Source organism: Papio anubis, chromosome 13 (genome assembly GCF_008728515.1).
Source record: "Papio anubis isolate 15944 chromosome 13, Panubis1.0, whole genome shotgun sequence".
Taxonomy (NCBI): domain Eukaryota; kingdom Metazoa; phylum Chordata; class Mammalia; order Primates; family Cercopithecidae; genus Papio; species Papio anubis.
In genome coordinates this window covers 61,233,098-61,462,799 of record NC_044988.1, presented here as the reverse complement: position 1 = coordinate 61,462,799, position 229,702 = coordinate 61,233,098, and the positions used below count along the sequence as shown (strand labels likewise).

Here is a 229,702-nt window from a genome sequence, read left to right as displayed (position 1 = left end):
TGCTATTTTTAGCAGATACCAGGATCGTTCAGATGTAGATCTCAGGGCCATTTGCACCAGGTGCTCACAGTGTAACTTGAAGGGAATTATCCAAAATGAAGTTTCTTGTCAGTCTCAGGAAATGTAACCAGAAGCTTTAAAGGGTCTTAGTTGTTACCCAGGTGCTTGAGATAGTAAATGCCCCAGATGCCTCCTCCTTGGTGGCCCTGGGTCAGGCTGGTTGGATCGAATCAGCACTCCTGAAGAAGGGGGCCACAGGAAACCAGTGTGCAGGAGAGCCACCCCTGCCCTCCAGGGTGAGGGAGCTGCAGGCCCTGCCAGGACAAAGCTGTGAATGTGGGGCATCAGCTGGGAAACAGGAGTAGGAAGGGCAGCCTCTTCTAGCCACTCCAGGGCCATCTGGCTGTCTCCATCTATTCATGTCAAACAACAAAAAAACTTTTTTTTTTCCTTCTCACACACCACCACTCACAACACTTCACTTCTGCCCCCAGATATGTGGGGATTTCTCCTCACCAACAAGCAGTTTTCCAGTGGACGCTAGCTGGGTGTCCTACAATTTAACTCAATTCTGATTCTGCCTGGAGATAGCGTCAGATCCCACAGGTTGGCTCAGTCTCACAAGACTGCCTCCACTGCAGATGCCAGTCACAAGTAGTTGGTTGTGACCTACACTTTTAAAAAATGTTTTTTGGATACAGGGCCTTGCTGTGTCACCCAGCCTGGCTTCAAACTCTTGGGCTCACGCGATCCTCCCGCCATAACTTACCAAGTAGAAGTAGTTGGGCTGCAGGCTTATACCACTCACTCAGCTATAGTTGTGACCCATACTTCTGACCAGCTATAAATTGGGGTTCCCATGAGCCTCTTCTTGGGTTTAATTTGCTAGGACAGCTTAATTAGAACTTAGTGTTTAATTAAAACTCAGTGTAACACTTAACATTTACTGGACTTATTATAAGTGACATTAGAAAGGATACCGATGAAGAACCGGATGGAGAGATGCATAGGGCAAGGCATGGGGGAAGGGGAGAGAAGCTTCCATGCCCTCTCCAGGGGCTCCACCCTCCAGACACCTCCACGTGTTCAGCTATCTGGAAGCTCATTTGACCCTGTCCTTCTGGTTTTTATGGAAGCTTCGTCACAGAGGCCTGATAGATTACATCATCGGCCATTGTCTGTCAGCTCAACCTTCAGCCCCTCTCCCCTTCCTGAAGGACGGGAGTGGGACTGAAAGTGCCAAGCTTCTCATCATGGCTTGGTCTTTCTGGTGACCAGTCCCCATCCAGGAGCTCACAGAGAATCATTTCATTAGAACAAAAGACGTTCCTGTCACCCGGGACATTCCAAGGGATTAGAAGCTCCATCAGGAACCAGGGTCAAACACCAAATATTAGAACCAAAGATTCTCCTAGCACCCCTATTGCTCAGGAAATTATGAGTTTTAGGGGCTCTGTATCAGGAACCCAGGGCAGAGGCCAAATATATATATTTTATTATATCACAGTGCCACACAGGACTTTGCAAGCTGTAAGGTCTGAGTGAAGTGGAGCACACCAGTCAAAGGGTGAACTTAACCTTTCACTGTGTGCTCTGCTTCACCAAGACACATATCCACACAGACACATGCCTCCACCCGGACGCATGCATCCACACACACACATCCACCCAGATGCACGCATCAACCCAGATGCATCCACCCAGACGCACGCCTCCACACAGACACACGCATCCACCCAGATGCACACCTCCACACAGACACACGCATCCACCCAGACGCATGCATCCACCCAGATGCACACCTCCACACACACGCATCCACCCAGACGCACGCATTCACACACACGCATCCACCCAGATGCACGGATCCACACAGATGCACACCTCCACGCAGATGCATGCATCCACACACACGCATCCACCCAGATGCATGCATCCACACACACACATCCTCCCAGATGCACACCTCCAGACAGACACACATATCCACCCAGACACACGCATCCACCTAGACTCACACCTCCACCCAGACGCATGCATCCACCCAGACGCACACCTCAACCCAGACGCACGCATCCACCCAGACACACGCATCCACCCAGACGCACACCTCCACACAGACACACGCATCCACCCAGACACACATCCACCCAGATGCACACATCCACACACGCATCCACACACACACCTCCACACAGACTCACGCATCCACACACACACATCCACACAGACACACGCATCCACCCAGACACACGCATCCACCCAGACGCACACCTCCACACACACACGCATCCACCCAGATGTGTGCCTCCACCCGGACGCATGCCTCCACACATGCCTGCACACTAACATGCATAACACATCTGACATGTGCCTATGAGAGGTCAGAATACCTGGATTGGATTCAAGTCCTGCCACTGCCTCATATTCTGTGACCGTGAGCAAATGACTTGGCCTCTCTGTGCTTCAGTTTCTCACAAAATGCCTTTCAGATTTTTTTTTTTTTAAGAGACAGAGTTTCAGTATGTTGAACAGGCTGGTCTCAAACTCCCGGTCTCAAGCAACCCTCATCCTTCAGTCTCCCGAAGTGCTGGGATTGCAGGTGTGAGCCACTGCACCTGGCCCCTAGTTTTTCTATTATTTGTTTGTTTTTTAGAGACAGGGGTCTCACTATGTTGCCCAGGCTGGATTCAAACTCCTGGGCTTAAGCAATCCTGCCTCAGTGTCTTGTTCTGTGTAATGGGAGTTATAACAGAACCTATTTCATAGCGCTGTTATGAAGATTAAATGAGTTAATACCATACTTATAAGCACTTAGAACATGCCTGGCTCATAATAAGCATGACAAGTGTTATGCTTGTTTAATTGTTTAAAATGCATGTGGGCACATGTGTTGACATACACATGCAGACTGCCATGTACATATTGCACAGATATACATATGCACACACTCAGGTGCTGGGGATCTTCCCTTTTCCTCTTTTAGGGCACATGTCGAACTTTGCTATGTGGCAGCTGGGTGAGTAAACCTCAGGGCGAGTGACTGTTCCTATTCTGGAGACACCCAGGACTTCACCAACAGTGTTTCCCCCACCCTTCCATGCCCCACCTGAGTGAAGGTGTTTAGGATGGCAGCCTTGGAGAGGAAGAGAGGTGGAACCCCCTCCCCATGGGCTCTAAGGGACCAGGGAGGGAGGTAGGAGAAAGGGGGCCAAGGACAAGCTCCTGGGCTCAGCCATTTCCTCGAGAAATGCTTTGTTTCTAGTCTCACACAGGGCCCAGAAGAACCAAGTCTGAGCCAAGCAGAGCCCCGTAATCATGAGAGTAATCACCAGATCCCCCACATACCACCTCTTTTCCATGGGAGAATGTGGCCCAGGTGCCAAATCACTGGCCTACAGCTGTTCTTTGGAGGCAGAGCCAAGGGGCCCAAGGAGGCGGCTGCCTCTGGGGGTGAAAGAGTGGCACCTCCCTGGGCGAGACATGTTTGCTGCTCTCGACCGAGGCCAGCAGCGTGGGGGTGGTGGGGGGAGAGGGGAGGGGATGAGGATGATCACATTGACCACATTCTGAGTGTTACCAAGTTTCTGCCACATATCCAGGCTCCTTGTTTCTTCCAGGAGGTGGGATTTCAGACATTCCTAGGGGCTGGTTTCTTCTTAAAGCTGAAACTTCTTACCATGTCAGAAAGGAAATGAGGTTTGTCTGGCTGAGCCGGTCGTGGCAGGCAAGCCTCATTTCTGTCTTTGGCAGTGTCCCCGGGCAGAGAACGTGGTTACTCCCTTTGTCTGGGCTTCAGAACCTGTACCCAGGGTGTGAGGCAGAGGAACCCCGGGTGCAGAGGAGGCTGTTAGGAGTGATAGGGTCAATAGACCAGAAACCAGAGGAACGTGGCACCCCAAGGACATTTGCCTTGCAGTGAGATGTGTGCCAGGGTCACCAAGAGTGGAGACAGGGCACAATGATGTCACGGTGTATCTGGGGAGATTGAGTGCCAGGTCACCAGGCAGGGAGCTAGGAGGAAGCCATACAATGACCATTACGTCTGGCTGTCTCTGACTCCCCACTTGCTGTGTGACTCTGGACAAGTTGGTTCCCCTCTCTGTGTCTCTGTTTGCTCTTTTGTTTTATGACTTGCTCTCAGAATCCACCCTTGGTCTCCCCATAGTTCTGCCCTTCCTCCAGTAGGAAATGCCCTGCGGTTGACTTTTCCTCTTGCCCTGAGACTAACCTTCTCTGTCTTCTTGAGGGAAGTCCATTTATTTCTGGGTCATCATTTGTAAAAACAGCAGAATCACCCCTTCCTGCTCTCCCCTCTCCCTTGCTCCCTCCCAGGGCTTCCTGGAGCATCACGGCATAAGCTGTTCAAGTTCTACCTGGTGAGGGAGGGCTGGCATGGCGTTGGAGACATCTCCCTCTTCTGCCCAATGCCATCCACGCTCCATTGCTGTCCCTCAGAAGTGCTTCTTTGTCTCCATCCTCCCTCTCACCTGCTCTTCCCTAACCTTCCAAAACTCAGGCTTCCTGATCATCCCCTACCAAGCTCAGCAGGGTCAAGAGTACCCAGGGGCCTGAGGGAGAAGCACAGGGATGCGAATGGGGTGGCTGTGCCTCTGCTCAGCTCCCAGGAGTAAGAGATAGGGTTAAGAGGAGCATAGAAGCCACCTCCCTACCCAGGCTCCTTTCAGCTGGGCCATCTGTCCTTTGACAAAGGGATCTAGGATTTCCTGACCTTAAGAAGGCTCCCAGTGGAAATGCAAATAAAAACCACAAAGAGGTACACAGATTTGGATGGTTATTATTTTAAAAACCAGAAACACAAAATAAGTGTTGGCAGAGATATGCAGAAATTGGAATGTTAGCCATTGTTGATTCAGGGTGAAAGAAAAAAAGAAGAAATTGGAATACTCGTGCACTGCTGGTAGGAATGTCAAATGGTGCAACCCCTGTGGAAAATGGTATGGAAATTCCTCCAAAAATTAAACATGGAATTACCATAGAATCCAACAAGTCCATTTTTATCGATATACCCAAAAGAAATAAAAACAGGAACCTGAACAGATACTATTCAGCACTATGATTCATAGTAGACAAAAGAAAACAACCCACGAGTCCTTTGATGGATGAATAAACAAAAGGTGGTATATACAAACAGTGGAATATCAGTCAGCCTTAAAAGGGGAGGAAATTCTGACACGTACTACAACTCAGATGAACCTTGAAGATATTATGCTAACTGAAATAAGTCAGTCACAAAAGGACAAATATCATATGATTGCACTTAGACGAGTTAGCTAAAATAGTCAAATTCACAGAGATAGAAGGCAGAATGGTGGTTGTCAGGGGCAGGGGGATGGAGGGGGAATGGGGAGTTATTGTTTAATAGAGTTTTAGTTGAGGAAGATGAAAACGTTCTGGAAATGGGTGGTGGTAGTGCAACAATATGAATGTACTTAATGCCACAGAACTTTACATTGGCACTCTGCCCCCAATGACTGGCTTTTCAGTTGCTACCTGTTCCCATTTAAAAATGGTTAAAATGAGCCGGCATGGTGGCTCATGTCTGTATGTAATCCTAGCACTTTGGGAGGCTGAGGTAGGCGGATCACCTGAGGTTGGGAGTTCGAGATCAGCCTGATCAACATGGAGTAACCCTGTCTCTACTAAAAATACAAAATTAGCCGGGCATGGTGGTGCATGCCTGTAATCCCAGCTACTCGGGAGGCTGAGGCAGGAGAATCGCTTGAACCTGGAAGGCGGAGGTTGTGGTTAGCCAAGATTGGGCCATTTGAAAAAAAAAAAAAAATGGTTAAAACATAGAGGCTGGGCACAGTAACTCACGCCAGTAATCCCAGCACTTTGGGAGGCCAAGGTGGGCAGATCACATGAGGTCAGGAGTTTGAGACCAGCCTGGCCAACATGGTGAAACCCCGTCTCTACTAAAAATACAAAAATTAGCTGGGTGTGGTGGCCCATGCCTTTAATCCCAGGTACTCGGGAGGCTGAGGCAGGAGAATTGCTTGAACCCAAGAGGTGGAAGTTGCAGTTCATTTACTTAGCACGCCACTGCACTCCAGCCTGGGCAACAGAGTGAGACTGTCCAAAAAAAAAAAAAAAAAGGTAAAATGACACATTTTATGTTATGCGTTTTTTCCCACAGTATGAGAAAATAAGAAGGCTCCCTGGGATGAAGGCTTCGCCTGGTCTCTTCCTCTCTGGAGGTGGCAGAGCATGGTGGTTAGTCCTGGCATCCTCCTGGAGATTTGAGCATGAGACATGCTGGCCACGTGAGCTGGGCCACCTGAGGAGGATTGGCCAGTCCTAGGGACTCAGCCTGGTTGCTGAATCCGGCTGGGGACCCTGCCCCAGTGACTGGCTTTTCAGCAGCTACCTGCTCTCAAAACAAATGCTGTCCTCCCCTAAGGAGTCCAGGCTGTGGCAAAGCTATGACATAGGTACCACTGTCCTTTTGCCAGGTGGGGCTTAGGTGCAGAAGTTGAAGCCTGGACTCAGTCAAGATCTCAGGACTGAGAGCAAGGAGCCCCTTACTCCCAGGGTGCCCACTTGGTTCCCACTGACTGTTGGTGGAAACTAGGGGCTGAGCTGGAGGCTTTTTTTTTTTTTTTTTTTTTGAGACGGAGTCTAGCTCTGTCGCCCAGGCTGGAGTGCAGTGGCCAGATCTCAGCTCACTGCAAGCTCCGCCTCCCGGGTTTACGCCATTCTCCTGGCTCAGCCTCCCGAGTAGCTGGGACTACAGGCACCTGCCACCTCGCCCGGCTAGTTTTTTGTATTTTTTAGTAGAGACGGGGTTTCACCGTGTTCACCAGGATGGTCTCGATCTGCTGACCTTGTGATCCGCCCGTCTTGGCCTCCCAAAGTGCTGGGATTACAGGCTTGAGCCACCGCGCCCGGCCGAGCTGGAGGCTTTTTAGAGGAAGAAGTGAGAAGCTGGGGGCTGGATTATCCCTGGGGATGAAAATGGAGTCAGCTAGATAGGTTATGTCTAGAGGGAGAGGAGGGTCCCCTGGTGTCAGGAAGCAAAGCCTGAGCTCCGTGTTAGACCCTGGATTGGAGGGTGGGCAGGACACTCAGGCGAGACACTGGCAAGGACTTGGTACTGGCGAGGATACTACCACACCCATTCTGGGAGTGGACTATAGAGAAATAAATCTTAAAAGTGGACCTATATTTTGACCTCACAAGTCAGCTTCTAGGAATTCATCCTAAGAAAACAAAGTAACACCCCAAGATGTATGTGCGTCAATGTTTGCCCTGCTGCTGTTTGAAGCCCTGGAAAATGAGAAGCCCCCATCAACAGGGGACTGTGCTAAGTAAAACGAAGTACATCCAAACAATCAAGTACTATGCAACCACTGAGAATGATGAAGTGGATCTATATTTATCGATTGGAAAGAGGCCTAAGGAAACAAAGGAAACTACAGAATGGTCTTTCCATATGAGGCAGGGAAATGTATGAATAATTTAGTGCAGAAATTACTCTGTAATTGTTTGTGGGAGCAGATGTATGAGCAAAAATTGACGATGATTTTCCTTCTCTACAGAGCCTGGGGCCAGGCCCCTGTTCTGAGGATCCTCGCCCCACCCTGGGCTGAGGCCTTTGTTCAGAGTGTTGGCCCTGTTAAGAGGGCATGCTGGGTTGTCCTCGGGGAGGAGTTGCATTCCCCACAAGTCCCCCAGCCTTGGAAGGGTGATGCAGGGTTCCTCCCCTGGGGGAATGGTGGAGGCCTGAACCCTGTTCACAGGTGATGGGATATGGCATGGCTGTAGGAAGGTCTGAGAAGGCAGAACAGGAGCTCAATACAGGCTGGGGGAGCTTCTGGCAATTCTCTCAGGTTTAGAAAAATAGTTACAACATTTCTTGCCACTCTTTTGTGAGCGCAATTGAACTGTCATGACTCAAGACACTAAAGAATAGAAGGAATGGGGTAGGAGAGGAACACTGTCCTGGCTCCGGAGGGGCGAGATTCTCCTCTGGTGCCTGATCAGAGCCCTCTGGGGAGCCCAGGAGGACATGAGGGGGACCCCTTTTCTAGTAGATCTTTGACTCCAGAATCTAGGAGCCCTGTTGCAGAGGGAGGCCCTGACATCTGGATTTTGACACAGACCTGAGCCTGGAGCTGTTGGAAACTCATTTCCGGGACAGATGTGGAATGCTGGACAATCAAACGTCGCCGGGGCCTTTGGAGCGCTCCCTGTGTCCTGTTGCAGTGGCTGCAGTGACTTTGGTCTCCCCTAATGACAGAAGCACAGGAGAAAGCCCAGCTCTTAGTTCCCACTTTCCTCCAAGATGGGCCTGTGGGGCAGGGAGGGCACAGGGGGACTCGTGAACCCCTCACCCGTGTTCACCCTCCATGAGCACACTTGGTGCTTTCCCACATACCGTGTGTTGCTCCTTACAATAATCCTAGCATGGGAAACTCAGGCTCAGGGAGCTCACATGACTTGCACAAGGTCACACAGAATTTGGGTCTGACATGGACCTTCTGAGTCCCAGGCCAGGGCTCTGGCCACTGGACCATGACCCAGTTCCTCATCCACACAGTGTGGAAGCAGGGGGATGGAGGCTGTGAGGTGCCTTGCCCCAGCCATGGAAGTTGTGGCCTCAGCAGCTGAGAGAAGTACAGCCAGGATCCAGGGTTGGAGCCAAGAGCACCTTTGGGATGAGATTGTTTGTGTTTTGTTTTGTTTTCCCTTTACTGTTTTAGAGGACTTAGGAGCCTAGTAAACTTGACAACGGCAGTTCCGTATACCAGAGGCATCAGTGTCAGCACCGTCTGGGAGATGTACAGGAATGGTTAACACTCAAATAATCCATGAGGATGCAAGGAGGCCTGAGGCGTGGGGAAGAGGGAGGGAGACTCCTGGGGGCTGGGGATACAAGTGGACCTGAAGACATGGGGCTTTTTGCCTCTGAAGCATCACTCTGGGCGGCAACAACCAGTTCCCGCTTCATGGGCAACACAGCTTCCTAATCCTCCTGGACCTGCCCTGCCTGGGCCAACACCTGGTGCTCAGGAGGGCTCAGCACAGTGTCTGTCTCAAGACTGTGGGGACCCAGAAGGCCAGGTGGAGACCTAGGATTCCCCAATAAGGCCTAGATGCCTGCTTAGTTCTCCCTTTCTCTTCTGGGCACCTTTCCTCCCCGACTGTACACCGTCTTCCCAAAGGAGGGCAATTGCCACACTGTTCCAAAACCCCCTGTAAGTTCTCAGTCAAAGGCATTTTCCTAAGCGAAGCCAGGGGCTGTGGTTTGTTTTGATGACAAGCTGAATCAGGAGTGCTAAAAAGCAGGCTGCTGGGTTTAACTTCATCAGCTCCAAGCCTCAATGATTTGTGTTTCATGTGGTTTGCTCTGGATAGATGCTGACCTAGTGACAATGAGACTATGGAACAGGGAGAGAAGAATTGCATGCTGAGGACAGGATAAATCTCCCCCATGAACAATTTGTCTATTGAGCAAGACATCTCAGATGTCAGCTTGGGCCATTCCTACCAGCTTGAAATGCTCTGTGTCTGACTCAGATGCTGTGTGTGTCTCAAGGGCGCTGGGCTTGGTGGCCTCTGTGAGTCTGGCTGGCAGATCTTGGCCCTGCTGGCTCCCAGGGTCTATGGGCACTCTTCCTGTCTTGGGTCTACCCTATCATGCAGGTTCACTGCCCACAACCTCCAGGAGACTGTTCCAAGGGTTTTATTTGTGGGAGACAAGGCCTGCCAGGCCTTTCCCTGGCCTCTCTCCAATCCTGAGGTCAGTACACATCCTAGCATACTGCTGGAAATGCCTCAATTTGGGGGAGTACAATTAGTTGAGGGAACTGAGGAAGTGCTGTACTGGGAATCTAGGGTTGAATCCTGGATGACCAAGGTCAGAATGTCAAAGGCATTTGAACCACAGCGACTCCATCTTGAACTGGGGCTGGGTGAAATAAGGCTGAAACCTGCTGGGCTGCATTCCCAGGAGGTTAGGCATTCTTAGTCACAGGATGAGACTGAAGGTTGGCATAGGATACAGGTCACAGGCCAGGCGCAGTGGCTCACACCTGTAATCCCAGCACTTTGGGAGGCCAAGGCAGGCAGATCACCAGAGATCAGGAGTTTGTGACCAGTCTGGCCAACATGGTGAAATGCCATCTCTACTAAAAATACAAAAATCAGCCGGGCATGGTGGTGGGCGCCTGTAATCCCAGCTACTCGGGAGGCTGAGACAGGAGAATCACTTGAACCTGGGAGGCAGAGGTTGCAACGAGCTGAGATTGCGCCATTGCACTCCAGCCTGGGCAACAAGAGTGAAACTCCATCTCAAAAAAAAAAAAAAAAAAAAAGATACAGGTCACAAACACCCTGCTGATAAAACAGGATGCTGTAAAGAAGCCAACCAAAACCTACCAAAACCAAGATGGCAATGAAAGTGACCTCTGGTGTCCTCTCCGCTCACTATACGCTAATTATAACGTGTTAGCATGCTAAAAGACACTCCCATTCCCATCAGTGCCATGACAGTTTAAAAATGCCATGGCAATGTCTGGAAGTTACCCTATATGGTCTAAAAAGGGGAGGAACCCTCAGTTCTGGGGGAAATCCCCACCCCTTTCCCAGAAAACTCATGAATAATTCACCTCTTGTTTAGCATATAATCAAGAAATAACTATAATACTCAGTCAAGCAGCCCACACCCTGTTCTGCCAGTGGAGTAGCCATTCTTTTATTCTTTTGCTTTCTTAATAAACTTGCTTTCACTTTATTCCACGGACTTGCCCCAAATTCCTTCTTGCACGAGATCCAAGAACACTTTCTTGGGGTCTGGATTCGGATCCCTTTCCTATAATAAGATCATCTCTCTAGTCCCCATCTGGACATGGGTCAGGAGGCTGCGAGGGCCTTTCAAAGCTGCCATTTTGTATTTCTAAGAAAACTCTTCAGCCTGAGTACAGTCACTGCTAGGGTGCTAAGACAGAACTCCCATCCTCCCTCAAGGTCTCAAAGCCAGAAACAAAGGTCTACTTTGTCAATCCAGGAAACTAGAGAAGGGAATAAGGACGGGCAGCCCCTGCTAGTCCCCAGGGATCCCCCAGGGCATGGCCAAGAGGCCAAAGGGAACTAGGCCTCAGCTGCATGTTTTCCTGGAAGGCTCTACTGCTTTTCCTTCTTCAGCTGGCCTCTACCCCAGACCAAAGCCGCAAAAACACAAAGTTCAGCTTAAAAAGTAAAACACAAAACGTGTCCCAAGGGTCTCTGGTGACCTGGCTCTGGTTTCCTCTCAAACATGGCCTGAGGCTGACCCCAAGGGAACCTCAGAGCATCGGCCTCTCACAGTGCCCTGGGGGTATTCAGTCCTGAGTACCTTGGCTGTAAGGCCAGCCCCCTGCTGAAGTCCCCCTTCCCAGAGTCCCTCTTTTTCAAGGGGACTTGGTGGTCAGGTGCCCGCTGTACTTTACCAGAGAGGAGGGGGACCCAGTAGGAGCTTTAGGGCTATGGGCCAAGGAGACCCTACTAACCTGGAAGGCAGTAATTATCTCCTCCGCAGGTAGTCACAGCATTTTCTGGGTCACAAAACACCTCCATAACTTGGGAGGCTTGTTGCTAACGACATCTTTGGGAGGTGACATGGTGATTGGCTGAATGTAAAGAGTATGGACTTTAGAGCCAGTTACATTTGGGTTTAAAGTCTTGGCTTCAGGCCGGGCATGATGGCTCATGCCTATAATTCCAGCATTTTGGGAGGCCGAGGCGGGCAGATCACCTGAGGTCAGGAGTTCGAGACCAGCCTGGTCAACATGTTGAAACCATGTCTGTACTAAAAATATAAAAATTAGCCGGGCGTGGACTCTGTCTCAAGACAAATAAAAAAATAAAAATAAAAAGTAAAGACAGCTTCACCACATAGCATAGCCACTGGGGAACTGTAGGCAAATTGCTTTTTTGTGGACATGCACAATTATCCCAGTACTATCTATTGAAAGCTGTTGTCCTTTCCCCACTGTACTACAATGCCACCTTGGTCATAAAGCAAGTGTCCTTTCCTGTGAGGGTCTGTCGCTGGACTGTATTCTAGTTCATGGATTCATTTATCTATCGTTGTCTCACTACCACATTGTATTCATTAGTACACCTTTTTAATGAATGTTGTTCTTTTTTTATTGAGTGTCTTGGTTCTTGCATTTCCATATGAACTTTACAATTAGCCTGTCAAGAGCCACCAAAAAACCCCACCACAATCACCCAACTTTTTGAGATATTGATTGAAATGCCAGTGAGTCTATGGATCACTGTAAGAGACCTGATATCTTTAAAACATTGAGCCTTCAACCTATAAACAAGATAGAATCCTCTTTTGGTTTAGGTCTTCTTTCATTTCTTCACAGGGATCTTACACATTTTTATTATTTTTTCCTAGGTATCGTATATATTTTTACCATTTTTTTATTTTTTGAGACAGGATCTTGCTCTGTCGTCCAGTGGGGAGTACAGTGGCATGATCTCGGCTCACCGCAACCTCCGCCTCCCAGGCTCAAGTGATTCTCCCACCTCAGCCTCCTGAGTAGCTGGAACTACAGGTGCATGGAACCACGCCTGGCTATTTTTTTCTATTTTCTGTGGAGACAGGCTTTCACCATGTTGCTCAGGTTGGTCTCGAACTCCTGGGCTCAAGTCATCCACCTGCCTTAACTTCCAAAAGTGCTGGGATTACAGCCGTGAGCCATTGTGCCCAGTCTAGTTTTACTATTTTTAAATAAATGATAGCCTTTTGAAATACATTTTTCTTTTGTTGCTCATATATGTAAACACAATTTTCATATATTGACCTTGTATTCAGTAACCTTAATGATTAATTCTAATAATTTTCTCCACATTCATTTGGATTTTCTAAGTATCTTCTACAAAGATTTCCTGTCGTCTTTAAATGATGTTTCTTCTGGCAGTGCACGGTGGCTCACACCTGTAATCCCAGCACTTTGGGAGGCCAACGTGAATAGATCGCTTGAGCTCAGGAGTTTGAGACCAGTCTGGGCAACATGGCGAAACCCCATCTCTACTAAAAATACAAAAATTAGCTGGGCATGGTGGCGTGTGCCTGTAATCCCAGCTACTTGGGAGGCTGAGGCAGGAGAATCGCTTGAACCTGAGAGGCAGAATTTGTGGTGAGCCGAGATCGCGCCAACCTGAGAGGCAGAATTTGTGGTGAGCCGAGATCGCGCCACTGCACTCCAGCCTGGGTAACAGAGCAAGACTCCATCTCAAAAAAAAAAAAAAAAGTTTCTTCCTTTCCAGTCTCAAAGCTTTTATTTCTTACTTTCCTGTGCTGTCTAGGACTTTCATTACAATGTTGAATAGAAGTAGTAGAGGTATTTTCATTTATTCCAAGTCTAGGTCTCTAAAGGAAAACTAAAGTTTCACCATTAAGAATGGTATTTGATGTAGTTAAGAATGATATTTGATATAGTTTTATGTAGACCTTCATCATACTAAGAAAATTCCCTTCTATTCCTTGTTTGGTAAGAGTTAAGTTTTTTTGTTTTGTATTGTTTTGTTTTAATCATGAATGGATGTTGAATTTTATTAAATGCTTTTTGGCATCTATTAAAATGATCATATGATTTTTCTCCCTTATTCTTTTAATGGGGTAAATTTCTTGGATTGGTTTTCAAGTGTAAAGCCAAACTTGCATTCCTAGAATAGAAACAATTTACTCATTATGTAGTGACCTTTTTATGTATAGCAAGATTTGGTTGGCTAATCTACTATTCAGGATTTTTACATCTATGTTCATGAGTGAAATTAGTAGGTAATTTTCCTTACGCATAATCCTCCTTAGATTTTCACATCTCTGAAAAAGTCTTTTTCTTTATTTCAATCTCATAATTATGTCCAAAGAAAAAAGTTTTGTGGCCAAGCACACTGGCTTATGTCTATTATCCCAGCACTTTGGGAGGCCGAGGCAGGAGGATCATTTGAGCCCAGGAGTTTGAGGCTGCAATGAGCCATGATCACACCACTGTACTCCAGCCCGGGTGACAGAATGAGAAGACCCTGTCTAAAAACAACAACAGAAAGGCTGGCAATGGTAGCCCAGGCCTGTAATCGCAGCACTTTAGGAGGCGAAGGTGAGTGGATCACTTGAGGTCAGGAGTTCCAGACCAGCCTGGCCAACATGGTGAAACCCAGTCTCTACTAAAAATGCCTCTCTCAAAATATCTTATTGTACTATGCTCACCTATTTTCAGATTGCAGTTGACCATGGATTAATGAAACCATGGAAAAGGATACTGTGGATAAGAGGGGGACTACTGTAGTCAGAATTTTAGGGGACAGTGTTCTGTGTATGTCTGTTAGGTTAAAGTTGTTAACTGTATTGTTCAAATCTTTTTATTTATTTATTTTTTTTTTTTTTGAGGAGTCTCGCTCTGTTGCCCAGGCTGGAGTGCAGTGGCACAGTCTCAGCTCACTGCAAGCTCCGCCTCCCGGGTTCACGCCATTCTCCTGCCTCAGCCTCCCGAGTAGCTGGGACTACAGGTGCCCGCCACCACGCCCGGCTAATTTTTTGTATTTCTAGTAGAGACGGGATTTCACCGTGTTAGCCAGGATAGTCTTGAACTCCTGACCTCGTGATCCGCCCACCTCAGCGTCCCAAAGTGCTGGAATTACAGGCGTGAGCCACCATGCCCGGCCCTACCTTAATGAATTTTGAAATCAAATCTTCTATACTCTTTGCTTGTTGAAAATTTCCCACTAGGCTTGTAGCTTTTTCTATTTGTCTTTGTAGCTCTATCAATTCTTATGTCTTGTGCTTTGAGACTATGTTATTAGAGATTTAGCAATTTAGGATTGTTGTATCTTCTGGGTTTAAGACTTTTTGACTGGGCGTAGTGGCTCTCGGCTGTAATCCTAGCACTTTGGGAGGCAGAGGCTGGCGGAATACCTGAGGTCAGGAGACCAGCCTGGCCAACGTGGTGAAACCCCGTCTCTACTAAAACTACAAAAATTAGCCAGGCAATGATGGTGCACACCTGTAATTCCAGGTACTCGGAAGGCTGAGGCAGGGGAATTGCTTGAACCTGGGAGGCAGAGGTTGCAGTGAGCCGAGATCACGACACTGCTCTGCAGCCTAGGCAACAGAGTGAGACTTGGTCTCAAAAAAAAAGAATTTTTGCCTTAAAGTAAATTTTTTCTAGGAATTATATAGTGGTGATGGCTGCATAATATTGTGAACATACTAAAAAAAAATTGAATTATATACTTTAAAAGGAAGGAGGAAACCAAACTTTTATGATATATATATATATAATATAGCTATATCAGCTTTCTTTTAGAGTCTTCCAATTTTATATTTCTCAGTCCTCTTACTTTCATCTTTTCTGTATCCTTATGCCTTACCTCTGTCTCTGGTAAATAGCATGTTGTTTGTTTTTTAAATCCTGTCCCCTAATCCTTGTGTTTTAACTGGAGAATTTCTTTTGCATTTATATTCACTGTAACTATTGGTATATTTCAGTCTGAATCTATAATTTTATTAAGTTCGTTCTTTCTCTCCTTCCTTCCTTCCTCCCTCCCTCCCTTCCTTCCTTCCTTCCTTCCTTCCTTCCTTCCTTCCTTCCTTCCTTCTTTCTTTCTTTTTTTCTTTCGACGGAGTCTTGCTCTGTTGAGCCAGGCTGGAGTGTAGTGGCATGATCTTGGCTCACTGCAACCTCTGCCTCCCAGGTTCAAGCTATTCTCTGGCCTCAGCCTCCCAAGGTAGCTGGGATTACAGGCGCATGCCACCATGCCCAGCTAATTTTTGTATTTTTAGTAGAGATGGAGTTTCACCATGTTGGCTAGGTCTTGAGCTCCTGACCTTGTGATCTACCTGCCTCGGCCTTTCAAAGTGCTGGGATTACAGGTGTGAGCCACTGCACCCGGCACTAAGTGCTTTCTATTTGTCTCCTCAGTCATCATCAGTGGCTTTGACATGAGAGGACTTTGTGGAATGGTAGAGATGAAAGTCATATTGGAATAGGGTGGGAGTGAACAGATTGAGAGAGTAGAAATAGCATTTTGGGGGCAACTCTTTCTGTTTGGCTGTGAAGGAAAGCAGAGAAATATAGACCGAGGAAGAATTTTGAGAGAGAAACCAGATCACGTTTGTATGCTGAAAGAGCAGTCTTTATGTGCTCTATATTCCCTTTTCTCTCCTTTCTTGCCTTCTTTTGAATTCATAATATATTTTCAACTTTTCTACATTTTTTCTCTACTGGCTTGGAAATTATGCACTCTTTCACTATTCTTTTAGTAATACTACAGGGATTACTATATCCACCCTTGACTTATTCAAGTCTAATAGGAATTTATCTTCTTCCAAGATAATGCAAGGACCTTGGAACACTTTTACTCCATTTACTGTCTTGACTTTCATGTCATTGCTGTTACACATTTTAATTTCATTTTCAACCTCATGTTATTATTATTGCTTTATACAGCCAGCATCAATTCAGGTTTATAAACATATTTACCATCTTCATTGTTTTTCATTCTTATCTACATTTGCAAGCTTCTATGTGGCATCATTTTCCTTTGACCTGAAGAACATTTTTTAGTATGGCTCAACCAGTGACAGATTTTCTCATTTTCATTTGTCTGAAAATGTCTTTATTTTACTTTCATTCTTTTTGAGAAACTTTTAGAATGGAAAACTTCAAACAACTGCAAAAGTAGAGAGACTAGTATAATGAATCTGTGTATCCATTATTTAACTTCAATGATTATCAGCACCTATCCAATCTGTTTCCCACCACACAGTCCCCACCTAGTTCCAGATTATTTTGAAGAAAGTCCCTGGCATCATAGTATTTCATCTGTAGGCCGGGCATGGTGGCTTATGCCTGTAATCCCAGCACTTTGGGAGGCCAAAGCGGGTGGATCGCCTGAAGTCAGGAGTTCAAGACTAGCCTGGCCAAAATGGTGAAATCCCGTCTCAACTAAAAATACAAAAAAATTAGCTGGGTGTTGTAGGGGGGCACCTGTAATCCCAGCCACTTTGGGAGGCTGAGGTAGGAGAATCGCTTCAACCTGGGAGGCAGAGATTGCAATGAGCCAAGATTGTGCCACTGCGCTACAGCCTGGGCAACAAGAGCAAAAGTCTGTCTCAAAAAAAAAAAAAAAAAATTCATCTGTAAATTCTTTAGTGTCTATCACTAAAAGATAAGTACTCATTTAAAAAAATGATAATTTAAAATAAATTAAATTACTTAATATCAAATATTCAGTCAGAATTCAAAATCCTCCGATTTTTTCTTATCTTTTGTTTATAGTTTTTTTTTTAATCAGAATCTTACCTTTCTTCTTGAAGGGCATTTTTGCTGAATATAGAATTCGAATTTGGCAGTTATTTTCTTTCAGTACCTTAAATATGTAATTCCATTGTCTGCTGGTTTTCATTATTTCTGAACAGAAGTCATTGATTAAATTGTTGGGGTTTTTTTGGACGATAATGCATCTTTATTCCTTTGACTGCTTTTAAGATTTTCTCTTTGTCACCAGTTTTGATGTGTCCCATGTAGACTATGTGTCCAAGGTACTATGATGTGTCCGGGTGCAGACTTCTTTTTATTTATTCTGCCTGGCTTTCTAGGATTTCGTGAATCTGTGATTTGATATCTTTCTTCTATTTTGGAAAGTCTTCAGCCATTAATCCTTCAGGATTTTCTTCTACCCCATTATCTCTCTCTTCTGTCTTACTGGAACTTGAATTACATGTGTGTTAGAACTTCTCATCACACTGTTTATGAATCATTTCCTCTCTTCTGTGTTTTCCATACTTTTGTCTCTCTGCACTTATTTCTGTTTTTTTTTCTGACTTATTTTCTAATTCATAAATTCTCTCTTTAGTTTGTCAGATCAACTGGTAAACCTATCCATAATTACTGATTATTGATGTTTGTACAGGTATACCTTGGAGAGATGTGGGTTCAGTTCAAGACCACCACGATGAAGTGAATATTGCAATAAAGTGAGTCAGACACATTTTCTGGTTTCTGAGTGTATGTTATAGTTTTTGTTTGCACTAGAGTCATTCAGTGTGCAATAGCATTATGTCTAAAAACCAATGTACATGCCCTGATTTTTAAATATTTTATTGCAGCCACGAGGTGACTCATGCCTATAGTGCCAGCTACTCAGGAGGCTGAAGTGGGAGGACTGCTTGAGCCCAGGAGTTTGAGGCTGCAGTGAGCTATGATTGTGCCACTGCACTCCAGCCTGGGTGACAGAGCGAGACCCTGTCTCTAAAAAGAAGAAGAAGGAGAAGGAGGAGGAGAAGAGGGAGAGAGGGAGAAGGAGAAGAAGTAGGAGAAGGGGGAGAAGAAGAAGAAGAAAAGCATTGCTGAAAAAGGCTCTCACTTTGTGAGATAAAGACACAGAGTAAGCACATGTTATCAGAAAAATGGCCTTGATAGATTGTTCCAGGCACAATCTATCAAGGGTTGCCACAAACCTTCAATTTGAAAAAAAGTGCAATTCCCCAAATAAATAAAATAAAATAAAGTGGGGCAGAATAAAACAAAACATGCATGTGTTTTTAGTTATTGAATTTCCATTTAGATCCTTTTTTATTATTCCCAGTCCTCTACTGAAATTCTCTACTGTGCCTTTGAACATGGTAAACATAGTTATTTTAAAGTTGGTGCCAACATTTGGAGCCCCTGTGGAGTTATTTCTATCATCTACTGGTTTTGCTGGTTTTCATTCAAGGTGTATTATCTCTTCATGAGCCATAAATTATATTTGCAAAATGCAATGCCAAAAATTGCTTATAGCAATAAGTTGAGGCCTGTGATGTCTTCCTCCAGAAAGGCTTTAAATTTGCTTCTGCCAGGCTCTTCGGAGGGACTGGCATTGCAGAATTACCTTATTCCAGTTGCAGGGATTCAGATGATTTGAAGCTGATTCCAATTAGGGTCTGTCCACCTGTAATTCACCCTTATTTCCAAGGTTCAGCTGTTCCATATCTCACCTCGGGGAGGTTCATTAGGGCTGCTTTTTTTTTTTTTTTTTTTTTTTTTTTTTTTTTGAGATGGAGTTTTGCTCTTGTAGCCCAGGCTGGAGTGCAACAGTGCAATCTCGGCTCACTGCAACCTCCGTCTCCCAGGTTCAAGCGATTCTCCTGCCTCAGGCCCCTGAGTAGCTGGGATTACAGGCGCCCGCTACGACTCCTAACTAATTTTGTATTTTTTTAGTAGAGATGGGGTTTCACCATGTTGGCCAGGCTGGTGTCAAACTCCTGACCTCCGGTGATCCGCCCACCTTGGCCTCCCAAAGTTCTGGGATTACAGAATTGAGCCACCATGCCCAGCCAGGGCTTCTTATTTTGGCTAGCCCTAACTTCAATAACTGTCCTCCTGTTTAAAAAAGGCATCTTCCTCTGGTCATTCATTCGAGCATGGACAAATACCCTCTAGGGAAAAAGTAGTCCCAAACACCAATTTATCTTCTCTTCTATGCCTATAAGCAGATTTGTTTTATATTTTCCACTTGTCCTCTTGAGGGGGCTGGACCAAATTTCAAGAACTGAAACGCTAACCTGCTGAGTCTCAATATTCTCTAGGTGAAGACCTAGGTAAGCCTGTTGGATTTGGCAACAGAAAAATCATCAGTGACTTTGACATGAGAAGACTTCGTGGAATAGTAGAGATGAAAGTCATATTGGAATAGGGTGGGTGTGAACAGGTTAAGGGAATGGAAATAGCATTTTGGGGGCAACTCTTTCTAGAAGTTTGGCTATGAAGGAAAGCAAAGAAATGAGGTAGAATATGAAGAGATATGATATAAGTCAAGGAAGAATTGTAAGAGTGAGATACCAGAGCATGTTTGTATGCTGCTGGGAACGCCTATGCTGATACATATATTTCCCATCCTTATGACAGGTATATTTTTCACAGTAGATTAACAAGCTGGCTTTCTATGTCTGCCTGAGTACTGTTTTAATTAGCATGAGTCAGAGCCCAGTGTCTCAGCTCTAACCAGCCTTTTTTTTCACCGTCGCCCAGGCTGGAGTGCAGTGGCACGATCTTGGCTTGCTGCAACCTCTGCCTCCCAGGTTCAAGAGATTCTTCTGCCTCAGCCTCCCGAGTAGCTGGGATTACAAGCGCCTGCCACCACACCCGGCTGATTTTTGTATTATTAGTAGAGATGGGGTTTCACCATGTTGGCCAGGCTGGTCTCGAACTCTTGACCTCATGTGATCCACCCTCCTCGGCCTCCCAAAGTGCTGGGATTACAGGCAGGAACCACTGTGCCTGGCCTAACCAGCCTTTCTTATCACATCCACAATCACTTCCATTTTTTTCTCTTTTCACTCCTACCTCATCCTCAGCCCTAGAGCAAGCCCCTACCCAACTCTTATCTGATCAGATGCTCCTGACTGAGCTTCCTGCCATCAGGGCCATCAGTTTCCAGCCCCTTTTTCATGAAGCTACCAGAGCCATTCACATTTATTGTGGGTCAGGCACTATTCTAGGTGTTGGGCACTCAAACGTGGAAACTTAAACATGTCACCCTCCTACTTAGTCATACCTCTTGCCCCCCAACCCCATTTTCTAACCTATCTCTCCAACCTCACCCTCCTCACCCTTGGTTTCGCCCCTACCCCACAGCAGGCTGCTACATGAGGTAAGGCTGGCCTGTCTGGGAAAGAGATGCTTGGGTTGCAGACGGTGGGGGCTCTGAGCATCAGAGCTTGAATGTTTGGTCTGGGCCAGCTGGCCCAGTGACACTCAGTGCCTGGGCAGGCTCTGTTCTTTTTGGCTGAGATTCCCCCGGGGCACCATTTGAGCCAGAACTACAGTTCCAGGGAGACGAAGGTAGGACAGACATCCTGGACTGGTGAGCCAGGGCTGGGCTGTGCCAGGGCCTTTGTTTCTAACTTGGGAGAGGCTTCGTGTTTCTGTTCTTTTTCTAAGAACTGTGGATGTGCCACGTGGGCACCACAGTGACCAGAGTCAACAAGAAAAACAATACCCGGGGGAAAATCTTACTTCCTTAAGCCACAGGATTGTGGGTGTGTGTTTGTCTTTGTGTGTGTCAAAGATTCCATGTCTGTTGCATTATTTTACGTGTTTCTGTATATGCATTTCTTACCTGTGTATGTGCACATGCCTATATGTGTATTTCTTTTTTTTTTTTTTTTTTTTTGAGACGGAGTCTCGCTCTGCCGCCCAGGCTGGAGTGCAGTGGCCAGATCTCAGCTCACTGCAAGCTCCGCCTCCCGGGTTCACGCCATTCTCCTGCCTCAGCCTCCCGAGTAGCTGGGACTACAGGCGCCCGCCATCTCGCCCGGCTAGTTTTTTGTATTTTTTAGTAGAGACGGGGTTTCACCGTGTTCGCCAGGATGGTCTTGATCTCCTGACCTCGTGATCCACCCGTCTCGGCCTCCCAAAGTGCTGGGATTACAGGCTTGAGCCACCACGCCCGGCCACCTATATGTGTATTTCTTACCTGTTCCTGTGTGTGTATCTCTAGTGACCACAGGGTGGGGTCGCGGACAGCCACATTTTATCAAAGTACTTCTCTTCCCACTATACATGATAGGAAGGAAGAAAGGGGAACTGTGAGCTTGCCAGACACCCCCAAAATCGTCCATTGCAATTAGAGTATGGAGAATCCCAGATGGCTCTAAGGGTAGGGATAAAATGGGGAAGGAGGCTGGAATCCTCCCCTCTGTCTTGTGAAAGAAAGATCAAGCATCCCAGGCATACAAGTTAAGAGTCCCTGGAAAGTAGAAAGGCAGTCTGAGTAGGGAGATGAGAGATGCCATTTTAAAAAAAGGACAACAGTGGGAAAGTACTTTCCCTGTGTGGAAAGTACAGGTAGCTGCTGGTGCTCTTGTGGCCTGGCCCTGTGGATTCTGTTTGTACAGATCCCAGATCAAAGGTGTGCTAAGGGAAGCCTCTGGAACCACAAGTGCTAACAAGTCATGATGTGGGAAATAGGCCTCCCATTTGAGCTCCAGCCTTGAGGGAGAAACCCTTTCTGTGCAAAGAAAGGAGATGCTGGCTACACACACCATCGCAGCTTTGTGTCACAGAGGCTGAACTGGCCAGTGAGACATGGACAGAGATTTCAGGGGTCAAGACAAAGTGGACTAGTGGAGACCAGCCAGCTTCCAGCTGGTGGAGCATGAGCAGGGTACAAGCCCATCTGAGAGAGCAGTATCACACTAAAGAGAGGAGTTCCTCACTCCAAAACGGACCAGTTTTAGACTTTATTTTGACTTATAGTATTTATTTTCTTATTGTAGTAAGAAACGTAAATTATAGAAGGGCTTTGACATCTTAATGTATAATAATAGGCCAGGTACGATGGCTCACACCTATAATCCCAGCACTTTGGGAAGCCGAGGAAGGAGGATGGCTTGAGGCCAGAAGTTCAAGACCAGTCTGGGCAACATAGCAAGACGCTGTCTCTACTACAACAACAACAACAACAACAACAACAACAAAAACAAACTCTTACTTGGTGCTCACTACATGCCAGGCACTGTTGTAAGTGTTTTGTATGTATTAACTCATTTAACTCTCATAACTTAAAATTCATGTCCTGCAAAGAGCACATAGAATTATGTGATTTTTTTCTCTGCTTTGCTTTATTATATTATGTTAGATGAAACTGGTCTAGTTTAATAGAAAATAAAACCAACCTTTTGCCCCATTTTGGCACTCAAATATTGACTTTCCCTTCTACAGTACTTCCTTTACCCACAGGACCAAGAATCTCTCTCCCCTCCATCTCTTTTCCTTAACCAGTTAGACATTTGGAGGCCAGGTTTACAATGGTAGTTTTTCTGTGACTGTCCTGCCCTCTGCTGGATTCAAGAGATAGATTGCTGATACGTGCACTTACGGGAGGGGGCCCATTTACCGGAAAGCAGGGTGGATCTGGAGACCGGATTTCCCTCTGGGTTACTTTTGTTCACTAGAAATTTGGTTTAGGAGGTTGTGATCCAGCCTCAGAGTATGCGGTGGAAAGATTCTTGGTAAATACAACTGCCTGGTTTAGAGTTTAGAAGTTGTCTATGTGTGTGCCTACTTGTTTCTTTATTTATATATGGATGGAGAGATGTGAGAGACCTCATTTGTCTAATGTTAAAAACAAAATTTCCTATGCAAATTGATCTTTAGGAATTGGCAAAATTTATCAACTTGTGAACAAGAGATCAGCAAGGTGACAAAAGCTATACTTTTGCGTATGGGAAAAGCATGGAAATGGATAGATTGTTGGAATATAGAAGACTTACATAAGCAACCAGTGCAGGGAAGGAAAAAAACCCTCCCCAACTAGGTAAAGATTGTAATTTCATTATACATGGTAACAAAAATGTCATATTCCACTTTCTTATTACAGAATAAACATGAATGAGGAGGGTTTGCAATGCCAGCAATAATCAAAAAAATCAATATAATGCTAAATATATAGGAAAAATAAAAATAACTTAGTTATAAAATACAGTAATATGTATTTCAATATCGAAATCCTAGGGTGTTACTACAAAAGATATAATTAAGCAATAAGATGTTCACATCTATAAATAATGAACAAGCTTGGATGTAATAGGAGCCATAAGAAGAGAAGCCATTCCATTCAAAATGAAGGCAGAGGTGTGATGGATATTAGAATAAAACCTGATGTTAAGTAATCATAGAGATTTATTTGTGTCAACAAAATAGAGAAGTAACTTGAATTAAAGAAAAAGTAACATGACATGTACTAGGTAGAGAAAATGAGGACATATAGTATTGCTGTGATGAGCTGGGTCTTCTTTTCAAGGAAGAGGTTATAATAAATTTGTGGTGTCATGGGATAGAATAGTGAAGGAGTTCTCATAAATCATATAACCCATCTTGATATCTCACCACATGTCAAGGCAAGCATGGAGACTCTAAAACATTTGAGACCTTGGAGACCATGTCCTTCAAGAATTGATGGGAAATAGAGGATGATTTGAAAAAAGAAGCAGTATTTAAGAGGCTTTGGACAAGTTGTGTGGCAGACCTTTAGGGACAGAACCAGATAAGACTGAAAGCCATCAGGAAATCTCCAAATACATCATTTCAATGTGTAATTTCAGAACATAGATTTTATTTATTTATTTATTTATTTATTATTTTTTGAGTCGGAGTCTCACTCAATCACCCAGGGTGGAGTGCAGTGGTTCAATCTCGCCTCACTGCAACCTCTTACCTCCCAGGTTCAAGGGATTCTCCTGCCTCAGCCTCCCGAGTAGCTGGGATTACAGGCGTGCACCAATCTGCTCAGCAAATTTTTGTATTTTTAGTAGAGATGGGGTTTCACCATGTTGGCCAGGCTGGTTTCCAACTCCTGAACTTAGGTGATCCACCCTCCTCGGCCTCCCAAAGTGCTGGGATTACAGGCATGAGCCACCGCGCTTGGCCGGATTTATTACTACTGTGCTGCAAATAATTTTTACAATTTATATACAATGGTAATAAAATATTTAAAAATAGGTTTTATGTATGAAGTTCACTGATATCTCTCATTTCATTTGTCACTACAAACGTAATAATGTGTTTGACCTAAAGTCCCATGACGGGGAGTGGTGGTTTATGCCTGTAATCCCAGCACTTTGGGTGGCTGAGGTGGGAGGATTGCTTGAGCCGGAGGGGTTGAGACTGCAGTGTGCCATGATTGAGCCACTGCACTCCAGCCTGGGCAACAAAGCGAGTCCTTGATTCCAAAAAACGCAAAACCAACCAACCAACCAAAACCCTCAAGTAACTCTTCCTATAAATTTTGGCTAGTGTTATGTTGGTTTAGAATGTATTAATATCCCAATCAGGTATTGCATATTCAGCCTTATCTGAAATCGAATCAACTAACTACATCAAATGAAAGCAACATTGGCCGGGCACGGTGACTCACACCTGTAATCCCAGCACTTTGGGAGGCGAAGGCGGGCAGATCACGAGGTCAGGAGTTCGAGAACAGCCTGACCAACATAGTGAAACCCCATCTCTACTAAAAATACAAAAAATGAGCCGGGCATGGTGGCAAGAAGCCTGTAATCCCAGGTACTCTGGAGGCTGAGGCAAGTGAATATCCTGAACCCGGGAGGCAGAGATTGCAGTGAGCTGAGATCGCACCACTGTTGTGCTCTCCAGCCCGGGCGACGGTGCGAGATTTAGATTCCATCTCAAAAAAAAAAAAAAAAAAAAAAAAAAAGAGCGACCTTTCCAAACCAGTGCTTTTTCTTTCCTTTTTTTTTTTTTCCCCGCTTTTCTTACTAGAATCTGATCACCACTACTTTTCTTTTCTTTCGAGACGGAGTTTTGCCCTCCTCGCCCAGGCTGGAGTGCAATGGTGCGATCTCGGCTCACTGCAACCTTCACCTCTCGAGTTGAAACGATTCTCCTGCCACAGCCTCCCGAGTAGCTGAGATTACAGGCGCCCCCGCCACCAACCCTGGCTAATTTTTTGTATTTTTAGTAGAGACAGGGTTTCACCATGTTGCCCTGGCTGGTCTCGAACTCCTGACCTCAGGTAATCCACCCTGCCTCGGCCTCCCTCCCAAAGCGCGCGCTGGGAGTACAGACGTGAGCCACTGCGCTCCACCCCAGCGCTTTTCTTGTTCAGCGCATTTGTGAGCTGTATGACGCCCAGAGCTTTTTTTTTTTTTTGAGACGTTGAGTTCTTGTTTTGTAGGCTGGAGTGCAATGGCGCGATCTCGGCTTACTGCAACCTCCGCCTCCTGGGTTCAAGCGATTCTCCTGCCTCAGCCTCCCGAGTAGGGATTGCAGCCATGCTCCACTACGCCCGGCTAAGTTTGTATTTTTAGTAGAGACGGGGTTTCTCCATGTTGGTCAGGCTGGTCTCGAACTCCCGACCTCAGGTGATCGCCTGCCTTGGCCTTCCAAAGTGTTGGGATTACAAGCTTGAGCCACCGCGCCCGGCCCTGGCCTACCTTTTTTTTTTTTTTTTTTTTTTAGACGGAGTCTCTGTCGCCCAGGCTGGAGTGCAGTGGCCGAATCTCAGCTCACTGCAAGCTCCGCCTCCCTGATTTACGCCATTCTCCTGCCTCAGCCTCCCGAGTAGCTGGGACTACAGGCGCCGCCACCTCGCCCGGCTAGTTTTTTCTATTTTTTTTAGTAGAGACGGGGTTTCACCGTGTTAGCCAGGATGGTCTCGATCTCCTGACCTCGTAATCCGCCCGTCTCGGCCTCCCAAAGTGCTGGGATTACAGGCTTGAGCCACCCTGGCCTACTTTTAAACAGTCTTCCTCCTGGAGCTTATTTCTCTGGGGCAGAGGCATAAACTCCGCCTCTGACAGCCCCTGAGGGCCCCGCCCCTACGCGCACCTCGCCTTCTTTTTGTTCACTCTATCTCCAGGGCGGGCGCCAGATGCCGACCCAAGCGGAAGTGACGTTAGGCGTCCGCCGGAGGTGTCGTTGGTGTGTTGCGCGACCAGCCTTGAAGAAGAACTGGGGCCTGCTCCCGGAGAAATACAGCTATGTCGATCGAAATCGAATCTTCGGAGTGAGTCCTGCGGTGATGTTCCCGCCGTGCCGGGGGCCCAGAGGTTAAGGGTGTGGGGCGGTAGATACTCGGGGGAAGGCATCCGAGAGGCTAGGGAATGGAGGGCCATTTCCTTGCCCCCAAAGAAGCATCTTGGATCTGGCTATCTCGGAGGTGGGCCCACAGGAAAGTAGCAGCTCTCAGACGAGAAGCCCAAAGCCTCGAAGGAGGTGGCATGGGGTGGGGAAAACACACCTTGCAGACCAGAGTTCTGTCCTTGGCCGACTGCTGGCGCGCTGTGATTGACCAAATTAAGGATCCACTCTGGACTCCAGTCTAATTGAATCTGCACACGGGGATAGGTCTCTTTTAAGCCTTGCTTCTCTCCCTGTCGAGCTTATGCAATGTGATTTGTTGTCTCTGTGCTCATATGGCCCCTTTGCTTTCCTCTGCCTAGCATTTATCACTCATTGTTGTCACTGTTTGATAACCTCACCCCAAACTAGCTTTGTCGGTGCCTAGGAGCTCCTTTTCCTTGTGGTCTCAGTGTCTTGCGTACCTTAGAGGAAGAGTTAATTGCTTTTGGAATGGATGAACAACTAGCTTTTGGAATGAATGAACAAGTCTCAGGCCTGATCTGGCACTGAATTTTGGTTTGTCTGTGAGCTCTCTGTAACCGCAAAGGAGAGGCAGACTCTGGAGACTGGGCTAGAAAGAAAAATTTTCAAGGAATAGGGAATGACTAAATAGTAGTGACTAAAGAAGACTTTAGTGTGCTTTTCCAGAACTCCATCCCCCACCTGTACTTGCCAATACTTAATAATAATTAAATTAACAGACATAACTGTTGTGTTCTGAGTGTAAGGGAGGGAGAGGACCTTTTTTGGAGACTTGACTTTTTTTATTTTGAGATGGAGTTTCGCTCTTGTTTCCCAGGCTGGAGTGCAATGGCGCGATCTCGGCTCACTGCAATCTCTGCCTCCCGGGTTCAAGCGATTCTCCTGCCTCAGCCTCCCTAGTAGCTGGAATTACAGGCATGTGCCACCACGCCTGGCTAATTTTGTATTTTTAGTAGAGACGGAGTTTCTCCATGTTGGTCAGACTGGTCTCGAACTCCCGACCTCAGGTGATCCGACCTCAGGTGATCCACCCGCCTCGGCCTCCCAAAGTGCTGGCATTACAGGCATGAACCACCACGCCCGGCTTTTGGAGACTTCACACGAGGAAGGGAGGTTTATACATTCGGCAAATACTGAAATGATGTTAACCAACTTGTCCAAGGTCACATAACTTTGATTCAAATCCCAGACTGTCTTCAAAGCTTTTAACTCATTATGCATTCATTCATGTTTGAAGGTAGGGAATTTGATTTTGTCTGTGTCAAATGTGAGGTGTTTGAGGAGAGAGATGACTTATTTTGGGAGTGTAAAATGGAAGTCAATGGAAATGTGCTAAGGAAGATAGTATCATACCAGAATAACAGGGGTCTAAGTCTGGAGACCTGCATACCTCATAAAGGGTCCATGGGAGAAAAAGACTACTTACAGTAGCAGCAATCAGTTCTCTTTTATAGTTGTTTTTAAGAAGAGGGGCCAGGTGTGGTGGCTCACACCTGTAATCCCAACACTTTGGGAAGCTGAGGCAGGTGGATCACTTGAGCCCAGGAGTTTGAGACAGCATGGTCAACATGGCAAAACCACGTTTCTACAAATACAACAATTAGCCAGTGTGGTGGTGCGTGCCTGTGGTCTCAGCTACTCGGGAGGCTGAGGTGAGAGGATCACTTGATCCCAGGAAGTCGACGCTGCAGTGAGCCATGATCCTGCCACCATTCTTTCCAGCCTGAGTGAATGGGCGTGAGACCCTTTCTCAAAAAAAAAAAAAAAAAGAAGAGGGTGTTTGCTTTCTTCTCAGGAATATATGCTCAAGAGCCACACTGCCAGTTTGAGTCCTGATTTTTCCGCTTACTATCTCTATTATCTGATCAAATTCTCATCTGTAAATTGGGAAGTAAACTTACCTCATAGGCTTTATTTTATTTATTTTTTGAGACAGGGTCTTGCTCTCTTTCCCAGGCTAGAGTGCAGTGGCATGATCACGGCTCACTGCAGCCTCAACTTTACGGATACAAGCGATCCTCCCACCCTAGCTTCCCAAATAGCTGGGACCACAAGCACACACTATCATGCCTAGCTAATTTTTTTTTTTTTTTGTAGAGAAGGGGTCTCCTTATGTTGCCCATGCTGCTCTTGAACTCCTGGGCTCAAGGGATCCTCCCACATCAACATCCCAAGTAGCTGGGACTACAGGCACGTGCTACCATGTTTGGCTAATTAAAGAAATTTGTAGAGATGGAGTCTCACAGCTGCCTGATCTGGTCTCAAACTCCTGGTTTCCAGCAATCTCTCTGCCTCAGCCTCCCAAAGTACTGAGATTACAGTCATGAGCCAGCATGCGTAGCCTCATTTAGATTATTTTGTATCAATGACTAGTGTAGTCATTTAAAGTAATTCAGTGAAGTGTGCTACAATATAATTATAGGAATGAATAGGAAACTAGGCTCTGAATTAGGAAATAAGATAGTCACCTTGATACCAACTCCCTTATTAGCTGACTGAGACATTAGGCAAATGATTTCCCTTCCTTGAACCCCAGTGTCTCTATGGTTGGGGGGGTCCCCTTGTAATTTAGATTGTGTGATTTTGGAAAATTTTACTCACATGATAAAGAAATGATAAAGGAATGATAAAGGAAGGTGATTGAGTAGGAGCTTGGTAGGCTTTGTTTTTGACCTCTGGTGAGTGAGAATCCCTGAGCTGAATGATTTGTTTTCTTTCAGTGTGATCCGCCTTATCATGCAGTACTTGAAGGAGAACAGTTTACATCGGGCGTTAGCCACCTTGCAGGAGGAGACTACTGTGTCTCTGAATACTGTGGACAGCATTGAGAGTTTTGTGGCTGACATTAACAGTGGCCATTGGGATACTGTGTTGCAGGCTATCCAGTCTCTGAAATTGCCAGACAAAACCCTCATTGACCTCTATGAACAGGTGAGAGTGGTGGAGATGCTGATCTCCGTGGGTTGGTTTGCTGTGGGCCAGCTCTCTGACGAAAAAGCGTCAGCGAGCGTTCCTTCAAGCACAGTAGGGCTGCATCAGCCCATAAAACTTACAATGGCAAGGCTTGACATGGTATTTTTTCTCCCTTCTTGGAAAATCCAAGATTTCCCAAATTAAAATTCCACTTTTTGAGACTAGGTCTTGTTCTGTTACCCACTCTGGAGTGCTGTGGCAAGATCACAGCTTGCTGCATCCTCCATTTCCGGGATCAATCCTTCCTCCTGCCTCAGCCTCCTGAGTGGCTAGGAACACAGGCACGCACCACCACGCCTGCCTAATTTTTGCATTTTTTTGTAGAGACAGGATCTCACCATAATACCCAGGGTGGTCTCAAACTCCTGGGCTCAAGCAGTTCGCCAGCCTTGACCTTCAAAAGAGCTGGGATTATAGGCGTAAGAGAGCCTCAACTTTCTAATCACATAGTTAGTCTTTCTGGTAACTAGCTCCTACCTATCCTGAGCCATTTCCTTTGCACAAACCCATGTGTGATTCAAGGGGCCCAGGAGTAACAAAGATACCCCTATCACTGGTTAAATTCCAAGAAGCTCCAAGTCAAGAACCTAGGACAAAGATCAGACAAATTTGTGATTATAAAACAGAGTAGACTTTTTGGAAATAAGATTGTAATTTGAAGTAAAAGTAGGGAAGTTGGTTTTTTGTTTTTGTTTTCGGGGTTTTTTTTTTTTTGAGACGGAGTCTCACTCTGTTGCCCAGGCTGGAGTGCAGTGGTGCGACCTCTGCTCACTGCAGCCTCCATCTCCCGGGTTCAGGTGATTCTTCTGCCTCAGCCTCCTGAGTAGCTGGGATTACAGGCGTGCACCACCACACCCGGCTAATTTTTGTATTTAGTAGAGACGGGGTTTCACCACATTGGCCAGGCTGGTCTCCAACTCCTGACCTCAGTGATCCACCTGCCTTGGTCTCCCAGATGCTGGGATTACAGGTGTGAACTGCCGTGTCTGGGCAGTTTGTTTCTTTATAATCCATATGAGTTCAATAATTCCCAAATAAAATTTTGGTAACTGGAGAAAGGTTTCTCTGGAGCCCATGGGGGTATTCCCATTTTTAGCTTTCTTTGGCATCTACATTCTGAGCAAGAAGCTTGAGAGGAGGGGAGATTGGTAGATAAAAATGGATAGAGTTTGAAGGATTAAAATTACTAATTTTTTGAGACAGAGTGCAGTAGCGTGAGCTTGGCTCACTGCAACCTCTGCCTCTCGGGTTCAAGCAATTCTCCTGCCTCAGCCTCCCAAGTAGCTGGGATTACAGGCGCATACCACCACACCCAGCTAATTTTTTTGTATTTTTAGTAGAGAGTGGGTTTCACCACGTTGGCCAGACTGGTTTTGAACTCCTGACCTCAAGTGATCCACTCATCTTGAACCACTCCCAAAGTGCTAGGATTACAGGCATGAGCCACCAAGCCTGGCCGAATATTTATAATTACTTCAGTTGTCCACCTGAAATTGCTAGTGAAAAGGGAAAGGGGCACTTCCTGGCATTGGAAATCACTTTGACAGGCCATATCTGTGTTAGATATTTTACTGAAAAATATTAATAAGAGAATGTGTTGGAACATCTGTTTTTTTTTTTTTTTTTTTAATTGTTCAGGTTGTTCTGGAATTGATAGAGCTCCGTGAATTGGGTGCGGCCAGGTCACTTTTGAGACAGACGGATCCCATGATCATGTTAAAACAAACACAGCCAGAGCGATATATTCATCTGGAGAACCTTTTGGCCAGGTCTTACTTTGATCCTCGTGAGGTATGACTGTGGTAATGTAAAGGAACTTTTTGTCAACTTTGGAAATATAATATCTTTTTTTTTTTAAATCATTTTATTGGATACTTTTTGTGATTTTGATTTAATTTTTGAGAATGATGCTTCTCTGTTTATATATGTTGGTTGAAATTTGCATGTGTTAAAAAAAGAATAATTTTATTCAGTTTTCTGATTATTTGAGAGTCTTCTACATACCTCATTTTAGAGGATTGTGTGTGGGTTGGTACAGAAAATTTTATTCTGATGTCATTTCCACATTAGCCCTCCCCGAAGTGCTGCCTGACTGCTGGTATGTTCACTGATCATTTGTGTGTCTTGCCCCTAACAAATGCAGTTTCATTCTAGCCTTTTTAGTCCCTAGAAGCTTGTGCTTTTGCTTCTTAGCTGATTATGCTTACTGGTAGAGCATGATGATAGATAGTCTTTTATTCTTCCAAAACCTTATTATCTGTATAGTTTCATTCTTCCTGCCCAGCCCCCAGCCTTTCACTAGAGGTTTGTCAAAATAGGAGGAAAAAGGATTAAAAAAATTTTTTGGGGGGTACATAGTAGGTATATATATTTATGGGGTACATGAGATATTTTGATATAGGCATGCAGTGCATAATGAGGGTAAATGGAGTATCCATCACCTCAAGCATATCCTTTATGTTACAAAGGATTCAATTCTTTCAGTTATTTTAAAATGTACAATTATTATTGACTGTAGTCACCCTGTTGTGCTATCAAATGCTGTTTCTTATTTATTCTTTATATTTTTTGTATCTATTAACCATCCCCACTTTCCTTCTTACCCCGCCACCTCCACCCTTCCCAGCCTCTGATAACCATATATCTGTATCTCCATGTTTTAATTTTTAGTTCCTGCAAATAAATGAGAACATGCAAAGTTTGTCTTTCTGTGCCTGGCTTATTTCACTTACCATAATGAGCTCTAGTTATATCCATGTTGTTGCAAATGACAGGATCTCATTCTTTTATATGGCTAGTGGTACTCCATTGTGTACATGTACCACATTTTCTTTATTTATCTATTAATGGTTGCTTCCAAATCTTGGCTATTGTGAACACTGATGTAATAAACATAGGAGTGCAGATATCTCTTTGATATACTGATTTCCTTTTGGGTGTGTACCTAGCAGTGGGATTGCTGGATCATATGGTACCTCCATGTTTAGTTTTTTGAGGAATCTTCAAACTATTCTCCATAGTAGTTGTACTAATTTACTTTCCCACTAATAGTGTATGAGGGTTCCTTTTTCTCCACTTACTCACCAGCATTTGTTCTTTCCTGCCTTTTTGTACAAAAGCCAGTTTAACTGGAGTGAGATGATATCTCATTATAGTTTGATTTGCATTTCTCTAATGATCAGTTGTGTTGAGCACCTTTAAATAAACCTGTTTGCCTTGTGTATGTCTTTTTTTTTTGAGAAACGGCTTTTCAGATCTTTCACCCATTTTTAACAAAATTGGATTATCAGGTTTTTTTCCTATAGAGTTGTTTGAGCTCCTTATATATTTCTGGGTTTTTTTTTTTTTTTTTGACAGAGCTCTGTTACCCAGGCTGGAGTCCAGTGGCATGATCTCGGCTCACTGCAGCCTCTGCTTTCTGGGTTAAAGTAATTCTCGTGCCTCAGCCACCAAGTAGCTGGGATTACTGGTGTGTGCCACCACACTCAGCTAATTTTTGAATTTTCAGTAGAGATAGGGTTTCACCATGTTGGCCAGGTTGGTCTCGAACTCTTGGCCTCAAGCGATCCACCCGCCTCGGCCTCCTAAAGTGCTGGGATGACAGTCATGAGCCACCACACTTGGCCTTGTGTTCTGGTTATTTAATTATTTATTTATTTTTCTGAGATGGAGTCTTACTGTTGTCACCCCGGGTAGAGTGCAATGGCACGCTCTTAGCTCACTGCAACCTCTGCCTCCTGGGTTCCAGGAATTCTCCTGCCTCAGCCTCCCGAGTAGCAGAGATTACAGGCACCCACCACTACGGCCCGGCTAGTTTTTCTATTTTTATTTAGTGGAGACGGGGTTTCACCATCTTGGCCAGGCTGGTCACGAACTCCTGACCTCAGGTGATCTGCCCGCCTCAGTCCCCCAACGTGCTGGGATTACAGGCGTGAGCCACCCCGCCCGGCCGTATTCTGGTTACTAGTTTGCAAGTATTTTCTCAGGAGGAATAAAAACTTAATAGGCACTGGATAATGGAATGTCAAAGTAAACTTAAAATGAGGATAAAGGAAAGGAGTTTAGATCACCAGGATGGGATTTAACTTAGAGGTGGTGAAGCACTTCTGTGTTGGGAGCCATTTAAGAAATTACTAAAGAATATAAAAGAATTCTTGGTTCTGCAAATTTTTGAAAAACTGGAAAAACAACTCGGTTTAATATGGTTTACTTGGACTCTTTTCAGAAAAATAGCAGTGTGTCCTTTGGCCAGGAACTCAGTGAAAAAATAATAATAGTGTGGATTGGCTGACCTCAGTTTTCTCCCAACTCATACTTTTGAAATGCAAGTGGACAGAATTGGGAAGTCATTTTCAAAAACTAAATTAGTTTAATCCCTTCTTTAACTGGGTAATTTCTTTTCACATTTTCCTCTGTGTATGCTTTTGCTTGTTTGTTTTAAGTAAGCACACTCATATCTTGTTGTTGCTTCTTGGAAATGATGCTACATCCTCTCCTTTTTCAGGCATACCCAGATGGAAGTAGCAAAGAAAAGAGAAGAGCAGCAATTGCCCAGGCCTTAGCTGGTGAAGTCAGTGTGGTGCCTCCATCTCGTCTCATGGCATTGCTGGGACAGGTAATTCAATTCCTTTAGAGGCCAGGCGTGGTGGCTCACACCTGTCATCCTTGCACTTTGGGAGGCTGAGGCAGGAGAATCACTTGAGCCTAGAAGTTGGAGACCAGCCTAAGCAACATTGTGAGACCCTGTCTACAAAAAGTAAAAAAATTAGCAGGGTATGGTGGTGTGTGCCTGTGGTCTCAATTACTTGGGAGGCTGAGGTGGAAGGATCACTGGAGCCCAGAAGGTTGAGATGACAGTGAGCTGTGATCATGCCATTGTACTCCAGCTTGGGCAATAATAGAGTGAGACCCTGCCTCCAAAAATAAAAATAAATTTAAAAAGTGAACTGGTACAATTTCCTAATTTCCTTTGTATAAACTCTGTCTTAGCTGAAGAAATCGTACACCTTAAGAATTGGTGACTACCTACAGAGTTGTTTATACCAATAACTGTGCTGTTCCACTCTCCTTCTTTCCTGGGAGAGGCAATATAGATTAGTGGTTAATAACAAGCTCTGGAGTCAGTTAGAATTAGGGTTACCATAGAATTTATCATCCTGTCTGAGATAGTGTTGAGAGTACTATTGATCACTATGCCAGAACACCAAGTGCAAACAGTAACTGTCCTGGAAAAACTGAAACAAATGCCCACCCTGGTTAGAATCCAGGCTTTCTCATTTACCAGCTATATAGTCTTGGCAAATTACTTTACTTTTCTGATCCCATTTACTCATCATAGTATTGATGAGTAAGGATTAAGAGAAATAATGTTCATAAACACTTTATACATTTCCTGGCACCTTGTAAATAGTAAATGGTAGCTGCTGGTGATGATTTTTAAAAAAATTACTAATAGTGTTGCCAGCATTGTCATTATTATAAAGCTACCTAGAGTAATAGATATTTTATAAATAACAAAGGGCACAAGTGATTAATAGGGATGTTAATAACCTTTTTGCACTAAATCTGCATTTAGAAAAGGATCAAAAAGCTATTTGTTGTAGGCCTGCAGTGATTCTGAGATTTAAAAGTAAGCTGCCTTTAAATTTTTTAATCAAACTAATAGCTGTGCATTGTTTAAGTAGTACTTCAGGGCTTACAGTGAAAAACAGTCCCATGTGCTTCCCTTCTCCACGTCTGGTTCTTAACTTTCCTATTACCTCCATAGCTGAATACCATGTTTATACTGTTATTACCTGATTTTTTTTTTTTTTTTTTTTAGTCATTAGCAACTAACTTTCTTCACTGAAAAATGATTTGTCTCATACCCACTCTCCTCAATACACACTTATTCTTCTTCCGGATTTTCAGTAGGGTTGTATGACAACTTCTGGTTCGATCTGTATTCAATGTTTACATAGTTATTTTTATATAGATATTGTTCACAGCTAAAAAATAATTACATGTAATTTCTTACATAAATTTTTATGATTTGCAATAATTATTGCTTTATTTTTTCTTTTGCCTAGTTTTCTATGCACTTCTGCTAGTCCAGCCTGAGTATTTCTGGTAGAACCCTCAAAAGTCCTTTTTTTTTCCCCTTGCTGATACCTTTCCTGAGGCCCTTCTCTCTTTGTTCTCATCAGGACTAGTTCTCTTGTATTGCTGCACAGTTACTGTACCAGGACTTCTCTCATCTTCATACTGGGAATTTTGGGCCTCTTTTTTTTTGTAGATCTTATTTATAGATTCATCATTTTTCTTTCTTTCATAGTTAGACCTCTTTTTTTTCTTTTTTTTGAGACGGGGTCTTACTCTGTCACCAGACTGGAGTGCAGTGGCATGATCTCGGCTCACTGCAATCTCTGCCTCCCAGGTTCAAGCAATTCTCCTCCCTCAGCCTCCTAAGTAGCTGGGACCACAGGCACCCACCACCACGCCCAGCTAAGTTTTGTATTTTTAGTAGAGACAGTGTTTCATCATGTTGGCCAGGATGGTCTCGATCTCTTGACCTCGTGATCCGCCCGCCTCGGCCTCCCAAAGTGCTGGGAATACAGGTGTGAGCCACTGTGCCCGGCGTTCTTTTTTTGTTTGTTTTTTGTTTTTTGTCTTTAATTAAATGAAGAACAGGGCCTTGCTGTGTTGCCCAGGCTATCCTGCCTCTGCCTTCCTAAGTACTGGGATTACAGGTGTGAGCCACTGAGTCCAGCCTCGACTTTCATTTTGTGGGAGTACTGAGGCCAGTAACTTCCTGAGAAAGGAAGTGTAGGAATAAATTTTCGAGATTTTACTTGTGTCTGTAATACTGTATATCTTTCTCTCTAAATGTTTAAAGTTTTATTTTCCTCCCTGCCCCATATTGTTCCTATTTTTTCTTTTTCTCTGAGTTCTCCCCTTCCCTGTTTGTTTTGGTGACCATATGTGGAAGTTTTCCTCAAATACTTAGAGATCTCTGCTGTGGTTTATATTTAAGAGTGAAACATTAAATAACAGAATTATATGTCCGGTTGGGTGGTTGGAAGGAGGAGTTTGAGAACTGATAGAGTTCAGCCTGGGATGATAGGATGGGGATCCTCACTTGTCATTCTCTGCAGAAATATTCTCTTGGACTGGTCAGCTTTTCCAGAGAGTAGTTCCTGCCTGGAGAGTAGTTCCTGCCTAAACCGTATCTTGAGAACCAGAGCTGAGAGGATGCAAGTAGGAGTGGAGGATAGAGAAATCTCACTGTTCAGCATACCAGTGTACACTGAACCCCCCAGTTTTCATTGTGGCTTCTCACCTCCACCCTGTCCTCAACTCTACTGAGATTTCCAGAGCCCAGGACCTCAACCTTTCTAGAATGTACATTACCTGATTTCTCTTGAGGCTAAGGTGAGGTAGTTGCACAGGGTTGGGAGAAGTCGTGGTAGCTAAATGCTCCTTATACAGACTTTAATATTGCCCCTGTTTTCAGCCCTGTGGCGTATGTGATTCTTCCAGTTCCTAAGCCTTTTTGGAGTTTTGCAAGGTAGTTTGACTTGCTTCTTGTGGCTTCCCCTTCTTCACCTTGTACAATTAGGTTTCAGTTTTCTCTGTTCTTGGTTCCCACAAGTCCATTCACTTTTCACCTCCTAAAATTTAACTAACATTTTTTTCTTGCTGTTCTCCCATTCTCTTTGTCTTTTGGGGCATGTATCTTTTTTATTCCTTAATTACCATCACTTTAGTAGACTTTTTACAGAGAGTGGAAATAAACTCATGTGTTCTACATTTAAATTGGTTATATGTGAAGAGCCAGTGAGGTTTTCGTTCTAGGTTTCGTTTCCTTTTAGTTTCTGGTTTGAGTGACTTGGTAGAAAATATAAGAAGGGCAGATTTGTTGGGGGCTGGGGGTAGAAACTAGAGATAGGAGAAATGATCCATTTTTAGATGTGCTAAAGTCCTGTGGGACATACAAGTGGAAACTTGTAGTATAGGCACTTGGATCTGTGAATCTGGACCTTAACCTAGAGATTTTGGCTAAAATTATAGATTTGGAAATTATAGTAGTAGTTGAAGCTGTAAATGTAATTACCTATGGAAAGCATGTAGAATAAGAATAGTAAAAATTTGGCCAGGTGTGGTGGTTCATGCCTGTAATCCCAGTACTTTGGGAAGCTGAGGTGGGCCTATCAACTGAGGTCAGGAGTTCGAGACCAGTCTGGCCAACATGGTGAAACCCTGTCTCTACTAAAAATACAAAAATATTAGCTAGGTGTGGTGGCTTGCGCCTATAATCCCAACTATTCTGGAAGCTGATGCAGGAGAATTGCTTGAACTTGGGAGGTACAGGTTGCAGTGAGCTGAGATTGCACCATTGCACTCCAGCCTGGGGGACAAGAACAAAACTCTGTCTCAAAAAAAAAAAAAAAAAAAAAAAGAAGAAGTAAAAATTTGAGAAGGAAACCACAGGGAACACTTAAAGTCAACAGAGCAAACAGAAAAAAACAGCCAGAGAGATAAAAAGGAACCTCGAGAGAATGGGTTTAGAGCAGCCAAGAGAGAGTTTGAAGAGTGTTCATTAAGATCAACAGCAACAGAAAACATGATGAGGGTCAGAAAGGAGTCTGGTTTGGCTGTTGGGATATCTGAGATGCACTGCCAGTGGAAAGGTGGGGACAGAGCGATATTGCAGTAAGATAAGGAGTGAATTTAACTGAGAAGTGAAGGTAGCGAATGTAGATGGCTCTTGAACCTTGGTGGTTAAGGGAAGGAGATGAGGGTGGTGGGGAGGGAAGAGGACAACAGAAGCTCAAAAAGAACACAGGGCCAGACAAGGTTTTTTGTTTTTTTTTTCTTTTGAATATGGAAATGATTAGAAACTTACAGGCCAGAAGAGGGTACAGATTGATAGGAGAGAGGTCCAAGGAGACACACATTCTCTCTGGTGATTGCAGGAAAACATAAACATAAGTAAGATAGGAATTTTGGAAAGAAATTAATATATTTAGAAACATTAAATATTTCAACTATAATAATCTTAGAATTTTAAAGTTTAGAAAGTTGCTAGATACAAAATATACAATTTGATTGCACTCCTGTTTATCAGCAGCAGCTAGTTAGAAAATTCAGTGGAAAAGTGTTCTGTTTATAGCAGAAATATATAATATAAAACCTAGCATTATCTGGGAAATAGATGATTTCCATTTTTAAAAAGGCAAAAAAAAAAAAATCCTTCAAAACTTACAATAGAATACTTGAGTAAATGGTGAAACATTGATTTTCTGGGATAAGACTGACATTCAATACCAGTTCTCAGATTTAAAGCAATTATCATAAAGATTGCAGTAGGATTAGAACTACTTTACAAAGGAATTTAGCATTCATCTGGAATAATAAACTTGAAAATACATTTATCAGGCTGTGCACGGTGGTTCATGCCTGTAATCTCAATGGTTTGGGAGGCCGAGGCGGGTGGATCACCTGAGGTCAGGAGTTCGAGACCAGCCTGGCCAACATGGCGAAACCTCGGCTGTACTAAAAATAGAAAAATTAGCCGGCTATCATGACACACACCTGTAATCCCAGCTATTTGGGAGACTGAGGCACGAGAATCACTTGAACCCGGGAGGCGGAGTTTGCAGTGAGCCAAGATTGTGCCACTGCACTTTAATTGAGACTCTGTCTCAATTAAAAAAAAAAGAAAAAATATATTTAGCAAAGAAACTTTGGAAAGGAAGAATGTTGAGAGCGTACTAGGCTTAGAAATACTGCATTTAATAAAGACCTATAGTTTGCATCATTTTGGTAGTGGGCACAAGAATATCTGTTGCAACCAGTGCAACAACAATGCAAAAACCCAATCCTGTTATTTATAATAATTCCATGGATGACAATGGGGAATACCACAAAACCTAGGAATATAGGAAAAATAGTATATGATGTTGGGACACTGACTTTAGAATTGCGGAGGAGAGGTAAGATCAGAGCCTGCTCCCATATTTTATGTAGCATAATTTCAGATAGAAAGTTAGATATTTTAAGAAAATAGAAAAACACTTGGAGATTATATAATCTATCAAACCTGATAGTCTTCCCAAGCTTAGAGATTAAACACCAAGGAAAAGATCAACATATTTCATCACTTGAGAATGGAACTTAAGATGAAAAGAAACCTATAAAGCTATAATCCAAAAATAGACATAGTCACAGCTACTTGGAAGGCTGAGATAGAAGGACTGCTTGAGCCCAGGAGTTTGAGGCTGCAGTGAGTCGTGATCATGCCACCGCACTTCCAGCCTGACAGAGTGAGAACCTCTCTCTTTAAAAAGAAAAGTTGGTAAAATAATTCTTTGTAGCAAACATAAACAACAAATACCTTTATCACATTAAAGTTCACAAATTGGTGAGAATGGTAAGACTATGATAGATAAGTGAGCAAATACCATGAACAGTTAACAGAAGAGGAAATATATCTAATAAATACAGAGAACAGTTCAACTCAATCAGAGAACTGCCTAAAGTAGGGTATTCTATTTCTACTTATTAAAGTAGCTAAAATTTTTAAATCAGCAGTCCCCAACCTTTTTGGCACCAGAGACTGGTTTCGTGGAAGACAGTTTTTCCACAGATGGTGGTGGGGGTGTCAGAGGGGTGGGTTTCAGGATGAAACTCTCCCACCTAAGATCGTCAGGCATTAGATTCTCATAATGAGTATGCACCCTAGATCCCTCGCTGCGCAGTTCAAAATAGGGTTCATGCTCCTATGAGAATCTAATGCTGTGCAGATCTGGCAGGAGGTGGAGCTCAGACTATAATGCTCTCACTCGCTGGCTACTCACCTCCTGCTGTACAGCTGGGTTCCTAATAGGCCATGGACCGGTACTGGTCTGCAGTTCAGTGGTTGGGGACCCCTGTTTTAAATGATATCCAAAAATTATTGATTTTTCTTGGTATAACAAAAGGAAAGGGGAATAAAGATTGATTGTGTGCTTATTATGTGAACATGTGCTTATTATACAGGATTCACATATATTATTTTGTCTTATCCTCTACGAATTAGGCTTTTTTTTTTTTTTTTTTTTTTTTTTTTTTTTTTTTGGAGAAACAGTCTCGTTCTGTTGCCCAGGCTGGGAGTGCAGTGGGACTATCTTGGCTCACTGCAGCCTCTGCCTCCTGGGTTCAAGCAATTTTCCTGCTTCAATCTCCCGAGTAGCTGGGATTACAGGCATGTGCCACCACACCCAGCTAAGTTTTGTATTTTTAGTAGAGATGGGGTTTCACAGTGTTGGCCAGGCTGACCTGGAACTCCTGACCTCAGGTGAACTGCCCGCCTTGGCCTCCTAAAGTGTTGGGGTTACAGGCATGAGCCACCACTCCTGGCCCCCGAATTAGGCTTTTTTTTCCTGACTTTTTCAGTTGGCAAAACTGGAAGTCAAAATGACATAGTTGGTGAATGATTTAACCTAGGACCATCCAAAGTTCATTATTTATTTCACCCCTCATAAAGCAGTTGTGAACACTATTGCAACTGCAACTTTTTTTGGAAAGCAGCCCTTTTGGAAAGGAGTTTGGCACTATATATCAAATATATCAAGAGCCTTAACCATTCTTGTTCTTTTTGGATTTAGTAATTTCTTTTCCAGGAATATAAAATAAGAGGGGAATATCCCCAAAATAGAAAAAGCCTTATGTCCAAAGATGTTCATTGCAGCATTATTTAGGTGATTGAAAAATTGGAGGCAGTGTAAATGTCCACTAATATATTGATTAACTGTGAGACATCTACTTGATGGAATGTATTTTACAGCCATTAAAATGATAGCTGTGACTAGTATGATCTATTGATAGGTGAAAACAAGAGAAAATAAAATTTTACATGTAGTATAATTACAACTAGGTTAATGAAACATATGTAAGGGGGGAAATATTGGAAGGTAGTATATAAAATGTTAGTAGTGGGTGTGTTTGAGTGTTAGTACTATGGGAGATTTCTGTTTTCCAGGTTTTGTTTATAACAAAACAGCCACACCTATAAGAAAATAGGTGGATGACAGACTTGGTTCTCAGAGTCCCCTTCCACCCTTAGATCAGCCTGTGTTCTTGGACACACAGAGGAGCACGGATTATGTTGTGTTTGGATGGCCAAAAATAGTTGGGGTCTAGATGGCTCACAGCTTACTCTGAACCTCATCCTTCCGGGCTTGGTTTCTGAGCAGTCATGACCAGATCTTAAAAGCACCTGAACAGATTGCTATACTTTTTTTTTTTCCTCATAGGCACTGAAGTGGCAGCAGCATCAAGGATTGCTTCCTCCTGGTATGACCATAGATTTGTTTCGAGGCAAAGCAGCTGTCAAAGATGTGGAAGAAGAAAAATTTCCTACACAACTGAGTAGGCATATTAAGGTAGGATCCTAAGACATTCAGCCAGTCAGTAATCATTTGTTGAGGACTTGTCATGGGCTCAGCCAGGCCCTGTGCCAGGGGCTTGGATACTTGAGGAGGAGAACTCATTCTCCAGCTCTGACAATATTCAAGGTTGCTGCAGGTGTCCACTGGGATACGGCTGTGCCTGGGAGTGGTACACCTCAGATGTGTCATCTAATGGATGGACATCTAGCTTGACATCTAGCCCATCATCTGCCCTTGCACTGCTTCCCAAGAAGCCTGCATTTGGAAGAATGGTTAGTTCTTTTTTGGTTAAGTCTGGGACTGTGAACTTTCTATGTACTTCTCCTGTTCAGCATTTTTGTTTTGCCTGCTATGTGTCAGGCAGAGTGCCAGTCAGGGATTACAAAGTGGGCTTATGTGGTGTTTGAGGAAAGTGACTTTATCATCTTATGGTTTTTTTGTTTTTTTTTTTTTAACTGAGAGTTTTCTAGGAAAAAGTTTTCTAGGTAATTCCCAGAATTACAAGCATATTTGCTACTTTAGCATCTCTGTATTACAGTTTCTCTGGATTTGTGCTCTAAATTCCTGGATTTTAAAATACTTCATATTCCTCAAATCTTTGACTAACATTTTGGATTTGCCTTTTCTGGATTATATATTCTAACTTGTAGATAGATATTTTTGAGCAGCACCTTTATTTACTCTGCCTGAAACCTTGAGACAAATAGAAGTCCATCGTTATTATGCTGCTGGGCTAAGATTTTCTGTTATAAACACTTTCCTTTTTTGGCATTTAAGGTGAAATCCACATTAAAGCTTTTCTCTGTTCTTTCCACCTAATTTTCTGTAGTTTTCATCTGTTATTGGGAGCATCCTCACTAGCAAATGCTCAGGATGCATTTATCAGACAGTATATTAATTTTAATTAGTTCTTCTAAGTTTGGTCAGCTACACATTATCACTTGATTAAATGAAGGTTGTAAAACACTGATGGAAAGTGTATTTACAAAATAATGTATGGAAACATACGTTTACTTTGAAAAAATGAGTTATTCCCCCCGAGATACACAACAGGAACATGTTAGGCCATATTGAGTATGAAAGTCATGCTAACAGTGGCTGATTCTTGCAAAACATTATGGTCTGAACTAACAGGATTACTTGTTCTAAGTCCCATGTTAAAATAGCTTTTGTCCTTTTCTTAGGAAATATCAATCTCACATTCAAAAAACTAGCTTCAGCTTAGTGCCTAGACATAAAACTAGTCAGAGAAAAATACATCCACCCAGCTCCCTGCGTCCAGGTACAGAAATACCCCTCCAATGCGCTATAATATGGGCCAGCTATGACTTTATGCTAGGGCAATGTTTCTCAAAAGGTTAAAATAGGAATTATTTTAAGTCCACTGGATAAAAATGCATCTGTTTCATTGTTTCATTTGAAACAGTTTGGTCAGAAGTCACATGTGGAGTGTGCTCGATTTTCTCCAGATGGTCAGTATTTGGTCACTGGGTCTGTTGATGGATTCATTGAAGTATGGAACTTTACTACTGGAAAAATCAGAAAGGTAAAGTATTTTAAATGTGTTAACCTTCCTAGTGAAAAAATTACTGATTTTGAATTACTTACGTATGCCCTCACTCTAAATCAGATTAGTTGAAAAAGGATCTGAATGTAATGAACATGTATTACTTTTGCAATTAAAAAACTCATTTAAAGCTAGGGACAGTGGTGCATACCTGTAGTCCTAGCTACTCAGGAGGCTGAGGCAGGAGGATCGCTTAGTTGAACCCAGGAGTTCAACCCATCCTGGGCAGCATAGTGAGACCGTGTCTCTACAAAAAAAAAATTTTTTTTAAATTAACCATGCATGCTTGTGTGCACCTATAGTTTTAGCTGCTTGGGAGGCTGAAGTGGGAGGATCCCTCAAGCCCAGGAGTTTGAGGCTGCAGTGAGCCATGATTGTGCCACTGCATTCTAGCCTGGGCAGTGACGCTGTCTCAAAAAAAAAAAACCGGTATTTTTAATTAAATTCCAATTTTATTAACCAGGAGAGGACCTTTATTATCTATAATTGTTTTATTATCTATTATTTTTACAAGTAAAACATTTTTTTTCAGGCTGGGCACAATGGCTCAGGCCTGTAATCCCAGCACTTGAGGAGGCTGAGGCGGGTGGATCAACTGAGGTCAGGAGTTTGAGATGATCCTGGCCAACATGGTGAAACCCCGTCTCTATTAAAAATACAAAAAAAAAAAAATTAGTTGGGCGTGGTGGTGGGTGCCTGTAATCCCAGCTACTTGGGAGGCTGAGGCAGGAGAATCACTTGAACGCGGGAGGCGGAGGTTGCAGTGAGCCGACATCATGCCACTGCACTCCAGCCTGGGCAACAAGAGCGAAACTCTGGCTCAGAAAAAAACAAAAAACAAAAAAACAGAGTTTCGTTCTTGTTACCCAGGCTGGAGTGCAGGGGCACGATCTCGGTTCACTGCAACTTCCGCCACCCGAGTTCAAGTGATTCTCCTGCCTAAGCCTCTGGAGTAGCTAGCATTACAGGCATGTGCAAAAAAAAATTTTTTTTTTTCCAAGGGGTTATATGTACAACTGATACAACGTTCAAAAAACAGCAAAATTTACTCAAGTAGCATTTTGCTCCTACACTTGTACCTCAGCTAGTCAGTTACCTTCCTTCGGCCAGCCAGGATTACCAGTTTCTTATGTAACTTTCCTGGAATATCCTGTGTGTGTGTTATTTATTATGTATCCTTTTCAAAATTTTTTTAATACAGGTGATAGCATACTACATACCCTGTTACACTTCCTGCTTTTTATAGCATATGTTAGAGATTATTGGTGTATTATATTACATTGCATGGATTGAACCATGATGTATTTAACCACCCATTTTATTTAAGATCATTTCCAATCTAACCTAATTGTAGTACTAATTCTATTTCTCTTATGTATGAAGTTAAACATCTTTTTATATGTGAAAAGCCGCCAGTATTTCTTTTTTATTTTACTGAAGCCACTAATATTTCTTACACTATGAAGTCTGTTAGTATCTTTTGCCCGTTTTTCTATTGGATTGTTCTTTATTGATTTGTAGGAGCTCTTTATATTTTAAGGAAATTAAATTTTATAATATACATTACAAATATTTTAAAATTTTGACTTTTATGTCTTGATTTTGCTTGTTTTGTTTTACAGACTTAAATTTTTTTTTATATCATTAAATTTATTCATCTTTTCTCCTACAGTTTCTTCTAGTACTTTAATCTTTTATTTTATGTTTAATTATTGACCCTTCTAGAATTTGTTTAGGAGGATGAAGTTGGTATAGATCCAACTTAGTTTTTTCCTCAAATAGCTATTTACTAACTTTTATTCACTGATTTAAAATATAATTTTTTTTTTTTTTTTGAGACGGAGTCTCGCTTTGTCGCCCAGGCTGGAGTGCAGTGGCCAGATCTCAGCTCACTGCAAGCTCCGCCTCCCGGGTTTACGCCATTCTCCTGCCTCAGCCTCCCAAGTAGCTGGGACTACAGGCGCCCACCACTTCGCCCGGCTAGTTTTTTGTATTTTTAGTAGAGACGGGGTTTCACCGTGTTAGCCAGGATGGTCTCGATCTCCTGACCTCGTGATCCGCCCATCTCGGCCTCCCAAAGTGCTGGGATTACAGGCTTGAGCCACCGTGCCCAGCCCTAAAATATAATTTTTGACTGGGCGCAGTGTTTCATGCTTGTAATCCCAGCACTTTGGGAGGCTGAAGTTGGTAGGTCACTTGAGGTCAGGAGTTCAAGGCCAGCCTGGCTGACATGGTGAAACCCTGTCTCTACTAAAAATATAAAAATTAGCTGGGTGTTTTGGTGCGGACCTGTAATCCTACTTGGGAGCCTGATGCAGGAGAATTGCTCGAACCCAGGAGGCAGAGATTTCATTGAGCCGAGATCGCATCACTGCACTGCAGCCTGGACGACGGAGCAAGACTCTGTCTCAAAAATAAATAAATAAAATGTAATTTTTATCGTAGAGTGCCAAATTCTACTCTATGGGTAGTGGATTTATGAGTGATTTTTACTTTCTACTTTATTTTATTTTATTTTATTTTATTTTATTTTATTTTATTTTATTTATTTATTTATTTTGAGATCTCCGCTCACTGCAAGCTCCGCCTCCCGGGTTTACGCCATTCTCCTGCCTCAGCCTCCCGAGTAGCTGGGACTACAGGCGCCCGCCACCTCGCCCGGCTAGTTTTTTTTTGTATTTTTTAGTAGAGACGGGGTTTCACCGTGTTAGCCAGGATGGTCTCGATCTCCTGACCTTGTGATCTGCCCGTCTCGGCCTCCCAAAGTGCTGGGATTACAGGCTTGAGCCACTGCGCCCGGCCTTACTTTTTACTTTATATATTTCTGTATAGTTTGCTTTTATTTTTTAAACCAGGTAGCCGTCTCACTTTATAATTAGAAAAAAATAAGAAAGATAATCCATTTGAAAAATAATGGATAATAAAAGAAGCATCACAAATAAATAGATTAGTAAACTGTTTCAGGAAACGTAGCTGATGATTTGGAAAAAATATTAGTTTAGTTTCCCACATCATACAGAAATAGGTAAATTCAAATTTATTAAATATGTAAAATATGAAACTAGATAAATTTTGCCTAGAAAAAATCAGTAAGCAAAAGATCTAGAGTAGTATGTTGATATTTTTAATAATACTAATTTGAATTGTATAAAATTATTTATCCCCAGCAATATCACTAGGAACTAGTTACTAGGAGCATGTATGCATGGCACTTGTGTTTATTTTGGGGGTTTAGAGTAAGTACAATCCATTGCCCTGGTTTTGTGAGTAGAGAACTGGGGCCTTGACTTTTGTGTTATTTTGATAACTGCTAACCATTGTTTCTTTAGGATCTTAAGTACCAGGCCCAGGATAACTTTATGATGATGGATGATGCTGTCCTGTGCATGTGTTTCAGCAGAGATACAGAAATGTTAGCAACTGGGGCCCAAGATGGAAAAATCAAGGTATGGATTAGTGCCACAGCCTCTCATGTGTAGACATTTTGAATGTTCTGCTATGGGGTAGTGTCCTGTATATGATATTCAGCACAATAATAGCTACTGATTATGGAGCATCAGCTTTATGCTAATCACTTTACTTTTTCTTGTGTAATCTTAATAATAACTCTGCCTGGGTGATCCAGTAACATGTTTAAGGTCGCATACTTGGTAAGTGATAGATCTGGGACTTTAGTTCACATCTGCTTAAGCCCTTTCTGTTGTACCGTCCTGGCTTGCTGTATAAAAATCAAAATCACTGACCTTTTTTTTAAGGGGATGATCTAAGAGCCAGTTTGTTGTGGTTTGTATTTAATGCTAGAAATACATCCTGGGCTACAAAAATTGCAGAAATGGTCTCTGCTAAGTGAACTTACAGTCTATATTTTTGTTTTAATAATTTACATGAAAAGAGTTTTAAGTTTCAAAGGATTCAGTTACCATTGTACTATGTGAACCAGACACATCATATTCAGCTATTAGCATGCATTTTTAATGCTGTTTCAGTACATTAGTGAGCATTGCATCTTACTTGGCTCTATGGGCTATAGTAGGACACGTTAAAGTTTTTTTTAAATTCTTTTTTTTTCAAATAAAGGTATGGAAGATTCAGAGTGGACAGTGTTTAAGGAGATTTGAGAGGGCACACAGTAAGGGTGTCACCTGTCTAAGCTTCTCTAAGGATAGCAGTCAGATCCTTAGTGCTTCTTTTGACCAGACAATTAGGTAAGTAAAAATCCCAAAACTGTTCTCACTTGAGTTTGATATAATGAGGCCCTGGAGGGAGGTACTAGTGATTCCTTATGCTTTTACCATGATGGTGTGATACGGAGAGGGAAGGTATGTGAGACCTTATGTCCCCAAAGTACAACTCACACAGTGTTGTTGTTTTGTCCATTTGTGTCTTTACCCAGAGGAGAGATTTGAAAGGGAGTAGCAGTGATTCATGTTTCTCAGAATATGGTCCTATGGACCTATCTGTATCATAATCACTTTAGAGGGTCTGTTATACTGGGACTCAGCTGAGACCCACTGATCTCAGTCTTCTGTTAACCTGTTTTTTAGAGGTCTATCCCTGAACAGAAGCTTGTGGTGGTATTGGCATGTTTTCTTCCAGCCTCTTTCTTTGCAAAGCTTTTGTTTGCTTGTTTGATATAATGAAAATTATACCATGTACACAATCACATAGCCCTCTTAATATTATAACATGAGCTTCTGTAATTTATCTAAAATGCATTCAATCATTGGTCACAACCATAAGATATTAAATATTTATTGTTCTTTTCATTTACTTTCATTTGGTAGAATTCATGGTTTAAAATCTGGGAAAACACTGAAGGAATTTCGTGGCCATTCCTCCTTTGTTAACGAAGCAACATTTACACAAGATGGACATTACATTATTAGTGCATCCTCTGATGGCACTGTAAAGGTTAAGTATTTGCTTTCGGTTTATTTTGGGATGTCTACCCCATCTTTGTCCTTTGAGGAGTTTTCAGTGGTGATAATGGGAATGATTGTGCTGTAGTAAACCTCTTTACTGGCTATTTTAGCCATAATTGAGGTGAGTCTGAGACAGCAACAGTATTCTGTGGGTAATTCCCATTGGCCTTGGGACTCCAATCTCAAACTTTTTCAATCCAAACGAACTTTCTCATGTGTAGGAAAAGAGGAAGGGTGAAGAGTCTTAAAGTTAAGCCATCCCCCATTCACAGATACACACGGTGGTTAAATCTGTTTTGCCATAGGTATGGTCTACCTGCTAACAGTCAAATTCACGAAAGGCTCAGTGGCCTAATAAATAGATCTCTTTTTTTGTTGCACAGCCTCGCTGCATTCCTGGTCCCCAAATTTAGAGCCTTCCTAGTAGCATTTATAGAGGAATAGGAGAAGTGTTGAGTAAAACTAAGCCTTCTCCTAGATAGTTATTTAGTAAGTAATTTGCTGAAAGTAATGGATCTTCAGTACCTTTAAAGATTTAGTTATTTTTAGAGAGGGTCTCATTTCCTAGAAAAGATATGAGAAACCCAAATAGAAAATTATTAGAGATCTTTGAGACACTCTACGTTTTGGACCTAATCTTTTTGAATTGCCTTATATGAGTGAGTACTTTGTGGCAGAAGATCTAGACATTTTAACAAAACATTTTAACACATATATCTAGACATTTTAGATACATATTTAAGTATCTAAAATTCAGACAGTCAGGTGTGGTGGCATACACCTGTAGTCCTAGCTACTTAGGAGGCTCAGGTGAAAGAATCACTTGAACCCAGGAGTTTGAGGCTGCATTGAGCAATTTTCACACCACTGTACTTCAGCTTGGGCAAGAGAGCAAGAACCTGTCTCAATCAATAAATGTATGTGTATATATATGTATGTATGTACATATGTATGTCAGACCACCGTCTGAAAATGCTGTTCATGATTGGAAATTGAACCGGAAACCGGAAGGCAGGAGATGTATGCTCCCTTGGGATGAGTGGAGAAATCATGCAAAGCTGTTAGTACTTCAGTCATGGGATTTGCTCTCATGCTATGCATATGGGCCTCACAACTTGTAAATGCCACTGGTAGATGGCTTGTCTAAGCTTCTTTATTATGTGGTCTTTCCCCCTTAGTTTTGCAGTGAGTGGGGCAAAGCATGTCACTGACCTTTTGAATGGAAAACACTGGAAGCCTTAGCATTCTTAATTCCTGAAATGTTCATTTTTTCTTCTAAGCATCTGGGCTTCAGAGGAGATTAGGGCAGGCGATAACGGTATTGACACCAGGGCAACTGTTTTCTCCTGTTTATGAGTATTTATTCAACATCTGCTTTGTGCCAAGCTCCGTGGAAGGCACAGAGGAAACACAGCAGAGTCCATGCCTTAGAGACTTTGTGCCTGGTGAATTGAGTGGTATCTGGACAATGCTATTTAATGTTTGGTCCATCCCTTCTCTAAGCACATCTCAGATTTCTGTGCTACCTGATTTAACCCTTTCAGTTCATAAGAGCCCAGAAGGACAAGGTGAAAAAGATAGACTGGGAGAAGTAATACAAGTGGCCAAGAGTAGCTTCCACTTCAAAGTTCCTCATGTGTGTGTGCTAACATTGTGACTTCTATTCAGTCATTGTCAGTATAAACTGTACATTGGAATCATTTGTAGCTTTAAAAAAAATGCCTGTGCCTCACCCTAGACCTACCACATCAAAATCTCAGGATAGAGTCTCAAGCTAAAAAGCCTCTATTTGAGCCAGGCTCAGTGGCACCTGCCTGTAGTCCCATACTCAGGAGGCTGAAGTGACAGAATCGCTTGAACCCAGGAGTTTAACGCCAGCGGGGACAATAGGGCAAAATAGTGAGATCTCATCTCATTTTTAAAAAAGAAAACCCCCCGTTTTTGTTTTGTTTGTATTTTATTTTAATTATTTTAAATAGAGATAAGATCCCACTATATTGCCTAGGCTGGTCTTGAACTCCTGGCCTCAAGTGATCCATACGCCTTGGCTTCCCAAAGTGCTGAAATTACAGGCGTGAGCCACCATGCCTGACCCCCTATTTGGTTTTGATATCCAGACAAGGGTAGCTTTCTGGTTGTTTATGACAGTAGCAATGTTGACAAACAACTAATTTTAAAGAGAGAGAGCGCTCTATTGGCTAAGGAAAAAGGTATTAGAAAAGATCATAGTTTTTTTAAAGTTTTTAAATTTTAGTTTGTGACTGTTGTTTTTGCCAATTCATCAACAAATACATGATTAATACTTACTCTATACAGTTGGTCCTCTGTATCTGGAACATGGATTCAGCCAATCACCAATTGAAAATATTTGGGGGAAAAAAAGAAAATTCCACAAAGTTCTAAAAAGCAAAACTTAAATCTGCCCCATGCCAAGTACTACATTGAATCCATACAAAGGAAGTGGTGTGTGGGCATTGTATTAGGTGTTATAAGTAATCTAGAGATGATTTAAAGCATACAGGAGGATGTGCATGGGTTATATGCAAATACTGCATCATTTTATATATGGGACTTGAGTATCCTTGGATTTTGGTATCTAAAGGGGATCCTGGAAACAATTCACCCACAGATACTGAGGGACAACTGTATATGGCAGTGCTGGATATTTGATTGGACCTAAAATCAAGTAAGAAACTTTTTTCCCCTGAGTCATTTCTACTCTTTTTTAGTAACCTGTTAATGTTTTAAACCCTAAAACTTTAGACATTTTTGTATCTAAAAAAACGTTTGTAACTTAAATTTTTGTGTGGTAGATCTGGAATATGAAGACCACAGAATGTTCAAATACCTTTAAATCCCTGGGCAGCACCGCGGGGACAGATATTACCGTCAACAGTGTGATTCTACTTCCTAAAAACCCTGAGCACTTTGTGGTGTGCAACAGATCAAACACGGTGGTCATCATGAACATGCAGGGGCAGGTGAGTGTTCAGAAGTACCCTTGCACAGGACCTGTGGGCCATTCCCAAATCAGCACATCCTGGTCCAGGCCTACCCTCCCAATAACCAAATTTGGGTTCCTTTCTCTGTAAAAAGACTGGGAAAAGTATACAAGTGGCCAAGAGTAGCTTTTTTGGATTTATTTGTAGCTCTGTAAACTATCTCTTTGGTATTTCAAAAGTGATCTCCTTTCCCCTGGGTGTTTGTATATTAAGCATTTTCATCCTTTGGATAAATGAAGCTCCTATCTGTCTTTAAGCCTCCTTCAGAACCTCACTGAAGATTTTAAGATAACAATGTTTGTCTGAGTTAGGGGGATACAGTGTAGTACGGATTACCAACTCAGGACATCTCCTAGCTACCACGCTTTAAAATGGAACACTAATAGGAGAAAGGCAGCAGTGTCCTCAGTGTATTTTTAGTCAGAAAACTTGCAAGGTTCTCAAGGAATCTCACTTTTGTGGACTGTGAGGTAGCACTGGGGGCGTCAGAAGCATCAAGTTTGAGGACTCAAGTCCTAGGTATGTATGGTAGTGCTACTGGATTATTGGCCTGGACACTTGGGGATCTTGCTGACCATAGAGAAGACCCAGGGGCTGGTGTATAGTACTGTCTTTCCATTCTTTGAGTTCTATAACTGATGGAGTAGTAGTTCAGAATGCATAGCTGAGATGGCTGGTCTGCAGTATCTTTTGGGCCACTGCATAGTAGCTACAGCTGTCCAGTACATCTGCTGAGCACACTTCATAGTTCTGTGCTTGACTTTTAAAAATACTTTATTTCGAAAAAATAATTTTAGATTCACATAGAAGCTGCAAAAGTAGTACAGAAGAGTTCCATGTTTCCCTTTCTCAAATTCTTCCAAGGATAACATCTTATATAATGATAATACAGTGATCATATATAGGAAATTGACATTGGTACAGTTATTAACTCTATTACAGATCTTACTTAGATTTAACCAATTTTGGTTAAATCTAAGATTTAACATGCATTTTTTTTTTTTTTAAGCAGGGATATAATCGTTCTGTAACGTTTCATTACATGTATAGAGTCATGTAACCACCATTACAATCAGGATACAGAACTGGTTTTTTGTTTGTTTGTTTGTTTGTTTTTGAGATGAAGTTTTGCTCTTGTTGCCCAGACTGGAGTGCAATGGCGTGATCTCGGCTCGCTGCAACCTCCGCCTCCCGGGTTCAAGCGATTCTCCTGCCTCAGCCTCCCGAGTAGCTGGGATTTCTAGTAGAGACGGGTTCACTCCAAGTTGGTCAGGCTGGTCTCGAACTCCTGATCTCAGGTGATCCGCCTGCCTCCACGTCCGAACATGCTGGGATTACAGGTGTGAGCCACCGTGCCCGGCCAGGATACAGAAATGTTTTATCATTCCCAAAGAAACTCTCACGCTACATCTTTATACTTACATCTTCCCCATAACCCTAGCCCCTGGCAACTACTGATCAGTTTTCCATTGTCATAATTTGTTGTTTTTTAAAAAACAGACTTTTAAGAGCAGTTTTAGGTTAACAGCAAAATTGAGCAGAAAATACGGAGGGTGCCCATATTTCCTCTGTCCCTCCCACGGGAACAGCCTTCCCCACTATCAGTATCTCGTGCCAGAGTGGTATGTTTGTTACAGCTTATGAACGTGCATTTGGTACATCATTAACACACAAAGGCTATAGTTTACATTAGCATTCATTCTTGGTGGTGTATGTTCTGTAGGTTTGGACAAATGTATAATGGCAGGTGTCTGCCATTAGAGAATTGTACAGAGTAGTTTCACTTCCAAGAAATTCTCTATGCCCTTTCTATCCTTCCTCCCTCCCCACTAACTTCTGGCAACCACTGATCTTTTTCTGTCTCCATAGTTTTGCCTTTTCTAGGAAGTCATGTAGTCGGAAACATAAAATATGTAACTTTTTCATTTTGACTTTTAATAATATGCATTTTTCTCCTTGTTTTTTCATGGTTTGATAGCTTATTTTTTATTTACTTTTTTTGAGACGGAGTCTCACCCTCTCCCCCAGGCTGGAGTGCAGTGCCGCAATCTCAGCTCACTGCATCCTCTGGCCCCCAGGTTCAAGCGATTCTCCTGCCTCAGCCTCCTGAGTAGCTGGGATTACAGGCACCTGCCACTGCGCCCTGCTAATTTTTGTATTTTTAGTAGAGACGGGGTTTCACCATCTTGGCCAGGCTTGTCTTGAACTCCTGACCTCATGATCCACCCACCTCGGCTTCCCAAAGTGCTGAGATTACAGGCGTGAGTCACCATGCCCGGCTTTTTTTTTTTTTAAATGCTGAATAACATTTATTTATCCAATCATGTACTGAAGGACTTCCAAGTTTTGGCAATTATGAGTAAAGCTGCTATAAACATCCATGTGCAGATTTTTGTGTTAATATGTTTTCTCTTTCTTTGGGTAAATGCTAAGTAGTGTGATTACTGGATTGTATGGTAAAGTATGTTTAGTTGTAAGAAACTATTAAACTGTTCCAAAATGGATGTATCATTTTGTATTCTCACCCTTGGTGAATGAGAGTTCCTGTTACTGCACATCCTCACCAGCACTGGGTGTGGTCAGTGTTCTGGATGTTGGCTATTCTTTTTTTTTTTTTTTTTTTTTTTTTTTTGAGACGGAGTCTTGCTCTGTCGCCCAAGCTGGAGTGCAGTGGCGCGATCCTGGCTCACTGAAAGCTCCGCCTCCTGGGTTCACGCCATTCTCCTGCCTCAGCCTCCCGAGTAGCTGGGACTACAGGCGCCCGCCACCGCGCCCGGCTCATTTTTTTTGTATTTTTAGTTGAGACGGGGTTTCACCGTGGTCTTGATCTGCTGACCTTGTGATCCGCCCGCCTCGGCCTCCCAAAGTGCTGGGATTACAGGCGTGAGCCACCGCGCCCAGCCATGGATGTTGGCCATTCTAATAGGTGTGTAGTGGTATCTCATTTTAATTTGCATTTCCCTAATGAAATGTGGAAATCTTTTCGTGTGCTCGTTTGTCATCGGTATACTTCTGGTGAAGTGTCTGTTTCAGGTATTTGACTCATTTTTCAATTGGGTTGTTTTCTTGCTGTTGAATTTTAAGAGTTCTTTATATGTTTTGGATAATAGTTCTTTATCAAGTCTAGTTTTTACAGATATTTTCTCCCCATCCGTGGCTTGTCTTTTCATTTTCTTCCTTTTTTTTTTTTTTTTTTTTTTTGAGGCAGAGTCTTGCTCCATTGCCCAGGCTGGAGTGCAGTGGCATGGTCATAGCTCACTGCATCCTTGAGCTCCTGGGCTGAAGAAATCTTCCCGCCTCAGCCTTCTAAGTGGCTGGGACTACAGGCATGTACCACAATGCCCGACTTTGTGTGTGTGTGTGTGTGGAAATGGGGTCTTGCCATGTTGCTGAGGCTGGTCTCAAACTCCTGGCCTCAAGTGATCCTCCCACCTTAGCCTCCCAAAGTGCTGGGATTACAGGCATGAGCCACTGCATCTGGCTTCATTTTCTTGACAGTGGCTTTTACAGAGCAGAAGTGTTTAATTTTAATGAAATCTAGCTTATCAGTTATTTCATGGATCGTGTCTTTGGAATTGTATCTAAAAAGTCATCAAACTCAAGATCGTCTAGATTTTCTTTTTTGTTATCCTCTAAGAGTTTTATATACAATTTTGAGTTTTACATTTAGGTCTGTGATCCATTTTGAGTTAATTTTTGTGAAGACTGTAAGGTCTTTATTTTATTGTGTCTAGATTCATTTTCTTGCATATAAGTGTCCAGTTATGGCATGTCTTGTTGAAAACACTATCTTTTCTTTATTACATTGCTTTTGCTTCTTTGTCAAAAATCAGTTGAGTGTATTTCTGGGCTTTGTATTCTGTTCCATTGATCTATCTGTTCTTTTACCAATACCACACTGTCTGGATTATTATAACTTTGTGTAAATCTTGAAGTTGGTTATTGTGAGCCCTCCAACTTTGTCCTTCTCTTTCAATATTGAGTTCACTATTCTGGGTCTTTTGCCTCTTTGTGTAAGCTTTAGAATTGGGTTGTCAATATCCACAAAATACTTTGCTGGGATTTTGATTGGGATTGTGTGAAATCTATAGATTAAGTTGGGAAGAACTGACATCTTTACCATATTGAGTCTTCCAATTCATGAACATAGAATATCTCTCTGTTTAGTTCTTTGATATCATTCATCAGAATTTTGTAATTTTCCTCATTTACATATTGTATGTATTTTGGTAGATTTATACCTAAGTATTTTCACTTTGGGGCTGCTAATGTAAATGGTATCATGTTTTAAATTTCAAGTTAATTCCAAGCCCTAACCCTTGGCAATCACTGATCTGTTTTCCATTATTATAATTTTGTCATTTTGAAAATGGTATAGAAATGGAAGCATATAGTATGTAGACTTTTTGGATTGGTTTCTCTCAGCTTGGTTTATGATGATTTTAATGTTGTATCAATAGAGCAAGCAAAGTCTTAGAGACAAAGTATCATCCTGCATGGGGAAAGCTTCTCATTCTGTTAGAGGAAACTGGGGAGCAGACATCCAGAAAGCTTTGAGAACTACTGGTATATTGATTTAGAAAATTGTTTTATGTATGGCAATGAAATTTGCTTAAGGGTAATATGTCTCTTTAGGGCATGATTGGTGATGTGGGATGTATGAATTCTAAATTTTTGTCTGCCATTTAGTTTAGATTACTTATCTATTGAATATTTCCCAGGCACGGGGAGTTAGCACATGCTGAACAGGATTGGAGATCTAATTACAAATGATAGTAAACCAAAGTGCAAAATAACAACGTAAAAATGTCACTTGAAAAGGCTGCACATGGTTGAGCTGCTACTAATCCTGATGTTTTTGTCTTGGGGTGTGGTGTGATCTAGATTGTCAGAAGCTTCAGTTCTGGTAAAAGAGAAGGTGGGGACTTTGTTTGCTGTGCCCTCTCTCCCCGTGGTGAATGGATCTACTGTGTAGGGGAGGACTTTGTGCTCTACTGTTTCAGTACGGTCACTGGCAAACTGGAGAGAACTTTGACAGTGAGTATTACTTACTAAGTTCATCTAAAGAAATATGGTAAGACTTGTGTCTTTCTGAACTCTGAAGTATGTGCCTTTTCCAGACTACTATCAATGTGACCCTCAGTATAAAAAACATTGTTTTAAAACATTTAGCTCCATGTTAAATTCAAGAAGTAAAATTAATGTCAGCTGCTATGATGATCCCCAAATCTCAGTGGCTTAACACTAAACAAGTTTATTTATTTTTTATTTTATTTTATTTTATTTTGAGAAGGAGTCTCACTCTGTCACCTGGGCTGGAATGCAGTGGTGTGATCTCAGCTCACTACAACCTCTGCCTCCTGGAGTCAAGTGATTCTCCTGCCTCAGCCTCCCGAGTAACTGGGACTACAGGCACATGCCACCACTTCTGGCTAATTTTTTGTATCTTTAGTGGAAACGGGGTTTCACCATCTTGGCCAGGCTGGTCTTGAACTCCTGATCTCAAGTGATCCACCTGCCTCCGCCTCCCAAAGTACTGGGATTACAGACATGAGCCACTGCACCCAGCCTAAAGTTTATTTCTTATTATGTCACAATGTGATGTGAGTTGGAAAACCTTCCTCCATCTTTCTCCTATGCCATTTGGAATATCAGGCCTTGATCTCTTTCCCTTCCACCCAGCTCTGGAAGCGTCATCAGAGTGATTTATTGCAGATCTGTACACCCTAACCCTGTGCTTTACGTGTTCCAGGTGCACGAGAAGGATGTGATTGGTATTGCACATCACCCTCATCAGAACCTGATTGCTACCTATAGTGAAGATGGACTCCTAAAGCTCTGGAAACCATAATTCAACTTTCCTTTTTAAATCAGTGAAAGCAAATACTTAAATGAAGGCATATTCATGTAATGTGCTTTTTTTTTTCTTTCTTTTTTTTTTGGCCCACTTTTCTAAGCAAATAGATTGTCTGAATTAGTCACAAGAATAATTTTGTGAAAATTCATGTTTAAGTAGCAAGTATCCCTTCCTTTTTTTATATATATTTTTAAGGTATTAGTTTATCTTCTAACTGGTACAGTCACTTAATGTTTTCATTAATCTTATACCTGGAGAGTGAAATACCGATATTTCTAGAAAAAAATTCTACTCCTTTGATTATTTGAAATGCTGATGAAAATGTCCCTCCTAGAGTAAAACTTGTAAATAAGGAACTATATCATATTCAGTAGCTGTATTCTGTTCCATCTTTTTTTTTTTTTTTTTTTTTGAGATGGAGTTTTGCTTGTTGCCCAGGCTGGAGTGCAGCGGCACGATCTTGGTTCACTGCAACCTCCGCCTCCCAGGTTCAAGCGATTCTCCTGCCTCAGCCTCCTGAGTAGCTGGGACTATAGGTGTGTGATACCATGCCTGGCTAATTTTTTTGTATTTTTAGTGAGATGGGATTTCACCGTGTTGGCCAGGCTGGTCTCACACTCCTGACCTCAAGTGATCCAACCGCCTTGGCCTCCCAAAGTGCTGAGATCACAGGCATGAGCCACCATGCCCAGCCCATCTTTTTTTTTTTGAAGATGTTAATAAACTTTATACCTTTCTGGAGACTTTGTTCTAAAATGTAAATAAATGCTCATCTAGTTAACATATTTACTTAGAATTTGGGAAGAGGAGTGACATTATTATCCCCAAATCTCAAGTATAGCAGAAGTGAATTCCTGGGATAGTAGGATAGACTAACATGTAAAAAGGCCAGGTGATGCATAGGTTCTCATTTCACTGCCCTCAGCTTTCCTCTCCGTCTGAGCTGTGCCTTCTCACATGTTCAATCAACTCCAGGGAATACTGTCTCCATCTTCTGAATAGAACTAGTTGCAGGATCCGTTACAAGAATTCAGAGTTTTGTCATCTCCCCTTTGTACGTTGTAGGGGATGGTTTGGCATTGGAAATGTGCTGTTGTTTCAAAGAAAAATTAGCAAAAGGACTTGAGATTTAGAAAAGTCTCCTTTGTAATGTGCATCATTACCAGTTAGCTAAAGAAAAACGTAAAAGTCAACAAAACCCTTGAAAATATTTTGCATATGGATCTCTGTTTCATGTTTCAACTAAAGATGTATAGAGCACCTCTGATGATGAGGAAGATACTGTGCTAGGCACTACTTTCAAGAATGTGAGTTCTTATTTCCACAGGCCTTTTGTGCCCCCTTTTAAATGTTAGCATTTATTAGGTACAAACTAGTGGGGAAGGTTTTTTTAAAGTTTTGCAGTCTTGTAATTTACTTCTTTTAAACATTTATTTTATTTTTTTGAGATGGAGTCTTGCTCTGTTGCCCAGGTTGGAGTGCAATGGTGCCCTCCCAGCTCACTGCAACCTCCACTTCTCAGGTTCAAGCGATTCTTGATACTTCCTGAGTAGCTGGGAATACAGGCACATGCCACCATGCCTGGCTAATTTTTATATTTTTAGTGAGGGGGGGAGTTTCACCATGTTGGTCAGGCTGGTCTTGAACTCCTGACCTCAGGTGATCTGCCTGCCTCGGCCTGCCAAAGTGCTGGGATTACAGGCATGAACCACCGCGCCCAGCCTTGTAATTTACCTTTGATTGTGACTTGAAATGCAATATGATCCTATGTGGGGCACGTAGTAATGTTCAGTGTTTGCTGAATTAATTCTGAGCGACACTAAGAAATCCCTCTTTCCCAGTCATATTCTGTAACACATTTCCCATTTGCCACAAAACCTGCAGCTTTTTGGCCCAGGTAATGTCATTTGCTGCCATTTTGATGATTTTAAAATGGTCGTGGGAGTTGAACATAGTCATGAATTCAGGATTCCTGAGAATGTAGACAGCCATCCCAGTGGAAAGAAACGTTCACTTAAGTAAGAGAAGTTTAAGTTAGAGGAAACAGTTTATGCTAAAAAAAATTTTTAAAAGTCTTTGAGAAGAATTTTTGATTTAGTTTTGACCTCATGAAGCTGGTAGTTATGCATAGTTTGTACCACCGTTTATGAAGATAGAGAATCTAGTCAGCACGTGTTGGTTTATTCTAGGAATTTTTATGGAACACTTCTGTTGCTGGCACCAAGTGCTGAATATGGTTTAAAAAAAGACTCGCCTAAACATAGGGAAGAAGAGCATATTAAAAGGAGTAACTAAAACTGATAAAAGCTCAAGTCACCTTTCTGATGATGAGAGGCGGGGCACTTAACGCGAAAGGGTTGGGAAAGGCTTCCTGGAGGGACTGGGAGGCGATCTAAGCACAGGGAACCTTCCCGGGGACTGCAGTGTGGCATAGCGGCAAGGTATGTGCTGGGCAAATGATAGGTGTCTTGGGAGACAAGGCAAACAGAGCTGGATTAGGAGCCATTAAGTATATATTTTTCTTTTTAAATAAAATAATGCACTGGGTGAACATGTAAACGCTAAGTTGAAAATCTGCCTTTCCCAGGTAACCCTTGTTAATCTTTCTACAACTTCATTTCGTACAAACCTGAAAAATAGTGTTTTTGTCTTTAAATGGGCACACGCTCCTTAACACTGCTGGGCGCCCAGGCTTTCTGAAGCCCCATGCGGCCGTCCCTCCAGCACTGAAGGCTGGGACAACCCAGCTCCCCTCTAGCGCCCGCACAGCCAGACCGCGGCAGGGACGGGCGGCGCACGCGCGGGGCCGCCGCCCACGGCCGGATCTGGGGCGCCGCTGCTCCGGGTGGGCGCCAGGCAGGAGTCCTATCTTGGGTCCAGGGCCGGTAGAGCCCCTTACCGGGGGTAGGGAGACCGCGCACCCGCCAGAGCCAAGTGTCAGGGCCTGCAGACGTCGGGTGAAGCCACTGTTAAAAAATTGGCGGTCACATCGTGGTAAGGGCGGGTGGCAGCAGCTAAGCGAAGGGGAGTCCGCTGCAGGGAATCAGTGCGCACTTCCTTCTGAATTGGGCGTGTGCAGTCGGTTCCTAGGGAAGTGCTCTGCTGCAGCCACCAGATTTGACGGATGCTGCTCTCCAGCTCTTAACATAGAAGCTAAACTGGCGTTAAAATTCCATGAGCATAAGGACATTTGTCCTATCCCCCATTCAGCTGTTGAATTAATGACTGGAAAACATTGCGCGGAGGTTTTTCGGGGTGATATGGTTTATTTTTTAAACAGCAAATGGTATAAATCTCAGGTACAATTCAGTATCTTCTTCACCAGTTTTTTTTTTCAGCTTGTATTATTAGTACCACTAACAGCGTCTGTTGAGCCCTTCATTGCTATGTAAGCAGCCATATTTAATTCTCAGAACAATGTAATGAGGGTGCGCAAATACACAAGAAGAAACAGGTTTCCAGACGTGAGGGACCTAACTCATTCCAACTTGCATGAAGCTCGTATTGAAAACCAGATGTGACTCCAAAGCTAGGTTTCTTTTCTTTCTTGCCTCACTCTTAATATTGCTTAAGTTTCTCCTCAATCTTTAGGTTTGGGCAGGGGCAAAGAATACATGGGTTGTTCTTCCACATTCTGCAAAAACATTTACCTAAGCAGAGCACAGGTAGTGAGATGAGTAGAGAACCGAATTACAAGATTCTGGATGTCAGTCTTTGCTGTCACTTCTTTGGCTTGTGCTAGAACAGTGGTTCTTAAAGTGTCACCTGATAAATTGTTTGAAAGACACATTCTAAGGTCCTGTCCCAGACCTACAGAATCAGAAACTGGTGGTGGGGACCCAGCAAGCATGCTCAAATTTGAGAACAGGTAGACTACAGGGTAGTTTCCGCATATACAAAAGGTGTTTTAATTCTTGCTGTCAGTCTCAGAAGGTTCATGCTGAGATAACCAAATTTAAATGATAAAGGTGCAAGACTGTCTCTTAAAATCACATTTTTTCAAATTGCCATAGCTTGCTAGTGTTCTCATTCACTGTGCTCTTAAAGCTTCATTTTCCACTATTTTAAGAGAAGAAATTGCTATGAAGTGTATGTCCAAGTTAGGAAGTTCCCTGGACTGAGCTTGTTTAAAACTTGCAATAGGCCAGGTGCAGTGGCTCAAGCCTGTAATCCCAGCACTTTGGGAGGCCGAGGTGGGCGGATCATGAGGTCAGGAGTTCGAGACCAGCCTGGTCAACATGGTAACACCCCGTCTCTACTAAAAGATACAAAATTCGCTGGGCATGGTGGCTCACGCCTGTAGTCCCAACTACCTAGGAGGCTGAGGCAGGAGAATAGCTGGAACCTGGGAGGCAGAGGTTGCAGTGAGCTGAGATTATGCCACTGCACTCCAGCCTGGGTGACAGAGCGAGACTTGGCTTAAAAAAAAAAAAAAAAAGAAAAAAAATCAACAACAAAAAACTTGCAATAGCAGGGGCTGCCCATTACTTAACCTTCCACAGCAATTTTAACAGTGGTATTCTGTTCCAGTGGTTGATATTAAATCTATGTGTCAGTATTGGTGGCTTTCAACCTTGGCTGCGCATAATCATTTTGATGCTTAGGCTACACCTAGCCGAGTTATACAGAACCCCTGGAGGGTGGGACCTGATCAGTGTTTTAATGTTTCCCGGGTAATTCCAATGGTAGCCAAGGTTGAGAACCAGTACCATATGTACAAAAAAGTTGAGAAGCTAATTTCATGTACAGAAAATTTGCCACTGTTCCAAGAGCACTCTCAAGGGACATAATTGGCCTCTATTCCTATTCTCTACAAGTATGAACGGGCAGGAGAAGCATCACAGAGAAAGCAGAGTTAGTGCTGGAACTTGTATTTTTGTGATGTCCTTGGTTGTTTTAAGGGGCTTTGTTTTTTCATAGGTTCTCCCTCATTACGTTGTTCTGAGAATTAAATATGGCTGCTTACATAGTAATAAAGGGCTCAACAGAGGCTGTTAGTGGTAATAATACAAGCTGAAAAACTACACAAACCTATCAGTTTCTGCCTCTTCAGGATATAACTATTAGGTTAGTGCAAAAGTAATTGTGGTTTTTGCCATTAAAAGTAATGGCACATTACTTTTGCACCAACCAACCTAATATGACTTTCTTTTAGTGTTCTTAGGATTTTTAATTGTAAAACATATATAACAAAATTCCCAAACAATTGTGCAATTCAGTGGCATTATTTACAATGTTATGCAACCACTATTGTATTTCCAAATGTTATCACCCTAAACAGAAGCCCTGTAACATTGTCAATTAACTTCTCCTTCCCCTCCCCTGAGCCTTTGGTACTGTTCTGCCTCAATGCATTTGCCGTTTAGTTCATGTAAGTGAAATTATACAATATTTGTCCTTTTGTATCTGGTTTATTTCATTTAGCATGTTTTCAAGGTTCATCCACGTATCAAACAGGAATGTGCTTCATATTTGGGGGAACTGTAAAAAGTATTCCTTTTAATGACTGTATATTTCACAGTATATTGTACACATTAACCATTTGTTGGTGGACACTCAGGTTTCTGCTTTGGACTGTTGAGAATGCTGCAGTAAACACCATACAAGTATGAGCACTTTTTTTTTTCCTGAGACGGAGTCTCACTCTTGTCACCCAGGCTGGAGTGCAGTGATGCAATCTTGGCTCAAGGCAACCTCCACCGCCTGGGTTCAAGCGGTTCTCCTGCCTCAGCCTCCCAAGTAGCTGGGATTACAGGTGCCCATCACCACACCCGGCTAATTTTTGTCTTTTTAGTGGAGATGGGGTTTCACCATGTTGGCCAGGCTGGTCTTCAACTCCTGACCTTAGGTGATCCGCCTGCCTAGGCTGCCCAAAGTGCTGAGATTACAGGTATGAGACACCGCACCAGCCCTCCATTCTTGTCTTTAATTCCTTTTGTATAGTCATCCCTCAGTATCCATGGGGGTACTGGTTCCAGGACTTTCCATGGATACCAGAATCTGAGGACACTCAAGTCCCTGACATAAAACGGCATGGTTATTTGTATATAACCTACACATCCTGCATAATTTAGCCATCTAGCTCTAGGTTAACTTGTAATACCTAATACAATGTAAGTACTATGTAAACAGCTGTTATACTGTATTGTTTAGGGAGTAAGTCTGTACATGGTCAGGAACAATTTTTCCCAATTGTTTTTGATCCAAGGTTGACTAAATCCATGGATGTGAAACCCAGAAAGGAGGGCCAGCTCTGGGTCATGTGGTAATTCCATGTTTAGCTTTTTTTTTCTACTGCAACTGCAACGTTTTACATTACCACCAACAAAGTACAGAGAGTTCCAATTTCTTCATATTCTATTTTCCGTTTTTTGGATCAGCACTATCCTAGTAGGTATGAAGTAGTATCTGGTTTTTTGTGCATTTCCTTTATGACTGACAAATGCCGAAAACGTTGTGAGATTTGCAAAAAATTTTAAGTGTCCTATAAACAATGCTTTTTCTTTTTTTGAGACAGTCTTGCTGTTACCCAGGCTGGAGTGCAATGGCATCATCTTGGTTCACTGCAACCTCCTGACCTGGGTTCGAGCAATTCTGCCTCAGCCTCCCGAGTAGCTGTGACTACAGGTGAGTGCTACTGGCTAACTTTTGTACCTTTAGTAAAGTACACCACGTTTTCACCAAGGTGGCCAGGCTAGTCTCAAACTCCTGACCTCAGGTGATCTGCCTGCCCTGTTCTCCCAAAGTGCTGGGATCACAGGTATAAGCCACCGTGCCCAGCCCTAAACGATGCTCTTAAATGTATTAAAACACAGGTTAAGCAATTTTTAGAATTTATACATAAAGCCAGTGAAAACTGAAATCTGTCACAAGCACTTTTCTGAACACTGGTCAGTTATACTTTCCTGAACGTCTCTAACTTTAGGGTAGCTGTGGCTGTCTGGCACAGACTAAAAGGAAGCTGACAAACACGGATGGGTTGGGAACCTTACTTTTTAAACACAAAGTTCTCCTTCTTAAGCTTGTATTCTTTATGAGAACTTGTTCTCTCATGCTCACTCCAATGTATGCATAGTTTTCTAAGTCCCCTTCTTCTTGGCTCATTACCCAGTCCTCCACTTTTACTCTCCATCCTATTTAATATTAAATATTTAACTATAGTTCAATAGTATTTTTGCATCACTCATTCAGACTAGCTAAAATCAAGTTACGTATCTTAAAAGCCAAAACTTGATGATCTGGGGGAAAAAAAAAGCCTGTAGTGACACACATTGGAGATGCTTTGTAATTAGTATATTAAGGAGACAATACATTTCAAGAATTGCTTAAATTCTGATACCGATTTAAGCATGTGAACATATGAGACTTTTAAACATACAATTAAAGCTATTCATCATAATTTGCTATACTACCAACATTACTTTGGAGCATAAGTCAAATCGTTTAAAGTAATCCTGTAACATACCTAAAGAACACCTTCCTATATTATGCATGCAAATTACTTCTCCACGTAAAGGTCTTTTCACTTTAATTTCTACATTACCCAGCTCTGAAGTCACTACTCGGGCTTATGGTCCACAGACAAGGAGGGGGGCAAATGGCCAGGACTGGTCAAGATATATATGGATATATATATATATATATATATGAATGGCACAGCAGAAGGAAACACAATTCTGGAAGTGCAAGCCTTCAAGAAGCAGCATATTATGATAAACCCCTCCTACAGAAAGGTATCATTTTTATCACTGATACCACAGAATAAATTATATATTACGCCATCTTCAAGTAACAGTTGAGGCAATAGAATAAATGCAAAGGCATTACAATGAATCCCACTTAATACAAAGAACTATACAGACCAACACTTCTCTACAAATTTTTTTTTTCCTCATTGCCAGTTAAATACAGAGTTTTACTTTCATAGCTTAACAATGAAGGGTCATACACTGAAGCCAACACATATACCTAGCATTTCAGTCTAAGCTTGTCCACGTACATAGCTGAAGTCAATTACAAGGTTTGGCCTAGAAATGCTAGGGGAACTTCTTTGTAGTTTTTACAGGTATTAAACTTCATCTTGGACACTGAAGTCATCATACATACAGGGCAAAGTCAGAGCTTTTATATTTGTGTTTATTCTTCATTTAACTTTAAAACACTACTAGAGTTGAATATTAAAACAAAAACAAGAGCAAGTAGTGAGCATATTATGATTACAGTCCTTCACTTATTCACTAATGCACATTAAATGCCAGCAGTGAGTGTTATTCACTGGCCCATTAAGAGGTCTGACACTGAACACCACCTCTGGGATGATGTTCATCATCCTCATATGCTTCTCCATTGTAATGGCGCCGTCTTTCCTGATTTGGATCAAAGTCCACCAGTTCTACTTGATCCATCTCATCAGTCTCTTCCACTTCCTTCCTCTCGGGTAGGAGTTTTTCCAGCAAAGACAGTTTATCAGGAGAGAGAAAGCCATTCTCAGGAAAGTTTACCTTCGAAAGAAATTTTTACTGTTCAATCCGATTTCATCATTAGCTCCTTAGTATCATTAGTATCACGGACCCATTTTCCCCAGAAAAAGACATGTAAACACGTAATATTTAGGTGAATCTGCCAATCTCAGAACAGGCTCTTAAAAGGCACAGTGCATAGCATACTCTGAACTAGAGCTCAAGGATTATGACCAAAAGCCAGGCTTTATTAAAAACGATTGCATTAAATAAAACTGCACTTTAACAACCATTGTTCTACCCACCAAACTGACTTTTTAATACCAAAACCCATCCTGCAACAGCCTAACTCTTCTTACGAGATATTTAAACAAAGCTATTCTTACTCTCAAAAGGGTAGTTCTTTCTTATACAAAGATGTTTTTAGGCCAGGTGCGGTGGCTCATACAATTGGGATGACAAATCCCAACACTTTGGGAGGCTGAGGTGGGCAGATCACCTGAGGTCAGGAGTTTGAGACCAGCCTGGCCAATATGGTGAAACCCCAACTCTACTAAAAAGCCTAGCGTGGCAGCAGGCACCTGTAATCCCAGCTACTCAGGAGGCTGAGGCAGGAGACTTGCCTGAACCCAGGAGGTGGAGGTTACAGTGATCCAGGATCGCACCACTGCACTCCAACCTGGGTGACAGAGCAAGACTCCGTCTCAAAAAGGAAAAAAAAAGTTTTAATTAATATTTTTGTGGTGACAGGCCAATTTAAGACTGAGGAAAATGACTGGATTGCTTTATACCTATTAACAAATCAAGCATTACACTACTTTGCCAAGAAATCTGCAATTATTGTAAAGCGCCTCTGAACTTTAAGATGCCAGTTACAACCTTTCATTAGTAAAATACCCACTTGTCCCACACACCCCTCCCACAACCTATCTTTAAATATCCAATTAATGATGCAAAAAAACCCATCCTCAACTTAACAAAGAATGCTCAACATGACAGGAGTAAGTAGTATTAGGTAATTTTTTTTTTTTTTGAGACAGGGTCTCATTCTGTCACCCAGGTTGAAGTACAGTGACATGATCTTGGTTCACTAAAGCCTTGACCACCTAGGCTTAAGCAATCCTCCCACTTCAGCCTCCCAAGTAGCTGGGACTATAGGTGCATGCCACCATGCCTGGCTAATTTTTGTATTTTTTGTAGAGATGGGGTTTTGCCATGTTGCCCAGGCTGGCCTTGAACTCCTGAGCTCAAGTGATCCACCTGTCTCGGCCTCCCAAAGCATTGGGATTATAGGTGTGTGCCAGTGGCACATGGCCAGATCCATGTATTTCTTGCTGAGTAACAAAACATTTAAGTTTCAGGTTGCTTGGCATTCAGAAATTTTATTTTATTTTTTTTAAAAAGAGACAGGGTTTCACTATGTTGCCCAGACTGTTCTCAAACTCCTGGACTCAAGGGATCCTCCTGCCTCAACCTCTCAAAATGCAGGGATTACAGGCATGAGCTACTGTACCTGGCTGAAATTTTACTTTTTTATCAGGTTTTAGTAAGCTAATTTTCTCAAATATTTTTAAAGTACTTTACAGCTTACCTTAAATTCGATGATTAGGCGACCCTTTTCATATGGTCTACGATAAATTGGCATGCCTTCATTTAGTACACACTTGATATCTCCATGCTTGACAATCTGACCTGAAAACATTGAAGCCGAGTTCTTTAAGTATGGTCACATTTTTATGACGCAGGGAATATAAAGAACAAGAGCACTGTCCTAGCTCGTTGGCAGGAATAAAACTTACGTGGCAAAACAATCCTGTTACCTTTCACTTACGGGTTTTCCAAGGGCTGCCAAGAAAGCCAAGACTTTATAACTTCATCTCAGCCCAGAGGAGGATATGTAACCAAGAAAGAAAAACAATGGGTTTCCCTCAGTGCCTATAACTACACTTTGTTATTGGGAGACAAGGAAAATACTAGAATAGAAAAGAGAAGCTTAAGCTTGCCTAGTTCCCATACCTGGATGAGAGGTGATGACTATGGTTCGGTTGTCAAGAGTGGATATCGGCTTCTGGAAGCCACACAATGCTTCAACCAGCTGTATGTCCATACACATGAAAAGGTCTTCTCCTCGTCTGCATAAAATATGACACATTATTTATATTTTTCAAATCACCAATCAGTAGATGTACTAAAGCGGGCTGTTTTTTTGTTTAATAAAAGCAAAGGGTCTTTTACAAAGACACAGACACCCTTTTCTTCCCCCATCGTAAAAATCAAACAGAGCAGAGATCTGGGAAGAACAAACGTGGAACCTGCCAGCCCTGTTTCCTAGATAAGGTTTCGAAGTCATTCCACACATTCTAGGCAGCCTTTACCATTTACCATCTGTGAATTGTTTCATTACCTAATTTTAAATCTGGTTTCTCAGAGGAAAAAAAAAAACACAAAAAACTCTTACAAGAGTGAGGGTTAGGCCGGGCGCTGTGGTTCGCATCTGTAATTCCAGCACTTTGGGAGGATGTGGAGGGTGGATCACCTAAGGTCTGGAGTTCAAGACCAGCCTGGCCAACATGGTGAAATCCCATCTCTACTAAAAATACAGAAAATCAGCCAGGCATGGTGGCGCACACCTGTAGTCCCAGCTACTCGGGAGGCTGAGGCAGGAGAATCACTTGAACCTGGAGGCAGAGGTTGCAGTGAGTTGAGATCATGCCACTGCACTCTAGCCCGGGCAGGGTCCTAGATAATTTAGGCTCTATGAAATTAAACAATGAGGATACGTCCAATTTAAAGGGACTGTAAGAATTTCCTCATTGATGTACCTGAAATAATAGTTCCTGGCATATTGTGAGTGCACACAGCCTTTCAAATTTAACGTAACAGCCCACTTCCTCCTTCTCATGCTTAGCCTTTCCTCTTTTCCAACCCACATTAATAGAACACCTTTAGGCCAGGCGCAGTGGCTCAGACCTGCAATCCCAACACTTTGGGAGGCCGAGGCGGGTGGATTACCTAAGGTCAGGAGTTCGATGCCAGCCTGGTCAACATGGTGAAACCCGTCTCTACTAAAAATACAAAAATTAGCTGGGCATGGTGGCGGGCACCTGTAATCCCAGCTACTCGGGAGGCTGAGGTGAGAGAATCGCTTGAACCCGGGAGTTGGAGGCTGCCGTGAGCCAAGATCGCACCATTGCACTCCAGCCTGGGCTTGTTAAGTGAAACTCTGTCTCAAAAATAAATAAATAAATAAATAACACATCTTTAATCTTTAATACTCTTCTCAAATGACAGCATCAAAATCCTGAGCTTGACAACATTTCCCATTGTCTTCAGACATTTGTAAAATATTAGTCTTTTTTTTGAGACCAAGTTTTGCTCTTTTTGCCCAGGCTGGAGTGTAATGGCACCATCTCAACTCACTGCGAACTCCGCACCTCCCCGGTTCAAGTGATTCTCCTGCCTCAGGGACTGCCACCATGCCTGGCTAATTTCTGTATTTTTAACAGAGATGGCATTTCATCATGTTGGCTAGGCTGGTCTTGAACTCCTGACCACCTGCCTTGGCCTCCCAAAGTGTTGGGATTACAGGCGTGAGCCACCAAACCCAGCCGAAGTATTATTTCATGCTAAACCAGTTAAGATGCTCCCAATTTCACCTCCAGTCCGTTTAAAAAAAAAGAAAGATGGGCTCTTACTGTCACCCAGGCTAGAATGCAGTGGCATGATCATAACCTTGAACTCCTGAGTTCAAGCCACTCTCCTGCCTCGGCCTCCCCAGTAGCTAGGACTCCTGGCCTCAAGTGATCCTCCCACCTCAGCCTCCCAAGTTGCTGGGAATATAGCATGCACAGAGAGTCTGTTATGTTAGCCATGGACATATTTGATATAAACATGTGCTGTTAATCATCAATTTTTCTTGTGCTTCAGTGTTCATCACACTCATTATTTAGTTCAAAACGGTAGACCTGAATTTATACTTAGTATTGTTCCAATTTAAGTTTCCTACAGAGATGCTTTTGGGTATTTACAATTAAAAGCAATTCAACTTTATCATAAACTTGGGATTGAAAACTGGTGAGAGTTTTAAGGCACTTAAATTGTTTTACAAAGATTGAGGGCAAATTTTTGTCCAGGGATGTCTTCCCCAGCCATCTGCTATTTAGGTTCACACAAAACATCTAATTGAAACACATTTTCAACGTTCCATACTTAGAGACAAAAAGCTAAAAATCTGATCCTATGTATTCAACTTCTTACGATCCAAACAATGGTTAACCATCTTTTTCCAGGAAATAGGTTTCAAAAGTAATGGAAAACACTTTAAAAAAAAACAAACAAACAAAAAAACAAACCAAAACCAACAACCCAAATATGTAAGACATCAGTTTGAGTGGTTGATAAAAGTCTTTACCGAGTAAAAACAGCATGGTCCTTCTGATCTAACACAATGATAATATCGCCTGGCTCCAGTCCTGGTTCTTGGTCTCCTTCACCATGGAATGTTATCTTCTGGCCATCTTTCATGCCTAAAAACATTAGTTTTATACTCTTACTAAATATCCAACTAAGGTCAGAATCATACAATGTATACATAAATGTTTGTTTATGTGTAAAAATCACAGAAATGACTAAGAAAGCCCACTTAAGTAGTTCAGTCCAATTTGCTCCTGAAAAAAGATATCACAGTGGAGAACACAAACTCTAGAGGCAAAGAGACCAGCCTTCAAATCTCAGAGCTGCTATTCACTGGCTGGATTACCCTGGGGAAGCTGCATATCCTTTCTAAGTTTCAACTTTCCCACAGACACCTACACCTCATTAGCAATGTTGAGAGTATTAACTAAACAGGTATATGCTGGTACTAAACCATGACTGGCAAACACTGGTTATAACCAAAAAATGTTAATTAACTATTTCAATTTCATTACTTATAACACATCAAATTACTTCTATTAAGTCTAACAGCAATGTAAATCAAGACCCTTCTCTCTATTGTAGTATTTATATATAAAACAAAAAATTTTAAATCTATCTTTTCTTAAGATAGGATCTTGCTCTGTTCTGTTGTCTAGGCTGGAGTGCAGTGGCACAAACATAGCTCACTGCAGCCTCCATCTCCTGGGCTCAAGTGATCCTCCCACCTCAGCCTCCCGAGTAGCTGGGGACCAGCTTTAAAAAATTTTTTTTTTTAAATAGAGACAGGGGTTCTCATGTTGCTCAGGCTAGTCTTGAACTACTGGGCTCAAGGGATCCTCCTGTCTCAGCCTCCTATAGTGTTACGATTACAGACCTGAGCCCGTGCCTGAAAATCCGTATTTTTTAAGAACTATTCAGTATAGTCCCCTTAAAAAAACGGTAACTACATTTTGGGAGGCAGAGTCAGGAGGATACCCTGAGGACAGCACCCTGGAGCACAGGAGTTCGAGCCCTTACGTCATTTAAATTAAAACAAGCAAACAAAACAATCAGCGCTAGACCCTCCCTTAGCCCATGTGGTCCATAAAACACAGGGAGAGGAGTATTTTCTAACAGGGCAAGAAATTCTTAAACATGTTTTTTTGTTTGTTTGTTTGTTTTTTACTGAGACTTCCCTACCCCTCACCTCTGACCCACATATTTTAGTTCAGTAAGGGTTTGGACAACAACTCTTACAACGTAACTCATGTAAGAAAACCTGTGTTTGTAGAGTGTTACACTGAAGCAGTTATCTCCTGATTATTTCCCAAGATCACTCTGGTTACCTAACAGAGCAATCGTGTTTCCCCTTTTAGTATGGAAAATATTAATCCTTTATAAAAAGAGCCAACAGTACAATGAATTCCTACATATCCATCCAATTTAGCTTCAGCAGTTTCTAACTCATGACTAATATTTCATGTATTATACCCCTACCCATGGCCCCCACATATACTTTCAAGTAAACTCCAACCACATCTATTAACCCACAAATACTTCAGTATGTACCTCTTAAATAAGGACTTAAAAGCACTATCATTATCATACACTGACAAAATTAAACAATCTGTCTTTAATCGTGTATTGAGGCAAAATAACTTGTTATGCTAGGGAAGCAAACTCAGCTAGGTTTTCCTGAATGAAGAGCAAGGGTAGGCATAGCACAAATGCCTTCACTTGCTGAGGGCATTAATTTCAAGTTCTCACTTAGAGTTCACTGTTGATAGGTTCTTTCCCCCTCGGCTGTGTTACAGTGACATGACATTACTTGAGGACCTGCATGACATTATTCGAGGTCATTCTGCTAGAAGTCTCAGTTTCCAAGAACCTATCAACAACGTTAAGACTTACTCTATAAGCTACTGGTATCAAGAACACCTCAAAGTATAAACCCCAGGCATGGGCCCACTAAGTGGGAAACACATTAAGTTCAACAACTGGCCAAGAAAACTTATTTTTACCTTTCAATGTACTACATTCTTGGGTGGAAAACCCTGGGGGTCAGAGAGGCCAGTATAATGAGTCACATGATAGAATCCTATTGCAGCCACTTATGTTAATGTAGATTTGTATATTAACAGTTCCAGATTGGTATCATACCATAGTACAGTATAATAGTAGACCCATTTAAAAACAGCAAAATCTGAAAAGAGATTACCATAATGTTGATTTAAGTTTCCTTCTGGGGTTACATACATTTCTTAAAATTTCTGCAATGTACTGCCGTAATACATTTTAAAAGGTTTTTGTAAGTTGACAAGAGTAAAATTTAAAAACCGACAAATCAAATCCCCCCCCCCCCCCAAAAAAAGGTTATATATTTATTTCTAAATCTGGAGCCCAATAGGTAGAGAAGTGTCAAGTCTAAAAAAAAGGAAAAGTAGTCTAAATTCTTTCAAATCAATTAACGGAGCATTTAAATACAACAGATGGGCAAGTAAGCCAATTAAGTGGGCCAATACGTTTATTTAAACAAGTCCAGGTCAGGTATGGTGGCACACACCTGTAGTCCCAGCTACCTGGGAGGTTGAGGTAGGAGAATCGCTTGAACCTGGGAGGGGAGGTTAGAGTGAGCCAAGATGGCATCACTGCACTCAAGCCTGGGCAACAGAGCAAGACTCTATCTCAGGAAAAAAAGCAAAGAACAGAAAATATGTCCATTAGTTTAAAAAATAAACATGACGCCGGTGTGGTAGCTCATGCCTGTAATTCTAGCACTTTGGAAAGCCGAGGCAGGTGATCACCTGAGGTCAGGTGTCCGAGATCAGCCTGGCCAACATGGTGAAACCCCGTCTCTACTAAAAATACAAAACATTAGCCAGGCGTGGTGCTGGGTGCCTGTAATCCCAGCTACTTGGTAGACTGAGGCAGAAGAATTGCTTGAACCTGGGAGGCAGATGTTGCAATGAGCTGAGATCGTGCCATTGCACATTCCAGCCTGGGAAATGAGCGCAAAACTCTGTCTCAGAAAAAACAAAAAAACCCCCATGAATTTTAATGAGACCCAATTCTTCACCTAACTCCCTTCTCAAATCCTTAAAAATATGCCTATCCCTTGATCTAATAACTCTTAATTAGGAATGTGTTCAAATAACTTCATTCTAATTTTTTAAAAGATGGAAGAACTATGGTTTAACAGCAGAGAATTAAGTTTAGAACACTATTCAATCATTTACAGGACCACTGATTTCAAAAGATGATCCTGTTTATATTAGATGAGGAAATTCCTTATTTTCTATTAGTAATATACCAATATGCAAAATTATGTCTGGATGGAAAAACATTATATATTACGCTGCTAAGATCTATTTCTGAGTGATAGGATCATATATAACCTAACTAAGAATGGTTTTTTTTTGAGATGGAGTCTCGCTCTGTTGCCCAGGCTGGAGTGCAGTGGCCGGATCTCAGCTCACTGCAAGCTCCGCCTCCCGGGTTCACGCCATTCTCCTGCCTCAGCCTCCGGAGTAGCTGGGACTACAGGCGCCCGCCACCTCGCCCGGCTAGTTTTTTCTATTTTTTTTTTGTAGAGACAGGGTTTCATCGGGTTAGCCAGGATGGTCTCGATCTCCTGACCTCGTGATCCGCCCGTCTCAGCCTCCCAAAGTGCTGGGATTACTGGCTTGAGCCACCGTGCCCGGCCAAGAATGGTTTTTAAACTATAAAATGTTAATAATAAATCTGCCACAGCGTTCAAGACTTCAGAATAAGTAGCTCAGAACTCACCTTTGTCAATATGAACTTCTAGAATCTTCTTCTCTCGAACTATCTTCCTTCCGTTGCAGCTTTTACATCTATCTTTAGGACTGATCCGCTCCCCATGGCCCTGGCACTCCATGCACACAGACTGAATTTGCTGAACCATTCCAGGTCCTATCTGATGAATTCTTATTTGCATTCCAGTACCTCGGCAATTGGGACAGCACTCTACTGCTCCTTTCTTACCTCCTCTACCTAAATGTAAAAAGAAAATTGAATAACGTATGAATTAGTGTATACAGTAGTAAATGTTTTAAGAAGACAATTCCTAAATGCTGTACTTTTAATATTTTCAAAGTCTGATGGAATGCTACCCTCTGAATATGTAACTGATGAAATCATTTTAATTAGTTTTATTCTCATTAGAACATACTTCATTTCCAGTAAATAACTTTTACTTATTACAAAAAAGATACCAAGCTAGCTTGATCCCAGTTATATTTAAAATATACACAGAAAATAGTGCTGTTATTTCTTTAGGTGGCAGGTTTTCAGTCGGTTTTCTTTATATCAGCCCTCCCCTCCCCCAAAATCTACGTAGTGTACATGAGTCAATTTTACGTATCCAGGAAGTCTTAGCTCCATTTTCAGGTGTCATATTAAAGACGTTTAAAAAAACAAAAAACAAAACAAAAAAACCCCGTACCTTCACATTTGTCACAAATCACATTCTTTTGCAGAGCCAGTTTTCTTGTTGCACCGTTATATAAGTCTTCTAGGGTTACTGAGAGCTGATGTACAACATTTTTGCCTAAAACAAAGTATTTCTCATTACAAATCTGTTTGATGTTGAATCTTACTTATTTGTGCTAAAGGCACTATAAAGAATGTGAAAGGGTAATAAAAGATGAGCCTCACAGGGTACATCTGTTGACTACCTACTATATACACAGAATATCCTCAAACTGTGATGTAATCACAGATGAGAGAAAATCAGGTCAGAAATTAAATATTTGCCTAAGGGCATAGACATGACCATCTTGGAAATATGGTAAGCAGAAACATTAACCTCAAAGTCACTTGAAAAAAACCAACGTTATTTAAAAGGGCACATTTCACAATAATCCAAACATTCATTTCTGTCACAATATATTCTTTGAAGCTTTCACTTCGTACCGTATTGAGCAACGTGACCAATTACTTCATCCAAAAATTCTGTAGCACAGTAAATTCTCATTAATCAAGATTGGCCAGGGAAGTTGATGCATTTATTGAGTCACCACAGAAGAGTATCAATTTCTACTTCTTCCTGATTTAGTAGAAAACAGCCCATTTACTGCTGGGCCAGCACCGGTTGTTTTAAAGGCCAAATTTCTCATACCTTTTATACTAGCATTGCCCAACAGAACTTTCTGCAGTGATAAACGTTTCGTATCTGTTCTATCCAACACAGCAGCCACGAATCACATGTGCTTTCTTTAGACTAAGAAACTGTAGTTTTGTTTTTTTCTGAAATTAATGGAGCCACACATGGCCAGTGGCTCCTAAGGAGTGCCTTACTTCACTTAAATCAGAATGGGAAATGGAAGGTCAAGATCTCATAAGGACACGGAGGTTAGAAATATGAAGTCACCTGCTAATAAGTTAGTAAGTTCCTAGCTAGTGATCCTTCCACAAGGACTTATTCACAGTATTACTGCCTTTCCACCAACTGAAAAAAGTTCTCAAACTCGTTTCTGTTCATGCCTAATGAACATTTTTACTTTCTAATCAAGCATGAAATACCATTAATTATGTCCTTCTGCTTATAGCTCCACCTTTCGTTTTGGCACGCTAAAATCTAGCTGCCCTTATTTTGCACAGTGTTGAGAATGTAAGGAAGGAAAAATAAAGCTTCTAGAGCTTGGGGAAGCACATTTCCCCAAAAATAACCTCTCAATATGATCTAAAGCCACATAAAATAGCTTGCCAATGTTAACCTGCAGGTCAGTTCTTTGTAAGGTAAGTGAAAAACCACCACTACTTTTTTGTGGACAAATTCTACCAATTTACTAAACAAGTGATTTGGATTATCCACTTTCTTTTTAAGGAGTTTAAATATCTTAGAAGCTCAAAGTGAAACTTAATGGCTTGGCCATTCATTCTAAAACTGGTTCTGCTCATCAGCCCTTGTTTGTATTCACTATACTGGTAATAAAGTGAGACTAATTTCTCTTGACTTAAACACTTTATTCCTATGAGCAGTATTTCTAGAGCCCATAGGCCACTTTCCTGATAAATATATTAAATACATAATTTTGACACAATAAAGCTGAAGCAACATTAGATAGGTGGCAGGCAACGAACCAGTTTTCAGCCCTGGCTCTGTTGGTTTGCTATATGAGCTTGAAGACGTTTTATGTTTCTGAACTTTAACTTACTCTCATTTGAAAAAGGCCACTGTACCTACCACCATCGAATTCCTTTGGGGAGTGAGGGAACACCAAATAAGTTCTGTAACAAGGACTTGGAAAATTATATTGCTATATACTTCCTCCTTTTTTGTTTTTTTGAGACGGAGTTTCGCTGTGTCGCCCAGGCTGGAGGGCAATGGTGCGATATCAGCTCACTGCAACCTCCACCTCCCGGGTTCAAGTGATTCTCCTGCCTGTCTCCCGAGTAACTGGGATTACAGGCACGCACCACCACGCTTGGCTAATTTTTGTTTTTTGTTTTTTTTTTGAGACAGAGATTCACTCTTGTTGCCCAGGCTGGAGTGCAGTGGCGCGTTCTCGGTTCACTGCAACCTCTGCCTCCAGGGTTCCTGCCTCAGCCTCCAGAGGAGTTGGGATTGCAGGCGCCCACCACCACACCCAGCTAATTTTGTATTTTTTGTAGAGATGGGGTTTCACTATCTTGGCCAGGCTGGTCTCAAACCCTGACCTCACGTGATCCACCCACCTCGGCCTCCCAAAGTGCTGGGATGACAGGCGTGAGCCACAGCACCAGTTTTGTTCTCATAATTTGATAATATCTAAGATTTTTGGAAGCAGTCATTTGCTACCACTCTATTGGCTAGTTTTTTAGGTCCTTTAAATGTCATTTAAAAAAAAACGTCACCATTGGCCGGGGGTGGTGGCTCACACCTGTAATCCCAGCACTCTGGGAGGCCAAGGCAGGCGGATCACCTGAGCTTGGCAGTTCAAGACCAGCGTGACCAACATGGTGAAACCCCATCTCTACAAAAATACAAAATTAGCCGGGTGTGGTGGCGCATGCCTGTAATCCCAGCTACTTGGGAGGCTGAGGCAGGAGAATCGCTTGAACCCGGGAAATGGTGGTTGCCCTGAGCTGAGATCACGCCGTTGCTCTCCAGCCTGGGCAGTAAGAGGGAAACTCCGTCTCAAAAACAAAAAACAAAACAACAACAAAAAACACGACACCATAAATCAGAGGCAGTTTGTGGTCAGTTTGCAACATTATACCAACATGTAAACAAACATTTAAAATGGATGATTTCTCAAAGATCTGCTCTGACCAACAGCTAACTTTAGTTAGCTGCACAAAGACTAGATTCTTACCTCTCCTTTCTCTCTGCATCCTTCCTCCTCCTCCAAAAAACATATCAAAGATGTCCATGGGGGAGCCAAAACCGCCACCTGCTCCACCCTCTTTAATTGCCTGTTCTCCTCCTTTGTCATACAATTCCCTTTTCTTTGCATCAGAGAGAACTTCGTAAGCTTGAGAAATCTGTTTAAACTGTTTGAGAAAATAAAAATGAATTTTTTTAAAAAAAAACAAGTGTTACCTAGCTACATTACACTTGATCTTAGCTAAAAAGACCGAGAGGTGATCATAATTCCTGTATTAGATACTCGATTTCAGATCACAACAGAAATACTATACATCTGGCAATGAACTATTCATATTCAGATATGTCTAAGAGCATATACTACTCACCTTCTCTCCTTCATTTGGATTCTTATCAGGATGGTACTTCAAGGCCAGTTTCCTATAAGCCTTTTTCAATTCTTCCTGAGTAGCATTGGGTTTAACCCCCAAAACATCGTAGTAAGTTGTTTCTTTCACCATCTTCTACTGCCTGAAATAAGAAACTGCAACTTTAACCGGCTTTCAACTGGTAGTTTTTAATTAATAAAAATGAGAGCTAAGGCCGAACAATCTCTTTGCCAAATCCTATTATAAGAACACCACTTTCCCTAAATTTCACCAAAAAGGTAACAATTCCTGGGATAATTCAGCTATAAACTCCAACAGACAAAACAAACTAATAATCATTACCGGGAAATAATTCGAGAGCCGCCTTCTAGCACCTGGTTCCCATTCTCCCACACCAAAGCTTCCATACTAATATAACACAACTATTATATGGATTCTTCCCGTTTCCCCTAGAGGCGGTGATAGTTGTAACAAAAGCAGCCCTGATATGGTCAGTCTACTGGTCATTACACTATCACTGTCTTTGGTAAATCTGATAAACTCCATACACTCTCCAGAAAAAGACATCTGGGCACACAGTGGTGGGGGGAGAGGTTTATAAAACAGATTACCGGCTCCACAGAGCGAACCCTCCACCGCCCACGGCTTACAGATTCTCCACTTTCACGGCCGAATCCCTTTCGCCCCTCAGGCTGGCAGAGTTTACCTGCCAGGTTTCCCCTTGCACTTGGCGCCGGCCGTTAAGATTTCCTTCCTTTCTCCCTCCCACCCTGGACCCAAGTGGCGGAGGGGAAAGCCCAGCCCTCAACAAAGAAGAGGAGGGGAGACAGAGAAAGAGAAACCGAAAGCCGCAGCCTCCGCCCGGCTCCCCCCGCAGCCCCTCGCCCCTAGTTCTCTGTGCGCGTGCGCAGGGTCGCCAACCACCCCGCCCCCCAACAGTGAGACGGACGGGGAGGGGGGCCGCGGGGGCGCGCACGGACCGAGAGGCGAAGGCAGCAGCTCTTTGGGGATCCCAGGCTGGGTACGGAGGGAGGTCTAGGAAAGGTCTCGGGCCCATTCGCTGTGCGTGGCGGGGATGGGTTGCCAGGGCACCGCACCAGCCCTCCAAAAGGGAAATCGTGGGCCCAGGAACTGACAACGCTCCTGCCCACGCGACCAACGGCCTCCGGACCGCGGCTCCATAGGTTTCCCGGCGCCAATGGCGCCAGCCAGGGGACTGGGGAAAGCTCGAGGGCTCAAACTCACCGGTGCGGGCTGACGCCGGTGTGTGAGGGAGCGGAAAGGAGCGCGGAGCTGTGCGCAGCTCGGGCAGTTACCGCTCCTCCGCCTCTCACCGAGCGTTCTGGAAAGTTCCGCCCGGCGCGCCGCAGCCGTCGTCTTTTGTAGCCGAACCCTGGCGCGTCACCCGCCGGAAGTCCCGCCCCTCTCGGCCGCTGCCACCGCCCAGCGGTTACCTGGGCAACGGCGCGGGGGCGCACGGGTCGGGAGGAGCTGCGCCGAAAGGCCTTGTGGGGGTTGGTGCTAACCCGGCTTCCCGACGCTCGTGGAATCTTCTGGAGCCGTTTTCTCCACTCAGCAAGCCCGAGATGCGGAAGTCTCCGGCTGGTGGGGCATGGCTCAGGAGCAGTGCAAGTCCTAGGGTTCCCAAACCTGTGGGGTGGCCGCCTCCGCCCGCGAGGGCGGGAAGGGCTCGGGTACAGTGATCCAGCGGGAGCTGTGTGTGAACGGGGAAAGCTCTTGAAACAGTCTTGCCCCCCGCTCACCGTCCTATGGGCGCCTCTTTCTGGGAACCCGCTGAGCAAGAAATGCTTGAGCCAGGTGGGTCTAGTCCCCAGACCAATAGCATACGCCTTGGGTCTTGCTGCTTTTCACACGCGGTCCAAGGCGGCTTAATTCATCAAATTGTGAAGTTGTTAGAGCTCTTTGTGCAAGTCCAGGCCCCTAGACACATGTTATCTGTCCTGGACCTCGCTGACTCCTGCAGATTGAGCGCAGAGTGGGACTGAGCTAATCAGTGAAACGTTTGAACCGTCTTTGATGCACGGAGGGCCGTGGACCTCTCTGGTCAGGTTTTCACCCAGTTTGGCTATAGAGTAGCAGCAAGAGTGTCTAAAACAATTTGTTTAATTATTTGACCTAACTTAAATTCTACGGGTCAGTGAACCTGGATGTACAATCTGCAATGTGAGACCTTGGACTTTAAAATGGTACCACGGGGGCTTAATGGGAATTGGGGTCCGCTTCTTTATCCAGGGGCACAACAGAGAAGTCAGTATCTAGCACCAAGAAAGATGGAGTTTGCCAGGGTCAGTGACTCACGTGTGTAATCCCAGCACTTTGGGACGCAAGCGTGGACTGATTGCTTGAGCTCGAAGTTTGGTACCAGCCCCAGCAACGTGGTGAAACCCCGTCTCGATTTAAAACAAAAACAGAACTGGAGATGCAGAGTTGAAAACCCCAGTTAGACTTCAGTGAGAAGCCAACAAGTCAACAGACTGCCAGGGAAACCATGAGGTAGAAGTCAGTACGGAGAGTCTCCTATTAGACGTGATAGATCAGAGTTTCCTTGGGAAAAGTGACAATTGAGCTGAGTTTTGAAAATGGGAGAAGAGCAATGGACAAAGCACAGGGAAAGGCTATACTAAGGTTTGGAAGAATATAGTGTTTTTAGGAAATTGGAACTAATTGGATATATCCAGAGCTAAGAGAGCTAGAATAGCCGGAGGTGAGGCTTCAGAGCTAGTTAGGGCATGCCTTTGTCTGTTGGTATAGATGTTACGTTGAGAATTTTGAACTTTATCCTTGGAAGCATGCTCATGCTGCCTCTTCAGCCTTTCCTCTTTCATTAATTTTAACTGCTTTCCAGTGACAGAACTATCTGTAGTTTCCCATATACACCTTTTCACCTTTGTGTGCTTTTGCTTTGGCTGACAGACACCTGATTTTTTTCAATCTTAGGTGTTGCCTTCTCAAGTATCACTTCTGGTATAACATTTTTAGTTTAAACCAACCCTTAGTAAACGTCTGATATTACCAGGCAGTGTACTAGGGCTTTGTAATACAAAAATCACGTAAGTCAGGCCGGGAACCGTGGCTCACGCCTGTAATTCCAGCACTTTGGGAGGCCGAGGTGGGCGGATCACCTGGAATGAGGAGTTCTAGGCCCAGCCCGGGCAACATGGTGAAACCCCTCTCTACTAAAAATAGAAAAAATTAACCAGATATGGTGGCATGTGCCTGTAGTCCCACCTACTCAGGAGGCTGTGGCAGGAGAATCGCTTGAACCTGGGAGGCAGAGGTTACAGTGAGCAGAGATGGCGCCACCACACTCCCGCCTTGGTGACAGAGCGAGACTGTTGAGTCTCAGGAAAGAAAAAAAAAAATCACGTAAGTCATGGTCCCTGCCTTCAAGCAGCTCACAACATACGGAACCAGAAACAAACAGTTGAGTGTTAAATGCTAATAGAGGAAGAGTAGAGGGGTGCATGGTGGCTCAAGCCTGTAATCTCAGCACTGGGAGGCCTAAGCAGGCGGATCCCTTGAGTTCTGGAGTTTGAGATCAGCCTGGGCAACATAGTAAGACCTCGTTTCTACAAAAATTAGAGTTAGTGTGGTGGTGTGGGACTGTACTCCCAGCTACTTGGGAGGCTGAGGCAGGAAGATGGACCTGGGAGGTCAAGGCTGCAGTGAGTGGTGATTGCACCGCTGCACCTCAGCCTGGGCGACAGGGCAATACCCTGTCTAAAAACGAAACTAACAAAAAAGTTAACAGTTTTAAGAAGCATTCTTATGTAAAATACAAAAAACTAGCAATAACTTTGTGTATGGTCTTCGTTTGTATGGAAATGGGATCACACAAGCTTTTTACAACTTGCCCTTTTCACTTTGTCATCTTACTATGTTAGGATTATTAATATACCTTGTTATTTTTAATGGCATAGTATGCAGGCACCATAATTCCCCTGCTGAGGAACATTTCAGCAATTTCCAGTGTTTTACAAACTGCTGCAGAGAAATTAGCAAATACAGCTTTGAGTACTCATGCAAGTATTTCTGTTGGATGGACAGCTAGAATTGAAATTGCTGAGTCAACATGAATGCAGATTTAAAATTGTAATAAATAAGTTTCCCTATTGGTTTGTAACTGCTTCCAGCAATGTGTGAGTAGGCCTTGCCAGTATGAGGGATTCTACCTTTTGTTGTGAAAATCTTTGCTAAACTTGGAGATAAAAAGTGATATTTTATTGTTTCGAGTTTCTTTATTAGTAAGTTTAACCATGTTTTAAATGTTTACTGACTCTCCTGTCAACTGTTCATATTATTTTACCATTTTTCTGTGGTGTAATACCACTATTTTAATAGTAGCACTTTTAGGGATAGATATTAGTCTGTCATGTGTTACAATTATTTTCTTTAGTATATTGTTAGCTTTTTACTTAGTATCTATATATATATATTTTTGGGCCATATAAAGATTTTAATTTTTGTGTAGGTAAGTTGTGACTCTTCCTTTTTGGCCTTTTTCTTCTCTCCACCTTCCCCTTCACCAGTCTAGCATTATAGATATAAATCTATTGTCCCAGGTTTACAGGTTACGTCTAGTACTTTCATTGTTTCCTTTTTTGTTTGTTTTTAATTAACAGCCTTGATGTGTTGCCCAGGCTGGACTCGAACTCCTAGGCTCAAGTGATTCTCCTGCCTCAGCCTCTTCAGTACTTGGGACTACAGACACCTGCCATTGCATCTGGAATCATTGTTCTATTTTAAACTTACGTTTTTTATTCCATCTAGAAGTTATTTTGCTGTAAGGACTGAGGATTATTTGTAAGTAACTGATCTTTATTTTTCTCCAGATGGCAAGCTAGTTTGTCTAATGCTAATCTTATTTTTCCTGACTAATATGAAATGTGCCCCCCAACTTTTATGTGTGTGTGTGTAGAGACAGAGTCTTCCTATGTTGCCCAGGCTGTTCTTGAACTCCTGGGCTCAAGCAGTTCTCCTGCCTTGGCCTCCCAAAGTGCTGGTATTACAGGCGTGAGCCACCACAGCTGGCCACCACTTTTAATGTATACTAAATTTCCACTGAAATACACGGTACTACTTCCCTTCATTGTTCTTGCTTTTTAGAATATTCCTTGCATTTTTTGAGTATGTTTATTCTTCCAGAGGAACTTGGGAATATTTCTGGCCGAATCCCCCCAAATCCCATTGTGAGTTTTATTGTGATTACAGTGATTTTATGTATCAGTTTGAAAGAGAATTAACATGTTTAAAATGTTGAATCTAGGCTGGGCGCGGTGGCTCACGCCTGTAATCCCAGCACTTTGGGAGGCCGAGGCGGGCGGATCACAAGGTCAGGAGATCGAGACCACAGTGAAACCCCGTCTCTACTAAAAATACAAAAAATTAGCCGGGCGCGGTGGTGGGCGCCTGTAGTCCCAGCTACTCAGGAGGCTGAGGCAGGAGAATGGCGTGAACCTGGGAGGCGGAGCTTGCAGTGAGCCGAGATCGCGCCACTGCACTCCAGCCTGGGCGACAGCGCGAGACTCCGTCTCAAAAAAAAAAAAAATAAAATAAAATAAAATAAAATAAAATGTTGAATCTTCCTACTTATGAACATATAACTGAATATTTACTTTCTTCATTTTTTTAACTAGGTCCTCATCATTTCTTCTTAAATGTGTTACTAGGCATTTTTTATTGTTGCTGTCACGGATGGCTTCTTTTCTTACCATTATATTTTTTTTCAGTGGGATACTTCATACTTTCTTTTTTTTTTTTGGAGATGGAGTTTCTCTCTTTTTGCCCAGGCTGGAGTGCAATGGAGCCATCTTGGCTCACTGCAACCTCCGCCTCTCGGATTCAAGTGATTCTCCTGCCTCAGCCTCCTGAGTAGCTGGGATTACAGGCATGCACCACCACGCCTGGCTGATTTTGTATTTTTTAGTAGAAACAGAGTTTCTCCGTGTTGGCCAGGCTAGTCTTGAACTCCCAACCTCAGGTGATCCGCCTGCCTCGGCCTCCCAAAGTGCTGGAATTACAGGCGTGAGCCACCATGCCTGGCCAATAACTTTCAATAACCACATGGCCATAAGTGTTCATAGAGGTAGCTGGAGATGGCTGGAGGCGTGGCAGGAGCCAAATAATAAGGGCTTGGGCATTATGCTAAAAAGTTTGAATTTTATTTTGAAGGCTCTTGAGAGACACTGGGGAATTTTAGGGATGGGGTGATATAACCTGTAACAGCTGACTTTTTGTTTCTTTTCTCTTTCCTCATCTTTTCTCTCTTTTGTGAGGACCTGTCAGGTGCTGCGCTAAACACTACAAATGTTGCCATATTGTAATCCTTACAGTAACCCTTGTTTTACAGCCGATTTGATTACATTTCACAATAATCACTTGGGTGCTAATATGAAGGTTGGATTCTTAGCAGGTTTTTATGGTGAGCAATCAGATCAGAAGTGATGAGGCCTAAATAGAAGAAATGGAGAGGGAGAAAAATAAATACAAATATAAAAACATATAAAGTCTTCGGGTGGAGTCGTGGTGACGATGCATAGGTGGGGAGGAGGAGGAATGACTTCCAGCTTTCTGGCTTGAGCAACAGGATGGTTGGAGATGCCCTTCCTGGGATAGGGAGCCTGGAAGGAGGAAGAGGAGAAAGAGGCCAGGGTAGGAGCAAAATTGGGTGAAGGAAAAGGTGAGTCCAGGTTTGAGTGAGTAGAACTACAGCTATACTTTTTTCTTTAATTTAAAAAGAAAAGGAGTCGGAGCGGCGGCGGCGGCGGGTCATGCGGGACGCGGATGCAGACGCAGGCGGAAGCACCAACTGCGGGGATAGCCAGGGTGACCACAGCTGCCCCGGTGGCGCGGACACAGCGGCAGCTCCAGCCGGCGGAGCTCCCCGAGCTCACGCCTCAGGTTCTGGCAGAGACGCCACGTCTGTGGCCAGGGGGCCAGGAATGCGGCCACACGTATTCACCCTCAGCGTGCCTTTCCCGACCCCCTTAGAGGCGGAAATTGCCCGTGGGTCCCTGGCTCCAGATGCTGAGCCCCACCAAAGGGTGGTTGGGAAGAATCTCGCAGTGAGCGGCAGGATCTTGGCCGTCCGCTGGGAAGCTGAAGACTGTCGCCTGCTCCGAATTTCCGTTATCAACTTTCTCGACCATCTTTCTCTGGTGGTGCACACCATGCAGCACTTTGGGCCCCCCATTTCCCGCTAAGCCTGGTCTGGCAAAATGGGGCGAGGTCTAACCTTGCGTCTCCTCCTAGGCAGTGCATCCATTCTTCCCTAGGGCAGGGAATTCCCATAGTTGCTACTTTCCTGGAAGGGCCTCATGGTCGGCCTGTACTGGCCTTAGGATACTCAGGGGCCCCTTGTTTTATCTGGTTCTTAAATGTTTGTTACACAGAAAATAAAACTGAGCTACTATTACAAAAAAAAAAAATTTTATCAGCACAAAGTGGAAAGTAAATCCTAACTAAAATGCTGTTTTTTATGTTTGTATAAATTTAAATTTCTTGGAATATTTAGTTTTTAATTAACTAGGGCCAGATTTTTATTTATTTATTTATTTTTTGAGTAGCACCAATTTGTTCTAGTTCTTCTCTTACCTCTCTATATACAATTTCAGTCTTTATGAACTCTCCTTCATTCCTACCCCCACTCGCCACCCCTCATTTTTTTTAAACTAAACTTTTTATTTAAGAGTAGTTTTAGATTTGCAGAAAAGTTGTCAGGGTAGTGCAGAGTTCCCATTATCCAGCATTCCGTCTTCCCTATTGTGAAAATTTACATTAAAATGGTACAGTTCCCACAACTAATTAATCAACGTTAATACATTATTATTAACTAAAGTTCGTTCTTTATTTGGGTTTCCTTAGTTTTTCCCTTTTCTGTTCCAGGATCCCACCCAGGACACCACATTACTTTGAGTTGTCATGTCTCCTTAGTCTCTTCTTGACTGTGACAGTTTCTCAGACTTCACTTATTTTTAAGGACCTTGACAGTTTTGAGGAGTACATACTTTTTTTTTTTTTTTTTTTTTTTCGAGACAGAGTCTTGCACTGTCGCCCAGGCTGGCGTGCAGTGGTGCAATCTCGGCTCACTGCAACCTCTGCCTCCCAGGTTCCAGTGATTCTCCTGCCTCAGCCTCCCCAGTAGCTGGGATTACAGGTGTCTGCCACCACGCCTGGCTAATTTTTTGTATTTTTAGTAGAGATAGGGTTTCACTATGTTGGCCAGGCTGGTCTCGAGCTCCTGACCTCGTGATCCACCCACCTTGGCCTGCCAGAGTGCTGGGATTATAGGCGTGAGCCACAGTGCCCGGGCAAGTATGTGTCTTTTTTCTTTTCCTTTTTTTTTTTTTTTGAGACGAAGTCTTGCTCTTGTCCCCCAGGCTGGAGTGCAATGGCGCAATCTCGGCTCACTGCAACCTCTGCCTCCTGGGTTCAAGCGATTTTCCTGCCTCAGCCTCCCACGTAGCTGGGATTACAGGCGCCTGCCACCACATCTGGCCAATTTTTGTATTTTTAGTAGAGATGGGGTTTCACCATGTTGGTCAGGCTGGTCTCGAACTCCTGACCTCAGGTGATCCGCCCGCCTCGGCCTCCCATCTTAGTAGAGATGGTGAAACCTCATCTTTACCAAAAATACAAAAATTAGCCAACATGAAGTGGCACGTGCCTGTAATCCCAGCTACTCAGGAGACTGAGGCAGGAGAATCACGTAAACCCAGCAGGCGGAGGTTGTAGTGAGCCGAGATCGTGCCACTGCACTCCAGCCTGGGTGACAGAGCGAGACTTTATCTCAAAAAAAAAAATTAAATGAAAAATAAAATTTTGGTTTTCATTTGTGACTCCTGGCCAGAGGTCCTAAAACCCTTGACATTTCCTAAATGATGAAAGTGGTATCTTGTTATTCATAACAAACCCCTTTCAGTCACATCTGAGTTTATATTAATGAAGTGACTTTTGGAGAGCCTCAAAAGAATGGTGGGGAGGGCGGAAGGGGGACGCTGATTGCTACGGGAAGTAACCATGTGATTGGAGGGTTGGGACTTTCAGCCTCAAGCCATGACCTCCAGGGAGGAGAGAGGGGCAGGAGATTACCATTGGGCAATGACTTAATCAATCATGCTTACATAATGAAGCCTCAATTTTAAAAAACCCTAACCAAAGGGGTTTGGAGAGCTTCCAGGTTGGTGTTGGAAGGATTGAGCTGGAGAGGGCCTTTTGAAGGTCCGTATCCCTGCCCCAAACTGAGAAATGTAAAGGTTATTTCTAAGTTCTGTGAGCTGTTCTAGCAAGTTATTGAACCTAAGGAGGCGGTTGTGGGAATCTCTGTGCTGTGGTCTGAATGTTCGTATCCTATTGGACTTCATAAAATGGAAATCCCCAAGTTGATATTCAGAGATGGGACCTTTGGGAAGTGACTACGTCATGGGATTAGTGGCCTTATAAAAGAAACCCAGGAGAGCTTGTGAGTCCCTTCTGCCACGTGAGGACACAGCTCTGTCTACAAACCAGGAAAGAGGCCCTCACCAGACACCCATTCATCTGGTGCTTTGATCCTGGACTTTGCAGCTTATACAACTGAGAAATAAGTTTTGGTGTTTGTAAGCTCCCCAGTTAATGGCCTGTTATAACAGCTCAAATACATGAAGACACCCCCCATTCATAGCCAGTCTATCAGAAGTACAGGAGACCCTGGACTTGCTGTTGGTATCTCAAGTTGGGGGCAGTCTTGTGAGACTGAGCCCTTAACCTGTGGGATATGCAATAATGTTGGATAATTAGTGTCAGGATTGAATTAAATTGTAGGACACCCAGTTGTTGTGTGCAGAGAATTAGAGAATTGCTTAGTTTGAAGCCCCTCCTCCCTTGACATTTGGTCCAAAGTATTATGAATAGAGGAACAGTTTTCCTTTTGGACAGAAATTTTTGTCTGTTTTGTTTTATAATATATCCTAAGCATCTAGAACACTGCCTGGTACAGAGTTGGTACTCAATAAATTGTGAATGAATACGCTTTGTGCCAGAATTTGTGCCAGGTACTGGGCATATAGTTGTGAAAAAGCGGAGATGGTGCCTGCCTTCTTAAAACGTCCAGCCCAGTACTACACAGTCCAGTGATTTTTCTGCCTGCCTGGGCTGCCCTCCTCTAACAAACATCAGAGTGCCTAATTGCTGAGCTCAGAGTAGACTTTCCTCTTAGCAGTACTTTTTAGATAGTTTTGTTTTTATGTTTTTTTTTAATTCTGAAAAAATGGGGGGAGAGTAATGCATTCTATTTAGTCACTCTAAGTTAAAAGTCTACAGTTTTCCTCAATACAGAGACAAAATAGTGTTGTCTTTAAAGTCCAGGCCTGGTAGAGAGCCGAAAGAAGTCATGAGGTACATTTGGTTTACTTTTTCTTTCCTTTATTTTTTTAAACCTAAAGGAAGATGGTTGTAATGTTTTATACTACTGAAGAGTGAAAGGATGTGCAGTAAACATGTTTATTGCTGTCTTTTTTGTAAACTGGAATGTTTCATTTACGAGATCCTGACCTATTTCTTGAGATCTTCTGTGTGCTGTTTGTTGAAATGAATTTTTACATGGCTAAAACACTTAAGAAAAAAAGGAGCTAAAATTGAGTGCATTGAGAGATTATCTGCTGGTTCAGCATACTTCAGATGTTGTGTCAGCAACAGTACTTTCACCCTGTTCTTACATAGTCAATCACACCATCATGGGAAACTCCAAGGTTGGGAATATACCTGAAAAGTGGAAAGAATTCAGGAAGAATACTGCTGCACAGATATAAGACTAAACAAAATGACTTGTAAAGCCCTTCAAAATCTCAGACTTTTGGTCTAAATAATACAAATTCCTAAATCCCATTTGGCATCATTTATTTAAAAAATTCTGTTGATAACATTTTGTGTATATCCATCTTCTAGATAATTAATTCTTCACCTCACTTTGTTGTCAAATGTATTCTAACTTGTTTGATATTTCATCTGAATTTCCTTCCCTGCACAAAAATTCAGATGCAGATGTGAATTGTTTTGCCCCATAATCTTGTCAGAAAAAAACTGATGAAACTATCATGGAAATAGCTTTGATTAATTACAAACAACTTCAGTGGTGTCCTATAAGCCCATGATATAACACCAAAATCTACTCTGTAAGATTAAAAAAAAGTTTTCTTGCATGCATGTGGCAGCAAACTTGTTTGAAGATTGGTGTGTTGTGACATCCTCAACAAAATACAGAACAAAAGAAAATACAGGCTGGGCGTGGTGGCTCACACCTATAATCCCAGCACTTTGGGAGGCTGAGGCAGGCAGATCATGAGGTCAGGAGTTCAAGACCAGCCTGGCCAACATGGTGAAATCCTGTCTCTACTAAAAATACAAAAATTAGCTGGGCATGGTGGTATGTGGCTGTAATCCCAGCTACTTGGGAGGCTGAGGCAGGAGAATCACTTGAACCCAGGAGGTGGAGGTTCAGTGAGCTGAGATCGCATCATTGCATTCCAGCCTGGGCAATCATGTGAGGCTCCATCTCAAAAAAAAAAGGAAAGAAAATACAACTCAAGCAGTGACCCTTATGCAGGATCTTCTCTAATGCCTTTGATAATTAATAAGGCATTAGTATTTGTGTTCCCACATCACCCAGTGTGCACACCTCCATCATAGCATTTATGCAAATATGTATACTGTATTATAAACATGGAAGGCAATGCTTTCTTCCAGAAGGGTTCACAGCCACTTCTAAGGATACAACAAATAAACAGAGATAATAGACCCCAAGATGCCATACATTAAAAGTGTGGAGAACGAAGAAAGTAAAAACATGGGTAGTAACAAAATGGAACCAGAGACAAAGCTAAAATGCACAGAAGAATGACCTTCACATTTGCTGCAGCTGGGCCATGAATTTGTCTCTAAGCTGACAACCTCATTGGTCCCACAATTCATGATATCTGAAGATAAAACATAAATCCAGTACTCTGGAGAGGTAAAACTATTCCTGGAATGGAGATCAGATTGGAATGTCTCCCAGGGATGCTTATAAAGAGCACATTGTGTTATGTGAGGAGCAGTGTCCTTGACAGTATCCCTGACTGGGTGACCAGTGCAGAGGGATGCCTCTGATGGAAGCACAACAAAGGGCAATTTGCTGAGCTACAGCAGTGTTTCTAGGGTGACTGTCTTGGTGATCATGGCTTAACAATGTTTTATCTCCAGCACCTAGTTTAGTAATTGGCATATAGCACGTGTCAAGAAGTGTTTGTTGAGTGAATGTCTAATAGACAAGACCCAGTTTAAGGACTCCCTCTAGGGCGACTCCCCTGATTACCAAGACCTGGTGTTCTGCTCCCCAGCTATGCATCCTTTTATTAAGAACTGTAGCTCCCCAGCTAGGCATACTTTTGTTAAGGATGTCCTGCTCCCCAGCTAGGCATACTTTTGTTAAGCTGTTAAGTGGTACAGCTGTGGAATATTTTTTCTACTGTTGGGTTAAACTGCCATTTTCTACCACCTACCATGATTTCTAATAAAGTGCCCTTTAGATATTTTTGTGTTAAATTTCCCTCATCTTCAAATATGGGAGTGAGGCCAGGGGTGTTTGTACATACTTGCTGATGGTGGCTAGTGGTGGTGCGTCAAGAAAGTCCTGTACTTACCACACTGAGAGGTCAATCCTCAGGTAAACTTATGAGTGCTATTGGCTTAGAATCCTACATCCAGGTTGTCCCTCGGAGCAGAGGCAGGGCTGGTAATGGTGCCAGGGTAGACCTTTGCCATCAGTTTCTGTGCTGAGCATGGGGAAGACCTAGACACAGGCCACAGTAGTACCAGCATTAAAAGGGACTCTGCACTAAATTAGCAGCTACCGACTGGGGCTCTTTCCACTCCTCTTGGGAGATTGGGGTTGGGTTGAGTGCATAGGTTGGAGTTGTTATTTTTAGCTGCCAGAGTTAGAGCCCTAGGGGTGAGGCCTGATGTAAAAGTCCTTCTTCCTGGTGGTTGCCCCGACCTGTCATTACTGACTTTCATCTCCCTGTTATCAGTCACATTGAAAAGGCATTTTGAAGCAGGATCTTGGTCCCATGAGCAGCTTTCTACCTGCCTAGTCATGACGATGTCTTCATTGTGAAGAAGTTGTGATGAAGATAACTGTTCATCTTCTGTTGTGTAACTTTACCTTTTTCTTTCTTCAACAGCAATGGCACTGTCAGATCTAGGACAGGAAACAGGGAAAGGCACTGTAGTAGCTAACAATACGAATTCTGGAAACTGAATCCTGGCCCCACCACAAACAAGTTCCTTATTTTTTCTGTGCCTCAATTTCCTTATCTGTAAAATTGGATCATAATAGTATCTAGCTCATAGAGTTATTGTGAAGAGTAAATGAGTTAACATGTACGAAGTGTGCAGAAGAGTATCTACATGTAAATAAACATGTAAATGTTTCCTAATAATAATAATGGTCATAGAAATCACTATCCTATTCAAACAGAGGAAATAGTAGACCTAGTAAATCAACATTACATTGATTTACTAAAATATTGATTGAGTACCTACTATATGTCAGGGTCTTTTCTAGGTCAGTAAAACAATGTTGACCGTGACAGACACAATCCCTTTTCTCATGGGGCTTACGGATGAGTGGGGCATAGGCATTAAACTAACATTTACACAAGTATATAAGGCAACTCTTCTATTAGGAAGTTGAGCCTTGACCCAGATTTCAGACAGTCTTATGACTTCCAGAACATGGTAGGAATAGTGCCCTCACCCTTTTTTAAAAAGGGAGTGTTCTGGTTATCTAATGCTGTTTAGCAAGCTGCCCTCAAAATTGGTGACTTAAGGTAACAATCATTTATTTGCTCAGAATTCCGCAGTTGGGGCAGGGCTTAGCCTGGATAGTACATCTCTGTTCTGTGTAGCAACTGCTAGGGTGGCTTCCCTAGGGCTGGAGGACCCACTTCCAAGCTGGGTCAGTCATATACTGGCTGTTACTGGCTGGGAGCTCTGCTGGGACCTCAATTCTCTTTCATGTGGCTAAGTTGGGCTTACAGCATGGCAGCTGGATCCTTTGAACAGCGCACCCCAAGAGGATAGGCCACAATGTGTAAGCATTTATTAAGGCTCTGCTTGCATTGTGCTTGTTAATGTGCCATTGGCAAAAGCCAGTCACTTAGCCAAGTCCAGTCGATGTGGAAGGGGACTACGCAAGGGTAGGAATTCTGAAAGGTACGAGAATCAATTAGGTCTACTAAAGTAATTGGCTACCACAGAGAGAAAAGCTAAATATACATTTTCTAAAAAATTTTGTGTGTTTTTTTTTCTTTAATCACATATGCTATATCTTCTCTCTCTAAAATATCCAAGAAGTCACACAGGTTGAAAGTAAGGTCTCTTGTGAATCAAAGCCCTTTAGAGAGTGGTTAAAATTTTTGTTATAGGCCTCATAATTTAGGAGCAATATTATTCTATGAAAGCAGAAGTTTTACTGTGGTTAAAAGTATGGTGAAGACAGTTGATGAAATTGTATTATTTTGACATAGAGAGCTGGAGCTTTGCTTGTGAAAAGAATGACAAAGTAGGAGTGTCTCAGGGTTGTCTGAATGGTGTAAGTGTGTAGATATTCAAATTTGTTGTCAAGAGGAACCAAACCATGCTCAGGAAAATGCCACTGGACGTCCAGTCTGAAGTGCAGTAAGAAAGACAAGTGGGAGAAAGCAGCAATGCAATATTGGAAAGACTAGCAGTAAGGGGACTGCAAGTTTGGGAGAGTGGAACAGCTCAGCGCTGAGGCTGTGAAAGGTGAGCGTGTGCTGCAACTGTCCTCACTAGACTGAAAGCTCCTTAACGGGAGGGGCTGTGTCTGGCTTGTTGACTCAACATGGACCCCACTGCCTGACACAGAGAAGGCACTCTAAGTGTTTGATGAATGGATACAGTTTAAAGAAATGCAGAATTGGAAACCATTCCCTCTCTTTAAGATCCTGGTGCCATAAAATAATTAGAGTAAACTTTTAAAAAATATGGCACGCCGGCCGGGCGCGGTGGCTCAAGCCTGTAATCCCAGCACTTTGGGAGGCCGAGACGGGTGGATCACGAGGTCAGGAGATCGAGACCATCCTGGCTAACACGGTGAAACCCCGTCTCTACTAAAAAATACAAAAAACTAGCCGGGCGTGGTGGCGGGTGCCTGTAGTCCCAGCTACTTGGGAGGCTGAGGCAGGAGAATGGCGTGAACCCGGGAGGCGGAGCTTGCAGTGAGCTGAGATCCGGCCACTACAAAAAATATGGCACGCCACTGATTAAAATCCTTTAATGGTTCCTCATTTCACCCAGATATCCACATGACTTTCGTCTTCTTTCAGGTGTATGCTTAAGAGAGGCCTTCCACACTACCAAGACATTCTCACCATTTTTTTCTCTTTTTTTTTGAGACAGAGTCTCATTCTGTCACCGAGGCTGTAGTGCAGTGGCACAATCTCAGCTCACTGCAACCTCTCCCTCTCAGGTTCAAGCAATTTTCATGCCTCAGCCTCCCAAGTAACTGGGATTACAGGCATGCACCACCACGCTCTGCTAATTTTTGTACTTGTTAGTGAAAAAGGGGCTTCACTATGTTGGCTAGGCTGGTCTTGAACTCCTGAGCTCAGGCAATCCACCTGCCTTGGCTGTCCAATGTGCTGGGATTACAGGCATTAGTCACCGCACCCAGCCATCCTCACCACTTTCTGTATCCCACTAATTTTTTCTTTGTAGCATTTACCCTCACAAGACCTGTATCTTTCTTTGCTTATGGTCTGCTTCACCTGTTTAGATTGTAAGCTCCTTGAAAGCAGGAACTTTTTTTTTTTTTTTTGAACGAAGTTTCGCTCTTGTTGCCCCAGGCTGGAGCACAATGGCATGATCTCAGCTCACTGCAACCTCTGCCTCCCAGGTTCAAGCGATTCTTCTGCCTCAGCCTCCTGAGTAGCTGGGATTACAGGCACCTGCCACCACGCCCGGCTAATTTTTGTATATTTAGTAGAGACGGGGTTTCACCATGTTGAGCAGGCTGGTCTTGAACTTCTGACCTCACGTGATCCACCCACCTCAGCCTCCCAAAGTGCTGGGATTACAGGCGTGAGCCACCACGCCCGGCAAAAGCAGGAACTTTGTTTTGTTCACCGTGGTAGCCCCAGCTCCTAGAGTGATTCCTGACATGTAGAAGTTGCTCAGAGTTGAATGAATGAATGAATGTACCAGCCAATGGAGAGCTAGAGTTGCTTTGGTTTCATCTGACTGGAGGCCAAGGCCCTGAGATTATGGGATTTGGGTATCTGTGTGGGCTCCTATAGCCATGTCTCTCCCACTTGACTAGTAAGAGGAGCTGGTCTGACAGTGCCAAGAGCCCAGGCCCTCCTGTGCTGGGAACTACTGTTGCCTGTCTGTGATTGTGAGATTGAGGGCCCAGATACTATAAGGTTCTTATGGTTTGGAGATGGTGCAGAAGGCAGCCCCATCAGTCTTTAAAGTAGCCAGAGAAGTTTCTAAGTTTCAACCCAAGATTCTTGACTGAGTGGGTTTAAGAAATTGAAAGAAAGGCCCTGTGGTTGGGCAAATAGGCAAGGAGAGAGTGGTAGATAAGATTAGAGAGATGGACAAGAACTTCTGTAAAACTGACCAAACAAGGGAGTTTATTCTTAATTTGAACATTGGTAAAAGATTTAAGCAGGGGAGTGACATGACCAGGTTTGTTAGTGTTTTGAAAAATATTTTTTCCCTTCTTATTTTTTTTTTTTAGACACAGGGTATCGCCCTGTTGCCTGGGCTGGAGGGCTGGAGTGGCATAATCATGGCTTACTGCAGTCTTGGACTTCTGGGCTCAAGCAGTCCTCTTTCCTCAGTCTCCCAAGTAGCCAGGATCACAGGCACATACCACCGTGCCTGGCTAAGTTATTTATTTATTTTTTTATAGAGACGGGGTCTCACTTTGTTGCCCAGCCTGGTCTCAAACTTCTGGTCTCAAGCAGTCTTCCTGCCTCGGCCTCCTAAAGTGCTGGGATTATAGGTGTGTGAAATAGTTTTTTTAGTTGCAGTGTGATTGGATTGGAGGGGGCAAGAGTGAATTAGGGAGAAAAGAAAGAATAACATTCCAGAGAGAATAGCATGAACATCAAGGAAGTCAATATACTGATGTATTGAGGTGGGGGAAGGGTAAGAAGTTCAATATTGCTGGTACAAGACTGGGACTAAAGAGGTGGTGGAAGGCAAAGCACGGTAAGTTAGAAGGCATTCCTGTGCCTTTCTTCTTAATGTTTATGAGAAGTTTTAGGATAGACCACTATAAGATCTGTGATTTACACAGATCAGCATTGCTGAATTGAAATAAAATTTTCACACAAACCACCAATGATATGAATGTCAGTGCTTGGGATTATAGTAATCATGTCCTAAACTCTTAAAAATTAGATCCTTGAAAGAGTTAAGAGTTAGATTCAAGAAATCAGCACATAGTGGGAGAAGTTAACCAGTCCTAAAAGCGGGAGTTGAAAATAATAGAGTGTAAATTATAGTTGGAAGATTGTAAAGTGAATTTACAGGGTGTAGTTTATGGATACATCATCATGTTTACACTGTAATGTATAGAACAGAACTGCTCAACTGGTGTCCCAATTACAGGTATGATTACCAAGAATTTGAAAAGATTATCATTAAAAAATCTTAATCAGGCCTATGCGGTGGCTCACGCCACTTTGGGAGGTAGAGGTGGGTGTGGCACCTGAGGTCAGAAGTTCGATACCAGCCTTGCCAAGATGGCAAACCCTGTCTCTACTAAAAATACAAAAATTAGCCGGGCATGGTGGCACATGCCTGTAATCCCAGCTACGGGGGAGGCTGAGGCAGGAGAATTGCTTGAACCAGGAAGGTGGAGGTTGCAGTGAGCCAAGATTGTGCCACTGCACTCCAGCCCGGGCGACAGTGTGAGACTCCATCTTAAAAAAAAAAAAAACTTAATCAGAAGCTATGTGTGGTGGTTCACACCTGTAATTCCAGCACTTTGGGAGGCCGAGGCTGGAGGACTCCTTGAGGCCAAGAGTTTGAGACCAGCCTGGGTAACATAGTGAGACTCTGTCTCTAATTAAAAAAAAAAAAAATCTTAGAAATTGTATAGCTATTTTATCATGAAACCTTAATGTCATAAAGGTTATATTTACAGAAATATGCTCAATTTCCTCATGAAAAAAATCTAAAAATATTCTACTTGGCTATGTAGCCAAAATCAACATTATGTTCCCCAATACTTTGTTTTTTATTTATATTATTGTATATAATTATAAAGAAAACATAAGGAAAGTTTTTTCACCAAGCTCCTCGTAGGCCTCCCCTCAGATTTACCCCCATGTGTTCTGCAAATATTAGAATTTTATCTTTGTGCCATGACATAATGAAATTGGGAAGCAGTAGGAGGTTAACTTACCTAAATGAAATGATATCATTAGAAAATAGGAGGAGTGCATTAGGTTGGATTCCCCCAGAGCAGACACTGTCACAAGGATTTGGAATGCTAGTACTTTGGAGATGATCCCAAGAATTACCAGTAGGGGAGTGAAGAAGTGATTCAGGGATGGGAAGGAAACCAGAAGAAGACGGGTTGATAGGCAGGGTACCCCTCTGGGCAGCCTGGGCTCAGTCTTGCTGGGGAGCGTTGCAGAGACAGTGTGGTACACACATCAAAGTTGTTTTACCCTAGGGGTAAAACATGTTTACCTACTTTTTTTTTTTTTTAAACATCATTTTCATTACTCTCAGTAGCATAAATCCCCCACTTTAGACCTGTATATGGTCAGAGAAGGCAATATCGCAGTTCTTGCAGTAAGATGATTTTGGACATACGAAACATGCAACTAAATTTATGTTTCACTGGATTTTCATTCTATCACCACTAAATAACTTTTATGATTTGGCATCAGACCTAGGACTGCCTACAGAAAAGAGTATGTTTTGTCTTGTCCAGCTGATGCTGCCCCCAAATCTCCCTTGAGTCAGTGAACTTCTGTCCCTTCGTTCAGGCTGCCAGTGTCCTTTGCACTGCATCAGTAAACTGCTAACCGCTTTCCACTTTTCTGCTTTTGCCATCCCCACTAGTCCATTCTTGCTCACAGCAGCCACAATGACCTTCATAAAATGAACATCAAATATGTCACTTCCTAACTAACTCTTTAGGGGTTTTTCATTGAATGATGAATCCACATACAGTTCTTAAATGGTTTACTATTGTCCTTGCTCAGGCCTCCTTATCTTTCTTTCACTAACTCCATTGGATTTTCACCTCCACTGGACTTCTAGCAGCCCTAAAAAAATAATCTAAAAACCCTGCTATTGGGCCTTTGTACATGCTCTTTCCTCAGTTTGGATCACAGACCTAGAATATGCTTCCATCAAGTCTTTTTTTTTTTTTTTGAGACGGAGTCTCGCTCTGTCGCCCAGGCTGGAGTGCAGTGGCGCGATCTGGGCTCACGGCAAGCTCCGCCTCCCAGGTTCCCGCCATTCTCCTGCCTCAGTCTCCCGAGTAGCTGGGACTACAGGCGCCCACCACCTTGCCCGGCTAGTTTTTTTGTATTTTTTAGTAGAGACGGGGTTTCACCGTGTTAGCCGGGATGGTCTCGATGTTCTGACCTCGTGATCCGCCCGTCTTGGCCTCCCAAAGTGCTGGGATTACAGGCTTGAGCCACCACGCCCGGCCATCAAGTCTTGATGTGTTTGTTTCCTTTCTGTCTTTCTGGACTCAGTTTAATTGTCTTTTCCTCAGATAGGCCTTTCTTTTTTTCTTTTCTTTTTATTTTTGAGATGGAGTCTTGCTCTGTTGCCCAGGCTGGAGTGCAGTGGCACGATCTAGGCTCACTTCAAGCTCCGCCTCCTGCGTTCATGTCATTCTTCTGCCTCAGCCTCCCAAGTAGCTGGGACTACAAGCGCCCGCCACTACGCCCGGCTAATTTTATTGTATTTTTAGTAGAGATGGGGTTTCGCCATGTTAGCCAGGATGATCGTCTTGATCTCCTGACCATGTGTTCTGCCACCCTCGGCCTCCCAAAGTGCTGGGATTACAGGTGTGAGCCACTGCACCCGGCCAGATAGGTCTTTCTTGATACCCTCACAACCCTCTCCCTCCCTGCTGTTTTCTGGAGAACTGTGACTAATACAACTTTCCCAAAATGCCAAACAAAATGAGGTGTCCCAGCTATACTCTCAGAATTTCATATTTTTCCTTCTGAGCAAGTCTCTGGACCAGGCAACCACAGCCTCTGGCTTCACCTGCTTTTCCCTTAGACCAGGTAGGTACTTCTGCCTCCAACTGCTTTTCCCTTAGAACAGAAGTCTCAAAATCTTAAAGAAAGAAGGGCTGTCGGGGGGGGCCAGACAGGTTATATAAGTGAATGGGTAGAGACAGTGGCAAACTGGAGAGCACATGGCAGCTATTCACAATTCTAGCTGTTTGTTGTTGGACTTGGCTAGATTTATGGATTTTTTTCCCCCAAGATATCAGGAATCCTGATTTTTAAAAAAATTTCTATTAAAAGTTTTTTGTAGAGACACGGTCTTGCTATGTTGGCTGGGCTGATCTTGGACTCCTTGCCTCAATCTATCCTCCTGACTCATTTTCCCAAATGCTGGGATTACAGGCATAAGCCACTGAGCCCAGCCAGAATCTGGGTTTTTATATGAGATCTCATTTCTAACCATTGGAGTTAAAACAAACAAACAACAAAACCCTAAAAAAAAAAACAGAAAAAAAAAAATTCTTTTTTTTTTTTTTTTTTAAAATTATATTTTTATTATTATACTTTAAGTTGTAGGGTACATGTGCATATACTTGTTGGGAGTTTATTTATATATACTTGTGTGCCATGTTGGTGTGCTGCACCCATCAACTCGTCATTTGTGGTATAACTCCCAGTACAAACCCTCCCCCTCCCCCCCCTCCCATGATAGGCCCCGGTGTGTGATGTTCCCCTTCCTGAGTCAAGTGATCTCATTGTTCAGTTCCCACCCTATGAGTGAGAACATCTGGGGTGTACAGTTTCAGTTCTTGTGATAGTTTGCTAAGAATGATGGTTTCTAGCTGCATCCATGTCCCATACTTCCTGATTTCAAAAGGTATTACAAAGCTATAGTAATCAAAACGGTGCAGTACTAGCATAAAGACAGACATACAGACTGATGGAATACAATAGAAATCCCAGAAATAAATCCTTGCATAAATGACTAAATGATATTCAATAAGTATGTCAATACCATTCAGTGAGGAAAGGGCAGTCTTTTCAACAAATGGTATTGCTAAAATCTAGGTATCCACGTGCAAAAAATTGAAGTTGGAGCTTTACCTTACATAGTACAGAAAATGAACTCAAGGCCAGGTACACTGGCTCACACCTGTAATGCCAGCACTTTGGGAGGCTGAGGCAGGAGGACTGCTTGAGCCCAGGAATTCAAGATCAGCCTGGGCAACATAGCAAGACCTCTGTCTCTATAAAAAAAAAAAAATTAGCCAGGCTTGGTGGGACATGCCTATAGTCGCAGCTACTTGGGAGGCTGAAGTGGGAGGATTGTTTGAGTCTGGGTGGTCAAGGCTGCAGTAAGCTGTGATTGCATCACTGCACTCCAGCCTGGGCGACAGAGCAAGACTGTCTCACAAAAACAAAAACAAAAAAACCACACCTCAAAAATGGATCAAAGACCTAAACATAATACCTAAAACTATAAAACTCTTAGAAGAAAACATAGGGGAAAAGCTTTATGACAGATTTGGCAATGTTTTCTTGGATATAACATCAAAAGACAGGCAGCAAAAGTAAAAATAGGTAAATTGAAGTACTTCAAAATTAAGTTTTGTGCATCCAGGGATACAGCCAGCAAGCAGAGTGAAAAGCACCCTATGAAATGGGAATCTTGTATTTGATCAGAGGTCAGTATCCAGAATACATAAAGAACTCCTACAACAGGGCCGGGCGCGATGGCTCAAGCCTGTAATCCCAGCACTTTGGGAGGCCGAGACGGGCGGATCACGAGGTCAGGAGATGGAGACCATCCTGGCTAACATGGTGAAACCCCATCTCTACTAAAAAATACAAAAAACTAGCCGGGCGAGCTGGCGGGCGCCTGTAGTCCCAGCTACTCGGGAGGCCGAGGCAGGAGAATGGCCTAAACCCGGGAGGCAGAGCCTGCAGTGAGCTGAGATCCGGCCACTGCACTCTAGCCTGGGCGACAGAGCGAGACTCCGTCTCAAAAAAAAAAAAAAAAATTTCAATGGCTTTAGGGGTACAAATGGTTTTTGGTTTCATGGATGAATTGTATAATGGTGAAGTCTGAAATTTTAGTGTACCTATCACCCGAATAGTAGTTACACTCAATATGTAGTTTTTTTATTTTTTTATTTTTTATTTTTTGAGACCGAGTCTCGCTCTGTCGCCCAGGCTGGAGTGCAGTGGCCGGATCTCAGCTCACTGCAGGCTCTGCCTCCCGGGTTCACGCCATTCTCCTGCCTCAGCCTCCCGAGTAGTTGGGACTACAGGCGCCCGCCACCTCGCCTGGCTAGTTTTTTGTATTTTTTAGTAGAGACGGGGTTTCACCGTGTTAGGCAGGATGGTCTCGATCTCCTGACCTCGTGATCCACCCATCTCGGCCTCCCAAAGTGCTGGGATTACAGGCTTGAGCCACCGCGCCCAGCCTAATATGTAGTTTTAAAAAATCTCTCACCTTCCTCCCATTCTCCCCACTTCTGAATCTCCAATGTCCATTATACCACTCTGTATGCCTTTATATACCCAAAGCTTCACTGCCAATTATAAGTGAGAACGTGTGGTATTTTGTTTTCCATTCCTGAGTTATTTCACTTAGAAAAATGGCCTCCAGTTCCATTCAAGTTGCTGCAAAAGACATTATTTCATTCTTCTTTATGGCTGAGTAGTATTCCATAGTGTATATGTACCACATTTTCTTTATGCACTCATCAGTTGATGGGCACTTAGGTTGGTTCCATGTCTTTGCAATTGCAAGTTGTGAAAACAGGATCTCGAAGAGATATTTATACACTCATGTTCATAGCAGCATTATTCACAATAGCCAAATGGTGGAATATCCACAGATGGATGAATGGATAAAGTATGGTGTGTACATGCAATGGAGTGTTATTTAGCTTTAAAAAGGAACTTTTTACACATGATACAATGTGGATGAAACTTGAGAACATTATATTAAGTGAAATAAGCCAGTCACAAAAGGGCAAATACTGTCTGATTTTACTTATATGAGGTACCTAGAGTGATCAGACTCATGAAAACTGTAAGTAGAATGGTGGTTGCCAGGTGTTGGGGGAGGAAAAATAGGGAGCTATTTAATTGATACGGAGTTTTTTTTTTTCTTTTTTTTTGAGACAGAGTCTTGCTCTATCGCCCAGGCTGGAGTGCAGTGGAGTGATCTCGGCTCACTGCAACCTCCGCCTCCCGGGTTCAAACAATTCTCCTGCCTCAGCCTCCCGAGTAGCTGGGACTACAGACGAGTTCCGCCACGCCAGGCTAGTCTCGAATTCCTGACCTCAGGTAATCCGCCTGCCTTGGCCTCCCAAAGTGCTGTAATTACAGGCATGAACCACTGTGCCTGGCCGAGTTTCAGTTTTTCAAGATGAAAAAGTTCTGGTGATTTGTTGCATGGCAATATGAAGTTTCTGATAGTCTTAACTGCCTGCCATACATTTAGCTATGCATTGTGCTGCGTGATCTTGCTTTTCTGGCCACTAATACACTATAGACAATGGACTAGGCCTAACAAGCAGGACATGGAAACTCTGCCCAATTTTGCACATTATATAGTGAATAATGTAATTAGAATGATGCAATTCAACTTTTGGATGCAGGACACACAAAGGCAGGTCAAAGAAGCACTCTTAACTGAGAGGGATGCTTAATTCTGAGGGAACAACAAAACTGGTCATGTCACCAGAGTTGCCTCTTTTTATCTTAAGCAGTTGTGAACAACATTCCTCAGCTGTAAGGCCTGTGTGGCTGCTGAGATGCTGCTTGTGTTTTCCCACTTCTTCATATGACCCTAATATAAACCTGCATCTTCTCTGCTAACAAAAGCAAGCCTGTCTTCTGTGTTTCTTGGAACATCCTCCCACCTTCTGTCTTGAAAGCTCTAATAGCTCCATCATACTGTTAAGTCTCTGCTTTTCCATGGAAGGAAACAATACTCCACCTTGATAAAGAATGTGACTCCGTAAGTCTCAATTTTGTTAAAGAAAAAAAAATTCAATGATACTTGCTGAAGCATGGTAAGGAGGACTTTATTCAGGAACTTCATGATAGGTATATAGAGCTCACTGCAACAGGGTTTTTCAGTGGAAGAGAGATTGGGCTCAACTCCGAACAGCAGCATGGGCAATTGGGAATTTATGGCCAAGGAGCTGTGTAGGGGTCAGTGGATGGAAAATTACTAAGAGGAAACATCAGGGGTAAAGGAGATTCTGGCTAAATAGACCTAATAGGATTCTTGCTGGAGACAGGCCAACGTAATCAGACATCACCTGGGGGATAGTGGCGACTAAGGAACCTGATCAGATATTGAGAATAACCACATAAGGCCGGGTGGTGGTGGTGGTTCTTGCTAAACTGACTTAGCCAGGGTCTGTGCTAAAACTGGATTTTACAGGGAAGTGCACAGATGGGCCTAGCAGAAAATTCAGAAACGTAATTCAACCAAAGAATCTTTGCCAGTGTGTTGTATTTGAGAAAAATTATAAACTATACTTTTACCAACGAGATAGGGATTGTTCCTTCTGCTAAAATGCCTTTGAATAATTGCAATATGATTCTTAGGGAACGTTCTGGAATTGCTGTAAAAAATCAGTACACGCATCTTATCCCTGCATCCTGCTTTTTTTTCCTCCGGATTGCCCCTCAGTTCATTTAGTGTAGACAGCACTACAAAAATCTTAGCGGGTTTCCCCATTCTGTGCAGGTTCTCCATTCTTTCCTCCCTGCACAAGGGAGAAAGCGGACTATAGTTTAAAAAGCAAGTGGCAGTGCTACAGCAGGTTGTCTGCAGCAGTAGAGATGGCCTTAAAGGTTGTGAACATCTCCTTATGGAGTATCGAGAAGCTGCACAGCCACCTAGAAACGTCCACAGAGGGACTGGGTCTGAAATGTCACCCAATTCAGAGACTGTGAGGCAGTGACAGGCGAGTGGCCCTCAGGTAGAGCGATGGTGAGAGAGCTGGTTCCTACAGGCATAACTGCCACTTGGACGACGGCCCAGGGAGAACCCAATTGGGGCGGACGCTTTTTGATCTGGGAACTGGGCAAGATTCTTTCAGCCAATCCGTTAGAGAGGTGCTGCTGACATCACTGGACGCGCTTCAGTCGACTTCTGATGTCATCCCGCAGCGCCGGAAGCGGTGAGGCACAGATGAGTAACGTGAATTTGTCCGTCTCCGACGTCTGGAGGTAAGGCGGTTGTCAGCCTATCTCCTCTGCTGGTTGGGCTCAGTGCCGCGGGTGAGCGTTAGGCCGAGGCTGCTCCTACCCTTGAGTGATGTGCCTTGAATGACGCTGCTTTCATTCGCTGCTCTCGCAGCTGCTTTCTCTGTCCTCCCGTCCTACTCCCTTGGGCTGTTTCAGCGGGCGCTTCTGTTGGTCTTCGACCCACTTGTGTTTGTTCACGTGTGCTCCCGACACCTGTACGTACCTTGCTCACAACACCAGCAGAAAAAATATTAGAGAGTAGGCCCTGGCCACCCAAGGAGGCGGCCCAGTTTGTCGGGAAGGAAGCGTTTCCGCTAGAAATGCTTCGTGAAAGGTACTTGAGGAACCTTAGCAGCATCCTCAACAGGCCTTGTAGGAATGCCAGAAGAAACAATCCTTGGCCGGGCGCGGTGGCTTATGCCTGTAATCCCAGCACTTTGGGAGGCCGAGGCGGGCGGATCACCGGAGGTCGGGAGTTCGAGACCAGCCTGACCGACATGGAGAATCCCCGTCTCTACTAAAAATACAAAATTAGCCAGGTGTGATGACGCATGCCTGTAATCCCAGCTACTCGGGAGGGCAAGACAGGAGACTCTCTTGAACCCGGGAGGCGGAGGTTGCAGTGAGCCGAGATCGCGCTGTTGCACGTCAGCCTGGGCATGCCAAGAGCGAAACTCCGTCTCAAAAAAAAAAAAAAAGCCTTTCCCCAAAGACATACACAAAAAAAAAGCCTTTCCCCATACATACCAGTGATAGTGGCTCAACATAGCAGGGATGAAATTTCTATTTGGAATTACTGTGGTCTAGGTTTGGAACTTTTTGGGATTGTTCATATGCGAGACAATACAGATTTGTGCTCGTTCTTCTTATACAGTTATTGCTTTTCTTTCTGTCTTGTCTTGTCTTCTCTTGTCTTTTTGAGACAGAGTCTCACTCTGTTACCCAGGCTGGAGTTCAACGGCACGATCTCGGCTCACTGCAACCTCCGCCTCCCGGGTTCAAGTGATTCTCCTGTCTCAGCCTCCCAAGTAGCTGGGATTACAGGCGTGTGCCATGACGCCTGGCTAATTTTTTGTATTTTTAGTAGAGATGGGGTTTCACCACAGTTATTGCTTTCAAATGATCTTTTTATATGTCCACAGCTCCTGCTTGCCCTACCTTCACTATTAACAACAGCAATAATAGTGTTGAATGCTTTTTATCAGACACTGAGCTTTACATACTTTGTCCTTTAGCTCTTGTGACAATCCCATGGTGCAGAGCAATTGTTAATACCACTTGACACTTGAGGGAATGAAGACTTGGGAGAGGTTAAATAACTTGCCCCAAGTCACACAGCGAGTAGGTGGTAGAACCAATATTTGAATTCAAGCAATCCGACTTCAGAGGCCTTGATCTTCGCCACTGTTCTATATTGTTTTTCTTCGACTGTCCATTAAGTTCCCAGACACCTACTCTTTGTTACCTTTTATTTTATGGAGAAAATTAGGGTCATGAGACGTGCTTTCCCTCACATTTCTGCCTCTGCTTTCCTTTTTAAAGTCATCAAGATTTATACCCTTTACTTTTCCTTTTGTCTCAGAGGATGAATTGTCTTTCTAATCAAAGCAATTTCTTTGTATTTGCTTCTGATATTTTATGCTGTCACTTATGATACCTTGTTTTCATTTGTCATTTCTGTCTTCCAGTCATGTATAAACAAGGCCAGGTTTCTCAGATCTCTGACAATTCCCCCTGCCGAAGAAAGAAAAAGTCCTTGGTGATCCATTTTAACTTTAGCTGTCATCCAATAACTTTCTTTCCCTTTATATCTAAACTGTTTTAATGAGTATTCTAAACTCTGCCTCCATTTCCTCACCTTTTGTTTCCTTCTGTATCTAGCTCTCAGACCCATCATTCCCCTGAAATTTCACTCCAAGGTCACCAGTGACTGATTATCAAACCAGATAGACTTTTTCCAATTATTGCTGGATCTCTTTGCTGCTTTTGGAACTTGGTCATCCCTCTTACTCCCTTCTTCTTTGCTTTACATGTCAGTGCTCTCAGATGATTTATTCAACAAGTATTGATTGGGATACAGAGATGAACAAGGCAGATAAAGTGTTTTCTCTTTTTTTTTTTTTTTTTTTTTTTTTTTGAGACGGAGTCTCGCTGTGTCGCCCAGGCTGGAGTGCAGTGGTGCGATCTCGGCTCACTGCAAGCTCCGCCTCCCGGGTTTACGCCATTCTCCCGCCTCAGCCTCCGAGTCGCTGGGACTACAGGCGCCCGCCACCACGCCCGGCTAGTTTTTTGTATTTTTAGTAGAGACGGGGTTTCACCATGTTAGCCAGGATGGTCTCGATCTCGTGACCTCGTGATCCACCCGCCTCGGCCTCCCAAAGTGCTGGGATTACAGGCTTGAGCCACCGCGCCCGGCAAAGTGTTTTCTCTTAAGGAATTTACGTTCTAGCTGTTCTTCATGTGCCTTTCTTACCAGTCATTTCTGCTATGGGTAGTCATTTTCGTCCTTCCCTAAATGTTGGGTGTTTCTGTTGTTTGTTACTTTGGCATATGAGCAATGAAAAACTGTTATTTTCATTCTGTACACATTGCCTGAGTGAACCCATCAGCTGGCTTGGTTTTAACAACTTCCTACATGCTCCCAAATTGAAGTTGTCAGCTTAGACCTCTCTGAGCTTTACCCTCACCTCTGACTATCCTGCTGGACATCTCTGCCTGCAAGTCCCACAGACACTTCAAATTCAGATGACTGAAACTGAACTCAGCGTCTTTTCTGGACTTAACTCTTACCACATTCATCACTAAGTCCTGATAGTTTTAGCGGCTAAACATCTCTCAAATCTATGCAGTCTTCTCCATCTCTACTGTTGTCCTTTTATCTGCAATATCGTGGCCTTCTAACTGATTTCTCTGCTTCTAGGCCTATTCCCCCATATCTGTTCTCCACAGTACTCCCCTCCACTCCCAGATGGTCTTTGGAAACAAGTCTGCATCAAATTCCTGGTTAATCTTTAAAGATCTGTCCATGCATTCATCCATTCTTTTCTCTAATTCATTCAGCAAACATTCATTGTCTATTGGCTTGCAAAATCCATTGAAAGTTCTCAAGTTTGAGCTTCTCAGCCAGGGCTCTGCCTCATCTGAACCCTGCCTGTGTCTCCAGCCTCTTCTCTGCCTCATGCTTTAGGTTCCTGCTCACTGAATGGCATCTTCATGGGTACTGTGCTATTTCTTCTTTGTGTATTTGCCCTTGTTCTCTTTGCTTGGAATCTTCTCCCTGTTTCCTTTCTCCACCTCCTCCTCCTCACCTAATTAGGCTGCTCCTTTTCACCTAATTAACCCAGTTTATAAATGGGACTCATTTATAAAGTTTAGGTCCACCTCGTCCAGGAAATTTTTTCCTGACACCTCCTTCCTCCCAGTCTCGGTTGGGTACTCCAGCATTATGCTTCCACCCTTTGTACAGAGCAATCATCATATTTACCACATCTACTATTAATATAATTGTTTCTGTGTTTCTCTCCTCTACAAGATTTAGTGTTTTATAGATGAGGTCTTGGTGTGTTGCCCAAGCTGGACTTGAACCCCTAGGCTCAAGTAATCCTTCTACCTCAGTCTCCCAAGTAGCAGGGACTACAGGTATGTGCTGCCATGCCTGGCTAAGACTGAGTTTTTTGAAGGCTGGGCTCATATATTATCTCTTTATTCCCAGCACTAGAATGGCACAAGGTACACAGGAGTGTAGTAATTTTGACTGAATGATCAAATGAGTGAAGCCAAAAGTTATTATGCAGTGGTTAAGAACCCATTCTTTGGAATTCAAATCGTAGCTCTGGCACATATTGGCTATGTTACTTGAACATGTTACTTATCTTCTCATCCTTAATTTTCTCTTCTTAGAATGGAGTTGTGAGTATTAAAATGAGACCATGTAAGTAAGACATTTAGCATAGTGCCTAGCACATAGTATGCACTTGATAAAGGTATGCTGAAAACCAGGGGATCCTGAAGTAAAGGCCAGGCCTAGCCTAGGACAGTGATCTCCAGAAACCCCCCTCATTGTTTTGTGAATGCGTAGACAGTGATGCAGTCTGTTAGCAGGGAGATTATAATCTTGTTTGGAAAGTAGAATTACATCCACATTAAACATTCAGAGAACTGTGAGGGTAGTTTGTCCACATCCAATAATAAGATGTAGAGAAGAGAAGACAGCTCAGTGAAGGCCTTAGGGAGGAGGTGAGGCTTGAAAGTTAAATAGGATTTGGATTTTAGGAGAAAGGAATACCAGGAGACCATATTAAGAATGACTTAGGCCAGGCGTGGCTCCTACCTGTAATCCCTGCAGTTTGGGAGGTCAAGACAGGAGGATCGCTTGAGGCCAGGAGTTTCAGACCAGTATAGGCAACATGGTGAGACCCCATCTCCATAAAAAATAAAATAAATTAGCAAGGCATGGTGGTGTGTGTCTGTAGTCCCAGCTACTCAGGAGGCTGAGGCTGGAGGACCACTTTAGCCCAAGGAAGTTGAGGCTGCAGTGAGCTGTGATGATGCCCTGCACCCAGCCTGGGCAACAGAATGAGACCCTGTCTCAGAAAAAAAAAAAAAAAAAAAGTGATTTATTTGGGAGACGCTGTTCAGTATGTTATACCTGAAGGGTATACATACAGGCATACCTCGGAGACATGGGTTTGGTTCTAGACAACTTCAATAAAGTGAGTCACATGAATGTTTTGGTTTCTTAGTGCATATAAAAGTTATGTTTATACTATACTGTAGTCTGTTAAGTGTGCAATAGCATTATGGCTGAACAATGTACATACCTTAATTAAAAATACTTTGCTAAGAAATGTATCAGTCACCGGAGCCTTCAGTGAGTTGTGATCTTTTTGCTGATGTTGGGCGGGACTTGCCTTGATGTTGGTGGCCACTGACTGATCAGGGTCACGGTTACTGAAGGTTTGGATGTCTGTGGCAATTTCTTAAAATAAGACAATAAAGTTTGCTGCATCGATTGATTTTCACAAAAGTTTTTCTGTAGTAAATGATGCTGTTTGATGACTTTTTTTTTCTTTTTGTCTCATTTATTTTTTGAGCCCAGTTTATGGATTTTTATAGCATTTTACCCACAGTGTAACTTCTTTCAAAAATTGGAATCAGTCCTCTTAAACCCTGCCGCTACTTTATCAGCTAAGTTTATGTCCTGTGTTGACATTTCTTTTTTTTTTTTTTTTTTTTGAGACGGAGTCTCACTCCGTCACCCAGGCTGGAGTGCAATGGTGTGGTCTCAGCTCACTGCAACCTCTGCCTCCCGGGTTCAAGCGATTCTCCTACCTCAGCCTCCTGAGTACTGGGACTACGGGTGCCTGCCACCACACCTGGCTGATTTTTGTGTTTTTAGTAGAGATGAGGTTTCACTATGTTGGCCAGGTTGGTCTTGAACTCCTGACCTTGTGATCTGCCTGCCTCAGCCTCCCAAAGTGCTAGAATTACAGGTGTGAGCCCCAACCTCTTTTTTTTTTCTGGAGAGACAGAGTCTCTTTCTGTCATCCAGGCTGGAGTGCAGTGGCACGATCTCGGCTCATGGCAACCTCTGCCTCCTGGGTTCAAGAGAGTCTCGTGCCTCAGTCTCCTGAGTAGCTGAGATTACAGGCACATGCCACCACACCTGGCTAATTTTTGTATTGTTAGTAGAGACAGGGTTTCATCATGTTGGCGAGGCTGGTCTTGAACTCCTGACCTCAAGTGATCTGCCTGCCTCGGCCTCCCAGAGTGCTGGGATTACAGGCATGAGCCACAACACCCAGCCCTTTGTTGACGTTTCAGTAATGTTCACTATGTCTTCACCAGGAATATAATTCATCTTAAGAAACCGTTGTCTTTGCACATCCATAAGCAGCAGCTCCTCATCCATTAAAGTATTATCATGAGATTGCAGCATTTCAGTCACATCTTCAGGCTCTACTTACAATTTTAGTTCTCTTTATTTCTGCTACATTGGGAGTGACTTCCTCCATTGACGTCTTGAACCCCTCAAAGTCATCCGTAAGGGTTGGAATCAACTTCTTCCAAATGCCTGTTTATGTTAATATTTTGACCCTCCCATAAATTGCAGATGTTCTTAAGGGCATTTAGAATGGTTGAATCCTTTTCAGAAGGTTTTCAAGTTACTTTGCCCAGGCCCATCAGAAGAATGTGTTTCTTAATTAATATGCCCTTAAGAAATGTATTTCTTAATTAATAACACTTGAAAGTCAGAATTACTTCTTGATTCATGGGCGGCAGAATGGATGTTGTTTTATCAGGCACTAAGGCAATATTTATCTCCCTGTATAATATATCTCCATCAGGGATCTTGGGTGCATTGTCAATGAGCAGTAATATTTTGAAAGGAATCTTTTTTTTATGAGCAGTAGTTCTTAACAGAGATCTTAAAATATTCAGTCAGTCATGCTGTAAACACATGTGCTGTCATCCAGGCTTTGTTGTTCCATTTATAGAGCACAGGCAGAGTGGACTGAGTATAATTCTTAAGGGCCTTAGGATTTCTGAAATGGTAAATGAGCACTGGCTTCAGTTTAAAGTCTCCAGCTGCATTAGTTCCTAACAAGACAGCCTGTCCTTGAAGCTTTGAGGTCAGGCATTGACTTCTCTCTACCTTTGAAAGTCCCAGATGGCATTTTCTTCCAGTAGCATCAAAGATCACTGATCACAGATCATTGTAACAGATATAATAATAATGAAAAAGTTTGAAATATTGTGAGAATTACTAAAATGTGACAGAGACATGAAGTGAACACATGCTGTTGGGAAAATGGCACTGAAAGACTTGCTTGCCACAGATTTGCCAGACTGTCAATTTGTAAAAAAGTGCATCATCTTTGAAATGTGATAGAGCAGAGCACAAAGAATGTATGCCAGTATGTATGTGTTTCTTGGGGAAAAGAGGAGAGAGAGGGATGGGCAAGTGGGACTAGTTCTGTGAAGAGAAATGGGAGGTAAAATACGTAACCACTGTGCAGTTACAGTATGACGAGCTTAACTTCAGGCCTGAGGGACTTGAGATGGATCAGGGCAGGGCAAGTTTCCAGGACTGTGGTGGATATTATGGTAGCCTCCAGCCACATGGAGTTATTTAAGTATTAAGTAAAAAATGTAGTTCCTCTGTTGTCCTAGCTACATGTTAGATGCTCGATTGTTACATGGTGTGTAATTTATTGGACAGCTCAGGTTTAAAACATTTCCATCATTGCAGAAAATTCTATTGGACAACCCTATTTGAGGTTACCTGATTTCTGGCCTTGTGTGTTCTATCAGATCACTTGAGTTCTTTAAGGAATAATCAGAATTTCTTTCTGACGAATCCCCTCAACCCTAGAATGAAAGATATAGAGCCGGGCTGGGCGCGGTGGCTCACACCTGTAATCCCAGCACTTTGGGAGTCCGAGGCGGGCGGATCCCCTGACATCAGGAGTTCGAGACCAGCCTGGCCAACATGGTGAAACCCCGTCTCTATTAAAAATACAAAAAGCCGGCGCGGTGGCTCAAGCCTGTAATCCCAGCACTTTGGGAGGCCAAGGTGGGCGGATCACGAGGTCACGAGATCGAGACCATCCTGGCTCACACAGTGAAACCCCATCTCTACTAAAAATACAAAAAATTAGCCAGGTGTGGTTGCAGGTGCCTGTAGTCCCAGCTACTCGGGAGGCTGAGACAGGAGAATGGCCTGAACCTGGGAGGCGGAGCTTGCAGTGAGCCGAGAGCCGGCCACTGCACTCCAGCCTGGGTGACAGAGCGAGACTCCGTCTCAAAAAAAAAAAAAAAAAAAACCAAAAAGTAGCCAGGTGTGTTAGTGCACGCCTGTAATCCCAGCTGCTCAGGATACTGAGGCAGGAGAATCACTTGAACCCATGAAGTGGAGTTTGCAGTGAGCCGAGACTGCCCCATTGTATTCCAGCCTGGGCAACAGCAAAACTCCATCTCAAAGAAAAAAAAAAAAGAAGATGTAGAGTTGAAAAATAGATAATTGGGATTTATCCACCTAGATGTGAGAATGGATAGGGTTGCCTAAAGAGTGGAACACAGCATTCCATCATAAGAAGAGCCATAGAAGGAAGGGAGAGAGAAGGCAGGAAGGAAAACCGGGATAATTATTACTCTCATGCAGAGTAAATAGCATTTGATAATTCACTTGTAAATATTTATTGTATGCCCGCTGTATGCCAAGTGTTAGATTAGGTGCTAGGGGTATATTGATAAGCAAAAATGGGCATGACCACTGTTACAGAGTTTTCAGTTTATGGAGTTTTACAGGAGGGACTGGGTTGAAGATTCAGGAAAGCCCATCTTCCTGCACTTGCGATATTGTAAAACACTCCATTCCTAGAAGTTGGAATTGGAGGCTGAAACGGGTGAAGTTATTATTTAAGGTTAGTTATATAACCATTGTGCAGTCACTGCTTCAGCTTCTCAGGAAGTAGTAAAAAGAAACACCAGCCGGGCGCGGTGGCTCACGCCTGTAATCCCAGTACCAGAGGACGAGGCGATGGATCACAAGGTCAGGAGATCGAGACCACGGTGAAACCCCTGCCCCTATTAAAAAAATACAAAAAATTAGCCGGGCGCTGTGCATGGGCTTCTGTAGCCCAGCTACTCAGGAGGCTGAGGCAGGAGAATGGCGTGAACCCGGAGGCAGAGCTTGCAGTGAGTCGAGATTGCCCCACTGCACTCCAGCCTGGGCGAGCAGAGGGAGACTCCGTCTCAAAAAAAAAAAAAAAAAAAAAAAAAAAAAAAGAAACACACCATAACTTGAGAACTTTGGGGGAATAAAGTATCTGTATTGATGGAGGGCAGGAAGGGCACCAGACATCTCAAGGCCTGTCAGCCATACTCTCTGCTGCCCACTGGATTCCTCTCTGTCCCTGCTCTCAAAATCTGTTCTCCTCTGGCTTCTCTATTGTCAGTGTAAGTAGTCAGTCACCACATATTTCCCAATGCCTGGTGAAGACATACTTCACTTCTCAGTCTGTTACCTGCTCATTCTTCAGTTTCCAGCAAGTGCAAACAGATGCCCCTTGGAACGCACAGCATTTGAAAGTGGGACCTGCCCATAGCACCATCATCATTTGAGGCTCCAGGTTTAGGATTTTAGATTTATAGCTGCATCAATTCCTTCACAGAGACTTGCTGAATTGTCTTTTTGACCTCTCTGGCCCACGTTATATTAGCAGCCTCTTCACTAATCTCTGACTCTAGATTTCTCCATGGTAGACTGCCTACACACAGCTGTTAAGTGTTCTTTGTATGCTGTTGTTTTACTGTGAAGCTCAAAACCTGGCAGCTGTCTCCTCTTGGTGATGTTAAATGTGAACTTTTCAGCCTAGTATTCTTTCGACACCTCTGTCTTTTTTTGTGACTCTCCGAGGCAGCTTCTGTGGTTCGGTCAACTAGATCTGCTTTTACTCTGACCTATGGCTTGCCATTGGCGAAATCTGTGCTGCCACTTGTGCTTTTTAAAATGGAATGGACCCATCCACTCCATTTCTTCTTTATCAGTCCCCTTGGCTCCTAGCCGTCTCTAACTGGGAGGTTTCTGGAAGCCTGTACTGGCTAATACAGGACTTTTTACCTCCTTAGTGCTCATATACTCGCACTAAAATCTTATTCATTTGAATTTGCATCTCCTCAGCTGTCATTTGCTCACTTTGCCTTGCATTGTCTTGTGTTTGCAGATGGAAATAAAACTGATTTTTGAAAATCAGGTTTCTTTTTTCTTTGCTTATGGGCATGAAACTTGTGCAGAGGGCATAAGTGCTGCCTTGAGTGTAGGCAGGTTTCCAGGAGAGGCGTGTTAGAGGCTTGAGGACTGATAAGAGTCTGGAATCTAGAGAGGCATCCTCTCTCTGCCCATAATTCCCTGTTTCACCTCTTTGGGTGATCTCATCCTCTCTCTTTGCCTCAGCCTCTGTAACATGTTGATGCCTCTCAAATATATGCATTTAGTCCATTCCCCTCTCCTGAGCTTCATACCCATATATCACAGCTTGAGTCTTGGATCTTCCACAGGCAACTTAAACTAATTACATTTCAATATGAAATTGGTCCTTCTTTCTTCACCTTCCCTTTTATCTCCAAATTATGTCTCCTTGTGTATTTTTCATTTTGGTTAATGGGCATCTTCCAAATTAGAAGTCTTTGGTCAGTGTCTCTCTCTTTTTTTTTTTTCCCCCTTGAGATGCAGTCTTGCTGTATTGCCCAGGCTGGAGTACAATGGTGCGATCTCGGCTCACTGCAACCTCCGCCTGCTGGGTTCCAGCGATTCTTCTGCCTCAGCCTCCCGGGTAGGTGGGACTACAGGCACCTGCCACCACGCCCGGCTAATTTTTGTATTTTTAGTAGAGACAGGGTTTTAGCATGTTGGCTAGGCTGGTCACAAACTCTTGACCTCGTGATCTGCCCACCTTGGCCTCCCAAAGTGCTGGGATTACAGGCCTGAGACACTGCACCTGGCCTTATTCCTTTGTCATTCCCCAAATGTCATCAGTAATTAAGTGTGTCTTCCAGATTTCTCCTGGCTCTTCTTGCTCTCCATCCCCTTTGCTTCGGCCATTGTTGAGGCCTCATCTCTCTTCTGAATTTCTTGTCTTTCTCTTTTACTGATAGTCCACAACAAGCCATAAGGGTTGTTTTTCAAAAGAACATCAACACTTCCATTGTTTGCAGGTTGTGTATTGCACAAAATTGCCACATTCACACTTTAGAAATTGTAGGTTTGCGGCTGGGTGTGGTGGCTCACGCCTGTAATCCCAGCACTTTGGGAGGCCGAGGCAGGCAGATCACCTGAGGCCGGGAGTTTGAGACCAGCCTAACCAACATGGAGAAACCCCATCTCTACTAAAAATATAAAATTAGCTGAGCGTGGTAACACATGCCCGTAATCCCAGCTACTCGGGAGGCTGAGGCAGGAGAATCCCTTGAACCCAGGAGGCAGAGGTTGCTGTGAGCCAAGATTGCGCCAGTGCACTCCAGCCTGGGCAAGAGTGAAACTCCGTCTCAGAAAAAAAAAAAAAAAAGAAAGAAGTTGCAGATTTGCGTATTTATTATGACTGTCTTCTGGCAGATGGGAGTAAAATACATTGTTCTAACATCAGTATGTTATGACAAGGAAGGAAAACCTATGACACATAAAGACACCTAAGCACTAGAGAACATCTTTTTTATGTCCTTAGTTCTCTGGCAGGCAAACCCCTTCTCATCCTTTAAAACCACACATTAATATCCCTTCCTCGTGAAGCCTTTTAAAATATTCTCCACAAGAGTCAGTCAGTCCTTTTACTCGGCTAATGCCATATTTGGTTACTCTCTTCTTGTAGTGTTTATCACATTATACTGTAAATATTGGTATATGATTCTATCTGTCCTACTGCACTCCGGGATCCTCAAGGACAGGGACAATGTCCCTATTTTATTCATCCTTTGACTTTCAATATGTAGCCTAATGTCCAGCACATATCAATACATGTGTAATAGGCCAGGTGTGATGGCTCATGCTTATACTTCCAGCACTTTGGGAGGCCAAAGTGGGTGGATCACCTGAGGTCAGAAGTTTGAGACCAGCCTGGCCAACATGGTGAAACCCCATCTCCACTAAAAATACAAAAATTAGCCAGGTGTGGTGGCAGGTGCCTGTAATCCCAGCTACTCAGTCGAGGCAGGAGAATTGCTTGAACCTGGGAGGCAGAGGTTGCAGTGAGCCGAGATTGTGCCGCTGCATGCCAGCCCGGGGACAGAGCGAGACTCTGTCTCTAAATAAATAAATAAATAAATGTGTAATAAGTATTTGATTGCTTAGCATGATTCAGGCAGGGAGGTAAATACTTATTCACATTATCTCAGTTAATCTTCACAACAGCCTCCTGAGTCCCGTCATTATCATGGTTTATAGGTGAGAAAATTGAGACTAGGGTGGTGAAGTCACTTGCCTCAAGATAAACAGCTGGTAAATCACATGCATGGTGGCACTGGGTGTGGTCCTGGAGGACTTGTGCTGGTGGATCTGTTTTTCTAGTGATTTTCTTGTTTTGTCCCTCAGACTGATGATGCGGGTGTGCTGGTTGGTGAGACAGGACAGCCGGCACCAGCGAATCAGACTTCCACATTTGGAAGCAGTTGTGATTGGGCGTGGCCCAGAGACCAAAATCACTGATAAGAAATGTTCTCGACAGCAAGGTAACTGGTCATAGAAATGTGGAGATTACTATGTTTGGTTATGTGGGATAGTGATAACCAAAGATGCATATTTTCTGGGTGCTCTTGATGGAAAATCTGTTGTCTGCCAAAAGTACTGCTCAGGAACTGAGCTCTTTTAGCCAACACCAGGGCCCTATTTATTCCTGATTCTGCCCTCCCAGTGTGGTAATGTTCAAGGCAGGGTGGGTGAAGGTTGGGAGCAGGCAAGTTCATCCTGTTACCATGGGATGGTGGAATTGAGTCCTGCCCTTCTTTCCCTAGGGACATTGCTCAATGGGCAGCAAGATGTAAACTCTGGAGTCTACAGGTGAAACCATGTCTGTCTGAGAAGTAATGGGGTAGTGCCATCCTTTACATACTGCCTCACGCAGAGAGTAACATCTTTATGAGACAACGGCATCTAGCACTTGTCTTAGGGTTTAATAACATGAAAGTCCTTGCCCTCAGAAAAAAATCCTTACCATGTATCTTGTTTTTTCCTGTAAACATGCACACTGCTGCCTGGAGTGTGACTCCCCACAGCAAGGTTTCCCAAGGGTTCTGAACTTAGAGATTTGGCATCTGCAGCACTGATTATGATCTTTTCTATATGAGTTAATCTCTATGGAGGGATACAAAGCCATGCCTGAGCTGGGTAGGCCCAAGATGCAGAAGCAGCGGCTGCTTCTCTCTCTGTTCTCTTCCTCACAACAGCAACTGAAGGGGCATGTATATGGTACCCTGTCCTCTCTGGGGAGCAGCTGTGGTGGTTCTTCTTTCCTCCCTCTTTCAACTCCAGATACCTTGTGCATTTATCAGAACAGGAATGCTTAATGTTACCACTTCTCACACATGCTCAGATTGTTCTGTCTCTGCAATCATCTTTCTAGAACATTCTTTCTACTCCTTCCACCCAAAGCCACCTGAGTTTCTGTCTTCCAGGAATGTGTCTTTTACTGTTTTCTCTTTTAAAGTCATCTGATAGTTTTTGTTTTTCCAAAATAATATTGGAAGCCAGATTTAATCCTTGGTCAAGAGTTTGTGTGAGAAATGGGTCTTTTTTTTTTCTCCTGAGTCAGGGTCTCACTCTGTTGCCCAGGCTGGAGTGTAATGGTGCAATCTTGATTCACTGCAACCTCCGCCTTCTGGGGCTCACGTGATTCTCCCACCTCAGTCTCCCAAGTAGCTGGGACTATAGGCACGTGCCGCCACACCTGGCTAATTTTTGTATTTTTTTTGTAGAAACGGGGTTTTGCCACGCTGCCCAGGCTGGGAGAAATGGGTCTTCTTTTCTGGTGGCAGAGTCTGATCATGAGCAGGCCAGGGGTTCTGGAATAGGGAAACTTGTGGGGATTAATTGAAGCTGCCTCACAGGGATCTTGGCAATAGCTAAGGGAGTATGTATGCTGTTGGACATTTTATGGAAGGATTTAAACCTTTAGAAATTGATGGGATTTGGAGCCCCAGCCACCTGTATAACAGGTGATTGCTAATAGGCCTTTAAGGAAACATCTGTTCAGCTGCCTCCTCTAGTGAAGCTTCATTGTTTTCTTTCGGGAAAATAGGAGCGAGTGCCTGGTTCTTTGTTGCATTTGTGTTTAACTTTTTCCAATCTCTTTCAGTACAGTTGAAAGCAGAGTGTAACAAGGGATATGTCAAGGTAAAGCAGGTAGGTGTATTTATAACTTGGAATTTTATACTTGATGATTTTCTTATGCTGTTGACTTTAGAGTGTCTGTGCCAGCCAGTGAAGGCTTCTCTGTCATGTATGGAAGTGATGGAGTAATATAGGTGAACATTAGGCAAGGTGCTTGGCATATAGTAAGTGGTTAATGTAGCAGTGGCTATGTTAGTGTAGGTGCTGTTGCTATTATTATAATTATTTTCTGATTGTTTATCCCATAGGTAGGAGTCAATCCCACCAGCATTGACTCAGTCGTAATTGGGAAGGACCAAGAGGTGAAGCTGCAGCCTGGCCAGGTTCTCCACATGGTGAATGAACTTTATCCATATATTGTAGAGTTTGAGGAAGAGGCAAAGAACCCTGGCCTAGAAACACACAGGAAGAGAAAGAGATCAGGTGACAGTGATTCTATAGAAAGGGATGCTGCTCACGAAGCTGAGCCTGGGACAGGGCTGGAACCTGGGAGCAACCATAACCAATGCTCCGTGCCTCCAAAGAAGGGAAAAGATGCACCTATCAAAAAGGTGAGGGTAGTGTGATTGGTAGATGATGTGGAGAAGAAATGAAATATAATGACTGCTTAATTGTTTTGTACACTGTAAAGTTCAGAAATGTGTGAGGGGTTGTTAACCATGATGAAAGAGTCACTTGTTTGTGGCATGAAAATCATTTAGATGAATGTTCCTTTATGTGCTTTTTCTTAAATTCCTGAGGTAAGCCACTTGAAGGTAGAGCAATAATGGCAGTGTGCACTTAACACTGAACAACTAAAATGGATCAGTTGTTTATGCATCTATAGAAGGTTTTCATAGATTATGTAATTCATATGCTGATGTCAAAGTGGAGAATTGGTCAGGCTGTAGTTGGAGTGAGAGAGGGCAAAGAAGGTATGACTCATACGCTGGCATTTCTCACCTTCATCTAGACAGCCAGCTGTGAATATAGGAAGGCTGGCTGGGTGCAGTGGTTCACGCCTGTAATCTCAGCGCTTTGGGAAGCTGAGGCAGGCAGATCACTTGAGGGTCAGGAGTTTGAGATCTGCCTGGACAGCATTGTGAAACTCCGTCTTTATTAAAAATACAAAAATTAGCTGGGCGTGGTGGTGCACGCACGCTTGTAATCCCAGCTACTCAGGAGGCTGAGGCAGAAGGATTGCTTGAAGCTGGGAGGCAGAGGTTGCAGTGAGCTGAGATGGTGCCACTGCACTCCAGCCTGAGCGACAGAGCGAGACTCCGTCTCAAAAAACAACAACAATAAAATATGGCTGGGTGTGCTGGCTCATGCCTTTAATCCCAGCACTTTGGGAGGCCGAGATGAGCAGATCACCTGAGGTCAGGAGTTCGAGATCAGCCTGACCAACATGGTGAAACCCCCTCTCTACTAAAAATACAAAATTAGCTGGGCATGGTGGTGCACGCCTATAATCCCAACAACTCCAGAGGCTGAGGCAGGGGAATCGCTTGAACCCGGGAAGCAGAGGTTGCAGTGAGCCGAGATCATGCCATTGTACTCCAGCCTGGGCAACAAGAGCGAAACTCTGTCTCAAAAAAAAAAAAAAAAGAAAAAAAAGAATATAGGGTCGGGTGTGGTGGCTCATGCCTGTAATCCCAGCACTTGGGGAGGTGGAGGCGGGTGGATCACCTGAGGTGAGGAGTTCAAGACCAGCCTGGCCAACCTGGTGAAACTCCATCTCTACTAAAAAATACAAAAATTAGCTGGGCATGGTGGTGGGCACCTGTAATCCCAGCTACTTGGGAGGCTGAGGCAGGAGAATCACTTCGGAGGCTGCAGTGAGCTGAGATCGTGCCACTGCACTCCAGCTTAGGAGAGACAGAGCGAGACTGTCTCAGAAAAAAAGAATATAGGAAGGCAATGGAGTGAAGTAAAGTCAAGTGAATCTTGTTTAATTCTCAAAAACTAAGTTTATTTCCAAGTTTAGTTGTGCTGTCACACAGTATTAACTATTGCCAAATTTAATTATTGGCATTTATAATTTACATTGCTTGTTTTTTTTTTTTTTTAGGAATCACTGGGCCACTGGAGTCAAGGCTTAAAGATTTCTATGCAGGACCCCAAAATGCAGGTCAGAATACAATTTTGGAATTTCAGTACCTTTCATGTTGTAAATGACTACTCCACAGAGGTCTTAATTACAAATGAAATCAAAGGATGTCAGTCTTTCCGAATGAGATTCATTTTATTGGGCTTTTCTGTGAGAACAAGAGGTTTTTCCCACTGGCAATAAAGTAGCAACTGGAATTGTCTGGAGAGAAAGCTAAGTTCTTCAAATGAATATCCCCTCTACCTTGTCCCTTTTAAACTTCTGGGTACTTTAAGGGAAGTTGCATTAACCTTAGTATGGTTCCTTTCAGGGGAGCATCAGAGATAATATACTGTGACAGTAGTACTGTGCTGCCCTGGCATTAACAGTCAGACATCCCTGTAATCCCAGCACTTTGGGAGGCCGAGGTGGGAGGATCACCTGAGGTCAGGAGTTTGAGATCAGCCTGACCAACATGGAGAAACTCCGTCTCTACTAACAATATAAAAAATTAGCTGGGCGTGGTGGCGCATGGCTGTAATCCCAGCTACTCGAGAGGCTGAGGCAGGAGAATCGCTTGAATCTGGAGGTGGAGATTGTGGTGAGCTGAGATCACGCCATTGCACTCCAGCCTGGGCAACAAGAGCGAAACTCCATCTCAAAAAACAAAAAAAAACAAAAAAAACCAGGCATCATCCTTGAGGAGCCTTTGAGTTACACTTCAATTACATTCCTGGTTGACAAGGGGCAGGTCTAATAGGGCTCACTGGAACCCATGTGTATGTGTCACACAGTCTGCCATGTTGGAGTGGAGAAGGATGCTTTTGAATTTATGCCTACAGAGATTTTACATCAGATCCTTGGTAACTATTTTGTACTATGCATCTTCTGTGTATTCTGTGTAGTGTGGTGGTTGAAAACAGACTCTGGAGTCAGCTAGATCTGATTTGAAATCCTAGATTTCCCTCTTAGGAACTATGACTTGTGCAAGACACTCAACCTATCTGAATCTCAGTGCTTTCATCTCTCAAAACTGGGCTACGAAAACTATTTGCACAAGACTGTGAGAATTAAGTGACTTAGAGAATATAACAACCAGGCACACAGAAGATTCTTAGTAGATGTCTGCTTCCTTCTCTTGTGTCCCTCTGCTAGGTTTACAAAGATGAGCAGGTGGTGGTAATAAAGGATAAATACCCGAAGGCCCGTTACCATTGGCTGGTCTTACCATGGACCGCCATTTCCAGTCTGAAGGCTGTGGCCAGGGAGCACCTTGAACTCCTCAAGCATATGCACACTGTGGGGGAAAAGGTGATTGTAGATTTTGCTGGGTCCAGCAAACTCCGCTTCCGATTGGGCTACCACGCCATTCCGAGTATGAGGTAAGCCATGTGGGTAGTGCTGCTGGCTCCTGGTTCTGTCCAGGTGGGCAGATAGATTAAGCCTGGGCTTGCTGAAGGTGCTGATTGCACTGAGGCCCAGGGAAGTGGGATGGAGTTTTTCCAAAGCAGGTGGGCTGAAGCCTCCATCTCTCTGCCTGACCTGCATGCAAGCTTTGAGTTCCCACTTCTGCCTATAATTCAGTTACATTTGGTTCTTTGTTCCTCTCAAAATATAAACCTTCGAGAGCCTAATATATGAACTAGATGAAGCAGCTTCGTTATCCTCAGATGAAGAATTGTGGTCAGTGGCTTTTATCAGATTCTTCAAAAGCATCTGTAACCCTAGAATGATTAAGGACTATTACTCTGAAGGAAACAAACATCATAGACTTCTGTAATGACAGCTTAGTAGATGCAGGATTTGAAAATAAAATGAGAGAAAAGTGTAGAATCTGTTTTCCTATGGCTTATGCCAAGAAGGATTCAGAAAGGAATGATTGATTTCTTTCAAAGGATACAAGCAAGGTGGATCTCCATGATTCCTTTGATTTAAGCAATAAGATGATGAGTCTAGATTTTAGAGTTTTTATTTTGTTTTTTTAAAAACTGTGATAGAATATACATAACAAAATTTACATTTTAGTCATCTTTAAGTGTACAATTCATTGGCATTACTATATTCATATTGCTATGCAGCTATTATTACCATCCGTCTCCAGAACTGTTTTCTCTTCCCAAACTGAAACTCTGTACCTTAAATAATAACTCTCCATTTCCTCCTCCCACTTGTGGCAACCACCATTGTACTTTCCTTCCCTGTGAATTTGACTACTCTACGTACCTCATATTGGTACCTACATACAGGGACATACTTGTCCTTTTGTGACTGGCTTATTTTAGTTAGCATAATGTCTTCAAGGCTCATCCATGTTGTAGCATGTGACAGGATTTTCTCTGATTATTTATTTTTTTTTAACTACCAACACTCACATTTTATTTAGGTGAATAATTACGACTTAGGTTACTGGCCACTTTAACCAAATGAAATCTTTGTGCCAGATTTTTCCCTAGTCAGTACTGATTCTTTTAAATTGAGGCATAACTTACATACAATAAAGTGCATAATAAGATGCATAGTTTGATCAGTTTTCATAAGTGCGTACAATCTTGCCACTATCATTCTGATTAAGATACAGAAGATGTCTATCTTTTCATCCCAGAAAGCTCCCTTGTACCCCTTTCTAGTCAATCCTCCCTCAAGCATTGCTTTTATTTCCTTCAGCATAGATAGTTTTTGTCTCTTCTTTTTTTTTTTGAGACGGAGTCTCGCTCTGTCGCCCAGGCTGGAGTGCAGTGGCCAGATCTCAGCTCACTGCAAGCTCCGCCTCCCGGGTTCCCGCCATTCTCCTGCCTCAGCCTCCCGAGTAGCTGGGACCACAGGCGCCGCCACCTCGCGCGGCTAATTTTTTGTGTTTTTAGTAGAGACGGGGTTTCGCCATGTTAGCCAGGATGGTCTCGATCTCCTGACCTTGTGATCCGCCCGTCTTGGCCTCCCAAAGTGCTGGGATTACAGGCTTGAGCCACCGTGCCCGGCCAGTTTTTGTCTCTTCTAGAGCTACCACGAATAAATGGAATCATACATTGCATACTCTTTTTTGGTCTGGCTTTTTTGGGTCAGCATAATTTTGAGATTCATGTGTGTTATTATGTGTATCATGGACATATGTACTTTATTTTATTTTTTCCCCTTGAGTGAATATTTAGGGATCCCAGCCTGGGCAACATGGCAAAACCTGTCTCTACAAAAAATACAAAAAATTAGCCGGGGGTGGTGGTACACACCTGCTACTTGGGAGGTTGAGGTGGAAGGATCACTTGAGCCCAGGAGGTTGAGGCTGCAGTGAGCTATAGTTGCGCCACTGTACTCCAGCCTGGGCAACGGAGTGAGACTCTGTCTCAAAAAAGAAGAAGAAGAAAAAAAAAGAATAAATATTTGGAAATGGAATTGTTAGGTCATAGGGTGGATGTATGCTGTACCTCACTTTAAAAATATATTTGTATTGTTAAAGCCTGATTTGAAAATTTAGGAGGGAAAGTCATCCACAATCCTGTTTCCCTAATGCAGAGTCCCTGACTAACAGAGCCCTTGGCCACTGAGCCCTTTTCACATAGTGATCATGATGCCCTTACCTTTTTCATACAGTGAATGTTGTCATGCTATGGAGAATGCTTACAGCAAGAGCTGTGGTAGGTATATATGGGAGGCAAATTGAGCCAATAAGCAAAGTTGCTATTTGTATACCCTTTTATATTACTCTGTATGATGTAATTTTGAATAAATGAACATGTTAGAAAGGAAAAGGTGATAAGTAAATTTATTTTTCCTAGTGTAAAAGTAATGTTTTCAATTAAGAAAATATAAAAAATTAAGTATGAAAAAGAACAAAGACCTTCTATAATACTAACTAGATAAACTATAGACCTTATTTTAGATAACTAAACTATAGACCTTATTTGAATTTCACCAATTTTTCCTGTATTGTTCTTTTTCTACTCCAGAATCTAATCTCACATTTCATTTATTTGTTCTCTTCTTAGTCTCCCTCAATCTGTGACAATTCCTACTTTCCTGGCTTTCATGACCTTGACACTTTTGATGAGTACTGGCTAATTGTCTTTAGGATGTCTTTTAATATGGGTTTGTCTAATTTTTTTTTTTCATGATTAAGTTGACGTTATCCATTTTTTAAATCAGTGAAGTGATATTTCTGATTGTGTCCTTCTCAATATATCATATGGGAGTGGCATGATGTTGAAATCATTTATTACTGGTCATGTTAACCTTGATCATTTTGTTAAGGTGGTGTCTGCCAGGTTTCCACCTTCAAAATTGACTGTTTTTTTTTTTTTTTAAATTCATGAATATTTTGGGTTAGATATTTTGAGACTATGCTACTATGTCTCCTCAAACTTGCACCCAATGATTTTAGCATCTACTGGTTCATCTTGCCTGTAATAGTTATTGTATTGGTATTTATTCTACAGTGACTTTATACTTCCTTCACCTAACTTATTGGTTGAAATTATTCTGTGTGAACGAGCTGTTCCGTCTTTCTCGTTAGTTCTCTATTCAATTATTTAATAGTATGGACTCATGGATGTTTATTCTATAGGTTATAATTCAATACTATAATTATTTTGTTGCTCAAATTGTTCAGCTTTGGTTATTGAAAGCCCGTTTAGGTCAGCTCTTGTGTGACTTTGATATGCCTTCACCATCTTTTGGGCAATTTATTTTCTGGCCCCACAAGATGTTCCAGGCTTATCTGGAATGAACCACTTCTCCAAAGAGCCCTAGGTCTTGGGCCCTAGGTTTCTGTGAGAGAAGTGGTTGATTCCAGGGTGTCCTTGCGTCTAGGTCCTCTCAGCCAATAGAGCCAGAAATACCTGTATGAATCCTAACCCATACACACACACACAGCCCTATAATTCTGTGGTTTTTTTTGCCTTTATTTGTATGTGGAAAACCATGAGTTCATACTGATATCTCTGACACCATTCCAACTCTGTAAGTTTCATTCTTGTTTCCCTTTTTCCTTTTTTGTAACTGCTTTCTCCAACAGTGAGAAACCTGGCTCTCATTAGTTTCAATAAACTCATTTACTTGTTCAGTCCTAGTGTACCCATAAAATAGTCGCAGGATTCTTAACCCATACCCCTGTGAGAAAGATATTTACTAACTAGAGTACAGTACTTGCCTATAGTTCTTTTTGTTTTTAGCCTTACCGTATCTAGTGAAAACACTGTTCTCCAAAGCTAGGTTAGCTACTGTATTTTCTTCCTCAGCCCCTTTAGTGTGGTTTCCTCATTCATTTGTAATACAGCTATGCTTATTTATTAGTGCTTGTATTTCATTTTGGATTCTGCACACATGTTGATTGATTTTGATTATTTATTGGGAGAATGTGAAATATTACTGATTTTAAGAGTGAAAACTGTTACACAAAAAGGCATTCTACTTGGTTTAACAAGTCCAAAAGAGAATTCCTGATTTTCTTCCCCAAACCTGCTTTTTCACCTAACCTTCTTTATCTCAGTGAGTAACACTGTCCCAAAGCAACAGGCAGCCCATTAATAAGTTGTTTGTTCTATTCCAAAGTGCATTCAAAGTAGGATTGCTTGTTGCCATCTCAGCTGCTACAGCTCAGCTCTAGGGTAGGCTGTGATTTTCTGGGCTAGACTGCTGTAGCAGCCTCCTTAACTGGTTTCTCCCTATCTGTCCTTTCTTCACACAATAGTCAGAGTGATCTTTTAAACATGTAAATCAGGTTGCCCCATGGGCTTGGTTTGTGAGAAAGGGCCTGGTCCAGTCTGTCAGGACTACGGAGGCTTGTTTCTTGCCATCCTTTCCACCTTGGGTTTACGCACTTCTCACCTCCATCTGGCTGGGTGTGGGGAAGACCTGCCAGAGCCACAGAAGACAAGGTCGTTCCCATGGCCAACTAAATGGACAAGATGGTGCAGAAGAATACAGCTGATGCATTGGATTTGCCAAAGGAGCTTAAAAATATTCCCATGACCTTGGAATTATTACAGCCCAGAGAAGAATCAGAATATCAGTTAATGCTAATGGCAAGCAGCATAAAGATGAAGAAGTTATATCTTCAACAGTCTGTCATGAAATCTGGGAAAAAGTTACTATCAACCAAGAAAGACCCTGAAGAAAAGAAAAAAGAACCTGTAGTAACATTGCAGAATAGCCCTGAAGCGAGAGAAGAAACTAGCTCCGGTGGCAATGCAAGCAGCAGAAAGGGTGAGACAAATGCTCTAGATACTCGTGTTTCATCCTTTATTCAGGAATGAAGCACTTCCGACTCTGCTTGGTTAAAGTGTTGGGAGGTGCTTGCTGCAGCTCTCCGAACAGGAGATGGCTACACTGCTATTGGAACTGGTGAGGAAGAATTAGGATCTCAAATTGAGGAGACTGCATATCAAGAAATTAAGGAATATAGATACAAAATGCAAAGGTGGAGTATGAAGTAGGATATCAAATCTTAAAGAGCAAAGAATCCAAATTTAAGGGAAAATGTACCATGTGAGAATATTCCTAATGTCTTATTTGCTAGAATGATGGCACAGGAAATGGCCAGTGATGGGCTCAGAGAGATATGGAAAAACTTGACCAAAGAAGCCATCAGAGAGCATTCGGTGGCCAAGGCAAGTGGAACCCAGAGTGGCTTGTTCACGTATACAGATACAGTGCTGATGGACTGATAACATTTGTTGTCTGTAATGAATGTGGACGTCAGTGGAAGTTCTGTTGAGCTGGAATAACTACCAAAATATCTGGACTATTTAGAAATTAGATTTTGTATGTTCATTGCAGCACTATTCCCAGTAGCAAAGACTTGGAATCAACCATGATTGATGCCCATCAGTGGTAGACTGGATGAAGAAAATGTGGTACATATACACCATGGAATACTACACAGCCATAGAAAAGAACGAGAACATGTCCTTTGCAGCAACATGGATGGAGCTGGAGGCCGTTATCCTAAGTGAACAAACACAGGAGCAGAAAACCAAATACCACATGTTCTCTCATTTATAAATGGGAGCTAAATACAGAGCACACATGGAGACAAAGCAGGGAACGACCGACACTAGGGCCTATTTGACAGTGGAGGGAGGGAGGTTGGGGAGGATTGAAAAACTACCTATTGGGTACTATGCTTATTACCTGGGTGGCGAAATAATCTATATAGCAAACTCCTGTGACATACAATTTACCTATATAACAAATCTGCACTTGTACCCCTGAACCTAAAAGTTTTAAAAAGTTACCTATATTAAATATATTCATGATAGAAAAAAAAGGGAACCAGTTTGGTAGTTAGCAAAACATAAGTTATATCCAAAAAAATATGCTTTTAGCAGTGTGATGGGACAGAAGCCCAATCATAGTAAATGGATCAAAAAGTGAGTATCAACAATAGAGCTTTAGGGTTTGCGTATCACCAGTGTAAGAAAGTGGATCATGAAAGTAGAGTCAGCAGAAACAGTGCTAATCTGGCTTGTAGTTAAGGGAGAATTGTAGCTTTTTCCTGTCCTGCTCTCCTGTCCCCCACCATGGATATTAAAGGTAAGAGGATATATACCATAAATGTTTATGGGACAGGTGATACCTCATTTAAAAATCTGCTAGCTATTATTGATCAGAAATTGCACTTGAGCTTTATTTCTTTCATTTCGTCATCTTAGCAACCCTGTAAAGTAGGTATCTTCACTTCCATTTCGCAGATACGGTTGTTGGGGCTTAGAAAATGATAACCCCAAATAAAGGCCTCAGAAGCAAAGCTTCTCCTCGACCTTCTCCTGCCCCCTGTGTCTTGCCCCTCATTCTCCCCCTAAGCAAGCCATAGAAACTATAATTCCTCTTTCTCAAGGCAGGTTATAGATACTAGAACCTTTCTTCCTCAAAGCCAACCAAAAAACCCAAAACATAACTCTAACCTTCTTTTCTGTGTAGACCTGGCTATAAAGAAATTCTCTGATCTACTTTGTTTGATAGTAGGTCATAAGACTGCCATTCGCATACCTGGGAAGAAGGAATGCTGCACAAAGAGGTTAAGAAGAATCTGGACAGACAGGCCTTGCTGGGTTTCCCCACTCAGTCTGTTCTCATTAAGTTGTATACCCTTTTGAAGGAATAATGGTTCTACAGAGGCTTTTCATTTTCAACAAACCCAAGTGTAAAAATGGATCGTTTTCCCTGTATCTTTGCATCTTCATTTGGAAGACTCCTGTGTCACATAAAACTTGGATTAAATAAATTTGTTATGCTTTTCAAAAAACAAAAAAAAGATGGATTTTGTAATTAGATTTAAAACTAGGCCAAGCAACTAGTTTTCCTATAAATTATATTTTTAAAGCAGCACACTTGGGTTAGTCCTTGTTTTTGACCCAACGCCCCTTCTTTAAATACCTTCTTATATTGGAGACCATATGATAATTGTATGGTATCTGTTTCAGTTTTTTTTTTTTTTTTTTTTTTTGAGACAGAGTCTCGCTCTGTCGCCCAGACTGGAGTTCAGTGGCACAGTCTTAGCTCCCTGAAACCTCTGCCTCCCAGGTTCAAGCTAGTCTCATGCCTCAGCTCTCTGAGTAGCTGGGATTACAGGCATGCGCCACCATGCCCAGCTAATTTTTGTATTTTTAGTAGAGATGGGGTTTTGTCATATTGGCCAGGCTGGTCTTGAACTCCTGGCCTCAAATGATCCACCTGCCTTGGCCCCCCCGCAAGTGCTAGGATTACAGGCGTGAGCCACTGCACCCAGCTTTCTTTCCCCGTTTTTATAAATGGATTTTTTTTTCTCATTTTTTGTTTTTGCTTTTGTTTTAAGAGATGGAAGTCTCACTCTGTCTCCCGGTCTGGAGTACAGTGTCAAGATGATAGCTCACTGCGGCCTTGAACTCCTAGGCTCCAGGTATCCTTTTGCCTCAGCCTCCCGAGTAGCTGGGGCTATGGGTGCGCCACCATGCCTGGCTAATTAAAACAATTTTTTAGAGATGAGGGTCTCACTGTGTTGCCCAGGCCAATGTTGAACTCCTGACCTCAAGTGATCCACCTGTCTCAGCCTCCTGAGTAGCTGGGATTATAGGTACAAGCCACATGCTTGGGTCATTTTTATAAATTGATATGAAACTTTTATCAATTAAAATTCTGGTAATTTATTTTTATCTCTTTCTTAAGTGAAAATGTACCTTGACTTTTTTTTTTTTTAACAGTTTGAAACATATGCAGTAGAAATTCTCTGTTAATACATAAATGGAAATTACATTTTTTTTCCATATTGGCATGTATCTACAAATATTAAAGGAAGAGAAAAGGTAATATGATTTTAGATTTAACAAATATGGTGTATATTCAAATAATACTTGACCAGCTTATCTAAATTGTACATAATATTTGAACTAGCGTATGAATTTGATTTTAATTATGTTCACAGGACTGGGATAATTAGATATTATTTTGCATCTGTAACTGTAATCATTTCTTGTAATTTCTTGTGCAAGTGTATTGTACTTAATAGATTTTACTTTTGGAAATATGACTGTTGAAATTAGCTTAGCTTTGTTTATTTACTGTTTGACTTTGTATTTTCATTTTGGAGAAGAACACTGTTTTAGTTTAGGAGACTTTTCAAGAGTGAAAGCTTCTGATGATTTTTTTCCCTCATGGGAAGAAATACTGGAAATAAAATGTTAGTATAATGCAGTTATTGTAAACAGCCTATGACTTGATTTTGATTTGGAAACCTATACTGACCAGGTATTAAGCTTAAGGATTGTATAAATCATTAAAGCTGTGGTCTTTTCATATGGAGGTTGATAGATAATTTTTTTGTCTTGAGCCTTATTTGGTGACTTTCTATTCATGTAATTCATCATGTGTGAATAAGGTTGTTGAACAAACTGAACACATGGGCTATAACAAGTAGTTTTTTTTTATTTTTTATTATTATACTCTTAAGTTCTAGGGTACATGTGCACAACATGCAGGTTTAATACATAGGTATACATGTGCCATGTTGGTTTGCTGCACCCATCAACTCATCATTTACATTAGGTATTTCTCCTAATGCTATCCCTCCCCGAGCCCCCCACCCCACCGACAGGCCCCGGTATGTGATGTTCCCCACCGTGTGTCCAAGTGATCTCATTGTTCAGTTCCCCCATATGAGTGAGAACATGCGGTGTTCTGATGGTTATAGCAAGTAGTTTTATAATACAGATCTTTCCATTACATTTTATTGTTTAAACAAAACAAAATTTGTTTTTCTGTTAGGAATAAGAAAAAAATGGTTTTTATATAGGTTCTTAGGGTACACTTGCAGTACACTTACCGGCCACTGCTGCAAAGTCTACGTTTTGTTGTGCTGAATCTGCATTCTATCAGATACCTATGGAAAGACCTCAGTATATGCTTTGCAGTCTGCTTTGCTCCCCTTTTCCAGTTTCCTGTTGCAAATCATTTTGATGTAATACAGAAAACAACATTTGAATATCTACATGAAGAATTGACCTACCAGTATCAGCCCACCTCTACTTTGTCAGTTCATAGTGAAATCTTTTATCATTCCAAAAATAAAGTGCATTTTCTTTTTTCTTTTTTTTTGAGACGGAGTGTAACTTTGTCACCCAGGTTGGAGTGCAACGGCACGATCTCAGCTCACTGCAACCTCCGCCTCCTAGGTTCAAGTGATTCTCCTGCCTCAGCCTCCTGAGTAGCTGGGATTACAGGTGCCTGCCGCCACGCCCAGTTAGTTTTTTGTATTTTTAGTAGTTAGTTTCACCATGTTGGTCAGGCTGGTCTTGAACTCCTGACCGCAAGCGATCTACCTGCCTCGGCCTCCCAAAGTGCTGGGATTACAGGCGTGAGCCATCGCACCTGGTCGCATTTTCAAAAGAATGAATTTAAGAATAATAAAATTAAAATAGGCCCACTTTTAAATTGTGGTCCACTTTAAAATTTGTGATTCAAATTTTTTGTTGTTAAAAATATATATATAAATCAGATAATAGCACTCTTTGGCTGAAAATCCTTCAAGAGCTTCCCAGTAGATTCAGAATAGAATGCAAACCCCTTGTTGGCCTTTAAGAGCCTTTATGACCTGGCTTCTGCCTCGTGTCTGCTGCTTGGCTGCAACAATTCAGGCCATACATTTGGGCCATATTACCTTTTTTCTGTTTCTTGGTTGCACTGAGCTTTTCCTCATCTCAGGGTCCCTGCTCTTGGCCTCCTCACTTTCTGAGACACTCTTCCCACAGACCTTGCTTGCCTGGCTGCTGTCTCAGTTCAAATCACTTCCTGGGAGATGCTTTCCCTGAACACTGTTAACTAAAGAGGCAGCTTCTACTCCCGGGCACTCTATCCCATTTTCCTTATTTTTTCTTGGCAATGTTAATTCTTTAAGTTTTTGTTGTTGTTTGCTTATTATTTGTCTTTCCTCATTAGCATACAATTTCTATAAGGACAGAGGCTTTTCCCATTTTGTTTCTTGCTAAAGTCTCAGTGCCTGTACCTAGTTATTGGCCATAGTACCTACTTATTGAGCGTTAAATATTCTTAAGTAAATGAATGAATCAATTGAATTAAATGGACATACTATCAATTCAATAGTATGAATATTCAAAGAGTATGAATACAATGTACTCATACTCTTTGTCCTTTTGATTAAGCCATAGTTGTTAAAGAGTTTAATGCTCAGTTTTTTTTTCTTTCAACTAGCCATGTACATCTTCATGTGATCAGCCAGGATTTTGATTCTCCTTGCCTTAAAAACAAAAAACATTGGAATTCTTTCAATACAGAATACTTCCTAGAATCACAAGGTAAACAGTGTTGCTTGGTTTTCACATTTGTTTCGTTTTCTGAGCTGTTCTTATATTTAATTTGGTTGTTTCCCTGAATAACAACCTGACCTCAAAAACCTATGTACAACTTTGTGTTCCCTACAAAGCGAGCCCTGTGCCAGGCGCGGTGGCTCAAGCCTGTAATCCCAGCACTTTGGGAGGCCGAGACGGGCGGATCACGAGGTCAGGAGATCGAGACCATCCTGGGTAACACGGTGAAAGACCATCCTGGCTAACACGAGACCATCCTGGCTAACACGTCTCTACTAAAAAATACAAAAAACTAGCCGGGCGAGGTGGTGGGCGCCTGTAGTCCCAGATACTCGGAAGGCTGAGGCAGGAGAATGGTGTAAACCCGGGAGGCGGAGCTTGCAGTGAGCTGAGATCCGGCCACTGCACTCCAGCCTGGGTGACAGAGCGAGACTTTGTCTCAAAAAAAAAAAAAAAAAAAAAAAGCAAGCCCCGTGAAAAGAAACTGGATTATTTGGATTGTAGTATTATTGCCACTTTGCTGTGAGTTGTCTTCTTGGGGGACCTAGAAAGCTATTATGTCAGGGTCAGTGTTTTATTGTGACAACAGGGGACTTAAAGGCTGCCGTGAGGATTAGTGGAGTTCATGGATAAGAAAACTGTGGACAATTCTTTGTCTCTTCTGCCATCAGTTGGGTATGAGCTTCAGGGCTGCTTCCAGTCAGGAGTGGTGAAATAGCAGGGGGAAGGCTGTGTATATGTAGAAGAAAGCATTTCCTGGTGTGTAATGCTTTCTTACACACCAGGAAATGCTTTCCTGATGTGTAAGAGCTTAAGCATTGCTGGGGTGTTCACAATGGCAGCTGGCATTTACCAAGGGCCAACTAGAGGTAAAGCACTGTGATGAGCTCTTGACAAAGTAATATGGATTGCCTGGAGTGTGTCCTGAAGGAGTGTATTATTTCAAAGGTCGATTGCTCCTATTTATAATCTGATTAAGCTCATTTTGCCTGAGGGAAGTCTAAACTAAACTTACTGAGCTTTAGAATACCTGGCCTGGCATACTGATTGGAGTCATGTTTTTTATTTTATTTTATTTTTGGTATCTCATATTGGTTTTCCAGAGTAGCTGGGATTTGACTTTTCTTCCTTGCCTGCAGCTGTGATCGAGATGGTACAAGAGGCTGGTAGAGTGACTATCCGAGATGGGATGCCTGAGCTCTTGAAGCTGCCCCTTCGTTGTCATGAGTGCCAGCAGCTGCTGCCTTCCATTCCTCAGCTGAAAGAACATCTCAGGAAGCACTGGACACAGTGATTCTGCAGGGCCTGAGCTGCTGCTGCGGTGTGGCCCACTGGAGCAAACTGCTGGCATCTATTCTGGGTTGCTTGTAAACTTCAACTCATTTCCTAAATGAAAACATGCAGCTTTTTCACAGAGTTTATTCTGTTATTGAGTGGCCACAATGTAGAGTCGCTCGAAGTAGTTCAGGATTAGGAATTGGGGTTTGTCATAGATATATTCTCTGGTGAGGGTGGCTGGGATATACCTGACTCACCATCTTCAGGACCCATGTCAGGTCTGACCATTGGGAGCAAAGCTATGTTCACACTGACCTAAGGGAGAATATGAAAGCAGTGGGCTGGTTATAAATTTATGTTTCTTAGATTTATCCTCCACCTCTGTAGGCATGGACACCCTTTAATCAGAGCACCTAGAGTGGCCTCTTGTTCATCCTAAAGATACTGATGGGTCTTGTTTTCTGTTAGTCTGTTATGTAATATTATTCTTTTCCCTTCCTTCATGGGGAGGCTTACTTTGTCCAGTCCTTCCATTCCCTTCTATCTTAGATTACCTAAATGTTCGCTTCTCAGGAATTCTGTCTCATCAGTTCTTCACTGTGAGCAAAGAGGCTAGATGAGGGTGTGGGGGGTTGGAGTTTTCTTCTAATATCAAGGGTTCCTGGCTGTGAGGAAACAGCCACATGTTCGTCATGATTCACCTGTGAAGTCGTTTTGGACCTGTTGTCTGAAAATAAAGTTAATTTGTTTGAGGCATCTCTCTTAAGTAGGTGGAAACTATTGAAGTTCAGCTGACAATCACAGCATAGGCTCTAATGCATGAAAAGGTGGTTGGTGAATGAAAAAGTTGCACAGAGCCACTACTTTATTTTTCCTTGAGAACAAATTTGGATAAAACAGTTGTATTCAGTTGTTTTTTGGGATAATATTAAACTAAAGGTGAAGGGAAAGCTAAAAAGTTGTTTTTGATCAAATTGTGGATATCTTTGGGGGTGGGACTTTTCACTCAAGTTGTGAGAAAAAAGTAAACACCCTTAACCAAAGCGTCTTCTGGAGAGAAAAAGCCACAGTCCATAGAGACATTTGACCTCAAAGTCTTTCGCAAACAAACAAGATGCCACAGTGGTTACTTAGCATGGATATAGTAAGAATTATATAATTAATGATCATAGCCGCTTACATTTGTCTAACTCCTATGTGTCCTGCATTATGCTAAACACTTTACTCAAATGATCTCATTGAATTCTCTCTGTACATAACTCTGTGAGGTTAGGTGCTATTGTTATGCCCCTTTAATGGATGAGGATCTCATATTCTATAATGGGTCCTGGGCACCATCCAAATTTGGTATTGATTCTGATGCCTCAACTCATTATTTTTCCGATCAGTTGAACAGTATAAATGCAAGACTAACAGCAGAAGCCATAGAACCCAGGGGCCTTGGACCTGTGCTGATCAAAAGCTTTCCGTGGCATTTCATTGATTTCCCTGAGATCAGCCAGTTCCTTTAGCCCTTTTTGTCCATCTCTCACTACCCAACGTCTTTCATCTCTTTTCTCTGCTCCTTCTGCACTCCAGGATTGTAATCCTTAACGTCATTAGTCCATCCATCCACAGTTCTTCTATCTGGCTTGATGCTGGACCTGTGGGCCTGCTCGATTGTCTGTTTCCTCTCCTGAGGTGGTTGTCTACATAAACTGTGGCTCCTGGAGGTTCTTCCCCAACCCAGCTGCAGAGGGCATGTGGCCTTTTCTTTGCAGTCATCAGGTAGCAGGCACAGAAACTTTTGAAAATTGGTTGGGCATGGTGGCTCACGCCTGTAATCCCAGCACTTTGGGAGGCCGAGGCGGGCGGATCACAAGGTCAGGAGATCGAGACCATCCTGGCTAACACAGTGAAACCCTGTCTCTACTAAAAATACAATAAAAAAAAAAAAAAAAAAATTAGCCAGGTGTGGTGGCAGACGCCTGTAGTCCCAGCTACTTGGGAGGCTGAGGCAGGAGAATGGTGTGAACCCAGGAGGCATAGCTTGCAGTGAGCTGAGATCGCACCACTGCACTCCAACCTGGGTGACTGAGTGAGACTCCATCTCTTTTTTTTTTTTTTTTTTGAGACGGAGTCTCACTCTGTCTCCCAGGCTGGAGTGTAGTGGCCGGATCTCAGCTCACTGCAAGCTCCGCCTCCCAGGTTCACGCCATTCTCCTGCCTCAGCCTCCCGAGTAGCTGGGACTACAGGCGCCCACCACCTCGCCCGGCTAGTTTTTTGTATTTTTTAGTAGAGACGGGGTTTCACCGTGTTAGCCAGGATGGTCTCGATCTCCTGACCTCGTGATCTGCCCGTCTCGGCCTCCCAAAGTGCTGGGATTACAGGCTTGAGCCACTGCGCCCGGCCTGAGACCCCATCTCAAAAAAAAAAAAAAAAAGAAAAAAAAAAGAAAAAATCATACGCGTATTAGTTAAGAACAGGCTCTGGATTCAGACCTGGGTCCCAATCCTAGCTTTGCTACTCAGAGCTGAGGGATCTTAGGCAAGTTACTTATTTTCTCTGAACTTCAGAATTCACATATGTAAATGGACATAACAGAGTTGAGTTATAAGGATTAAATAATCTATGTAAAGGGTTTAGCATAGTATCTGGCACGGAGAAGGACTCAATAAATGTTAACTGGAAGCCTCTGCTTTTATCTCATTGGAGGCTGGGAAGGAGGATTCACCTGATCCATGCCTCTCTGCATCTGAATCCTTACTGCTGCTGGAAACTTTATGAATACATACTCCATGTACTCCTTAGATCAGAATTACTAGTTTACCTTTTAAAAAATGTAAGCACTTGGGCTTTACCCAAGAATTACTGAATCACAATCCTGAGGGCCTAGGAATCTTCATTTTAAACCATTCAGGGTGAACTTTATTTTATTGAGGTTTCAGAACCACAATATAAATGAACCTTTGGCTTCAAAGCACCTTGCATTTCTGAAGCTTACGGATTTGGCTGTGTCCTGCCAGGACACAAATAACATTTTCTGGTTAGCTGCCTGGGCCTGTCATAGGTCTGCCTTCCCTCTGCTGTTTCAAGGTTATTTCAGAGTCCGGGGAGACCTCCGGCATTAGCTGAAGGGGAGTCCCTCATTACAGGGTTCTTCAGGAGTTTGGCAGAGCTCCTTTGGCCCCAGGCTCTTAGGAGCCAGGTCTGGAGATGACTTCCCCTCAGTGGCTCCCATTCCCTCTTCATGCCCAGAGATCAGTCCAGTGGCTTGATCTGGGACCTGTAATGAACACTGCCAGCCTTAGGCTCAGAGTGTATTTTTCCTTCTCTGGGTCTATCTGAGATACCCAGGTACAAATGGTCCTTGTAGGGACCAGATCATACTTCAGGTGGTCGTTAAGGATGTCTTCAGATTCAGGGACATTTTCTAGAGCCTGGCATCTGATAGTCACACAGACTGGACATGGCTGGATATCAGAGATTCAGGACTCATCTGTCATTGTTGGCCTGACTGTTTCCCTCTGCTTCCAACAACTCCAACTCGGAGGGAGACTTTCGCAGGACTCTGAAGATTCTACCACAGACTAATTTTTAAAAATGTGATGAAAGCTGTGAAACCTGCTCTTCAGCATTGTGAATATTTACACATTTTGTATGTGTTACCAGGGAGTTTATGGAGCCACTGAAGTGCTTCCATAGGGTCTATGGACCCTAGTTTAAGAATCTCAAGAGAAAAGATTCATCACCATGCATCTGGGATGTACAGGAGGGGTCTCAGGTCACTGTGGAGGACTAGGCGCCCACCACCATGCCTGGCTAAGTTTTGTATTTTTAATAGAGATTAAGTTTTACCATGTTGGCCAAGCTGGTCTCAAACTCCTGAGCTCAAGTGATCTTCCCACCTCGGCTTCTCAAAGTGCTGGGATTACAGGCATGAGCCATTGCGCCAGGCTTTTTCTTTTTTAAAAAAATATTTTACCAACCAAGAAAAAGCATTGTAGTTCTGGCACAAGTTGAAAGCTGACACAACCCACTGCTCCCACCCCCAACTTGTACTGTTTGACATTTATTGGAGAAAAAAACTATCATTTATTCACACTGAAGAATTAGTTAGTGGCCAAGGACCTTTTGTAGAATCTTCTCCAGAAACTGTAGGAGGTCCTCTTACAATGCTGATTGGAGTTGCCAGGGTCCAGAGGCACCTCCATGCCCTGGGTCACCAGACCACCAGCCTTTGTGGCTCTTTCCCCAGCTGCATTCTGGAGGTAGGTGGCTGGGCCCAGGGCAGAGGAGGGGGCATCTGGGGATGTCTGAAGAGCCAGTTGAGGAGCTGAATTCTTATCTACTATCGACAGTATTTCCACAATCACAGGCATTCCCTAGGTTACAAATACATTGCTCAGAGACTAGGAACTGGAAACTTGCTTTCGAGAACCCGTAAAGTGGAAGATGTTCATGTCAAAGCAAGAGGGTCAACAGGTCAAATACTAAAATGTGGTCCTTCCAGCTGGCCAAGCATTAGGAAAGAGACCCAAGATGTGGGAGGGAGGCCCCAGTAGGTATCTGAATCCCCCACATCCCTGCAGTAGCTCAAAGCCTCTATGTCCCCTTTATGTGAATGAGAAAAGGCACCCCCTGCAAGCAGAAGCTTTTAGCTCACACTCACTTGAGACTGAGGGCCATATAGGGTGCAACTATACAATCTTACCGTGTGGGGTCCCTGTTTCTCATGAGGTTCTCTAGGAAAGGTAGGTTTTTTGGTTCTCCATCATGTGTCCAATGAGATTAGAAGAGTGTGGAACAAAACAGGCTTCCAATAAAATTTCATTGAGTGAATGACACCTGTATGAATACACTTGGAATGGATGTAGAAAACACAACTTTTTCTGTGACATCTGAATTTGATTCGCAAGCATGTTGTTCAGTGAGTCTGCATCTTTGCCCTTAGAAACAGTTTTTATTTTATTTTTATTTTTTTAAAAGTCCCTTCTTTTCACAGGTGTTGATCTTTAATTTTTAAAATTTAAACATTTTTTCTTGCCTTCTTCATTTTTCCTTCATAGGACTTTGGAAACATTCTGATAAACATCTTGCTGCCATTGTTTATGGGAAAAAAGTATATCTTACAGGTTAGAATTAGTGGAACATAAGCATGTTAATATTTTTCCACAGAATGTTCCAAATCTTTGCTAACAAAGCAAGTGATTAGGGATTGGAGTTTTCCGTATCTTTTCTACGAATGGTCTATTTTCGGGGCTTATCCATGTGTGACCACCAGATGGCAGCATTTGAACAACAAATTTTTAATTGTCTTTTACAAGACAAAGCTGTTTTTGAAGCCCTTTTATATATCTTATGTTTCAGAACCAATGCTTCAAAACAATATAAGGGGCTTTTAAAATAAGACCGATGTGTGTGTAACGTATCTCCTAATTAAGATAGAAGTTTGAGGGAAAACCAGTGTGTGGGTCAAAATACAAAACATACACGATTGATTGGGAGGCTGTTTGGCTGAGAGGTGAAATGGACTCTAAAGTTGGCTGGAAGCTGGGTGCGGTGGCTCATGCCTATAATAATCGGGAGGCTGAGGCTGGTGGATCATTTGAGGTCAGGAGTTCGAGAACAGCCTAGCCCCTCCTAGCCAACATGGCAAAACCCTGTCTCCACCAAAAATACAAAAATTAGCCAAAAATTAGCCAGGTGTGGTGGCATGCACCTGTAATCCCAGCCACTTGGGAGGCTAAGGCACAAGAATTGCTTCAACCTAGGAGACAGAGGTTAGTTACTGTGAGCTGAGATTGCACCGTTACACTCCAGCCTGGGTGACAGAGCAAGACTCTACAAACAAACCCCCAAAAACATTCTATTTAAAAAAAAAATAAGTTGGCTAGAGCCAAGGTTGAAGCCTGATTCTGGCACTCATGAAGTGGACCTTGGGGCATGTCAAATGCATGGTAGGCATTTAAAATATGCTGGCAAATTTTCTTAATTTGACCCCAAGTTAGTGAGTGTTGTTCTCGTCGCAAGAATACCTGGGAGTAGCACTGGAAGCAGACACGTGTTTTGGGCATATTCTTCAAAAATGGCATCATTTTTATGTCGACAATTGCTAAGTCGCTGGGGGTCAGATATTAGAGGAAGCACTGTCAAAGCAGGATGGTTAATATACAGAGAAGGTAAAGGGCTGTGTTTGCATTTTCCATGGGCCAGCTTCCCAGCAAACCTCCTTTTGATAGAAGAACCGAGCCTCATCTGTCTTCCAGCTCTTCCAAGCCTTGTGTCTTTTAAGCAGGCAGAATAAAAGTTCCAATGCCAAATAGTACCAGAATATTAAAATCGAAAAGGACTTTATATACCAGGGGTCTTGACGTTTTGAGGGAGTCATAGATCCAGAATTTGGTGAAGACGATAGCCCCTTTCCTATATGTTTTGAATGTAATTTCAAGGGAAGCACCCCCAAGATCAATAATCCTTGGATTTCCTAGGGCACATCTTCTCAGCTGGGGTGTGTGTGTGTGTGTGTGTGTGTGTGTGTGTGTCCCCTAGACTCTAATTATTTTGAACCAACTGGCAGTCCTTTTTTCCAAACTACACACAGAAAGTCACTCTGCTACCACTAGGCATCTAATCTCTCCGGTGCTTTGGGGCAAAGTTTAATCTCTTGCCTGGAGAATCTGTGAGAACTCTTGATTCTAGTAGCCTCTGATGTTCCACTGAGGGATTTGAAACATAGAAGTGATTGTTATAACATCAGCAACCAACTTATGTCCTAATTAAACATCAAGAGTGCTTGCATTCCCAACTTCATGCTGAGAGAGAATATACTAAAACGTTAATTAGCGGTCCTCTCTTGGTGGTAAGAATGTGGGTAATTTAAATTGTGTTATATTGTTGTGCATGCTTCTAAACTAGCTACAGTGAATACATATTTGGGAGTGTGAAAAAAGCCTCAAATTTTATTTTTAAAAAGTGATAGGTCACAAAGGAATGTAATCAACATTCAATTATTTATATTAATAGCTGATAAAACAAAAAGTGGCTAATAATTTATTTTACAAATAATGCTAGTTCCATTCGAGTGTTCTGTGGCCCTCCAGAGACAGGCATCCTACAAGGCCAAATTTGCTTGAGTCTGAGAATGACACACATGAAGATAATTCTTCTGATCTGATGGATCTGATATTCCTAACACTAGATCTAGAAAAATAGTGGCTTTTTCTCTGTTTGGCCCTAACCTCGATGTCTGCGAGACACCAACTACATTTTAGTTATTCAAGATTGCCATCCATAGCAACTTTCTGTTTGTACTTACAAATACCTTTCACCATCCATTGAGATCCCATGATTTCTCTTGTAAGTTATGTTGATATGAAATGTTATGTTAGGTTTCCAAATACTGAACCACCTTGAATTCTGGGGGTGAATCCTCTTGGTTCCCTAGGGCTTCTCTTTCAGTGTTGACTTTGACTCTGAAACATTTATGATGGGATGGGTTTGGGGAATAAGATTTATAGATTGATTTATGTATTTGGCCTTGTCCCCAGATTTTGACAAAAGTATCAGGAAAAGGGGAAGAAAAGATGGAAAGTGAGAAGAATGGTTAGAATTTTGGCTTATTGGATCTGTTCCCAGAATATCCTTTGTGTTAGAGAAATCAAGTAATGGGAGAAGTGGAAAGAAAACAAAAAAGTTACTGAAGCTAAACCAAGCTACATAGTGAAGAGAGAAGGGGGAGAAGGACTAAAAAATATATGTGAGGTGAATATTTGGGGCAGACTTTGAGGCACCTGGGAAGTGGGAGCTTTGGAGTGCTCTGAGAGATTTGGGGAAAAGAAAGGGATTTGAGGAAGGGTTGGTCTCTCTGGGTATAAACAAGTCCCTTTTAATATATTTTGAGGGATGCAAGCAAAGATTATATACTTGATTAATTTTTTTTTTCTCTTTTTGGTAGAGACAGGGTCTTACCATGTTGCCCAGGCTGGTCTTGAGCTCCTGGCCTCAACGGATCCTCCCATCAGCCTTCCAAAGTGTTGGGATTATAGGCATGAGCCACTGCACCTGGCCTTTTTTGGCCAAATTTTGACTTCTGTTGTTCCTATTCCAATTTCTCATTTCTTACATTTTGTGTTTCTTCTTTTTTTCTTGATTATATTTGCTAGATGTTTGCTTATAGGATGCTATTTTTTAGAAAAGTAGTTCTTTATAACTCTTATTTTTCCCTTTCTTTTCTTTTGCTTTAAAAAAAAAAAAAACTTTTGAGTCAAATACAAAGTTCATATACTTCAATATTAAGAATTTTCTTTTGGCTGGGTATGGTGACTTACACCTGAAATCCCAGCACTTTGGGAGGCTGAAGCAGGCAGATTGCTTGAGTCCAGTAGTTCAGGATCAGCCTGGGAAACATGGTGAGACTCTGTCTCTAAAAAAAAGTTAAAAAATTAGCTGGGTGTGGTGGCACACACCTGTAGTCCCAGCTACTCGGGAGGCTGAGGTGAGGATTGCTTGAGTCTGGAAGGTCAAGGCTGCAGTGAGCTGTGGTCATGTGACTGCACTCCAGCTTGGGTGACAAGCTGGAGTCTCTTTTGGGTCTCGAAAAAAAAAAAAACAAATTTTGTTTTTATGATGAATTAAATTTTTAAAAATAATGAAAATATTTATCTCTAGTTTCAGGACCTGAACCATCAGGTTTTCTTGTTTCCATCAGAGAAGTCACATGTCAGGATGCTAAAGTGTTTGACCGTAGGATAAGGCTTTGTTCCTCATATATTTCACAATTTTTTTTTCTCTTTTCTGTTTTTGAGATGGGTTCTAACTCCATCACCGAGGCTGGAGTGCAGTGGCATGATTATAAGTCACTGCAGCCTTGAACTCCTGGGTTCAAGTGATCCTCCCACCTTAGCCCACAAATATTGTTTCTTCCTATTTTCTTATACATGAGTAGCCCCTACTACAAAAACACAGGATCTGCCGTTAGTCTTTTATATTCAGCATGATTTTACAGATCACTATTATCTTTTCCAGACAGGAATTTGCATTTCAATTCTTTTTGTACAACAAAAAGCGTTGTCCTCAGTTGAAGGATTTTTAATTTTAATGAAGTCCAATTTTTAAATTTTGTCTTTTATAAATTGTGTTTTGGTGTTGTAAAGTCATTGCTAAACCCAAGGTCACCTAGATTTTCTCCTATATTATCTTCTAGGTGTTTTATACTTATATGTTTTATATTTATGTCTGTGATCCATTATGTCTATGAGTTAATTTTTGTGAAAGGGGTAAGATCATTATTTAGATTCATTTCAGTGAATGTCCAGTTGAAGCATTTTTAATCGTTACCAGATGGCGAAATTTTTTTTTTTTTTAGTGAGAAAAGACATTTATTTTCTTATGTAAAACATATATTGTATATAACAGTAATGACATAAACTGATTTATAAAGAAGGCAAAAATAAATAATATTCAGAAAAAGCTGATAGCAGTAGAAATTTAAAAGTTGAAAACTTTTTTTTTTTAATTGAAAACAATTTTTTTTTCAAAAAATTGAAATGAATTCTTGCTCTCGTCCCCCAGGCTGGAGTGTGATGGCACGATCTTGGCTAACTGCAACCTCCATCTCACGGGTTCAAATGATTAGTGATTCTCCTGCCTGGGCCCCACAAGTAGCTGGGATTACGGGAGCCTGTCACCACGCCTGGCTAATTTTCATATTTTTATATATATATGTATATATATATATACACACACCTGTTTTTTAAAATTATACTTTTTAAGTTCTAGGGTACATGTGCACATCATTCAGGTTTGTTACATGGGTATACATGTGCCATGTTGGTTTGCTGCACCCATTAATTCATCATTTACATTAGGTATTTCTCCTAATGCTATCCCTCCCCCAGCCCCCCACCCCGCAACAGGCCCCGGTGTGTGATGTTCCCTGCCCTGTGTCCAAGTGTTCTCATTGTTCAGTTCCCACCCATGAGTGAGAACATGCGGTGTTTGGTTTTCTGTTCCTGTGATAGTTTGCTGAGAATGATGGTTTCCAGCTTCATCCATGTCCCTACAAAGGACATGAACTCATCCTTTTTTATGGCTGCATAGTATTCCATGGTGTGTATGTGCCACATTTTCTTAATCCAGTCTGTCATTGATGGACATTTGGGTTGGTTCCAAGTCTTTGCTATTGTGGATAGTGCCACAATAAACATATGTGTGCATGTGTATAGTAGCATGATTTATAATCCTTTGGGTATATACCCAGTAATGGGATCTCTGGGTCAAATGGTATTTCTATTTCTAGATCCTTGAGGAATTGCCACACTATCTTCCACAATGGTTGAACTAGTTTACACTCCCACCAACAGTGTAAAAGCATTCCTATTTCTCCACATCCTCTCTAGCATCTGTTGTTTCCTGACTTTTTAATGATTGCCATTCTAACTGGTGTGAGATGATATCTCAATGTGGTTTTGATTTGCATTTCTCTGATGACCAGTGATGATGAGCCTTTTTTCATGTGTCTGTTGGCTGCATAAATGTTTTCTTTTGAGAAGTGTCTGTTCATATCCTTTGCCCACTTTTTGATGGTGTTGTTTTTTTCTTGTAAATTTGTTTAAGTTCTTTGTAGATTCTGGATATTAGCCCTTTGACAGATGGGTAGATTGCAAAAATTTTCTCCCATTCTGTAGGTTGCCTGTTCACTCTGATGGTAGTTTCTTTTGCTGTGCAGAAGCTCCTTAGTTTAATTAGATCCCATCTGTCTATCTTGGCTTTTGTTGCCATTGCTTTTGGTGTTTGGTCATGAAGTCCTTGCTCATGCCTATGTCCTGAATGGTATTGTCTAGGTTTTCTTCTAGGGTTTTTATGGTTTTAGGTCTGATATTTAAGTCTTTAACCCATCTTGAGTTAATTTTTGTATAAGGTGTAAGGAAGGGATCCAGTTTCAGCTTTCTACATATGGCTAACCAGTTTTCCCAGCACCATTTATTAAATAGGGAATCCTTTCCCCATTTCTTGTTTTTGTCAGGTTTGTCAAAGATCAGATAGTTGTAGATGTGTGGTATTATTTCTGAGGGCTCTGTTCTGTTCCATTCATGTATATCTCTGCTTTGGTCCCAGTACCATGCTGTTTTGGTTACTGTAGCCTTGCAGTATAGTTTGAAGTCAGGCAGCGTGATGCCTCCAGCTTTGTTCTTTTGGCTTAGGATTGTCTTGGTAATGCAGGGTTTTTTTTGGTTCCATATGAACTTTAAAGTAGTTTTTTCCAATTCTGTGAAGAAAGTCATTGGTAGCTTAATGGGGATGGCATTGAATCTATAAATTACCTTGGGCAGTATGGCCATTTTCACGATATTGATTCTTCCTATCCATGAGCATGGAATGTTCTTCCATTTGTTTTGGTCCTCCTTTATTTCATTGAGCGGTGGTTTGTAGTTCTCCTTGAAGAGGTCCTTCACATCCCTTGTAAGTTGGATTCCTAGGTGTTTTATTCTCTTTGTAGCATTTGTGAATGGGAGTTCACTCATGACTTGGTTCTCTATTTGTCTGTTATTGGTGTATAGGAATGCCTGTGATTTTTGCACATTGATTTTGTATCCTGAGACTTTGCTGAAGTTGCTTATCAGCTTAAGGAGATTTTGGGCTGAGACAATGGGGTTTTCTAAATATACAATCATGTCATCTGCAAACAGGGACAATTTGACTTCCTCTTTTCCTAATTGAATACCTTTATTTCTTTCTCTTGCCTGATTGCCCTGGCCAGAAGTTCCAACACTATGTTGACTAGGAGTGGTGAGAGAGGGCATCCCTGCCTTGTGCCAGTTTTCAAAGGGAATGCTTCCAGTTTTTGCTCATTCAGTATGATATTGGCTGTGGGTTTGTCATAAATAGCTCTTATTATTTTGAGATACATTCCATCAATACCTAGTTTATTGAGAGTTTTTAACATTGAAGGGCTGTTGAATTTTGTAGAAGGCCTTTTCTGTATCTATTGAGATAATCATGTGGTTTTTGTCGTTGGTTCTGTTTATATGCTGGATTATGTTTATTGATTTGCATATGTTGAACCAGCCTTGCATACCAGGGATGAAGCCCACTTGATCATGGTGGATAAACTTTTTGATGTGCTGCTGGATAAAATTAAGTTTGCCAGTATTTTATTGAGGATTTTTGCATCAATGTTCATCAGGGATATTGGTCTAAAATTCTCTTTTTTTGTTGTGTCTCTGCCAGGCTTTGGTATCAGGATGATGCTGGCCCCATAAAATGAGTTAGGGAGGATTTCCTCTTTTTCTATTGACTGGAATAGTTTCAGAAGGAATGGTACGAGCTCCTCTTTGTACTTCTGGTAGAATTCGGCTATGAATCCTTATGTTCCTGGACTTTTTTTGGTTGGTAGGCTATTGATTATTGCCTCAATTTCAGAGCGTGTTATTGGTCTATTCAGAGATTCCACTTCTTCCTGGTTTAGTTTTAGAAGTGTATATGTGTCCAGGAATGTATCCATTTCTTCTAGATTTTCTAGCTTATTTGCATAGAGGTGTTTATAATATTCTCTAACTGTAGTTTGTACTTCTGTGGGATCGGTGGTGATGTCCCCTTTATCATTTTTTATTGTGTCTATTTGATTCTTCTCTCTTTTCTTTTTTATTAGTCTTGCTAGCAGTCTATCAGTTTTGTTGATCTTTTCAAAAAACCAGCTCCTGGATTCATTGATTTTTTTTTTGAAGGGTTTTTTCTGTCTCTGTCTCCTTCAATTCTGCTCTTAGTTATTTCTTGCCTTCTGCTAGCTCTTGAATGCGTTTGCTCTTGCTTCTGTAGTTCTTTTAATTGCGATGTTAGGGTGTTGATTTTAGATCTTTTCTACTTTCTCTTGTGGGCTATAAATTTCCATGTACACACTGCTTTAAATGTGTCCCAGAGATTCTGGTATGTTGTGTCTTTGTTCTCATTGGTTTCAAAGAACATCTTTATTTCTGCCTTAATTTCATTATTTACCCAGTAGTCATTCAGGAACAGGTTGTTCAGTTTCCATGTAGTTGTGCGGTTTTGAGTGAGTTTCTTAATCCTCAGTTCTAATTTGATTGCACTGTGGTCTGAAAGACAGGTTGTTGTGATTTCTGTTCTTTTACATTTGCTGAGGAGTGTTTTACTTCCAACTATGTAGTCAATTTTGAAATAAGTGTGATGTGGTGCTGAGAAGAATGTATATTCTGTTGATTTGGGTTGGAGAGTTCTGTAGATGTCTGTTATGTCTGCTTGATGCAGAGCTGAGTTCAAGTCCTGGATATCCTTGTTAACCTTCTGTCTTGTTGATCTAATGTTGACAGTGGGGTGTTAAAGTCTCCCATTATTATTGTGTGGGAGCCTAAGTCTCTTTGTAGGTCTCTAAGGACTTGCTTTATGAATCTGGGTACTCCTGTATTGGGTGCATATATATTTAGGATAGTTAGCTCTTCTTGTTGAATTGATCCCTTTACCATTATGTAATGACCTTTTTTTTTGGTCACTTTTGACCTTTGTTTAAAGTCTGTTTTATCAGAGACTGGGATTGCAACTCCTGCTTTTTTTTTTTCCATTTGCTTAGTAGATCTTCCTTCATGCCTTTATTTTGAGCCTATGTATGTCTCTGCATGTGAGATGGGTCTCCTGAGTACAGCACGCTGATGGGTCTTGACTCTTTATCCAATTTGCCAGTCTGTGTCTTTTAATTGGGGCATTTAGCCTATTTACATTTAAGGTTAATGTTGTTATGTGTGAATTTGATCCTGTCATTATGATGTTAGCTGGTTATTTTGCCCATTAGTTGATGCAGTTTCTTCCTAGCATTGATGTTCTTTACAATTTGGCATGTTTTTGCAGTGGCCAGTACCAGTTGTTTCTTTCCATGTTTAGTGCTTCCTTCAGGAGCTCTTGTAAGGGAAGCCTGGTGGTGACAAAAATCTCTCAGCATTTGCTTGTCTGTAAGGGATATTATTTCTCCTTCACTTATGAAGCTTAGTTTGGCTGGATATGAAGTTCTGGGTTGAAAATCCTTTTCTTTAAGAATGTTATGAATATTAGCCCCCACTCTCTTCTGGCTTGTAGAGTTTCTGCCAAGAGATCTTCTGTTAGTCCGATGGGCGTCCCTTTGTGGGTAACCTGACCTTTCTCTCTGGCTGCCCTTAACATTTTTTCCTTCATTTCAACTTAGTGAATCTATAATTATGTGTCTTGGGGTTGCTCGTCTCGAGGAGTATCTTTGTGGTGTTCTCTGTATTTCCTGAATTTGAGTGTCGGCCTGCCTTGCTAGGTTGGGGAAGTTCTCCTGGATAATATGCTGCAGAATGTTTTCCAACTTGGTTCCATTCTCCCCGTCACTTTCAGGTACACCAATCAATCGTAAATTTGGTCTTTTCACATAGTCCCATATTTCTTGGAGGCTTTGTTGGTTTCTTTTTACTCTTTTTTTCTCTAAACTTCGCTTCTTGCTTCATTTCATTCATTTGATCTTCAATCACTGATTCCCTTTCTTCCACTTGATTGAATTGGCTACTGAAGCTTGTGCATGCGTCACGTAGTTCTCGTGTCATGGTTTTCAGCTCCATCAGGTCATTTTAGGTCTTCTCTACACTGTTTATTCTAGTTAGCCATTTGTCTAATCTTTTTTCAAGGTTTTTAGCTTTGTTGCAATGGGTTCAAACATCCTCCTTTAGGTTGGAGAGGGTTGTTATTACTGACTTTCTAAAGCCTACTTCTGTCAACTTGTGAAAGTCATTCTCCGTACAGCTTTGTTCCATTGCTGGTGAGGAGCTGCAATCCTTTGGATGAGAAGAGGCACTCTCGTTTTTAGAATTTTCAGCTTTTCTTCTCTGGGTTCTCCCCATCTTTGTGGTTTTATCTACCTTTGGTCTTTGATGTTGGTGACCTACAGATGGGGTTTTGGTGTGGCTGTCCTTTTTGTTGATGTTGATGCTCTTCCTTTCTGTTTGTTAGTTTTCCTTCTGACAGTCAGGTCCCTTAGCTGCAGGTCTGTTGGAGTTTGCTGGAGGTCCACTCCAGACCCTGTTTGCCTGGGTATCACCAGCAGAGGCTGCAGAACAGCAAATATTGCAGAACAGCAAATACTGCTGCAAAGCTTTGTTCCAGAGGGACACCCGCCTGTATGAAGTGTCAGTCAGCCCCTACTGGGAGGTGTCTCCCAGTTGGGCTACACGGGGGTCAGGGACCCACTTGAGGAGGCAGTCTGTCCGTTCTCAGAGCTCAAACGCTGTGCTAGGAGAACCACTGCTCTCTTCAGAGCTGTCAGACAGGGACATTTAAGTCTGCAGAAGTTTCTGCTGCCTTTTGTTCAGCTATGCCCTGCCCCCAGAGGTGGGACAACAGAGGCAGCAGGCCTTGCTGAACTGCAGCGGGCTCCACACAGTTTGAGCTTCCCCAGCTGCTTTGTTTACCTACTCAAGCCTCAGCAATGGCAGATGGCCTTCTCCCTGCCAGGCTGCTGCCTTGCAGGTCTATCTCAGACTGCTGTGCTAGCAGTGAGCAAGGCTCCATAGGTGTGGGACCCGCTGAGCCAGGTGTGGGATATAATCTCCTCAGGTGCCATTTGCTAAGACTGTTTGAAAAGCGCAGTATTTAGGTGGGAGTGTCCCGTTTTTCCAGGCACCGTCTGTCATAGCTTCACTTGGCTAGGAAAGGGACATTCCCTGACCCCTTGGGCTTCCTGGGTGAGGCGATGCCCTGCCCTGCTTTGGCTCACCCTCCGTGGGCTGCACCCACTGTCCAACCAGTCCCAGTGAGATGAACCAGGTACCTCAGTTGGAAATGCAGAAATCACCTGTCTTCTGCATTGATCACACTGGGAGCTGCAGACTGGAGCTGTTCGTATTTGGCCATCTTGGAACGAAGCGGAAATTTTAAAATAGAAAGTATTTCCTCCTCTCCCAATGTCCCACTAACTTAATAATGAGAATTTGTGATTACAATAATTTTAGGAGAAAAGAATACAGTTGCTAGCACAAAGCCATGCGAATTAGGGAGACTGGAGTGTGAGACCTCCTGACTCCTCCAACTGTTTTTCTTCCACTGACAGCTGGCAGCAGGGTGGGGTTACAGGAGTCTCTGCCTTCTCTGGGCTGGATGTGTCAAACCTTTCTAACTCCAAGGAAACCATCAGCAGAGGCCCCCTATCTCCTGCCTGTGTCTGTCTGCCGGTATGCAGATGCCATGGGATAGGAGCAGTGCTCAAAGAACTGTGCATTTGCTTTGGTATCTTAATCCCAAGTCCACTTTAAGATTTGGGGAAAATGAGCAACCTCCAGCGTTAAGTGTGAAAAGTCAATTCCTTGTGGAAGGCATGATTGAATTGTCACAATTGAAGAACTTGTCACAGTGTGTGATCTGCCCAGAAGCATTCTCCAAAACACCAAAAATTCTCCAGGAATGTTTTCATCTTTTTGCAATTCCAGTTTGCATTTCCAGGAGCCAGGCTGACCTGCGTGCACAGGGTTCTGTAAAGGCAGTTTGTTTTTTCAGTTAAAGGTGGTGGGAGGAACACTGGAGTGGTGTCCACTGTTGAGAAGGAGATGGGAACTCATTCCTGAAAGGAAGATGGGTGTAGAGAGCATTAGGCTGCCCAGGCATGTGGGCAAGCAGTGAGAACAGGAGTCTTTGGGGACAAAAGTAAGTCCTGTGCTAGATTTGCTAAGAGAAATATCAACTGATCTCTTTAAAATGAGATCCCTCCCACCCCTTGGGGCCTGGAAAATGTGGTCTGCTGGGTATGGAGACACCAAATAAACAGTACTGAGGCTCCTGTGTGTCAGTCACCACGCCTGGCAAATGCCAAAGTGTCTCACTTTGCTGGAGGAATTTACAACTCAAGGTGTTTGTGTCACAGGCCAAGACGGGAGTGGAGGATCTGGCCATCAGAGGATAGAATGCTTCCCATATGCCAAGGCGCTTCCGCTTGTATTCACGCACAGCATTTTCCTGAAACTGGTTGCTGAGCCTGGAATTTCTGTTAATGTTCTAAGGCAAAATGCGAATTACCAAGCTGAGCTGAGGGCTGGGGTTATGCTATCTTCCTTTAGTCCCTTTCATAAAAGCTCCTGTGCCGTCCAGCTGCCTCTCTTTCCAGAAGGTGGTGGTCCAGTTTTAATTATGTTAACAGAGGGAGTATAACTAAAAAACGACTTACTTCATCAAAATCTGTTCCACTACCGAGAGCACAGACACCAGCAGGTGTGGCTGTTTGAATCCTCCCTGCTCTGCATGGCTTTTCTGAACCTCGGATCCTTCGCCTTAAACTCAGGGGTTAAAACCCTAAGAATTAAACGAAATAAAGTATCTAAAGTGACTAAGCACAGAGCCTGGCCTAGAGGGTTGAGTTTCCCCCTCCTCCCGGGTAAGAGAAGCGGTGATGAAGCCAGGTGGAGCCCGAGGGCCTGTCTCCGAGGCGGTGCAGGCAGCAGGTGAGGGCCGCGCCCGGGAGGGGCCGGGGAGGATCCGTGGGCAGGGGAGGGGGAAAGGGGCTGCGGCTCCGGCCTGCAGGGAGCCCTGGCCCGCCCTCTTCCTTTTCGGACCTCGGAGGGAGATGGGCTGAGAGCTGAAGTGGCTGCGGGAGCCGCCGCGGAATCCTCGAGGGCGCCCCCAGAGGTCTCCGGGCTCCTTGGCCCCTTGGCTCCTTGGTTCCTTGGTAGGCGCGGGAAGCGCCCATGGGGCTCCAGCCGGGGCCTGGGAGGCGGATGACTGGGGATGGAGGAGGCTAAGCCTTGGACTCGCTCTCAGGCGCCTGCAGGGGACTTCCAGGCATCCTCGACGGCGGACCGAGCTAGGGCGTGGGGCCGCTGGTGCGGGGACCTCCTTGGGCTCTGGGGTCATCGAAGGCTCCGAGACGCTCTGGCCCCGTAGGCGCTGCTCGTCACCGGGACCGAGCTTGGCTTGATCTGGGCAACAGCAGTTACGCTGCGGCCGCTGCTCCGCCCAGGCCAGGGCAGCAGGGGGGCTGGGAGGAAGAGGGCGCATAATTTCCTCGGGGCTCCTGTGTGGCCAGCCTAAAAGTGCGGTTTTGGTCGCCTTGTGGTGAAATGTCTGCGCCTCTTCCATCCTCAGTAATCAGTACTGATTTTCCTTAGCGTCTGCTGTTAACCAAAGCGACCACAACTTAGTTGAAAGCCTCACTAGAAGCTTTGAGATCGGTGGGTTCGAATCTCACACCTACCACTTAGCAGCTGTGCAACACTTGGCAAATTGACTTCCTGTTCCTCGGATTTCTCACTTGTAAAACAGACATTGTAATACCATCTACTTTGTAGGATGAATGTCAATATTAAATGAAATCATGAGAGTAAAGCATTTGGTAGATGGTCCCTCAGTGAATGTGATGATTATGGCAAGGAGTTTTCAAGGGAAACTTTCCTGTGAAGTTGGTTTAATAGATTTATTCATCTGCATTCTTTGTTTCTTTTTTGTCCTAAGGACTACACCACAATGAGCAGGCTTAAGAAAATACCCGCTTTGGTAGATGCTAAATATGGCTTAGGACCAAGTAAGACATCCTTCACAAGACAAGTCGCTTTTAATTCAAAATAATTTTGAGAAAAAATAGCCTCTCTTCCAAAGAATAAGAGCTTACAGTGGTAGTTTTTATTCATTAATAAACTTATGTTTTTAAAATGGAAAACATGCTCTGACCGGTGACGGGTTTAGGGGAGTTCATTTCACAAGTGTCTGGAGCAACAGTTAATTAACTTCAAGATCAACATCCAGTCATTTGGCCAGGTAAAGAATCATTTCCCACTCATTTGCTGTGCCAGTGTGGAAAGTAAACATGCTGCATAATTGAAAACAGCTGTTGTTACTGTACTATTCACCCTCTGCATCCTTTCCTACTGTTTTCCACGTGCTCTATCCCCCAAACCTAAAAAGCTGTAAACCGATATGACTAATAGCAAAGGTGGTCATGAGGGCATTTTTCCTCCTTCTGTGACTCATTTCTTTCTGTGTGAGACGACTCCATAGAGATGACTCCATAGACACAACACAATTGAGTCTTGCATTTATCTACCCCTTTATTTAAAACCCAAAGAGGACTTATCAAAAAGAGAAGAAATCTCTGTAAAGGTGAACAATGCAGTCAAGTTACTTGCTCACAATCACATTTGTAGACTAGCTTAAGAGGACTTTGTATTATAATAAAAAGTGTTTCTGAATAGCTTTTTAGTTCATCAGCACTGTACTAATTATAGCTCTGTTTCTTGAGAAAAACCTAATATTTGTTTTTTTAAATGGAATTATCTAATTGCACAGTCATTTTCAGCCATACAAAAGCCAACATTAAAAATGAGCAAAGGGAAATAATTACGACTTACAGGCTGGGAAGAGGTATATAATCTGATATGTAGTTCTTGTGCTTGAGGGATTTAATTAGACATCAACAGAAAAACAATTTTTTTTTTTCTGAAGAAAAAATATAATTTAATCCACTATGTGTATAGCTATAGAGAGTTTTATTGACAGAATTCCTTTAATGTTTTTCTGATTCATTCGGTGCTTAACAAAGGGATTACTTTAGCTCTTGTGTCTTGATTGACTGTTGTATGATTCTTTAATCTTAACTTTTATTGACTAGTGAAATAAACAAAATAATTATAGTGAGAGATTTTAATATGTGCATATCAAACTTGGACATCTCTGTTAGGGAAGCAGGAGCCTAGAGGAGCCAGAATGATACCATTTTAAAATCAACTCCATCTTAAAACTAGCAAGGCACATTCCTTGCCAGTCATGACCCATGGTCCTTGGATGTTTACAGCTAAAGCAGCAACTTGTTAATGCCTGCAAGGACACACTCCTACAATAACAGAAAGTCCAGATGTCCCAATACCCATAACAGTATGTGCTTTGAATATAATTGTAGTTATGGCTTGATGTACTCACACACTAGAATGTCAAGGATAGTTTAAATCAATATTATAAATTTTGTCATGCTATCTGCTCACCCTCATGTAGACTCAGCTTAGCTTAGTCTTTACATACATAAGACCGCCTACATAAGAAGGACTTAAAGCAAAGATGGTGCGTTCCTCGCTTGCCTTCTGAAGGTGCTGTACTCTGGAAGGGAGTAGCTTCTAATTAACTTGCTTCTTTCACTGCAGTCTGTGACTCACCTTGAATTCCTTCCTGCGTGAGACCCAAGAACTCTCTTTTGGTATCTGGATCAAGACTCCTTTTCCGGTAATGAATCCAGGAGGCAAAAAATAAGGACATTTAGGAATTGAGCAATTCAGTAAATAAACATTTGTGTGCGTGTGAGCACCCACGTGCATACATACACTTATGTGTAGAGGATCTAGAAAAATCTTTATATCCTTTGAATAGAGAAGATACACATTTCCCCCCATATGATCATGGTACATTTAAAATAGTTGATCCCATATTAGGCCACAAAGAAATTCTTTTTCTTTTCTTCCCCTGGAGATAGGGTCTCCCTCTGTCACCCAAGCTGGAGTGCAGTGTCACATAGCTCACTGTAACTTCAAACTCCTGGGCGCAAGCAGTTCTCCCGCCTCAGCCTCCTGAGTAGCTAGGACTATAGGTGCATGGCACCATGTCCACCTAATTTCAATTTTTAAATTTTTTGTCGAGATGAGGTCTCACTGTGTTACCCAAACTGGTCTCAAACTCCTAGCCTGAAGTGATTCCGATCCCCCCCCAACCCCACCAGCCTCCCAAAGTGTTGGGATTACAGGTATGAGCCACCACACCTAGCCTAAGCAATTCTTGATACATTAAAAAATAGAAGAGGTATACCATAGGCCATGATATGGTTTGGATCTGTGTCCCCACCCAAATCTCATGTTGAATTGTAATCCCCAGTGTTGGCAGTAGGGCCTGGTGGGAGGTGGTTGGACATGGGGGCAGTTTCTCATGAATGGTTTAGCACCATTCCTCTAGTGCTGTTCTGCTGATAGAGTTATCATGAGATCTGGTTGTTTAAAAGTGTATAACACCTCCCACCCTGCTCCTGCTCCAGCCGTGTAAGATGTGCCTGTGTCTCCTTTGCCTTCTGACATGATTGAAAGTCTCCTGAGGCCTCCCAAGAAGCTGAACAGGTGCCAGCATCATGTTTCCTGTATAGCCTGCAGAACTGGGAGCCAGTGAAGCCTCTTTTCTTTATAAATTACCCAGTCTCATGTAGTTCTTTTTTTTTTTTTTTTTTAGATGGAGTTTTCATTCTTGTTACCCAGGCTGGAGTGTAATGGCACGATCTCAGCTCACTGCAACCTCTGCCTCCCGGGTTCAAGTGATTCTCCTGCCTCAGCCTCCCGAATAGCTAGGCTTACAGGGGCATGCCACCAGGCCGGCTAATTTTTTTTTTTTTTTTTTTTGTATTTTTAGTAGAGACAGGGTTTCACCCATGTTGGCCAGGCTGGTCTCGAACTCCTGACTTCAGGTGATCTGCCCACTTCAGCCTCCCAAAGTGCTGGGATTACAGGCGTGAGCCACCACTCCTGACCATCAGGTAGTCCTTTATAGCGGTGTGAGAATGGACTAATATAGGCCACAGTATTTGAGCATAATTAAAATTATAAATTAATAATTTAAAAAGTATCTAAAAGTCTTGACCACTTGGACGTGAAGAATTATGCTGCCAGATAACTTTTGGATTGTTAAAGAAATCAATGCTAAACTTACACTCTTAGCAATGTAAAGTCTAACATTTTATATAAGAATCTGTAGGATATAGCAAAAGTTATTTTCAGAATAAAATAGATTGATTTAAATAGCTTTCATTGTACAGACAAGAGACTAAAGATAAACTCATCTTAAGAACTTAGACAAAATATATAAAAAATAAAGAGAAAATTAACCAAGAGAAATTAGGAGAAGGGAAGTTACAAAATTAAGACTGAAATTAACAAAATAGAAAGCAAAAACTATGTATCAAAAGGTTATATAGGCTGGTTGCAGTGGCTCATGCCTGTAATCCTAGCACTTTGGGAGGCCAAGGCAGGCAGATCACGAGGTCAGGAATCGGGACACTGGTCCAACTTAACGTGTGGTGAACCCTACTAAAATGCTGAAAATGAATGGGCTGGGCACGCTACCAGCCCAGCTACTCAGGATAGCGGAGGCAAGCAGTGAGGAATCTGCTTGAACACAGAAGGTGGAGGTTGCAGGAGCTTTGCACGACGACCCAGCTTAAAAGAGCAAGACTCGCCTCAAAAAAAGAGCGATAAAGTAAATAAACTCACCACTAACCAGGTTGAAGAAAAAAGAAAGCACAATTATGTGATATTTTGAGTAAGAAAGACACATAACTGAAGGGGGCCTGCCCCTCCACACCTGTGGTTATTTCTCATCAGGTGAGAGACTGAGAAAAGAAATAAGACACAGAGACAAAGTATAGAGAAACAACAGTGGCCCTGGGGACCGGCACACTCAGCATGCGACGACCTGCACCGGTGCTGGTCTCTGAGTTCCTTCAGTATTTATTGATCATTATTTTTACTATCTTAGCGAGGGGAGTATAGCAAGGCAACAGATGGGGAGAAGGTCAGCAGGGAAACATGTGAGCAAAGGAATCTGTATCGTGAGTAAGTTCAAGGAAAGGTACTGTGACTGGATGTGCACGTAGGCCAGATTTATGTTTCACTTTACACAAACATCTCAGTGTAGCAAAGGGTAACAGAGCAGTATTGCTGCCAGCATATCTCGCCTCCAGCCGCAGGGCAGTTTTCTCTTATCTCAGAATAGAACGAATGGGAATGGTTGGCTTTACACCGAGACATTGCATTCCTAGGGATGAGCAGGAGACACAAACCTTTCTCTTATCTCAGCTGCAAAGAGGCCTCCCTCATTCACTACTCCTCCTCAGCACAGACCCTTTAGGGGTGTTGGGCTGGCGGGTGGTAAGGTCTTTCATTTCCCACAAGGCCATATCTCAGGCCGTGTCAGTGTGGGGGAAACCTTGGACAATACCCAGGCTTTCTTGGGCAGAGGTCCCTGTGGCTTTCCACAGTGCCTTGTGTCCCTGGTTAATTGAGAATGGAGAATGGCGATGACTTTTACCAAGCATACTGCCTGCAAACATATTATTAACAAGGCACATCCTGCACAGCCCTAAATCCATTAAGCTTTGATTCAATACAGCACAGGTTTCTGTGAGCACAGGGTTGGGGCTAAAGTTACAGGTTAACAGCATCTCAAAGCAAAACAATTTTTCTTTGTGCAGATCAAAATGGAGTTTCTTATATCTTCCTTTTCTGCACAGACACAGTAACAATCTGATCTCTCTTTTCCTCACACATAACCACAGAAATAGAAAAGGTTAAAAATGATTTAAAGAGAATGTTGTTGGCCGGGCATAGTGGCTCACGTCTGTAATCCCAACACTTTGTGAGGCTGAGGTGGGCAGATTGCTTAAGCCCAGGAGTTTGAGACCAGCCTGGGCAACATAGGGAGAACCCCCATCTCTATTTAAAATTTAAAAATTAGCTGGGTTTAGATGGCACACACCTGTAGTGCCAGCTACTTGGGAGGCAGAGGTGGGAGGATTGCTTGAGCCCAGGAGGTTGAGGCTGCAGTGAGCTGTGATCACACCACTGCACTCCAGCCTGGGCAACAAAACTGTCTGAAAAAAAAAAAAAAAAAAAAGAGAGAGAGAGAGAATGTTAACTTGAACTCCAACTATTTGGGAATCTTGAGGATTTCCTAGCAAAATATAAATGAATAAAAGTGACGTAAAGAGAAGCTGACTTGAACAGACTCATCACCATAAGAGATTGGAGAAATGATTATAGCTCTATCCTTAAAAAAGAGCTGGTGCCAGGTGATTTCCCAGCTCAGTGTGACCTGACTATTTTTTAAAAAGCAGATAATACAGTGTTACTTAAACCAGTATGTATCAAACATCAATAGGAATCACCTGGAAATCTTGTTAAACTGCAGACTGTGATTCAATAGGTCTGAGGTGGAACCTGAAATTCTGTATTTCTCAAAACCTGTCAGGTGATGCTGATATTACTAGTCCATGCTCTTTGCATAGCAAGGATTTAAATGACTCAAGACCATAAAACAGGCCGGGCACGGTGGTTCACACCTGTAATCCCAGCACTTTGGGAGGCTGAGGTGGGTGGATCACTTGAGGTCAGGAGTTCCTAACCAGCCTGGGCAACATGGTGAAAGCCTGTCTCTACTAAAAATACAAAAATTAGCAGGGCATGGTGGCTGTGCACCTGTAATCCCAGCTCCTTGGGAGGCTGAGGCAAGAGAATCGCTTGAACCTGGGAGGTGGAGGTTTCAGTGAGCCAAGATCGCGCCATTGCACTCCAGCCTGGGTGACAGAGCGAGACTCCATCTCAAAACAAAAACAAAAACAAAAGCAAAAAAACAACAATAACCCATAAAACAGGATGGAAAGCTCCTTAAGTCATTTAATAAAGCCAGCACAGCTTTCATAGCTCAATCAGTTACAGGGGATGCAAAGAAAAGGGCATCATAGACTAATTTCACTTGCACATGCATTCAATAAATGTTTATTGAGCACCTACTAAGAATGTCACGTACTGTTCTAGGGGCAGGGAATATAGCAGGGAACAAAACAGGTTAAGTCCCTGCTCTCTTGAGATTACTTATTGTGATACTGGCAAAAAGCTCCCTCCGAATCTCTGGAGAGGCCAAGGCATGATTAGCGGGTTCCAACTTCCAGCCCCACCCTCCAGCCTCTAGGGAGGGAAGAGGGGCTGAAAGTTGAGTTGATCACCAAATGGGTAGTAATCAGTTACGCTGCAGTAATGAAGTCTTCATAAAAACGAAAGGACAGGGTTCAGAAGAGCTTCTGGATAGCTGAACACGTGGAGTTTCCTGGAGGGTGGCACCCCAGAAGGGCATGGGATCTCTGCTTCCCTTCCCACACGCCTTGTGGTGTGCATTTCTTCCAGCTGGCTGTTCATCTGTATCCTTTATAATAAATGGGCCAATGTAAGTGTTTCCCTGAGTTCTGTGAGCTGCTCCAGCAAATTAATCGAATCCCAGGAGGAAGTTGTGGAAACCCTGACTTAGAGCTGGTTGGTCAGAAGCACAGACCACAACCTGTGCTTGCAACCAGCATCTGCAGTGGTGTGGGCAGTCTCGTGGGACTGAGCCCTCAGCCTGTGGGATGTGATCTCCAGGTGGATAGTGTCAGAATTAAATTGAATTGGCAGCCACCTAGCTGGTGTCCACTGGAGAGTCATCTGCAGAACTGTTTTGCTGTGTGGGGAAAAACCCACACATCTGGTGTCGGAAATGTTGAGTGACTCTGTGGGAGTAGAGAGTAGAAAAAACACTTTGGTTATTTATGTATCCTTACACTTACTAATACAGATGCAAACATTCTAAATAAAGTATTAATAAAAATCAAGTTATATAATAAAATAACAACATACTGCTATGGAATAGAGTATTTTAATTATGCCCTGTTCTATATATTTCAGGTATACAGGCTGGTTCCCTATCAAGACATCTATTACCATTAGTAATGAATTATGATAATACTGTAAAGGAAAAAACCATATGATCCTGTCAATATACACTGGAGAAATATTTTATAAAATTTAATAGCCATTCCTAATAAAAATTCTAAGCTAATAGGGTGTGATGACTTTTCTATTAAAAAACAAGTCTAGGCCGGGCGCGGTGGCTCAAGCCTGTAATCCCAGCACTTTGGGAGGCCGAGACGGGCGGATCACGAGGTCAGGAGATCGAGACCATCCTGGCTAACACAGTGAAACCCCGTCTCTACTAAAAAATACAAAAAACTAGCCGGGCGAGGTGGTGGGCGCCTGTAGTCCCAGCTACTCGGGAGGCTGAGGCAGGAGAATGGCGTAAACCCGGGAGGCGGAACTTGCAGTGAGCTGAGATCCAGCCACTGCACTCCAGCCTGGGTGACAGAGTGAGACTCTGTCTCAAAAAAAAAAAAAAAAAAAAAAAAAAAAAAAGTCTAAGTAACAATACAAGGAAACTACTTATCTAGGATAAGGACTGTTATCTCTAAACCCAATACAAAACATTGTTCTAAATAGCAAAACTCTGAAATCATTTCACTGAAATCAGAAATTAGAAAAGGATGTCCATGTGCTATTATTATGTTACATTGTCAAAGAAAGGTAAGAAAATAATTGCCATAAACTTTGAAAAAGAAGAAATAAAACTATTTATGTTTGTCTATGTGACTTCATTATTTGCCTAGAAAACTCAAGGAACTTTAGTAATAAACTATTTGAATTGTAGGTCATTTTGGAAAAGTGGGCAGATGCAAGATAAATATACAAAAAGCACTAACTTCTCTCTATATTAGCAGTAAGTACTTTGAAAGGAAATTAGAAAACTTTTATTTTCTACAGTTTCATAAAAGCTTAAAATACTTAGGAGTGTAATTTAAAAAAATCGTTTAATTGTCATTTTATAGCTCCCCACCGCAGCTGCCCCCACCCTTCCCTTCGATGATGACATTTGCAGGCTTTAGGGCGACCAGGGAACAAAGCTGGGGTCTGGCAGCCCCACTACGTTTGCTAGCCAGACAGAACAAGTCACGATGACAAATTATCACAACAATTAGCGCCCGTACTTCGGGGATCTGCAAATTGAGAAGGCCCCAGCTCCTCATTGTACAGGGGTCTATTTGGCAGTGACCTTGCTCTGGAGATGACATTCCTTCAGCCTGAGGGAATTGATGTTGATGAACCCGTGGCATAAATTGGCTCATAATCACCCTGCACCTTCATGCTCACCAGCTCCTCGTTGTAGAGAGACAGTGGGGACTCCCAGCGGAGGATGTACACCTGGCCCTTGAGGACGGACCCCTGCGCTGTCCCTTCCACTGGTTCCTGGGCCTTGGCGTTACAGTGGCAGACAAATTTCACACTCAAGGCTATGCCAGAAACCGGTATACATCAGCTCAGCAAATTTCAAGCCCAGACCTTGTTTGATTTTGCGCACTTCTCGGTACGTGGTGAAGGCCTTGATGTCTAAATGAGTGTGGTAAAGGATGGTGCCTGCTGGGGCCTCACAGATCCCTCGGGACTTCATTCCATTGAAGCGGTTCTCTGCGATGTCAATATGGCCCACGCCGTGCTTGCCTGCAACTTCGTTCAGGTACACGAAGAGCTCCAAGGAGGTCTGGTGGGTGGTGCCATCCTTGACGTTGGTCACCTTCACGGGGACCCCTTTTTTGAACTCGATGTCGAGAATGTCAGGGGTGTTGAGGGCTTTGGCCGGGTCCTGGGTCTTCGTGTAGAGACCTGGAGGCGCTTGGTTCTTGGGGTTCTCCAGAATTCCAGCCTGGTAGCTGATGTGCATGAAATTCTCGTCCATGCTCCACAGGCTCTGGGGAGTGACTGGGATGGGAATCCGATGTTGCTTTGCCTGTTTCATCAGGTGATTGCGGCTCTTGAACTGGTTGTAGAACTCGGGCATCCTCCAGGGAGCAATGACCTTTATCTGGGGGGACCAGCGAGTAGCAGTGAGCTCAAACCGGCCCAGATCATTTCCCTTTCCCGTGGTGCCGTGGGACACATACTTGGCCCCTCCCGCTGAGCGATTTCCACTTGTTTGCTGGCGCTGCTGGGCCTGGTGAGAGAGGTGCCCAGGAGGTAGCGGTTCTCCTACAGTGCGCTGGACTGGATGGCCGGCCAGATGAACTCCTCCACAAACTCCCTGCTGGCATCCTCAGTGAACACCTTTTTGGTCCCAAGCGTCAGTGCCTAATTCCTGGCTTCCTGGAAGTCTTCCTCCTGGCCAGTGTCGGACAGGTAGGCAATGACGTCATAGCCTTGTTCCTTTAGGAACCCGAGGATGCAGGAGGTGTCCAGGCCGCCACTGTAGGGCGGAACCACGGAGCCTTTGCTGGACATAGCGTCTGGGATTGGAGGCGCGAGTTCCCGGCGTCTGGAATCTGTCTTCATGGTGCAGTGAACCACTCGGGCTCGGGGAGCGGTGGCAGGCGACAGAGCAGGGAGGAGTATAATTTCAAAATACCAAACCGTCCACAGAAACCAAGAGAATAGTACACATAACCCAGGTTCAACAATCGTCAATATTCTGCCCTTCTTGTTCCATCCTGCCTTTCCACCTTACCTCCAGGAGTACTTTAAAGCAAATTTCAGAAATCAAATAGTTTCACCTTGACAGTAAAATTAGTAAGATATAAGACCTATTTAAAGTTATAAAAGCTCAATTAAAGTTGTAAATATTATCTGAACAAATGTAAAGACATCTCGTGTTCTTTGATGACTTGGAATCATAAAATCTATTTAAAGATTTTTTTAAAATGTATTTATTTATTTATTTTCAGAGACAGGGTCTTGCTCTGTTTCCCAGGCTGGAGTGTAGTGTCAGGAGCATAGTTCTCACTGCAGCCTCATTCTCCTCGGCTCAAGGGATCCTCCTGCCTTAGTTTTCCAAGTAACAAGGAATACAGGCGCGCACCACTATACCCAGCTAATTTTTTTTAAAGATGAGTCCTTGCTATGTTGCCCAGGATGGTCTCAAACTCCCGGCCTCAAGAGATCCTCGTGCCTTGGCCTCCTGAAGTGTTAGGTTTAGAGGCATGAGCCACTGTACCCAGGCCTGAATTTTTAAATATAAACCCAAAAGCACAGGCAACAAAAGTAATAATAGAGAAATGGGATTGTATCAAACTAAAAAGCTTCTGCACAGCCAAGGAAACAATCTACGGAGTTAAGAGACAACCTACAGAATGGGAGAAAATATTTGCAAACCATACAGCTGATAAGGGATTAATATCTAAAATAACAAGGAACTGAAACAACTCAATAGTAAGAAAACAAACAATGCAATTAAAAAAATGGGCAAAGGATTTGAATAGACATTTGTCAAAAAAAGACAAACAAGTGACCAAGTACAGTTATCTCTTGGGATCTGTGGGGGATTAGTTCCAGAACACCCTGCAGATACCCAAATCTGCTGATGCTCTAGTCTCTGATATAAAATGATCCAGTGTTTGCATGTAACCTATACACATCCTCCTATATACTTTTATTTTTTATATAAAGACAAGGTTTCACCATGTTGGCCAGGCTGGTCTTGAACTCCTCATCCCAAGTGATCCTCCCGTCTTGGCCTCCCAAAATGCAGGAATTACAGGTGTGAGCCACCATGCCCAGCCCACTCATTCAATCTAGAGATTTAAATCATCTCTAGATTACTTATAATACCTAATAAAATGTAAATGCTATATATGAATACTATCCAGCTTCAAGAAAGAAGGAAATCCTGCCATTTGTGACACCCTGGATGAACCCAGAGGATATTATATTATTTGAAATAAGCCAGATACAGAGAGACAAATACTGCATAATCTCGTTTGTATGTGGATTCTAAAGAAGTTGAACTCGTAGAAGCAGAGAGTGGAATAGTGGTGACCGGGGCTGAGAATTGGGTGTTGGGGAGATGTTGGTCAAAGGATACAAAATTTCAGTTGGGAGGAGTAAGTTCAGGAGATCTATTGTACAGTATGGTGAATACAGTTAATAACAATGCATTGTGTCCTTGAAAATTGCTAAAAGATTAGATTTTAAGTGTTCTTACCTCAAAAAAATGATAGGTATGTGAAGTAATACATACGTTAATAAGCTCAATTTACCCCACAGTGTATACATATTTCAAAACAACATATTGCACACAATAAACATGTATAATTTTTGTCAATTAAAAATGTTAGAAAAAGATACATTGGGCCAAGCATGGTGGCTCATGCTAGTAATCCCAGTGTTTTGAGAGGCAGAGGCAAGAGGATCGCTTGAGGCCAGGAATTCAAGACCAGCCTGGCAACATAGACCCAGTCTCTACAAAAACTTAAAAAACTAAGTGGGTGTGATGGCATGTGCCTATAGTCCCAGCTTACTCAGGAGGTTGAAGTTGGAGGATCACTTGAACCCAGGAGGTCAAGGCTGCAGTGAGCCATGTTCATACCACTCCACTTTAGCCTGGGCAATAGAGCCAGACCCTGTCTCAAAAAACAAAAACGAAAGTAATTGGTTACCTCAGAGGGGTAGGATTGGAAGGTGTAGTAGTGTATGGATGGGGCTGGTTAGCCTTTTTTTTTTTTTTTTTTTTTTTTAGTATATCCTTGTATTGCTTCATTTTTTGCACAATCTTTAATACTTTTATATACAAAAAAATTTTTTTTAAATGTGTTTGCTCTATCTCCAATGTCTAGAACACTTTTGGCACATATTCAATAAATGATGGTTGCATAAATAAACAAATAGATTTTGTTAACATTTGTTGAGTACCTGCAGTGTGGTAGGCATTGGACAGCAGGTACTGCCTTGTATTTGTGTGGTCTATAAGCCATTTGAGTTAATTGGATTCTGGTATATCAGGGAGCAAACTACATGCCCTCAAACATAGCAAACAGAGACAAGGTAACAGCTACTCCTCTAGCCAAAGACAGAGCCTACGCCTGCTCTCGAGTGCATCGTAAGGATCCTACTGATGCTTATTTCATATCTTTGATCTACAGGCACGCACCGTCCACACTTCAGGCAATTATTTACACACGGAGGGAGGGTGCGATAAGGGCATGTGGAGTAGAAGTTTTCTGATCCGGACTTTACTGACTGCGCTAGAAAACTCTGATGATATCCTTTCCAGTGTTTCTAAGAACAAGTCTTCCATTTCTAAGCACGATTCTTGCATTTCTAAGCAGCATGTTGTCTGTTTACTTATGATTGTTTTTTACTTGTTATCTGTTAATGTTGGGGTGATCAGACCCAACACCAGGTCGTGGGGGCGACGAAGTCCAGCGGAGTCAAAGAAATGAGAAAAAGACAGTTTGAGAGACAAAGTGGGACCAGGGGCCCATCGCAAGTGTGGAGGCTGCCAAGGCCCAGAGCTCTGGGAGCCCATGCTATTTAATGGTGCTCAAACAAAGAAACAGGTGGTGAGGATGTGGGGGTTGAAAGGAAACAGTGTATCAAGTGAATGAAAAACATATCTCAGCTTGAGATAATGGGAGTGCTAGAAGCAAGGAGCCAGCTAGCCTAGCAGACATGCAAGCCCTGCCTCAGCTTCTCTCCCAACACTCAGCTTTTTCTCCCAACAGTAAATAAGCTTTTTTTAAATTTACAAATAAATTATAATTTATTTTATTTTCAAAAATTGGCTCAGTTGATGGGGTTGAATTTCTGCAGTGATTGCTGAATTAATTATTAATTAATTATTATTATTATTTGAGACAGAGTCTCACTCTGTCACCCAGGCAGGAGTGCAGTAGTGTGATCTCAGCTCACTGCAACCTCTGCCTCCCCGGTTCAAGCAATTCTCCTGCCTCAGCCTCCTGAGTAGCTGGGATTACAGACGTGTGTCACCATGCCCAGCTAATTTTTGTATTTTTAGTAGAGACGGGGGTTTCACCATGTTGGCCAGGCTGGTCTCGAACTTCTGACCTCAGGTGATCCACCCTCCCAAAGTGCTGGGATTACAGGCATGAGCCACCAAGCCCAGCCCTGTCTCTACTAAAATTACAAAAATTAGCTGGGTGTGGTGGCAGGCACCTGTAATCCCAGCTACTTGGGAGGCTGAGGCAGGAGAATCACTTGAATCTGGGAGGCAGAGGTTGCAGTGAGCTGAGATTGCGCCACTGCACTCCAGCCTGGGTGACAAGGACGAAACTCCGTCTCACCAAAATAAAAGGAGACATTGGGTGTGGTAGGATTCAGTGAGACTTCTGATTACAGGTTCTGGTCCAGATTGCTCAATTTGACATACCTGGTCTCCCTGATCTACTGTTGCCCCCTCTGCAGCCTTGTATCCTACTACATTCTTCTTCCAGCCCTCGAGGTCCAAGACAGAAGCGTCTGCCCTCCGGGTGGCAGGATGAATGAACAGATAAAGGGTGTCAGGGGCTCACACAGATTATCTCTTAAGAAGGTTCTTGGAAATTCCTGCATGGCTCTCTCCTTACATTTCTGTGGGCAGAAAATCCATGTGACTCCACGTGGCCTCATGTGACTAAGCTTTATGGAAGGCTGTGAAATATGCGCTTTATTTTGGGCAACTACATGTCCAATTAAAATTTTTATTATTATGGAAGGAGGACAAAATGAAAATTGGAGATGTTGAAAAGTCTCTGCCAATGTTCCTTTGCACAAGAAAAAAAAAATTGAGTTCCTCTCCTTTTCTTTTTGACTTATTACTTATGTTGCAAATATGTTACAGATTTGGATGCTTCCATCTTTTAACTTTGTTTAAAGATTTCTCTCATTATACAAAGTTTAACAATTATGCAGCTCAGTGGTCCCCAACCTTTTTGGTACCAGGAACCAGTTTTGTGGAAGATAATTTTTCCATGGACTGGTGGTGGTGGCTGGTGGGGTATGGATGGTTTCAGGATAAAACTATTCCACCTCAGATCATCAGATATTAGATTCTCGTGAGGAGCACACAACCTAGATCCCTTGCATGCCCAGTTCACAACAGGGTTCACACTCTCATGAGAATCTCATGTGGCTGCTGATCTGACATCAGGCAGTAATGCTCCATTGCCTCACCTCTTCCTGTGAGACCCAGTTCCTAATAGGCCACAGACCCACAACCCAGGGGTCGGGGAGCCCTGATGTAGCTAAATTAGGCATTCTTTTTTTTTCTTCATTGTTTCTGGGATGTTTATGTTTTGCTTAAATAGGGCTTTCCTGTTCATATGTTCTTACATTTTTTTTCTGGTAATTTTATACTTTTGTTTTTTGACTTTTGGTCTTTATCATTATCTGGCATGTTTTTTTTTTGGATGGTATAGTGTGAGGTATCTTTATTTTTTCAATTTTTACCTAATTGCTACAACTTATTTATTAAACTTATTTATTGAACTAGGCTTCATTTCTCATTCATTTGAAATACCACATTTATGGTAAGTTAAATTCCAATACATACGAGTCTGTTATGGACTCCCTGTTCCAGTTCCATTGAGCAATTACTCATATCAAATTTTTATTACTATAATTTTCTAGAAAGTTTTTTTTTTAAATTTAGGTATGTGATCTCACTATGTTGCCCAGACTTGTCTTGAACTCCTAGGCTCAATCTTCCTGCCTTAGCCTCTGAGTAGCTGGGAGTGAGCCAACATGCCTGCCTTGTAGAAATTCTTTGTTCTTCCTTCTTTTTCTTCTCCTCGTCCTCCCTACTTCTTTGTCTTTCCTACTTCCGTTTAACCTAGCCAAGCTAATACAGTACCCCCATGAAGATGAAGCAAGCAGGTGCACACTTCATTCTCTGTCTTCTCAACAATAGCTTCTTCTGTACCTTTCCTACTCATCACCTTTCCATTTCTTTGGTGCCCAGTATCATGCCTTCTAGGTCTTGCATTGTGTGGAAATTCTGGAATTAATAGGATTGCTACTTGTAGTTCAGACTTTTTTTTTTTTTTTTTTTAAACACTTCTTCTTTTTGGACCTGCATTGTGCAAAATCTTCTGTTTTTCTCTATTGCTGGATTTAAAAATTCTCTTTAGGTTCTCTGAAGATGTAAAAACATCACTAACACCAGGATATGTGGATTCAGCTTTTTATTTCCTCCTTTATTCATCTTCTTTGACTGCCTGATTGATTTCTTCAGGAAGGATGAAGCTCTTCTCTGACGTAGTGAGTGGGTGAATCTCAGAATCATGTGGCACATGAATGAGGTACATGGTGCTCAGTAGTCCCATATGGTCTTGGGAACAATTTGCTGCCCCAAATTCTGTGTGAATTTGTCCTGGATGCAGATAATGAGGAAGTTCATGTGACTCATAATGATGAGAAATAGGAGCATCCCTCCCTATGCTCCACCTCTCAGGGCTCTTCGGACTATTCTACTGTGACCTACCTTGACTTTCTCTATGGTCATGGCCTATCTGAACAGTGTTCTTTTTCTTAAACACTTTATTAACTCGGCCGGGCGCGGTGGCTCACACTTGTAATCCCAGCATTTTGGGAGGCTGAGGCGGGCGGATCATGAGGTCAGGAGTTCAAGACCAGTCTGGCCAACATAGTGAAACACCACTTTGACTAAAAATACAAAAATTAGCTGGGCATGGTGGCAGGTGCCTGTAGTTCCAGCTACTTGGGAGGCTGAGGCAGGAGAATCGCTTGAACCCGGGAGTCGGAGGTTGCAGTGAGCCGAGATTGCACCACTGCACTCCAGCCTGGGCAACAGAGCAAGATTGTGTCTCAAAACAAACACACAAACAAACAAAAAACATTTTATTAGCTCAAATAGTTATTATTCTGGATGAATGTTCTATGCGATTTGTCAGATTCTATTTTTAAAAATTAGGATTTTCCTTTGATTATTTTTAATTTATCAATTAATGGGAGGGGTATTGCCCATATTAACCACGTTGGATTATCAGAACAGATTTTGATGCCAAGAACTGGGACTCCAGTGGGTTTTGTGTATATGTGAGAGTGTGTGTGTGTGTGTGTGTGTCTAGAATGGTGGTGGTGGGAGGTAAGCATGGAGGGCTTTCCTTTATAGCATCATTTTCATAGCAATTTTAGAGGGAAAAGTAAATTTGCTGGCTCACTCTGCCATCTTGGATTAGAGGCTCTGATAACTTTTATGAGATAAAACAATCTATATTTAAAAAGGATTCAAGGCCAAATAAGCCAATACAGTCTAGTTTACATTAAAATGTTAATACATTATAAAGTCACTGAAGAATATACATGGAAAAATTGCCATAGTAACAGTCATTTTCATGAAGTGGATTTAGATACTAGATTCTTGAGTGATGGCATGCCTTATTATTTGCTTTAAGGCATCTTTAGTACTCGCTTTCTTGTCTCCTTGGGGAATAGAAAATGGGAAAGGGACTTGTACCTGATGCAGTTCTGTGGTTGAAAGCCACAGAAGTCAATTTTGGCTTATTTAAGTTGAAAATGTATTGGTAGGATGAAGGGATGGTTCATAGAGTTAAAGGAGATGTGGAAGAGAGGGGATTCAGAGAGGGGCTATGGAGGGATCAGAAATTTGGAGCAACTCTAAGGACCTGGGGACCAGTGATCATGGGACAGCTTCTGATATGGTTAGGCTTTGTGTCCCCACCCAGATCTCATTTTGAATTATAAGCCCCCTAATCCCCACGTGTCAAGGGAGAGAGCAGGTGGAGGTAATTGAATCATAGGGGCAGTTTCCCCCATGCTGTTCTCATGATAGTGATTCTCATGAGATCTGATGGTTTTATAAGGGATTCTTCCCACTTCACTTAGCACTTCTCCTTCCTGCTGGTTTGTGAAGAAGGTGCCTTGCTTTCCCTTTGCCTTCTACCACACCATGATTGTAAGTTTCCTGAGGCCTCCACAACCATGCTGAACTATGAATCAGTTAAACTTCTTTCCTTTTTAAATTATCCAATCTTGGGCAGTTCTTTACAGCAGGGTGAAAATGGACTAATACAGCCTCTTTAGGGCAAACATAAGGATGAGTGAGCTCTTACTATTTTCAATTTTGTTTCCCTACATTCAGAGTTCAAATTCCAGGGAGGTTCTTATCTGCCTGGTTTGAAAAAAAATTCTGTGTGTGTACACACACACAGCCCCACACCCACACCCACACATACACATTTTCTTTTTTCTTGTAGAGAGGATTCTTGCAGAGAAATTGTTCTAGTGGCTCACAGCTCTTTCAGATTATAAATAGTAAACTACAGGTAATAGACTAGGGATGATCATACAAAAAAATGCCAGTTTCAAATGGAGAAACACGTTATGTTGGAACAGCTTCATTTCATTTCTGAGTGTGATTTTCTTAAAACTTGTCTTTCTCTTGGACTTCTTGTATCTTTCATGTATCTATGTGTTCCTGCTGTCTTATCTTCTTTTTCTTCATTTCTGATTTTCATCAGTAAATTTCAATCATGAAGATGCTGTGCTTTATGACCTTCCCTAGCCCTTCCTCTGTCCTAGGCAATGTCCAAAATGCTACGTGTTTCTAGGTCTCACTTTTCCCCCTTCCTTCTGTCCTCTTCCTTTAGTGTCTTACTTTTAAGACCAGTTAAATATTAAAACGTGTATAACTGGTTAACAGTATAACTGGTTAACAGTAAGTTAATGTTACCTTTGACAGATTGCATTTTTGTTTCCAATTCTTCAACCCTCCTATATCCCTGCCTTTTGCCATGGGACTTTTTGGTTCCTCTCAGTAGAGAGAGACTATATTTCCCTGTCCTACTGATGTTGGGATTGGCCATGTGATTTGCTTTGGCCAATGGGATGTCAGCAAACATGATGTTGGCAAAGGCTTAAAATATGCTCGTGGGTTTTGGCTTGCCCTCTTGTGCTTCTGCATTGCCATGAACATTTCTTGGTTTTCTGCTGTTCCTAATAGAAAGTGTGACATATGGAGCAGAGCTGCCCCAACTGACTCGCACACCCACAGCCTGAGGCTGATCTGTCCCAGCAGACCTGTAGACTTAAGAAAAAAAGAATACATGCTTCTTGTTGCATGACCTTCGGTTTCGGAAAAATCTGTTAAGCAGCGCTTTTGTGGCACTATTTAATGAATACATTACTTTTACCAGTGAATGCATTTTCATTTAAACTGGGGTATTCTGGAGTTCATATTTGTATTCATGTGAATATTTTATAGATTCATTCATGGTAGCAAGAAAATGCCGGGCAGAAGGTGTCTTGTGGGATCTCCTCAGTATGTACCAGGAGGCAAAAACCTACTAAATACATGTTGGATGCCCACATTAGATGATCAGTGTTTTCATTAGAGAATGGAGTAGTTCCTGAGAAGCCTTCGTAACACAGAATCCTTTCCCAGCGAAGTACAGTTTCACCATAGTTCTGGTATATAGGTTAGAATGTGGCTCTGGTTACTACGAACTTGCCAGGGCTTTGATGGGCTCTTGAAAGTGCTTAATATGGTACCCAGCAGATTTCCAGGTAGAGGTCCTCCAAGGCGGAAACCAGCAACACTTCCCTGGAACTTGCTCTGTCTATGAGATCAACTTTGAGTTTATCCTATAGTTTTTCTTTTCTTTTCTTTTTTGGTCTATAAAAAGCAGCATTTTAATTTTGAGAGGCTTCTTATTTGTGGCAGCAGGCAGTATATAGAGGAGTGCTCATCTGTCATCCATGTCTTCCAGGAGCTCATGCTCTGAGAAGACACTGAACTGTGTTTTAAAATCTTTTAATTTATCGATTTATGGAGACAGGGTCCCCCTGTATTGTCCAGGCTGACCTTGAACTTTTGGGTTCAAGTGATCCTCTTACCTCAGCCTTCCAGGTGCCTGGGACTAGACACACACACCGCCACACCCAGCTTCTTCTTCTTCTTTTTTTTTTTTTTTTTTTGAGGTGGAGTCTCACTGTGTTGCCCAGGCTGGAGTGCAGTGGTGTGATCTCGGCTCACTGCAAGCTCTGCCTCCCAGGTTCATGCCATTCTCCTGCCTCAGCCTCCTGAGTAGCTGGGACTGCAGGCACCCACCACCACGCCGGGCTAATTTTTTTGTATTTTTAGTAGAGACGGGGTTTCACCATGTTAGCCAGGATGGTCTCGATCTCCTGACCTCATGATCCGCCTGCATCAGCCTCCCAAAGTGCTGGGATTACAGGCATGAACCACCGCGCCCGGCCTCTTCTTGTTTTTTTAGCTTACATAAAATACTTGCTTCTTATAAAATAGCCAAACAATACATAAATAAATGGCATAGTATGTAAAAGTTCTTAGTAATCCTGCATCTCAGCAATAACTACTGCTAATTCCTTCAGATATTTTTCTATGCATTACAAATGTATGCTTTTTAAAAAAATTTAACAAATGGAATTACACTATAATGTCATTTGCAGCTGGCTCTTTTCCTACATGACAAAATATTGTAGCCCTCTTTCCTCGTTAGTCAGTACTCTATTGGAAAGGCCATTCTCTTTTAGGTATAATTTTCTTCTGCTTTCTAGGATTATATCATAAGCCAACATAATTTTCTTATTTTATTTTTTTGAGACAAGATCTCACTCTGTCACCCAGGCTGTAGTGCAGAGTAGCTGGGACTACAGGCACATGTCACCATGCCTGGCTAAGTTTTGTACTTTTTTGTAGAGATGGGGTTTCACCATGTTGCCTAGGTTGGTCTCGAACTCCTGAGCTCAAGCAATCTGCCGGCCTTGGCCTCCCAAAGTGCTAGGATTACAGGTGAGAGCCACTGCACCCAGTCAATATACTTGTTTATTTGCAACTGCTGAAACAACAAAAACTTGGAAGAAAGAATTTTAAAAAGGATTAGATAACCAAAATCAATGCTAGAAAGTCCAGGTAATAAAAACTCATACTCTTTACTCAGGAATGGATTTCGTCTGAGGCAATTTTGTTTTAAAATTTAAATTTATTTTATTATTTTTTTTAAAGACGAGGTCTCATTCTGTCTCCCAGGCTGGAGTGCACTGGTGAGATTAAGGCTCACTGCAGCCTTGACCTCCTGGGCTCAAGTGATCCTCCTGCCTCAGCCTCCTGAGTAGCTGAGACCACAGGAGCATGCTGCTATGCCTGGCTGATTTTTGTGTTTTTGGTAGAGATAGGGTTTTGCCATGTTGTCCAGGCTGGTCTGGAACTCCTGGGCTCAAGTGATCCTCCTGCCTCAGCCTTCCAAAGTGCTGGGATTACAGGTGTGAGCCACCATGACTGGCCACCCTGTTTTTTTTTTTTAAACTTTAGATGCAATTTGTACACCTTAACATAAACCCTTAGTAGAAGCAAGACATTAGAGGGAAAGGAACTGTTAGAAGTCTGCCTGTGGAAGCAGGAAGAAGTGACAGATGCCATCTGACTCCGAGGAAGGATTCAGAAAAAACATTTCAAAAGAGTTTTAAAAAGACAGTAACCCAGGACCTTTTAGTATAGAGGCAGAGGATCAGCAAATCCTCAAGAGTTTCTGAAAGTAGTCCCAGTGAGAGGGCTGGTGTTCCTGACGGTCGCCAGCCCTAGGAGAAGACTTACTGTTGCCCACTGTGTTGAAACAGGGAAATTGTTATGCATCTTAGGAAAAGTTTCATCAAAATATGTAAAATCAGATGTGTAAAGGGCAAGCTCCATTTACATGAAGAAGGTAATTGGGTAGTTCCTTCTTCACCTGTTGAGTAGACCCGGTTGACCATTCTTTCCTAGAGGGGTGTGGAAGCAGTGTGGGTCCACTTCCCAGGCTCCCCACTTGCAGATAGTTTGGCCTTGAGACTGAGTGCATTCAGGGGAATGTAAGCAGAAGGGAAGGCATCTTATTCCGATCTGGTCCATGAACAATATCCTTCTTCCTCTTTCCCCATCTATTGGTGGGATGTCAAAGTTCAGGGCATCCTGAAAAGCCGGTATTGAAGACGGCAGGCCTCCATCAGCCTGGCTCCCGACCTTCCTCTCTATCCAAGGCTGATTAGACTTTTTAAAAAACATTTTTAATGTGCACAAAGAGGCAATGATTAGACTTTTAGGTAAGCAAGAAAGTAATTTTCATTTTGTTCTACTATTGAGAAAATGGGGTTCATCTTTATAGCTGCAAGCTTAATCTTCAGTTACAGTATAACACAGAGGCACATACTCCTACCCCAGGCAACCTGCAATCTATGAAGATAGTACAGCTCCACTCGTTTATATTCTTTTGTGTGAAGTCTCATTACCATGAAAACATGACAACAAATGGACCTGGTGAGCTTTTCAGCATAGTGTCCTCCCATCGTCCAGTGGTTGATCACTAGGATCCTGCAGAACGCCCAGCTCTCTACGTTTGGCATTACATCGTCGCTGCTTTTGGCCTTGAATGGGGTCTCAGTGGGCCTGGAGAATTTCAGTTGTACAACCCTTGCACTTCCCTGGAAACGGTTTGGTTCAAATCTTTATGTCTTGTAGCACAGTTTTGTAGTTTTCTTTCAATCTATACCCTCCACATTTCTCGTTAATGGTTATTCTTTATATATAAACAGATCATGTTGCTATTAAAGTGGTGGGATATATATTTTTCATAATATTAATAATTTTTGATTTATTATTCACGTATAGCAAAGTTAGCGATTTGGGTAATTTGTTGTGTAACCAGCTCCTTAGCGAATGTTTTGATTAGTTCTGATAGTTTGGTAGTTGATTTACTGAAGTTTGTATGTGGATTGTCATTCAATAATTCTTACCCCTTTCTGATAGTTTTACTTATTTCTTTTTATTGCCTTCTCCCCACCCTTATTTGTTAAAATATTCAAAGCAATGTTAAATAATAGCTGTAATACTGGGTTATTCCTGTCTTGATTATAAAACTTATTCTATGTTTGTAACAGGCTTGATTTCTTATTTTTTGTTTTTTTCTATTCAGGGACATGTGAATTTTATTAAACAAAGGAAATTGTTCCCTAGTTTAATGCTCTGGAATGGATTACAGAGCATGGAAATTACCTGTACCCTGGAGGTGTGTTATTTTCAAATTATGTCAACTGGGGTGTGGAAGAAAATCACATAAATTCTTTAAGAAGAAAGAAAATCGGAGAAACAAAATACAATTTTCCCCTTTAAAAATAGAAGCCAACTTATCAGTAAAGTACTTGTTAGCTACATTTTGAAGGTTCAAAAAAAGTGTCTAAGACAAATGCATTTGCTTTGATTGAACTAACTGTCCTCCAACATCTGACACCCAAGGAGAAGATAAAAATTTTTCTAGCACTAAAAATCCTGTTGGTTCCTATCTTGTAGCACACAATAGATCTTTTGTTTAGTTTATTGTCTCTAACATTTGTGAAATAGTGTTTAGACACATTATATTATTATTATTATTTTTAAGACAGAGTCTTACTCTGTCCCCCAGGCTGGAGTGCAGTGGTGCAATCACGGTTCACTGCATCCTTGAGCTCCCAGGCTTACATGATTGTCCCACCTCAGCCTGCTGAGCAGCTGGGACCACAGGCGTACACCACCGTGCCTGGCTAAATCTTGTATTTTTTTTTTTTTTAATAGAGACAGCATTTTGCCATGTTGCCGAGGCTGGCATTATGCTATTTTAATAGTAGTTTTTATGAAGAGGAATAATGAATAGCTTGTGTGTTCAGTGAGGTAAATGATTCACAGAAAGCTTCTGAGACCATCCTTAAAGGTGAATTGTAATCAACATTTATATAAAAACATACAGCTGATCTCTTCTATAATAATAGATTAAAAATGAAATAATTTTTGACAGTTTTGCCCCCCGAAACCTAAACACAATTCAATAAGTAATATGGTGAGATAACTATATGGCCATGGATAACCCCAGATTATAATGTAACCCAAACTCATCCAGTCAGTGTACAAAATGGATAGAATGTAAACGTATTTGATGCATACTGTATGCAGAAATGGGCACACACTTGTAGGCTATGTGCATCACCCGCTGTCCTCAGCCCCTTGATCTGCCCTCCCCTCTTCTTCACCTCCCCTCCCGCTTTGAGAAACCCATTCATGGGGGAACCCAGTCAGCCTAACTTCCTTCTCCTTTTCCTCCATTAGCTCCCCCAGCTGTGAGCTTGGAGGCAATTGAGGCTGCTCACAGGTGAGTGTGCCAGGTGTGCAGCTGGCTAAGTGGGATTTTCTCTTCCTGCAGGGAAATAGAGCATACCTAGGAATGACCTGCCAGCCCTCCCGCCCCTCCCCAGCCTGTTCCCCATCCCTTCCTCCCAGGAGGGATCTGGGGGGTCAGCCTCCATCTTCTCAGGGTCACCTTCCCTGGGCCTGAAATGCTACCTGACATTTGACTCAAAGTTGACAGACTGGGCTCAGGGCTGTGTGAGGCCAGGAGGGAGGGGCACAGGAGCTAGAGCTATCTGGTGTCTGGACCTGAGCTGCCAGGAAGTTGTCCTGTGTAGGCTCCATCGAAGCTGTGCTGGTCCATGTCGTGGGGGACTGCAGAAGACAGTGGTATGAGCAGCAGGTCCCACTGATGCAGCACTGCAGGCTGCCCTCTGATGGGAAGGAGGAGGGCTGCTATGGGCTGAAGGTGTCCCCGCAACGTTTTGGTGTTGAAGCCCTAACCTCCAATGTGTTGGTATTTGGAGGTGGGGCCTTTGGGAGGTGATTAGGTTTAGATTAGGTCATGAGGGTGGGAGCTTCATGATGCAATTAATGTCCTTATAAAAAGAGGAAGACAGGCTGGGTGCGGTGGCTCACACCTGCAATCCCAGCATTTTGGGAGGCTGAGGAGGGCAGATCACCTGAGGTCAGGAGTTCGAGAGCAGCCTGGCCAACATGGTGAAACCCTGTCTCTATTAAAATACAAAAATTAGCTGGGTGTGGTGCCGGGCGCCTGTAATCCCAGCTACTCAGGAGTCTGAGGCAGGGAGAAGTGCTTGAACCCCGGAGGCAGAGGTTACAGTGAGCCGAGATGGCGCCACTGCACTCCAGCGTGGGTGACAGAGCAAGACTCTGTTTCATTCATAAATAAATAAATAAATAAATAAAAAGAGGAAGACAGAGTTCTGTTTCTTTCCAAACTGAGGAAAGGCCAGGTGAGCACACACTGAGAAGGGGGATATCTGCAAGCTGGGAAGAGAGCTCTCACCAACAATGGAATCTGCTGGTACCTTGATCATAGGCTTCCCAGCCCCCAGGACTATGAGAAATGAATGTGTTGTTTGAGCCACCCAGTTTATGGCATTTTGTGATGCCAGCCCAAGCTGTCTAAGGAAAGGGCCATTCCACACAGTAGAACACGTGGAGTGCCTCTATTGGCTCTGTCTTTTCAGACAATAGGCACCTTCTAAAGTATAGATCCTCTGTCCCTACCCCCTTAATCATTGTAAATTTTCCACAAATTGACTATTATTGTGTCTTAATGGAATTACTCTAAAACATGTTCACCTAGCCCTAGATTATTCAGAATGTAATCTGTGTGTCTGTCTATTTCTTTTATGCTGTGTATCTTCTCTTGTGACTTTTGGCTGGGTGCAGTGGCTCATGCCTGCAATCCCGGCACTTTGGGAGGCCCAGGTGGGTGGATCATTTGAGCTCAGGAATTTGAGATCAGCCTGGGCAACATGGTGAAACCCCGTATCTACAAAAAATACAAAATTAGCCAGGTGTGGTGCCACACAACTCTAGTCCCAGCTATTTGGGAGACTGAGGTGGGAGAATGACTTGAGCCCAGGAGGTCAAGGCTGCAGTGAGCCATGATTGTGCCACTGCACTACAGACAGCCCTGGGTGACAGAGCGAGACCCTGTCTCAGAAAAAAAAAGAGTGACTTTTTAAATAGCAATATCTATAATAATTTGAACATACGGTTACATTTACAGGATTGTAGTGCTCACTGTGGTCTTTTTATTCCATAACATCCAGTGCTCTGGTTTCCATTGGATGTGGCTGGAGCGAGGCTGGAGCGAGGCCTGTCTGAGGAGTTTCCCTGGAAGGTTGTGTGGTGGTGAACCCCGAGGCCTTGCATGTCTGAGCATGCACAAGTTGCTTTTCACGGGAAACACAACTTAACTGGTGGGGAACTGTTGAATTATATCTTTCCCTCTTAAAATTCTAGCTTCTGTGTTGTGGGCAAAGGTTAGCCTGACTTTCCTTCTTTGTAGGTAATTTTGTTTTTGCTGCTTTGATTCTTCCAGGATTAATTTCTTACCTTAGACTTCATTATTTGCATCTCGGTATGTCTGGAAGCTGGTCTTTTGCCATTTAATTCCACCTGGCTCCCAATGAGGCTTTTTCATCTAAGGATGTAATTCTTTCTTTTTTAGTCCAGGCAGGTTTTTTTCTCTTTCTTTGTATGATTGTTCTTTCTTTTCTATTTGTTTTGGTCTTTTCTTTAGGCACATACATTATTCACATGTTAGATCGCCAGTCTCTGTTTTCAGTATCTATTTTCTTTCTCATAATTTTATCTCTGTTCTCTTTCTTTAGCTTTCTGGGAAAGCATCTCAAATTTGTCCAAACATTATTGATTTAATTTTTTGCCGTGTTGGTTCTACTCTGCATCTCTTCCAGTTTTCTGTAAGCTTCTGTCATCACATATCTGGTATCACAACATTCTTCCTGCTCTCATTTTAGGCTGTCTGGATCTTAGCCAGACGCTTTTCCGACTCAGGCGGCTGCCTTCACACCTTGTCCCAGACATGTCCATCTGGGCCTGCCCTGCTCACAGCCCTTAAGAGGACCCTGAAGGGGCAAGCCCAGCACACCAGAGGCATCTCTCTCCCGCACTGGCTTTGGCTGATTGGACCAGGGATGTACATTTGAACTCAAGAGGCCTCATCTTTCACAAATTTGAAAAAAGTGAGAGAGGAAAGTAGGCAAGTTGTTTAGGTACTATTATTTTATTGAATTCACTTAAAAAAAAAAAACTTAGTGAATGTGCAAAACAGATGTATAGTGAAACACTCACGTATGCATGAAACATCACACTTAAAACTCTCTGTTCCTTGCCTGAATTTTGACTCTGGACCCCATCTTGTTAGACTGGTGGGAATTCACTTAATTTTTTTAGTGGACTTTCTCATTCTAGGTTGGTAAAAAGGAGGTCTCACACAGCTTTAGGACATTGGAGTGGAAGCCCCAGGCATTGGTTCTCAGTCTATTCTGATTACTACTGAGCCGTCTTGCACTGCACCTTCCGGTCCTAGCTGTGTCTGTGCCAGGCATGGCGTGTGCAGCATTTTGGCTTAACTGGGAACCTCTCAGCGATTCCTCCTGGACCAGTGAGATGGCTGTGGTCTTATCTACTTGCAGGCTGCTGGGAATCTTGTCTTGGTTTTAGGGAATATACTCACTGTTCCTTCGTATTCCCTCAGAGAATCTTTTCTCCCTCAGGACATTTGGCAAATCTCCAACTGCTTTAGATTTTGGAGCCAACAATCAGGAAGGGAAGCGTTGCAGCAACTTCTGCTTTCTGCTCTGCCATAAACCTCCACAAGGAAGGAAGCACAGAGCCTGTTACTGCTTGAGAGAGAAAAAAGAAAAGAAGGAAACAGGTTGGACAGGGTGTGGTAGCTCGTACCTGTAATCCCGCCACTTTGAGCGGCTGAGGAGGGAGGGTTGCTAGAGTTCAGGAGTTCAAGACCAGACTAGACAATGTAGTGAGCCCCTGTCTTGAAAAGGAGGAAACACAAATTTATATTATGTAATGTTATGCTAATTTATTGCTTCTGGAATTCTATGTTTTACATTAAAAAAAATAGGTCCCACTATATAGTTACTTTTGTTTCCTTTTTGAGATGGAGTTTCACCCTTGTTGCCTGGGCTGGAGTGCAATGGCACGATCTCGGCTCACTGCAACCTCTGCCTCCCGGGTTCAAGCAATTCTGCTACCTCAGCCTCTGGAGTAGCTGGGATTACATGCGCCATCACGCCTGGCCAAGTTTTTGTATTTTTAGTAGAGATGGGATTTCTCCGTGTTGGTCAAACTGGTCTTGAACTCCCGACCTCAGGTGATCCACCCTCCTCAGCCTCCCAGAGTGCTGGGATTACAGGCGTGAGCCACTGGCCCGGCTATTGTTTCTTTTTATTCAAACTTGATCTATGAGATTCTATCCAAGATGGGTGTTGTAAGGATATTTCTTGGGTATTCTCACTTCTGGATGCTTTTAGGATCTCCCTTCTAACTGGAGCTGGAGGCTGGTTCGCTGCTCAGCGATGGCACAGCCTGAGAGAAATGTGTAGGCCGTGAAGCCTTGGTCAGGCCTGGTGGGACATTTGGCACAGCCATCTTTGTTTGAGGAAATGACTGTGCTAGGAGTCAGACTTGCTGCCACCAGGCTTTTTCCTCATGCTCCTGCCTGCTTTTTCAGGGAAGGAAATGCCCTGTCTCCTGCCCAGCCTCTTCTGGGCGTTGCTGTTGCTGTCTCAGGGCTGAGCCTTGCCACACTGGGAAGATGTGCCTCCTGCTTCCACTGCTGCTGCTCTGGTTTGAAGCTTATGCCCTGAGCCCCCAGCCCTCCTACCTTCTTAGGCTCTTAGATCCACTGCTCTAAAGTTCCTCCAAGGGAGAGTGGATGTTGAGGGGATTCAGGTTCTCCTCTACGTCCTTCCCACCAAACACACTAATTTTCTATGAGAAGTGAGTTGGACATTGGCTTTTGCCCCCTTTCTTCATTTTGGCTACCAATATCATTATCTCTAGAATAATTTTTTGGCTCATGAATGGTACCTTTCCTTAATTTCAAGCACTAGTGAGATTTGTCCCAGTTTTATATTTCCTTAGTTTTCCAGACACCTATGCTCAGATCTCCATCTGTTTTTTGAGTTGAACATCTTTTCCCACCACTCTCCTCCACCAGTTGTCTGTTGCCTTTAATTAACATCTAAATAGATAACACATTCTTCTTTAATTATAATATGGAAATGTCTACGAACAAAGCAGATACTTTTTTTTTTTTTCCTGCAAATGCCTAGGAAAGAGTGGTTCCAGTCAAGTTCATCTGAAGTTTTAGGCAGCTGCATCTACACAGCCCCGGGGCATGGAGGTCAGTGTCTGGGGACAGAGGTAAATACCCGCAATCTGTGCATCCCTTTGATTTTCCTTTTTTAGTGCCTGATTAATCATCTGGTGCTGAGGGACAGTTCTCGTTTCTTTAAATTCTTCTGGTTTGATTTGGATTTTATACATCACCTACAGCCTCCTGAAATGTCAGTGACTTGGATGGCCGTAGCTTCAGAAAACTTTTCTTTGAGAATTTGGGTCCCTTTGAGCTCCCCCTCAGTCTGGGAGGCAAACATCCAATGAACACAGTGCAGAAGAGGAAGCCTGCAGATCCTGCGTGGCAGAGGAGCTACAAGGGCAGGGCTCCACATCTCTGTGCCTGACTGATGTAGCCCACCGCCCTAGGTCACTGGGCCACCTGAAAGCTGAGTATCCTTTTTAAAAGCATTTTTGGAACTTTTATTTTGAAATAATTTTAGACTTAAAGAAAAGTTGCAAAAATTAAATAGAGTTCCTTTATACCCTTCACCCTGCTACCTCTGTTAACATCTTACATAATCAGGAAATTAACATCGACAGGAAATTAACCAGGAAACGAAACCAGGAAATTAACATTCGAACAATGCTCGTAACTAAATTGCAGACCTTATTCACATTTCCCCAACTTTCTCCTAATGTCCTATTCTTGAACATCCTTTTAAAAATGATTTTTAATGCATCACAAATATTCACAAGTGATTTGCATCGGATCTGTAGTCATACCTGGAGGCCCAAATAGTGGGTTATATTAATTTTGAATTATATGTTTGATAGTGTGTGTGTTAATTTTGAAATCACAGACAAGCTCAGTGCCAAGCTTGTAGTCTTGGCCGAATGAACATTGACTGTGGCCCCATGCTTCACGCTGTGATTTCAAAGACGAGCTAGATGGAGTCTCTGGAGTCAGCATTAAAACCTCTAGGGAAAATCATGTTCTTATGTTGGTAGTTCCAAAGATAAGCTGTAAGGAGCACAGTTGGAGCATTTGCTCTCTAGAGATCACATGTTGTAAGGAAATGTTGCTTTTCTGAAAATTAGAAATTAGAAAAATCCTGTCAGCCAGTAACCTTTTAACAAATGGTGGAAACTAGACCGGGACTGGGAGGAGAGGTATCGGGAATTAGGAAATGAAGCCTTGGCTGGCCTCCTCACCACACCCGGAAATATATCCCTTTCAGAGTAAATCAATGGTACCCCTATATTTATGGAATGAGAATAGTACTGGTATTTGGATAACACTCTATAACCAGTGGTTTTCCATACAGCATGTCATTAAAAATCCTCTTCTCAAAACCTGATCAGGGTGGTCTGGTGTGCAGAGTGAAATAAAGCATCTTCACTGGCTCTGTTTCTTTCCAGGCTTAGAGATGGCGTGGATCCAGAGGCCCCCTGTGAGTGCCGTCAGTGGGAGCCCTTCAACATGCCCTATATGGCGTCTGCTTCAGACAACTCTCATGCCTATGCTGGCAGGACTGGAATCCTCTCCACCAGGTATGGCCTTGCCCAGGGATTCTCTAAGTCCTATGTTTACCTGTGCTGTGCAGTTTAAATGTTCTGTTAGTGAAAGAATGATCCACTGATAGAAATGAAGTAGAGAAAGGTGAAAATTTAGGAATTTCACCACCAGGCTAAACTACTTCCAAACATTCAGAGAACCTTGGATGAGCAGTCAAAGTCCAGGGCAAGCACAGAAAATGTTGTGAACTGGTTTCACTCTTTATTATCCTTTGTTATGAAGATGATGTATTAGTAACAGTGTTACAGGTAGTTAGGCATGAGTGGGGCAGGAGAGAGCTCTCCCTCCACCCACTAGAAATGTCGGGTGATGGTTTGGCAATTATTGCATTGCTTCTCTAAAACTGGCAGCACCAAGGAGAGGCCATTTCCTGATGGTTCACACCTGTTAACATCAAAATGCTAATTGAATGCCGGCCCCAGGGAGAAGCAACTTCCTGGGCATGCGTGTTAAGAGACGAAAATGGTGCAATATGATCTTCTGGGGGCACCCTCCACTGGAAAAGGAAGAAAGCCTCAGATGGGCAAGTGTACAACCCCCTAAACTCACTGTGTGTGCTCAATTCCAAAGAGTAAGGAAAGCATGGGCATGCGGAAAGACCACCCTAAGGGAAGAATCCTGGGAAAGAGGTGAGCCTATAAAGTCCCAGGATCAAGGTCAAAGGCCCCTTTTGCTGTCTTCTTTTGCTCTCATTTCTCTCTTGTACCTTCAGTGCCTGCTTGGGTCTCTTTCAAGCTGATTTTCCTCTCTTTCCTGTTCTAAAACCTTTTAAATAAACTTCCACTCCTTCTCTGAAACTTGTCTTGGTCTCTTTTCTGCTTTATGTCCCTCAGTTGAATTTTGGACCCATACAGATATGCTGCCAGTAACTTGGGGTAACTTGGATCTCTTCCACTGGTAACAGTGGTAATTGTAATCAATGATAAGTGCTTCCTCTGTGGTTTACTTGAATTATTTCCTTTAATTCTGACTGATTTAATTTTAATTATGATTTAATCTATAAATCTATGAAATTTAATTCTGATTTAATATATAAATAGACAATAATACAGATGAAGCTTAAAAAGTTGGGCAACTAGATTGAGGTCAAGTAGCCAATAAGTGCACAGCAGAGCCTTGATTCACATCCAGGCATCTTGGCTAACAGCTGCCATCTTAACCATAGACCATACTGGGACACAAGTAATCCTAACATCATTCTGTTTGATTTGACCTTCAGCATTCTCTCTTCTGATTTGTTTAACACTCAAGGCCTGGTTTTCTTATTACCTAAAAACATATGCTGTTTGAACTTTTGTTTCGTATTTCTTTGTAAAATGAGGTAATTCTGTTGGTCAGTCTGTAAGCTCCTTTCTAGGGCTAAAATTCTACAGTCCTGCAATTCTTTTTTCTGTTGCCCAGGCTGGAGTGCAGTGGTGCCATCTTTGTTCACTGCAACCTCTGCCTCCTGGGTTCAAGTGATTCTCCCACCTCAGCCTCCCGAGTAGCTGGGATTACAGGTGCCCACCACAATGCCCAGCTAATTTTGTATTTTTAGTAGAGATAGGGTTTCACCATGTTGGCCAGGCTGGTCTCGAACTCCTGAGCTCAAGTGATTTGCCTGCCTTGGCCTCCCAAAGTGCTGGCATTACAGGCATGAGCCACCGCACCCGGCCAGTCCTGCAATTCTTGATATCACTCTTTAAGTGTTGGATATCTTTAACATTGCTACTGAAAACATGCAACAAACAAATTTTAGGCTTGCAAAAATAAGTAAATCTGGATGGACCCAACAGAATGTTACCCAGGGTTATTTCTGGGTGAAAGGATGATGGTTATTTTAAAAATGATTATATTTCTTTTTTCTTTTTTTTGAGACGGAGTCTTGCTCTGTTGCCCAGGCTGGAGTGCAATGGGGCTATCTCGGCTCACTGCAACCTCTGCCTGCCAGGTTCAAGTGATTCTCCTGCCTCAGCATCTCAAGTAGCTGGGACTACAGGCGCCTGCCACCACGCCTGGCTAATTTTTGTATTTTTAGTAGAGATGGGGTTTCACCGTGTTAGCCAGGATGGTCTTGATCTCCTGACCTCGTGATCTGCCCGCCTCAGCCTCCCAAAGAGCTGGGATTACAGGCATGAGCCACCGCGCCCGGCCCAGTTGAGCCTTTTAAAAAAGCCAAGCATTTGGCTGGGCGCAGTAGCTCACGTCTGTAATCCCAGCCTTTGGGAGGCCGAGGCGGGTGGATCACAAGGTCAAGAGATCGAGATCATCCTGGCCAACCATGGTGAAACCCCCATCTCTACTGAAAATACAAAAATTAGCTGGGCAGGGTGGCGTGTGCCTGTAGTCCCAGCTACTCCAGAGACTGAGGCAGGAGAATTGCTTGAACCCAGGAGGCGGTGGTTTCACCATGTTGGCCACGCTGGTCTCGAACTCCTGATCTCAGGCAATCCGCCCACCTCGGCTTCCTAAAGTGCTGGGATTACAGGCGTGAGCCACTGTGCCCAGCCTATATTTATTTTTCGCTTGTCTTTGTTTTCCAGTTTTTCTCCAACATAAATATTTGTATAATAAAGAAATATTAAAGTTTAAGAAGTTGTGATCCTTTATTGTGGGCTGGTAGCCTACATTCAGTCCTTGACTTTGTTAAGGAACAAAAGAATGAAGTAGTCCCCTATAAATAAGATAAAAATATTAAAAATTTTCATTGTGGTAAACAAAACCAAACCTAGCATCTTAACTATTTTTAAGTGTACAGTACAGTACTGTTAAGTATATTCATATTGTTGTGCAGCTAATCCCCAGAACTCTTTTCTTCTTGCAAAACTGAATCTCTACCCATTGAACAACTCCGCATTTCCTCCTCCCCTTCAGCCCCTGGTGATATGGACAGGACACAGGGAAGTACTAAGGAGAAGAGGGCGGTTCCTTGGCAAAGGCCCCACCCTCAATCGTGGAGACCTGTGACCCTAAGTGGGAACAGGCATTTCTGTTTTTGCGCCCCAAAAGTTGTCTTTTGGCCTGCCATGCCCCCCATCCTATATCCATATAAACCCCGAACCCCAGGCTTCAGAAGCAGATGAGCAGGTGAGGAGACAAGGAAATAAGGAGACAAGCAGATGAATGGCGGAAGAACACAGCAGAGAGAGAAGAGGAGGAACATATGAACACTGAGAGGAGTTTGGCTAAGCGTGGTCAGAGGGGAGTGCAGCTGCTGGATGGCCAGACTCCAGGGAAAGATCATCTTCCAACTTCATCCCCTTTGTAGCTCCCCATCCATCCCTCTCAGAGCACCTCCACGGCTCAATAAAACCCCGCATTCATCCCTTAAGCCTGTGTGTGACCTGATTCTTCCAGGGACGCTGGGCAAGAGCTTGAGATACAGAAAGCTGTCACACTGGCCCTCTGCCCTTGCAAAAAGGTAGAGTCCATTGATCTGGCTAACACTCAGGCTGTCCACAGACGGCAGGGCTAAAAGGGCACACTGTAACACATGCCCACATGGGCTCCTGCACCTGTCCATCTACGTGCTTCCCCTCCCTTTAGGGGTTTGAGCAGCGGCAGCGACTGAACAGCTAAGCCACACCCCTGCTGCATGTCCTGCAAAGGGGAACAGAGAACTCTCCTGTTTCGTCGGCAGCCACCATTCTATTTTCTGTCTCTCTGACTTTGACTACTTTAGATACCTCATTTAAATGGAATTGCACAGTATTGTCTTTTTGTGACTGGCTTAACTTAGCATAATGTCCTCAAGGTTCATCTGTGTTGCAGCATGTGTCAGAATTTTTTTCCAGTTTAAGACTGAATAATATTCTAGTGTATGTGTATACCACATTTTGTTTATCCATTCACCTGCTGATGAATAGGGTTGCTTCTACTTTTTGGCCATTGTGAATACTACTACTTAAAGGATTTTTCTTTTTTTTAAAATTGGGGCTGGTACCTGATGCAGGGAAAAAAAGGAAGTAAATATCTATGTACAGTAAGTCCTCACTTAACATCATTCATAGGCTCTGGAAACTGTGACTTTAAGTAAGATGACATATAATACAATCATTTTTTTCAACTTTTATTTTAGATTTAGGAGGGTACGTGAGCAGGTTTGTTACATGAGTAAATTGTGTGATGCTGGGGTTTGGTGTACAAGTAATTTTGTCACCCAGATCGTGAGCATAGTACCCAATAGTAGTTTTTCCACCTTCACACTCGTCCCACCCTCCACCCTCAAGTATGGCCAGGTGTCTGTTGTTCCTGTCTTTATGTCCATATGTACTCAACGTTGAGCTCCCACTCGTAAGTGAGAACATGCAGTATTTGATTTTCTGTTCCTGCATTAGTTCACTTAGGATAATGGCCTCCAAGTGTATCCATGTTACTACAAAGGACATGACTTCATTGTAATTTATGGCTGTATAGTATTCCATGGTGTATATGTACTACAGTTTTCTTTTATCCAGTTGACTGTAGGTGGGGACCTAATTTGATTCTATGTCTTTGCTATTGTGAATAGTGCAGGAATGAATGTATCAGTGCATGTGTCTTTTTGGTGGAATGACTTATATTCCTTTGGGTATATACCCAGTAATGGAATTGCTGGGTTGATTTCATATACCCTTCATATACCCTTCACCCAGCTTCACCTTATGGTAATTCTGTTTTCAGTTCTTTGAGAAATTCCCAAACTGTTTTTCACAGAGGCTGAACTAGTTTACATTCCCACCACCAGTGGATAAGCTGTCTCCTTTTTCCAAAATCTTGCCAACATCTATTATTAACCAAACCAATTTTACCATAGGCTAATTGATATAAACAAGAGTCAAGTTCCTATGGCATATTTCTGGTCACAAAAACATCACTGAACTTCTAAATAAAGACTCCAAACACTTTTAATATTACACATTGAAATATGAAAGTGGACTGTACATATACTTAAGAAAAATTAATGAAAACAAGTCAGATAACCACCTGCTTATTCCAGTTCAGGGTGCAGGTGGCCAGAGCCTCTCCCCGCAGCTCTGAGTGCTAGGTGGGAAGCAACTCTGGAGTTCGCCATCCCATTGCAAGGCAGAGTCACACGCACCCACGCTCACTCACACTGGGACCAGTTAGACACCTGATGTACCTAATGTGTACAGCTTTGGGATATAGGAGAAAGCCAGAGTACCTGACGAAAACCCACGCAGACATGGGGAGAACATGCAGACTGCACAGAGACAGTAGCTCTGACTGGGAACTCATCAACATCATAATGAAATGATGTTGAACGGAGCGATGTTATTTGAGGACCTGCTGTAGTTTGCCTGAGCACGCTGGCTCTTGGGAATCTTCACATCAAATTCATTTAAATGACAGCTGGGTCTTTGGTAATGCCAGGCCCCCATGGTTGGTGTCAGTGCTCACTATGTGTGAAATCATAACATCCCTGTCAAATGGCAAGAGTTTGCACAGGAAATGAGTAAGTGCATAAAAACAGAACTGAACAATTTTTTTGGGCCAGACGTACCAGCCTGTAATCCCAGCACTGGGGAGGCTGAGGCAGGCATCACCCGAGGTCGGGAGTCTGATCAGCCCGGGGCAACGTGGTAAAACCCCGGCCCCCACCAAAATCCTCAGGCCAGGGTGGCTCATGCCTGGGAGGTCCCAGCACTGGGAGACCAAAGTGGGTGTATTGTTTGAGGTCAGGGGTCTGAGACCAGCCTGGCCAACATGGTGGAAACCCCATCTGTACTAAAAATACAAAAAAAAAAAAAATAGCTTGGATGGTGGCAGGGGTCCCGTGAATCCCAGCTACTAGGAGGTTGAGGCAAGAGGACCACCTGAAACCCAGAGGTGGAGGGTTGCAGTGAGTCAGATTTGCCACTGCACTCCAGCCTGGTGCACAGAGAAACTCCATCCCAAAAAAAGTTAGCTAGGAGGAGGTGGCATGTGCCTGCTGTAGTCCAGCCACTTGAGAGTGCAGGCTGAGGTAGGAGAACTCACTTGAAACCTGGGAGGCAGAGGCTGCAATGAACCAAGACCACCACCGCACCTACCTGGGTGCACAGGAGCTTGGTGACCTGCTCCAAAAAAAAAAAAAAAAAAAGAAAGAAAAGAAAAGAAAAACTTTTTTGAAATAGCTTAATCAGATATTTAAAATTATAAAAGAGATTATAGGCTATGATTACACTATGTCCAAATGTTGTTGGAAAATCAGGTTCTTGTCACACGACTGGGATGATTTAGGCACATGGACACATTGTAGGGTGTGTAGGGCAGGGTTCGTTGGGTGAAAAGGAAGAAAAAAGGGAAACAGACTCTCAGCAAAGTGAGAATCCTGCTAGATTGAATCCCCGGTTACCACACAAGAATGGGAACGGCCAGGCTCCTCCCCCTGCAAGCAGCTGAAACTTCCCGAGGCCCCACCCCATCCTCCCAGTGCACAGGTGGGTTGGAGATTCTCCAGGGAGCCCTTTTTAGTTGGCTGTCTCAATATCCTATAAATTCCATGAAAAATGTTGTTGCACCAGTATTCTCCTTATGTAAGGAAAGCATAGACTGAAATGGGAGGTATTCTCTGCCACAAATACTAAAACCTTTTTTATTTTTAAATAATTTTAGATTTACAGACGAGTTGTAGAGATGGTACAGCGTTTTCATATACCCTTCACCCAGCTTCACCTTATGTTAACGTCTTATGTAATCATGGTACATTGTCAAAACTGGGAAATTAACACTGATATAACATCATCAACTAACATACAGAACATATTCAGATTTTACCAGTTTTTCTACTAATGTCTTTTCTCTGTTCCAGGATTCAATCCAGGATACCATGTTGCATTTAGCCATAGAAGTTTTTAATTAGGAGAACAAAAGGAATATCAGCTGTTAGGTCTCAGAGAATGCATAGTGGATGCATAGGGGTGTTGGTCAGGGCAAGTTTAAAAATCCTCTTTTTGACACTGGTGTCCGATGCAGCTCTTCCCAACTGTGAGAATGCCTTTTTTGGCATGATGTGGGCTGTCCAAGGAGCCCCAAGTTATTGAAGACTGGGAAGGGCTTGATTCACCCAAATGGCTCCTCTCCCATGATTGAAATTCTTCTCACATATCAATCTGTTGTTTTTTTTTTTTTTTAACATTTGCACAAGGCATCTATAGCATGAGTCACAGTAAGAAACTCATCATGAGAAAGTGCCAGATTACAAAATAGATTTTCTTTTTCACCCTAATGGCAGAGTCAAGATTTTAAAATTACTGTGATTCAGGAGGTTTAAGAGCATGATTTTTGAAACTCCATGTCTTTTTTTTTTGCCAATGTGAACTGTATTTTGGACTATAAAAAACTAAAATTGCCATTTAATTCAGGAAATCTCAGGTTTAAAACAATTGCCCTGCAGAGCTGTGCTCTTCAAGTTGGAAATGAAAGGCGCAATTATACCATAAATGAGGACAGAGAGGGGACCACCAGGAAAGGCAGCACACGCCACTTTGCTGTTCAGTGTGACTGAGTGTGTGTGTTGCTATGAGTGTATGTTGATTGTGTGTTGTGGGTGTGGTTTGTATGGCATGGGTGTCTTGTGTGTGATGTATGTGTGTCTATGTGGTGGGTACGTGGTTTGTGTGTTGGGTATGTATGTGCCATGTGTATATGTGTGTGGTGTGTGCACGTGGTGTAAGTGCATTGTTTGTGCAGTGTGTGTGTGATGAATACGGATTATGTGTATGTCTGGTCTTGTGCAGGGAGCTGAGACCCAGGGCTTAGGGTTTTTGTTTTAAAAGTATCTCTGCATTGAGATCCATTAGTAAAGTCTTTTCAAATGTTTTGCCTCTCCAGAAATCATTTGGTAGGTATTTTCTTAAGCCCAAATGTTTGCGTTTTAGGAGGAAACTTCAAATACTGTAAGCTAGATTAAAGTGAAAGTGATTGCTGCATTACTGTAATTTCAGTAAATGCTGAAGTTTAAGCAAACAAAGCCACTTTTATTCAGTTATTATGCTTAGAGATTCAAGAGGGCCTATCTCTTTTGTCTCTGGTAGATAAATCTGTTTCTTCTTGTCAGTTGTAGCCATTTCTTGTTCTTCAGAGGTGGCTACATGGGATGATGTGCCTCATTTTGGCGTCTCTCACCATTGGCCCTGTGCCACTCTGTGGGAGACAGTGTTGTTTAGATGCTGAGTATGGGAGCTCTGGAATCAGACTGCCTGGGTCCAACTGCTGGCTCCACCAGCTAGGTGAGGGCTTAACCTCAACGAGTTTCCTCATTTGTGAAATGGACTAATGTTAGTACTTTCCTTGCAGGGATGTTGGGAGGCTTATGTGAGATGATGATGTAAACATAATGCATGGAACATAGTTAAGTTTTCAGTGAACACACACTTTAGATGATGAGAGGATCTTGGATGGATATAGCTGTCCTCCACAGGTATAGAGAAGGGGGGAAGCCATTATTGGGCCATTTTGTCCAAGATTTGTTATGAATGTATTCCATTTTGCTTGCCTATGCTGATTAGATTCATGAGTGACCTCTTACTTTGTGCATCAATGTACCTGCTCTCTTGGTGGGATAACTAATGCATCACTTAACAAATGCTCATGAAGGGTTCTGAAGACACCAGTGGGTGTAGGTCTGGTTCATTGTTAGGGCAAAAGTCCTTTGAGCAAAAGTGCTCTCTCTCCAGTGTTGAAATTGACTTTATCATCTATTTCCTGCACTGGAATAGGTAAGTGTCTCAGCAAAACGGTACTCTCAGAGCATTAAACGGTACTCTCAGAGTATTAAAAACAACAGTACTCAGAGCATTAAGAACAACGGTACTCTCAGAACATTAAAAACAATGACAACAACAAATGCCTGGCATATTATATAAGTCACTCTGACTCTGCAGTTACTTGCCGTGATTTTCAGATGAAAGTTCACATTTTGTCCCTGCTATTTCTGGGCCCTTATGCAGACATTAAGGTCTCAGCAAAGTGCCCATTAGAAGGCTCTGGGTGCTGAATGGAGACTGTGGATGTGTGATGCCTGCTGTGAACTGCTCATTTGTGTTCCCTTTTTACTTTCTGTTGGTTGAGGAGGATCTCCAGGCCCTCTCCTGGTGTGAGGAATGCAAATTGTGGATTCAAGGGTGCTGTCGGGGTAGGGAAACTCCTATAGAAACTCAGAGCCTTCCACATGTCTAGCACTGCAGCCGCTGCAAAAGAGTTTTGTGAGGACATGCAGTGCCCAGCCAGCTGGAAAGATGCTGATGGGAACAATTGCTCCATCCACCACGCCAGCATCCACTTCTGCCTGCTGGCCTTCCTGGTTAGTGCTGGTCATTAAAATCACTGCTGGGAGTTTTGCTGAATGTCAAAAGTTATCAGTGAGAAAGAATTCCTGCCACGTTTCTATCAGAACTCACCTCTCTCTCTCCTTGTCTTTTCTGCTGTAACCTCAGTCTGGGCCCCATAGGTGGATAAAGGGATGACCTCCGGGTAGTCCTCATTCAGTGTTAATGACAAAGCCTTCTCCACCACCCATCCTTTAATCCCAAATTTATCCCATCTCCCCTCAACCCCATCTACTCAGCCAAGACTTCTTCATTATTTCTCCAGCAAGAGATGGATCAATATCTTCATCTTTTTTCAGGCATGACTTTCCTCCCTTCATTTCACTGTCTCTCCAGCAGTTTTTCCAGGACCATTTTCTTGTAGAATATTTTATCCCTTCTAGGTTTTCTGCTGCTAAGCTTTGCATCAGGCTTAGCTGTACCTGTGTGTCCTCCCCATCCAGCTCACCCAGGCAAGTTGTCTTTTTGATGTAGATAACTCCTGCCCTCTCACTTTTAATAAATGTGTCCAAATTTTCTCAGGGTGATGACAATTTTATTCAGACCCTGAATTATTCACCTGTACCAAAATGGGGTTATGCTATTGATCAATCAACAAATCAATGAAGAAATTGGTAAATGATGAATGTTATTGAGTGAATATAATATGTGTTTTGAGGGCATATAAAAAGATAAAATCTATTGGCCTGCTTTCAAGAAGCTTATAATCATGTTAGAGAGACAATATTAACATGTGTGGATCAATAAAAGAACAGAGGACTGGTAATGTATTAATTTTTACAGTCTGCCCACACGAAGGAATTGAGGTGCTTTACAATAAAAGATAGCTATATAAATGTTACAATAATGATACAAGATCAAAAGTCATGTAATGAGTAGATAATTAAAAAGGAAACCCAATGTAAGGTAAATTGTTAGGCTTGAGTATAAAATTTAAGACTGAGCTTCCTGGAAGTTAAGACAAAGGAGAAACGTGATGAATTACGTAATTTCCTTATACATTCCATAATTTTCTTACCTATTCCTGCACTGGAGTAGGTAAGTGTCTCAGCAAAATGGTACTCTCAAGAGCATTAAATGGTACTCTCAGAGCATTAAAAACAATGGTACTCAGAATATTAAGAACAACAGTACTCTCAGAGCATTAAATGGTACTCTCAGAGAGTACCATTTGGACTGAAACCACACATCAGCTCTCCTGGGTCTACAAGAGAATGCATGTCAGTTTGCAAACAACAGAATATTTCGTTTTCTTAGTATGGTACTACATACCAAAAAGAATGCATTCATTAATTTATTTGTTGTGCACATACTGTGTTCCAGGCACCACGGATATGAAGGTGTACAAGATAAATTCTCTGTCTTCATAGGGTTTATAGTTTAGTGGGGAGAAAGAGTCAATAAAGTCAGTACAGTAAGTAATTCCTGGTAGTGATTAGTGCCCTGAAGGCAAATGAAGTGGATGAATGAGATAGAGAGTGTTGGGAAGGCGGGGGAAGATGTTTCTGAGTAGCTGACATCTGAGCAGACAGTGAATGGTGAGAGGGAGTCCAGCTACCAGGCCCAGCTCACTTTTTGTATTTCTTGTGGTAGAGACTGAGTTTTACCCAGTTGCCCAGGCTAGTCTCAAACTCCTGAGCTCAAGCGTTCCACCTGCCTCGGTCTCCCAAAGTGCTGGGATTACAGGTGTGAGCCACCACACCCGGCCCAAGTTATCTCTTAAGTAGCTCAAATTAAACACGTCCAAAACAGAAGTCCTCATTTTGCTCCCCAGAGCAGCCCAGTCTTTATCCAAAGAGGATTTCAGGAGAAGGAAAAGGAAGCTCCGAGACCCAGAGGTAGGAAAAACTTGGTATATTTGAGAAACAGCCAGTCGGACTGGAGAGGCCTTGTACAGAGTGGGGGATACAGTGGTGGTGGTGGGGAGTGGCAGAGGCCTGGTAGGAGATGAGGTTAGAGAAGGTAGCCATGTATGGCTTTGTAGAGATTTTGATTTTTCCGCCAAGAGAGATTGGGAAGCATTGGAAATTTTAATCAGGGAGCAATGTTGTATATTTGAATGCCTAATTCTAATTTCCTCTGGCTGCTGTCTGGAGAATGGACGTCAGGGAGAAGAGTGGAAGCAGGGAGGCCAACTGGGAGGCTATGGCAGACGTCTCATTGAGAGATGACAGCGGCTTTATCCAGGATGAAGCTGGTGGAGTTGTGTTAAATGTTCAGAATTGGAAGTAGAATCAACAAGACTTGCTGATTTGCTGCATGCAGGAAAGAAGAGAAAGAGAGGAATTAAGATTGCTCTAGGTTTTTGGCTTGAGACAATGGATGAATGATGATCCATCTTTTGAGATGGTGAAGACTGGGCTGGTTTGGGGAGCAAAATCAGGAATTCTGTTTTGGATATGTTTAATTTGAGTTACCTAAGAGATAACTTGGGCAGGTGTGGTGGTTTACACCTGTAATCCCAGCACTTTGGGAGACTGAGGCAGGTGACTCGCTTGAGCTCAGGAGTTTGAGAGTAGCCTGGGCAACTGGGTGAAACCTAGTCTCTATCACAAGAAATACAAAAAGCTTAGCTGGGCATGGTGGCATGAACTTATGGTCCCAACTACTGGAGAGGCTGAGGTGGGAGGATCGCTTGAGCTTTGGGGGAAGAGGGTGTAGTGAGCCATGATCACATCACTGCCCTCTAGCCTGGGCAACAGAGTGATAGCCTGTCTCAAAAATAAATAAATAAAAGAGATAACTCAGTTGAGATGTCAAGTGGACAGTGGTCAGGTAGATCCTTAAGTATGGATGTCAGGGAAGTGGTGTGGACAAGAGGTGTATACATTTGGGTGTGAGCAGGCATTCAAGTTGTGTCTATGACTGTCTCAATGGAGCACAACATAATGGACAGGGTTTTCTTTTCTCTTTTTTACAGAAACCTGTTGTTTGCTAATGGACAGTGTTTTCAATGGGACAAATATAGAAACATTTTTCAAATGGCTGCTTTGTGACTGTATTAGTCAAAGTTCTCCAGAGAAACAGATGTGTGTGTGTATGTGTATATATGTGTGTGTGTGTGTATATATATATACAATCTCCTGGTTCTCAGGCCTTTTTCACATTTGGACGGGAACCACACATCAGCTCTCCTGGGTCTCCAGCTTGCCAACTGCAGATCTTGGGACTTCTCAGCCTCCATAATCACATGAGTCAATTCATTATAATAAATGCTATAGTAAATCTCTCTAGAGGGAGAGAGAATATCTTCTCCCTTTTATGTATGTCTAAATAATACATATTTATTGGTTTCCAGAGAAACAGAACCAATATGAATCTCTCTCTATTCTATATAATATAGAGAATATTATGTCATATGTAATACATATGGGACAACTCTGATGGGGCAGGAGACAACTCTGGTGGGGCAGCGAGTATTGGTCAGGGAAGGATTCTCAGAGGAAGGGGGATCAGGGTTTTACTAGCTGGAGGAGAAGGCAGGGAAGCAGAGTATAGAGACAGGCATGGAGGTGTGGAGGGACCAAAGTGTCTAGACAAGAGTGAGAAATTCAGTGTGACTGGTGTGTAGAGTGAACAGTATAGAGTGGAGGGAACTGAGACCAGCTGGGCCGAGGGAGTGAAGGACTTTGTATTTCTGCCTCAGAAGCTTGGATTCTCTCCTGCAGGCCCATGGCTCTCTACCTTTCATGGGTACAAGAATCACCTGGGGAGCTCATTTAAAAAGGGAATTCCTAAGTCTTCTCTCCAAGGAGATGGTTGCAACAGGTCTGGGGCTCAGCAAGCAATAGCTTAAGGAGCTCCCCTACCTGATTCTTATGTGGTTGATCCACAGATCCCACCATTGCTATGGGCTTTGAAAGTCTTTTCAGAACCGGAAGTGACATGGTCCAATTTACTTTTTAGGAAGATAATTCTGCCAACTGTGTGTAAGGTGGACTGACTTTACTGGTGGGGAAAATATATAGGAGTTGCTGCAGGCATCGTGGTGAGAGAGGATGAGGACTAGAGCTGAAGTGTTAGTAGGGATAAAGAAAAGGCCTGACTCTAAGGCACCTGTGTGAGTGAGTACACACAGTTGACCTGAGCAAGTAAAGGACTGAGGAGAATGAAGGTTCATTCTTACATGTCTATTTGGAAGAACAAGTGGTCAATAATAAGTACCACGCAATACTAATGCTTGGTACTTGTTAGCTGTTTGTGGAATGAGTGAATAAACTAATGAATAAATAAGTATAGGTCAGAAAGAAGTTGAGAGGGGGGTAAGAAAGGAAAATTTCATTTTAGGTGTGTACATTTAAAGTCAATACAAGAAATATTGATCTAGTATTTGTGAGGGAAGTTCATACAGAGCTGGAGATATGGATTTGGAAATTGCATAGAGATAAGAGTTCTTAAAGCAATAGCAGAGTCTGAGAGTCTCACATTCATCAAAAAGGTGTAGGACTGAAAGAGAAGAAAGCCAAAGATGTAAAGCATTTGGGGAATTTAAGGTCGGACAGAGGAAAACTGGCTGGTAGAGAGGGGAAAGTGGTTGAACAGAAGTTAGGGAATTGAAAGGAGGTATGTTTTGAAAAGGCATAAAAATAAAGAAAAAGAAAGAATTTCATGAAGCAGGTGTGCATGTGTGAATGTAAGTGTGTGTGTGTGGTGTGTGTGTGTGTGTGTGTGTGTGTAGTACTGGAGGGATATATCAGGAATATACTGTCAGTCTGAATGTATTCTACCTTAACTCTCTCTCTCTATATTTTTTTTTGAGGCAGAGTCTGTCTCTGACACCCAGGCTGGAGTGCACACCTGGATAATTTTTGTATTTTTATTTATTTATTTATTTATTATTATTTTTTGAGACGGAATCTTGCTCTGTCACCCAGGCTGGAGTGTAATGGTATGAACTGGGCTCACTGCAACCTCTGCCCCCTGGGTTCAAGCGATTCTCCTGCCTCAGTCTTGTGAGTAGCTGGGACTACAAGCACCTGCCACCATACCTGGCTAATGTTTGTATTTTTAGTAGAGATAGGGTTTCACCACGTTGGGCAGGCTGGTCTTGAACTCCTGACCTCAGGTGATCTGCCCACCTTGGCCTCCCAAAGTGCTGGGATTACGAGCATGAACCATGGCACCTGGCCTGGTTTGTATTTTTAGTAGAGACAGGATTTTGCCACGTTGGCCAGGCTGGCCTTGAACTCCTGGCTTCAAGCAATCCGCCCAACTTGGCTTCCCAAAGTACTGGGAATACAGATATGTGCCACCACACCTGGCCCTAAACTCTCCTTTCTAATGTAGTTTGCCAGTTGATTTAGCTCTTTCTTAAAGTCATTCTTGAATCACGATAGGAAAACCAGGTCAACAGCATACAGATACTTGTCTTCCCATTTGCTACAGCTGGAGGACAGCACTTATTTTAAATAGAAGCTGTTTCAGCATATTTAGACATGAGGTGGGCCAGGACATATTAACTTTCACTCCATCCCCACAGCATTTGTTTCTTTGTAGTATTTAGGTTAGAATCAGCCCTGTCAGGATCTCTTTCTTATCTGTTAATATTTTATAGATTTTGAAGATGTATTAATATACTCCCACCATCAGATACAAGGGTGCCCGTGTCCCTTTTTTTTTTTTTTTTTTGAAAATGTTTATTAAAAACATCTCTGGTAATATGTTCAGCAAAAACTGGTAATTCATTTTAATTTTGATTTCTACTCCAGGTAAATGCTTTTCAGACAGTTGTATTTTTATTAGACATTTTTTTCTGAAATTCTGTCCAGTTTTGATGCCCATTTACATTTTGAGACATTAGAGATCTTTTGGATTGATATTTGTATGTTCCTTTTTTATTAAAGGCATTAATAAACCTTTTAAATACATGTTCAAACAATCATTGATGCACTTGTTTGAACAATCACTTTTTCAAACAATCATTGATGCAGTGGTGGAAAGGAAGTGTTAACAGTATTTAGAGCAGACTTTACACCAAATTGTGGCCTTCTGACTCTCAGGAGCCAGTGTTCTTGGTCTTTGGCTCTTACCCTTTTGTTTACATTTCTGGAAGGTTCTCCAGCTAAGCCCAAGAAAGTTTTTCTTACAGGAATGGTGCCCCTTGAAAAAACTAGAGGATGAGCTTGTGGGTCCAATCTGCTGGATGATCATCTCCTTTTGAGACAGAGTCTCATGAGACTGTGTCACCCAGGCTGGAGGTAGTGGCCTCGCTCACTGCAGGTGCCCGCTTCTCCCAGGTTCAGGCTATTCTCCTGCCTCAAGGCCTCCTCGGCTAGACTACAGGCACCACCACCACTCCTGCTTAGGTTTTAGTAGAGATCGGGTTTCACCCATGTTAGCTAGGATGGTCTCATCTCCTGACTGATCCTACTACTGGCCTCCCAAAGTGCTGGGATTATGGCTTGAGCCATCAGCCTGGCCCCCTCCTCTCTTCAAAGCTCAGGTATATACTGAAGTCTTATAAGCACTGCATTACCTTTGCAGTTGAATGCCAGGAATGTTGTTCTGTTTCTTCGCCTGTGCTGAAACACATGTGATGAGATGTCTGTTGGATAACAGGAGTGCAAGACCTTCTCTTTTGATTCCCTCCAAAGTTTTAAATTCAGCATCAGATGATTATTTTTAAACAGTTAAAATCTGCCCCAGTGGTTGGGTGGGGGGAGCAGATGAGCGCCACTATCATATCATTTTCACTGTGTTGTCCATGCTGGAGTGCAGTGGCACGATCTTGGCTCACTACAACCTCACCTCTTGGGCTCAAGCCTGGCTCCTGCCTCAGCCTCCCAAGTAGCTGGGACTACAGGCATGTGCCATCATGCCTGGCTAATTTTTGTATTTTTTGTAGAGATGGGGTCTTGCCACGTTGCCCATGCTAGTCTTGAACTCCTGAGCTGAAGCCATCCACCAGCCTTGGCCTCTCAAAGTGCTAGGATTATAGGCGTCAGCCACCATGCCTGGCCTCAAATTTCATTTTTATAGTTTATTTTTGGTATTTTGTTATATATTGATCTTGTTTACTAATAAGCTTGATCAATTCCCTTATTTATAGATTGTTTTCTTTGAGAGAAGTTTCTTAGTATTAGTTTTCCTTCTTCCTCAATGGAAGAATTCATCAGTATGACCAACTGGATCTGGAGATTCCTTTGTGGAAAGACTTAAAATAATAGATTGATAGATTCAGTTTCTTTTTTGTTTGTTTTTTTATTATACTTTTAAGTTCTAGGGTACATGTACACAACGTGCAGGTTTGTTACATATATATACATGTGCCATGTTGGTGTGCTGCACCCATTAACTCATCATTTACATTAGGTATATCTCCTAATGCTATCCCTCCTCCCTCCTCCACCCCACGACAGGCCCCGGTGTGTGATGTTCCTCTTCCTGTGTCCAAGTGATCTCATTGTTCAATTCCCACCTATGAGTGGGGACATGCGGTGTTTGGTTTTTTGTCCTTGTGATAGTTTGCTGAGAATGATGGTTTCCAGCTTCATCCACATCCCTACAAAGTACATGAACTCATCCCTTTTTATGGCTGCATAGTATTCCATGGTGTATACGTGCCACATTTTCTTAATTCAGTCAATCATTGATAGATATTTGGGTTGGTTCCAAGCGTTTGCTATTGTGAAAAGTGCTGCAGTAAACATACGTGTGCATGTGTCTTTATAGCAGCATGATTTATAATCCTTTGGGTATATACCCAGTAATGGTATGGCTGGGTCAAATGGTATTTCTAGTTCTGACAGAATCGCCACAGTGTCTTCCACAATAGTTGAACTAGTTTACACTCCCACCAACAGTGTAAAAGTGTTCCTATTTTTCCACATCCTCTCCAACACCTGTTGTTTCCTGACTTTTTAATGATTGCCATTCTAACTGCTGTGAGATGGTATCTTTTGTGGTTTTGATTTGCATTTCTCTGATGACCAGTGATGATGAGCATTTTTTCATGTGTCTGTTGGCTGCATAAATTTCTTCTTTTGAAAAGTGTCTGTTCATATTGTTTGCCCACTTTTTGATGGGGTTGTTTCTTTGTTGTAAATTTGTTTGGGTTCTTTGTAGATTCTGGATATTAGTCCTTTGTCAGATGAGTAGATTGCAAAAATTTTCTCCCATTCTGTAGGTTGCCTGTTCACTCTGATGGTAGTTTCTTTTGCTGTGCAAAAGCTCTTTAGTTTAGTTAGATCCCATTTGTCAATTCTTGCTTTTGTTGTCATTGCTTTTGGTGTTTTAGACATGAAGTCCTTGCCCATGTCTATGTCCTGAATGGTATTGCCTAGGTTTTCTTCTAGGGTTTTTATGGTTTTAGGTCTGATATTTAAGTCTTTAACCCATCTTGAGTTAATTTTTGTGTAAGGTGTAAGGAAGGGATCCAGTTTCAGCTTTCTACATATGGCTAGCCAGTTTTCCCAGCACCATTTATTAAATAGGGAATCCTTTCCCCGTTTTTTGTTTTTGTCAGGTTTGTCAAAGATCAGATGATTGTAGATGTGTGGTATTATTTCTCAGGGCTCTGTTCTGTTCCATTGGTCTATATCTCTGTTTTGGTACCAGTACCATGCTGTTTTCATTACTGTAGACTTGTAGTATAGTTTGAAATCAGGTAGTGTGATGCCTCCAGCTCTGTTCTTTTTGCTTAGGATTGTCTTGGTAATGCGGGCTCTTTTCTGGTTCCATATGAACTTTAGAGTTTTTTTTTCCAATTCTGTGAAGAAAGTCATTGGCAGCTTGATGGGGATGGCATTGAATCTATAAATTACCTTGGGCAGCATGGCCATTTTCACGATACTGATTCTTCCTATCCATGAGCATGGAATGTTCTTCCATTCGTCTGTGTCCTCTTCTATTTCGTTGAGCAGTGATTTGTAATTCTCCTTGAAGCAGTCCTTCACATCCCTTGTAAATTGGATTCCTAGGTATTTTATTCTCTTTGTAGCAATTGTGAATGGGAGTTCACTCATGATTTGGCTCTCTGTCTGTTATTGGTGTATAAGAATGCTTGTGATTTTTGCACACTGATTTTGTATCCTGAGACTTTGCTGAAGTTGCTTATCAGCTTGAGATTTTGGGCTGAGATGATAGGGTTTTCTAAATATACAATCATGTCATCTGCAAACAGGGACAATTTGACTTCCTCTTTTCCTAATTGAATACCCTTTATTTCTTTCTCTTGCCTAGTTGCCCTGGCCAGAACTTCCAACACTATGTGGAATAGGAGTGATGAGAGAGGGCATCCCTGTCTTGTGCCAGTTTTCAAAGGGAATGCTTCCAGTTTTTGCCCATTCAGTATGATATTGGCTGTGGGTCTGTCATAAATAGCTCTTATTATTTTGAGATATGTCCCATCAATACCTAGTTTATTGAGAGTTCTTAGCATGAAGGGCTGTTGAATTTTGTGGAAGGTCTTTTCTGTATCTATTGAGATAATCATGTGGTTTTTGTCTTTGGTTCTGTTTATATGATGGATTATGTTTATTGATTTGCATATGTTGAACCAGCCTTGGATCCCAGGGATGAAGCCCACTTGATCATGGTGAATAAGCTTTTTGATGTGCTGCTGGATTTGGTCTGCCAGTATTTTATTGAAGATTTTTGCATCAATGTTCATCAGGGATATTGGTCTTAAATTCTCTTCTTTTGTTGTGTCTCTGCCAGGCTTTGGTATCAGGATGATGCTGGCCCCATAAAATGAGTTAGGGAGGATTTCCTCGTTTTCTATTGATTGGAATAGTTTCAGAAGGAATGGTACCAGCTCCTCCTTGTACCTCTGGTAGAATTTGGCTGTGAATCCGTCTGTTCCTGGACTTTTTTTGGTTGGTAGGCTATTAATTATTGCCTCAATTTCAGAGCCTGTTATTGGTCTATTCAGGGATTCAGCTTCTTCCTGGTTTAGTCCTGAGAGAGCGTATGTGTCCAGGAATTTATCCATTTCTTCTAGATTTTCTAGTTTATTTGTGTAGAGGTGTTTATAGTATTCTCTGATGGTAGTTTGTATTTCTGTGGGATCGGTGGTGATATCCCCTTTATCATTTTTTATTGTGTCTATTTGATTCTTCTCTCTTTTCTTCTTTGTTAGTCTTGCTAGCAGTCTGTCAATTTTGTTAATCTTTTCAAAAAACCAGCTCCTGGATTCATTGATTTTTTGGAGGGTTTTTTGTGTCTCTGTCTCCTTCAGTTCTGCTCTGATCTTAGTTATTTCTTGCCTTCTGCTAACTTTTGAATTTGTTTGCTCTTGCTTCTGTAGTTCTTTTAATTGTGATGTTAGGGTGTCAATTTTAGGTCTTTCCTACTTTGTCTTGTGGGCATTTAGTGCTATAAATTTCCCTGTACACACTGCTTTAAATGTGTCCTAGAGATTATGGTATGTTGTGTCTTTGTTCTCATTGGTTTCAAAGAACATCTTTATTTCTGTCTTCATTTCGTTATGTACCCAGTAGTCACTCAGGAGCAGGTTGTTCAGTTTCCATGTAGTTGAGCGGTTTTGAGTGAGTTTCTTAATCCTGAGTTCTAGTTTGATTGCACCATGGTCAAAGAGACCAGTTTAATTTGTAATTTCTATTCTTTTACATTTGCTGGGAGTGCTTCACTTCCAACCTATGAGGTGAATTTTTGGAGTAAGTGTGAGTGTAGTGCTGGGGAGAAGAATGTATATGTTGGTTGTGTTGGAGGTTCTGAGAGATGTCTAGTAAGGTCTTCTTGGGGTGGAACTGAGTTCAGTTCCTGGATATTCTTGTTTCCTTTTGTGTCTTCATTGGTGTCTAGGTGATGACGGTGGGGTGATCTCCCATTATTGTGTGTAGAGTCCCTAGGTCTCTCAGGACTGCTTTGCTGGATCTCACGTGCTCCTGTATTGGGTGCATATATATTTAGGATAGTTGGCTCTTCTTGTTGGGTCCCTTTACCATTATGCAATGGCCCATTTTGTCTCTTTGCAGCTCTATTTTGGTTGAAAGTCTATTTTATCAGGACTAGTATTGCAGCTACATTTCACATTTTGCTTGATAGATCATCTTCCATCCGTTTATTTTGAGCCTATGGCCAATGTCCACTGCATGTGAAGGATGGAGTCTCCTGAATACAGCAAATTGATGGGTCTTGACTCTTTATCCGTTTACTTGATCTGTGTGTCTTTTAGTTGGAGCAGCATTTAAGCCCATTTACATTTTAAGGGTTAATATTATTGTTACGTGTGGTGCACCAGTCATTGCCATAGTGATGGCTGGATTTATTTCTCTCATTAAGGAACAGTGCTGTTTTTCCCTGCATGGATGGTATTTACAATTTGGCATGTTTTTGCAGTGGCTGGTCCTGGGTTGTTTCTCCATGTTTAGTGCTTCCTTCAGGGCTCTTGTAGAGTGAGCCTGGTGACAAATCTCTCAGCATTTGCTTACATCTGTAAGGGGATATTATTTCCATCACTTATGAGAGCTCAGTTTGGCTGGAAGTGGGGGAATTCTGGAGTTCTGAAGATTCTTTTCTTTGAGATGTTGAATGTGGCCCCCACTCTCTTTCTACAGCTTGTAGAGTTTGCTAGAGATCTGCTGTTGGTCTCCTTCATTCCCTTTGTAGGTAGCCGACCTTTCTTTCTGGCTGCTGCCCTTAACATTTTTCCTTCCCATTTCACCTTTGGTGAATCAATGAGTATATGTCTTGGAATTGCTCTTCTTGAGAATTATCTTTGTGTGCGTTTTCTGGCATTTCCTGAATCTGGATGTTGTTGCGGGTTGTGGAGTTCTCCTGGATGGTATCCTGCAGGTGTTTCCAACGGACCATTCTCCCCGTCACTTTTCAGTTACACCGAAATCAGATGTAGATTTGGTCTTTTCCACATAGTCCCATATTTCTTGGGCTTTGTTCCTTTCTTGTTACTCTTATTTCTCTGCAACTTCTCTTCTTGCTTCATTTTCATTCATTTGATCTTCAATCATGATACCCGCCTGCTGGTTGATTGGATTGGCTACTCAGAGCTTGTGCATGCATCATGTAGTTCTCATATGCATGGTTTTCTCAGCTCCATCAGGTCATTTAAAGACTTCTCTACACTGGGTATTCTAGTTAGCCATTCCTCTAATCTTTTTTCAAGGTTTTTAGCTTCTTTGCGATGGGTTCGAACTTCCTCCTTTAGCTTAAAGAAGTTTTATCATCTGAAGCCTTCTTCTCTCAACTCTTCAAAGTCATTCTCCGTCCGGCTTTGTTCCATTGCTAGTGAGGAGCTGCGTTCCTTTGGAGGGGGAGAGGTGCTCTGATTTTTGGAATTTTCAGCTTTTCTTCTCTGGTTTCTCCCCATCTTTGTGGTTTTATCTACCTTTGGTCTTTGATGATTGTGACATACAGATGGGGTTTTGGTGTGGATGTCCTTTCCGTTTGTTAGTTGTCCTTCTAACAGTCAGGACCCTCAACTGCAGGTCTGTTGGAGTTTGCCGGAGGTCCACTCCAGACCCTGTTTGCCTGGGTATCACCAGCAGAGGCTGCAGAACAGCAAATATTGCTGAGCAGCAAATGTTGCTGCCTCATCGTTCCTCTGGAAGCTTCATCTCAGAGGGGTACCTGGTCGTGTGAGGTGTCAGTCTGCCCCTCCTAGGGGGTGCCTCCCAGTTAGGCTACTCGAGGTCAGGGACCCACTTGAGGAGGCAGTCTGTCTGTTCTCAGGTCTCAAACTCCATGCTGGGAGAACCACTACTCTCTTCAGAGGTATCAGACAGGGACATTTAAGTCTGCAGAGGTTTCTGCTGCTTTTTGTTCATCTATGCCCTGCCCCCAGAGGTGGAGTCTACAGAGGCAGGCAGGCCTTCTTGAGCTGTGGTGGGCTCCACCCAGTTCAAGCTTCCAGGCTGCTTTGTTTACCTACTCAAGCCTCAGCAATGGCGGGCGCCCCTCCCCAGCCTTGCTGCCGCCTTGCAGTTCCATCTCAGACTGCTGTGATAGCAATGAGCAAGGCTCCGTCGGCGTGGGACCCTCCAAGCCAGGCATAGGATATAATCTTCTGGTGTGCCATTTGCTAAGACCCTTAGAAAAGCATGTTATTAGGGTGGGAGTGACCTGATTTTCCTGGTGCTGTCTGTCACAGGAAAGGGAATTCCCTGACCCCTTGTGCTTCCCAGGTGACTCAATGCCTTGCCCTGCTTTGGCTCACACTCGGTGGGCTGCACCCACTGTCCTGCACCCACTGTCCGACAAGCCTCAGTGAGATGAACCGGGTACCTCAGTTGGAAATGCAGAAATCACCCGTCTTCTGCGTCGCTCACGCTGTGAGCTGTAGACTGGAGCTGTTCCTATGCAGCCAACTTCTAGATTCAATTTCTTTAATAACTAAAGCACCATTTAGATTTTCTCATCTTTCTGAGGCAGTTTTAATAAGTTTTATTTTTCCAGGAGTTTGTCCATTTCATCTAATTTTCCAAATTTATTAGCCTAGGGTTATTCTAATATTCCATTAGTAACTCTTTGATGTTTGTGGGGTATAGGCCATTTTTGTAGTGAGGCCATTTTTATTCCCTTACTTATGTAATTTGTGCTTGATTTCTCTTTTTTATTAGTCTTGCTAGAGAATTATTTTTATTTTTTCAGTGTTGAAGGGAAAGTTACTGAGTATCAGGCTGTCTTCCCCAGGCCTCCTCTCTTCAGGAATCTTGGCTGTTTAGGTCCTGGCTGTCGTGGCAGGCTCCAACCCAGCTCCACAAGATTGCCAGCTTCTTTGCCTCTTAGATTCATTCTCTGCCTGCCTTCTCAGCAACCCTGCTCCCTGCCCCCCTACATCCCTGGCCACCCTAGGTGTCATTAATGCTTTGAGGGCAAAAGAGGTATACAGAATATTGGACTCACTTAGTCAGCTTCTTTTTTCTTTCTTTCTTTTTTTTTTTTTTTGGAGATGGAGTCTCTCTCTGTTGCCCAGGCTGGAGTGCAGTGGTGCAATCTCGGCTCACTGCAAGCTCCGACTGCCAGGTTCACACCATTCTCCTGCCTCAGCCTCCTGAGTAGCTGGGACTACATGCGGCCACCACCATGCCCAAATAATTTTTTGTATTTTTAGTAGAGGTGGGGTTTCACCGCAGTCTCTATCTCCTGACCTCGTGATCTGCCCACCTCAGCCTCCCAAAGTGTTGGGATTACAGGCGTGAGCCACCACGCCTAGCCCTCAGCTTCTTTTTCCTTTGGAATCTTAGCCTTTCAAATTCTGGATATTTTTGACAGCTGTCTGATAACGTGAAACAGACAGTTTAAATCTCAGACTCTTTATCACCCTCCTACCCTCTCATCATATCCTCCTCAGCCCTAGACAACCATTAATCTACTTTCTGTATCTATATAGATTTGCTTATTCTGGACTTTTCATATAAATGGAATCAGATAGTAAGTTGTCTTTTATGACTGGCTTTGTATAATGTTTCAAGGTTTGTCCACATTGTAGCCCTTTCCAGTATTTCATCCTTTTTTATTCCTTGGCAAATTGTCATCATCCTTTCAAGTTTGGATTCACTTTTAACATTTTATCCTCTGAACTTTCAAGGTTGTGAAATATCTTTGAGAGTTTCTTTAACCTGGCATTTTTGCCAGCATCCCTTCTCTGGGACATCTTCATGCTTTTGTCATAGCCACCCTCTTGTTTGAGAGCATCGTAACCTACTTTCCTTAACTAATTCTTGAAATCTTGTTTCAAATTTCACAGCAGAATACTTATTTTCACCAGCTACTTCATCAGATAGTTTACCATTAATCATTCATTCTGGCATCTGAAATGATGAAACCAGTCTTTATAGGCAGTAGAAGTTTCTTTGGCTTCCTTAGAATCACTGTTTTCTTTCAGCACAGCAATGATCACACTTTGGGATGCTGGCTGAACTGATTGAGATTATGTTTTATCGCAGCCCTCGATTCAAAGTGAGAGATCAAGCTGGCTGGACTTCTGGGTCGGGTGGGGACTTGGAGAACTTTTCTGTCTAGCTAAAGGATTGTAAATGCACCAATTAGCGCTCTGTGTCTAGCTAAAGGTTTGTAAACGTACCAATCAGTGCTCTGTGTCTAGCTATTCGGGTGGGACCTGGAGAACTTTTCTGTCTAGCTAAAGGATTGTAAATGCACCAATTAGCGCTCTGTGTCTAGCTAAAGGTTTGTAAACGTACCAATCAGTGCTCTGTGTCTAGCTATTCGGGTGGGACCTGGAGAACTTTTCTGTCTAGCTAAAGGATTGTAAATGCACCAATCAGCGCTCTGTGTCTAGTTAAAAGTTTGTAAACGCACCAATCGGCACTCTGTAAAAATGCACCAATCAATGCTCTGTGTCTAGCTAAAGGTTTGTAAACACACCAGTCAGCACTCTGTAAAAATGGACCAATCAGCTCTCTGTAAAATGGACCAATCAGCAGGATGTGAGTGGGGCTAAATAAAGGAATAAAAGCAGGCCACCCCAGCCAGCATTGGCAACCAGCTGGGGTCCCCTTCCACGCTGTAGAAGCTTTGTTCTTTCCCTCTGCCCAATAAATCTCACTGCTGCTCACTCTTTGGGTCTGCACCACCTTTAAGAGCTGTAACACTCACTGCGAAGGTTTGCAGCTTCACTCCTGAAGTCAGCATAGACCACGAATCCATCAGAAAGAAGAAACTCCGGACATATCTGAACATCTGAAGGAACAAACTCTGGACACACCATCTTTAAAAACTGTAACACTCACCGCGAGGGTCTGCGGCTGCATTCTTGGAGTCAGCTTGACCAAGAACCCACCGGAAGGAACCAATTCCAGACACAAAAGCAGAAGCAAGCGCTCCATTTCAACCACGTGGCTTTCCCTTCCTACTGCAGTTTAAGCTAAAATATGTTGAAGCTGCTTTACCTCATTTTTTATATTCAGAGAACTTTTTTGGCATAGTTCATACCGTAGCTTCATGAAGGTCTAGTTATTGTCCTGTCTTTGCTTCCATGTTGCCATTTTCAAATCTTCTCATCACACCAATTTCAGTTTTCTACATTACCACTCTTTATTTCTTTGATGCACTTTCAGATTTGTTGTAAAATTTTATATGAATTTATCACTGGGGACAAGAAGGCGAGACAAGTATATGCTTTATTGTCTATGCCTGAACTGAATAACATGTGAGGTGACCAGTCACTGACAGACTTTGAAAGAAGTGATGTGATTGGTTACTGATCATGATGCCCATCTGTTACTGATATGGTGATCTGTGGGCTTAATTTAGCAAAAACTTTGTACTTTATGTGATTACTCACCGTTAATATACAGTGGTAACTGCACTTTGAGCTGTTTTGTTGGGTGACTGATGTTATTTAACTAAACTATGGTAACAGAAATTTGTACACATTAGAACCATGCAAAAGGAAGGATGTCTGTAATTGCTTATCTTTAAACATAATAAAAATGTTCAAACACACTCTCTCATTATAATCATCTACTTAATAATTCTGAGTCTCTAACTCTGACTATCTTATTTGCATCAGAGTCTTAAGGCTATACTGTTCTGGTTTTTGAGTTTAAAAATTATGGTATTGGCTCTGATCTCTTGTGATTATCTCCTCAAAATGAGGTCGTCTTCTCCTTGCTTCCTCCCTCCGCTAATGAGTTCTGGAGCAGCTCTTCCTCTGACATGTAGCATTTCCTTTCATGGACAAAACAGCAAGACTGGCTCTATCTCTAGCTCTTGTTCTCTCTCCCTTTCTTTATGTTCTTGTGATTAAGAACTACCCTCCAGAAACACATGACACCCCACACCTGGCTTTATAGCTCCTAGCTTCCAGTGAGGATGAAAGTTTTGCCTTGGCACCTACAGTGTCAGCCAGCTAGACCCTGAGTTTTCTAATGAATAACTTATAAACACTGAAAGCACTGTTTTCCCTGAAGAATGCCACACAGTGCCTGTTACAACATCTCTTTCAAACCTCAGGCCAACCTATTATTTTTCCCTTTAAGAATCTAAGTTTCAGAACCTCTTCTATAGTATTTAACACGAGCTTCAAAGGCTCGCAAAAGGAAAAGGTTCCTGAAGAGGTTTTGTCTCTCTCTCTTTTTTTTTTCTTGGAACCTTTGATACATTTTCAATGTAGCAAAATAGGTTTTAAATGAATCCAGAGAGATTTCATGTAGCTCTTTTGTACCTCCAAGCACTTAAAACAAGGCATATAGGAAGTATTTAACAAATGCTTGTGGCTTTATTGATTGAACTTACAAGCTGCAGGCATACTTTTATTTGTATGTACATTTATCTCTGCAAATTGATTGTTGTGGGTTGGAGAGGGAGATGTGATACACTGAATTGGGAGGAGGGGAAGAAAACTTGCTCTGTGAAGATTCCTATTTGTGGGTCATTTTAGCAGAATGACAAATTCAGGCATCTTTGTTTGATGATGCTTTTGACAATAGGTTGTTTGCATTATAACGACTCTCCTTAACTAATTCTTGGAATCTTGTAGGGAAAATATCTTCTGTTTAAATCTGTATTTTAAATACAGCCACCTATTAATGAATGATAGCCATCTATTAGCGAAAAACTTTTGCAGTCCAAATAAAGGATTGATATTTAAAAAGATAAGGCAATGAGAACTGGGGAAAGGTAGCTCAAGAGCATCCTTGCGGCCTACCTATTTTCTGGAGGGGAGAAGCACAAAACCGAATGGGAGTTTCTTCTGGAGGTGTGCTGGTGGCCAGGCTGTCAAGTCCTCCAGTAGTTGAAAGTCTGGGCTATTTTCCTTTTCACTTTGTCTCAGCTATGATACCTGTGCTATGCTATGAATTCAGTAGACACCGAAAAAGTGTATAGTGAAGGGAGAGCTTCCTCTCCCTTCTGCTGTTATTTCTGAGCAACTTAGGGCTATTTGAAGGTAGAGATAAATCTGAGAAGTAGTCTTGTTTTTGTTTCCTAAGCCTGTAGCAGAGAAGGGGCCTATTTACACAGTGGGTGTGTGTGCCTATGGAGTGATTAAATCATGCTTTCTGTATAGATCCCTTCTGGGAGGATCAAAGGTCAGTTACAAAGCGGTTCAGGGCCCAGCACAAAGGATCTGAGAGCTTATGGTGCCATGTGGTGAGGCTGGATTTAGGAACAGAAAAGCATAATGCTAGAAATTCCTGTGTGACATGGTTCTTGACATGACTTGAATTAAGGGTAAAATGTTGGCAATGAAAGTCTCCATAATCCTAGTGCTAATTGCACCAGACTGAAGCACCATTCAGTAGTTCCTCAGTGCTTGTTTAATTTGGTTTTTGTTCATCCATGTTGTTTTAGTTGGAAAGTTTCTAGAAAGCAGGATTCAGGTTTGTTGTGGATGGAATTGTGTCCTTCCCAAACTTAGTAGGTTGAAGTCCTAACCCCTAATACTTCAGAATATAACTCTATTTGAAGATAGGGCCCTTAAAGAGGTAATTAAGATAAAATGAGGTCTTAGGGGAGATCCTAATACAAATATGACTGGTGTTATAAAAAGATACTATTAGAACATGGATATAAACAAGGGAAAGATTATGTGAAGACACAGAGAGAAGATAACATCTAAAAACCAAGGAGAGAGGCCTGCGAACGAAACCAATCCTACTGACACCTTGATCTTGAAGTTCTAGCCTCCAGAACTGTGAGAAAAGAAATTTGTTATTTGAGTCACTCAGTCTGTGGTCTTTGTTATGACAACCCTAGCAAACTAATACAAGGTCCATTTAAATCTCTCTGAATAGTGCCAAGTCTCAAGACCATGTGTAAAATAGATGCATTTAATGGAGAAGGCAGAAATATGACAGATGAACTGAACTTATTTTTATTTTTTATTTTTCTAGTGGCAGATGTTGCATTTAAAGGCCAGGAATTAAAGCAGGGAGAATCAGATAGGATCTTAGATTTATTATTATCTTTTATTTTACATCTGAAGATCTCTCAACTCCCTGAGAAGTAAGTCTTTGATAGGAGGCCGGGGATGGGAGGGAGTCCTAGACTACTTTGATTCCATTAGGGATTAGTAGAGATTATTTTGAGAAATGACTTTGGAGAGAGATTTGGAAATTTTTTGTGTTTACTATTATCTGGTCTAAGCAGTGATTTTTTATTTTTTTATTATTTTTTATTATTATACTTTAAGTTCTAGGGTACATGTGCACAACGTGCAGGTTTATTGCAAGAACAGAAAACTAAGCAGTGATTTTAAAATAGTGTTGTAGCACCTTGGTTTTATCAGTGTTCAGGTAAAAATGGAGTTGTACAGGATGTGCTAAGGATTAAGGAGCCGTCAAGCCAGGAGATCCCAAATGAGCAGAGAGGAGTGGGCTCTGAGGAGAAATGGGCCCCTAAATGCTGCAGATGATAGGGCTGACAGTTTCACCTGAGTTTCTGTTTCTTTGTTTAATGGAATTTGTTTTTCCAGTTGTCAAAGTAGTGTAAGTTCATTATAGACAATTTGGCAAGTCCATGGAAATGCCAATCAGAAAATAAAAATCTCAAGTAATCCCAGCCAAAAAAAAAAAAAAAAAACAAACTTGAAATAATAAAACGGGCAGTATATAGTATATATGTGCTTTGGCCCTAAAATAGGAGTTCCCTGTCCCCACTCACAGGATACGTGACACGGTGTGGCTGGTCTGTTTGGCTACTGTGAGCATTCAAACCCATTATGGGACAGCCAGCATGCAGATGGGCAGGTGCAGGAGCTGGGGCAAGTGCTTTTTTGGCCTCCAGCGCTATGGAAGCTTTAGGGGTGAATGCCTGTGACTCCCAAAGCCCAAGTGGGTGTGTGTTACAGTGCCCTCTTTTAGCTTTGCCATCCATGTACAGCTTAAATATCAAACAGCTCAGTGGACCCTCTGCCTTTTTGCAAGGGCAGAGGGCCAGTGTGACAGCTTTCTGTATCCTGAGCTCTTGTCCAGCATCCAGGAAAAATCAGATCACACATGGACTTGAAAGATAGTGAATGCAGGGATTTTATTGGGTGATTGAGGTCACTCTCAGTGGGATGGATGGGGAGCTAGAAAGGGGATGGAGTGGGAAGATGATCTTCCCCTGGAGTTTGGCCATCTAGCAGCCGATCTCCTCTCCGACTATGCCCAGCCAGACTCCTCTCAACATTCAGATGCCCCTCTCTCCTTCTCTGCTGCACCATTCTGCCACTCTTCTGCTCTTCTGTTCATCTGCTCATCTGCTCATGGAGCCTGGGGGCTTGGGGTTTATCTGGTTACAGGACAGGGGGCTTGGTAGGCCAAAAGGCAACATATGGGCATGAAAATAGGAATGCCTGTTCTATTTAGGGCTGCAGGTTTCCAGGCTTGGGGGTGGGGCCTTTGCCATGGAACTGCCCTCTTCTACCAAGTATTTCCCTGTCTCCTGTCTCTATCAGCACCATCTACCATGTAGGCACCTCCTACCCTGTTGTGAGTCTCCCCTGCCTCCCCATTGCAAGTGATTCCCAGGGAGTATGGCCTCCTCATATCCTCACAAACACAGGCTTCCCTATGATCTCCCATCTGTCTATCTAATTATCTATCTATTTACAACAATTAAGACTTGTTCAATATGTGTCATAAATTTTAAGTTAGTTTGAATGTTTTTATTTGTTTACCTATATTTCATAATAGGACCACAGTAAAAAAAAATTTGTAAGATAGATTTTAAAAGATTACCTATGATCCCATAATTCTAAAACAATTGTTAGCATTTGATTGATTTTCCTTTCAACTTTTTATCCCATGCACAGGAATTTTTCTCCAAAAGTTGCAATTCTTTTTTGAGACAGAGCCTACTCTGTCACCTCAGGCTGGAGTGCAGTGCAATCATCTCAGCACACTGCAGCCCCGCCTCCTGGCCTGCTTATTCTCCTCTGCCTCAGCCTCCTGAGTAGCTGGGATTACAGGCACCCGCCACCATGCCTGGCTAATTGTTGTATTTTTAGTAGAGATGAGGTTTCACCATGTTGGCCAGGTTGGTCTTGAAGTCCTGCCCTGAGGTGATCTGCCTGTCTCCACCTCCCAAAGTGCTGGGATTACAGGTGTGAGCCACTGTGCCTGGCTCCAAAAGTTGCAATTCTAATGTATACACAAGTTTCTTTCTTTCTTTTCTTTTTTTTTTTTTTTGAGATGGAGTCTCGCTCTGTCACCCAGGCTGGAGTGCAGTGGCGCGATCTCGGCTCACTGCAAACTCCACCTCCCAGGTTCACGCCATTCTCCTGCCTCAGCCTCCCGAGTAGCTGGGACTACAGGCGCCCTCCACTACGCCCAGCTGATTTTTTTTTTTGTATTTTTAGTAGAGGTGGGGTTTCACTGTGTTAGCCAGGATGGTCTCGATCTCCTGACCTCGTGATCCGCCCGCCTCGGCCTCCCAAAGTGCTGGGATTACAGGCGTGAGCCACCGTGCCCGGCCATGTATACACAAGTTTCTATACTCCTTTAAATAAAGGACTTAATGTCATTAACATTTGTCAGTAGTGCAACAGAATTTTCTTAAACATCATTTTAGTGATGTATAATATAGTACTCTATTGAAACAGTAGTTTACTTATCAGTTTCTCAATTCTTAGACGTTTGGATTGTTTCTAGTTATTTGTTTTATAAACAACATGGATATCTTTTGACAATACATATCTATGGACACAGGTTTTTTTTTGTTTGTTTGTTTGTTTGTTTTTTGTTTTTTTTTCTATTTTGCATTTCTTCTTTAGAAATTCCACTTCTTTAGAAATTCCAAATAGCTAGTAATTCCCACTGGCTGAATTACTGTCAAGGGGCATGCTAAGTTTTGTGCAGAAACATAGAGTATGTCTTATTGATGGCAGTAGGATTTCTTAAAGAAAATTTGTATCTGGAGCCACTCTTCTTATTTTAACCTATTCCAAGATCCCTGATGGATTACAAATACTTCTGTTGTCTTTGAGAAAGTCATCTATCTAGTTCATAGCTAGTGTAGTTTACCTAATACACTTGAAGGATTGGTCTGATGAAAGACAAAGATGGGACTAGACAAAGAGTGTCTAAGACTCATATGAGGAATTCGTGGAGTGCCTGAGGATACTTTATGTCCTCAGTGATACCTCATGTGTCGGTGAAGGGAAGTGTGAACCCAAGTAAGTGGGTGCAGAGAAGCAGGTCTGTGGCACTGTCCACGGGAGGAACCCTGGGCGTGGGGATTGAATTACTGTGGCTGTGGGTCTTGTTTGAGGAACCAGATCTCAGGTTTTTCTAGAGTTTAGGGGAATGTCTCTCCCCAGCCCATTATATTTCCTTTGTTCTGAATAATCTTCTGATTGGCTTCTCTGGCACCATGTAACTCACTGTGTATGCCTTGTGATTCCAGCTATATGGAGGCTATTCTGCAAGAACATATACCTCTCTATATACATTGTGAGTTTACTTCACTCCCAATGCCATCTTTCTGTCTTATTTTTGTTATTTGCCTATTCTGTTGTTAAATTTTGGATTTATTTTCTCTGATAACTTGTCCACATATTTCTAAGTGGCCTTAAATTTGCTGTGGAATAAGGTGTAGTTTGGATGTAGGATGAATAGATTGGCTTTCTGGGTTTAGGAATTGGTTTGGCTCATTTAGTATGAGTTTGTCATGGAAAGGTTACTCTTCTTGGGTCTCGTGCTGTCAGACCTGACTAAGTCAAGACCAGACAGTAGAGCCTGATGATTCAGCCCCAGGGCTGTCCGGGAGGACCTGTCATTAAAACACCAGCTGCCCTGAGTCACTCCACTTCCCTATTTTGTGCCCCTTCAAAAAGGCAAACACCAAGTTAGATAATATGTATGAAAGAGTTAAAAGCTCAGTTAATAGTAAAGTATACTTACTGCATTTGTCTTTTCTGTGTCCTTATACCTTTTCCTTCTCTACTTTCAACCTGCAGAAATTTTAGTTTTGATCAAAGGAGAAAAGTGAGTTTAGCTTTTAGCCTGGATTATTCTGCTGACTAAATGTTATAATTTAATAATTTAGAATTTTGGAACTAAACCCTTTCAATAGTTAGTAACTCATAACACTGAGCTTCGTAGCATAATTTTTTTTAAATGAACATGTCTCTTCTTTCCTGAGTATCAACTCTAAGCCCTCACAGTATGGAGACCAAGTCTTTGCACAAAGCAGGAACTCAACACATGTGTGCTGAATTGAACACGCTCACCTCCAAACAGGCTTGAGAAAGCAAGATTTCTTGGCATCCTATCTTAAGAAACAGAAAGCAATGCTGCTAATAACATATATGTAGGATCAATATCCTTTACCAGAGACCCCATGCTCTCAGGGATGACACAAAGACTGGTCTACTAGAGGTGGTGTTCCAGGTTCTGATTTAAATTCCATCTGTAGTCGGAGGGGCTTTATTTTAAGATTAAAAAGTATTTGTATGAAGGGTGTCATACAGTTAGTGCTAATTTTTAATTTAGGAAATGTCATTTCTATTCAGCTACTTGAAATTAAATTTTAAGTCTTTGAAATGGTGAGAAACAGCCTAAAATATTTCATGTAAGGTGAGAATAAGAGCCAAAGCTTGTAGCTATGGCCAAGAACCTCTGAATTGAGGTAAAAATGTGATTCCTTTGGTAATTCATTCTAACACTCTAGTACATTTTCTTAATCCCCTCCAGTGAATCAGATGATTTTGAGAGTGTAGGTAGGCTGATTCATTTGAGCATTTAAAACTAATAACTAGACTGGGTATCCAGCTCATCATTACTGTGATATTACTTGAGAACAAAAGACAGAAAAGGATTTTTTTTTAAAGGGCAAATTCCATCTAGTCGCATTAGATCATAGGTCTAGGAAGCTAAATAACCCATTTTCAGAGCTCTTCAGAGTGATTATAGGATATTTGCTGCAGAGTAGCCCTGATAAAGAGAAAGGTTTAAATAATTCCACCAGTGATCATTTTTTTCTCACTTTCTTTTTGCTCTGTACTTTCTTGTCATGATAATTGATACTTTCTCACCTGTTAATAAAACAGCTGTCTCTACTGTTAATAAAACAGCTTCTTTCTTTTGCGAAGGGGACAAGTGGGAAATGTGGCTCCTAGATTCCTGACGATGGACAAACGTTCACTCACATCTTGTCTGATGCTGGCAAAATGACCCATTGAAACTGAACATCTAAGGTTTGAGGCATTTCTGTGCTCAGGTCAATGCACAGACACACAGATGTCAGCCATTTTCACCCAAGAAATGAACTCTAATAAAATAATGTTTTATGCTGATGTGTAACCACGAATGGAGTACTTGCTATGATTGGAATAAAAATAGTTCAAGAGTAAGACTAGAGTATAAACTCCCTGTGTGAAATCCATTCATTGTTATTCATAGATAATCTAGTTCAGAAAAGACTTGAAGTCAAAAGAGTACAAAGAGTCACAGGAGGTCATTGATGTGGTTAATTTTATAAAAACAAGGACTTTAGTAGCAGAATCACCCCAATATTTTGTAAAAATAAGAGAGTCGATTATGCAAAGTCACAAGTTTTCTGGTCATCTTGTGGCAAAAGAATGGTGTTTCCATACAATACCTAGGAATACAGCTAACTAAAGAGGTGAAAGATCTCTACAATGAGAATTATAAAACACTGCTGAAAGAAATCAGAGATTATACAAATGGAAACACATTCCATGCTCATTGAATGGACAGGAAGAATAAACATTGTTAAAATGGCCATACTGCTGAAAGCAATGTACAGATTCAATGCTATTCCTATCAAACTACCAATGACATTCTTTACAGAATTAGAAAAAAGTATCCTAAAATTTATATGGAATAAAAAATGAGCCCAAATAGCAAAAGCATTTCTAAGCACAAAGAACAAAGCTGGGAGCATCACATTTCCTGACTTCAAACTATACTACAAGGTTACAGTAACCAAAACAGCATGGCACTGGCACAAAAACAGACACCTAGACCAATAGAACAGAGTAGACATACCAGCAATAAAGTCACACACCTACAACCATCTGATTTTCAACACAGTCAACAAAAGCAATGGGAAAAGGACTCCTTATTTAATAAACGCTGCTGGGATAACTGGCTAGTCATATGCACAAGATTGAAACTGGACTTACACTGTATACAAAAACCAACTCGAGATAAATTTAAGACTTAAATGTAAAACCTAAAACTATAAAAACCCTGGAAGACAACCTAGGAAGTACCATTCTGGACATAGCCCCTGGCAAAAATTTCATGATGAAGGTACCCAAAGCAATTGGAACAAAACCAAAAATTGACAAACAGGACCTAATAAACTAGAGAGCTTCTGCACAGCAAAAGAGACCACAGAGTGACTAGACAACCTACAGAATGGTAGAAAATATTTGCAAACTATGCATTCAACAAAGGGCTAATATTTAGAATCTACAAGAAACTTAAACAATTCAACAAGAAAAATACAAATAATCTCATTAAAAAGTGGGTAAAGGACACAAACAGACATTTTTCAAAAGAAGACATCCATGCAGCCAACAAGCATATGAAAAAATGCTCAACCTTACTAAATGCAAATCAAAACCACAGTAAGATACCATCTCACACAGTCAAAATGGCTATTATTAAAAAGTCAAAAAATAATAAATATTGGCAAGGTTGTGGAGAAAAGGGAATGCTTATACACTGTTGGTGGAGATGTAAATTAGTTCAGCCATTGTGGAAAGCAGTTTGGTGATTTCTCAAAGAACTTAAAACAGAACTACCATTCAACCCAGGAATCTCATTACTGGGTATATACCCAAAGGAATGTAAATTGTTCTACCATAAAGATACGAGCACGTGTATGTTTATTGCAGCACTATTCACAATAGCGAAGACATGGAATTAACCTCGATCCCCATCAATGGTAGACTAGATTAAGAAAATGTGGTACATATACACCATGGAATACTACATAGCCATAAAAAGAATGAGATCACGTCCTTTGCAGCAACATGGATGCAGCTAGAGACTATTATCCTAAGTGAACTAATGTAGTAACAGAAAACCAAGTACTGCATGTTCCCACTTATAAGTGGGAGCTAAACATTGAGTACACGTGAACATAAAGAAAGGAACAACAGACACTGGGGCATCCTAGAGGGTGGAGGGTGGGAGGAAGGTGAAGATTGAAAAACTACTTATTGGATACTATGCTTATTACCTGGGTGACAAAATAATCTGTACACCAAACCCCCATGACACGCAATTTACCTGTGTAACAAACCTGCACATGTACCCTTGAACCTAACAGTTAAAAAAAGGATGGCCTTTCTTAAAGATGAGTTATATACTTTTCTTTTTCAAGAAGAAAAATATTCTAAATCCACTGGCCTTTTCTGTAATACTAACAGCTACTTAAAATAAGTTTATTCTGTTTCTTCAAGGAAAAGATGATGTTTTGTCAGTGAGAGAGAAAGTACTGTATCTGCTTTTCAAAAGAACTCTTCCTATGGAAAGAACATCTTGAAAATAGATGTTTGGCATTGTTTCTATTACTATGTAATTTTATTGTTGAAAAATGAGTCTCATCTATAAAAATCTTGATAGTTCTGCACTTCAAAAACCACAGTTTTCTTTTAAAAAAATTTAAACACAGCCTATGTGATTTGCTATGTATGTATGTATGTATGTATTTATTTATTTATTTCTCAACTTTTAGTTTCAGAGGGTACATGAACAGGTTTGTTACTTGAGTAAATTGTGTGTTGCTAAGATTTGGTGTACGAATGATTCTGTCATCCAGGTAGTGAGCACAGTACCCAATAGGTAGTTTTTTGACCCTTAACCTCTCTCTTACCCTCCCCCTTCTAGTAGTCTCCAGTGTCTGTTGTTTCCATCTTTATGTCCATGTGTACTCAATGTTGATGGGCCCCTAGATTGGTTTCATGTCTTTGCTATTGTGAATAGCGCTGTGATGAATGTAAGTGCATGTGTCTTTATGGTAGAATTATTTATTTTCCTTTGGGTATACACCCAGTAATGAGATTGCTGGGTTGAATGGTAGTTCTGTTTTAAATTATTCGAGAACTCTCCAAACTTTTTCTTTAGTGTCTGAACTAATTTACTTTCCCAACAATGTAAAAGCGTTCCCTTTTCTCCACAACCTTGCCAACATCTGTTATTTTTTGACTTTTTAATAATAGCCATTCTGACTGGCATGGGATGGTATCTCATTGTGGTTTTGATTTGCATTTATTTAACGATTAGTGAGGTTGACGTTTTTTTCATATGCTTGTTTGGCCACATGTATGTCTTCCTTTGAAAAATGTTCATGTCCTTCACCCACTTTTTAATGAGGTTATTTGTTTTTTTCTTGTTGAATTAAGTTTCTTATAGATTATGAATATTAGACTTTTATTGGATGCAGTTTGCAAATATTTTCTCCCATTCTATAGGTTGTCTTTTTACTCTGTTGATAGTTTCTTTTGCTGTGCAGAAGCTCTTTTGTTTAATTAGGTCCCACTTGTCAATTTTTGCTTTTGTTGCAATTGCTTTTGGAAACTTAGTTATAAATTCTTTGCCAAGGTTGATGTTCAGAATGATGTTTCTATATTTTCTTCTAGGATTTTTCTAGTTTTATTCTTTAATTATTTTGAGATAGGGTTTTGCTCTGTCACTCAGGCTAGAGTGCAGTGGCACAATCTTGGCTCACTGCAACATCAACCTCCTGGGCCCAAGCAATCCTCCCACCTCAGCCTTCAGGGTAGCTGGGACCACAGTGTGCGCCTCCACACTTAGCTCATTAAAATTTTGTTTTTTCGTGGGGACTGGGTCTCCCTACGTTTCTCAGGCTGGTCTTGAAGTTTTGGGCTCAAGCGATCCTCTTGCTTTAGGCTCTCAAGTGCTGAGATTACAGGGATGAGCCAGCACCCCAATAGCTTTTTATAGTTGTAGATGTTACATTTAAGTCTTTAATCCATCTTGAGTTGATTTTTGTATAAGGTGAAAGGTAGGGGTCTAGTTTCATTCTTATGCATATGGCTAGCCAGTTATTCCAGCAGCATTTATTGAATAGGGAGTCCTTTCCTTATTGTTATTGTTGACTTTGTTAAAGATCAGATGGTTGTAGGTATGCAGCATTATTTCTGGGTTCTCTATCCTGTTTCATTGGTCTATGTGTCTATTCTTGTACCAATGCCATGCTCTTTTGGTTACCATCGCCTTGCAGTGTAGTTTCAGGTCAGGTAATGTGATGCCTCGAGTTTTGTCTTTTTTGCTTAGGTTTGCTTTGGCTATTCAGGCTCTTTTTTGGTTCCATATATAGTTTAGAACACCTTTTTTTCTAATTCCATAAAAAATGATGTTGGTAGTTTAAAAAACAGAATTTTCTAACTGTGTAAACATTTCCAGGAAAGTCAGTGGGTTTGATTAGTTTTTGAGAACTGATTGACATGAGAAAGTAAGAATTTGTGAACCTAATATCAATAAAAGCCTTTGCATAGTTAGTGGTTGGGATTAAAAAATGAAAAACCTGGCCAGTCATATATCTTTTATTTCATTTGGACCTATTTGTCACTCTGAATTAGGTTTTCAGTTGTACTGCCATTAAACCCAACTCTTGGAATAAACTGAACTTATACAGCATCAAATGTGAACTTTTGCATCATAGAATTAAATGAAGTATTTAAAAATAATGAATAATAAATTAATATTAAAATTAAAATAATTATAATTTTGTTATAGAGAATACTTTTTTATTAGTTATAAACTAAAAATGTTAAAAATACCTTCACTCAAAGGAAAAATAAAAACAAACAAAAAACATAACAAAAATACTTTCACTCATCTTTTACATTTTTAAAAAAGATTTAAAAATGTTATTCTTATAATTTATCAATAAATGTAATTATGAATACAGTTTGTAAATAAAAATATATCTATTAAAAGTATGTAGTCAAATTTTTTTACTGATAGAGATGTATAGTCAAAAAAGTTCTGAGATCGTATATAGTATATATATTTGGAATTGAAATACAGTTTTTTGGTTTTCAGTCACGCAGGATGGACTATAGTGGCATGATTTTAGCTCACTGCAGCCTCAGATTCCTCACTGTCACTTAGGCTGGAGTATAGTGGCATGATCTCAGCTCACCACAGCCTCAGATTCCTGGGCTCAAGTATTCTTCTGCCTCAGCTCCTGCGCAGACAAGACTACAGGTGTGTGCCACCATGCCTGGTTAATTTTTACATTATTTGTAGAGATGAGGTCTTGCTATGTTGTCCAGGCTGGTGTCTAAGTCCTGGCCTCAAGTGATTCAAGTGATCTCCCGTCTCTGCCTCCCAAAGTGCGGGGATTACAGTCATGAGCCACCGCACCCAATCAAAACCCAAGACACAGATATATCTATATATATATGTGAGTGTGTGTGTGTGTATACATATATATTTGTGTGTATATATATTCAAATTTCTAGGAAAGAGAAAATGATTGATATAGTTGGGTCAAGTGTCCTTCTGTGATCCAGTCAGTGATAGCCCAGGAAGGAGGGTTGCATAATACAGGCATCCTCAATATCTGAGTGTTTATTGTCTCATTCACAATGATTATGTGGTTTCATGGGGAAGCAAAATTTTCCGTCACATGAAAATAATCACTCACTAACTTGTAAAATTTATCTTCTCTCAAATATCTCTCCTGCTTAGTGCTAGCACCTCCATCTCTTCACCTATCAACACACTTTTTCCAGTCAATTTTACTGATGGATATTGTAACATCTGATAGTATAAATGCAAAATCAGTGTAAATAGGTTCTGAAGTGAAATTGTTTTACAAACATTTCAGGATTTCATGAAGTTGAAGAATATGATGTTGGAGTATTGCTCAAATTACACATACATGAAGCTTGGGGCTTGGGAAAGTCAGATAAATTAACAGCTAGAGAAGAGAAAGCCAGTAAGGATTATGACATTATAGACTTCAAAGCAAATGATTTGAATACCAAAAGATATTGATATTGGTAAATTAGTAATCCCTTGACTATTTTTGGAGTAGTGACCTTCTTTAAGATTGTACTACAGAAATCAAGTGTGAAGTGAAAGATATTTTATGCTACTATTATGCCCTCTTTTTTTTGGCCCTATTTATGCTGTCCTAGCATAAATATTTGAGTTCTTCAAAGACTTAGTGCATGGTTGCACCAGTAATAACCGAATTAACAAGTAAGATAAAACAAACTTATTGTCTTAAATTTTAATTTCATTTACTAAAGGTAAAGTCCTCATCAGGTGTTTTTCATCAGCTGTTTGCTATGGAATTTTGATCGCCACCTGAGTATCTGATGCTCAGTTTACAAAGGAGAACGTCCTTGTTCCAAGGCTGACCCTCCAGAGAGCTGTGGGTGGGAAGTGGTGTTCTGCACCCAGCCCTTGGCACCATCCTTTGACGAATCCATGCTCATTTGCTTCTTCAAACCAGATCCAGTTTGAACCCTCATCCTTCAGGGTCTTTCCAAGTATCTGGCTTGTTGATGTGAAGATTTAATTTAAACTAAGGTATTTATGAAAGACAATAGCTCAAACTGTTACTCTTTCCTGAACTGTTACTCTTTCCTCTGTTTGAACAGCAACACTCAGTACATAACACCAACAGGTAAAATGGGAGAGGTCTGTGGATTCCAAGCGATGAGTATGTACAGGGGGACCTTTTCTGCCACCTGCCACCTGTACACTCCCTGTCTATGACCTTTGCAGAAGGACAACTCTGCTATCAGTTTGTCTCTGCGTTATCAACACAAAAATCCCTGAGTGTCCCTGGGATGGGAACTCTGGACACTCATCCCCAAATTAACATTTTGGCCTTAATCATCCCACAGAGTAGGAATGGCTAATAGATTTCCTGTCATGTGCCAGCTCTGACTGCCTGGGGAACTGCAATAAGGATTTCGGGACTATACCTGGTTCAGCAGGAAAGATTGTATCAATGGATTCCTGATGACTGTCAGGGTCACTGCACACACCACATTCCTGGTATCTTTTTCCTCGATTGTACTATGCAGTGAATGTTCCTGTACCACATCAAGGAAGTCATTTGCTACCATTTAGCTCTTGACCGTTCAGCAAGACTCAGGGTTTACTATTGAGCTCTTAGGACCTCCAGAAGGTACCAGGGTACACCTTTTATATGTGGCTAAATGCATATTTAGCACCATCTTAGTGTACAAAGAATAGCACATTATTCCTACTGATACAGCTAAATACACTTGATTTTAGTAAAGGGCTTACATTAGAGAGTACCATTGTATGAAATTGTCAAGCGCTATGCTCTAGATACAAGAATATTTCAGATTTGGTTATTCATTCTTTAAAACATACCTAGACTAGACATTTCTGCACAGCTCAAGCTTAGGGAAGACATTATCATTTTTCTACCATCACTTTCAAGACTATTATACTTTCTGTACTGTCAGAGAAATTTGAGCAGCTTTGAGGGTTAGGAGCTTCAGGGACAATTCTGTTAGCAAAAGAATCTCAGGGGGAAACAGTAAGGGCTAAAGACCCTTATTTTAGCCAGTACACACAAGAACCTTAGGAAATAAAGCTGTTTGCTGTGGTTTTATTGGACTCTAGTTAACTTCACCCCTGAACCCCAAGGTCCATACAGGAATGAGATGTGCCTCATCAATTTGCAATCCTTAAAAAAGCTGTTCCTTGTGGGATGGTCTCAGAGCACTGTGGTTAAAGTAATACAGTACAGTTTTCAAAAGTAATTTCCAAAGATCTCAGCCATCTAGCTGCCTTTCTAGAACTCTGCAAGGGGAGATAAAGAGAACACAGCAATATACCTTCCACATATCCTTTTCTCTCTCATCCATTTCCTTTACACTGAAGTTGCTCCATCTCCCATACCCAGCCTTCCTCTAACAAAACCCTCCATATCCCCACTCCCGAGCTCTAGAGCCTATACTTCTTACCTACTCCCCGATTTCCTTCCTCTGCATTACCAGGCCCCAAAGGGCTTATTTCACAAAGCAGGATGGTCCATGGGTGGAAGATGGGTGAGAAGGGTCCAGACAAAATTCTGTTAAGCATGGGAGAAAGAGAAAGGCTGGGAACTAACATACATGATTTGCTTCTCTTTTGTCATGTACATCATATACATCCCTTAAAGGTTCACTTTTAGGTTGTTGTGTCATGGATTGTGTTACAGTCACTGGGAAAGAAAGACTGGATTGCAGTTCTCACACTGGGGCAGGGGGTGGCTGAGTGCCTGGGGAGGTGGTCTGCAGAGTCTCCTCCACTCCAGACCTGGGTCTGCCTTTGGGATGCTATTGTATCTGGGTGTCTGTCTGGGTTGGGAGCTGTTGCTCTGGGTCCCTACCAATGTAGTCCTGGGATATGTTTGTCATGGCCTCTTTCCACTGGCATCAGGGGCTGTCCTCTCTAGATTGCACCTTTTGGGGTGGTTCTCTTTCTCTTCCACTCCTTGTATGTCCTTCTGGAGTGGGTCTTGAGTTCACACATTGAGTTGGTAATACAGGTCCAAGGTCTATTTTGTTACAGTGTGAAGCAATTTGGATGATACCAGTATACACCGGCAGGTTCAATTACAGCTACAGAGCTGCACTAATGAGTCCTACCACTTTTATGGCTCCTGCTTTGTTTCACTTCCAGAGCCCTCTTTAGGCCCAACCTTGGCTTCTATGTTTAGGCTCAGCCTCTTAGGTGGATTTTAACATTTTTCTCTACCGACCTCATCCACAGCTTCTTGATGGAGTTTGGAGTTCTTTCCTCTATTGGTTTTCTCTTCTCAGGGGAATTTGTCTCTGCTTGCTGTTCCTTGATCTCAAACCTTTTCTTTCTTTTTCAAAATAAAACATTTCATCTTTATACATGGAAGTCAAATATACATGCTCATTGTAAAAATTAGGAAAATACAAAACCTGCAAAGAAAAGCCATCCACAATTATCCACAATCCTAGAAATAACCACAGTTAAAGTTTGGTAAATGTCCTTTACTTTTACATCAGTGAAAATATGCTGTATATTTAGATTTGCATTCTGATTCTCCCTTATCTTTTCTTCTGAGTTAGTCTATATCAACCCTTAGCAAAGTCATGAGGCTGTTGTTACATTGTTATATGTGTGTGCACATATACAGGCATGCACACGTGTACGCGCACACACACTTTCTTTCTTTCTTTCTCTCTAACTGGTATCTTAGGGTAGGATCAGGTACTGAACCTGACTCATAAAACTCAACATTTGGGTTCCCTTTTATTAGACAGTTACTTTTTTTCTTATCTGTTCTGTCTGCTCTTCTCAACCTTTATGGATATATGTGGTTTCTGGTTGATTAAAGGAATTATTATATGACGCCTAAAGCCTGACTTTAAATTGGATAACAGGTAACACTGAACACATGCGAGGGAGGCCCCCTTCTCATAACTGCCTCACTGGTTCACTTCCTCTCGTATTTGGGACCTTGGTCTCTACCCTTCCCCAGTTTTAGCTCTATTGCTTATTCTTAAGAGCCTTCAGCCTCCATAGATTGCACCCAAAGAGAATTTCCTGTTATTCTCTTGTACAATGACAGTGAAGAGATTTGATAAAAGCTGAGTGAATTTTTAGTCTAGGATGTTCTGTTCTTAAGCTATAATTGCTGTTTTTTCCTTTATCTCTAGAAGTAATCCTGTCAGACAAAAGAAACTTTGTTTTCTTAAGTGTATTATTATTTTATCAAAAATTTCTCCTTTAAAATGCATGATTAAAAAAGGATTTCATCATTGAAGATGGTTTCATTTTGTCTTGGGATTGGTTCTATATGACTCTCAGAGGGGAAAGTTCACTCTAAAGGTTGACCTTCTGGGATGCATTTATTCTACAAAGTGAGGCACACCTGATTGCAGTAAATATAGAGAAGATCACGAAATTCCCAATTTAAGAATAATTTAAGATTGAAAAATGTTAAATTCACTCTTGGTTTTTAAGGTCTACTACATAAATGATGTGTACTGATCTTCAAAATGTAATATCACTGAGGATAGCATAGAGCATAAGGATTAAATGAGACTGTGGAAAGATTTAAGTTTGATATTCCAAGCTATGAAAGATTCAGATGCCAGTATCCATCCATGGTCACAGGTGGGAGGAGTTTTATCTTGGGATCTGTAATAAGAGAGCAAATAATCTGTCTCCTTGTTTTACTCCTCCAGGAGTCAACCCCATGATTCAAGAATGTTTCTCTTTAATCATATGCCCTTGGTTTTGAGTATTTTAATCTGGACAAGGGATGTTGTTTCAAGATTAATAGAAAATAAATATGGTTCATGAGCTATATTTTTCTTGCTGCCATGTACTCTCTAATGAGGTAAATTACTTCTTATTCCAGTGGAAAGATCAAGTTCAATGTTTAGTACATCAAACAGCCCTAGAGTATTTATCGTCTATTATATATTTTTTTCCTTTTGCTCTACAGTTGCAACTTGATGGATCTATGCTGGAGGTACCTATAGATCCTGGGGTTCCCAGAGCAACAATGCATAAACTAGAAAGAGAATTAGGTGGAAGGGATGGAATGTACCTTGGCTGTCTGCTCCCTTGTTTTATTGCTAGTCCCGGTGGTGTTGGTCCACACAGGTGTGACGTCTCTTATTGCCCATATCAGAACTGGAAAGAGGTAAGCTGCTCTGGAAGCCAAAACACCATGCTACCAGCAGAAGGTAAGGAAGTGGAGTGTCTGTTCAGCAGGTCCGAAGGTGACTCTAAGCTCTGTGAAGGCAGAGCTTGCTGTACCCACAGTGCCTAGCACAGTTCCTGCAACGGCACCCAGTAAGTGCTGTTGAGTTTCTAAAGGTGGTTTATTGCTTCATGGCCAAACTTGTCTCCCTTCTTCAAGGGTCTTGGCTGAGTCTCTACATAGAAGCTCTAGTGATCTCTGCATTACAGCATTCAGAGTTTTTGCCTGGACAACCAGAGATGGTGAAGCTCTGCAGGCCTGGCTGGGTTTTGGAGTCTGGACTGGCTTTGGGAGTACAGGCAAGCCTGCAGACAGCATCAGGGAAGCCAGGGACTAGACCCAAGCTGATGTGAACATCAATCTGAAGGGCTGGGACAGAGGCAAACTCAGGTTTGAAGCACAGAGATGGAACAAGTAGACTTAGAAGATAGGGCAGGTGGTCACCCTGGATAGATTCCAAAGGGCTTGATGGAGACAGGGCTTTTATGAGGCAAATGCATCCTCATTCAGGATGCTGAGCCTCTGAGAACAGAGTAGCTTTGGGTAGATGCATTTTCTACACACACCTTGAGCAGAGCCCCATGTTCTCTACTCCGCTCCTCTTAAGAGCTTGCTTTGTTTCCTGCCTGAGGAAGAGGAACTCTGGAGGTCCTCCTAGAACCCAATAAAACTCAGGCTTTCATCTTCCCAGTAGGGAACCCAGTGCTAGAATTGGCTGTGGCTTTGGCAGAGACCATCCGTACTGTTGCCTCAATCATCCAGCTCCCCACAACTTCCCTCAGGCCTGGAATTGAAGCCAAGACCCATAGGCCCAGCCCTCTAGGAAGCAGGTTTGTCATCATTACCAGCCCTAGGAATTCACAAGAAGATCCTCCCAGCTTTTCCTCTTGGTGACTTCTGAGGGCATCAGAGATGAAGACTTCGTGCCAGATGGTCTCACGTTAGGCCCTGTGAAGGCAGCACTCACAGAGCCGTTGCACCTTTAAAGAATTGCCCATTTTTGATACCTGGCATATCACTTGAATATAAGAAGTTTAACAGAATTAACAGTCTGTGTCTGGACGCAAGATGGTTTTTACCCTACAATATATTTAGGATGCTGCCGGTGCACCCCAGGGCTCCTTGAGGCAATTAAAACCGTGCCCTTGGCAATGTGGCTGACTTCAATGGCTCTTTTGCCGGAGTTAGAGCAGTTTCTCATCATGTCTGGAAGAGATTAGATTTGTGTGGTGTGGAGAGAAGCAGCTTCTGACACATGATAGGTCATGTTGGTGGAATTGTGGCAGGACCCAGAGTGCTCCCAGAAACTTCATTTTCTTCCAAACAAATGTAAATGGGGTTCAATTTACTGGTTAAATTCAGCAACTAGGAGAAATTACATAAACTGTGAAGCCACAAGGAGTAATTTTACTAAAAGTTATCTTGGCCTACATGGAGAAATTTAGGCCGTGGAAGACTCAGGACCATTTTAAGCTTTATGTAGACTCTTTTGGAGGCATCATCACTTAGATCAAACAAATTAAAATGCACCCACATCTTGAATTAAATGTAAAATTTTCCATAAAAATGTTGAAGCGATTTTTATACTTTTGCCTTCGAAGTTATTTGCCTATACATGATTATTCAATTTACAATTGTCTTTGTCTACTCTCCTGAGTAGGCACAAATCAATCAGTGTGCCTACTCAGGAATTCTTGCAGAACGAGAGAGTCTAATCTACAAATATTCTCACCTGTAATACATTTATAAATGAATAATGAATTTAACAATGACATTGACATAATGTTACCTTTTTCAGGCAGTTAATTAAATGGCTATTAATTTCAATTTTATCATCTGTAGCTTGGAACCTTTTTTTTTTTTTTTTCATAGGTCCCTGAAAAGCAACGGACCCTAGCCACTGAGTTTCTTGTGCCTCACCGATAAAATAGCTCTCAGGGAGTTTGACTCTCATATTTAGCTCAGGAATAAAAGATTTAAAGGGTACAGGATTACTGTTTTCAAACAGTAGAAGGTCTGTATGTGGAAGAGGGATAGGACCAATTCTATGGCACTCCGTGGGACTGGAGCAGGTGGCTCTCCAGGGCAACATACCAAAGAGGCTGTCACAGGAGGTGTGTGGCCTGGAAGCGTCCCCTCCCAGTCTTTTATTGAGGCTGGGAGATTGCTGAGGGCCAAGGAGTAGAGTCAGAAGATCAGAGTTCAAGTCCTCATGCTAATCATTACCTGTATGACTTTGAGTAAGTCACTGAATCTCTTTGTATTTCCCTTTCCTTATCTACAAAATGCAGATGTGTCCCTAGCTTAACTTATCACATAAGATCACTTATCACATAGGTAAAGATCAAAGTGGGATCACTTGAAACTGTTAATCAAGTTAATAGGTTCTATACAAACATTCAGCTCTATTCAAGTGTTAGAGTGATAGCTCCAATTCTAAGGATACTAATGGAGCACCTAATAGTAATAGGATGGAAGGAAATCTTCAAAATGAGTCATTTAAAATTCATTAGTTCTACTGGCAATAATCTTCCAGAGCATAAGTGATTCCTAATAAATGTATAAGGAACAAGTAAAACGTATTGGAGAGCCCAGTGCTGTCTATATTTACTAAGTCAAGGCTCTATAAAGACCACCTAATATTATGGTCTTTGAGCTGCAGAAATGAAGGACTAGAATTAACAGGGTTAGAGCTGAAAGGAATGTTGGACAGAGTCCCCAACTCTTATTTTAAACACAGAAAAAGAACATGTAAAGTAGTTGAGTGACTCACAAAATGATTTCTATTTATTTATATTCTGCCTTGTTTCATAAAGTAATTCAAGTGGATTACAAGAATAGATACAATGAAATAGGAAAATCTAAAATAAAAACAAAGCTGTGATTATGGAAAATCAAATATAATGGCTGAGTGAAAGGGGTAAGTGGAATTGCAGTCATAATATGTAGGCTATAAGAACTTCTAGAGCTCTAACAACTTCTATAAATTTGACTGTGAGCTTCCTAGTAGCCAAAGCAAAACTGCAAACCAAGTTAGTGACAGAACCAGCATCCAAATTAAGTGTCAGTCCATTTTGCTTTTTGCTCCATTAAAACATTTGCTTTAATTGAGTCTACTTCTTATGGTCTTAAAATGTTTTTGGGTATAATATTCTTTTTCTTTCTCTCTATTTATTCCATCTGTGGAAATGGCCTGAGAGGGTGAGTGTGAGGGGACTGAGAGCTACTCCCTGTACCCAGCTCCCTGGGGAATATCTACTTTCTGTAAATGCCTGGGTGATGACTGCCTTTCCAATGTGCTTGGTCTGTATTGCTTTCGCCATAACCATTCTGGCAAGATGTAATCAACACTTCATGCTGAATTTTCCTTCGTGATTTCTTCATTATGTTTATTATCCTTTGCTAGGATCTGACATCTAAGATCTCAGATCTGAGGTCTATGATCTCAGAATTCCCTGTTGTTAAGAGTCCTAGAAATTATGTATTCCATCCCTGTTACTTTACAAAAGAGGAAACTGAGGTCCAGAGATGTTAAGTGATTTGTCCAAGGCCACACAGCAGCAACTGACCTTTATTGAGTGCCTACATATGTCTCGTTTAATTCTTAGAATGAATCCCCGATAAGTAAATGTTATTTTCCTTTTTTTTTAACAGGCGAGAAAAATGAGGCACAAAAAGCTGAAGTGCTTTGCCCTAGGTTACATGAAGAGTAATTGAGTGAGCTGGGATTTGAACCCAGTTCTGTCTAGCTCCAAAGTCCATTTTTTTTTGCACGACCTCTCCACTCAACATTGCCTCTTGGTGAGTTGGTGACAGAGTTTGGATTGAATTCAGTTCTCTGGACTCTGAGTCTACTGCTCTTCACACTATACTTTAGCTCTGATCAGAGAAGACCATCTCAGGCCCCAATTCCTCTTGGGCTGGAGAGAAGTGCAGGTCCAGTCTTGGATTTGGAAAGGTTCACATTGAACTTGACCATTACTGTCTGTCCTGCTTTTTGGTGATTTTTTTTCTTTGGCCATTGGCATCTATATCTGTAGACATTTCTAGATTTCAAATGGATTCTTTGGTTGACCTTAAACACATATGTTAAATCCATGGTTCTCAGTCATGCTATTAAGATGCACTGGTGTGGGGCAATGAGTTGTGAGGGGCCAGTGATTAATAATAGTTAAAGTAATCTGGGACTGGTGCACCTGGGAATTTCAGAATTGACAGCTGGGACTTCTTTTCAGTATTGACAGCTGGGACTTCTTTGCCTCCACCAGACTTCAGTGAAGGGAATGGGGCATGTAGTGCATTCTATTTGTAGCTAAATGGCCTCAATCTTTTCTCTGCCCCAAGCAGTAAACTCCAATGAGCATTTCCTGCCACATCATGTATAGACCTCTGTGCTTTTTAATTTTATTTTACAGAAGGTGGAGTATCTGATGTCAAAGACCTTAATGACTAATAGGGAAGAGGGGTGAAACCTATGCTAAAAGAACAAAATACCCAGACACACAACCATATCAATGACTACCGACAAATCTGATAACTCGAAACTTTGTGGACACTTATGTTATACAGATAAGGATAATCACTCATGGTCCAGTCCAGCACAGAGTCCCATTTAATACATAGTAGACCAGTAAATAATAATTATAAGCAGATCAAAACATTCTTGCTGTCTCTCCTAAAAAATGCCATGGCAGAACTTCTTAAAATTCGAACTCTGCAGCTGCTCCTAAGTCTCTCTTGACCCACACTCCGAACCTCTCCCCAAATCTTTACCCAGATGAACTCACATAAACTGATTTGTCTCTCCACTCTCCTTTCTTTGCTCAGCTCTTCACTATGTAGGTCAACTTAGCCTTTTTGGTGACTTGAATTTTCCTTCTTTCCCCATTATCTTGATTCTGCATGGTAAAGAAAGGCCTAGGAGCTGACCCAGAAGTTAATAACTTCCTCTGTATGGAGGCAGGGGAGTTTTTGGGGAAAGCAACAGGGACTACTCACGCATTTTTTTTTTGGTCTCCTATCAAACCAACTTTAAGTACATCCACACTGTAGCATATTTAAAGTCACAAATTCTTACCAGTGTCTGCTCTAATGTCACTTAGTGTAGAGCTAGAAAACTGACAAAGTGCATGTAAACATTGTTCTAGAAACGATTATTAGAAAGGCCCAGTTACCCCCAAAAACGTATATAGTATGCAGTAGTCTCCTTTCATCTGTGGGGGATACTTTCCAAGACCCCACACCAAGGATAGTACCGAGCCCTCTGTAATGGAGGGAGGAGTGCAACCTATGCTAAAAGAACAAAACATACAGACAAAATGCCATGGCAGGACTTCTTAACATTCTAACATATACCTCTGATAAAGTTTAATTTATAAATTAGGCACAGTAAGTGATTAAGAACAATAACTAATAATAACAGAACAATTATAATATGCCAGCATCACTATTCTT

At 42.4% G+C, this 229,702-nt stretch overlaps 4 protein-coding genes and 4 pseudogenes across 26 annotated transcripts; 5 read left to right on the top strand and 3 right to left on the bottom strand.

The window, feature by feature from the left end:
* Positions 1–26,389: 26,389 nt before the first annotated feature.
* SMU1 (SMU1 DNA replication regulator and spliceosomal factor) lies at positions 26,390–62,764 on the top strand. Of its 2 annotated transcripts, none has more exons than XM_003911607.5 (12): positions 26,390–26,532; positions 29,351–29,561; positions 31,242–31,394; positions 34,108–34,218; positions 41,879–42,007; positions 43,440–43,559; positions 46,910–47,026; positions 47,658–47,785; positions 48,365–48,491; positions 51,316–51,483; positions 56,389–56,541; positions 57,257–62,764. In XM_003911607.5, exons 1-12 carry the CDS (start codon positions 26,507–26,509, stop codon positions 57,353–57,355), a joined length of 1,542 nt encoding a protein of 513 aa, XP_003911656.1. In that variant the 5' UTR covers positions 26,390–26,506; the 3' UTR covers positions 57,356–62,764. The 2 variants fall into 2 exon arrangements, with proteins under 2 accessions (XP_003911656.1, XP_009186902.1); XM_009188638.3 differs by lacking the exon at positions 26,390–26,532 and adding an exon at positions 26,615–26,685.
* Positions 62,765–64,632: 1,868 nt separating this feature from the next.
* Positions 64,633–79,339, bottom strand: DNAJA1 (DnaJ heat shock protein family (Hsp40) member A1). 3 transcript variants are annotated; one of them, XM_009188644.3, is made up of 9 exons: positions 79,159–79,336; positions 77,914–78,055; positions 77,535–77,712; positions 74,681–74,785; positions 74,002–74,229; positions 70,232–70,346; positions 67,837–67,952; positions 67,412–67,512; positions 64,633–65,862 (listed from the first exon to the last, which is right to left on the bottom strand). In XM_009188644.3, the coding sequence occupies exons 2-9, from the start codon at positions 78,043–78,045 to the stop codon at positions 65,644–65,646; spliced, it is 1,194 nt and encodes a 397-aa protein (XP_009186908.1). In that variant the 5' UTR covers positions 78,046–78,055; positions 79,159–79,336; the 3' UTR covers positions 64,633–65,643. The 3 variants fall into 3 exon arrangements, with proteins under 3 accessions (XP_009186908.1, XP_021783138.1, XP_021783137.1); XM_021927446.2 differs by lacking the exon at positions 77,535–77,712 and having other exon boundaries at positions 79,159–79,339; XM_021927445.2 differs by lacking the exons at positions 77,914–78,055; positions 79,159–79,336 and adding an exon at positions 75,151–75,283 and having other exon boundaries at positions 65,508–65,862; positions 77,535–77,643.
* An 82-nt stretch (positions 79,340–79,421) lies between these two features.
* On the top strand, positions 79,422–133,346 carry APTX (aprataxin). Of its 15 annotated transcripts, XM_021927449.2 has the most exons (9): positions 103,351–103,412; positions 115,519–115,655; positions 115,938–115,983; positions 117,283–117,324; positions 117,561–117,863; positions 119,363–119,422; positions 120,536–120,762; positions 131,054–131,157; positions 132,309–132,583. In XM_021927449.2, the coding sequence occupies exons 2-9, from the start codon at positions 115,639–115,641 to the stop codon at positions 132,461–132,463; spliced, it is 954 nt and encodes a 317-aa protein (XP_021783141.2). In that variant the 5' UTR covers positions 103,351–103,412; positions 115,519–115,638; the 3' UTR covers positions 132,464–132,583. The 15 variants fall into 15 exon arrangements, 14 of the variants coding, with proteins under 14 accessions (XP_031510165.1, XP_017805282.2, XP_031510162.1 ...); XM_031654305.1 differs by lacking the exons at positions 103,351–103,412; positions 115,938–115,983 and adding an exon at positions 79,422–79,731 and having other exon boundaries at positions 132,309–133,213; XM_017949793.2 differs by lacking the exons at positions 103,351–103,412; positions 115,938–115,983 and adding an exon at positions 79,422–79,731 and having other exon boundaries at positions 117,278–117,324; positions 132,309–133,213.
* LOC101024289 (EKC/KEOPS complex subunit LAGE3-like) lies at positions 79,617–85,733 on the top strand. 6 transcript variants are annotated; one of them, XM_017949799.3, is made up of 3 exons: positions 79,617–79,731; positions 82,557–82,737; positions 84,678–85,733. In XM_017949799.3, the coding sequence occupies exon 3, from the start codon at positions 84,705–84,707 to the stop codon at positions 85,134–85,136; it is 432 nt and encodes a 143-aa protein (XP_017805288.1). In that variant the 5' UTR covers positions 79,617–79,731; positions 82,557–82,737; positions 84,678–84,704; the 3' UTR covers positions 85,137–85,733. The 6 variants fall into 6 exon arrangements, with proteins under 6 accessions (XP_017805288.1, XP_017805286.1, XP_009186906.1 ...); XM_017949797.3 differs by having other exon boundaries at positions 84,673–85,733; XM_009188642.4 differs by having other exon boundaries at positions 79,620–79,731; positions 82,705–82,737.
* On the top strand, positions 122,940–126,255 carry LOC110741397 (annotated as a pseudogene).
* A 1,239-nt stretch (positions 133,347–134,585) lies between the features above and the next one.
* Positions 134,586–134,779, top strand: LOC116270033 (annotated as a pseudogene).
* A 24,099-nt stretch (positions 134,780–158,878) lies between these two features.
* LOC101025700 lies at positions 158,879–160,302 on the bottom strand (annotated as a pseudogene).
* Positions 160,303–178,851: 18,549 nt separating this feature from the next.
* LOC116270099 lies at positions 178,852–179,374 on the bottom strand (annotated as a pseudogene).
* Between the last annotated feature and the right edge of the window lie 50,328 nt (positions 179,375–229,702).

Bases quoted from the DNA above. Each gene is read 5' to 3' on its own strand.
- SMU1 (XM_009188638.3), top strand. From the start codon at position 26,630: ATGGAGGGCCATTTCCTTGCCCCCAAAGAAGCATCTTGGATCTGGCTA. The intron at 42,008-43,439 runs GTAGGATCCTAA...CATTTGAAACAG, and splicing joins AACTGAGTAGGCATATTAAG to TTTGGTCAGAAGTCACATGT. The intron at 47,027-47,657 runs GTATGGATTAGT...TTTCAAATAAAG, and splicing joins CCCAAGATGGAAAAATCAAG to GTATGGAAGATTCAGAGTGG.
- DNAJA1 (XM_009188644.3), bottom strand. From the start codon at position 78,045: ATGGTGAAAGAAACAACTTACTACGATGTTTTGGGGGTTAAACCCAAT. The intron at 74,230-74,680 runs GTACGGGGTTTT...TTTTACATTTAG, and splicing joins GATTTGTGACAAATGTGAAG to GTAGAGGAGGTAAGAAAGGA. The intron at 67,953-70,231 runs GTAAAGACTTTT...TATTTTATGCAG, and splicing joins GACCATGCTGTTTTTACTCG to ACGAGGAGAAGACCTTTTCA.
- LOC101024289 (XM_009188639.4), top strand. From the start codon at position 79,683: ATGGGCGCCTCTTTCTGGGAACCCGCTGAGCAAGAAATGCTTGAGCCA. The intron at 79,732-84,672 runs GTGGGTCTAGTC...TAATTTAAAAAG, and splicing joins GCAAGAAATGCTTGAGCCAG to AAAAGGAGTCGGAGCGGCGG.
- APTX (XM_021927447.2), top strand. From the start codon at position 103,339: ATGTCATCCCGCAGCGCCGGAAGCGGTGAGGCACAGATGAGTAACGTG. The intron at 103,413-115,518 runs GTAAGGCGGTTG...TTTGTCCCTCAG, and splicing joins TCCGTCTCCGACGTCTGGAG to ACTGATGATGCGGGTGTGCT. The intron at 117,864-119,362 runs GTGAGGGTAGTG...TTTTTTTTTTAG, and splicing joins AAGATGCACCTATCAAAAAG to GAATCACTGGGCCACTGGAG.